The sequence below is a fragment of the Anoplolepis gracilipes genome, chromosome 4, assembly GCF_047496725.1.
Source record: "Anoplolepis gracilipes chromosome 4, ASM4749672v1, whole genome shotgun sequence".
In the NCBI taxonomy this organism is placed as follows: domain Eukaryota; kingdom Metazoa; phylum Arthropoda; class Insecta; order Hymenoptera; family Formicidae; genus Anoplolepis; species Anoplolepis gracilipes.
The window spans coordinates 6,772,761-7,056,605 of NC_132973.1; the positions used below are offsets into that span (position 1 = coordinate 6,772,761).

The window sequence follows — 283,845 nt, forward strand, 5'->3', positions numbered from 1 at the left end:
TTCATCAATATATAACATCAGTATAGAACTACACACGCACGCACGCACGCACGCACGCACACACGCACGCACGCACGCACGCACGCACGCACGCACGCACGCACACACACATATATGCACGCACGCATATCCATACACCAAAGAGACATGGAGATACTTAGCTATTAGCCCGTGTATAACTTGTAACAATGCCCCTTTATTTACTTTTTTCATCATTCATGTTCCTTTTTCTTTTTTTTCTAATTTGCATGTAACATATGATCAGAAGGATTTTTTTAGATCCGCTTTATAACTCTTCTTTTTGTTCTTCTTCGATCAACATCGCGCACGCAGTGCTCTTTATGAAACGAGTAAAACACAACATACTTCGTTTGAATTACTATAATCATATATGAATGTAATATATGAATAGACTACATACACAACATTCTGAACATAAACACTTTCGCTTCTAACATAGATAGCAAAAAGAACAAAATAAGAGATCACAAATCCATATTTACGTACAACTCGCTCGACGAATGAAATAATGCGTTGAGTATCATGACAATCCACGTGAGTGCAATAATTAAGAAAAAAATATTAAAATAGTAGGTACTCATCGACTTCGAATACACTATTGAATTATCTATCGCGAGTATCAGAAAAATACTGGCCGAAGAATATCAGAATGCGCTATGTAACCGTGGAAATGTTTGTACAATCTTATAGGCTAAAATATCGTAACTTTTTTAACGTTGTTGATATTACGTGTCATCACCATTTCCGGAGTTACAGCCTTTATATCAATTAGAATAATATTAAATTTTATATATATATATATATATATATATATATATATATATATATATTCAGATTGGACGATTTTTCTTTCGATTCTAATCATTGCCTAATTTCACAATAAATTTTTTTTTAAATATTAATTCTCTTGTAACGGATAAAAAGGATTCGTTAGTCTTTAAAATTTCAAATCACGGCATAAATTTATTATTTCTAAATCAATCTTCCTTTAACTTTTTTTCTTGAAAAACAATGAGACTGTGAGGTATCATACATATTTCATCAATATTACTTGGATTACTTGCAATGTTGTTCAACAGCGCTTTTTTACAGATTATCTAGTAACGCGAGAAGCAATTTTAGGCAGAAGCAAAATGAAACTAATACCTTGTGTACGTATGTGTATGACTTATCTACAGTTATTAACGTATCACAAAAGAAATAACGTGTTGCTCACAAATCTCCCTGGTCTTTCGTTATCGCCATGTCACCCCAAGATTTTGTAACTCGATAAGCGTGTATTAAACGCGCGTGCGAAAAATGACATTTTTTTCTCTTCTGCTTTGTATTATTAAAAGCATTTAAAAATCCACATGTCTTTCTAAGATAGCTCTAAATCTCATTAAATTTTCACCCTGTTATTTTGTCGCATTTTTAAGAATCATCTTTTCGTAATACGTATATTTATTTTTTTTCCGACTCGGCCCTCCATGTTCCATACACCGCATACTAAAAGACTCGCCGGTGACGTTACATCTTAATGGAAGTGTGTGATGTAACCACTATCCGTTTCTTTCTGGTAACTATATGTATCGTGATTACCTAAATACGTTCACCGTGAGAAATAATCGTCAAGACAGTAATAAATCGCAGATGTTGCCATTCAGATATTCATGAGCGGTGCCTTTTGTTTTTTCTTTCTTTTTTCCATCATTCTTTACTCTGTTACAATTACTATGGACGATAAGACAATATTACATGAACACGATCATAAATAATTAATGTGTGTGTATTATGTACATATGAAAAATATCCGACGAGATTCTTAAAGAAATTGTAAAATTTGAAAAGAACGTGCTAAAAACCAGAGCCTATTTTCTCCCGACCATCGGTGTTTCGCATCGAACAATAAATTGCCGCTCGACCCAATCGATTCTTTAATACCGCACATAAAAATATCACGAGCTACGAATTAAAGAAACTATCGTTAATTTTGAATTTTTAGAAGCTAGAAAGAATCAATCAAAATCCTCTTTACTCGAGCCTTGTGAAAACGACTTCTCTGATGAGCAAAACTAATTGTAGCACAATCAATGGTATTTTTTTTACCATAACAAGTAAAACGAGCAACGAAGAGAATACTATAGTTATAATATATAGTTATAATATAATAATATAGTTTACCAGCAGCATTGAGCATCGATGCATTGAAAAATATAACACAAAGGCAATTTTTATGTAATTGATGACAGTGCGTGCGTAACCGTAAGTTTTCACGCGCTCGTGCATGTGCACGCACACTGCTTTTTCTTTCGAATACCACAAGCAACAGGTCCATCAAGTTACTTTAATCATTTACTTCAATCCGAAGTACCCTTTTCTTTCGGGAGAGTTCTCAATAATTTACAACTCGCTACTTAAATTTGATACTTAAAATCCTCTGTGCAACTAAACGGAACTGCTCAAACTGGAGTATAATTGCCCTTGGGTTTGTAAAAGATTTTGCCGCGCACTAGACGTCTCGTGATTTCATTTAGTAACAAGCGTTTCTCCTTCTTAATCTTCGTCAATATACCCCGGTTCTCTTGGGCACGCCGCGACAAATATGGCAACACTTCCTTAACTGGTCCGTATGGGATGTACTTGTACGCAGAGTAACCGGATTGACCTGGAAATTTTATTCAAATCATGCATATCGTTTTATATTTTAACTTCTATCGCGCAAGAAAAAGACTTAAGCTTCAAATATTTCTATGTACCTAATGGAAATGTTATGTAATCGCACATTCCTAATAATTGACCGAAACATATAACCTTATCTTCAGGTGAAATTCCAATTTCTTTCATTCTAAAATCATAAAAAGATTATTTTATTTATGTATGCTGCTTATTATGTATTATACTTGTAGCAAAAGCAGGAATGGAGTAAAATTGGCACTCACTTCTCGATCGCGAAACGCACAGTATCCTCGTTATGCGAGGCGACCATAATTCCTATTTTCTTGGGATCGATTCCCTTATCCTTATACTGTTTCATTCGCCTCAAGCATTCCATGAGCGTCCTGTGATAGGATTCGGTCGTCGCCTCATACGTAGGATTCGTAGGATCTGGATAACCCATAGCTGCCGCTCTCGCCCTTTCCTAAAGAAGAATTCTTTGATACTTTGCCCTTCAATAAACTTTATTTGAGAAACTTAATTTGAGAAATGTCTGCCAACCTGTTCAATATACGCGCCGCGAACAAGTTTAGCACCAAAATAAAAGTTTTGACGTTCCGCCTGTTCGAGGTCCGTTTTCACCTCGTTATACGCTTCTTGCAGATACGTCTGGTAAGTATTGAATACCACAGCCTGAGAAGTAGACCGATATTTGGCAGTGAGAATATCATTCACTGAAAAGTAGCTAAGTGATAATGTCGCGATCCCCTGAGAACATTAAAACATTACCTTTTTCGTATTGTACTTGCGCATCATCTCCAGAGTCAGGCGAGAAATGGCTGGTTGAAAGTATGTTTGTTCCGCATCTATCATGATGCGAACGTCTAGACTATCAGCCACCTGAAAAATAATTATTTGTTTAGTCTTATGAAATTCTTTTTATTACTAAAAGGAGAAAAAAATTATACAAACCGAGACAATATTATTTAACCGTCTGATCATGTTCCTAAACATTTCTTCTTCTTTAGACGTAAGCTGCGACATTAATCTGACCATCTTGCCCGTCTTAATATCAGGTACTTGGAAAGTTTCGCTTAGTTCATAATTTTCGTCTAAAATACCGCTCCACGGGAAAAGGTGAATCACACTGTGTAGATAAAAATATCCGTTGCGATATTACATTCGTAAAAATGTTAAAACGTTACTTTAATTATTATTTTAATTTTGCGCGTTTACCCTTCTTTATCCGATTGAATTTTCTGAAGGAACTTTTGCACCGATTCCTCATCTTTAATGTGTGCTTCCTCGAATTTTTTCCTAAAATCATCAGGTTTCACGTGCTGAGCCAGAATGGCACCCTCACCACCAATAACATCCGACATGTATTGCCGTGCGCGCATAATTACCTCTGACAATTGAAGCTAAAATGCAATTATTCTATCAGCTATAGTTTACACTTAGGTGCAATTTTTTTTGAGTATCTAAAAATAAAATTGCCAACCAGAAGCTGCGGCCGGCCAAGCGCGGTTAATTTGACGGCTGTGATGCCCATGCCCATCGAAGCACCTGCAAAGATATTTTTTGTGTTATATTGTGTTATCTTATAATATTTAAAAACTTAATTAATTATTTTTCTTTAAAAAAAAAGAACATGCAAAGACGTACTAATATTTCTGGACCTGGATAATTAAGGATAACATAAGGTAAAAAAATTCTTTCAAGGAAAAAGAGGGAAAGGTGTCTTACCAGGATAGGGATCGGCTTGGGCGTGAGTGGTAAAATTCTGAGAAGGATATTTCAGCTGTAAAGTCTTCACTTCATCCTCTGTACAAAAATATATACAGCTCTTTATTCGTTCATACCTAATTTATATTGATTTCTTTATTTTCTATTAATCAATTTATAGCAAATTTTATACATTAAATATTTCCGTCATACGTTATGTCACATAATTTGGCTGGAAAGCATGAACCGTGATCTACACGCATACCGATATTTATAGCTTAGCTCTGTGAAGAGCTCTCTATAAAAGAGGACTACACGGTTCTGACTCGCGGAATTTCGAAAGATCCATTGCTGTCGAAACATCATTAGTCGTGCAAAAACGTAACATTTTCTCGCTTTCTTGTATTGGGAATCTTTGCAATGTTTTGTAGATACAGTGAAACGTAAAATTATCGCCAAAAAGACTGCATATCTCGTATGAACGGGAAAGGAAAATTTTCTAGTTGTAGAACGACGATCGATTTTATGCATGACGTCAGCCATCGCATTTCCATCGTAATTATATGTTATCATTCTAAAAGTATTTTTCTGTTATCCCTTTAGAAGGATTTCATCATATTAAATTTTAATAACAAACAAATATAAGAGGCTCTGTTAAATAAAATACAAATATAAAAAAAATGTAGACCGGACATATGAATTGATTATTTAATCAATCTTTTGAATATAATTATTTTTACACTTGACTTTTACTTGTTCGTTTTTTAGATTTTTAAATTTTATTATTATTTTACTAATTTCTTGTCGAATACCTTTATATATTATATTTTAATTTAATTTCATATAATTTAATTTATTTAATTTAATGTATTTAATAAATGTAATATAATTTTATATAAGTTTTTACTAGTATTTATTTAGCTACATAATTTATTAGTTATACGTATTTATTTACTAATTATTAATTTATTAGTCGCAGTAATTTATTTAGTCACAAATAATCTTGTCAGATTGTAAATCAGAATACCTTTTGTTATACAGATTACCTTTTAATAAACTGCAATTTAAAAAACCGTAAATTTATAAAACATAGCTTCTCGGAATACTAAAATTTAGTGTAAAAAATGATAATATTAAATTAATTTACATAGATAGTTTCTTGATCAAACTAAAGTATATTATATTTTTTAAATAAGCATTAAACTTTATGTACAATGTTAATCATCCAAATTAATTTGAAATATAAGAAACTACAGAAAAAAAATCAGCTTAAATTTATATTTTAAAATATTGAATACTTCGAAGAGACAATAAGTTAATTGTCGTACAATATTTGCCTATTGTTAAAGACACACGCAGTCATCTTGTTATTCGAGTGGCGCAACTCGAGCGAGAAAGTAGTAGTGGAAGACACATCGTATATACATTCAAATTCCTTACTTCGCTATTGCTTATGACACGACCTGTTTCGGCTTTCGGCATTCATTCGGCGATTCTCGAGCAGTAAGTACGGATACTTCAAGTCAAATATATTTCAGTATTTTAAATTTACGTCGATCTAAATATAATAATAATAATTCGTTATATGATTATTACAATTGATTCATTAACTTTCGATAAATGGCACGTAACTACATCGCAATGATGGCTTTTTATCACGCGTATCTCGCACAATTTATCTATTCCAAGTATGTAAAAATATATTATTTCAAATAGGAGTCAAAATGACAGGGATACAAATTATAAGTTCATAAACATTTTGTTACAATCCTTATATCAAAATAATTATACTGGGCAATAATTATTTCTTTAACCATGCTAGAGAAAGAAATTTATATTTTTTGTTTTAAAATTTTCGCCGATTTAAATGTAATGTGGACTGAGCTCACATAATAAGACGTAAACTATTAATCAAAGATCAATTAAAATAATTAAATTGAACGGATTAAAAAGTAAATAAAAAGCAGTAATATATCAATTGATTAATTAATAATTTGTTTAAAATAAAAAAAAAAAAATATATTTCGTGTAAATTTATTTTATATTGCGTTAAATATATCTCGACCATACTGAATTAATTTACTTTACACAAGGTTTAGTGTTCATTGTTTTACAGTATACATATAAGATATTGTTTATCTGTGATTAAAATCTATCATGTAAATAATCTAATTATATTATAATCCGCGAATTTTTATCTATCTTTAATTTTGACTTATATATCTATTTATTTATGTTAAAATAAAGACATAATATATATTTTTCAGTTATAATATAAAAACATTACACACACGTACACAAATTATATATTATATTAAAATATATAAATCCTCCCAACGGGATCACCTTGACATTGATGAAAGAGTTTAGTACTTGGAGAGTTTATTTTGAAAGAAGAAAGCTAAGTAACTCAAATTTGTCACGAGTTGCAAATAACTCATATGTACCTAATAAGCGCATATATTGAACGTTATATATTAATGCGTCAGTTTTTAGTGTTTCACATATAGTTAATCGCTTTTTCGTATAATATTTTAATTTCACTCTGATAAGTGGTTCAATCTAAATCGGTTAAAATTCGATTGATAAGGGCAGAATGGGATCGTCTTCGTTTAGTTTCATCTCTTGTTTCATATGTTTCATACATCATATGGTTATCATATGGTCATGGCATGACTACCAAACACCACAGCCTTCTTTTTTTCCTACATCTTCAAAACATATGTATACGGTTCGGTTTTACGAGTTTAACTAGGATAATTTAGCATAATGTTTACGATATCCTAATGTGTACAAACACTATGATATCATAATGAATCGAGTCTGAGTGAGTTTGAGTCTCTCTGAGATCCGAATGTGTTCTGATAATAAGACAAGAGTCGGTGTAAACACGATTCGCATTGATCCCATTTATCGATTTCGTCTTTTGCCGCTTTAAAAGAATTAAATAAATCATCTGCATTACTGAAAAGTTTTGCAGTTTATATATATAATATAAGATAGATTTCCGTTTAGGAATTGCACAAAGGAATATTTGTAAAATTTTAGAAATAAACTTGGAAATCCAATAAAAAATATTTTTACTTTTTTTCAGATACATTTAAAATAAAAATGTTTTTTACTAGGGTTCTAAGCTTATTTTTACAAGTTTACAAATATTCCTTCAAAATTTTTATATTAAGCAAATCTATTTTTTTAGCTTAGATTTTGGTTAGTAACATAAATGCCTTTAGGATCCCCTTACTTTTATAATTCTTACTTGAAGTTATACTTAAAGTCTACTCAAAGTTCGATCCTCGTGCGAAACGATATATTGCCCTACGATCGCGAAATTGGAGTACCATGTAAAATGTCGCGCATTTTATACCTATGTAACATGCATTTACATGTATAATGTTCATATACATATTTACTGTGCTCATACATATATATATAGTAAACACATTTGTGCGTTGAGCGCACATTAATGTGTTAGTTTTCAATGTCGCGTGTGTATGACACGTCGTGTTTTCGTGTGATATTATGATTTTATTACCGAGTATATTTTATTATTGCTTATCGTTACAGAATACACACACACATATATATATATACGTATATGTATACACACATATATGTACGTATGTTGTGTATATATTTAGTTTTTTTAAAAACTTAAAAACATATTTATTTAATATATTAAGTTATATTTATTTATTATATTAAATTGATAATTTATTTAATTAAAAGTTTAGAAGAGAACTAAATTACAAGCGTTTAAACAAAAAAACTAACTCTATAAGATTGTAAAAGAATACTCTATGTAGGTCATGCCAAAGCCAAAAGTAAAGGATGAAATGTCAGTCAGAAATTAAAAAGAAATAAAATGCTAGAGAGAGCTAAAAATAAAATCCGTGACTCACTCGCCACAGCCTCCAGACACCTGATAAATATATCCATGTTTCGTTCACAGGACGCTTCATTCAGGTAGAAATACGTCCTGGCCGACGACACTTTGTACCGTCGATCGGCGAATGACTTCTCCACGTGATATTTTTTCAAGGGACCTTCTCTCTTTTCGTCACCCGCTTCTGACACTGAGGCTCTAAAATAGAAGAATATTGAATATTCAACATTTTGTTCGGATTAAAATCCTAAACCGCACGTGCACCTTCGTTCGATTTGCATTGATTTGCTTTTCTTGACTTTCTGTTTATCAAATTATTTCTTCAGATTACGATTTTCGAATGCATGTACTGACGAAAATTAAAGCACAATTTCTTCTTTACATAGAAAACAAAGATAAGCAAACTCAAATAAAGAACTGTATCTGATACTAATACTAACATCGGATCTATACATCCGTTGAAAGGTGCTATAAAGTGATACGCGGGATTAAATTTCATACTTGACGGGGATTCGAGTCGAGTAGAATAGCGCGTTACTTTCGCAAGGACATCGTATAAGTATAAAAGATCAAAAAATCACGTATCGCAACATGACGATGGTATATAATGACAATGAAAATATTATGGACTTACTGAATCTCGCGCCGCTCGGCCTCCTCCTGCGAGATATCTTCTTCGACGGAATAATCAAGAATCGGTTTTACGCCAAATTGCCGCAACCTCTCCAAAACTGGTGTGATTTGCACCTCATCTTCCCCGGCGACGAAGTGACCATAAAACGTTGCCTTCATAAACTTTGTGAACAATTTTTCGCCCAACATCGCTTTCGCCAATTTCATGAACTGTAATTTAAAGTTCAAACGATTAGATATACGATATAGTGTATCGAACAATATAAATATTTGCAATTAAAGTAATATAATTTGTTTTAAACACTACAAAGTAGTGACGTTATAATGCGTATAAAGCAAATTTAAAAAAAAAAAAGCAAATTTTTATAGAAAATTTAATAATGAAATAAGTATAAACAATGTATATTTGATACAAATATATGTAAAAGTTGTTTTGTGTTTTTTCCATAAATTTATTTTGAAAAGCAAACGAAGGATAAATAAATCGGGCAACAGCCAAGAACAGTTGCGTTAATTCTTTTCTTTCCGTACTGTCTCATGATTCATGATGTATGTGATTTATGTATATTCTATCTAAATAATACATACTATTCAAAAGAAACCACAGTCGTGAAACGCGAGCGTAACACAATGCAAGAACGAAGAAAAGTGTAAAAATAGCTGTTAATTTTTCGCTTGTAGAGTTCAACTCGAAGCAAAGTTATGTAAGACGCTCAGAGAGATGAAAAATTTATCATATAAATAATACGCCCCCGAAATAAAAATGAAGTATATATTAAACTATCTGCTAAAGAGTTATCTAGCCCTTTGTAAGTCTTTAACAATTGGAGTAATAGAAATATTTTTGTAAGTAAAAAATATAGTAAAAAAAAATTGTGTACTATTAATTTTTGTTTTTATTTATGTATGCGTTATTTTTTTATAATAGTTAGATAGCTTAAGATTAAGCTATTTAGCTCTTCGTAATTTTTTAACGCCTGGAGGAAATAATTATTTTTTATAGCAAAAAATAGCAAATAATTTTCATACATATTTTTTTTATGTTTTGATAAGTTGGCTCAGAGAGCTTAATATATCTATAAAACTGTAAGTTATATCGTGGCTAACAATCACGTTAATGTTAACGTTGCCGAATATTGATCTCTGAAGAAAACACTCTCGCTGTGCGAATATCGATCTCTTAAGAAGACGCATGCTCCCAGTATACGCCATTATCCCGTCTGCTATTAAATGCCAGAGCCAAGAAATTTAAGAGAAATATAAAATGTAAAATATGAGAAATAATAGAAATCTTTTTCAGTAGCATTATAATCAACTTAAAAATAATAAGTAAAAAATATAAAATTTTCACGTAGAAACGGATATAAATATAATTAAGATTTTATCATAGAGGTACAAGAATTTATCATAATTACATTTTACACTTGTAACGTTGCGATTTCGCAACCACATCTTAGAACGATACGTCAAATTTTATTAAATATAATAGACATAGAGATCAAAGCGCTATTTTGTTGGGATCGAATTTCTCTTCAATGTCTCATAAAAGGTGCATTCAAAAACGTTATTTTTGCTAAAAAAATATCATTCTATCTTGTTACTGAAAATTGAACAAGGACAGAGCACAATAGCGGCATCTCCTTCAACGCAGCTAAAGACTGTTTATTATTAGAATATTATTTTACACATACACATATATCTATATATGTCACCTATTTTAGTTTTTTATAAAAAACAGCTAAGAGATATATAATCATTGATTCTTCCTGATGAAAATTTGTGACATGAAAAAAAGATGACTTTAAAGCAGGAAGCAATTAATTCGAATGATGGAGTTTTTAAATAACAATAACAGAATTTGCGATCTAAATCTTCGAGGCACATGCTAATGATTCGCCGAATCTAATGACAAATAAATATTAACGGAATACATATATTTAGTATTCGATTACTCGAACTTAAGCAAGAAGAAGTGTGATTAGTTAGGTTATTAAAATAGAATCGATCTATTTGCGATGATACGCGGGAAGGTTGTTAATTGCAATAGCTCCCCTTATCGATCGTATTTCGTCAGATGAAATCGTAGAAATAAAATTGGAATGCAGCCGAAAACATTTTACAAGCGACGGAGCGAGCGCGGAAGTCGATTTTAATTTTACCGTCATTCATAAGATTTCACTACTGTCCCGGAGAATTTTTCCAATATAATATATATAACTAGAAGACATTTTTGTAATAGCGTGATTAACATATTATAATGTCTATATTCTCATTTCCCTCTTCATCTATGTGTATTTTTAAATTAAATAATTAAATTTTTATTAACTGTCAATTATTTTTACTACAAATTATTTAATTTGTAGTAAAAATAATTGACAGTTAATAAAAATTTAATAACTTATTAGATGCAGTGCAAATACGAGCTACTGCATAATCAAGATTACGTAGTGTTCGTGATTAATAGTTTGTATGTGACACAATAATACAAAGCAAATTTGAAATGTGGATTCTTAAGTGTTAAACAAACAGATAGATAAGTTGATTTGTATTATATAGAGGTTGTGGTCGACAGAGTATACTTAAAAGCGTCACTTAAGTCATTGTTATGTTTGTCAAACTCGAGAGGTTGGAGCTCGGAGCTTACCGAAGTTTTATTGTTATATATACCTATTGATAAGCAGTATATATGCACAAATCGCTCGATACAAACTCTCCTTTTAATATCTATCGTACGTGAATTCTTAACTGACAAGAGTATATATAATATGATATTAAAGTAAATATGATACAAAAAATTTAATTTGATATTATGCTCATATTCTAAATACTTACAAACAACTAGAATTATAATAATATCGATCAGATAATATCATCAGCCTTTCATAAATTTAAAAGAAGCTACAAATAATGTTGACCATGTCATCGACAATGTTATGCAGTTGCTCGAAATGCGTGATTGCAATAAATCAAAATCATTGGCACGTGCCAAAATCGTTGGACTATGGACCAGCATCGCATAGATCAACTAAACATGGTTCAAAGGTAATGTTGTATAATTACGACTGTAACCATTCAAAAGAGTCATTCAAAAACCTACCTACAATGGAAATAAAATATTATTTTCTATCTTCTTGGGTGAATTAAATTAGTATTTTTTTCTATTTATCCTAAGTATTTTTTTATGTATTTTACTTTAAATAAACATATATTTTATTAGAATTTGACAGTGAGAAATGCATTCTTGGCAATATCGTATAGGTCACTGAACTATATTGTCTACGTCTTGTTTAAGTCTCAGATCGATGATGTAACTAGAGAAATGACGATAGTATATTATACACTATACACGATACGCTGGTTGCAATTTGAGCTGTGTGTGACGATTGATTTAAAAAAAATTCCGGCCTCTGAACATATATCTTTTATTCGGCATTTTTTAATAATATTCTCTTGTCATCATTGTCATAATAATTACAGATTTATTCTGAGATATCAATCACTGATTTAGACTAAGAACTCAATTTTTCCACACTTCAAATTTGTCGAGTCACTTGACATTGACAGAGAAATCAGTGTTACGGACCATTCTGTATAATGAGGTACACGTGCAACACACATTATGTGTTTTGTGTGCGTCTGTAAATAAACACGGGAAAAACCTGCAGCAGATAAGAGGCATGAAATAAGTACTTGAAATATCATGATGCTGATAACGGTGCGTCGGCTCGATTCAGAAAAAGCAATTGTTATCACGACGCATCTATTTTTAAATCCCCATCAGTCGTTTTGTATCCCGTTGTTCGGCTATGTAAAGTATCTCGTTCACACGTATTATCTCTAATTTTCAAGACAAGTAGAAAAAAAAACATTAATCATTGATTATTATCAAATGGATAAAATCAAATTTTATTAAAATTTATTATTTTATTTATCAAAATTAGATTTATTCAGAATCAATTTTAATTTAATTAAGCTGATTTTTCAATAAAAACACTCGGGCTCTTTTTTCTCGTGAGACACAAGAATTAGCATTATAGAATAATAGGTCAAAGACAAATCTTCGACGCTATTGCTATGTAAAAAAATACGGAATCATAACAAGAATAAATATTTTAAAAAATTATGTAATCTATTAAGTAATAACTCAAAAAAATGTAATTCTTATATTAATTAATACAATAATATTAGAAAAATGTCGCAGAAATTCGCAGCATAACAGAGTTAAAAACGATCGTCTTTGCTTAGCAATTCGAAATTGATAGTTCTGCAAACTTACAATTTGAAACTTTTATAATAAACATTCCAATATAACTTTAGAACATAAGTATCTCATTTCTTTCCGCTCTTCGCTGTTCACATTCTATTTTTTTTTTATTATTATTTATCGCTCGCTAATAATGTAAGTATTATTATTTGTGTGTGTAATGTATATTATATACATTTAGAAGTAAAAAAATTAAAGAAATAAGATTAAACATTGTTATTTAGACGATCGATTCGATAGTATTAAACCGGTAACCTATCAAAAACTATCCGTCTGTCCGTTCGTTTGTTCCTGGCACAGGTCGTGCAAGGAGGCGCCAAATGAACTGGATAGCCTTGAAACTACTTGTCACGTATCGTCGCCAACCGCGGTGGTCGAGGGGTCAGTTTCTCATACACGCATATGGGACACCCCATATAATTGACACACGACTACTACTCTTGAAGCGTATTACATCATACTAGTCGGAAGACTCACGTGTGCATACCGGGACTCACCGAAATTCGAGCGTGTCAAGTGTGTGTAGAAATTTCTAGAATGCGTACTCGATCATGAGAAAAATTAAAGGAATAAATGTGTGTCCAACTGCTGGGTGAGACAGCTGAGTTAAGATATAACGCGGAAGCGTGATACAATATCAACCTTGAAAAAATCTGACAGAACAACATTTCGTAAATATAAATTGTACACGAATTGCAGAATTAACGCTTTATCGTAAATTGAAGGAAATTTACTGAGAGATAATATTTGAAAGAGTTGGAGTTTTGCCCGATTTTATGATAAATGATTTGAAAAAGAATCCGATGTCTTTTGCAATTTAATATCGTTAAATAACGACTACAAGTTGAATATCTAAAAGACCAATCAAAACAGAATACAAAGTATGTATTTAATAATCAAGATATTAAAGAAGTGACTCTTGATGACAGAAAGATTAATTAATGCATGAAAAAAGTTTCGACAGTAGCGGCGACGCGATTGAACCTTGTATTACGTCATGGTTGCATAACGAGATCTGCGCAAATGCATAATATAATAATTCGCAGATGTAAACGCAACAATCATGCAACGACTCGATTTATTCGCGTAGCACTGTATAAAAATTCGATCTTATATAGCGTATTTTTTCTGTTATAAAATACAAATATAAAAAAGTATGTGAGAGGATAATAAAATAATTATAAGGAGAAAAGAAGGAGATGAAAATAATTCTCGATCTCTGATCAACGTTCCGATCAATTCGAGTAATTGAATACAATAACAATAAATTCTAAAAATAATATTATTCAATAGAACCATAATCACATATTACCAATCACAAATATTTTATTAAATTACAGCTAAGCTTCTTTGTCAACATTAATTAAAAATCACATGCAAGTTTTTAAATTCCTTTTTCCAAAAAAAAAAAAAAAATATTTTTTTTATGTTATTCCATCCAATTGCGAGTCGAACGTATGTGCTATTTTTAGAAGAAGGGCACAGAGGTGTATCGTGCACAAAATACCGCCTAGTCTGGCACACTGTCTGAACAAAAAGTCTGCCACGAAAGAAAGTGAGATAGGCAATATTTCAGGTCAGATCAGATTCTCAGGATCATGTCGGTGTTGATGCACGGATGTAATAACGTACCATGCCATTTGTCTTCATGCAGTTTTCGCTCGTGACTGTTCACAGTAGGCCACATGAATCCTTCTACGTTTTTACACGATTTCGAAATTAATAGAATGTCTGGAAAAACACCCTCTATTTTTAATCACTCGGATTTCCAGATCCGAGATGAGTTATAAAATCAACAAATTTTCAATTAAAAAAATATTTTAATACTTTTAACAATTAATTCATGGTTTGAAAAAATTCATTTTTGCATCATTCTTTTATTTTATTATAGATATCAACTTTTTAACGTAGACAAAATTATTGTAGAGTGCGCAGTTCCTTTACATAATGCTCATGACGCGATAAGACTATCGTAATAAAATATATGTTATACTAATTGTTGCAATGTAGCGTAAATATCGCAGAAAACCGAACTATTTTTTCATGTTAATTTCATTTTATTTGCGGTTTTTTCCATTAAAATATACTCAGATTGGCTTGAAAAACCTCGATCTAACATCGTTCATCTACAAGAGAATTATTATACCGTCTCGCGGTGACGAAGAACCGACATTGAACGGATACGATCGATATACGGAAGTATACGAGCGAGGGAAAACTAGTTCGTTCGTTACATATGTCAAATCGCGGTTTCCGAAAAAGAGAGAGAAATATTTCCCGCCCGATGTTACTGTAAACGTTTTGCAATTAACGTCCTGCCGTGAGTTATGTTACGTTGTCAAATGTCCAAATGTTAATCAAACGGTGCAATATTTATATCCGACAGGATGATTTATCGAATGATTTCATACGTAAGTCCGCAACGAATAATGTAGTCGATGGCATGTACACGTAACGAATTTTACGTTACGTAAAGTTTGTCAAGTAGAGTGATTTTGTTGTGTACAATAGTAAGCAACGTTAAGATGAATCTTAAACTGACGTTGCATTGTTCACATTCTTAAGCTTCGAAAAGCGTAGAAAATCTAGAATGTAAAGAAAATATAAGGAAAATTTTGTCTCTGTTTGCGATTTAGAAGAAAATCACGACCGCATTTATATTTGTCAAGTTTTCTTATAATTTTACTTATTTAAACTGAAAAAAAAAATATTATATAACTTTAAAAAAACAAGTGATTTATATGTTAAATTATACATATATATTTTTGCAGTTATGTACATTAATAACTCTAATTAAGATAAATGTTTGAATGGTACCATTTACAAAACTCTAAAGAGACACATTCATATAAATTAAAAAACTTTTTAAAATTCCTTATGTCTTTACGTTGTAATATGTCAAAATGATGGTAAAAATTTCAACAAATTATTCTTATTTGTCATGGACAATTATATAAATCGTTTTTCTGTATAATTTACAAATTTACATACTTAAAGTTAAAGTAAACGGTATTATGGTCTGTAAACTTTTGTGAAGCACTTATATGAATTAAAAACCTTTATTTGAAACACAGATTTTTACTTCACATAAATGTGACTGAAATACTTCAAAAAGTCACTTTTATATGTTGATAAACTTACAAATAAAAGATACATGATTGTCAACAAACGTTACAAAAAAGACATATGTGTGTTTCAGTCATAAAGTTACGTTTCAAAACGTCTTCTCTAAAGAAAATTTTATACGATGGCTGGCTCGCAATTGGAAAAGCGTGAAAAATTTTCCTCAGTGATGACGTTTTTGTTTCGGAATGTAAATCGAGAAAAAAATAATTAAATTTTTTTTTTGTTCAATTCTGCAGGAAATATTTATTCACGTTTTTTAATAGTAAATAATAACTAAACAACGTGCGAATTAATATTTCTAAATTAAATAATTAGTAAAGTCACGCGAAATGATTAGCAATGTACAATGTGACAAGTAAACTACAATATTACCATAACGGAGTCGAAATTCATGGGATCGGCGATTTCCTTAATGATCGATTAAGGAAACACAATTGAATTTCACATACTGAGGCGTCTATCTTAAACGGGTTATATAATTCGCCGACGGTTTGCGGCAAAATTCCTACGTCGATCCGGCAATAGTGAAATCAATAACGACGCGTCGCATCGCGTCATCGTCTGAGCCATCTTAATGCAAATCGCATGTGAAATGTTACGTAAGCTCCGAAATGATGGAAAATTATAAATGACAAATTAAAAAATTCCATTGATCTTTTTTTATTTTTAAGAAACTCGCCACGGCATTATCACAGATATGCAGATTGATCACGATAAACGATATGAATGATCTATATCGATAGCAGTCGAATTACATTCCTGAAAGCGTGATAAGATGTTAATGAATACGTAAGACCTTTCTTAGAAGCCTAATCAACCATAAACGAAACACGATCTAGAATTCGCCTTAGGGCATGGTCGACAATTCTTCTGAAACTTGCATGAAAGATACAACTCGTTTCAGCGTCGAAATTGAATTTCTGATTCAAACATCTTTCTTAAATTATAAATGACGTGATTTTTTCTGAATAAATACCACGTAATGTGTTAAAGGAAAACCACGCGTTCAAAATTAATGCTAACTTATATCCTTTCTATTTTTGATCTTATTAAAATGACTACATAGTCATTAATTGTCAAGCTGAATGACATGTCAAATCAATGATCGATCATAATGTGATGAGAGATTATATATATATATATATGTGTCTATTCATACTTTGCTGAATATATAGGATATGTGCGATAAATATACATATCACTCTCCAAAAGGAAACTGTTAATTACCGAAAAAGCGAATTATATCACATATCGTATTCTATCCCACGCGAATTGCAAATCAAGCATCTCGCTTATGTTTGATTCAATCGATACTCCGCTATACTTCCGACTATACTTAAATCGAGCTTCCATGTATGGATTACTTTAAATCAAATGTAATCATTTTTAAATGATGAAAAAGAAAACGAGCTTCATACAATCATGTAAGTTCGCACTTTTCAGCGCTTTTTATACACATTAAAAATGAAATTTATAAATAATTATGTAATAAAGTATAGCTATGTCAGAAAGAGATTTAAGCCAGAGTTTTCCAAAAAAAATATAGCACTAGTCTTCTCTTTCTAGATTGGGAAGGGATCTATGCTACCTGCAATGTACGAATAAAGATGGAAACTCTTGATTGTGTATAATAGTCTGAAATTTAATTTAAAAAATAGAAATTTTAATTTACAGAATTTAATGTAATGATCGAGTCCGAAAGCGTGTACAGAGTTATTACAGAGTTAGTGGGCAGAATATATATATATATATATATATATACACATGTGAAATATACTCACCTTCATGTTGTTCTCCACGATGTATTCGATAGAGCACATCTGATAGACGATATAGGCGCGCATCAGCTCCATGGTGGTCTTGCTCTTGAAGGCGGCGATCGGGTCGTTAAACTTCAAATCGAGTGGGTCGATCTGCCGATGCGACGCCGGTTGCTGCTGCTGCTGCTGCTTCTTGACGTCAGTAGCGGCGTCAGCGGCGGAGGTCGCGTAGTCGCGCACCTGTGTAACCAGCCGCAACGGTGGTGTCCTCGTCACCATCGCCGCCGACGCCGCCGCGTTCTCCAGGAGGCTGACCACGGGCAACGCGCCGCACTTACTCAGCTTCTTGCCGGCACAACATCGCCGGGAAACGCTCCTCAGAAACGCCATCGTGTTCCGACGAGGTGAAAAGGAGGAGGAGGAGGAGGAGGAGGTGGAGGAACAGGAGGAAGGAAAAGGGAAGAGCGCGAGGAGAAATGGGAGGAGAGTGAATTAATGAACGAGAGAGACCGTCGACGACGCGGATTCCGTGTTACCGGAACGGGATTTCGCGCTTGCGACCGTCCTCTCACCGAGGCTGTTTTGGCTCTCCTTCAGGTTGACGGACGTGAACGGAACGTGAACAGACGAGCACCGAGGAAGAGAGAATGATAGCGGGGGATGATGGGCTCACTGATGGGACGACGATCAATCGAATATCGGAGACCTCAAATATAACAGAGGGCAAAGGAGATCCTCTTGCGAAGTCTCTGCTGCTACTGCTTCTCCCCTTGTAGCTGCACAACGTGTCCAAGAACGAGATTCACACGTACACGAGTCGCGACGCGGCACGACTGACCGGCGATAATGACGGGACGACTGGCGACAGCGGTTGCGCGTCGTCGTCGTCGTAGTCGTAGTCGTAGTCGTAGTCTTCGTTCGTCGTGACGTTCGTCGGAGAATACGAGGCTCGACGTCAGAGAAAGAGAGAGAGAGAGACGCGCGCGCGAGTTTAATAGGGTATATACGGTAATGGCGACCGTTTCGCTTGTGCTCTCTCTACCTCGCAGCACGACGGAAATATTGATTTTCGGTCACCGGGAACACCAAGTCCGACCAATGTACCGTGGGCCGTGGGCGCCGGGTCCGCGAATAGCTTAAATATAACGTGCCGTATCCTGACCAGAGTTCGCCTACGCGCCTCGTTCCCCGATTAGCGCGCTCGCCGCCGACGCCGCCGCGATCCCGCTACGCCGATTGGCCCGTCGACGGAGGTGTGCGAGCGCGATTCACATTGGCTATTGGTTCACCGACAGTCTCCGGGAAACGCCGATAAATGTGCGGCGCGCGCATCAAGTCGCGTTATCTAACAAAATTGACATTTCGAGAATACTTAGTATAATTTGAAACACGACTTTTATTAATTTTCAATATCTGCACATTTTTCTCTTTAAAATGTAAATTAGAAATATTTACACATACTGAAAAAATTAATCTTACAATATTATTGCATTCATAATTATACTCTCTAGATAAGATATGTACCTTTCAAAAGACTGAAAAGACCTATCTACGTTACCGATCGAGTTTTTATATAAGTACGACATAGATGGCTTGCGGAGTAATTATCAAGTATGAGAACCGATCTGTTTACTCTTATTTTATTTATGGTTATACCAACCGGTTGGTTATTGTCCTGCGTGCGTTCATCTATCAATTTGGTTAAAACGTGGCATTTAATAATATTCTACATTTAATAGCAGGTAGCAGCAAGTACCTGTTGTATTAAGAGCGTCTGAGTATGCCATATAGCGAGGAATATATTAAAAACAAAGTGACAGAGGGATTGACAGCTTCACACGTGGTACGTAAACTAACTTCTTTTATCATTTCTTTTTTTACTTTTTTTCTACACGTGTGATGACGTGTCATTTTGTCAGGAACCATTCTCGAAATTCTTGCCGATTAGTTTTACGATTTGAAGATAAATTTCGGAGCGATAAACTAACTTTGGGGCCTCGCATAAGGAAGAATGCAGGGAAAACTGCAGCTTGCTCTAATCTCCTGTTTTGCCGTTCTCTTGAGATGCTGCATCACTCATCATTCGCACAGCGGAGAGGGCAAGCCTCCCTTGTACGGAGATTATGAAGCGCAGCGACACTGGCAAGAAATCACGTTCAATCTACCCCTTGATAAATGGTATATCAATACTACAGACAATGATCTACAATACTGGGGTTTAGATTATCCACCTTTAACGGCATACCACAGTCTTTTATTAGGTCACATTGCGAATAGGATAGATCCGTCTTTTGTAAAACTGCAGGAATCCAGAGGATTTGAAACTGTAGAGCATAAGCACTTCATGAGACTAACTGTTCTAATTGCAGATATTTTAATTTATATACCAGCAATTATATATTTTGTAATCAATTTGCGTTTGCCAGACATTTGTCAATTTAACGAGTCCAATGTATTCAAGTTTAAGAAAAGAGACGCTGTCCTCTTGACAGCGTTGATGTATCCAGGGTTAATATTAATAGATCATGGACATTTTCAATACAATTGCGTGTCGCTGGGTTTCTTCATCGCCGCTGTAGCTGCTATGATGCAAGATTCAGTCATCTTTAGCTCAATTCTGTTTGTTTTAGCGCTGAATTATAAACAAATGGAGCTGTATCACGCTTTACCATTTTTCTTTTACATACTTGGGCATCATATATTTAATAAGACAAAATCTTGGTTTCTTTGTATTCGCATGTTAACATGTATCTCCTTTCTGGTACTATTAACGTTTTACATTATTTGGATACCATTTTTCAAAAGTAGAGATTTATTTTTCAGTACAGTACTCAGATTATTCCCATTTTCCAGAGGTGTATTCGAAGATAAAGTTGCCAACATTTGGTGTGCAATCAATGTTTTTTGTAAATTACGACAAATTTTTACGAACGCGCAATTAGCCAAGATTTGTTTAACAGTAACAACATGTGCAATTTTACCAAGTTGCATCAATTTATATTTATTACCTAAGAAAGATGCATTTATACTTTCTCTAATAAATTCCGCCTTAGCATTCTTCCTTTTCTCATTTCAAGTTCACGAGAAATCCATTCTTTTAGTTGCCGTACCGGTTTTATTGCATTTTCATAACGATCCTCTTCCTTGTTTTTGGTTCTTGATTATTTCACATTTTAGCATGCTACCATTATTTATAAAAGATGAACTATACCTTGCTTATCTTGGCACAATAATTTTTTATTTTTGTTTTGTTTCTTGGATATGGTCTGACATATTTTACAACGACAAAATAAAGAGTACATTAAATAAGAATACATCAAAATTAAAAAATAAAGTACAACGATCTAAGAAAAATAAATTTTTTTCAAATTTGCCAAACTATAATAAAAAATTATGGCTCTTTGCGTTTTATGGATCTATTTTAGGTATGTTACTTCTCTCTATCGTTAGCAAATTTATAAAACCCCCTGAAAAATATCCCGATTTATTTTCTCTTTTAATATCTGCATATTCATGTACACATTTTCTAGTCTTTTTTGTATATTTCAATTATGTCCAACTATTTGTATTGAGAAAAGAAACTCTGACGAATAAAGTTAAGTCATATTGAATGATGTATTGAAAACAAAAAAAAGATATAAATAATAAATAAAATTTGCTCTCATAAAGTCGAATCATATTCTTTCTTTGCCCTTTTTTGATACTAGTTGCTTCTATCACTATGCTAATTTTATATATCGTAAACTTGTTATCTCGCGGAAATTAATTGTGTGAACAATTTTCATTAAGGATAAAAATTTGATATTGATTGATGATATAACATATATCAGACTATCCATTTTTTCCTTAGAAAAGTATATTTCGTTGTATTATTCTTCTATCTAGAATAATAATCTGAAACAAGTCTTAATCTTATTATGAGAGCAACAATTAAAAATATAAATACAAATGAAGAAGTTCAATTTTATTTTAATTTACAACTTTCATAATTTATGCATAATATCCACGCAACAAAAAATAAAATTAGCTGCGCAACAATTCATATCAACTGAGCTATGAAAATTAATAGAATAATATGCATACGCATATATAAATAATTACTGTTTTAAGCACGCGATTCTTTCTATTTTATTAATATATAATTTCGCTTGTAAGTCTAAAAGTATTATAATTTTCGATTTTTTAATTAGATATGCAATTAAAATAATTGACTTAATACATTACATAGCAATATCGAATATATATTTGTAAGATATTCTCTTCTGTTAACATAATATTATAAAAATATAGAAATTTTTCAAAATGTTATAAGTGCTATCTACGAAAATTTATTAAAAAATTAATGAAATAATGAGTATAAATCTATTATAAATTTTGCAAATTTTTTAATCTAATTAGGAAAGTCTTAGAAATATATAAAATGTGATATACTCGTATATGTATATTAAAATTTTTTTTTAAATATTGGAAAATAATTTATCCATGAACTCTAATAAATAAATTGTGTTGTATTCTAGCAAATATAAAATAATATTTGCTTATGTTTTATTGTGTCATTATTGATATTTTTTAAAATTATTTCATTCATATGATTGTTAATTATATTTTATTTATATTTATAATATTATATTTTATTTGTATTATTAATCGCATCTTGTTCTACCAGAAATATATTTGTTAGTTGACTACATATTTCTATATTTAGAATAAGATAAGATATCTACCTTACTCTAAAAAACCTTTTAATTTGCATTTAAAATCAGTATGATTATTTCCATAGTAAGTCTCAGTCACACATGTGGCAAAACTGTTTTAGATCAGTTGCCTTGCAATCTTTATAAAATAAATATATAAAAAATAAATTTTATTTTTTCTTTCGTTTTAATCATCATTTGTTGTATGTAAGTATATTATGGTTGAGACTTAAGTCACTTTATATGCCGATATAAGGAGATTTCTAATTATGCTTAGTGTTTTAACTATACGTGATATACAACATAGTTTCTTAATATCATCTATATTGATTTCGTCTATATTGAATTGATGCTATGAAAAAATGTTTTACAAAATATTATTCTGTGTATCATTTAATTATTAATTATATTAACAAAGAAAAGATAAACGATGATCAAAGAGTAAACAATGATGTAGCAAAAAGATTAGTTCGATAAAAGTTAATGTATTTTTTATAGCATCAATCTAATAAAAGGTAACAAGATACGTTCAACAAACGACTTTGTATAAGTTGGTGATATTAGTAAATATATTTCATACAGCAGATTTTATTACTTACGCGTTCTTAATGCCCTTACAAAAATATATTGTTTATAATACATTGTGTGTTACAGGAGGTGACAGATCAATCTGATGGTTGTGGAGCCAAGTTCTCGGTAGTTGTCGTCTCTAATCAATTCCAAGGAAAGCCCACCCTGCAACGTCACAGGTAATATGTCATTTTCACAGATTATAAAAATATGTATAAAGTTTCAATACACACAAACAATATCTTTTCATTAATATATTTTAATAAACTTCCATATAAAATTTCAATAATGGAATACATATAATTTACACATACAGGCTTGTATATGGAGTCTTGGAAGAAGAACTGAAGGCAATTCATGCTATTTCAGTAACAACATTAACGCCAGAGCAATGGGAAAAAACGAAAACGTGACTGTTAATCTTATTAAATTTCTTTCATATGGATAGAAAATTGACAACAGTTACTCTTGTCACAATTGTTTTGTATGTTAGCCGCTTCTAATAATTTAAAAATCTATAAATGAAAGAGTAACTCGAATATTATCCAAGTGATTTTCTTGAAGTTAGACAAATACATTCTCGTAGTTTTAATATTTATATGGTATAAGAGATACAGTATCAATTTCTAATTTTTTTTTTATTATTCAATATTACATCAATTTTTTAGAAAACGGAAATTTTTATTCGTATAAAAAATGATTCACTTCAACATATCCGCACCAGGCAAGATAATTTTACATGGAGAACACGCGGTGGTGTACGGAAAAACTGCTCTTGCAGCTAGCTTAGATTTACGTACCAAGCTCAGATTCGAGGAACAAAATTGGAACAATATTCATATAGATTGTCCTAATGTTTATATGTCCTTAGATATACCTTTAGATGTATTTCTAGAATACTTTCAACCTTCTTATTCGTTTAACGAAACTGATCGATTGCTTGATCAAGTCGAACAATTTGTCACTTTAAAAAAAGGTTTTACCGGCATGTACAGCGGTACAAAGCAACAGAAGTTAGGCTTACAAGGAATACTTTATTCGCTCGTTTATATCGCCTACGAGGAACAGATACAAATTAAATCTTTCTCCGTGCATTTATCTACGGAATTAACGATCGGCGCGGGTTTGGGCAGTTCGGCATCGTTCGCGGTTTGTCTTGCAGCGTGCTTTCTCCACTGGGCACATTTACAAAAGGGTAATGATCATAATACATTTGACGAAAACGATCTCGAAAAGATCTCCAAATATGCTCTGAGCTGTGAGCGGATCATGCATGGCTCTCCGTCTGGAATCGACAACAGCGTGTGCACATACGGCTCGATAATAGAATTCCGACGAGGAGAATCGGTGAAGGTGTTGCCTAATATGCCAAGCTTGAATATCTTGTTAGTCGACTCGAAGATCAGTCGGAATACGAAAGATCTGGTAGAGCGAGTGGCAAAGACGAGACAATCTTTTCCTGTAATCATCGATTCGATCTTCGATAGCATTGATGCTGTATCAAAGGCGGCTCTTCAGGTTCTCGGCGAAATACGTGATGTTCAAACAACTGACGATACGGATCTTCTAGACTCACGATACAAAAAATTATTTGTAAGTCTCAATAATTAGGCGCTAAAAATTATAGTGATTTCGCTTATTATATAATCGTACGTTTTACAGACTCTTATTCATATGAACCAAGGACTACTTAGTATATTAAATGTATCACATTCAAAGCTGGATATCATTTGCTCAATGGCACGGAGTCATTCATTCGCAGGGAAACTCACGGGCGCTGGAGGAGGTGGATATGCATATATCTTGCTACTGCCGAATACTGAAAATGAGTACATTACATATATCTCTGAACTATTAACAAAAGAGGGTTTTTCTGTCAAAAGAACCAGTTTGGGTTGCAACGGAGTGACAATCGAACCTAATATATAATGGAATAGGATTAGTATTAGATTCATGAGCATAATATGAACAGGTATTAAGCTTAAGACAGGCACTAATTACAGTGGTTTTATAAATGAAAGGACAAAAAGAGAATAGAGAATTTCATATAATTCTATATATTAAATAATAAAGTATATATCTATTAAATAAATATACAAATAATTACATCGCATAGAGGGAAGATAACTAGAAAATATTCTTTCATGTTATAATATATAATATATAACAATACAGATATGTCTAACTTATAAATTACTGTCATTAATTTGTACGATGCACAGAACTGTCTCAAGGGGAAAATATTCTTTTTGTTTATGTTTGACTTTTAGAAATAGAAATTTTATTAAAATCCATTTTAAAAAAGTAAAAGGAAGTATAAATATTTTTCTCATCCTTCCCAGATCCCGTATTATTCTCTCGAGCCAATTTCATGATATATTCTAATTAAATTACAATTGCAATAGTTAACACTGTGAATAAAACTTTTTATAAAAAACAATAACAAAATAATTGCTCCTAATATGTTAAAATAATATAAAAATTACTTTGATCTGATGTACGAGTATTATATCGTTTTATGATCATTCTCATATATATAATAATAATCAGTATCAAAGTATATTTGTATCTCTATCTCGTAAATAATTATACATTCATATTGTGAAACTGTGATGTCAACACAAGTTGAAGTGTATTATAATCATTTCTTAAGTAGAATAAAATCATTTTGTAATGTTCACTAGTTCATCAAAATATCAAAATATATAATAAAAAAAGTTATTTTTAGATTAAAACTATATAATACTTGATCATAATTAATCTCTTTAAATTCTATTGATATATTTTTTATAGTTCATTAATAGAAAAAGCTTTTTGATCCAAAACATAATACATTGTTTTTTCCTATCACCGAAAAGTATTTGCATTAAATTAATATTTAAGCAAGTCATATTTATACAGTAAATGTATTTACACTAATGTAAGCAAAAATTATAAATTAATTTGAGAATACTTCTACTAAGTCACGTCGCTACTTTTATCTTACTAGATAAATGTCATCTTTACTAAATAAATGCTATTTTATTGATGGCGCAAATTGCCATTCATTACAAGATGATCTGTATCGGATATATTGTCACCACTTGGATCCTCTGTGTTATGCGCTACATTAGGTACCAGTTGCTTCTCTTCTGACTTCACTTCGGCTATCCATTCGTTTATCTCTTTAGTATACATCTTTCTTTGTAGAACTTCTCGTGTTCGCGGTCGTAAACCGACGAACAGAGTGCTTCCTCCAACAACCAAACAGTTACGTAGATTTTCTAAAGTTTGAAAATCTTCAATTATGCATTGCAATTCGTTCCACTTTAATTCCACTTCCTCATGGAGCATTTTTTCCTCTAAAAAACAAGATATAAGAATATTTATTATAAAAAGTTATTATATATACGTATTGCATATAAAAATTATAACATTTTTAAGAGGAGCAAAAAAAGAAGTCTTTATCGCTCAAATATTTACCGTCATGTTTTGAAGTCGATTTTTTATATTGTATCCTAAATCGAAAAGCTTCCAAGAAACTGGATACTACTATAGTCAATACGATCATTGTTACCAGATAAAATATCATAAAGTATATCCTCGTGTACATGCCCGCAGTAAATGCGTATGCATTCATTTGTATAAACCAATTATTAACAACTGTTAATTCGAAAAGTGTTATGCCGCTCGCTAGAAGATTGTCGAAAGTATTAAGATAGTAATATCCTAGCGCTGTGCTACCATTGACAGAATACTCGTAGAAATCTTCGACGGTTGTATTCCTATCAAGAATATTTGTAAAAATCAGTAAAAATTAAAAAAAAAGAGAATTGAGAAAAAAATATGTTCACTTTTTTTAATTATTGTAATTAATTTGGTACTAACTTGCAGCAATTTCGCATATCGTATCCAGCGAACAATTCCATCCCAATAATCGCGAAAAAGTAGTACAAAACCAACATAACGATCGCCGTCGAACACATCTGAGGAGACAGAATCACGAGAGTGCCAAAAACGTCTCGGTAGCGCTTCTTTATCTTGAACAGTCGCAACGTTCTGAGTGGCCGGAATATAACCAGGAATGTAGCTGATGGAAATAAAATGAGAGCACACGCGGCGACAAGAGTCATTATCGATGTTCCCAAGTCAAAGAGATTCCATCCTGAGCTCAGGTAACATCTAACGCCGAGAGCTAATACCTTCGACAATACTTCGGCCACAAAAACTGTAAATTTATTTGTGCAATTTTTTTTCTTTTACATGTGATATACGTTTATTTTTATTTTTTAAAAGATTTTTTCACTTACAGCCTCCAAACAATAGAGTATCCCAACATGCACCGAATACATGTGCAGATGCTTCAAGACTGCTACTGGGTTCTATGAGTCTTATTATCATCGCAATACAATTGCCAGTAATAATAATACCTGCAAAATTACATACAGTGAGAAATGAGATTTTTTTCACGAGTGTCAATCATTCGCACAAATGTTATTTACTTACAAACCAACGTTTCAAAATATGGCCATTTGATAACAGTATGGGCGCCTGTACATAGCATCTGTAGAGGCCACCACGTCGTGGCTCGGTACCACGGTATATTAGAATATTGCAAATCCCACTGAAGTGCCGTGGCATCGTAAATCGACAAGAATTCCTCGGAGTTTAAGGCACCGCTTCCCGATGCATTCATGTGACAAAACATTAAAACAATGTCTCGTATGGCTATAAAATGCGTATAATATTGTAATCGCAGGTATAGTCATTACTTAATTAAATACAGTTATACATCGTCATGTAACGTAAATTTGCTTCCACTCAAGTTTATTATATGACATAAAATTTAAGTTGTCTTGAGAAAAATAATAATAATCTCAAATACGTACATTTGTTTGGGGCATAATAGCGCATTAAACCTTCGAACTGACGAAATCGTATTTTGTCAGGATCCTGTTTGGAAACTAAGAGCTTAAAAGCATGCTGACATGCTTTCCTTTTATGCAGAAATAGTTTCTTAAACTTGTCACGTTCGCGAGATGTAAAGATTTCGTTTACCACAGCCAACATTAGATTCATCATTACATATATCATGGTACATAAGTAAGATACAAAGTATATTGCGTACCACTTGTTTTGCGAATATGACGGCATCATTACGTCCGGAAAGCTACAAGTTGCATAAGTAGTAAATTGTATTGTTTTTAAATTAATTACACTGAATTATATTGTCTACTCACTTAGCAGTGGTAAGAAGGACAAATAGACTGACGAAGCTATCTTGCAATGTGGAAAAATTCCTGTTCATTTCACTGAACATGTAATAGCCTAATATAGTATACGTAGTAATCAAGAAAAAAAGAAGCCCCAACATGTCTAAAATTGGTGGTAATGTGAGAAGTATCTGCCTTATAAATCTCCTTACACCTCCGCAATATTTCGTGTCTATTAAAAAGATGGGTCTCAGAGCGCGTGTTACGCGAAAATGTGAGGATTGCCGTACCAAAACTGTCATAGCTTCGAGAAACATAATAACTAACGTGATACACTGAAATAGAAATCAATTAAGATATATTAAAAGAAAGTCAATAACCTGTGTGGCTTAATGATGAATCGAGTTTTTTTTTTCATTAGAATTGTATGTCATCTCCTTTCATTTGAATTTAATGAAGAGTATTGCAACGTGTCTGATAATGTACTACTAATGTACTACTAATGTACTAACTCAATACTCATTATGCAAGTAAATTAAAAAGTCATTATATTCGTCGTAATACTCATTACTCATCGGAATGACGCGACTGTGGATCGTTAATGAATGCATGATTACTGTCTGATACTCTTATATCATCATATTAATTCACAAGTGTATGACAGGTAACTATTTAGATAATCTGATTATGCAAATATTTTTTTTCTTATTATGTTTTGTAATATGTTTTATGTCAAATATTGCTGCATCTTCACAATCATATAGATTTCAAGTAAGATTTTAGTGTTGCTTACTTTTAGCATTGTACGTTTATGTTTTAACATAGGAGCCCAGCCAGTCCATCTTAGTTTTAAAGCTAATTCCACACCAATAGTAACTAAAGCAAGTAATTCTACTGAACCATGTACCCATACTGGTACCTGAAACAAAGCATATATATAAGAACTACATAAGAACTATTGATAAAAAAAAATAATGTGTCATTTATTTGTTTGTAACATACTTTGAATAGCGGCAAAGCAGGTTCTTCTACAAATGCAAGAGATAGCAGGATTAATGAAGTCAACAAATCCAATCCATTGTAGCAACTGTTATGGACTAAGAGATATGCTGGTAAATCCTCAGGATGTCTTGGATGAGAATCAAATTTCTCATTATTTCTACCTTCCTAAAAAAGTATTTATACATTACCAATAATGATCAAATAGTGCAATTTAATATAATTTTAGTTCTCTTGTATAGATACAACATTAAGAATAATAAATTTATCTTTGTATTATATAACATGTTATGTAATGATGTAATGTTACGTAAATACTATACCTAGAATTCAACAGATATCCTTGAAAAAAAATAATTGGTCACTCAATTGTTCGTTCATATATGTACAAGCATGTTGTTGCGTTATTAACAAACCACTATTGAAATATATATATGTATGTACAATCAATACAGTTACCTGTAAAAATATTGCAGCTTCATGATAATTCATTTCCCAGTGAATATCCACATCGAAAGCTGTATCACACGAAGTAAATTCACGCACTACATTCTCAGTCATATTTTCAGCCCCTGTTTCACCCGCTTCGTATTTACAATCCAGCTGATTAGCAGTATTAGCATTGTTAACCGAAGACCTTACATGACTTTCTGAAGAAGGTGAAGACAGCATAGAGCCATATTCTATAAAAAATAAAATAAAATTTTGCAGATCATTTCAATGTGACAGTAGCCACAATAGCATATAACATATAGTTAATAGCATACTTTTGTAAGAAAACTCCATAATTTTTGAATATAAATCAGTATATCTTTAATAAAAATTTATAATATTTATTGAAGAAATAATTGTTAAGATTTTTTATATATTTGCTTATCAGCGAAGAGTCATAAATTTCGACAACTAAAGTCACAATTTGTCACATGTCACAAGACGCTCGTCTTTGTCAAAGGGATATTGTCACTGAAAAATAAATCTCTTTCAAGTATATGTAAGTATACTATGTCGCAACCATTTCGTAATGACATTATAAGCGCGTATCTAAATGAATTTAGAGTAATGAAGATTAAAAGTTGACTCACGTCGATTGGAGCCATTAGTGATCTCTTGGTCGAATGACAGACCCGCCTCATTGTTAAATCGCTGGTAATCGGTGGCGTGTTCACCGGACCGCGACGAAGACATTGGAGATTGGAGCGCGCGTCTCGCGTCACACAGCTGACGCGCACTGCACTAACTGCACCATGCACTTCCGCGGGCACTTCCTGTCAGCACGTCACGCGTCACGGTTGACAGCTCTTGGTCGGTCCTTGACAGATTCAGGGAGCCGGCAAACTCCAACACGGGATGACGACAGACTCCGACTGGATGACACGACGCGCGCCGAGACGTATATAGGCGTGTATGCGAACATGTGATACATATTCCATGTTTCTGACGTTATTGCTGAAGCGCATCGATATCGACGGTCCGCTTGACATTATTGTAAGAAATGTATAACCGCGCTCTCTTACTCTGCATATGATTAAACGAGATAGATTTATGTGCGGATTGATACGGCGAATGAAAGAGAAAGGAACAAAGTGCAATGCGCATGCGTCAATCCCACTGACTTTCAAAGTTCACGCTGTGGTACACATGTGATTGCAAAATAAAGAAAAATATTAAAACTTATCACGGCACCAATTAAGACCAAAGAACATTTTCATTGTTTTAATTATGATTGATTGCACCGTGAAAGATCACGTGTCAAACACGATGCAAAAGTCACGAGTAGCATGTGATAAGAGTTCATTGTCCTTTTTGCTACGTATTATTATATATAAGAAAAATGCAAGTTTTTGTCTCTTTGATGAGTAAACATTATTACTACATTCTTCGCAATACTTATGTAAGATTATGTGTAATTTGTGCTCATTCAGCTGTATGCGATCATATATATATATATATACACATGATCGTACATACACACTCGACTAACTCATCTTATCAGTCATGCCACGTGTAAGCACTTTAACACAAGACAATAAAAATTATAAAAATGCTTTATTAAAAATTAATTACTAATAATTAATTAGAACAAATATTATAAGAGCATTACAAATAATTCAATAAATAATAACTGATACATCAATTACGTCGGGAACTTTGACTGCAAAAGTATGTCTAATTTATCGTACGTTGTCATATTATAAATATATAATGAACCTTTTTTAAATGCATTCATTATATTTTTGGTTGGTTTTCTCGGCCACAATTCACGCAACTTTCTAAACTCTACAGATTGCACATAACTTTCTAAATATCATGCAAGTAAATTGTATTTTGTAATGTTTGAATATGATATACATCGAGATAAGATACACGAGACAAATGGCCGCTACGGCATTGTTGAAGTCTTTTCTTTTTTGTGCTGTAAAAAAATTGATACAGTTACTTTTAAATAAATAAATAAATGTAAACTATCGAAATCGGGAATTGCTTTCCTCGTTGCACTTGTTACAAATTGTCGTGAAAATTAAAAATATTACAATAGTCTAGAATTTTGTCACATGCTCATACAAGGTTTCACCCATAAAGTACTCTAAACAATGATTGAATTATATTCTTCTTATCAGTTAATAAGTTATGTTTTTTTGCTGTGCACAATCTAGTCGAATATTTCTCGTTTATCACAACGTCATTTGCGTTTTCGATCTGTCTGCCCAAGATGATATACTCGAGGTGATGGAATTAACTCTTTTCCTACAAATTCGTATTTATCGTTACCTTTATTTATCACTTAATATTGCATTGTTAATCTAAAAAAAGCTAAAAAAATTGATCGATTACATAACATCTCTTTGAGACGATGAGTTTGTCTCTGAAAATGAGAAATTAACGTCAGTAAATAAAATAATAAATCATAAATCATTATCGCAACTGTTATCATATTTTTCTATAAGAGAAAAATTTTTAAGTGATATAAAAAACATTATATATAACGTAATTTTAATTTTCGTAGGTGCGTAAAATGTGTTCGGATTGAGACGATCCGGCTTGACCTACGGAGTTTGAATATTCAGGGCGATGTTCGTCGTGTAGATTGCATCGATGGCGATCACTTCATAAATGTAATGTTAAATGACGAAATAATCGACATTAATAATATTTATAACGATCGACTTGTAGATGAATGGCGGCAGGTCCAGACGAATCGTGATAAGGTGCTCTTCTACATATTGAGTCAGATTGTTTACCCAAATTTCGACGCGCCACAAGCAGAGAAGTTCGAATCGTTGTATGCTCCGGCAGATGAACATGACATTATATCACTGAGATGGCATAAGGGAAAAGCAGTTGGGTTTTATACCGTTAAGCCTACAGGTAATTATAATATAATGATTTATTAAAGAAGGAAATTTTGCCGAGAATAAAGCGTTTTCAATAATTTACCTAGATACGGAAATATTTTCAATAAAGGAGAGACATGTGATGCCTATAGTAGATACTGCATACATTCGTTCAGAATACAGAAACCGAGGTTTTGGTACGCAGATCTTATCCGATGTGACTGCACGCTTTCCTGATGAAGATATCGGTTTTTCCAAGCCGATCTCAAACGGCATGTTAAGAAGTAAGTATTTAAACCAGAGTATCGTATCAGATTTATAATAATATACACATATCTTTTATGTTATAGTTCTGAAAACATTTCTGACGAGTCATAAAGAATACCGATTGCGTTTCTGGGAAATTGCAGACTGCGATATCGGCGTATCTCAGCAACTGATATGGTGTCGTTTGAAAAAAATGACATAGTTTTTATGACAAAAAACAATTGGAATTTATTATAAAAACCGTCGCAATAATGTAACAGTATATATATATATATATATATTTTTTTTTTTAATTGTATTTATATGCATGCATACATATACACTCACTCATATATATATATTCAATTATAGTTGTAGAAATATTTGAGTATAGAATATATTTGAAAATTTATCTATTTAACATAATAAAAAGGGAAAAGAAATATTCAAACCTTTCCGTCTCGTAAATGTATCAAATGCATCTGTATTATTAATTCTACAAGTAGAGTACATACCCATTTTATTTCAAGTTACTTTTAAACTCGTTCAACAAGATCGATCCTATAACCATTTTCTCACAGTTTACACAAACTTCCAATTGCTCAGTATCAATAAATTTTACTATTACCAGTACTAACGATTTGGACGCTAAAGTATGAGCGGCAAACCTGCATATATTCATTGCACTTAGATTTTTTTTAAACTTAATTGTTTAGATAAAAAATACATTAAAAATACATTTGCTTACAAACAATATTAACTTTATAAATTATATAAATTGTATGCTTACCGCATAATATCATCCTCGTTAGATATTCTTGCAACATTTGCTGTTTCAAAAATTTTTTGAGGAAGAGCACTTTTGTTTCCAGTATAAGGAATCTTTGCAATATGCTCGTTCATACCTTTCAATTTGGCTTTCTCTGCATTAAACATGCTTTCGGGCAAGGTGACAGATCTTATTATCTCTCCGATTGGTGGTTTGACACTGACCAAACATGAGTGTTTTTCATCGTTAATCGAAAAATCGATGTTGAAGTTTGCTGGTTGAGTGGAATCATTAAAATTAACACCTAGCGTAGAAGATAATGTACTGTTTATATCAAGAATTGATATTTGTGTAAAATCGTGAATAAACATTCCCTTTTGTAAATTCTGAAAATAATATACAAAATGTTATTTCATTATAATCATGCTATTGTATGTTAAATAATCTTTAGAAAAATTGCTTACTTTATTTCCTATATGAATTTCCTTAATAACATCGTTGCTTTCGTTAGAAAACGTTAATTCAATATTAACCAAACTCGAACTAACTAAATGTTGCGATCTCGTAAATCTATATTCAATTTTTAAACCATGCCCTGTGATATTATTTAATAAAGTAGTCTTTTTTAATGGAACGTATGATGTCGACACTTCTTGAACATTTTCCGTAATTATTGAATTAATCGGAGTAAGAAAACCACCTAAACTAGGCGTCATCACAGGAGTCATTGGAATAACTGCATAAAAAAGATATAATATTAAAATTCTGTAAAATTTATCTTTTGTCAAAAATCTCGTTCAACTAACCATCATCTAGATCTAATAGTAAATCAAAATTGCTTTTTGGTTTTTCTTTCGATTCTTGTTTAACAACTTTCGGTTTCTCCTCTTCACTCTCTTGAGTCTCACTTTCTTCTTCTTCAGAATCCGAATCTTCACTGCTCGATGATTCACTCTCGGAATCATCGGATTTCGTTTCATTTTTCTTTTCAATGCCTATCTCAGATTTATCCGATTCACTCGTATATTCCGAAGAATCGCTATCTTCGTCTGAAGATTCGCTAGAAGATGAAGAATCGGACGATTGATTATCTGATTCTGAAATTGAGAGCAGAAAATTAAAATGCATGGTACATACACACACACACACACACACACAAATGTTAATTCATCGTATTTTTACCTTCAGCAGCAGTGCTCTCCTCGTCGCTGTAGAACGGTTTCTCCTTTTCCTTGCTCTTCTTTTTCTCCTTTTCTTTTCTGCTGTGTCGCTCTTCTCTATGTTCCTGCACAATTGGTGGTGCGACATCTCGCACAGATGGATCTTGCGTCACTTCCGGGAATGGTGGTAAAGGCCGATAACCCGCGCACGGCATATCCAGATAATGAGATAAAGTGCCCAATTGATATTCCGAATCTTTGAATCTGGACGTTAATGTCGGCGCTGGTTTTGGTGCAAGAAAAATCCTCTTTGCGAATTGCGGTAGCTTCTTCTTCTCATCGCCTTCATCTTCGAAGATAAAGTGTCGGAGGAAACGTGCGCGATCTCTGATGTCATAATTCTGATCGTACTTGGCGAGTTGGAAGACATATTGACAGAACAGTTTCGTTTGTACAGGATTGTTCAAGCATAATTTCACGGCCAGATTTAAGGTTTGCAATTTTACTATATCTTGTTCATTTACGAAACTCTTCGCCATTTTTCGAAGCACGTCCGGCGCTATCTTAGGAACTCTGTCGGAGTATTCGCCTAGAAGCCATAAAATAGACGCTCTGGCCTGTGGTACCGTTATGAAATCCATTAATTTCGCCATGTGACCGATTATATCTTTATGCTCATTTGGCTGCGTTTGTAGAAGTTTTTTTATTACAACTACACTTTCTGCCACGATAGCCTCTGTAGAAAAATAAAATTTAATGCGGCAAAATATAATACAAGATATGTAATACAGAGTACGCAAATTGATAAAAGTTTACCATCTCTATTGCTTAATAAAGATACTAATCCATTGAGGCATGTATCAGTCACTTCCTTAATGTTGCTTGCACATCTGCCGATCGCCTGAATGCTAGCTCCAACAAATTCCTTGTCACTGCTGGAGATATATGTCTGAAATTCTCTCAGTATTACACCAATGCTGGTTTCAGTCGCCAAATTTGTCAATATGTCAAGTTTCAAAAGTTTTATGTGAGTAGGATCCGAAGTCCGCACGAAAAATGATTTCAAGAAGGGCTCAAACATTCCCTGAAAAGAACAGAATAACGTAAATATACCACACATAATTATATGACATGCGATATAAATTGTATTAGATTAATTTGTATTGCATTTTAGAGCAATATACTTACATTACCTTTCTTGTAATTGATATGCTTGCGATACAGTGAAGAACAATACTTTGCACTTCTCTATGACATCTCAATAATCTTATTAATGCCTTTGCAGCAGTCATAACTTCGCTTCTAGGTGCTGCATGATGGTATAACTGAGCAACTGCCATTACCACAGAGGCATTTCGACTTTGTAACAAGGGTTTTGTGTTTCTTAACAATAAACGATGATCGGGATCTAATGTAAATTTTGGTTTTTTCGTATTGGAAGAATCAGAATCAGAGTCGTAAAATGGTCGATTTTCGTCTTCATCTAAATTCTGCGAGAATATTCAAACCATTATTTGAATTAATCACCATCTCACTGAAACATCTTTAAAGATACTTACGTCTGTATTTGGATTAACAAACTGTGTTCTAGCATATCTAGTGAGCATGTTAACAATAACCACTTGGCCCCATTCGTCGACATCTACCAATAAATTACATAATTTTCTATAATTTTTATGGATAAGATCTATTCTTTCTGGACACACTTCTTCAAAAGCCATCACTGCTGAACCCACCACAAGAGTGGTCTTATCAGAGAGCAATTTTTCCAGTACACTTATCAACTCTTCTTTTTGTTCAGGATCCAACGAGTATAATTTAGGAATAGCATGAGCGGCAGTTTTTCGTACATATGGTGACATATCGCTAGCCGAATCTTTAATAGCAAGCATAACAATGGGTACTATCATGGAAACTCGTATACTGGATAATACTCTTAAAGCACTTGCTCTTATTAGCTGATTGGGATCCTTCAGAGCTCTTTGAAATGTTGATATAGACAGAAGAGCAAGATCCTGTTGATCCTCTGCATAACGAACTAAATAAACATATACTAGTTTTTTTACTTCAATATTTTTAGATACTACATTTTTTACAACAGCTGGAAATAGTTCTGATGCATCCCTTCCTTTGGCTACCATCTGAAGAAAAGAATGAATTATTATTGCTAACATCACTGCTTACTATATAAAATTTATATAATTACCCCAATTATACGTTTCATGGCTTCCAACTTAAGTCCATCTTTATTACTATCCAGCATTTCTTTCAGATCTTCATGTCTAAAATATAAAAAATACTTTTATAAAATTCTGATAAAATACTTATATAAAATTTCTCGTCTTACATTATGTCTATATCTAATACACTGATATTTTTACTACATTTAAATTATACAGAAAGAAAGAAATTATCAATAATAATACTGTTCAATATATAAAGCGTGTAAAATTTCAATGTGTAGTTAGAACATTTTCCAATGATCACTTTATGATTAAAAGAATTGTCTTGCATGTAATCAAAGTGGATTAATTACTTCTTATAATCGGAATGAAAAAATCCGCCGGAGGCAGGATCTGTCGCGAGATCCACATCACCCGCGCTGGACGGCCTCTCATTACTATAAGAGCCACCGTTATTGGACAACGTATTTGCAGCTGCTGTCAACATCTTCTTATGTAGAAGATATCTTGTGACTCTTCTTTCTATAAGATAAATTCCAAGATTATCCACGCCCCAAAATACTTGTTTCCCGAACTTTTGACAGCTGTAGGCCTCAGCGAGCGGCCATGCTTGATATATGTATATATATACATCCACATCACAGATCACAGATCCAGCCACATGACATTGACATTAAAATATATATAGATGTGACATTAGCTGTCAAAATTAAAACTGAGAATAATGAGTCAGATAATTAATATGTATTATAATTAAATATCTGAGAAAAATTATGCTTTTCCTAGATTAGATTAGACAAGAAACTAATGGAAGAGACAGAAATTATACACTACAATAATAATTGGTAAAAAAATAATGGAAATTTTTCAGCTTGGAGATCTACTTTACCGATTTCCTAATCGTAACTCCACGAATGACGTTTGATGGTGCTACCGTCGCGCATGACGCGAAAGCAGAATTGGAATATAAAAGATCTGGGTTAGGTTCTCTCTCGAAAATATTTCTCTACCCTCTCTCCGATCATCCCTCTCTCTCAAACGAGCGTTTCCTGAGTTTCCTTGCTGTAGGTGGATACGAACGTTTCTCGCCAAAGTACGGTACAAGCTGGCTGATCATATATTTATCATGCCTGCACCTTCTTACACTTTCTGCAGTCGTAATATCAAAGGTGCAAAAGGTGCAATGGAATAAAGCGCGAAAATAAGATATTACGTTTCCAGAGTAGAGAAGAAAACTTTTTCTTATTCCAACTAATTTCGGAGGAAGAAAAGCAAGTGGGTCGAGTGCCTCGAGTAATTCGATTGGTTATATTTGGCTACTGCGAAGTGTTATTTCTTCAGAAAAAATGAAGGGCACTATTCAACGTGACGAAGAAGGCAAACCAATCATAGATAGCAATGGGTTTGTTACAATTTCGTGCGAAGGTAATGGAGCATAAATATTTTTATTTTTATGATATATATAATATACCTAAAATTGCGTAATCCTTGTTGATTTGGTGATATATTCTGTATGTGCGTTTAAGTTTAGTTAATAATAAATTATAATTTATCATTAATGAAAGTACATTTGCACATTTGTAGAGGACAGCTTGGTATTCCAACTACACTTGTCAGACATTGATGAAAAAGCAGAGCAAATGTGCTTCAATGTCAATGGCAGAGATATATATATCGATGTGTATCCGTGGGAAATGGTTGAGAATGATTCTGAAAATGACAAAGTAGAAATACCTGAAGATGACAAAAAGGATACTCCATCGACAAGTAAAAGTGGGAATGCACATTTTCCTTGGTGTGATGCCTCGACAAAAATTTTTTTGAAAGAATATAAACTCAAGAAGGAACTGGTAAGGAATCGGAAACTAAAAAATATGAAACTTGCATATCAGGAAATATCTAAGAATTTGCAAGATAATGGATTTACTGTATCTCCTTTGCAAGTAGAAAATAGATTCAAAACATTGAAACGTGCTTATAAAAATATGATAATACATAATAGAAGGAATGGAAGAGGAAAATATATCTGTAGTTATGAACAGTAAGTTTGTTTCCGATAATCTTTTGTATATATTTACCATTGATAAATTAACATTGATATTGTAAATTAATATATTAAATATATTTACAGGGATCTAGATGAAATTTTTTCTAAAAATCTTTTAAATGATGATGCAGAAATAAAAGAAGGATTAGAATCAGAGTAAGTTATAACTTGTCAAGATAGTTTCAAATTTTTTCAATATTTATTAAAATTGATCTAAAATCTAAACTGATTATAAATGAAGATTTGGGAAATTAGTTAGGCGTAACCAATCACAAATAACTCTTACAGAAATTCTACTTTCAATGCTGAAAGAATACATAATTCTGGCAAGAATAATGAACAGTATGCAAGATTGGAAGCTCAGCATCTGAAGTTAATTGATAATCTGCAAAACTATCAGCGTATGATGAAGAATTTAATCACCAAGACAGACAACAGGAGTAAAATTGGCAATGAAACGCAAAATAAAATCTTACAAATATGCATGGAAATGCATGATATGCAGAAAGAAGCATATGCTCGTGCAGAAGAACAGAGGGAGAAAGCCAATCTACAGAGAGAAATAAAAAATAATTTACTCCAAGAAATCTTGACAATCCTAAAATCTAGAAAAGAAACATAATGTGATTAATGTCAGATAAGCAAATGCGTAATGTCTTGTTAACATCTTTAATAGTAAAATAATGTATTATTTATTTTGTTAAATGCAGAGAAACTAATATCTTTTTTGTTGTATATTTTATAAGTTTGTTACAAGATTAACATTATCTTATCTGGCAACTTATAACAAATTGTATATTTATGCAATATTTTTTTACATATGTAAATGTACATTAATATAAGATCATTCAAACTTACTTTTTATGGAAATGAAAAAAAATCACAAATCATTTAGATGAAAAGACAAGATTTCTACATACATTGACTTGTTAACACTGTTAATTTAAGCTACTTCAGTAAAAAATTTAACATCTTTTTCATAAGACAATTCTCTAATATTATCATTAATGTATATATAGTTATATTTAATATTGTTAAAATGTTTGAATACCTTTAGCTTCTCAGAAACTTATTTTACTTTATGTAAAATGTACTAATTTATATCACAACAAACTTTATAAGAGATGTAAACATCTTTTTAAACTTGCATTTTCATTTGATATGATATACAAATATATATTGAAATGCATGCAGTTTTACATTACTCGACTTTCTATTTCTAAGTCTATTTAGGTATCGATCGTGTAATTTTTTCTCTTAAGTGAAAAATTTTTTTGTCCTAATTTAAAGCTGTTGAAATTAACCAATCAGGATGAAGAAATTTTTCACTTTTGTTCTATATTGCTATGACCATACTATCTGATGCAATCCAACGAATTTGTGGAAACTAGGCTTTAAGTTAAGTCTATGACGAACCGACATACTTCCTGTCGCTCACATGTCTTGCGGTTGTGCGCTAGCATATTTCCTTATTTATTGACTTATTTATTAATTTAGTGGTAACAATGATCATTTCGACGAATGAGAACAATCCGAACGCGTTAAAATTGATTATCGCGGCTAAATTGGCGCAGAAGACTTTTACTGTTAAAATCGTAAAGCCTGGCGGTAAGTCCATTAACCTCTTCCTGTTCGAGCTTATAATTAACTTGTAATTAAATAAAATTTTAGAGAGCGAATCAAGAGAGATATTAGATTTATTTTCTTCGTTTTAATATTTACAATTCATACACGTAACATGCATGTCGTTAATAACTCCATAATTTTTTTATGCAACAATTGCATGTATTGCATTATGTATAGATGCCACTCTGGGCCGTTTACCAACGCTAACCATACCCTCGGGATTATCCTTATTCAGTGTCTCTTCAGCACTGCGTTTTCTATTGCCTGTACCTAAAGAATTGGAAGTCCTCAATAATAGATGGTTGGAATGGGAAATTTCTCAATTACAGGTATAATTTTATAAATATATTAAAACAAGTTTTTTTCTTTTTAAACATTAAAAATGTATTAAAATTTGATATATTTTTATTTTTTATTTTTACAGCCAACTATATTAAGTCATACAAATACGAGGACTTTTAAAATTTCACAGAAATCAGACTTATGGTCTTTATTAAAAGATCTCAATAGTGAATTAAAAGATAAACAGTACTTAATCGAGGTATGAAATTACATGAGAGAAAAAGTATTTTATTGTTTTATTTAAAAATATTTTATATCTTTTATTTTTCTATTTATCTTATTTTTTTATCTCTTTTTACAGAAATGTAGTAATTTATCACCAGCAGATATTTCTATTTGGGTAAGTCTTTGGAGTACCATATTACTTGCAACTATGAAAGATGATATTTCCAAGGATTTGCCAAATGTCAATAACTGGTTAGTTAATATTGAAAAGCAGCCAGTCATTCAGGTATAAACAGTCATTGTACTATACAATTATTATTTTATAAACATAAATTTGATATGTAATTAATTTATTATGAATATGCAGGAATCTATTAAAGAATTTAACTTGGAAAGAGGTCCAAGGGCTATTGCAAGTATTGAAGCCACCTCTTGGTTTCCTGTTAATGCAACCTCAAGTAGTTCACAACTTTGCGAGTCAGTACCAAATGATGTAAGTATTTGACATTTTATATATGAAGTATTATTTAGTTTTAAAAACAAATTTATTTTCTTTTTTGTATTTGAGATTCTGATGTAAATAATTCTATTTATAAATAATAAACTTAAAACACAGAAAAAATTTGAAGTTAGTCATATATATTTAAATGATTTTATATATATATATATATATATATATCTAAATAACTTTAGACTAGCCCAACTAAGGAAAAAGAGATGGAAACTATTAGTCAAGAAGAACTTCGTAATATAGAAAATAGCTGGACTAATGGACAATATCCAGAAGTCAAAGAAAGTTCATATCCCATGTAAGTTGTATCCCATGTAAGATTTTATATATTTATGCACAATATACATGAATTTATGAAATTCAAAATTAAGAATTATTTAAAAATAATTATATTTTTTCTTTTAGATTGCCTAAAAAAGGTGAGAGAAATGTATTGATAACATCAGCTCTTCCATATGTCAATAATGTTCCACATTTGGGAAACATTATCGGTTGTGTTCTTTCAGCCGATATCTTTGCAAGGTTTGTATACAAGTATACATAAGTACCTATAAATATATCATAATTTGTAACACTAATGCAATTATTATTTTCTTGATTTGCACAGATATTGCAGGCAAAGAAATTACAATACCCTTTATATAAGGTAATTATCATTTCTAAGATAAAAACAAAAATAATAATATACATCTATATAATTAATTGAAATAATTTAATTTTAGTGGAACCGATGAATATGGTACTGCTACTGAAGCGAAAGCTGTGCAAGAGAAAACAACTCCTCAAGCTATTTGCGATAAATTTTTTGACATACATAACGATATTTATCGTTGGTTTGGTATCGGATTCGATTACTTTGGTCGTACTACTATACCCGAGCAGACAGAGTAAGAGTAATATCAGTATTATTTAAAAAATTTTTTTTTTTTGTTTATCTCTTTCATTATCTCTTGTATTTTTTCAGAATTGTTCAAGCATTTTTCCTGAGAATCACATCACAAGGTTATATATTGACTGACACTGTGGAACAGCTACATTGCGAATCTTGCGATCGGTTTCTTGCCGACAGATTTGTGGAGGGCACGTGTCCCGGATGCAAATATGAGGATGCGCGTGGTGATCAATGCGATGGTTGCGGTCATCTTGTGAATGCAGTCGAGTTAATAAATCCTCGATGTAAGATGTGTAACGCTAAACCTGTCATTAAAAACTCCGTACAATTTTTCTTGAATTTACCCAAAGTAAGTTTATAATATCGTAATCGCTTCACTGATGGCATTTCTGGCAAATACAGAATATATGTTACAAATATGTCTTTCTTGTATGTTGCAGGTAGAAGAGAAATTGAAAGAATATGTCACTACTGTGGAAAAAGGATGGTCCAACGTCGCGAGAATGGTTACGAAAGCATGGTTACGCGACGGTCTTAAGTCACGTTGTATAACCAGGGATTTGAAATGGGGTATACCAGTCCCAGTAGAAGGGTTCGAAAATAAAGTGTTTTACGTCTGGTTTGACGCCCCTTTCGGATATATCAGTATTACAAAGAGGTATACCAAAGAATATAAGAAATGGTGGCAACCTCCTCAGGATATGAAAGTCGATTTGTGCCAATTTATGGCAAAGGATAACGTTCCATTCCACTCGATAATGTTTCCTGCTTATTTGCTAGCGGCCAATCAAAATTATATGTTGATCAAGTATTTAATGGCAACTGGTACGATATCTCTAAAGAATACACATTTGTCGGATGTGCTTTATTAACTTTATGTCTCTATGTATCTTTTTCTATTTTTTTTCTTAATTATATTTTTCGAACTTATCCATTTTACCTTTTTCCTTTGTATCTTTTTTATTGTTTACTTCTATTAATTTTATGTTATTTTTATACCAGTTTAATATTTATTTCGTTTCAGAATACCTAAATTATGAGGATAAGAAATTCTCCAAATCTAGAGGTATTGGCGTATTTGGAACTGATGCCAGAGATACCGGCATTCCAGCGGACGTATGGCGATTTTATTTAGCGTACATTAGGCCAGAAACTCAAGATTCCAATTTTAATTGGGTAGATTTAGCCATGAAAAACAATAGCGAATTATTGAATAATCTTGGCAATTTTGTCAATAGGTTTGTAATTATCTTATTTCTTTGTACTGTAACAATAATTAATATTTTGAAAACCTTATTAACAATCTCAAAAACTTGTTATAGGGCTCTGGTATTTTCTGAAAAGTTCTTCAACTCTACGGTACCACCGATAGAACAGTCGGAAGAAGCTGATTGGACTGTATTGGCGTTGGCACAACGCGAATTGTCATGTTACATAAACTCAATGGAGCAAGCTAAGTTGAGAGACGGTTTGAAATACATATTGGCGATTTCAAAACACGGCAATCAATACATGCAATTCCAACAACCATGGACAAAAGTTAAGGGGACCGACAATGACAAGTAATATCATGAGTTTTAACTATTATTTTTTGTTTTTGAATATGAATATTTGTTCTTAAATTGAAAAATATTTTTATTGAAAACCAATAGGAAAAGGGCCGGAACTGTTGTTGCAATTTGCTGTAATTTAGCCTGCCTTCTATCCGCTCTTTTGGCTCCCTTTATGCCCTCTACAGCAAAACAATTGAGATCTCAATTAGGTTTGAGTAACAAAAGTTATGGCTATATTCCTGAAACTATAACAAACATGTTACCTACTTGGCATAAAATCGGTAAACCTAGTCCATTATTCATTAAGATTGAGGATCAAAAAGTAGAAATGTTACGCAAGAAATATGCTGGACAACAAGAAACTAATAATGAAATGTCTGCAAATAAAACTTCCAATGAAAGTGTTGCATTCTTAGAAGCTGCTATTGCGAAGCAAGTTAGTAAATCTTTTCTTTCTGTTTATTTCTTTTCTTTCTGAAAATTATTTTCTTATAACTTTTGTATTTTCTAGGGTAATTTAGTAAGAGAACTGAAAGTGAAACACGATAAGAACATTTGGCAACCTCAAGTAGAAATCTTGTTGGACTTAAAGAAAAAACTTAATGATCTCAACGTAAATAACGTAAACGCACCTGAAAAAAAGTTACCCGCGAAAAATAAAAAAGCTGAACCGACGCACGTGCCAGAACAAAATGGAGATGCTCTAACAGATGTGGAAGCATTAGAAATGGCTATTGCAAAACAGGTATTGGATGTCGTAAAAAAAATAGGACTTTTTTTCTTACGATAATCATGCACTCGATTTATATTACATTACGTATGCAACTTTAGGGCAATCTTGTGCGAGAATTAAAGGCCAAGGAAGACGGAAGCGTATGGAAACCACAAGTGGAGATATTATTGAAACTGAAACAACGTTTAATGGATCTCACTGGAACAGCACCAGTTGCTGTTGATAAGAAATCCAAAAAGAAAAAATAACTTTTAACTCATCTTTTTTATAATAAAACATAACGAAGTATTCCTTTTTTTATCACATTTTTTTTCGAAATTATCATGTGTAAATTAACGTATTTATATATTTTTTTTTTATACATGCACAAAAAGTGGTGCATTAATAGTATTTGGATAAAAAATCCACATGCACTTTGTATTTAATATGTTCATTAGATTCTACATATGTATTGTATATTGGGAATTGAAGGAAAATTGAGGAAAAGAAGAGATCGTGAGAAAATATTTGTATTTTATTTAAACATATTCATTGCTACGTATACTTATGTAGGTACGTAATGATAAACAATTTCCATGAAATTGAGAATTCTGTTAAATTTTCTGTCTAAATTTTTACATACTTTATCGCTTCTTAGAATCTTTAGAAATTAGATTCTTGTGAAGAAGATTTTCTTTTGGAACAATCAATGTACTATTCTTAGGAAGTGTTTTATCCTTGTCTTCTTGTTGTATCTTTGTCTTCTTTTTCTTATGGATATTAATATCAAGTGCTTGTTTTGAATGCATCATATGAAAAATAAGCTGCTCGATCCCAAATATAATCAGTGAAATTAACATTCCGAAAAGCAGAAGAAACAAGATTGGCGCCGCTTCATAGATAGTCACACTGGAGACGAAGATTTCATCGCTGGGACAATAAGGTCTTCTGGCCGATCGGCGGCGTATCTCTCGTCGCCGAAGTCCCGAGGTGGATATCTTCAATAATCTGACGATATCAATCCATGTAACATCAGATATTTCAATCTGGGATATTTATCCCTCATCTTGAAAAATATGAAAATTATTTAAATTCTAATATATTATAGGGATATACTTACGCTATTTTGCTGATTTCGTGAAAATGACTTTTAATATTGGACCACAGACCCAACTCGGAGGGTTGTAATAAATGAACTTCTGTGAGTTGACAAATCATCTGCTTGTCGAACGCTTGTTCAATGGACGGATAAATATCGTCTGGATCTGCATGATAAGCGAAGCCTCCTTTTTTTATTCCTTCCACCCCTTCCTCAATCGGGATAAATCTCTTTGATTCCGGTATATCATTCCAGAAATTCTTAAAGTATTGAACGTCCGATCTTTGGTTCTATATATAAAATAAAAGATTCAATATATAAAAAGTCACTGAAGTTTTGATTAAGTTTAAAAATTAAAAAAATTGCTATAACGAGGCGTCCTTTTTTACCCGTAATAGAAAGTCGAAAAAAATGTTTTTCTCAGCCGCAAGCTGCATCTTGCTATGCGCCAACGAATAAAGCGAGTCGTTCATTTTATGGAGAGGTTCGTTTAATCTAGCCGACACTATTGCCGCCGAATAATAATTGAACACCAATAAGCCGAAGACCGTAATCTGAATCAAAGCGATTCGACTGGCCGATTGGTCGCTGAGCGAAGGGAAACCTAGTGATACATATAATGAATAACGAAAGAGACCAATATGTATTTCTGCTATTGTATTGTGTGTAAAATCGTATGTACCTTGTTGGCATAATGCGGCGATAGTGATCAACGTGGAGATGCTGTAGCCATAATCACTAGCGTGTTCCAATTTCAGTATAAAAGATAGAATAAAAACGGTAATCACGACGAACACGACGATCATGCACCACGTGTCCGCTGCGAATGGCTTCAATATTACCCAGGGTTTCATCTTCATTGCTGGTATGGTACGAAACATGAAGCAAGTACTAAATGAAAAATTATAAACCTTATGGATGTCATATTAAATATTTTATGAACAAAAAGTATATAATATATGTTATATCTAGATATTGAGAGATATAGTAGTTTTCTCTCTAGAAAGCCATAATAATCAATTTTATTTTTAATTAAATTTTTTAATTTTAGTATCAAAGTACTAGTTACACATGTATGCGCTTTCGTATTAAAATTAAGAAATTAACAAAATAAAGTGGCTTTTGAGAGACTCATATATATCATCTTTACGCATTTATTATATTTTTTATTTCTTTCTGTTCAATTATATTTTCTCTCTATTAGATACAGTTTACCGCGTGGGCCATTGCGGAAAGATGACACGCGCATCTTTATATCTGTTAATCGTCAGAATGGACGGATAGTAACCCAAATCGGCGCCATCCCTCTTCAGCATGCCTATCAGGGGACCGTTGGTATCGTTCTTCTCCCAACGATTGATCTCGATGAGATCCATGCTACGCGTGAAAATGTTCGTTAAGCGATTGATGATACATACAATGTGGGAGAATATGTGATAATATTTTTAGGCGTTATCAGAATCTTGATTACGTGAAGTTAAACATATCGGAGACGTGCGAGAGGAGGGTGTATCCGAATTTTGGCCAGTTGTCCATGACCTCGAGACCTTCGCCTTCCAAGTAATCTACCAACCTCATGTGCTCTGGTTTATGCAATACCTATATGAATATATACGTATTGTTTTTATATAATAAACAAATTATACACTTTTCATAATTTAAATTTGACACTTACGATACCGGCCGATTTAGCGCGCAATCCGTGGAAATCTCGTCGTCTGCTAATCTTTGAGTCATTCAAAATGATGGCAAATCCGTCGTTCTCTCGCCAAGTACCGAGTTGCGTGACGTTGAGTATTCCGCCGCGCATTTTGCAGTGATTGTACACGTCGTAAAGAATATAACCGGACTTAGAATCCGGTAATAAGATCACGAAATCCGTGACGATGCTGAAGACGCTATCATTCAAGCTCTGCAAACTGTGGCTCAGGTTGCTCCCCAGAATCAGCCAGTTGTACGAATAATCGAACATGCGATAGGCTGAAGCCTAAATATTTAGATTTTATCCTTTATTTATTTTTGAATAATTTTTTTTCAATAAAATAAAAATTAAAATTAAAATTCTTACATCGTCGAAAATGCCGCTGATATTTTGATTTGAACATCGCATGTCCAGAAAAACGCCTAAGGTGCGTGTGGTATCGAGGTATCTCAAAACATTGACTTGGAAACCAGCTGGTTTAATCGCCGTGGACATCCCGGCGTCGGTTAGCAATTTCATTGTAAGAAAATCATCTGTAAAGAAAATTATTTAAAAGAATGCGAGAAAGAGAGAGAGAAGGCTTGTCTACTCACCAGCTACATCTCCGCAGGAGAATCCTACGATTCTGGTTACCTTTTTGTAGACGAAATAATCTCGAATAATAAGACTGGTTTGCGCGTACGCGACAATAATAAATGCTTGCCAGAGAAAAATACCCAACAGATGCATACTTGTAGACTACGAGATTGCTACGACAATGCTGTAACCGCTTTGTTTCATCTTCATTCTATATAGAACGCCGGAATAATTTCGAACTCAAGATAATACATTCGAGACACAGTAGAAACGATTTACGGAATTCGAAATCATCCATAACTCGCACACGACAATTGACATGACAGCATAATCACAGCGGCTACTTCGATACTAACCATGTACATAGGGTGTCTCACTGTCTTCATCATTCATTTTACCATCAGGTTCTTTGACTTAAAATCAATATTTGTTTAACAAAAACTTCTTTAATTAATAACTTTTGAGTTTTGCAAGAGAATATCGCACATAAACGATTTATATGTGACGATTAATATGTTAACAATTTTCTGTTATCACCGAGACACTCTGTATGCAGCACACATTCCGTAGTTTCTCTCCGGTTTCAGAATTTCTTTTATTTTTTGTCCCTGTTTCCTATCAATTACCCCGAACTCAAGTCGAATCTGTTACAATCGATTTGTCTGTCTTTTTACCTATTATCCGATTATTTTCTACAAAAATATTTATAGAAAATTTTCTCGGGAACTATTATCTGCGATGCAAAGCGAATCTACTTTATTAGAGCAAAATATTACAATGACTGGAAAAGTACATTTGTAGCATATGCTATCTATCTATCTCTTTCTCCTTTTCTTCCTGTGAAATAAGTCTACGATAACGAGACACTAATGAATGAATCAATTATAATATACGATCGACTTGTAAATATTTTGCTTCTCAAGGCGAGATAATTTTACTCGAGCAAATTGTGTTTGCTCGTACTGGCTATCTTCTCCGCCTCGTTGCTCATCATCGATCCACTCAACATTTTCTCCCTGTGCGAATATAATTACGCTGTAGTACCTAACTTTCCCGACACACAAAAAGAGGTAAGTGTTTAGTTTACCTTGTGAATCGATAATAAATGAGATTCTCGACGATGCATATGACGCTTCCGACGAATATACCAAAAGCTAACAGAATCAAAGCCGGAGCTGTCTCTTGTATAGTTATGCTTCTCGTAGACAACGTATCGACCTGGCATTGAGGTTTCCTGCTTGACCAATATTTTATCTGACGATCGCGTAAACCGGTGTTGAACATCTTATACAACCTGCAAGAAAATTTTTCAATTTTCTGCTACGAGCTTTCATTGAGAGAGAGAGAAAAAAAAATAAGAGCTTACCCGATTTTCGCTATCTCGGTGAATTGACCATTGCGACTAGCGTACATACCCATAACGGATTGCTTGAATAAATGAATCTCCGTCAATTCGCAGATCTTGGTCGGCTCGAACATCCTTTCGACATAAGGATACGCCGTGTTGGGATCCGTGTGATAGGCCAGGATACCTTGACTGACCTGCTTCATGCCCTCCTCTATCGGCAAGTATCGCTTCGATTCGGGCAATGGATCCCAGCGTTTTTTTCTGAAGTAATCAGATTCCCAGTTCAGTTTCTGAAAGTTTCAATATATCGGATGACGTGCGAGCATGCGTTTCTGGAGAACTCAATGTTTCCATATGATTTCAACTTATCTGAAAATATGCGTACGTATAAAAAATAGTTCAGATATGGCACGGCCTCCGCGGCGATTCTCAGATTACTATCTGCGAGAACCGTCACAGAATCCTCCATCATGTCGAGCGGTTCGCTCAAACGAGCCGATACTATACTGGCCGAGTAATAATTATACATAACCCAATTGAAGATAATGATCTGCAGCAGAGCGATACGACCTGGGATGTGGTTAGGAAAGAAATTTGCACCTGTGCAAGAGATGTTATTGTTAAATTGACAAAACGATATTTTTGTTATCATCTTTGCATTCATTATTTTATACCTTGTTGAGCGAGAATGCCGACAGTAAGAACCATAGCGCTCGAATATTTCTCTTGTTTGTTGTCTTCCTCACGTTTTATTATTATTTTCATTATAAATATAAAAATTATTATAAATGTAGCCCACAAATACCAAGTATTGTCGGCAAGCGGTTTCAGGAAGATCTCGAGCTTAATCTTATTTGATGTAGAGGACAATAGCATGAAACAGGGTCTGTAGGTAGGACAAAAGTCTATTATTTATTAATCATATTAAAGATATCAAATTAAAACCTAACTTAAAAGCCTTGATACCGAATCGGCCACGCTGCGCCGATGAGGGTGGCATACTCCAATCTCTCGGATACCATAATCCTAGGATTACTAGCGAAATCGATGTAATTCGAGTGTAATATTTCGAATATTAAGCCATGAACGCTGTGACGGTCCCAATAAATTATCTCCGAAGCATGTACGCTTGAAAAAAGAGCTTTTTAGAATAATTTGATCAGCGATAATACAAAATAAAAATCTATTTTAAAAGAAATACCTGAAATTAAAAAGATCAGCGGTATGAGATATCATCGCGTACGTGAATTTATGCATACTGTCCAAGGATCTCGTACTAATATCGTGCATATAATCCTCCAATCGCATATTCTTTGGCCTATATTGTATCTATGTGGTATATGATAATTATAGAAATTTATATTGCGTAATTAAATCTCTTTCTTTTGTTACCACATATATATTCGATGATACGAACCACGCCTGATATCTTCAACGTCATTCCATGCATGTTGGCCCTTCTATGGATCAATGGTTGAGTGAGAATAATGGTAAGACCAGTATCTCGTTGCCACAAGCCTAGTCTTGTCACATTCAACGTACCACCACGATATTTGCAATGATTATAAACATCATACAGATCATAATTATTACCGTTTGTTATGGCGAGAACGAAATCGGTGATTATGCTGTAAGCATTATCATTCAAGAGCGGCACGCTATCATTTAGCTTCGATCCTAAGACCAACCAATGATACGAATAGTCGTACATGCGATACCTAGAAGTCTAAAAAATGTAAAATATTTATTCTTCCTTTTTTCTTCTTTTTTATATTAGAAAATTATTTATCGATTTTTCTAAATTCTTTTACCTCGGCGAAGATGGCCACGGCACTTTCGTTGTTACAACGCAAATCCACGACGATCCCTAAGCCCCAAGTCTCGGTGTTCAAAAATCGTCGCATGTTGAGATTTTTATCGTGTTCTCTGACGATCGTAAATATACCGGTCCTACTCAACGATTTTATGAAATGAAAATCACCTACGATAAAAAGGAAACAGAAAAGAAAAGAGACAGACAGATATATTCTTTAAAAAATATCTATAATTTTTTTTCAGTTTCTCTCGAGAAAATTTGATTTGATATTTTTAACGAATACATCGGACATACTCGTGATATCTCCACAAGAGAATCTAACGACATTTCGCACTGCCTTGTGCAAAAAATAGTCGCGAACAAAATCACTGTCCCCTGCATTAGCGATAGAAATAAATCGAAGCAAAGTAAGAAAGAGTATTGCATACATTTCACTGTGATTTATTTTTTCAGAGATCACACAAATGTTATTGTGCGAAAAAGTTAAAAGCAATTTGTTGGGATTTTAAGCAACGTCACGTTTGCTAATACGAATACGAATGAAAGAAGTAACTAACGGAAACCGAAATATAACTCAATTAATTTCGCATGGATCAGCTGCAAAGCTTGCGCTCTGAATTTTTCAGCATTAATATAATATTGAATGTATGATGTCGAAGTCATATGTCTTATCGTTTATTTACATTTCGCCGCAATGATATCAAATTCTATCAAGAGAAATGGAGACTATTATTAGGAACTGTCAGACTACACATTGAACAATAAATCGCATGTGATTAATTATTTACGCGTATATCCAATGGACGTGCATAAACACACAAACTATTGTGATAAAATCTAATAATTTCAAAATAGATATGTATAATAAAAATTAGTAGATTATTAGCTTATTCACGCGAGAATATTCTATTCCGAACAATATGTATATACTTCATCAACGTCGGGAAATGTAGATTCCTCTGTACGGATTGTAATGTAGAAATAAATAATCTGTAAAAAATAGATCAATAAATAAATGCATTTATTGGTATTCTGGAGCACGTTCTCTAAGAATGTGCAAGGAATATATAAGTAAATGCTTGGAAAAAGAAACAGAATAAAAAAATAGAATAAAATAAAGAGATAGAACAGATATCATAGAATAAAATAAAACAAAAAGATAACAAATAGAAAATTTGAAATTTGTTATTCTCTCTTTTTAAATCTTCATTCTAAATCTGCTCATTACCGCTTGGATTGCATCCAGTGAATCAAGTTCTCCATTATGCAGATTACGAGAGATAGCACAGTGGAAATGCTGAGAAATACAAAAATAGGTGTAGCTTCAGGGATCGATAGTGGTTCGGCGACGAGGATATTCCTTGGACAGAACGGTTTTCTTGCCGACCAGTATTTTAACTGTCGCTTACGTATGCCCATATCATACATTTTAGCCAAGCTATAATAATAATATATGTATATTAATAAAATATAGTAATCTCTAATCATTATGTAAAGATATAATAATATATATTTAAACACACTGCAGTGTCATCATCTCAGTATCTAGTTAATGATGTCATCAGAAAGTGGAATAACATAAGTAAAATATATATATATATATATATATATATATATATATATTAGATTTTAGAAATCATTTTTAATTGTGATAATAAGAACGGATTATAATATTCTTCTACCCGATTCTCAATAGCGGAGTGAATGGGCTCCTATATCTGCCCCAAAGAGCGAGGACCGCGCGAAAGAGATGAACCTCCGTCAACTCGCATATCATCCGCGGATAGAAATACCGTTCTATGTACGGATATGCTGAATCGATCGACGTATGATAGGCCAAATTGCCTTCAGCCACGCGATTCAGACCTTCCGCCAGTGGTAAATATTTCTTGGATTCCGGTAATCTGTCCCATCTTTTTGCATTAAAGTATCGTATCTCTTTCTCCGGAGACTTCCGATGGTGCAAAAAGACAAAACAAAATATAAGATTTAGACGGCTATTATATAGAAAGATATATTTTGAATAAAAGAATAAGCTCGATTATTGTAAGCTTTTTCTATAAAATTTCATTACTTGAACTATGTATATACAACAATTTATCACACATAAAAGTGTTTACCTGTAAAAAAGAACGAATATACGGTGTAGATTCGGCCGCCACTTTCAAATTACTATCTGCCAGACTAATCAATGAATCATTCATTTTCTGGCCTATGTTCTTCAATCGGTCTGACACGACGCTCGCCGAATAGTAATTCATAATCAACACACTGAAGAGCATGATGTGTATGAAGGCTATGCGACCCGCATAACGTACCGGAACAAATACAGAGCCTACGAATAAGTTTAATCTAAGCTCTTTGTTTTCCATATATTATTTAACTTAAGAAGCAATAATTAATATATTTAATATAAGCGTTTGAAGAGATTGATAAGTACCTTGCTGGGAAACAGCGCCTATGGTAAGAAGAATAGAAATGCTGTAACCTTCTGTTAAACTCTGAATGCCTTCCTGTCTAATTAATATTACCAGAACCGACATGGCAATTATCATTGTACAGATTATTACATACCATACCTTAATGTTTAACGGTCGCAAAAACTGCTCTGTCTTCATGTTCGTCGAGGATATCGAGCGAAATAAAAAACACGATCTATGTATGGAAAAGTATTAAAATAAGCAGATGAAATGATTTGTACAATATATAATTAATCGTATATTATGAAATTATACGCACCGCATCGGCCAAATTGGACCGATAATATCTCCTTTTCGTAATTTTTCCGTTTTCATCACAATTGGACTGGCCGAGATATCCACTATTTTTCTCTGAAAAGCAACGAACATAGGCGCCGAATTGTCCTGCTGTTTTTTTGGATTTACTTCCACAATTTCCATACTAAAAAAAAATATGCATAAAAGAAGGTGCTCGAAAAGTGCTTGAAAAATCTTCGTCGAATCTTACGTGAAGTTGAAGAGATCAGCCATGTGTCGCAAGATTGTGTACAGAAATTGAGATCGACCGTATTTCGCTTTCATATCTGGATTCAACATAATATCCTCAGACGACATGTTGTAGAATGTTTGTGGCAGCTACAAAAAGTAAAGATTGACAATAAATTATACTTTGTGTCAAATGTGTGCGTATTCATGCCGTTGAGCAATCTCGATTACTTACTAAAATTCCCACTTTAAGTTTCATACCGTGCAAATTAGATCGTCTCTCATACTTTGACTGCTTCAATTTGATAGCCACGCCTGATTTTTCAGTCCAGTAACCCAAAGCAGTTACGTTTAAAGAGCCACCGCGTGATTTGCAAGGATTATATACGTCGTACAAATCGAAACCGGTGAGAGACGGTATGGCAATCGTAACGTCGGTCACTATACCGAAAGCATTGTCATTCAATAGACTGACGGTGTCGTTTAAATTTCTTCCCAAAATCAGCCATTTATGCGTTTCGTCGTACATAAGATATTTTGTAGCCTGACAAATTTAAAAAAAAGTTAATATCAAGAACTTCGCGCGTGATTGCTGCTTCAACATTCACAGTTTTGTTATCTTTCGTGACCCTTGCTTGCTCTTTCCTTCTCCTATCACGCATCTTGATACATATTATTTTCTTACTCTTATATTATATGACATTATTTTCTTACTTCTATACATTCTCGATAATTAATATATAATCTCTGTAATACTTAAAATTCTTTGTTAAAAAGGAATGTCTTTACCTCGGAATATAACATGGTGTAATTGTGAAAATCACATCGCGCGTCCACGTAGACGCCTAAATTGCGATAATTATTCTGTAAAAGTTCCCTGAAAACCGATGATCCAACGACGGATTCGAGATTCCACATCGAGGCGAGTATAAAGACATCATTGAATGTCTTCGCAAATTTTACGTTGTCTATTATGTAAGAAAGAAACTTCGCTTGTAATTATATACATATGTGTATGTTTTATTCAGATATTTTTACGCACTTTCGAGATTCTCACAGGAAAGTCCTACGACACTGAATATGCCTTTATACATAAAGTAATCTCGGACCATAATGTTGTCTTTTATACAAGAAACGAGAAGAAAACGTGACAAAAAGAATAGCTTCCAATTTCCATGAAGCATTTCGTAAGCTGTATAGATTGCACAGACATATAATATAAAGAGTTTGAAGCAGAAAACGTCCTCTGAACGCTAAACGTACTCGCTGCGTTATCAAATATTTAATGTCCAAGTCTTTTATAAATGTTTCATTTCAAGTATTTCACGGTTTGAAATGATAATCTCCTCGATCGATTTACTTACTTATCTATCTTAAACCTAATTGTTAATTTATTAGACTTACTTCTCCTTCTTTTTCTTTCGCATGTGCAATACTATTTCGAAATTATTACATCTTTGAAATTGAGAATAATGAAAAATTTCAGGAATTTTCTTGATATTATTAGAAAAAGGAATTTAAAGTGGAAAAAGTGACAATTGTATAAAAGGAATATTTAAAATCGTGGTCACGGTTAATGTAATTTGTACTCTTTTTAAATTATATGTTTGTAAAACACATTATTCGTAATATTAGAAGTACATTTTGATACAGTATGCGCGAATGTATGTTCTGTACGCGCTTAGAATAAGAAGTTTCATAAATAAGGTAACTTATAAATGACTAGTACAAATTATTATGTTGTATGATCATCGTTCTCGAATCGTGAGTTTGCAAATTTTCAGGTCAAAATCCGTCAAAATTGAAATTTAAAATGTTTACTGTAGTGCGTACGGAGAAGCGCTGTTGGTCGACAGATAAAATTTGCCACGTAACCTGGATGAGAGGGAAATAAATCATTGGAGCGGTCTTTTGTATACTATCTTTGGATTGGAAATTATAACAGAGTATAAAAACAGAGAGAGACAACTTACGACGTAGAAGCGTATTCGCCCATCAATACGACTGGGTTGTAATCGCAAAGTTGCTCTTTGTATTTTTCCCAGCTTTCACACATTCTCGCCTTGAAGCCCACCGTACTGCCAATGCTCTCGGTCATAAGCTGATGCGCCCGCGAATGACTACAATAAGCTATGACATAAAGTAATATTAAAATACATATCGTTCACGAGTCATCTTTATTCGATATTTTTTCGTAATAAAGATGCATTAACACCGAATACTTTATATATATAATATACTTACTTATTGTCGGTACAAAAGAGCATCCAGGTTGAGGAATTTTGCCTTCGTTGGGATAAAAATCGGCATGTCCTAATGGCGCCAGGAATCCAAACACCGGACCGCTGGTATGGATCACGTCTACGAATTGAGCATCGGTTGGATCCAATCGGTATTCCGGATCAACTACGCCGGAAATGGTCTCGAACAGAGGAGGATCCAATCCTTCCAGGAAAAAATTATAAATTATAATTACATTTTTGGGTGTCTCAGTTATTTTCAGTTATTTTCTACTGCTATTTTTTCAGTATCATCTTTAAAAAAAAATAGCAATTTTAATTTACATTTAACTTTGTATTTATTTAATGTCTTTTTATTGTAATTGATAAACATAAAAATTTTGAGAATAAAATTTATTGTAAATATGATATAATATATTCTCGAAAGTGTTAAAAAAAATTTTACAATCTATTTTTTGTACCGTGTAAGCATAATGATAAGCGATCACTCTATTCTACCTGTTATTCTTCCTATACGTCCATCATGATAAGCTCCGGCGAAACCCGCCACGTATGATCCCAGACTATGACCGCTAATGTGCACGTCCTTATATTCTAGATTCGAGTCCCGATTTAAGAACTCCAGGAATTGACCTAAATAATCACCGACGAGACGCGTATTCTTAGCTGCCACCGGATAGGTGTCAGACGCCAAAATTCCCCAACCGACAACTATCACGTTCACATCCTGATAATGCAGATACGCTAAAAATGCAATTAAATGTTACATCTCTATTTCTTTTTTATTTTTATTCGGAAGCAATGCTATGTATGAGAAAAGAAAGAAAAGAACGAGCGAATTATCAGATCAGAAAATCACTCGTGATATAAAAAGGAACTTAGAACTCTTCCGCAAAGTAAAGAGAGAGCGAGCAAAAACTCGCAAAAACGATTAATTAAACTGTTATCGCGCTGACTCTTGAACCGACAACGACGTCGATTCCGTATTTGTATTTAACAAAATAGGCTGACCCTGATTGTTTGCAAAAGTAGTAGTAGTAGTACTAATAGCGGTAGTAAAAAAAATGCATAAACTGCGACGCAATATCCATGTCGACCCACCGTCTATTAGATCTCGTATCCAGCCTTCATTCCCGGTATCGCTAAATCCATGAACGATGAACTTGGTCGGTCTGCTTTCGTTGAAATGCGAAGCGTACAACACCTCGGTGTTGTTCAGAAACAATTGTTCTTCACCAAATGGGTTCTCCCTATGCAATATAATAATAATGATTAATATGCAACATAATAATGATTTATATTGCAAATTGTCAATAATGGACATACAACCGTACTTTGAATACTGTAAAAAAATACAAAAACGCAGTCAATAAATATCGTAACATTTTCATTATCGCGGATATAGATTTTGAAATTTGTTTTCTTTACGTAAAAAAAAAATAAATAAAAACATTTAGAACGTCAAAAAGTGACGTCCCTTCCTCGGTTATTTTGTCTATCGGAAAAAGAAAAAGAAAAAAATGCAAGAGAGGGGGGGGAATTAATCCGAGGGCGCGATATTCAGGCGTCAATGAGACGCGACGTAATGTGACACGGCGCCTCGATGCTCGATAGTCGATCGAACGTCAGCGCTGAGAATAGAATATTCGCTGATTGCACGTATCATTAAAAAACTGATGCATCCTCCACGGAGCAGTCCGCGATAACGTATCACAGTGCATGGAAATTAGTCGACGCATGATTGATTCTCGATTTGGTGCTAAAAGATACTTCTCTACAATTGCAAATATATAAAATAATTATTTGAAAAATACCGAGAAAATTTTTTTATAAATAATGCAATACACACAATTCGCATTATACATTATGCAATATATTATGCCGTTTGATTTTAAATCAATTAAAATGATTGCATAATATAAATACGTAATATAATAAATATAATATAAATAATATTATAATATTAATAATATTTTTATGCATAATTTATTGCAGTATAATTTATAATTTATACTATATAGTGTTTTATATTAATAATATTATATATGTATATACAGATTCACATTTTTTATATCTCGTTGTAAATCGTAATTTCACAACAGTAAAGGGCATGCACGCACCTGGTGTACAATTTGAAAGTTGCCGGTTCGCGTTCCAATACTGTCTCGATAATCGATACCCGCACACCATCGTTTAGTTTATTTTCCGGATATGCATACGCTGGAATTAACAACTGAAGGATTAATCGAAATCAATTGAAATTTGCGGAGAAAAAAAAAGGTTTTTTTTATAATCAATTGAGATTTTAAATCGATAACTGACGATTACCTGACAAGGTGAAGAAAATGGTCGAAAAGACGAGGAATTTGATGAATGACATGTCTTTAAATTGAATGCTGCACGACACACCAGACGTCTTCACAAGATGCACCGGATTACTACTACTTTAACTTGGTCGGTTTAACATCGGTCCGTCATTCATCCCGCGCGCTTTTTTTTATTCGTTGACCAGCTCTCAAGAGTACGATAAGAATGCCGCATTATCATAATGCCGATTTTAAGAACAGTCCTACCGGCAATATCTCAAATAATTCGATGGCGCGCAGTATATATTTTTAATTAAATCTAGAAAAATTAATTTAAAAAAATTAAACGATATATCACTACATATAGCTCTACAATGTTAACGATATCCCGTTTTACTGTTTCTGAGAGATTATTACATCTTATTTTCGAAATATTTTAAAAATAAATTTAATTCTACAAAAAATGCAATATCTCCTATTTATATTTTCTTCGTGAATCGAAGAAAATATAAATAGGAGATATTGTATTTTATTGCATAAATAGAGCAGTATTAAAAGTTTCTGTTATAAATTTTTTTTATTTGATATAAAAAATGTCTATCCAGATCATTTTAATTATTAAATCATCTTGCTCCATCTGTATAAATCTTAATAAACTGCTAATATTTAATGAGATACTGCTATTGATTAACAAAACTTCAAATATTGATTGACAAAATGAAAAAGAATTGATAAATTATCAGCTATTACTTTAACGTCATCTATTTTATGTAAAAGCTATTTTATTAAATTTTGCCTAAAATAGTATTATAATTTTACTAAATATTTTTTGAAACAAGAATACATTTTTTTAAAAATATTTTATAAAGATCATTGAGATTTTTTTCTTTTTATTCCTACAAATTCAATATTTACTATAACAAAGTTTAATTATATATATATGCGTATTTATATATATTATATTATTATATTATAATATTATATTTATGATCTTATAATTTGGTTTTACTATTAAGTTTTTATTATTGGGAATTCTTTTTCTTTACCATAATTCTCAAACCTGCTGTGTTACGTGTTTAAAAATAAAGTAATTCAGATTTTCCAAAATTAAAAATAGTTTTCTAATTTCTGCAAAAAATAATAGTTTCAAATATGTAATATATTATTATACACAATATATATATATTGATATATATGTAAAATAAAAATTAAATCTGTTAAAAAAATATCGTACATATTTTGTTTTATCTTTTTTTACAATTGCAAGTATAAACAGAATAATTTAACAATAATATATTATTGGGAGCTTTCCAGCAAGACACAGTGTAATATAATGTCCACTAGTCTGAGAAAGAATAAATCAGTGTGTCTCACTCACACTAGTGGACATTGTGTCTTGCTGAGAAGCTCCCATTATGTTATACATACATTATGTTGACGATTATATTTCGAAACTCATATATTTCATGTATTTTTAGATTTAGAAGGTAAATTCATGGCACATGCATCTGGCTGAATAATAATTTATGTATAATTTTTTACCTACAGCAAGAAAATCTTTGCATGGTTGGTAATTTTGCTAAACTCCATATACTTAAGACCATCGTTTTTTTAATATCTCGTCGATAACGATGTGGAAAAATCGTTGTATGAGAAAATGGCACCGTGGCCACTCTCAGGCTTCTCTCTGATAATAGAGTGTATAATTGAATTCGAATCAAATGAGTGATGATTGGCAAATCGAATAGGGAATTCACACGAGAGTTTTTAAAACCTGCAGGTACTATACTTTATCTATTCAAGCCAATCAACGCAGGCGTGGTCCGGATGTGCGATATCGAATTATCGAATACACTCGAATAGGTCGAATCGTTTGCCCTTCGATTCTCTCCTCATTCAGAGGAGTTTCCTCTGACATATTCTTATCTCGTGTGTGTACGTCGTGTTATGTTACTGATTTTTGATATCGAAAAACCGACAAGGGAAAGCGGCGTTCGCGAGATCCATCATCAAGACAGACTGTATGCGACAGTGCATTGGAGAAACATACCTGTCATCCCCAAATGCTTCTTGACGATCTGAAACTTGGAGCTTCCTTTCCCACGATTCACCATCTCCTTCGTGATTTCGAACGTCAGATTCAATAATCATCTCAGAGATATGTCATGATGATTTTGCATCTATCACGTACGTAAAAATACATCCGGCTGTTGGATATACTTAAATCCCTTGCTGGGATTTGCTGTATCTTTTATCTGAGGTAACTTTACAACGAGCACATCATCGACGAGATGACCACCGACAAAGTCACTCTGGGCGACGCTCTGTCGAACGTTGATGTATTGGACGAATTTACATTACCGGACGAACAACCTTGTATAGAAGCTCAACCATGTTCCGTGGTGTATCAAGCGAACTTCGATACCAATTTCGAAGATAGAAATGGTTTTGTAACAGGCATTGCCAAGTATATTGAGGAAGCAACTGTGCATGCGAGTTTGGTAAGTTTGACTTTTAAAATTATATTTGCCGATAATTGAATATTAACAAGATATTTTTATTGAAAATATCTTTGTAGAATGAATTATTGGAAGAAGGTTTAGAGCATGCTGTCATGTTATATACATGGAGATGTTGCTCGCGTGCAATTCCACAACCGAAATCTAATGAACAGCCAAACAGAGTGGAAATTTATGAAAAGACTGTGGAAGTACTAGCACCTGAAGTGAATAAATTATTAAATTTCATGTACTTTCAAGTAAGTACAAATTGTAACTTGTATTACAATAGTTAGTTATTTAGTTTGAGTCTCTTTCTCTGTATCGCATACATATTTATGTGTACTTACATTTCAGAGGAAAGCGATTGAACGATTTTCAGGTGAAGTTAAGCGATTATGTCATCATGAGAAAAGAAAAGATTTTGTATCTGAAGCATATCTCTTAACCTTGGGAAAATTTATCAATATGTTTGCTGTATTGGATGAATTGAAAAACATGAAATCTAGTGTAAAGAATGATTATTCTACATATAGAAGGTAATTTATATAAATAAAATTATATTGAACTTTACTTTAAATGTATATTTGTTTTTCAAATATACTTTGTTTAATTTTTTAGAGCTGCACAGTTTTTGAAAGTAATGTCAGATTCTCAAACATTGCAAGAGTCACAAAATTTGTCAATGTTCTTGGCAACACAAAATAAAATTCGCGATACAGTTAAAGAAAATCTAGAGAAGATTGCAGGATACGAAGAATTACTTGCGGATGTTGTCAATATCTGTGTTCATATGTTTGAAACTAAAATGTATCTTACACCCAATGAGAAGCACATGTTGGTGAAAGTGATGGGTTTTGGTTTATTCTTAATGGACAGTGAATTGTGTAATATCAATAAACTTGATCAGAAAAAAAAATTAAAGTTAGATAGAATCGATAGAATCTTTAAGAATTTAGAAGTAGTTCCATTGTTCGGAGATATGCAAATTGCACCATTCAATTATATCAAACGTTCGAAACACTTTGATGCGTCGAAATGGCCGTTATCCTCTTCGTCGAATAGCATGAGTCCACAAGCTGATCTTATGGTACATCTTCCGCAAATTAGAGAAGATCATGTGAAATATATCAGTGAATTGGCAAGGTATTTTCCAATATAATCTTGTTTATATTTGATTTTGTCTAGTACCTGCTACTAATATACATTTGACAATTGTTATATACAGGTACAGTAACGAAGTCACTACAACATATAAGGAATGTCGAAGCGATATAGAGAATCGGGATACTGCAGAGCTGGCATTACGTGGATTACAATTACTTTCACAATGGACCAGTGTTGTAACAGAACTTTACAGTTGGAAACTGTTGCATCCAACTGACCATCATATGAATAAAGAATGTCCACAAGAGGCTGAAGAATATGAAAGAGTAAGAATATTATCAAGAGTTTATTAATTTATTTATACATTTATACCATGGAAATAATCATTTTTATACTAACACTCCTTTTCTTACATAGGCTACACGTTATAACTATACTGACGAAGAGAAATTTGCGCTTATAGAAGTTATAGCAATGATTAAAGGATTACAGGTATTAATGGCACGTATGGAGACTGTTTTTATTGATGCAATACGTAGAAATATATATGCTGAATTGCAAGATTTTGTACAACTCGCACTACGTGAACCTTTAAGGAAAGCAATCAAGAATAAAAAGGATTTGATTAGAAGGTTAGCATAAATTATATATTATATAAATGTCATTGCCTCTTTTCTCTCTCATTTCTTAGAAGATTGATATTTATGCAAATTATTTACAAATATAGCTTTAAGAATGCTGGAATGGTCTTTCTTATTTATTTTTGTCTTTACTTTGTTTTAGTATAATCGTTTCTGTTAGAGAAACTTGCGCCGATTGGCATTTTGGAGTGGAACCACTTGGAGATCCTGCATTAAAAGGCAAAAAAGATCCAGATAACGGATTTGGCATTAAAGTCCCGCGAAGAAACGTTGGTCAGTTTATTCTTAAAATACTGCATATTATTTTTAACTTTGAAATTATAATCGAGTTTGAGATTGATTATGATAAAATTATGGAATATAGGTCCATCCTCCACACAACTTTACATGGTGCGGACTATGTTGGAATCGTTAATTGCCGATAAAAGCGGTGGAAAACGCACTCTTAGGAAAGATATCGATGGCCAATATCTCGTTCAAATTGATCAGTTTCACAAAACCAGTTTTTATTGGAGTTATTTATTGAATTTCAGTGGTAAATAGATGCAGATTCTTTTTAAATTTCCAGTTATTTTCTGCTTTCTTTCAACATTTTTTCTTTTATTGCTCACAGAGTCTCTACAGAATTGTTGCGACTTATCACAACTATGGTATAGAGAATTTTATTTAGAAATGACAATGGGTAGGAAAATACAGGTAAATAATAACGTTGATTTATTTTAAGTCGACTAATGTCAGCATACTTTTGAAATTGCAGCATCATATAATTTGCCAATTAGAATAAATCAACATTATGTGTTATTTATTTTATTCGAGTTTATAAGATCTGTAACATAATCAATTACTGAAATTTTGCAATTTTTTGTATACATTTATTATGAAGCTAATGTTATATGAAAATAGCATATATTCTATAATTTATTTATGATTAGAAATGCCAAGTACGTCACCAGCATAATGAAGAATGCAGCGACCTGATCACCATGGAGAAACGTATTCAGGTACTTCTTCGTTTGCTGCTGTGTACGATAGATAACTGATGCCGCAAAACATGTTAGAATTTTAAAACTTATCCATGTTCCTCTCGGGCAAATATGTACCACATAGAGATACAATCCATACATATTTCATTCCAAAAGATTTAATCAATAAATATATATTTCAGTTTCCCATTGAAATGTCCATGCCGTGGATATTGACCGATCATATATTAAGAAGTAAGGAACCGTCGATGATGGAGTAAGTTTATTATATGAATATATAAAATAACCGTTCACACTTCCATGATAATGATTTTTATTAATTAAATTATCATTTTGTGTGATATATTATTATTATTTTACAGATACGTTTTATATCCTCTAGATTTATATAACGATAGCGCGTTATACGCGCTGACCATATTCCGTAAGCAATTTCTGTACGATGAGGTAGAAGCTGAAGTGAATTTGTGCTTCGATCAATTTGTTTACAAACTTAGCGAACAGATTTTCGCGCATTACAAGCAGTTGGCGGCCAGTATCCTGTTGGACAAACGATTCAGGGTAGAGTGTGTAGCTCTCGGGGCATATCTACTCCCATATCCACGTGCTAATAGATACGAAACATTGTTGAAACAGCGACATGTTCAGTTACTTGGAAGAAGCATTGATTTGAATAAACTTATAACGCAACGTATTAATGCGGATATGCAAAAATCGTTGGATCTGGCTATTAGCAAGTTCGAATCCGGGGATATAACTGGAGTTGTGGTAAGTCTTCCGCGTGTATTTATAATAATTTTTTCTCGCTGCAACAATAACAATATATCTTTTCGAAGCTAATTCGTTTGCTAATATTCGACAGGAACTAGATGGGTTGTTACAAGTTAATCGCCTTACTCATAAACTTTTAAGCAAGTGGCTCGCGCTAGACGAATATGATGCTATGTTTAGGGAAGCGAATCATAACGTTCTAGCTCCGTATGGACGAATCACCCTTCATGTATTCTGGGAATTGAATTACGATTTTTTGCCAAATTATTGTTACAATGCTGCAACAAATAGGTACGGTTTTTAAAACATCGTGTATAGATTCGAGATATATTTAATATTATTAATATGTATTATTTAATGCATTTGTACAGATTTGTCAAGTGTCGCGGTCTACAGTTTGTACAACCAGTTCATAGAGATAAACCTCCGCAAATGTCCCATCACTATCTCTGGGGTAGTAAACAATTGAACCTGGCTTATAGCACTCAATATGGACAATATACAGGATTCGTTGGTCCGCATCACTTTCGTACCATATGCAAGCTGCTCGGGTATCAAGGAATAGCCGTAGTTATGGAAGAACTTTTAAAAATTGTCAAAACTCTGATCCAAGGGAGTTTGCACCAATTTACCAAGACTTTAATGGAAGCTATGCCGAAAGTCTGCAAACTTCCACGATACGATTATGGATCCCCCGGTGTTTTAGGCTATTATCATGCTCAATTGAATGATATCGTACAATATCCGGATGCTAAGACTGAACTATTTCATAATTTTCGCGAATTTGGCAATACTATCCTATTTTGTCTACTGATGGAGCAATCTTTGTCGCAAGAAGAAGTGTGCGATCTGTTACACGCGGCACCGTTTCAAAACATTTTACCAAGACCTTACTGTAAAGGTGAGGACGGATTGCTTTGTAGATATAAGTTAATTTAAATAGAAATAAAAAAGCTGTATATATGCGAAAAATTAAATTTAATATATTATTTGTTGCAAATTTTTTCAGAGGGAGAAAAACCCGAGACCAAACAGAAACGATTGGAAGCGAAATATGCGGCTTTGCAAATTGTTCCGAATGTAGATAAATTAGGTACCGCTAAAGTAAGGAACATGTGCGCGATATATCTTTTAAATCCAAGTTACATTTTATTCTACAACGTCATGTATACACGATGATTCAATTTTGTAGCAAGCAATGATTGCCAGAGAAGGAGATTTATTGACGCGCGAGCGATTATGCTGTGGTTTATCGATATTCGAAGTTGTACTCAGCAGATTACGGAGTTTTCTAGATGATCCTATTTGGGTCGGACCACCGCCAGCGAATGGTGTAATGAATGTGGACGAATGTACGGAATTTCATAGACTTTGGAGCGCACTTCAATTTGTATACTGCATCCCTGTTGGTGAAACGGAATTTACCGTCGAGTTAGTAATAAATATAATTCACGATACCAATATAATGCATGACAATTGTAACCATGATTGCTTTCCAATTGTAGAGAATTGTTCGGCGAAGGCTTACACTGGGCTGGATGCGCCATGATCGTCCTTCTAGGTCAACAACGTAGATTTGAAGCGCTCGATTTCTGCTATCATATTCTTAGAGTGCAACGAGTAGATGGCAAAGACGAGAATGTTAAAGGAATAGTAAGTATATACATAAAAATTAAGTCTTTGTTACATTAACTTGTATTATATAACGTTTATCTTTAAAGCATCTGAAAAGAATGGTAGATCGGATAAGACGATTTCAAGTTTTAAATTCACAAATATTCGCCGTGTTGAATAAATATTTGAAGAGCGGAGACAGCGATGCAGCTAGCGTAGAACATGTCCGCTGTTTCCAGCCTCCGATACATCCCTCGTTGGCACATGCACAACAGCATTATCATGCACCGGAATATTTACGTCAAATAAATCATCAATAAGCGATAATTATGAAAAGACTGTATTTTGCGTCATAACTGCAAATTCAAACGAAAGACTCGAAGAAAAAACTATTCCTTTTTAATAAGGATATTTCTACAGTATCTATAAAAACTATTCATATTTTATATGGTCAATGTCGAAATATCATTTGTACTATTTAATTCAACTTGCTATGAATGTTACTAGACATTTTTTTTAAACAGACGAGATTTAGAAAAGATTGCAAACGACGAAGTTGCTCAACTTCGTCTACAAATATGACAAGATTTTTCTCGATCTATTTCTTACTGGTAACATACAATGTATGTTTAAATAGGTAGATTTATATAATTGCACTGCTTTACTTTAATCATTCACAGATAACAGAACTGGTAATGTAGGACTATATATTGATCCACTGACGTAGTGGAATACTTATGAACCTATTTTGTAAGATATTTAAAGTTTAAGTAAAAAAAAAGTATACATGAATATTATTCATATCACATGCATAAATTTGTGTAGTATTTCTTATGTATTGATAACTATGTATAAAATGCACATGTTTCATAATATTACTAGTTTTTGTTTATTCCTACATAATGCTAAACAATGTCAAACATATTTAAAATGCGAGTTATATTTTTAAGTTAAGTATATACGCGGATTATCATATATACAAATTATTATTTGTTATTTTATTAATATTTATTTACTCTTCAAGTACATAAGGGGGAAAGTACACAAGAAGGGGACTTGATTTACAAAAGACCTTCATCTTTCCATCTGTTCATCTATCCATCCATCTTTACATTCAGTTAGTCAAATGTCACATACCTTCTATCTCTATTATTATGTTAGTTCATTAAAAACTGTTAAAATTACAATTCAGCAAAAAAATCAGATCGATTATTAATTTGACTGCTTGGAAGATTGTGTTTGAGCCATTTTTGTTTTCCACCTTTTATAGAATCGGTAACGTTTAAAGTTTCGAAATATTGTACATTCCAGAATTTGATGTCATTATTATGAGACGAGGACGCTATTAAAGTTCCATCATTGCTAATATCGAGCGTCTCAACAGAAAAGTCATGTTGTCCTACTATACCGAGCTGGCGATGAGGAAACAAACTAGTTGCCCTGTTATTATACATACATAGAAATTAGATGTTATATAGTGTATGTATATATATATATATATATATATATATATATATATATATATATATATATATATATAAAGAATCGTAAAAATTCTCTTACCTAATTATCCCGTTTTCTGCTCCAGTTATCACAATATTCTCCGTAATGGGAATCATACAATTTATGGCTGCTTTTGTAACGTTTGGAAATTCATCTGAATGTAGTCCAAATTCACCCCAATTATATACATACATTTTTCCTTTACTAGTAGCCAGTAATAATTTACTTTCGGATTTAAACAAGCCAAGACACGTCAGTTCCTCGTCATACTCCTCGGACTGTAATATGATATTAGATCGATTTAATACGATTATAAGATCTTGTGTATTTTTACAATGTACCTGTATGTGCATTTTTCTCTCTCGTATATTTAAAGTTGTTAGACAGCCATCACCACTGGTACAAGCCAAATACTTGGCATCTCTGTTGGTTATCATCGCGCTAATGTAATCTTCGGCCACCTTTATGGAAAATATTGGTTTACTTCCCTTTTGTCTGAGATCCCACACTAAAAAATGTTTTATAATACTCATTTGATTCAGTTAAAAATTTAAGAAGTATTATAAATTATTATTACATCTGACTACACCATCGTCGTCGCCTGTTACAAACATATGCTTGTTGATTATTGTCATTGTATATATAGGCTGCCTAAGATATAATGATGAATAGATTAATATCATTAACATACTGGTAAAATTATGTATCAATATGTTATACGCACTCGTGAGCTTTCTCATACAATCTAGTTAATTTTTCAGTTTCCACATCAGTTATTCCTATGCACAAGTCTTTTCCAGCTGAGAATAATATTCGTCCATCTTCACTGAATTCAATGTCTCGACAAGCTTTGAGATGCAATTCTATAGTTGATACAAGATTAGTCTCTTCATTGTTATACTTATACCTAGTATAAGAAAAATGTAAAGTTTCATCAGAAGTAAAATATATATTTTTTTCATCAAACTTACATAAAGATATCTCCCGTAATACTAGCTACACCTATAGTATCTGCTGTAGGATGGAAACATATGTCTGTTATCATATCTTCTAATATAATTGATGGTGGATGATTTTTGTGCAATTGCTTTGCATTTAATATAGCCTTGACAACTTCATTTTCTTCATCCGAGTTATCCAAGTTATTATCGTTTTGATGAGATGATCCATCTTAAAGAAAGATTTAAACAGATGTAGGATTTTTGTTTTTCCAGCTTATCTTTAATCGAGAAAATTTGCAAATGAAGAAAATGGAAGTAGTTGAAAGAAGTACCCATAGACTTCCATAGAAATACCTGCTGAAGCGGATGTTCCAGCTTTCGATTCTTCGATAATAGAAATTCTATCGTCATCGCTATCTGACATTGATACAGATTCACTTACTGAAGAATCCTCATCGCTGCTCGTATCCTCGATATGCTCATCAGATATTGAACAATCTGTAAACCAAATAGTTTTATTGTTTGATTGTTACAAGGACATGTGGCGTAGATACTTTCGATATCATATTGCAAGATACAATGGACCTGCTAATTTTGCCATTTTCCAATGCATTTTCATAAAAAAGACGAGAATTATTTGCTTTTTTTAAAACTTTTTTTCCTCAGATACAAACAATAATACAATTGAGTGAATTATACAATTGAAATCGAGGTTATATCTGATGTCAATATTTGAAAAAAGGGTGGAAAACTTGACAATACAAAAAGCAATCAGTAAGAGGAATTAAAAGTCTCTTTGTTCTTCATTGAATTCGCCATTTTTGGTTAAAAAGAATTTCAGCCAATCAGCAACAAGGCAGATGATGTTTCTATTTACTAGAGTCTCTAGATATTATTATTATAGGAATTCTACTATTTATGTACATACCTCGTTATCACACATACATACATCATACATATATATATATATATATATATATATGTTATATATATTAAAATGGCTGCCATGGCGTTAGGTCGGTTACGTTGTTTGAGTGAAACTTTCTACCGTAAATTATAATGTAAATCATTCTTTGAAAGCAGTAGAATATTATTAAATTTCATGATTATGGAGAGCCGAAGTAACGAATTAATGGCGGGAATGTCAGCGTTGCCTGTGATCGTGAAAGAGGAGCCTTCAGAGCAAGGCGGCAACTCGAAGCAGGATTCACAACAATCGTCCCAAACCCAAGATGTAACAAATTGTATCGACGAGGAATGCGGAGATCAACGTATCGAGTGTACTACGGAAAGTCAAGAGAGCGAGATCCGTGCATTCTTGTCCAAGTGTGTCTTTTGCAGTAAAGTGTTCGTCCTAGGAGATGATCCAAAGCTTTTGGAATGCTTACATGCGGCTTGTACAGCATGTGTTACTAATAAGCTCAGTGATCACAATACATCAGTAGATGTAGATGTGCTGTGTATGTAATATATGCACATAATTTTATAACTGCAGTCCTCGACGAAATTAATATCTATTTGTTAATTAAATTTGTCAATCAAATTATTAATGGACTCTTATTTCAATCATTGTAACATTATTTTATTTTGAATTTATTCTACACTTATAATAGCTCATTGTGTTTTACAGTGGAAAGCAACTTGATTATGTGTCATATTTGCAACGTAACTACCAAAGTGGAAAATTTGATTGAAAACAGATTTCTCTTAAAGTTATTGGAAGAAGACAGCAACTTGGGACTGGATGATGAACCTAAAGAAACTGAAGAGGAAAAAAAATGCACCAGCTGTCATGATAATGCTACTGCTACTAGCTGGTGCGTCGAATGTGAAGAGTTTATTTGCCAGAATTGTGTTATGGTAATTATAAGTTAAAATTTTTAAACTTTTATGTCATACAAAAATGTATCTAATATTTAGATAAAAAATATGAATCCTTGAATGAGTACTTGAGCAAAAACTTATATTGGACAAAATTATTTTAAGGCACATCAGAGATTGAAGATAACTAAGGATCATACAATTAAACCCAAGGATGAAATGACTAGTGACAATAGAGATAATGTTAAAAGAGGCAATAAAAAGATACCTGGATACTTATTTTGCACAATCCATTGTCACGAACAATTATCTTTATTTTGTCAGACATGCGATAAATTAACCTGTAGAGACTGTCAACTCAGTGAACATCGTGATCATAAATACAAATTCATTCATGAAATTGCTGCTGAAACTCGTTCCTCCATGTCTACTTTGCTCAAAGAAGTAAGGTAAGACCAATAAACATATAATATAATAATTGGGAAAATATCAGAGAGAGCAGATGCAGATTTGCAAGATGGACGATAATTTTCAGTTACAAACGAGTATTATTAAGAAGCGCGATGAAAGTTATAGAAGATAGGCAAATTTTAATATTGGAGAAGAAAAAAAATCTTGTTCAAGATATAACACAAATGGTAGTACAGTAAGTACACTTTGTACATGTACAATCTTTTTATTTGCACTCCTTCTACGATACATACTATTTCTATTTCTTTTTTGTTTTAGATTAACGAACGCAATTAATACAAGAGGGAAACAGTTGGTAATGAGACTAAACGAGGTGTGCGATCAAAAGCAAAATACATTAAATGAAAAGAAAGTTGCGTTGGATCAGTTATCTAAACTTACGGATCATTGTATACTCTTCGGCACTCACGCTTTGAATAAAGGCTCAGATATGGAATTGTTATATAGTAAAAAGTACACTATAATTACAGATACATACATATGTACATATATAATGTATATAACATGTATATAATAATATCATTATAGATCTGTTACAAATCATTTACTAAGGATAAAAAGCAAACGAGCCGATATTCCAAACCCCGAGATACCGGTCAGAATACATCTGTCTCTGGATAAAGTACCAGATTTAATAAAGGGTTCGTAACGATATAATAATTACACAATTTTTTAAATAATTTTTAACTGGAAATTTTTGCACTTTAATATTATATACAAGCTACATAATTCAATATCTTTGTGTTGTATTTGGTTGCAGTGGTATCATCAATTGGAGCGATAGTTGTCGATGGTAGAGTATATCCGTCTGTATCTCCTGGGAATAATACAACAGCATACAATGAACCACAAGCTGATTCAAAGCAAACAACAAATTCGACGAACGTTCACGTGGATGGTACTATTCCAATTGTTCAACCAGGATTGTCGTTCTCAGGACCGACTATAACGCAACCTTCTACCAACGTGCAACAAAATTCTTATCAACAACAAATGCCTCTGCATCTACCCCAACAACAGCAGCAGCAGCAACAGCACGTGCAACAGCAATCGCAAAATTATATGCAACAGTATACCACTACACCGCACAATATGCCACCTCGATCATCGCCACAGGCGCATCAGCCGCGTATACCGTATTCTGCCAACTATAATAATAACAACAGACTACAACAACCTCTGGTGATGCATCAGCAACGTCCCCCAATGGGTAACTGCCACCAACAACAAGTGACGTCGTCTACACATCCGCATCAGCAGGTCCAGAATCTCGATCAGCTTGGACCAAACTCGAGTTTACGCGGGCTTCTCGCACATAATCCTTCTCTTCCGCCACCTCCTTATCCGTCGTTTCGAGGATCCGCCAATCATGTGTCGTATCGATTACCACCTGGCTATAGATATTCCTCAAGTGGTAGCCCTCAGAGAGGAGCAACGATGGTCCAAGTACCTCCGCATCATGCATATCAACAGGCAAATCCCCCTGTGGGAACGACACGTCTGCCTCAATGTAATTTAACTCCCCCGTCAACGCAACAGCTTGGGAATTATCCGGTGCAACCTCGTTGGCATATACCTCAGCAAGCAAATCCTTGCCTTCCCTCTTATACTTCGGCATCTCGACCTCAGCAAGTAGCTCCCAATATGACAGTCCTTCCTACTAACGAAGGGTATAAGATCACTTTAAGAAATCAACAAACCAGCAATAATCAAAAATATAACGCCAATGTTGTAAGCGTTAATTCATGTGATAATTCGTCCCAGTCGCAAAATTCGTCCACCGTTTCGTTGTTACAAGCTGTCAGCTCGTCGATACCCAAAACACCTAGTCCTGTTACCACGCCTGGCAAATCGGACGACACTGAAAAAAGTCTAGATAAGTTTTGTCAGAAATCATTAAACGATTTGATGCTCACTATCGCAAAATTAGATAGCAATGGAATCCTAGTGATACCAGAAGCTCAAAGAAATCAAATGGATTCAACGCAGGTCGATAGTTCCACCGACGAGGATATGAACTCGATGACTGAGAATACAACAGGTTGATTCTTACATCTAATTATCTTATATATATATTCTTATAATTAATTTTTACAGAAACATATTTGATTCAAACTTTTTCTTTTATTCTGTTATACCTCTTCCAGCAGACAATTCAAAAAATACAACGACGTCAATGGTGATGAAAGATGATCCAAATGAGGACTGGTGCGCCGTATGTATGGACGGAGGAGATGCAGTGTTATGTTGTGATAAATGTCCAAAAGTCTTCCATCTTTATTGTCATATACCTAGTTTAAAATCATTTCCAGAGTGAGTATTCATTTATATACTTCGCTTTAATTTGTACTTACTTTCTGCTAATTAACTAATTACTTCTTTTAGCGAAAGTGAAACTTGGCAATGTATGTTGTGTACGAATGTACTCGACTGTTCGGATGATATATCGAACAGTGAGAAAAGACCAAATTGTATGAACACTAAAGAATTGCGAATTGCGCAAAGAATCGTCCTGGAACTCTATTGCCAATATGAACAAAGTCTTCCATTTCGGGAGGTTGTATCGAGTGAGGTAAAAAAATAAATTTTTGTTCGATGAAAGTTTTATTCAATAATCGAACGACGGGATAAAATACTACAATGTTTTTTGTCATCAGATCACCGATTATCATCGAATTATTAAGAAGCCGATTGCGTTAGATATAATCAGGGATAAATTAAAACCTGATCATACAGAGCATTACACAGATCTGAGACAAGTCATGGCAGACATCAGACTTATGTTTAAAAATGCTTTCACTTACAATCCTGTAAGTCAATTAAGTCATTACTTTCTTTCATCTCTCATCTCGTCTTCTCTTTGCATCTTTATTCATTTTTTTCCTTTTCTTTTTTTCAGGTAGATTCTCAAGTTTATCAAGAAGCTAGAAATTTAGAAGAGTTTTTTGAGAAATTGTTATTAAAATGGGCACCAAATTACGCGTACGATGATCCTTTTCTCGCACCCGACAAAGACGAAGATGAAGAAGTTTTTCCACCTAATAGAAAATACAGACGCATAGTTACTGATTAATAGGTTTTATACATATATGCACAAATGATGTGTCATCAATTGTGTCTCGGGAACAATTGTTTTGTTTGAAAGTGGATTCCTGTTGCAATTATATATATAAGCTATATTCTGATATAGACTATGGTGTATGTATATATATATATATATATATATATACATATATATATATACATACACACATATATATATATATATATATACATACACACATATATATATATATACATATACATACACATATATATATATATATATATATATATATATATATATATATATATATATATATACAGTAGAAAATCTATGGTTTATGCATATTATAGATTTTTTTATACTGACAATGTGTATTGCAACATAGTCAAAATTGCATCAAACACTATACAGTTAATAATTTAGTAGATTGTGATAAATACTATTGAAACTACGCTAAAGTTAATAGGATTCTAAAGGATTAACTTTAGAAAACAGTATAAAACACTAAAAATGTATATTTTATCTTATCTAAAATATCCATAATTAATTTTTTCGGTTTCTTTCATTTGATAAACGACATGAATAATTCATAATGACAAAGCAATGTTACATACAATGTTATTAATACAACTCTTTTGACACGTTTCAATTGTCAAACATATAACATTTTAACGAGATATTTACATGTGATGACACAATAGATTTTTAGTTAAATTTGACTAAACAATATCTTTATATTAAGTTTATACATAATGCTTAAATATATAATATTATCACTTAAAGAATTTTATTGCCTTAATAAACTTGGAAAATGCTTCTTAACGTTATACAATTCAATTAATAGGATAATTAATTTAATATACAATTGTTTGATAATTGACATATTTTTAGATTTTTTCATTGCATGCAAAATATTTTATAAAATATACATATGTAGATAAAAAATAAAATTTCATTTATAATAATTTTACTAAGTAAGCTCTTTTTTACATAAATAATCTAATTCTCCTTAGTGTAAATTGTTTCTCAAAATGATAAAATAATTTAACTGACTATTTTTCATATTAATTTTTCTATCAATTATATGCAGTGAATTTGATCTTTATTAAATTTTCGATACAGTTAAATTATATTGTATCATTTATAGGATATGAAACAAGTGCGGTTAAATGTATATATGATGTAAATTAATTTATATTTCAAGTATTTTATGTAATAACATAAAAAAGCTCTTTTTCTTGCATGATAACTTGCCTGAAATATACAAATATGTATATGTCTATGGTTCCCTCCAATCCTCTCATGCTACGATCGCGAAAGGGGAATTATACCCCCACTCTCAAATTTTTGTCGTAGGATTAGAGGTTTAAGGGGAAGATTCCGGACCGAAAATGTCGTAGGATAAGAGGTTCGACTGTACATCCATTCTAGGTTATTTACTCCTATGAAAATTAGGTTGGCATCTCAAGTAATAACAATAAAGATGGCATTTTGAAATGATAACCGTTTGAAATATAATTCTGAAGTATATTATCAACATAATTATAAAATCGTATATTTATATTGTCATGATTTAAAATCGTATTTGTATTATACAGGTAGGTGTATATTTACAAAATACGAGATATTAAATTTACATTTAAAAAATAAAATGAAATTATAAATATCAATTATTAATAATTACCTTTATTATTTTAGGTTAGGACGCATTGGATTTATCTACAGTTTAAATGCATTTTATGTCGTTTAACTTTTAAGACATATTAAAACAAATAAAACTACCTCACATTGATATTATACTGTTCAATGCCTTCAAAAAAACATACTACTTGTATATTTTCTTTAAGTAAGTTATTCTTGTTTGTATCTTTTATATATATATTGAGAAATTATTGTTCTCACAGAAACTTGAATTTTTTTCTGATTTTATTTATTACATTTGACACTTTTCCTTTTGCAAATAATTTATACTTAGATATTACTATACAATATAAATATATATATATATATATATATATATATATATATATATAATTAATACACAGGAATACAATTATTTATAAATTGTTACATATTATTTTTTAAAAAACTTCTTAAAAAAGTAAATAATTGATAATTTCAATTATTTCAGGTATTGTAAGCCATGGATATAGAAGCTTCCATAGTTGAGCGATTACAAAATCTAAGACAATGGCAAATGGAACAACAAGAAAGGCTATTGAAACAACAACAGATGCAAAGAGAGGTTTTAAACCATGAGCAGAATCGTATTTACCAAGCTCTTGGTTCGACTATACATGACCTTAATAACTTTATTGAAAATACGGAGAATGTACATGCTATCCATGAAATAGATGCAACAGAACCAATATTTGATGAAGCTTCAGTTCTTCAGTGCAGTGCAGAAAATTCGAATAATGTATTTGAAATGATGGACAAAGGAGTATCAATAAATGCTAATGCATTGTGCGAAACTTATAAAGATGAACAACCTAAGGATTCAGATCATATTTCCGCATTTGTTGATAAAAGTAAAAATTCTGTAAAACGTTATAATTCTGGTATATTATCGCAAGAAGAAGAATTAAGTAGCGACTTATTAATGGAAGGGATAAAACCACTATCATTGAATAATGTAGTTTCAAATAGATGTGTCACAATTGATGATATTCCTCTTCCTTCACCTAAAAAAGATTTTCAAACACTGTTGGAAGAGAAATTGAGAAGAGAGTCAGAAGCTATATCAAATGCGTGCACTGATGCAAAGACTAAACCAAAGAAACCATTCCTTAAGAAAGGGCAAGGACTTTCGAGATTCAAGATCTCTAAAAATTCAAAGGAATCAACAACTATCAGGAAACAAAACACGTCTTTATCTTCTAAAGAGAGTATTGATAAAAGTGATAAAAGGAAATCTACTATAAATAAAGATATAATCTCGAAATCTCCGAATAATTCTGTTACAAGTGGAAAGCGACAATTAAGTTTAAAAACTGTTCCATTACCAAGAAATAAGATCCGTAATAAATCTGAATATATTACTTCAAATCAACAAACTGCATATAATACTTCTACTCCATCAAAATTTGTGCAAGAAATGAATATGTCGGATATTGATTCTAAGACAGAAAAAGAATTGGAGGAGGTAAGGATATTTGAACTTTTAGAAGAAAAAGCGGAAAATTCTAGTTTTTGTTCAACATCGAGCACAGTACTTGCTTTTTTGCAGCAGTCCACGCCATTTAAAATAAAGAGGAGATTAAATGCAGGAAGTGAAAACGATGTCGTGGCGAATACGAGACAGCAAAATGACGAACGAACGAGCGATACAATTGAAGCGGAATCGATGTCTCAGCGATCTACGCATATAGAAAATTTAAAACCCAGGATACAACATCAATTTAAACACTTTGGCATTCATACACGTTCTCATATTAGTACTGCCACCATCGATCCTTGCTCAGACACTGTAACTGTAAATGATATGCAAGAGGAAATACAGAAACATTTAAAAATCCCCAATCAATCACAAAATAATAAAGTACGTATAGATTATTTAAAAAATAAGGATATAGCTCTTATTGCTGCATTGTCATCAGAAAGCGAAGAGGGAGACAAGGAAAGTTTAGCGCGTGATAGTGAAGCGGATGTGAATCATCGCGTTAGATTTTCGGAATATAACGAATATAGAACTATAGATTTAACTGACGCGGCAAATAAATCTCCCTTGAGAAATCATCTCGAGCAACAAGATTGGAATGATCATTCCATTGATTCGTCAGATTTATCTGACGTCGAAGAGAAACCATCGTTAAATGATGAAAAACAAATGTCTCCCCTAAAAGTTATGAGCAATGATGAAGTAACTAATACCTCGAGACGATCGTTCTTACAGGAAGATATAACGAAAAATTCATATTATTATTTAACGAAAAGTGTAAATGTTCCCGAAGAACATTCTCCAAATTATGAAAGTAAATCACCAGCCGAATATATATACGATAGTAATGAATATACAATAATGGAAGAAATTATTCAAACATCTGACGAAGAGCAATCCGTTTCGTCGTCATCGTCATTATTGTCAGATGCTCATCAAGGACTGAATACGCACAAAAGGAAAGAATATATAGTGAAAAGTGAGTCAGAAAATATAACGATAGAAAAGATAGCAAAAATGCATTCGAATGCGGAAGAAATCGATTTTTATCATTCGTCCGAAGATCAGATAAATCGGACAAATTGTTTCGGACCAGAACTTTTGAAAAGTCGTTTATTAGAACTTGAGAAAGAAATTGATATATTTCGAAAGGAAAGTGCAGCTCTGTTGCTTCAGCGTCGAAATCTACAAGAAGAGCAGACGATACTGCGTAAAGAATATGCAGAGAAGGAAAGAAATTTCGAGGAGAACAGAAAAAGAGTAGAAAACCAATTAGAGGAAGAGAAAAAAAGACTGACACGTGAGAGGATAGCAATGGAGAATAGAATTCGCGATGCTCAAGAAAAGGCGAGGCAAAATAAAATAGAAAGACAGAAGGCGCAGAGCTTGCAAGAGCAGTTAGAAAAATTGAGAGACGAACTGAATATCAGAGAGAGTAGGTGGAATGCCGCCGAATCAAGATACAAAAGTGAGCTTCGCGTACTACGAGTAGAAATTTTAAAATTGAAAGAAGAGATCGCAACTCTACGGAACATTAAAAAAACAAACGTCAGAAATATCAAGAAGAGTACAAGTGGACAAATGATTACAAAAGCTATCAATAAAATTAATAAACGTATCATCGTGGTTCCGTCCAAAGAGCTTCCAGCGAAGTTGTCGCAAGATTTGTCGGATTTATCGGATGTTTCTACTCACGACAATGATGATAACGACGAAGATAAAGCTAGAAATAAATCGATGGAATCGATTGTAAAAACGATTAATATAAACGACGATGTTGAACAAATAGAGAATATATCTGTAAATAATAAAGTAGAATCTAAACAAGCCGGGACTGATTCACAGCCAAAATGCAATAAAACAACGGATAAGAGTATCGCGAAGAAAAAGCAGTATTTATACGAAAGTTTATTAAAAGATGCAACATCCGATTTCTTGGAGGATCAAAATCCGGTTCATATTAAGCAAGATATGAATGAGTCAACAGGTACGCAATTGCAAAATGCGAAAAACGACGGAACATCAGGGAGAAGCAGTGATAAATCTCATCATAAGTCCACAAACGAGAACCTCGGATGTACAACGGCTTGTGTTGCGAATACAACAGAAATATCGTACGGATCACGCGAAGTGAATCAAAATCCGTCAGATAAAAACGATATAAGGATGCAAAATGAATGTTGGATGACATTGCCCGAAAAGAGTTTAAACTCTCCATGTCCCACCTCTTTTCGTCATCGGACTAGCGGAACGAATTCTAAGGATATCGTAAAACAGATTCAATATTCGGATGGACGTATAGAGTACTGGTATCCGAACGGTAATGTCAAGAAAGTCTGTCCCGACCGAGGAATCACAAAAATGATTTATTACAATGGAGATGTTCGCGAGACTAACAAGGATGGAAAAGTAAAATATTTCTACGCTACGACTCGAACATGGCATACGACAACTCCTGAAGGTTTGGAGATTTTAGAGTTTCCTGAGTACGTTTTTATTTCCTTATATATATATATATGTCTTTTATTATCACGTTTGTTTATTTGATTTTCCTTGATTTTTATTTATACTTAAATAATCAATATATGTATAATAAATAAAAAATATATAGCGGTCAAGTGGAAAAGCGTACGTCCGATGGTACTGTTGAAGTGTCATTTCCGGACGGCGCTATACGAATAACACAAACAGATGGTACAGAGAAGTGGTCCTTGCCAGATGGGACAGTAGCACAAACTTTCATTAATGGCGATAAAATTCTGACTTTACCGAATGGTCAGAGAGAAATTCATACGAAAGAACATAAGGTAAGAACGAATCTAATTCAATTTTATTATTTTAAAATGTACTGTTTTTGATTTATTCATATAAATCTTATATATCTCGCCTTTTTTATCCAAGCATAAATATATTTATATAATACATTTTATTCATATAAATATGTTTCAATTAATGTCACATATAATCAAATGTTTTAGAGACGAGAGTATCCCGATGGTACTGTGAAGCTAGTATATACGGATGGTATTCAAGAAACACGGTATTCCAGTGGAAGAAAACGATTAAAAGACAAAGATGGTAATCTTTTGATGGATTCGTACGATAATTAAAATAAGTTTTTTCATTGATTGAAAAGATATTTTTTAATAGATTTTAATAGGAATTGTACAATAGAATCTCTCTATATTCTGAAATCGTCGTGAGTTTTCTTTTTGCTATTCTGTGATCTCTCTTAATGGATTACCTATGTATATTGTGAAATCAAAACATTATCTTTATTATAAAGATTCCTTTTAATTCTTACTGTTATTTTTAATGGTATATATACACGTTCAATATTGCTCTACTGATAAGTTATTGTTGATTACTGATTAGTTTAAGAAAATTCTTAGAATTCTAGATATCAGAAATTTGCTATCTGATATTCTACTTGATACTTCAAGAAATAATAATTTAATATCAGTCTAAATAGCAAGATAGATAGACGAATAAAAAAGATCTAGCGTTTGTGTATAATTATAGTTAATTCATAATAGCATAAACAATTGCATATAAAATAATTATTTTTATAGAAATTTTTATAAAAAACTTAATTTTATTATAAAATAAAAAGTAATACAGAGTAATAAAGAAAAATAAATTGTTCTAATTTATAAACAATTACTGAAGGCACTTAATAGTGCTGCCATAAATATTTATTTGCTTTTGTTCGGCTCTTATTAACACATTACCTCAAATTTTTATAATTTTTTATAATTTTATTCCTCTCGAAAAATTAAAACTTGCTATGAAATATTGGCCTTAACTTGATTTTTGTATAATATATATTAGTTTTGTAGCATAGCATCGTTAACACGCTATTATTTTATCAAAGACAATTGATATGAATAAGTGTATTTTCTAATAGTAAATCTTAAATATTATATAGACAAATTTACTTATTAAAATATAGTAAAATCATGTAACATCGGAGGATTAAATCAAATTTGAAGACACATCGCAAATGAATAATCGATAAAAAAAATCGAGCATCGATTAATCTCGATTAAACATTGCCTTCTAGATATTATGTATCTTTTAGATTCTCTTCTAGATACATCATATATTCTATGTATGTAATATATTCTACATATGCAATATGCATTACATGCGTAAATTCTGAACTGTAATCGATAAAATATTATTTTAAATAGCGTGCAAAGAGATACAGTAAAATATGAAGTGAGAAACGTCAAACTCTACATGCGACGCATAAATACATGGCACAAGCAAGAGGAGTGAAGAAGGGAGAAAACAATATAGAGAGAACAGTTATTAGCGACGAACGACGACCGTGGCAAAGGCAAAGGTGATGCATACATGGTTGTAATAGTGACGGTGGTGGCGACAGTGCAGTGGTAACAGCTGTAGCTAAAGCTTTCCGGAGTATTCTAAATCGTGAAGAAAATCGTGTCGTGTTATTTCTCGATGCGCAGCTCGAGTCGCATCGGGATCGAGCCACGTCGTTTCTAACACGAGTTGACGAGTCGTATTTTTACGATGCGTGACGATTACACGTTACATTAAAATTACATTAAACAGCACTGGATGAATTAGCTAAATGCGGTCAGCGGACAGTTGGTATACAACAACATTTCTGACATACGCCATGTCGCGCGTCTCCAGCTGATGTCCGTCAGTCCTTGTTTATTCGACGTTTATTCGACGTTTATTATTTCTCTAGGTGCATATATTTGCGATAGCCAAAATTGCGCAATCACAGAAGGGTGCTGTATGTAGCAGACGTCTTCTCTCATGCGTGATTCGGTCGTGATCCAATAAATAATCGCTGCGTTCGAGAGAATGGCTGAGCTGGATGACTTATTTCATACGGATCAATATGTAGGCCCGGAACGTCTCACCGATTTGTGTTTCAAGCTGATCTGCGAGAATCTCGACATAATCTCGACAAAAGGAAGACGCGGTCATCGGATATTACGAAAAGGAATAACCTTTCCGAGCGAGATATGCGACAAGATTATCGAATATGCGCAACACAGCGAGGCGACCGAAGACGACGATTGTTTCTTCTCGATTTTCAAAAATTTAACAGCGACCCGCCTGAAACATGTTAAAATCTCCAATTGCAGCTTGACCGATGTCTCGGTCAATACGCTGGTCAAACACAAACTCCACGACTTAGAACTTACAGATTGTAGTAATGTAACGGAACTTTGTATCGAGTATATTAATGACAATTCAGAGAATTTGCACAATTTAGCGTTTCATGGAACTTCAATGGTTGTACCGTCAAGTTTGAATGCAGGTAAATTTATTCTATTCCACAGTTGTAACATAACAATATCTAACAAACGAATTGTTGGTTAAACCATTTGACATGTTTTATTGCAGCTGATTCATCTATCGATTACTATAAACGAGGATATGTTTTTAAAACGCCAAATTTAAGACGATTAGCATTAGGATATGTAGGAATACCTGCGTCAGAATATGCTGTGCTTCTAAAAGGATTAATCCATCTGACGCATTTGGATCTATCTAATAATTTTGACATTGGTACTTTTCACTTTCATTCTTTGGTACCAAATTTAGTGTCTTTAACTTTATACAATGTCAAAATCAATACCAATCCAAAGTCTTTTGTTAAAAACATCTGTCAGTTGAAGAATTTAAGGTATCGTAGTTGTAATCATATAAATAATATAAGTATAAAACATTTAATTGTAAAATTTTCTAAGAACTATAAGTATTGCTAAATAATATAGAATTGTCTCTGTGTTGAAAAATATAAACTTAATAGAATATTTTTATAGGCATTTGGATATTTCACAATCAAATTATAAGCACGGACAGTTTGATGAGCCCAATAAGATTTTATGTGATTTAGTGAATGGTTTACCTCAGTTGGTATCTTTAGATATCGGCGGCACAAATCTTGCGGGTAGAGGCGTAGCCGAACGTCCTATTGATACGAAAATTGAGGATTCCAAAATTAGTCAGCTCTCTGACATACCAGGTCTTGCGTCCAGAATGAATAAACCATTACAATTTTTAGGACTTTATGGTACTGCTCATGGTGCTTGCAGGAGACATGACATACCGGCAAAAATAGTGAGTTGTAATATATGATTAAATTTGAATATATGTATTAATATTTTCTTTATTGATTTTTATGTGACTCGATTTCCAGGTGGCTGGTGATGCAAACGAAGATCAAATATTGATTGCAGCTCACGTTTGCATGGACAATAAACAGGAATTATTACAAAAGGTATTGAGCGATTTGTATCATGTATTTAGGTATGAAAATTGTCATAGAATGGATCAAGCGCTATGTACAGTCTTGGAAGCAATGGAAAAGCATCCAGCTGAGAAGCATATACAGATATCAGGAAGGTATACACAATATATACTTGTACATTTTATTCAAAAATTATTCACTATCAGAAAAAGTAATTGTAAGATTTAAGAAAGCATTATTAATGTTACACAAATATCTCTAATATTATATTGATATACAAGATGTTCCAGATTTGTTCTTCTAAATTGTGTCAGTATATATATTTTACGAGTAGAAATAAGAAAAAAATATATAAACATAGACTTACAAATGCTTTATTACAAAGTTATAAGAAAAATGAAATAAAATGATAACAGACTTATTATTAATAGGTATTATATTTATCATATGAGCAGTAAATACTTAATATTACATTTAATATTGCGTTTACGGGGATAACGGAAAATCAATACGAAATTTACATGATGATAAATTCAATTAGCACTGTCAATCTTGTATTGAAAACAATAATGGACGTTTTGAAATAGAACAGTAATAATTAACACAAATTGTGTAAATATATTAGATCGTCGATCTATTTTTACACAACAGCATATTAATAATAAAAGTACAAGTACATTATTATTTTTTTCATTTTTGTTTTAATTTTTTAATAAAGCAATTGTAAGCTTATGTTTATATAACATTTTTTTCTTACTTCTACTCGTAAAACATACTGGCACAGTTTGACAGAAAAATTTGAAACGCTCTATATATGTTGCAGTGCTACATTATTTTACATAGTAAAAATGAAGGAAAAAGGTGAACTAGTAGCGCGAATGAAGAGGAGGATTATCAGTACCTTACTAGCCGGTATGAGCGTACACAGAGACGAGGAGACTATGATGAGGAACGGTTGTTTGGCGTTGTGTCAATTCCGCATACCACAAGATGTGGTTTGTATTATTTTTAATCTTTTAACCCTTTGTAATCACTGAGGATTTGAAGTCTGAAAATTTCAATCTAAAATTTCTTCTATATGAAAGGAGAACGAAATCTGAACGTTTATCTCTTTGAACATTCGAATTAAAAATCTATTGGATAATGTAGTAGATACTTTGAAAAGTAATCTTGATTTTTATCTGATTTTTTTAAAAGCCTAGAACTATCAGAAAACCTAACTTTAAGTTCAAAGACTCAGTGTGCTTATAAAAGGTGAGAGAAACATATGTGCTTACAGAGAATTAGGTTTTCTTATTGCAACGTGGTAATAACATCATATTTTACCGAATAAATTCTTTGTGATTAAATCGCGCGATTATCAAAAGAAAATGTTTATTTATCGAGATAGGTAGTAAGAGTATAATTAACCATTTTTGTGGTGCTAATTTGACTATTGCAATCGCACATTGTTATCATCTCATTTTCATTTTTGTAGATGTCGAATTACGAAGCGTTGGTGAAGGTTCTTTTACATTCAGCCAAACATGCGGAACCAGAGAGTTTTGTTCAAAGAATCGGCATATATCTATTAAATTCTTTGGCTTGTCAAGTGGAAGGTAAAGAGAAGAGACTACTCGGCAAACTAGGTTGCGTTAAGACTATGTTAGAATTGGTCGAATATAGGATAGAACATGACACATTTGACGACGTATTAGAAGTCGCGTGGTCAACTATGTGGAATATGACGGACGAAACGTCTGTAAATTGCCAACGATTCTTAGATGAAAAAGGCATGGCGCTTTTTCTTCAATGTGTAAAGGTATAGTTTCATTATGTATGTTTATATATTATACATAATGATACATTGCGCTTAATTTGTTATATACATTTTTATTTATAATATTCTTTCGCATATTGTGTAGCAATTTCCAAGTAAGGAAGAATTATTGAGAAATATGATGGGTTTACTCGGCAATGTGGCGGAAGTTGAATACCTTCGAATTCATCTTATGCAGGAACAATATGTAACTGTCTTTGCCAGGCTGTTACTCTCTAATAACGATGGAATTGAGGTATCATATTTCTTTCTTTTCCTTCGATTAATTATTAACTATTCCAATTTTATTTGAGGTCTCAGTTTCATTTTTTACTGTGTAAAATAGCAACAAATATATTTTTTTTACTTGTATAGGTTCCGTATAACGCTGCTGGTATATTGGCACATATGGCATCCGATGGCCTTGAAGCTTGGACGATAGAAAAACCAACTCGCAACGAGGTCCTTAAATACATGGTACAAGCCATCGAAAGTTGGGATTTAAATGCAGAACGTAATATCAATTATCGCTCGTTTGGACCATTATTGCGTCTATTGGATGTCTATCATACTTCTCCGTGTCAACATTGGGCTGCCTGGGCTCTCGCCAATCTCACCAAAGTATATCGTACGTATACGATATTAATATTCATATTTGTGTCGTGAATATATATGCGCGTCTATTTACGTATTCGCGTCTGTGACTATTTCACAGTAAAATCCGATCTGTTTTAGCATTCAAATATTGTGCATTGGTAGTAAAAGAAGGAGGAATGGAGAAACTGCATGCAGTGATAGCTGATCCCAGACCGTACGAACGTATAAAAGAACTCGCAAATTTAGTCATTGAAAATTGCTATCAATACGAGACTCATTCGGACGATGTAAACGGTTCTAATTCAGCCGCAGATCCGGAATATAGTCTCGATGGTTAAAAAAAATCGTTAGTAACGTTGTTACACACGTTGCATAACTTATGTCGTTTCTTTAAACAAAACAAATTATAATTAGTACCATTAAGATGAACAATAGCAGAGGAATTTAAATACATAGAGGAACCAGATTAAAAAGTGTGTTAAATTAACTCTATGAGACAATTTCTTCGATGAAAAACGATGAAAACGAACGGATGCTCAATATTATAATTACAAAGGTTGTGTATGCATGTGTGTATACCGCGCGCGCGCGCGCACGTGTGTGTGTGGTACGTGTATGTATGTGTGTGTTTAACATGTATAAACGTAGAGTATTTTGAAATGACTGTTCAATTACCGGCAAATATTCACCGCATACATTATTGCTGATAATTAATAGTCGATTTTGAACCGAGAATACGTTATCCGATCGATGGTGTGTGTACATAGTCCGCTTATCGCACAGTCGAGTTTTCATATTCTGAACACCTCTATTCTTAATGAACTTCCATAAACTAAGCTTTTCTTCTCGCGTTGTTCTTTCACTAATTCACATTACCCACTTTTCGTGCATAGAATGAAATGACTAATGAAATTATGGACATGAATATGTGATTGTCCATGCAAATTTTCATTTTACGACATTGGAATAAGAGTTGAGGGAAATTGGGGCAATAATTCAAAATAAGAAAAATTGTATTGAAAATAAAATTCAAAAGTCTGATTGGGAAAATCGAAAATGAATAATTGAGGCAATAAGTACAATAATTCAAAATTGAAAAAATTGTATTGAATAAAATTCAAAAGTCTGATTGTGAAAAGCGAAAATGGATAATTGCAGCTGATTGCAGTTACACATTATTATTATTATCTTTAGCTAAGTATATTAACTTTCATACAATATATAGATATATATATTTTTCGTCTTTTCCCCTCTTTCCTCTTTCTTTATCTCTTTTTGCAGATAATATATGTATAATATTGTAGAAATAATTTTTTGTTCTCATTAGAGGATTTTTTCAACAAGCATGATAAAAAAAGATAAAGGAAGAAGAATCTCTTGGAAGAATCTCGTATATGTAAATAAAATGACGGAAAAGCAATATATTAAATTTAAATAATGTTTTGTATATTATCATTATCATTAAAAAAATTTCTAAAAAAATTAACTTCATCAATTTGTACCAATTATGTAGTTGAACGTATTATTTTTAATAAATTTCCGGCTTTGTGTTTTATGTAAGTTGAGCAAGAAAATGTACGAAGAAATAATTACAGCAAGTATTAACGTTGTCAATATAACATATGTGATGATGTAAGCACATAATATGCATTGAAGCGTACCCGGTTTGTTCAATATATAATACAGCATAATATCTTCAAGATTAATGCAAATATGTACAAATATGCATTTTATTTTCCCTCTTTTTACCTTTTCTTTCTTTAAGAAGTAATAATTATGATATTGATTGTAAATATATGAAGATTTGCTTCCTCTTTGATTCATAATAATGATATTTTGATGTCAATAAAGTACAATAATAACAGTAATTAAAAATAATATGTAATTAATATAATAATAATAAATATCTCATTCAAGTCCTACATACATTTTGTATAAAGTTGATACATCGACTAAAGTGTGAAAAAATTCTAAAAATAAACTAAAAATTTTTCAGTATGTACACACATACATATATATATATATATATATATATATATAATTAAAATATATTTTGAATTATTATATTTTGGTTATATACAATTAAACAGTAATATGTTTTATATTCAGCGCAAAAAATAATGATTTTAATTTATTATATAAAAATATATTCTGCAAAATAGAATTATGTAGTACGTTTTATTATATATTATTAGTTGCGCGCAGTCTTTTTCACTTCACTATTATTATTATTAAAAAGTTATATTTTATAAATATATATAGGCCAATAAATAATAAAATGTAATTTCTAATTTAATATATATATATATATATATATATATATATATATATATATATATTAAATTAGAAATTACATTTTATTATTTATTGGCCTTGTTTACACCAACATACTTTGATACGCGTACTAAATACTACTGGCCAATCATAGCCATTCCATTCTTTAGAAGACTGGCCATGATTGGCTAGTATAGTACTTAGTACGCGTATCAAGTGCTCGGTGTAAACTAAGCTATTATTTCTCTCTCTCTCTCTCTCTCTGTCTCTCTCTCAAAAAAAAAAAATTTTCCGTTATACTGCTTATTTCCAGCAGTTCTGATTGGCTTTCTGCTTTTCTGCCATGGTGTGAATTCAGCCTTAGGGTACTATTACATTTGTGGTACGACAAATTTTTCAAGCATATTGATTAGCTGTAGGAGATAGAGAAGTTTAGTCTCTAAAAATTTTCTATCTGGCAGCCAATCAACACGCTCGAAAAATTTGACGTATGACAAATGTAATATCGGCCTTAAGGTGTAAATCAGCCTCAAGTTTCGTTCTACGTACCGATTGGATCAAATAGAAAATTACTAGAGTTACTTGCCATAGCAGCCAATCAGTGCAAAGTTTGTCGTACGACCAATGTTACCCATCTAAATGTTTCGTTATGTCAATGATCATGAGATGCTACTCGTTATTCTGAAAATTTGGGTGCCGATTGCCGACATTTTATCTGCTCCGTTGGGCCAATGTCGTGACGCAACTTGACAATTTTCCGTGAAAGAACTGGTAAATTTATAAAGAAGAAAAGGAGACCAACAGCTTGCAACCAAGATAGTCGTGATTGCAGTTTTATCAAGATTAAGTTGAATATACGCACGTGTTGAACGGATCGAAGAATTCATTTTACTCGTGATAAGGAAATAAAGCTCTTCAAAATTGCAGCTCTTCTATCTTAGCGAGGTAAGTTTTCTATCCATGTTATGTGCGACATATCAAAAGATATCAGAATTACAGCCATTATTTTTAATATTGCACGTATATAATATTATCGATCTAGTCGTCGATTCATCGTTTTTATTTTATGATAAATCAGTGTCTCTGGAAAATTTCACATAAAATAAGTATTTCATTTCGTTATTGTTTATAATGATTTTGTCCAATATAATAAACGCTGTTTTTTATACTATTTTTTGCTATTTTTTTTATAGAAAAGAATTATCTCATTTTACGAGTGCTGCGCACATGGTCGATATTCGTTTTCAGTTCTAATCACATCATAATTAACCTGAAGCAACTTATGGCGTGAAAAAGAGACGATCAATGTATAATTTTCGGAAATATAATCTGTATCACACGTTGATACAGATATATGTTGTATAAAAATATTTGTTTTGTCCATAGACGCTGCATCCACTACAGTCTTCTTTCTCTTCCTCTCTCTATTTCGTTCATCCATAATATTGTAACCATGAGTTATGGTTATAATAAATACAGGTTGGTGAAGTATATTCGTAATGTTGCAAAGGTTGCATTTGACTTGCAAGATTAATACAAAATAATTTACTTCAATGATATAACAAATAAATCTTCTTCTATATTTCAAACAATTTTTATATAATTTCTTACTACAGACTTTAATACAAAATGCTACATTTGTGTATTAATAATTTATGTATTAATAAAACAACTTGTTCAATTGGTTTCAAAAAAGGCACAAATTTTTTGAATAAAGGTGTTGAAATATATATAGAGACATTAAATATATATATAGCAAAAAAAAAAAATAATACGCAAGTATAATGAGAAAATTCCTTGAATTTCTTTTATAGCTCCACTATGAGTTCTCGTGGTCGTGGATTTATTCCTCGTGGAGGAGGTTCTTATAGAGGAAGAGGTGGTGGTGGAGGAAACGAATGGAGCAGTAGTTCAGCGGGTGGAAATATATCAGGCAGAGGAGGTTATTCGTCTTCTAGAGGCGGTAGATTTAAATATTCTACAACAAGTTATGATTCTCGATCCAAATATAATTCAGGTAATGTTTGTGTTGGATGTTCATGAAATACATGTGATCAGTGTATACTTGAAAACACAATTTAGGGATTACTGTTTGAAATCATGAAACTTATGATACCAGAAGCAATAGTAAAAATAATAATAATAGAATAAATAGACAGTTCTGCTAATGCTAATGGCTTCTTGTAATAGGAGGATCAGAGAGATATTCTAGCAGAGGCGGTCGTGGTGAACATTCAAACAGTTATAAGAGACCTCGTGTAAGTATATAGAATGCATAAAAATATTGCAAATGTCTTTTTATATAGATATTTAAAATAAAGTATCTCTTATAGGATTCCTATTCTGGAAGGGATGACCATCGATCATCTAGCGACTCTGCACGTAAAAGGATAAGAAGTGATTCTTATCAGGTATGTGTTCTTCCCCTTTCATTTTCCGATCTGCTCCTTTCTATGTCACATAAGATAATTACTAATTTAAAGAGTGTGGAAAATAGTATAGTATTGATTTGAACTATCTGGTAGCTAATGACATTTCTATAATTGAGATATCGTTTTTAATTGGGAGATTTAAATATTATCTCTATCTTAATATAACATTTAATTGAGAACGATGGTCCTGAAAGCTTGTCACTTGTTAGTTAACTGTATTATATCAAAGATAAAGAGTTATACGAAGGAGTAGTAAATAATTTCAGGACACTCGTATATAAGAAAGATCGGCGTGCTTTAGGCGAAGCATTCATAAGTTGTCACTTTCCTTTCAAGCGACGCGTGCCAACGGCTTCTCGAACACTCGTTCTTTTTGCGTTGGGGCACTACTGCGGTGGAACGCTACGAAAACGTCAAATTATTAAAAGATAAATTATTCAAAGATGAAACATACCTAGATGGTATTTATAATATATTGCCTACTATACTCGCACATATGGGTCGTATTCAAATTTGAGAGCAGTTTAGAAAAGTCTGGACAAACGAATAGATGTATACGCATATATGTGCGAGTTATTCGCATCATGTTGTTCCCCGTTATAGTAAGAGTAATAAGCGCAATTAAGCTAATTTATTATGCAGTATATATGAGAGTATAGAGAAATTGTAGAAAAGATAAAATGCACGATGTCTCTTCTGATATATTGCCTTATGACATGGAATTTGGTGCAAAATACCATCTATAAGCACTCAGTACGATCAGTTATCTAAATTATATCAAAAGCTATAAATTATATGAGAGAGAGCGCAAGTTTTGAGTAATAATATATCTATACATTCGTAGACCTTTCCAATTAGAATGGACGTACGTTCCCGTTACTGACTTTGCGTTAACAATGATAAGGAGATTTAGAGAAAGAGAATTAATAGTTAAAATATTCCTATACAATGATGGAAATTACTTGGAAAGCATATGTGGAGACAATGTGAACAAGAATATAAAAATGGATATACGTATATAGATATACGTAATATAATATCGTCCGAAGTATATATCTTATTATTCCCAGGTGCGACCAAACACGACTATATTTAGAAATGATTATATACCTATATATACATAGCGACAGCTTTGTTTCTTTCGTGTTCGATTATCATCTTCGTATACACGAGAGATTTGATGCATCACGGAGGAATTTATTATAACAATACGATTATTCGCATGTAATAAGACATATAATTTGATTAATATTGGAAAGGTCTATCGAGAACATTATTATTACTATTATCGAATATATCGTCGAGTGGCGAAATAGAATTTGTTAGCTCGAGAGAAATGAATATTGCTAACCCACTACATATTTCCAAGAGATCGCAAACATTATATGAGCAAGATTACATTTTTACAAATTGTTGCGAAGTCAAATATAATAAAGTATAATAAAAATTTAGGGATTCTCGATATTTAGGGAAAGTCATTTGTTATAGGCGATTCAATGGGAACGAATATATAGAGGCCGTGATTCTGCCATGACGCTGGATCATTTTAAATGATAAAAGATTAGCACTGCATGTATCCGATCATCAAATGATGAAATATAAAAATGAATTTATAGAAAATAGAAACGTATCACAATATAATTACATCGATAATTATACTGTTAATCGATCAATCAATTTTTCATCAATTAGTCATCAGTTAGCCATTTAGTCAATCACTCGATGAATTTCGAAGTCGAAGTAGTCGATTAGCCCAGTTGGATACAGGGTAGCACAGTTAAGAATTAAATAGATATATATATAAATATATATGTAGAAAGAGCTACAAAAAGAATAAAAGGTAGGAAAGGGAACAAAAAAAAAGAGGGGAAAAGGATATGTATACATAAGCACACATACGTGTATACTTAGATGTGATATACATATGTGCGTAGAATAAAATGTAAGAAAAAGGAGCAGGAAACGAAATACAAAAAAAAAAAAAAGAGAGAAATACATGGAAGGAGCACAATTGAATTTGATTTGGCAGGGTGGAGGTAGCGGTAGCGGCTCACAGAGGTATTCGTCATACGGCGGTTCATCTGCATCGGCGCCCTACGACGATAATAAGGGATCATCGTCGTCCGCCGTTTACGAGGACAAGAGACAGAGCGAGCGCGCATCATCATACCACCGTTCCGAGGACCGTCATTCCGCATCGCGGAGCTACGCGCCACCGCCACCCCCTCGGATTAGCGAAATGGCGCCGCCCCCGACTCAGAGATACATCTCTAGTCGTGGAAGAATATCGCATCAGAGTTCGAATTACCGGGGTCGCATCTCGACTCGCGGCAGCAGCGGCAGAGGGGGTGCGTTTCATCGCGTGAGCTCACGCACGGACATCATGGCTCGCAAGCGTACTCTGCACTCGCTCGACTATCGTCGAAAGCTGCTGGGCTCACGCTCGCGCGACTACATCCAGCGTATGCGCATGACCACTACCAAATTGCGCAGGAGGTAAATTTATTAATACAGTCACATTTACCGCAAAATACCGTACGCAAAATACTATCCTCGTATAGCCGTATCCGTCCTTTGATCAGCCGGTTCGAAACGCAAACCGGCTCTCGGTCGATGACCAGAGTATATATCGCAAGACGATGATTAGAAAAAAAAAAGTATATATAAACGAAAGCAATACAAACAAAATACCTGTGTGAATAAATGCATAAGTAAATCAATCGATATATGTCCAAGGTCCAAGATACAAACAATTCGCACGAAATATATATATATATATATAAATCCGCTGCCGAAAGAGAGCTTTTTGCAGGGTTCTATAATAAAGAAGGAATCACAATGATGATACGTATAAACGCAATATCATGTGTGTATGTGTGTATCATCAAAACGCAATGTATAATCGCTTTTGATACGAGAACTAAAATAATTGTACTTTATTCATCATGAGAATTCTCTCTCTTTAAAGTTTGGTACACATAGCGGCACGACTATACTGTATTTATATAATAAATTTTTGGCACGGCCGAATGTACGTATGAAGAAATCAGAACGCGATATAAAAAAAAAAAAAGACGAATAGTAGATACTTTTAGCGTACGCTATGAAACGCATTTCATATTTTGGGACATAAGACCGATACTAAATCGATAATATCGCGATATTTGCTCTACGTATCATCTATCAGCTCAAGTTTTGCTCGATGATACAACACGAAAGATAAAGGAGCACGGAAACGGAAAAATAACGAAGAAAAATAATATAAGTCAAAACAAAATTGCTGTGTCATTAGTAGCGGTACTACTAGGCTACCCGGAAGTAAAAAGGACTCGGGATCGGGAACCAGCGTGAAGGACAAGGATAGAGAGATGGCCAAAGCCATAAATGCCGAGTTTTCCGATGACGATGATGAAGAGGATGATAATAAGAGTAATTGGGACGATGACGAGAAGGTAATTCAACTTTATTTTGTCAGACAAGTCTCTCGTTCGAGTATAACATTTGTAGATTTCATTAAATTATTCTAATTCGATTACATACATTACATACAGAGAGATGTAAACACGTAACGTATAAATTAAAATTTAAAAATTTATACTTGTGCAGATGTTACATTGTATTAAAACTTAATTTAGAAAATTGTCATTTAATCATTGAATATTAAACTGTGATCTGATATTTACCGTTAGATTCTCGCCAACGACCGACTCGTCTCAAGAATCTTCTCGCCTGTATTTAATTGCACATTATTACGATATTTCTGATACATATGTGTATATAAATGCAACTAATATTCTTCTATTTTTGCTCGAATCATTTTATAATATTTGTCCAATTAACGTTATACAGCCACATGAAGGCGACGAAGAGGAAGATATGGAACAGGAGGAGGAGAAAAAGAAGAAAGAGGACAAACGCAAAAAGGAGAAACAGGATAGAGAAAGAGAACATACTGAAGATGAAGAAGAAAAGGATGATGATATTAAGAGAGACGATGATGACCAGAAGAGAGAAGTGCGTTGTTTTTAGCATTGATTAATTAGTACTGATAATTATATATTATAATAATATTGATAATTATATTCATAAAATTATTCATTACTATCATTATTACCGTTTTTCCAACTCGTTAAAAATTCGATTAATTGAATACTTAGGTAGACGAAGACGATGATGATGATGATGACGACGATGAGGGTGATGATGAGGAACGAGGCGAGACTGAGAAAGCGGAACGCGATAGAGCTACAGGTTCTGAAGAATTACCAAGTAGGCGGGACGGTAGAAAATTCATAAAACTGAAATGTCCACATTGCGCCCATCACAGCGTAACTTTCAAAGAATATTCGCTTCACCTGTTCTCCGGTCGTCATAGCGCGGCAATGAAGCGTATCGCAGCTCGACACAAGGCGACTCTTACGCGTATGAGAGTCGTTCAACGACAAGAACAAAGACGTATCGAGGCTCGCGACGCAGCACGCGGCACATTGCCCTCACGTACTATGTTTTGTGCCATTTGCAAGTTGAATTATCGTTCCTTAAAAGCCGCCCATCAATTGTCCGAATCTCATCGTCAAATGAAACGATTTCTTACGCCATTCTGCCGCGTTTGCCGTATTCAATTCCGTTCACCGATGTTTTTCGAAACACACATGTGCTCCCTGGAGCATATCAAGGTAATTCTTATGTTTATAATATATGGTATCAACGTTATTTAGTCTTACCTTAGAACAATATTAATAACAAATATAATATGTAAAAAAAAAGGATTAGAAAGTAGCAAGGAACCCAACGCCAGATCATAAACACAAATTTAAAAATGAAAAAAAGATGATTTTGAATATTAGAATTTATTGATTATATATTTTTCATTTCAGGCTATTCTTAAAAATTGGGAGTAAATGAAAATCGAAATTATGTATCATACATAGCATTCATAGATTGTAAGAAGCAACAAATGATATATGACATAATTTCGAGTTTCATTTACTCACAATTTTACTGAAGATGATCTGATATAGAACCAAAAAGTCTAATCGATAACATATTCCAAATCATCTTTATTTTTATTTATAAATTTGCATTTCTAACTTTAGGCTCTTATCAGTTCTCTTCTTTACATATTGTATTTGTAATATACAGAACTCTATCAATTTTGTTTGTAATATTACTAACATAATCATATTCCTTTCGTCAGAGAAAAAGTATACTGCGAGAAAGAATGAACGCGAATGGGAGCGGCGAAGCTGAAGCAGATTCAAGCGCGCCTGAAGAAGATGACAAGGAAGTTAATCTTGACAACTTTATGACATTAGATTCCGTAGGTGATGTGGATGGTACGTAGCAAACAAGTATATCAAATATTTCTAATTTACAAATGTCTATATCGCGTGTCTATCTTAGAGCTAGCGTTGTGTCAAATTTAACACATCGCATTTTATGTCTATCTTAATATAGTATATCATCATATTTGCAGAAGACGAAGAATCTAACGATAAAAAGAAAGAAAAGGCCGAAGGTGAAAGTTCGAGCGAAGCGGAGAAAAAATCGAAGGGCAAACAAATGATAAAAGTCGGTGCGGAATACATAAAACGTGTCGAGGTACAATACTGCGAGTTATGCAAGGTATACCTGCCACGCAGTGAAAATACGGAAAGGGCGCTCGCGCTACATTGTTCCATGCGTAGTCATCTTAAACGGTATATCATATATATTTATATATGTCGATATATGTTTGTATTTAGCAACATAAGTAAATTAACATGTAAAACAAATTCAGTATACTTATCAGTATTTTATAATCGTATTACGTTTTGCAGATATGTGCGAGACAACGATGACAAAGCACTTAGACGTCAAGCGGAAAGAATACATCTGCAATCATCATCGTCTTCATCGGCCAATCTGAATTCTACTAACTCAAATGCTATCAATGCGTCAGAAACTTCAAAGACTTCTCCCACCCATTCCGAATCACAAGCATCGACAAATACTACGCAAGCAGTGATTACGATGGATAATAACGGCGTTGGCGACACGGAATACATCAAAATCGAGGAAGAAAAATTAAACAGCATGGAATCTGAAAAGAATACGAAAGATGGTAAGAATAATCAGGGTGATGAAGATGACGACGATGACTATCGCGCACATGGTGACGATAAACTAACTTGGGATGATGTCGATAAAGATCTAGGTGATATTTTAAGAGAAAGTGAAGCAGGAGCATCAAAATCGAGCGATGATGAGGATTCGCGTTACGATCGTTTTCGCAATTCAGATAAGAAGCAGCAGTCTGGAAAAGAGAAAGAAAATGAAAAGAATGAAGTTCTCGAGGATAAGAGCGGTAATAACAAGATTAAAGATTTAAAAGTTAAAGCTGATAAGACAGATATGTAATTGTAAAATCGATCGTTCTTACGCATTTTGGGTTTCGATTTATTTGATTGCTTCCTGTTCTTTTTCTCTAAAATTATCTTGATAACTTTTTTTTTTTTAGAGAATTACATGCATCATATTTACGTATATTTTCTTGAGCCATCTTGTTTAATCAAAACTATATATTCCTTCATCATTTATATTTCTTTATATTTCAATTAGAATATGTGTCAATTATTACAATGTACCTAGTGTATTTATAAGTCTTGTAAGTTTCAATTTCGATGTGTAAGTGCTATGTTATTCATATGATGAGACTAGTTCTGGAAGAACTATCAGTAAGAATGTGAACAAATATAATTATATATATATATATACTCAATAGAAATATTAAATATACAATTTTCAACTTTCAGTTATTTGCGTGGACGATCGCGTATGCGTCTAATCAATGTGTGTCTCATATGTAGGCACATAATTTAACTGATTATTGATAGATTATTGACAGATAAGTGACAGACTACATAATAAATTTCTCTTATTCCCTCTTTTTTTTTTCTTAAATCGACATTTTTTTTGCCTGTTTTCCTAAAACGAATCATAGTCTCAGTTCATCGAATAGTTATAAGTATCCTACTGATAAAATATTGTATCTAAAAAATGAATTCCTATAAGGGAGAATAAATATAAACGGTTTCACTTTGTCTCGCACGGTGTTGATGCGAAGGTTTCTTGCGTATGCGCAGCGAATGCAATATCCAATAACGTATCTAGTACACACAAGGTTGATGTGTTAAAAAAAATTTTTTTTCAAAATTTTTAAATTCTCCAATTGTACATTACAATAGCGTCTTTTGTGAATCTCTGTATATCGTTTAAATATAGATCTTAATTATAACAATATTTATTATTTTACATAATTTGTATCTATCTCATCAGTCTTCCAAGATTTTTGCGCCCATAAAATTATCCACATCCAGTATATCCGTCACACGGACTAAGGAAGAAGAGGATGGAGCACAAGCTCTAGCGGGGGGACACATCCGCGTTCATCGAACTCTAAGCAAATCCCATACTACCTCACATATCAAAGAATCAGTGTTAGCCATATATTGAATTATGCTTTGGGACAACTCCTTGATTGGTCGATTGCTCCCCTCCACTTTTTAGACGATTGCGTATCCACCGGAATGATGCACTTTGTACTCCTTTCCACCATCCTCTGATATCTAATATCTCTATGGTCATCAGTCGTCAAACGGCGAACTGTCGCAGTCGCGTGGTCGACGAACGTGAATGAACATTGAAAGTTGAGAGAAAGTTACGTGTCGGGTAATACGTAATATGTCTCGCAGTTTCGGGAGAAATCCACGTCTATCGTCTACCTGATTATCGCGGTTCATTATCAAAGTAGACGAGGCTAAAAAAAAATAGCTCAAATGTACTATGTGTCCAGCACGCGAGTGTAACCTCTTAATTTAGTTGGATTTAAAACATTGACACGACACTCGATTGAATATACTCGTGCTAGTTAAATATATTTCGGTAACGTTCGACTTTCTCGAAATAATGGCATTGGTGCAGAAGCTGCACAGACTGTCCAGGTCTTTCCTCCTTGGACAGAAGTGCATGTCTAGTCAACGGTCCTCTACGAGAACCGCGTTTACTACGCAACTACTGTACAAAGAGAAAGAGTAAGTAAAAAGGTTGATAAAGTGAAATTTATCAAGTTTTAATTGCTTTTCACACATCACTTGTCGTAAAGCGATTAGCATCAAAATAATTAGTGCTAATTAAGATTGTTAGTTTTGTTAGGTTTTAACACCTTTCTCTTTCATTTTAAAGATACTGCAATGACTAAGCAAGAAAGATTCAAAAAGAACACATACATACATATATATATGTATATGTATATATATTTATTTATTTATAGATATATAAATTTTTCTAAATAGACCACATCTTTAGCAAAATGTAAATAATTCATTAAAAGTTTACATTATATATAATTAATTATATGCTGTATAATTTAATTTGTAAATGCCTAAGAAAAATTAAATTTTCTAAATGCAATCTAGATGAATTGATATTTAAATATCAAATATAAAATAAATACTATTTGATTCAGGGTTAGTATAACATTTGTTAAAGCCAATGGAGAAAGAATTAATGCAAAGGGAAAAATAGGAGATAGCATCTTAGACATTGTAGTGAACAATGACATCGATTTGGATGGTTATGGTATGAATATATTTTATTTTTTATAAATTGCACTCTTATTCTTATTGATTATGTGATACTTTGATAAAGTATGAAAGAAAATTGTTCATCTTAAAAATATAGGTGCTTGCGAGGGAACATTGACATGCAGTACATGTCATTTAATTTTTTCTAAGGATGTTTATGATAATCTTCCAAAGCAGCCTACAGATGAGGAGTCCGATATGTTGGATTTGGCATATGAGTTAACAGATACGTACGTTCTAAGTATTGGAATCAATTCTCTTTATCTCTCCCTTTGGTTGAAAAATATCTTTTATGCTGGTAAAAGACTGTAAATAAGAGAAAACACTCCAAATTTTACATTATAATGCCTACTATATTTATTCATGAATTAGCTTCTTGATCTAATAATTTCCTATATTATACATTCCTAAGAGAATAAAATTTGCCTTTAGAAATAAATCAAAGTCAAACATCCTCTTGTTTGATATTCAAATCAATCATTTGAGTTTTTTTTCTGACTTCATTATATAATTTTTTATTCTTAAGAATTATTGTATTCTATTTCACTCAATTTATTCTTTAGCATGATAACATTTTGAAAACATTGTTTTTTATAATTTTGAAATGTATTCAATTACAGATCAAGATTGGGATGCCAAATCATAATGACTGAGGAATTAAATGGTGTTGAGGTGAGAGTACCATCTACTATTAATGATATAAGGAGTTCCTAATAAACATGACAGTTTCTATAAGATATTGACAATTTCAAATCGGCTCTATATTTAATAAAATTCAGTCTAATGAGACTGCCTAGAAAAGTAATATTTAAAAATAATAACAAAGTTTAATATTATGTACATAGAGATGAATAGTTATCCAAACTATCATAGATTTTTTATATTTGTAATATTTTTCTCAAATTATGTATTATAGTCGCGTTATATATATTTATATACAGAATTGTTAATATATAAACATTTTATAGAAATATGTATGATATTGTATTCTTACTCGATCTATTCAAACAGAAGAAAAGAAAAGATATATATACACACACATATATATATATATGTATAAATAAAATATATATAATTGTTATACATAAAAAATACTATATTTTATAAAATTTTTTAAATAAAAATGTTTAACTTTTCATTTTTTATACCTAGTATAAGTGATTTAGAAATTGACTATAATATTTTTATCAATTAGATCCTTCAAAATCATGTCTTCCAATCTTGCAAAATATTATTATTAATCTTGCATTATCATAATTATTTCCGTTTATAATAACATCTGTTTTACAATAACAGTTCAGCTATTGATACAAATAAATAAATATATCTTAATTTAATGAGATTACAAAAGGAAAGATAGAATTTGTATTTAGCCTCAATATAGTTTTATTCAGTTTTATGGCTAATCATGGCTATTGGAAGTAAATATTATTAATCTCTTATATATAGTCTTTGATGAATTAATGAAGTTAACATTTCAACACACACATATTAAAGAGCTTTAAAGAATATTAGTCTACTAGTTAGTTGATATTTCATCACATGTGTAATCATTACAAATAAAAAAATTAATTTAATAAAAATAAAATAAATTTAATTAATAAAATTATTTAAAAAATTAAATCGTATAATACGAGTAAACAGAAAAAACTTATATACATATACATATATATATGTATATTGTGATTAAAAATAATCTATAGTTTATGCAGTAAATATATATATATATATATATTCAGAATAATTTATTTTTCTCCATTTTAATTAATTACATAGCAATTATACCTACTGTTATTACATAACTATCAGTACATAAAGCTAAAACACTTTTTGTACTATATGTATTATATGTGGACCCAACACGAATAACTTACTCACATGATTAAGTTACACACTATTACTTGCAAATGCATTATTACTACAGTACTTACAAATGTGAAACAATTTACATACAATACACAAATATTTTCAGTTTCTTACCCTGCCCATTTCAAAAACACATCTCTAGAATATATCTCGTATATATTCTTTTCTTTATATACATATATATTTATCTAAGTCGTTCTCAGTTTTCTTGAATGTGATGCAAAAAGTTTATCTCTCCTCTCGAAAATGCATTTTTAATTCGATTCATAAATTAGATATAAACTGCGAATATTTAAACGAATTATTTAAATCAATCGATTTGATAATTATCAAATATTTAAAAAAACGTACGAACAAAACAAATTTAGAAGTGTAATTATATATAACAATTACATAAAATAATTATAAATCACACGAATCTTAAATGTTGATGATATTGTGATTAAATTATCAGACTTGCACAATACATAAAAGAAGTTCCATTTCTCTTTAATCTGATATTTCATTTTTTATTCGCGAGTCCAAAATTTGTTTATTTTTTAGCACATACATTTTAAAAATTTAATCTTCCTATATTTTTCTTCTTGTTCTTACATATTGCATGTATTCTTGCTATTGTAAATTCTCACAGTAATTTCGCAAAACATGATTCCTAGAATAGAACTGTACTTATAACATCGTATGTTATGTCACATCTACGGATTATTAAACATGTTTATGTAAATCAGTACCATACGATTCGTATTATGATTCAGTGCAACATACCGTAAATGATGAATCTCTTTCTCTACTTTCTCTTTTTTTCAATTATACGGGAAGTTACATTGCGATCTTTGTCTGTGTTATAAATCTCGCAAAGTATGTACAATGTACATATATATAGCAAAATATGAAGATTTAAACAAACTAAAAATAAACAATATGTTTTCTAAATTTATATAAAGACACTTTTATATATATATATATATATATATATATATATATATATTCAAATATAATCTCAAATATTACTTTTATTATACCTGAAAAAAAAGGTTTTTAACATAAATTGTGAAATATATTTTTTTATGCTTAATACTAAAATTTGATGTAAAATACCACATTTCGTTTCAGCAATCAAAGTGAAAATGAACTTTTGCGATAAAAACGGAAGCTCTCGCATTATTTCTCTTTTTCAGATGTGCAAACACACACACATAACATATACTCCGATATTTTATTAAAGTAGCAGATATGATTTTTTTAAACTTTTTCACATATGATCGCGCACATTAACAATATAAAATCCTAAACTTAATTTTCTAAATGCACTTAAAATATAAAATTATAGCAACTTTAAAGTTTGAATTTTAAGTATTAAACTCGTGCTGAGATAATATTTAAAGAGAACATGATGTTTGATTCATAAATTATTCAATACATTCAAAAATTAAAAAAACTCAGTTATTTTGTTATATATACTGTTGGTAGATTAATAAACAGGATTTGTGATATTTAAGGCTTATTGATTCATATTTTTTTTTATTTTTTTTTATTAGAGGTTTTTCATTTCTTTCGTTTCTGATATGCTACTTATCACGTATCATTTTAATTATCTTTTCTTTTATTTTTTACACACTACACACGTACATTCACACATATACAATTTCTTTTTCTTAAAAAGTATAATTTCGCGTTTAAAACATAAAAATTCTATTCCACTATTATGTCAAGTTCGCAAATTTCAAGCATTTATTAACCGCGATTATAATATTAATCAGAATTCTAGAGTCTTATGCTTCCGTGTGAACGAAAGTAATCTAGGACTAGAGGTTCTGTAAGATAAGTACAAATAATAATAAGTATAAAAAAAAACATGGCAAGATTCACATACCAATTTCTCGTCTCCGGAATTTCTAACGTATCGAAAATATGCATACATCATTGTATACGTAATGAAATATTTTTTAATCATTATACTTGGTTATATTATTATTTTCAGAATAATCGGGGTTTCTCTGCGATTCTCAAATACGGTTTTAGTAAATAATTTTTAGTATAAATTATATTATATTTATATAAAGCCGATAAACTTTTGTATGCATACAACGCATGCTTATGTATTATCATATGTCGTATTTATCATAAATTTAAATTAAATATGTTGTATTTAACATAAATTTAAATCATGCAAAAAAAAACCTTGTTTTTAAAGGTATTATGCATATACTTTAATGAATGAAATGTTTGCCAAAATTTTATTAGAACTTTATATATTTTATATAAAAAAACCGCACAAATTTATTTTAGTTATCTGACATATAATACGAGAATGATATCAGGTAACCAGAATTTTCTGTAAGTTATTTGCTTATGACGCACAAATGCAACACGTGCATTCGGTAAGGAATTTTTTTCGTCAACGTTGCGCAACAGGTTACAGGAACCTGTTGCTGCTCTTGCTACTGATAGCGGGATGTACGAGCCGTAAAGAAAGCATAAATCGGCAAGTTTCGTTCGGCGAAAGGATCCTCGCGTTACATCGAAACGGCGTAGAATTTCTTCGAGAATATTATGTGAATATATAAATATATATATATATATATATATATATATGTGTGTGTGTGTGTGTGTGTGTGTGTGTGTGTGTGTGTGTGTGTGTGCGTGTGTGCGCGCGCGCGCGCGCGCGTGTGTGTGTGTGCGTGCGTGTGTGTATGTGTGTGTGTATATGTATGTATGTATGTATACAGTTTGTTCGAACGCGTTGATAAATAGTTAAACAGGCGAAACCTGCTTAAAAATATTGTAGCGGAATGCAAAAAATGTATAGCTCGTCAAGGTCAACAGGAACTAACACTATCGGCAAGTCATTAAATCATGTTAGTTACAATACTAGCAGGATTAAGACAGTTTGGACATTCTGACTACGTGAGAGAACTATGTACCGGCGGAAAGAACAAAAAAATTTATGAGTAATACTGGTATAACGACCCCGGGCTATAACTGGCTTTAAGAGTATAAATTCCAAGGTCGTTGGTAATTGCCGAAACAATATAGATGTTAGATGAAGACACGATTTCTTTGAGAAATCTTACTTGATAAATTCGAAAGAAATTCTTCCAGATATTTTCATTAAGAAAAATGTTTCAATTCTCAATTTTGTAGAAGCTACGAAATAAGACAATATGATTTTAAAACATCTCGTATAGTTGCTATGACGGTTTTTTTATAGTTGCTACAAATATGGTTATTCGATTAAATTTTGGCAATTTCGTTAAAATTCAATTAAAAATAAAAATTACATCAGTAATAATATGTAAAATCAATTAAAGAAAAAAAAAGTATTGCGATCTTTTGGATTGAAGAAATTGGTTAAACTGACATCAGCCTTATATTTCGATTTTACTCAGGTGGTCAACAAAGTATACGGGGGAATTCAGTCAACTGATATTTTTGCTTTCGGCATTTCGTGTTGCACGCGTTACAAAGGACGCAAAACTCTTCCCTTTCTCAGTCCCTTAATCTCCGCAATCACGCCACTTACAGTGTTATGTGTAGTTACGTTTAAGCTCGGGACTAAGTCTGCCAAACGCACGAACCCCAAAAATAAATTGCCGGTAACAAGACTCTGGGCAATATTTTTCCTGCGATCACTGGTCGAGGGTTCGTGGATATTATATACACGGTGGGCAAAAAGTTTGCGAGAATTTATCGTCATCAAGCTCGAGATAATTTGACAGGCCGAGTCAATATTTAGGAATATGTACGTCTCTATAACCAAGTGAAAACATTAATTGACATTGACAATGACGGCACAATAATATCATAATATGCCGGTAATGTTGATGATGCGATAATAAAATAAATAATGATAATTTTATAGCGAATTCGGTTGGTAAATATTAAAGATTATTGTACAAATTTACAATATAAACATACAATATAAATAAATAAGTAATTAAAATATTAAGATAATTATAATATAAATTATTATGGGATGAATCATGATAATAATATAGATTATTATTATAATCATTCGTATTGAACAATAATAGTTCTTAATATTAATTATTTTATTTTTTAATTACTTATGTCAATGTAAATTTGTGTATATATACGATACCCTTTGTGTGCACTAGTGCAATCCAACCGAATTCGCTATTAATTAGCAATTTTGAACCCTTGTTAGACAACAAGTTCCATCTATAGGTACATAATTAGGCATTTAGCTTCACGATGTTTGTTCAATTTTTAAAGATACAGATTCATATTAAATTGTTTAGACAAAAAATCCTTAAATCCCTTAATTTTTTTTCCTTTGTGACTGATATATTAAGATTAATAAAGTCGTACAGATTTTTCCCTATTTTTCTTCGACATTTATTAAACCTAGATCGATCTAAAACGATTAAAGAGTCTATTTCCAAATAAATTTAAAAATTCTTTACAAACAACGATTAGGAGATAATTCCTTCGATTGATCAAAGAATATTCTCTTTGAATAAATTCGCGGATCCTTCGATTTTTAGAGTTATTTTCACATTCTATAAAGATCTTTAGACGAGAGTCGACAGTTCGTGCGGGCTGTTCGTAGTGGCCGCGCTGCTGAGATCGAGCGTGGCCGCTGGCAAGCCGGGGCTAACGCTGCCGCTTGCCTCGCGCGGCAGATGTTGCGACCTGTTGAGTTTGCCGCTGCCACCACCGCCGCTGGGACTCGGCGGTGACCGATCGCCGGGTGTCGTCGGTGGCGTGGCAGCGGCAGTGGCAGTAGTAACGGCAGCGACGGCACCGCGATGCGTCAGATGATTATGCTGCGACGCGAGATGCGGAGACGATAATAACAACGGCGGCGACATGGAGGACACGTGCCGCTGTTGGTGAGAATGGTGTTGATGAGGATGGTGCTGGTAAGAATGCTGGAGACCGCGAGATTGAGCCAGCAGACTGGTCGAATGAACCGTCATCGAGCCACTGCCGATCTTCGAACTCGGGTGCAGCGTCGGTCGTAACTGCGATTGTGGATGGTGATGGTGATGCTGCTGCTGATGATGATGTTGATGCTGTTGATGCTGGTGCTGCGAATGCGCCTGTTGATACGGTTGTTGTTGCTGCTGCTGACGTTGCAGCTGTGCCGCGGCCTCGCACTGCTCGCGGGCGAACGCCTTCACCGCATTCGTCTTCTCCTGGGGGATCACATGAAAAGAAAAATTATTTCGTCAAGTTTTATATGCTTCTTCTTCCTTGATGAGGTTTATCGAAGGGGAAAGTTAGGGAGGCGTGATTTCAGGAAAGTACGGTTTCCCCGAACATGTACTACATGTGGAGTTAAAAACGTTAAAGAAAGGAAAAATATTTTCATCTGCTTTTAACTTTTACTAAAAAAAAGATAAATTTTAAAACAAAATTTTTATTTCCTATTCTCTGTCGAAATTAAATCATTATTGTATTTTGTAAGACTTGTTTTATGTCATTTTGCAGAGTTATTACTGACTTTTTTATTTATCTAGATATAATAATACTTTAACAAATACATGTCATAGTCGAATTAACAATCGCAGTTGATGAAAAAATTGAAGGAAAGAGAAGATTGAAAAAAAATATTTTAATGCAAGAGAGTTTTTAGAAATTAAATTAAGAGAAAGTAGAGTTCTTTTTATAGTATGACTAATGTATATTTCAGTGGATAAATAGATGATAATAATGTTTACAAAGCACGATTCAGCAGAGGAGAATCTGAATCACACATGTTGTGGACATCGAGGTGCGTGAACGAGTGCGTGCGCGTGACGGGAATTAGGAGGTCAGTATCATTGGCGCTCGAAACGTAATATCAGACATAGGTACGCATATCGACATAATAAAATAAAAGTATTTTCATTTTTCAAACTATTTCTTGAGTCGAGACGATTTTTGTCAGAATATCGAGACAATGGTTGAAATTTTCTTTGAAATATATCAGGAACCTTAAAATTTTTCGAGAAAAATTATATCAAAATTTTGAAAACGCAATGATAATTTTATTAATATGATTTATCTGATTCTAATAAATATATGAATTATATTTTTAAATTTTGAGTCAAAATGAGATTAAAAAAATAACAGCAATGATAATAAATATATTATGATCTTTGTTGCACTGTCATTACGGAAGAAGGACGGTAAAAAAAAATCATTTTCTTTCCATCATGCAATTTATGTAACGGCAAAGTATCGGCGAAGTTTATCACATAAGAAGACACGACACACGGGAAGCCGTGACGAGTGCAGTTACTTATAAAATCTTCCGCTTAATTATGTAACGCGAAGAGCGAGGTGTCGTCCCACAGGATCACACGAGCGTAAAATAGTTATCCTGCTATCAGTTTTTTTTTTCTTTTTTTCTTTTTTTTTTTTATCGAAAACTCGACGTCGAACACCGTTGCTTTACACTCGTGCACGTGTCCATTTGGCGCACGTATACACGCACGCCACGACATTCCGCGTACGGATCCAGTTTGGAATCGAATTACACGGTAGAATGATCACCGACGTAAATAATAGCGTGATAATGACATCGCGACCGTTGCGGGATATGCTAATAAGGCACGGCGGGGAGAGATTAAGGGTAGAGAACCGATGGACGAAAAGAGAGACGAGCGAGGGGGAGATGCAGGCCGATGCATCGCCGGTCGTGAAATACGAGAAAATAAAGAGGCGATCGCTACGACGGTGATCGGTATATCGCGATGATCGAAAGAATTCGCACGCCGTTAAGTCGCCGAGCATGAGAGGAGAAGGAAGAAGAGGATGAGGAGGACGAAATAAAAGGGAAAAAAAAAAAAAAAAAAAAAAAATGCATTTCTAAGCTCACTCACTTTCTGCCACACGAAGACGTTATGGACCATGGCGCATCCGCAGAACACGATGCCAAGTCCGATGAAGACCGACGTGACGATCGCCGGTGTCGAGTGGAATTGGATGAATGTGTACAGAATCATACCTGCGGATTAATAAATCGATGATGCCGACAGCAATATACGAGGCAAATACACGTTTTTAGTAATGAATTTAATATGGAAGTTTTTTTTTTTTTTTTTTTTAACCCGTTGTGTTTTATTCGACGATCTTTTTAAATTATATAACTTTCACGCATAAAATTCGATAACTAAGAGACAAGTTTCTTACCGGTTAAGAAGACCGGAATGCTAATGAAAAAACCTCCGACGGCGCACACGCGGCTGATGGACGATTTTTGCAGGTACTTGTTACTCCTGAAACAAAGAAAAATCAGAAAAAATGAGTTTTGCGGTTCCGTGATAATTGGACGAGTTATAAAAGAGCACGTTCTCTCTGCGGGAATTTCATTCCTCGACGATTCGTAGAAAAACGTTTCTTTTCAAGCGAATCTCAATATTCACACATACAGGCGAAAGCTGCTGAGCTTGCGACAGCCGCAAACGACAAACGCTATAGCTTCTCTCATAAAATGTCTTTTTTTCAATGCACGTCTGTTCTTAAATAAAAAGACTAGACTCAACACAAAAGAAGCAAGTATGTGCAAGTACTTGCATACTATTCCCTTTCTAAAAAAGGTTTCTGTGTGAAACCTCGAACTCGAATATAGCGAAGTGTTGAAGCCTCTTGTCCGCGATGCTAATTGGATATCTCGTTCGCGCGCGCTGCGACTTGCTTTATTCGTGTCGCTTTCAGCTGTCAAATTGTTATGCGAATTTTGACAGTTTGTCTGATTACAATAGTTTATGTAATATAAAGATAAATTAAAGGAGATGAAGAATAGAGAAGAAAGAAAAAGAGAAAGGAGTAAATTAAAAAAAATAAAGAAGAAAAAAAGAGAGATCAATAAAGAATCTATGTACATGTATCATAAATGTATTTATTATATATGACGTACCTATAGAACACGAATGAAGCACATCACAATGCATAACAAAAACAGTTAATTAACATTGCGGAAAAGAAGCTTTAACACTTCAATATATTCGAGTTAAAAGCTTTATGTCATTTTTTCTAAAGAGAAAAATTTAATTAGAAATTATATTGAACATATTTTGAAACTATTGATATATATTATATATTTATACAGAATTTTTTGTGTTAAATATCCTAACTTAGAATATAAATTTAGGATTTCAAAACAAGAAAGAAAATTGTCCTCTGGAGACATGTCCACAAATGTTTTGTTTGTGCAAGAGATATTGACATCTAAAATTATGGATAACAATAATAAAATGTTATTTATAATTACTAGTACGAACTGTTATTCCGTAACTGTATACAAACATTTCGGCATATTCACTGTTAGCATAAATAAAAGACACAATGATGCTTATAAGAAAAAGCTTCTAGATGTCCATTTTCAATTTTAATGAAACTTATAATTAATAGGTTTGTAGAAGGAATCAAACTACTCAATACATATTCTCGAAAATCCAAATTTTCGTTTTTCGGCTCTTCTGGACGAAGCATGATAATATAATTTCATAAATATAGAAAATAAATAGAATTTCAAAAGCTATCTACTGATATAAAAATTAAGTTTTTGCAAAAAAATGAATTATGAAACTTAATTTTTTATTTTCACATCCTTTAAACAAGTTTAATTGTCAATAAGAAAATACATATCGAATATTTTGACTTCCTGTATAAATCCAAGTTTCATTAAAATAGGAGAGGGATATCTTAAATACTTTCCTTGTTAGTTTGCCAAAGCGTCGAATAAACTGAGAAAGTCACCGAGTGACATATTGACATATCGCTGAGAAAGTCTGTCAGTGATTTTTCATAATTGATATAAAGAAGAGAGACTTTCTCAGTGATATGTCAATATGTTTGGGTATCATTTTTATAATGCACGAATAGTTTATTGACAGTTACGGAAACAAGTTTGTATTAGCAGTTGTATATATAATAACTTTATTCTTCTTATTCGTAATTTTAGATATCAATATAAACAAAGCGTTTATGGGCATACAATTAAGAGGAAAATTTTTTCTTATTTTGAGGTTCTAAATTTATATTTTAAATTATATTTAATCCTGTATATTGTATATCAGATTTTTATAAATTTCTCACATATTTAGAACCGTAATTAAATTATTTTTATAATTGAATTATTAAATATACCGTATAGCATCGCATCATTGCAATTGTAAATATACGTATCAATCATTGCAATAATTTTAACTTTCGCAACTGACGACTAGTACACAATCTTCAACGGATCTGTCCATTGATACGCGATTACGATTACGACCATTGGTGAAAGGTGTCGGAAAAATGAGAGACAAGAAACATATGTACCTCTTATAAAGAGAGGCCGTAAGTCAGAAAATAATTTACTCTTCGGCAAATATTGCATAATCGCGAAAGTGCAGCGATATGATCGGCGCGCATAACGGTACATCCTCTACAGATAACCCACGTTCTTTTTTTTTTCTTCGGCCGCGTCGAGGGCATCGCGTTTAAACGTATTCCCGTCGAAAGAGAGCCAAATGGATTTATGGTCCCGACGGAAATGCGAGTTAGGTAGGCGTTTTTGTGGCGCAACTAATCTCTCATACGCTGGTGCCACACTACATTTAGGAGTGCCCTCGTCCCGTAATCATCTTAGGTTCTCCATAAATAAAACGTCGGACACAATGCTCCTCTATAGAGGCATGCGCGTAGTGATAAAGATTATTATACTTAAGGGGATCGCCTTGGCCCTCTCTCTCTCGGATTAGATTCACCGAATTAGGATCCATACTGTTTTCATTCAAATGAATTATCTGTGAGCCGATTATTGAATGTGATTGAAATTTATGACGACAGAAGTCTTGATGAAATTCTGTATAACGTTATTTGAAATGTAAAATAGACGCGGAAGAAAAAAAAAGATGATTAAATATTATCTCTACGAAATTTCTTATGTAAACTTATTATTATGTTATAGTATGTTATTGTAAATGTTACATATATCTATCTATTCTTTCCGCTTACTTTTTTGAGAGATTTTATATGTATATAGAAAAAAAGAAGACGTCAAATATATAATTGAAGTCATCTTCATCACACACCAATTAGGAAATTACTCCGGAAATTTATCGAATAAAGCGCGCAATAACTTAACTCCCAGAAATAAGCTACCGCTATTAGAAGTCTCGAACAATAGTAGTTCTAATCGCTTCGCATGACCCGCTCGTATATCTAAAGAGATCGTTGACCCCGAAGGGTGGTAGCAACGTCTGCGTGGGAATTCCTTATTGCACCTTATAAATGACGCTCATTTAAAAGCGGCACGTAGACGAAGATTCGTGAGTTTTTGCAAAGAAGACGCGTCTCGATATACGGAAAGATTTGCTCGGGGATTTGCCATACATCTTGTCTTACACGCGTGAGAGAAACTACAACTAAACCGTGATATAAGAAATACTTAATGATATTACTGTGTGTAAGTTATCATTTAATAATTTACAATCGGTATTTTTTTCTTATTTTGCTATTTTATTATTTCCAATGTTTTCTTTATTGACTCGCTATCTCGTAAAATTAATACTCGGTTCTGTCTTCGGAATTAATGATCAAATTTTCAGCTTCTATCTATCCTCTTCGGCATTCCGTTTCCAAATTCCGTCTGCGTGACTCATCTTCGACGCGAATTGCGAGTATCGTCCGCATTTCTGCGTTTGTTATGTATATATGTCTTTCTTCTATTCTTTCGTTTATAAAAAAAAACTATTTGGACCTCGGTTGAATAGGCACGAATACTTTTGTCGTCGTTGTCACGTTTGTGCATCTCTCGTCCATTCAATGAATGAACGTGCCGAATCAAAGACGACGCGTCTTCCTGCTTAACGCACGAGATCAACGGGGTTTTGTTGAATGCCGATATAGAAGCGAGTCATTCCGGAGCGTCGAGAGTGACAAATCACGCGCTCAACGGCTGCAACTTTAGCCCGTTACACACCAGTCAAACAGGGACACGAACGGAGACTTTTCTCTTTCGTCAAACGAGAAGGAAGGACGATGGATAATAATCTATAGTAGCGTGTAATACATTTTGTGATGGCATAATTTTTATATAAAAAAAATGCTACAAAAATTATTATATACATTTACGTAACTTTTCATCATCGCCGATATTATTAATTATATATGTAAAAAAATTTTGGAAAAATCTTTGTCAAAATTAATCTGTCAACAGTCTCAATTGCTCATATGATTCCAGACAAAGTAACGTTTTCAAATTTGTACTAGAAATTTGTACTTTTAATCAAAGATTTCAACATAACACCATAAGTTACATGATTCCATAAGTGCTTCAGTTCTTTTGAAGAGAAACACACAAGTAAAAACTATACATATGCATGTCGTTGCGCGTGCTAACTGTTAAATGGCATTGTAAATCGCCCTGCGATGAGCACAAGATTGTAAATCCCCAGCATATATTTTCACATAATGGGAATCTTTCGCACGAAAGCTATTTTAACCAAACATCGCTACCGCTTGTTTGTCCCATCTCCGTATTTCCTCTATATCGACCGCTATGATAATTATCCTTATTTATTAATTAGAATTTACAGTTTAAACTGGATCTGAAAAGGAAATTCTCCGTGGATAACGGTCGAGATGAAAATTTCTCATCTAGCCTCCCCACGCGCGTGGAATACGCTTAGTTAATTAACTTGTCGTATAGCTTCATCATTCGTCTTCGAGCCTCCCTCCCGCGATTAATCGCGTAGCTTATTTCTCGGAAAGAGAATTGTCGGAAACATTGACCCGACATTCGCTGACATTCAGACCGAAATATCCGCGAGACCGGTTGATATTTATAAGCGCGACAAGGCTTATTAATTAAGCGCGAAAGTCAGCGACCGGTACAGCTGTTAATGACCACGCGGAAAATCGCGCATGAAGCACTCGCCGCATTCACTGCCAGTGTTAAACGAGCTGGAGAATGTCGTTCTAGAACGGGAATCTCGCTCTCGGAAAGTGTTCTCGAGTCGCGACCAGTTGTGATAAGCATGTTGTTCTAATAACAGCGATACAGTTTCTGAATCCAATTTTCCTATATTTTGTACTACAGAGAATTCACCAACAAATTTTCAACGACTATTCATTTATATAATCAAATATTTTCACTTGTATTGATCAGTTTGACAGTTCATTAAAAGCTATTATTATTATTACAGATAGAATTAGTAATTATATTAGTATTATAATTAATAATAGTTGAATTAATAATTAATAATTATAAATGATAGAGTGTGACAAATTTTGCTTAGAATACTTAAAACAATGTGTATACATGTAGATGAATAATAAGATGGTCGGAAAATAAACATGATAATTTTGTAATTATATATTTTATAAAGATACATTCTATGGGCAGAACTTTTCAGAGATCTAAGTTTTCTAAGTTAGCCCCAAGGAATAGACACGTCTAGTTTGTCGCGGAATCGGCAACGAGCCGTTTCTCCCCGTGGGAGACGATTATCTCCTCAAGTGAACCATGCGCATATGCATACTTGCACGTGTATATAATCGCGTCCGCGAGGCTGGTCGTTGCAGGAAGAGACGCGTATAATCTGTTGCGAAACGGTTAAATCCGTGCAGCGATTCTACGAGCACCATAACATCACGATGCGCGCTCGCGCGAGCGTAGAATGACACGACGCAACATCTGTATACGCGCACGCACGCGCACGCAAGCGTGTCGTTGACGGGCCGGGCCCTTCCTTGCCTTCCGTTGCCTTTATACGGTCCGTCGCGGACCGCATGATCAAGTGATGATGCGGAGCGAAGCCGTTCTGCGATGTCCCTTCCGGTCTCTGCAAGACCGTGTGCGAAACTGTCAGAGCCTACATATCATGCTGTTCTCCAATTTCCGTAAACGGGACGACATATCATGCACGGATTCACGGAAATGTCATATTATACACGCTGTATGAAACTCGTATTTTCAGTCATTGTTGTACAAGACTGTATCTTAGAGAGGAAAGATATTTAAAAAAAAAACATCCTATCTATTTTTTACCAGGCCTCTCTTTTTGAATTTCATTTGAAATGTGCCTAATTTAATGAATTTTTTTTTTACGTCTTCTCTATTTTTCAAGAGAAACCTCGAGCGATCATGGCGAATCGTCGACCGATTACATCCGCATAGCTCTGTGGCATCGGCATCTCCGCGATCGCGAGAACGGTTACCGGATGATGGATCACGCGCTGATCATACGTAGTCTACAGAGTCTTCCGATCCGCGCTTTTTCCCCTCCTCTCGCGCTGACAGGTGTCTGTATACATAATCCGTGTCGCGGTCGGCAAAAGAAAGAAAAAAAAAAAAAAAAATAAGAAGAAGAGGGAAAAAAAAGGTTGACCGAAGGCGTCCCGACAACGTGACTGCGAGAAATTCCCGTGCCTCCTCGAGCACAGACCCGATACCGGGAAGAAGGGACTTAATGACGGAGGGCCCGGGGCTCATTTCCGAACAAAATTGAGGGTGCACTCGCCGCGTCCCGTCTTTGTACCGGAGCGACAACCGTTACGAGAGGCCTCGCGTCCTCCACCTCACCTGTTGCACCTGTTCACTCGCATCGCTCTCGTCACGCGGGCATTGTCGATTTTACGACACGTCGTTCGAGCGACAGCGTGACCGATCGCTCTCGTCACTTGCCGTGATACGCACCGATCTTTCGTGTTCTGTTCACGGCCGAGAATATTGCTGACATATGTACAGCTGATAACGACGACGCCAACGGGTGGCGATCAACTGCGCTTGATCGATCGGTTCTTTTAAACAAGAAATATCTGTCATGCTGACAAAGTACCATCAAAGTGGCGACAATTCTTTCCTCTTTTACGGATGTCAGATAAATATAAACGCGCAATGAAATAATATCAATTTATAAGAAACGTTGAAAGAATCTCACGAATCGTCATAAATATTTGTATATACATATGACAGATTAAATAAAACGGCCGAGAGTCTCTCCAACTTCTCTCGCGATCTCTCTTCATTCGAGAGATAGCGGAGCGCATTAATTAATTCAAGTGTATCGAAGATATACACCACTTTGACGATGCTGACGGTGCGAATAATCGCTCCTCGACGTTTCGTGTTTTGCCAAGATATTGTGGATATAAACGGCGCATATCTCGTGAAGTGTTTGAACGCGAGAGAACCTGAGATGTACGCGCCTACCGGTATTTCGGAGAAGGAAGTCCTGAGAAAAGAATGTAAGTCCAAAAGCTGATCTTTTTTTTTTTTTTTTTTTTTTTTTTGTCCAAAGTCTACAGAGACGACGTCCAGAATACATGTCAGTATACGAAGTTTAACATATGCGAGAATTATTAAAATTGGAAAAAACATATTTCTTATTCTTAATGCTTTATCTTAAATTTCCTGTACTTTTGTGATCGAAATGATATTATGTAAATAGTCTCTCTACACATTTTGAGAAACGTACGGAACGTAGAGGAAGTTTCTTCTCTCCGTTGCAAATATATTTTGATTCTTCGGAGAGATTACCTGAGAATCGCGCCGATATAAAACGACATTTCATACGTAACGACTTAATAAATATGTCAAAATCAATCGTTTCCGACGTGCACACCCCTCTGCTTCTCACAAGTACAGAGATACTTTTTTTCCATTGCCAAATTTATTTTCTTCACTTTTCGTACCTCTAGACTTGAGAATATCTCCGAAAAGAGAAAGAGAAGAAGAAAACGGGCGGGCACACGATAAGATGGGATCCAGAGGTCCCTGGAATGTCAAGTAGTACTCGAGAGGAGCCGAATAACGCTGCGCTCTTGGCTAACGTATACTCTGACGAAGACGGCTTATATCGGAGACATGAGCTGACGGGACATAAGCCAGACACCGGAGAACCAGAGAGAACCAGAGCGAGTCGCGCGTGTCGAACGATATCAAAGACATATATATATTTATATATATATATATATCTTAAGGGGTGTTTTTACCGGCGCAGATAAGGTTTCCCCGAACGAGGGGAGGGGGAAGGAGGGCAATCCAATATCCGATCGACGCGAATACCGTTGAGGAGATTGCACAAAGAAATAAATTCTGTGAATGGTCCCCGTTCGGTCATTCGTATTCCAGTCTATCTGAACGTAGATTTTTGGGACCCGAATCTCTTTCGCATCTGATGTACTTATCCCATGACGGATAGAGAGAGAGAGAAAGAGAGAGAGGGGCGGGGGGGAGAAGAGGACCGAGCCGACAGGCTAACTTCAACAACGGTTAACGAATTTTATTGGTCTTTGACGACGGCTTTGAGTGGATAAGAACCTTGTATTCGGACAGATAGTGATCTGCCTTACGTCATTTTATCTCTAGGTCACCGTTCTTCTTCTGCACGCGAGAAATTTTCTCGACATGCGATGATATTTTACAAGCGTAGTTAATGAGCTTCGAGTTATCTGAAAAAATGATCTAAATTATCAGAACGTTCGGAATAATTGTGTAGAAATAAGTAGCAACAAATCGAATCTGTTTTTTAATTTCCGACGAATTTTATTAATAACTACGAACATAACTCACAAAGCTACAACGTTCGCTTTGATCGAATTAACATATCGAACCCGACTATAATTCTACGGTTCAACACTCTCTGGAACAGTCATGTCGATTGCGTCTGTTTAGTATTTATTCGGCAGCTGCGCGCAGATTTCTCAGTAGGGTCTCATAACTAAGATATTTAGACGTTGCGAATGACGAAAACCAAATTTGAATACCAGAGCTAATTTTGCCACGCTACGCTAAGAGTTTCCCAAATTGAACTATATCAAAGTCATATACGTTAAATTTTTGAAACATTAAAAATATATTAACGACGCATTGCGTTTAGAATATAAGTATAATAAATTATTTGACAATTTTCTAAGACATTATTTATTGTTAATAAAAAAAAAAAAAAATCAAAACGTATTTTGTGCTCATTAAATTATTCTAATCTCAGCGATATGATCTTCGTTTGTAATAATATATTACCATAAAATATTACAATGCTGTTCCTAAACGCAATTGTTTATGAATTCCTAGTCACCTATATACGAGAGCTGCAGTCGATTATTTTTTCACGAGTGTAGAGGTAAAGCTATACGACTATAAGGTTTCGTGATAGCGCAAGATAAAAATAACATGCACACTGATCGATCGTTGCACTTATCAGTTGGCACAGAATATTGTTTAGAAAGAAGCCATTAACCCGTTACCTACATTCAAGCTGTATGTGCAAGCATCGTTAAACCTTATCAATCGTTTGTCCACGATCTGTCTGCCTATCGCTTTTATTAATCTAACAATGTTCAGAATTTCAAGGACTTTAATATTGTATCATAAATTAATAATAAAAACATTTTTTAGGTATATCTTGAGATAAACATATAATTAATTAGTGAAAAATTTAATTTAAAAATATCTCTCTTTTAGAAATGTATATATATTTGCATGTTTATAGTTTTATTTTTTTTTTTTTTTGTTACGTTTTACGTATTTATAATATTACATAACACATCGTATATATGTATATTCCCATTTTAAATCGGATGAGAAATTGATCAAAAATACTTTTTGAGAGATTGTGACACCGATAAAGAGAAATTTTATAATCTTGAAAACTAACGAAAATTAATTGCCGTCTATGAAAGAATTTAATTAAAACAGGTTCTGTCTTTTCGGAACGAACTATTTATATATCTCTATTAGTGCGTAAATATTTTCGAAGGAGATACCAATCGTCCGGTTAGTTATCCGAAGAATTTCCGACTCCGAAAATCTCCTTTGAAACTTTTAGGTTTTACAGCCGTCTTCATGACACACGCAATCTCTTTAGATATAATCCAGAAATGAAAACCTTGTAAGAGAAGCTCGAAAGTGGAAATGGTAAGGGCCGAGTAATGTCGACGATAGCAAAAGAAAGTAAAAAGAGAGCATCCATTATCTTTGTTCGATAAGATATACGAAATAAGGATTCGTTTGGATTCCTGTTAGTGTTATTGCGCAAAAATACAAGCTTGTTGTAATACACAATCAACAAATTATATTAACATTGATTTTTGTAAAAAAAAAAAAAATAAAATTGTATAATAAAAATAATTAATGATAAAATAATATTGTAGAAATTTATCACGTGTCTTTTTCAATTTGCAAATATTAATGTAAAGTATTCTGTTACATATATTTTTTTCAGTGTGTGAATAAAGTACGCTCGACAAAAAAGGAGTCATTAATCGCGTTTTATTGACCTGTAAGTACCTAACGGCAGAAAGACGCGATACCACGGATATACGGGAGAGAAACAAGAGGAAGTTATCGTTACGTGCGTTCCAGGGCTCTTTTTGTTTTCCTTATTTAATTTCAAGGCGGTCATTAACGGCCATCTCCGCTTCTACCTGTTCTACGACTCTAGTCGGAATTTTCTTGTCCTTTTCTACTGCGGCAAAATGAGCTCTACGTACTCCATTATACGTACGTTGGTTACATTCATCTGATAGTTTATACATCACGCTAACCTTTTCGCGAATGAATTAATGAAAGAAATAGCAAAGAAAAATTAAAAGAAAGGAGTGCGAGAATCAAGGCTTTTGGAATTGAATCAATCCAAGATTATTTGAGTGTGAAATTAAATTGTGACAAATCTTTCTAAAGACATCTTCAAAACATTTCTTCTTTTGATACTACGATAAAAATATGGATACCAATAATGTATACAAAAATGACAAATAAATAACATGAAAATCTCGCAGAAAAATTAATCAAATAATATATTATAAAATTCAAATGTTTAATGTAAATTTTTAATAATAACTTCTTGATAATTATCACACATTCACGTTCATGTTACGTTATTCATCAATCTTCATATTTTTCTAAAACTGACAGAAAACTCGAATTGTTGTCGTCTGAAATTTCCTGTCCCACGTCACATTATTTTCTTACTCCTCTCCTCTACGAAAAATCATCCACTGTTCTTAGCGGTCTACTCAGATCCGACATTGTGCTCCGGAAAAAGAGGTCACGCTTCGGGAGATAGATCCCCGAGAGCGATCGCATCAACGCGTTTCTTTAACGAGGGTAATTTCGGGGTAGCGCGACATCGCGATCTATCTGCGTCTCGCTCTGATTCTCTACTCGTGTTCTCGATCCGTACGTGTACGTTGATGCGCGTATGCACGTATACACGCTTACACGCGTGTAATGAGAATTTTTGCGTCTCTCTCCGTGAGAAGAAACTCTCGCACGGTAAGATATATCGTGTCGGAAAGGCAGGGGGAGACAGGGAGGAGGGCGAGGGGGACAGCACCACGGATCCTGGATACGAAATCCACCCGTATATATGTACATATATTCGCGCACAGGTATATATGGTACGCATGGATGACTGGGAACCCCATTCCATCCCGGCGCGGACGATCTTGATCGCGAATGTCGACGACGCGATCGTGAGATCGAAGCACACGAGGAGAAACGGAGAACACCCGTGAACGCGGGACCGATCCGCGTATAAATCGCTTCTTTCGATTTCGCGGGAAGAATCCCTCCTTCCCGAACGAGAGGAGACTCGGTGTCCCTTATTAGATCCTATTACGCGACTCTCATCGCTTCCTGTGTAATTACCGGATCGTCTTTACATGTATCGTGCAAGATTCGCAGGCTGTTAAGTCAGAATTTCTTGCATACGTAATCGTTTCTTTTTCTGAATGTTTAACTAGCACTTGAGACGTGTGCTATTTAGATGCTTGAACAAGAAATTCTTTTTTTTTTTCTTAAACTCTTGTATGAATTTTTAAATCGTTGACTGTTATCAGATATTCAAATCTGTAGATTTTTTTCCTGGAGTTCTTTTTATTAAAAATTTTTAAATCTTTTGTTTCTTTGTTTAGAATAACATTTCGATTTATATAGAACCTTCAAAACTTAAGTCCATTTTTCTCTTTTAAAATAATAAAACTTTTAAAAAAATTTAGAATTCATAAAATATATAATTTCATAAGTTTAAAACGTTACATTAAAGTGTTTCAAATAAAGTGCAGTACTTTAGAATTGAAAGATGTAATATACTCATAATTGCTTATACATTAAAAATGTCAACAACAGTATCAATAAAATTTTTAATATAATCTGGCGCGATGTAGCCGACACCAAAAAAAAGAACAAAAAATGAGATCGCGTCGCATTCTCCGATTCGTACAAAATTCCCGGTATGCAATTGCATTCGCCCGAATGTCGAAAATAATGGTAAACCAGTAGAGGCGGCGCAGCAGCAACAGCAATAATGCTTGTCGAATTCTTCGTCATCTTTTCTTTTTTGCGCACTGCTTATTAGCTAAGATGTTAGTTAAGATATCGGGACTACTCGCATTGCATCGAATCAAGACTACGAATCGTTTATTATTCATCTTAAGGAGGATTACGAGGGATCCGATGCCCGCCTTTTTACTTGCATGTATAAACGAATCCGCAGCCGAAATTTTCCACCATACTTTTCAATATTGCATATACATATATCGATAATAATAGCATCGATAAAAAAACTTCAAAGAACATGACACGTTTAAGACTAATACACACTGGTCACAAAATTTGTAATTCTTATGCATTATACAATAAACACATGTTAATATAATAATAATTTATTACATAATCAATTATTTATATAATCATCTATTACGATTATTATATTAAATATTACGATTATTATATTAAATATTCGGCGCTATTAATGTCACGCTCATAATTTTTTTAAAAGAATATCTTATTATTTTTTTTCTGAACGGAATTTTTTGAGGTTTATTTGATTCTGTAAGGCTTATGTATTATAAATTGTGAAATTTAGCAATTTTATTATTGTTAATTGTATATTATTATTATTATTTTTGTACTGTTATATATAAATAAATAACAATTAATATATATATAATTAATCAACAATTAAAATTCACCTAAAAAAGAGTAAAATATTCAATATTTAATAAATGAATAAACTTTAATCTTATTCCGATTTGTGTGATGTTAAGTGTGAATCGGCCTTTAGACTTTTGTAACGTCGGGTCTAGAGGTCACAACACGAGGAGAATACAACGACGAGGATGTTATTGCTTACCGATCGTTCTGAATCAGCAAGTCGCGGGGAGAATACCGCCTTTTTACCGCGTTAATTAATTGCGAATTTCGGTTTGCCCGTATCGAGTCGCACGGTATGGCCAGCCCTCCCATTAGAGCTTAAAAATAATTGAACTGGATTCCAGCGTGTCAAACGCGCGCAGGGGCATCATATCGAACCTTTTCATTTCGTTCATTAGTCATCGACCATTAGTTTTGCCGATAAGTAATTATGTGAGCGGTCTCAGGATCTTTTTAGGCTCTATTAAAATCCGAAGTCTTTTTATTGAGCGCGAGATATCAGACTTTAATAATAATAATAAAGACCTAGCTTAGATTCTAGTCTTTTCAAATATCCAAGAAAATGATAATCATGAGTCATAGCAACTTACCGGTGTCCCTGGTACGAAGTCTTGACGAGTTTCACCGCGAAAAGGAACTGTATGGCGCAGACTAACAGACAACACAAGTTGAGCGACAGGGCGAGAGCGCACAACGCGAGGGTGACCTCGTAGACGATGACAAACTCCTCCGGGCTGATGAGACTGTTAGACGTGACCGTGAGCGGTGAGATCTTGAGGAGAAAAATAACCGACAGCAGGGCCAGAAGTAGAGACACTAGACACAATAGTCCGAGGCTCGTCAGCATCTCCTTCACACCTGCTTCGTCGCTCCGATGGAGATTCCTGGACAGGGACGAGGACCAGGAGGCATTGAGGGGTATTACCGTCGGCCCGCCAGTTACCTGGCCGGCTACGACAGGAAGCGCAGGTGCGGCAGGTGCGGGCGATGGCGTGGTCTGACTCGGCAACCGCGACAGCCTGGAGATATCGAGACCGCCATTCGCCTTCGGTCGATCTTGATGCAAAACGTTCGTTTGCGAGATCACGGTATGACCAAGTTGACTCGCGACCGAGACGTTGTTATTATTATGGTTGTTGTTGTTGTTGTTATTATTATTGTTGCCGTTGTTGTTACCATTAACACCGGCTACCGGACTGACGCTGTTGACCGAGTGCTTGGAGGTCGACAACGTCGACACGTTGAGCGCGTGCGAATGGTTCAAGCGTTGCGACAGATTGTTGACGCTCAGCTGAGAGTGATTCAACGGATGCCGATGCGTCGACGAGGGCGTCGTCGCCGATTGATGCGCGTTCGACGTCGTCGACCTCTGCACCACGGAGTCGTACACATCGATTCCACCGTTGTTACCTCGATGTCCGGCGACGCGCGTCGTCCCGGTGCTTCCGGTGTAATGATGATGGTGGTGGTGCTGTTGCGGCTGCGGCTGCTGCTGTTGCTGCTGCTGATCCTGGTGCAGCGAATTATTGTGCAAATGGTGATGATGGTGTCCGCCGTGCAACGAGCCCGAGCTCGTTTGATAATCATTGTGATGATGCCTGGAGCCCGTTGACGACGGCTGCCCCGTCAAGATGTGCTTCAGCATTACTCGACACTCGCTGGTGTCACGCGGGGTTAGGCTTCTTCTCTTTTCTTCCCGATTCCGATAATCTTCACATGACGACTACGTGACGAAAAAGACTACCAAATTACACCGAGTCATAGCATATAGATTATTACCTTCGACCTTCCTCAGATTAGATTCTTCGTCATATCATTTCACTCTAACACATAACACACAAACTTTATCCTTTTCAAGCTAGATTTTTCATACGTCAAAAATATCACTTCTCTCGTCATCACGAATGTTTCGCAATCAAATATATTACTCGTTAAGCTTGCAAGTCACACCAAGTTCGTCGTTTCATAACACGCGATTCGTTGATTTCAATCTTTAGGCTCGATTTTCAACCTTCTTTATCTTGAGGCCGTATAAAGGCACGTCGTTTATCGCGAAGCGACTCACGAGCCGGAAATACCTTCTCGTCTTCCGCAATTAATTCTTTATAGCTTAGAAGAAGTACGTTTATATGTGCGAACCAGGGCTTATGTGGGCGCCTACGTTCCCGGGCTCAGCGAGTTGCTGCACACCAGTTGCTCCACCATAGCGACCACATTCACCAGACGGTGATTCTCTCACATGTCGGATTCGCTGCGTGGAACTATGCGACGACAACGTGCGGCGCGAATGGGTTCGCTAAGGGCATGATCCGCGGATCGGTCCGCGCGAAGGGAGTCTCTCTCTCTCTCTCTCTCTCTCTCTCTCTCTCTCTTTCGCTCTTTTTCTCTTTATCGAGAGGCAACCACGCGGTCGGTCGGTCGTGCGTGCGTTAAGGCGGCTGCAAGCTCGGTTTTCTACCACCTCGGTCTTCTCGTCGGATACGCGCGAGCTCGTCAGCCGGCATGGCTCCCGAGATGGTGCCGGCGGTACCTCTGGAACAGGTCGGAGGAAATAATTAATGGACTGACTGTTCACTCTCTCTCTCTCTCTCTCTTTCTCTCTTTCTCTCTCTCTCTCTCTCTCTGCACTGTCGGTCGGAATAGTCGGACCGTAAAAAGAAGGATAGATACGGGGTATAATCTACTCGGAGTGTGGCGGCGATGCACAAAAAACATTCTTCTCTCTCCCTCTCTCTCGGCTTTTTTCAAGTTTTGTGCGAGACGAAACGCGATTGATCATATCCGCGATTTCCACTTTTCAAACGGAATTTTAAATTTCATGTGGCTTCAAAGAGAAAAATCATAATAATTTAGCTAAAATTAGCTTAAAAGCCTATCGATTAAATGGAAATTGTAAAAGAACCTTTTATTCATGTAAGAGCAAGCGAGAGTACCTCTCTCGAGTACTGACGAATGAAGAATCCTTTCGTTTTAACGGACTGTAAAGCGATCGCATCGTGACGGAGCGTTTTACAGCGCAATTATCTCCTAACGACTAACACATAATATAACGCTGTAAAGAGTTCTGGAATCAAAGCTATTGTCGCAACTTTTTTCCAGCACACATATCTCAACCAGAGCGTAAACAGCTTTTCAGAGTTTAATGCTTGTTTTATAATTTCCCACAACAAATCCGCTTCTTCTTAATTCTAGCTAATCGTAAATGTGAAAGACATGTCTCTCGTTATTTCTGCGACATCCTTTTTGCAACAGTCAAACGTGTATGTAATAAATTTCTTGAAAGTTTTTCTCGTGAAAGAAAAATATTATTCTTCGTGTATAAAAGCCGAAAGCGTGTTAAATGCACAGCGAACGCTATCAAGATTAGAAGCCCCGAGAATCCAGCGGTATAATTAGAAAGATCTCACGGTACGCGTAACACTTAAACCAGACGATGACCTTTAGCGGTGCACGCGCTTGCGGAAAGGCCGCGATGCGAAGCCAAGTGCGGCCGAGAGAAGCCCGCGTGCCGGCGTGTAGGTATATATCTGATCGCGACGCGTGGAATACGAAGACAAATTGCAGGTCATTGCGCGAGATAAGCGAATCGCGAGGGAAAACTGGGCGATCTAGCGGCGGTCGGAACACAATCGTGTCGATATATAGACTTTGTTATACCGTGTATTATTATCACTTTCAACGACCACGTACAAGACTCTCTCCCGGGTGCTCGTTCATACATTTCCTCTCCCTCGGCACGAGCGGATCACGCGAGCTCGTCTCTTTATTATCTAATGAAATATATACAAACACACACACACACGTACATATATGTGTATATATATATATATATATATATATATATATATATATATATATAGAGAGAGAGAGAGAGAGAGAGAAAGAGAGAGTTATCTACAATCTCTGTATTTTAAAATTGCAATTAGAAATTTCCCCATGAAGTTAAATGTGGCAGTACATAAGGTTATTCATTAAAACATAATGAAATTATTTAATTGTACAATATTTATATAAATTATTACAATTTTAAAGAATTTTTAACGAATAAATGTCTCCTAAATTAATTGGATTTTGCACAATTCAATATATGTTGCTAAAATTTCAATCAAACATTTAATTAACTAAATATTTAATTTATTAAAAAATTAAGATATGCGAAAATAATGATTAATTTTTAATTTTTTAAGAAAAAATCAATTCTATGTCAAAGAAATACTTAATAAAATTAAAAATAGTTTTACGATGTAATTATGATAATATATACACAGCAAGCCACCGGTTTATATCTTGTTAGAATAATAAAGATAGCTTCTAATCATGTATCAGTAGGCATTAAGGAAGCTAAGAAAAATAAGATAAGAACGCGAAAACAAAAAAAAGAAAGAGTCGTGTCAATTTATGACATGTAACACAACGATTAAATGGATGATATGTACTGACAATGAACATGTCGTTATACTGCGAACCGTGAAGAGACACATTCCGAATCGATAAACTGGATTGTGATGTCACACTCGTGTCGTTTACATGTCGCATGAAGAATGTACTTGCAGAGCGAGTTTTTCTTCATATAAAAAAATATTTTTGTCAAATATATTCCTTACATTACTTTTCGTATTTCAAAACAAACAAGAAAAATTGACTTATTATTATTTTCATTGGAATCGAGATTATTTTGCTATGGAAATAAAACACTCAGCAAATTTCCGCAATTTTATTTTACACGAATGTGGCATGTTTCCTTTCATTACTTTTTGCTTTATTAGAACGATATCATTTCTAATTTTCTTATTGCTTACATCTCGAAAATATAATTGATTCAACTGTTTATGTATCTCTTCACGATACCGTTACTTCCGTTTAGAGTCTTGTTCGTGATGCTCGATTTACGTCGCGTTTCAATCATTCACGCCGAAAGATCGATGGTACATATATTCCAAACGAAAAGTTTACGCACGCTATATTGTGGGAACCGTTAGAAATTGTGTATTTATTCCGTATTATTTTATTTTATGAGGTGCATAAAAATAGATAACATTTCAACAATCTAAGAGAGAGAGAGAGAGAGAGAGAGAGAGAGAGAGAGAGAGAGAAAATTCTGAAACTAATATACAATATATTGTTGCTAATCTGGAAAATTAAATAAATAAAATAAAGAAAGAAAAAATGCATTATTATTATAACTTAAAACTTTGTATAAGATAACATAAGAAAACAGCACATGTAAACGTTGATGTCCATTTAAACATATTTTATTTTTAATGTAAATCATCTATATAAATTTACACAAAATCATTATATAATTATTATTTTATTTTTAATTCATTATATAATTATTTTTTATATAATCGTTGTTTACATTCTTTGCATTATTCTCAGATAATCGGTTTGAAAGCTTGCATTAAATTTCTTTCCCTTTACAATTCATAGTCATCTTAACTGTAGCATAAGTATGTGTGATAACAGATCGTTTCAGAAATATTCTACCTTTCACTAATTAGATACAAAACATAAGACGTTAAGAGTGCGCGCGCAATTTTATCTAATTGTAAAAGAACCATTTGTCCGTGTGTATATAAAAAAAAATTATTCATCGTCCGTGAACCAATTACACGTTAAATGCGGTTCTACGTGCATCTCGTCGTCACGGTACCCTGCATCCCGATCGACGGTGATCTTCGCGGCGTAACGTGATTCGATCCCGCAAATTCCTCCTCTCTCGTGCTGCCGCGCGATACATCGGATCGCGTGCTACGATCCAGAACCGCAAGATTGGCTATCGTGGGCCGCGGGCAGCTCTCTCTTTCTCTCTCTCTCTCTCTCTCTCTCTCTTTCCTTCTCCGTTGTCAATAGTCAGGCTTGACTCATAGAAACGGGTTCCGCTCGCATTCCGGACGTCCAGCCTGCCGCTCACGGCAGAAAGCGCATCTCCGCATCGATATCTGCGCGCGTGTAAACTCACGTGACGAGTAAAGCACTCTGATAGAATTCCATATCCGACAACGATGTTCGTAAAATATCCCTCTTTGATAAAGAAGTTTGATAAGTAAAATTTTGCAAGATAGTCCATCTGTTTCTGCAGTCCGCAAGACGGACGACAGAATTATAAGGTGTGTGTCATCTCCCATGAAAAGTTGGCGAAACTAATCAACTGTCATTTTTAAATGCATATAGGGTGCAGAAAAAACAAAATATATTTAAATAAAAGATGGCAGTTTTATTTACAAACTATTAGAGATATTTTTATCATTTAATAAACGTTATGAAAATGCCAAAACGACAATCTTAATGATATATATTGGACGTGCGAACCATCAAAATTAAATAAAAAATCGTCTCTTTCCGAAATTATAAAAAAATTTTATTAACTTGTATCGTCTCTTTTCAAAATGTCATTCACAGTTTTTTTTACAACTATGATCAATTCCTTTATTTTTTTAATGTTCAAAAATATCTCCGATTGTCTTTCTATTTATTTCTATACATATATATATATATATATATATATATATATATATATAAATCCTCTATTAAAAGATATTTTACTTTTTTTACTCTCTATGTGTATTCAAAAATAGCTAGTTAGTTTCAACAATTTCTCATGGACACTATACAATAATATAATTTTATGAGATAATTTTATTTTTGTTTTTATCGATGTTTTTGTTACGTCGATATCTTTTGTAGACTTAGAATAATATAAAAATTGCATCTATACGATTAATTTCGTTCCAGAAATTAAACGCAATCTTTACATGTTAATCGATATGCCTGTGTATCTAGCGAATTGATTTACCTGCCTTTCGCTGAAGTATTAATCGATAGATACATTGGTAAAGACAGTCTTTGTTCATGTGTTGTGTAAAGTGAAAACATATGACATATAGATTTCAGTAAACGTGAATCGTTACCCTATTAAAAGGAATACGTTTAAATTCCCCATCACCGCGTTTACGGTCGCGTGATTCGCATAAAAACAGAGAGAAGCGCAGAGGAAGTCACTTATTAGCGACAACCGCGATATTATCGGCACGGTGCCATTGACATCATTATCATCATTCCCATCGCAATGAGCTAACTAAAATAGCGATGTTCGCTTATACATATATCGCGCTTGCATTGATTACTTGCAAGTTCATTATCCTGTGTTAATGCTTTTCAATTTTATACAAGTCAATTTAAAATCAATGTTGGATATATTAAATTTTTATTAAAAAGTGAATTCTAGATATTTTAATAATTTTAATAAATATTTAAATAGAATTTTTTTTTTTAAACGAAATAATTATTATATTTTTTAAAGATGTCATAATTTTTATGAAACAATGAATTAACAATCAATTTCACATACTGTGAAAAATACTACATATCTTTTTATAATACCGCAGGGAGATGAAATAAACACTTTAATTTAAGAGATTAATTATTTTATCCGTGTTTCTTTTTCCATTTGCAGGCTCTGCGAGATGTTATTTCAGCGCTTACAGTGCAGTCAGCGAAATTATTATGGGATTACGTGTATGTGTGAGGTTTCTCTGGCTACGCCAGCGAAGTCCTATGTGCTCACCGCTCTTATCCAATTTCACAACTTCGTCGTCTTTCGTTGCGGTCGCAGCATCGTTTTCCTTCTTATTTCCCGTCGACGTTCGTGGCCGACGATCGGCTGCTCTCTCGCGTCCGCATCGCGATTGATATTTACGGGATGAATAGATCCTTCAAAGGTGAATAATGCATATATACACATAAATATATATATATATATATATATATATATATATATATATATATATATATATATTCTTATTCCATTTATATCGATCGACTATTACATCGTCTTAATACAATATGTGTCACGATTTGCAAATGTATTTTCAGATTCTTTCATTATCGGATAATTAATGTAATCTAACACCTATTCTCTAAATTATTTCAAGATCCGTTCAATTAAGCCGATAATTATAAGATAAATTAATTCTTTTTATACGTAATTTTAACATTGTTCGATTTGTTTATATGTGATCTGATGATATGTATATCGTTTGCAAATATTCAAATTATTTTCTCATTATCTACTGCTGTTGGTTAACGACTTTTTCCTTAGACAACATATTTATATGAGCTTTGTGTTTTTATTACAACCTCCTTTTTGTCGACTTAAGAATATCAAATCTATTCTCATGCCATTCCGTGAGTGCAAGTCTTGTGAAATCGCATTAATGATTTCCTAATGATTGCATAATAAGTGTAATTCCCGGAAGATGCATCGTTATAACATTATAATGCGAAAGCAAAATCCATAGAAAAATGATATTATTTTTAATATCCGACGGTTTTGTTACACACTGCGTGTTGCCAAGACAATTAGAGCTCCGATCCGTTCGACCGTGGACGATTGTTCGATATCGGATCATGAAGCATTACGGAATGAATCGATGTTCCCGCGTAGAGCAGAAGCTTGCGGCTGTTTCTGTTTCTCCACGTAACGGATACAATCGGCGTAAATGGGCACCGGAGAGGTATCATCTACTGCGGCTAGATCTGCAGCAAGGTCAATGATTTTCCGACCGCGGACCGATGAACTTGCGCCTCGCGCCAGTGTACGTACGCACGTATACCAGGACCCGGTCGTGGAGTCGGGTCTCGACACGGCGGTAAGAGGGCAAGGAAGAGAAACAGAGAGGGAGCGAGGAAAAAGACAGAGGGAGAGAAACGAAAGAGACAGAGAGAGAGAGAGAGAGAGAGAGTTCGAAACAGAGATAGAGAAGGCAAGGTCGTTGCCTAGATAACAGTTGCAAGGTACAGTTGACTCGCATGCTTGCAACCTCGAAGGAAGAGAGGGATACAGAGAAAGGATAGAGGGATGCAAGAATAGAAAGGGTGATGTAGAAGGCGACAAGCAGAGCAGAGAGAAAGAGAGACAGGAGGCAGGAGGAGAATGCAAGGGAGAAAAGAGGCTCCACACACACACACACACACACACATGGATCACGAGAGGAGAGTATTCGAGTAACAAGCGCGAGAGGCCCCTATAAAGGTGCAAGACAACGAGGGTGAGAAAGGGAAGTTGGAGGGACGAGAAAGAGAGAGAGAGAGAGAGAGAGAGAGTTATGCTATCGGCGTGATATCTCTCCTTTTTTCTTCCATTGAACCGCTGCTACGGTTAGGGGAACGATGCGAGAGTGCAGTGATGTAAGAAAGATGTACCTACACACGAAGGGGCCTCCTTCCTCTCTTCCTTCTTCTTCTTTCTTCGTCGCGGCTGCGGTTCGATCCCCTTCTTCTCACCATAATGCTCCTTTCCCCCTTTCTCTTCTTCATTTCTTTATTTACAGCGTACTCTCGTGTAACCCTCTCGCCCTGTGTATTCGGCACTCTTTGCTTTACCCCTCAAATCCAGATCGATACGAGAACAGGGCCCCTACACATATGTGTCCGGGCCCACTGAATTTAACGAGGCAGGTGCCTGCTGAATGGACGCAGCTAGGGCCCCATCGGTCCCCCCCCCTCCTCCCTCTCTCCAGTCCCCTGCCTCTCTTCCTGTTTCGTCTCGATGCCGGGCCGTCTCTCTGCCTGCTTGACTTTCTCTGTCTTCCCTATCTATGGCCGGCTTCTCTCTGCCTTTTTCGCCTCTCTGCCCCGCGATGATGGCCGCGATCGCTCTTGCTTGCTTTATGGCACAAGAAATGCTCGACGGGCGCTCTCTCAATCATTTACAGAGAGTCACTCTGCGATGACGAGATCCTCGGCTCTTCTCCTTCTGTTTTTCTTCCTCGTTTTTTACTTCTTCGTGCGAACCGACCGTTTTGCTCTAGCCGCCGCTGTTTCGTGGAATCGCATGGAGCGAAGAGCGAACCCGGGTTCGTTGTGTTTTACCTGTCGGAGGATCGCGTTGCTCCGGAGAAAACAGGTGGAGAGATAGGTATGCTAGGGTCTGATAGACTACGCGGCGAATGAATGGCACGTCATTCCTTAGCACGAAACGAGAAGCTTTCAAATCGAGGTATTTGAGGATACAAGGTAGTTAGAAACGGACAAGTATTGACAACCTTAGAAGATTGATGGAAATTATAGAGAAGTGTTCAAAAAAATCATCAGATATTCTTCTAATCATCATTAACCACTAATGATTAAATTAGAATTGACATTTCCTCAATGAACATTAATTAAATTAATTGAAAATAAAGGAATTTCCGCGAAATTGCGAATCATTTTGACACAAAATATAAATACGAAGAACTTTTCTTCTCCTTATCATTCTGTATACAAAAAGTAAGATTCACGAAGGGTGAATACTTCTTATATAATATATTATTATGATATATTATTAATCCAATTTTTTAAATCAAAATTTAATCGATTTTTTTTTTGTAAATTATAATGTAAATAGCGACAATTTAATTATATGTGCTAGTAGCACGTACAATAAATATGACTATCTATATCTTGTAGAGAAGATTCGTGATTCTGTTCTCGAACAATGCGATTGCTTCGAAAGATGAGAAAGTAGGGAGGAGAGCGCGCCAGTCAGGATCAGGTAAAGTTAAGAGAGAATGCAAGGAAGAATTGTGGGAAAGGAGAGAAAATTGCAAAACGACATACCGTGCGACCGCACACGCCGAGAGGATAATTCCATGGTGCAGCTTAAAACCGCGCGCAATTTGGCCTCACGCCATCGTTTAAAGTATGTTACGACGAACACAAATATCCCTGTCGTTAAAAAGATAGCAGGGAACACGAAATTTATGTGGTAAATTCTGATAAACACTAAAGCTGACAAAGTAGAGATATAGAGATACTATACTGAAAGTTTTTAAAATAGAACCAATATAGTATATTTGAATCTTAGAAAAAAAAAATATCGAATGAGATGATATTTATTACAACTTTTTTTATTATTTAAGTACTGATATTATAGACTAATGCTATGTTTACATTAGAAAATTTGCATTTGTTTGTCCGCAAAGACATTTCTTCAGACAGAAGAACTGCACAAAATCTCGATTGTAATCGTTGACAATTACACGTAACAACTCTTGTTCCTTTCACACGTAAACGCGATTTTACTTGCCGAGTGTGTTAATATGTGATTTACACGAGAAGAAGAATTATCGTCGCCGAGAGACCGTCGATACTGCCAGCTAAGAAAGAGAAGAGTCTTTGCGGTTAACGCATGAATACGCATGCCACACGCTGCCACTTTGCGGGCGCAAATCTCTGACGTTTCACAGGATGAGGGAGAGACACGAGAGAGAGCACACCTCGGGTATTAAAACCGAAATGCGCGCGTCTCGGATTTCCAAGAGAATGGAGAAAAAATTAAAAAAAATATCTGAGTGCCCATACAAATCGGATCGCGATAGAGAACAAGATACGAATGGGTCTCCTTCTCGCTTAATATTTTCGCGACATGATTGACACGAAGCTTGGGAATGAGATATCGTGTTACAGCATGTACTTACAACGAGAGGGATCATCATCTTGATGCACGCGAGAAACAGAAATTGCGATAATACTATCCAAGTATTGTTAAAGCTTCGAGAGAAAAAAAATGAAGGCTTTCAAAAGGATTATCTTTGATGCGACAGTTCCAAGAAGTGAATAGCGTTCAAAGATATTTTTGTTGATTAAATATTTTTTTAATAACAAAATTATTCTATTAATTTTTTCCACGCAGTAAAAAACTAAAGCAATACGGAAAAAAAAAAAAAGAAATAGGGAAAAGCGTGAAGAAAAGTATGAGTCATGTCACAAATGTCCTAAAGAAAAATGGACATGTATCTATATCAAAGGAGAAGAAGAAATAAAAAGTCTGAAATGCCTTCGGGAACGCATTCCTCCCGTGTTGGTACAATGCACCTGCTGCTGCGAATCTACGGATCTTTTATCGTGATTAAACGAGCAGAGCGGCACGTCATTGTCGACGACGGCAAATGAACAAGCGTCGACAAGCGAAAGAACGTCAAGGCACGTACGACTCGCTTTTCGCTATTTTCCAGCTTTATCTGTTCTCCGTAAACGACAACCGTAACAAAACTCGTCGGTGTGCTTTGGGCATTCTTAAATAATCCGACCTTGAGCCAGAACTAAGGAGTGCCTTTGCCGCAACCTTCGTATTAAACCTTCGTCATCAGGGGCTCGATCTACGACCGACAACGGCGTTCGTTTCACTACGATTTAAGATCGATGTAATCAAAATTCGCGGAATGTTCGACGAATATACGACAAAATAATTTTCGCCTCGAGATTGATTTTACGATGCGTCGTATTCGTGGTATTCTTAGAACGTAGTTTCTTTTAGAATAAACGAAACGTCTATCTGTTTATCTGATAATAATAATGGTGTAGGGACACACATACATATAACGGACGTACGCGTGTTTGCTCAATCGAAAGAGAGAGAGAGAGAGAGAGAGAAATAGGTCGCGTAAGCAATGTTCGGTATGGTGGATATAAAACGTCAGATATAGCACGCGCAAACTTTTACGACAATGACGCAATGCACTAATCTCGTTCGTGACCCAATTATTACGTTTTTTGCAAGTTATATGCAGCCAAGAACGCAGTTATCTCTGGTGATTCTACTCTAAGTTCATAGATCGCGATATGGCAATTCATATTGCGGTACAAATTGAGAAAACAGAGTTTATTAACTATAATTAAAAGAATTGAGTTAACTTTTTAATTTGGATTGTAATGACATATAATTGATAAAAGTAGCGTGTGTGTGTGTGTGTGTGAGAGAGAGAGAGAGAGAGAGAGAGAGAGAGAGAGAGAGAGAGACAGAAAGAATGAGAAGAGAAAGACAGATTTAATCCTAGGACATTCACTATAATTTGTAATATGAAAGGAACTTTCTCTCATCTTTCTGCAACTATTGTTTCATCTGTATAATCGCAAATACTATCAACTAAAAAATATTATAAGAAATTTAAGTTACTACAATTTTTATTTATATGTCAAATTGCAAGAAAAATTGGTGATTAGATTTTACGGAGCAGCTCGATAATTTAACAAATTTTCCAAAATAAGAAATCTATTTTACTGTCTTTTAAACTGAATCATTTATTTTATGCAACTTAATCATTGCTGATATAAAATAGAATTTAGATACCTTATTTTATCTTCATATTTAATCAAAGTCAAGCTTAATAATTAGTTGGCAGTAAAAGAGAAAAAGGTATTTTTTTCTATACAGTTCTTTTTTAGTTCTTTAATATGAAAAAAAGATGTAATAGAATATAGGTTCGTTAATAGAAAATTTTAATTCTCTAATACTGTTCTAAAGTGATCGTGTACGTAAGCAAATTAAGTAAATGAATATAAATTACTTGCGATATATTTTATAAATAATCAAAGCTTGCAAAAACGTATAATATATATTAATCGGGATAATTAATTCATCTTTCTCAAATTTAGATAAATCAAACAGATTGCTACTGAATGTTTCGTGTGAATGCCATGGCTATGTCAATGTCATTTGAGTGAATTCATTAAAGGAATTCGTCCGTTAATAAATTTCCTATTAAAATCAATCGACGCAGAGAGAGAAACCGGCTTTACTGTCCACATAAAAGTACGCGCGCACGCACTAACGGAACATTTTTATCATATCTCGTACGGGGACGCAAGTGACATTTTCAATATAATCTAATAAATATAGAAAACTTATAACTAAATGCGACTAATAAATAAGACCTAAAAAATTTATTTTTGCATGTATATATATATATATGTGTGTGTGTGTGTGTGTGTGTGTGGTGTGTGTGTGTGTGTGTGCTTGTGTGTGTATGTATATGTGTGCATCTGTAATACAGAAATATGGCTTCACCGAAATTATATATACCGGTTTGGTATGTCGAGTGAAGAGTGAAGCTCGCCGTCGAACGAAGAGCGAGTGAGCGAGCGAGCTAGCAAATGAGAGAGAAAGAGAGAGATAGAAAGAGAGAGGTTTCCGCGCGTCCCCTCAAAGCTTCGAGTCTATCCGCGGCAATTTAACGAAAGGAATTGAAAACGTACGCTCTCTGAAGAAAGAGTGATTTTAAAGAGACATAGAGAGATAAAGAAAAGGAGAAACATCGAAGGAGTAGCTCGCTCCTCGAACTCCGTCCCCGTCCCTGATCGGACGGAGCGAAACCGGGCGGGCAGCTAACTCACCTCGTGCCACATTCCGCTGCGGGTTATATCGCCGACAACGACGAATAGTAATAGGACGATCGACAGGCGATCACGTCCCTCCGCCACGTGAATCCCTTTTCCGGAGAAAGGAAAGATTATCGGTGATGAGACGAGGACGGGAGAGAGAGAGAGGGACGAGCAATTCTCTCCTCTTTTTTCCTCCCGCGGCACCTGCACTCGCGCACGACGCTTTTCAAATTTTCAAACCCACACACACGACCGTATCCACGCACACGCCGAGTTGCGCGCGCACACGTACGCACGTGAGAGAGGATGCCCCGAACCAACCACCAACGAGCAACCAGTGGCTACCCGCATACCGACCGCACACACGCGCGCAGATTCGCCAACGGGTTTCTCACGGGGCGAAATGTCAACCGAAACTCACTCGTGAGAGCGGCAGATGCTGTTTCGGAGCCGGCGCTCGCGTCCCGCTACACGATTTCACGCGGACTCAACCGACCGGCCGTGCGCCAAATACCGACTAACTGCGACTGACTTTTCGCTGAACCGACTACCCGACTGCGGCGCGCGATCCGCGCAGCCGCACTGCTTGCCTATGCGCCGCGAGCGACGGTAGAAGGGAGAGGGGGAAATTGCTCAACCGCGTACCAAAAGAAAGCAGAGCCATTGCGCAGAAATATTTCTTGATCGTATAGAAAATGATATATGTAATAAAATTGATATTTTTCACGCACACACATACACATATACATACGTGAAATTAGAAAATCGTATATGGAATTAAATATAATAATAATAATACAAAATTGATTTAAATACACTTATAAAAAATCGAATTTTGTTGCAAGATATAATATATAATTATATTATGCTACGGGATTGTCCGATAGCGTTGTATCAGTGAATAAGAATCAACCATAACTTTATTTCGTAATATATAATCGCTTTTACAGCAGAAATGTTTTGTCTTTCAGTGAAGTTATAATGAATACACATAAAAGATAATATAATGCGCAATGGATATTTATCATAATCAATACATCAATCAAAAATATTAAAATTATATAACTGTTCTTCTCTCCTCCAATAAAGATAATTTACAACATACATCTTTTTTTTCTTTTTATCCTTATATTTTAGAACTAACCGACGATTAAGAGTGTTGTTTTCCGAGTTCACACACACTTTACATATGTAATCTTGTGTGTTCGATCTTTATCGCGCGTATTCCTCTATAAACAATCTATATACCGTATGTTTCTCAATTATCACGCTACAAATTTCTAAATTTGTATTACAAGACATATAACGCTTAATTATAGTAGTTTTTATGCTATGATCGGATTAAACCAACAAAGAGACAGTGCACACCAGTACATGAGTTAAAGAAAGCTGTTGTTTATACCTCTTGATATATGTACGATATCTATAAAACTTACATGGAAAACGTATTATAGAACGAATCGTCAAACCGTGCTCTTCGAGTATAACGCGCGAATCTCGTCAATACTCCAAGGTATGTCTTGTTTATATATGTACAATATATAAAATAATTAAGAAATCCGTGCAAAAAGCATTACGTTCATTCCAGTTGATTCCAATATTCGTTCATATTGTTTTTATTTGGAACGTACAAATAACATAGTTTCGCTACATGATTACAAGTATCAGGATATTTGAAAGCAAAAGGAATACACTCTTGATCGATTGATAAAGCCGAGAAAGCGAGTTTGTTAAATAGCGGCAATCTACATTTTCCACGCAGGGGTTTTCTGTTCATGTTTCTAAGAAATAGTCACAAAGTTATATGCAGGAATGAATGCAGCTGTGAACATGATCATATTATAATTCTACTTATAATTTTGCTCGTAGATACCTTTGTAAAGAAATTTACGGAAAAAATGACATCAACGAAGCTGCAGCCAATTTTTTCTATTCTAAGATCCTCTATTCTAGACTTTCTTTTTATCAGCTGTTTTCGTCTAAATTAACTTCTTTTGCATTGCTATTTTATCACTTATATTTGCCATGTGACTACATGTATGAAAAAGGAAATGAAAAATTATATGCACAATATTTTTTTTATTTTAAATGTATTATTATTCATATATCCGGAATAAGTATATTGATTCCAGAATAGAGGGATATCTCTTTCAATAATCTTAGAATATAAGAAATCGACTATACCTAGAGTACATCGAAGAGGATACATAGACCAAGAACAATGATTCAGAAAAGTGAACAACTAATTGTGTGAAATGACAATAGTAATGGCCGTACCATCGACATTTTTCTATCCGTCTAAAACACAGACAAATCTAAATAAGAAAAACTGCAAATTGAACAAGTGAGTAGCGTGTATTCCGTCAGAATTGAGAAAAGGGGAGAGAAGGAAGAGGAGGGGATATAAGTTTATAATTTTCGACAGCCAGTTACCTTATATATCTCCTACATTTATCGTAGGAGATAAATAAGGACAAAATTAAAGGTAATATTGGAATAACAGTATTGCAGATTGGTGGTTAGCTCATGGATAATTGTCCATTAGAGAGTAGTCTCTCAACGGCGGCATTTATGTCTCCGAATGTGGCAATTAACGCTGAAAAAATAGAGATATAATGTATTTTCAATATTAAATGTGTTATAATGTGCTATATATTAAATTGTAAAATTAAAACATTATTTAATTTACGTAATAAAAGTGTGAAGATAACTATTTTATGTAAACAAACTTAATATCCGAAATCTAAAATATTATATTGACGAAATAACAATTATTTGTTTTTTTTCATTATTAAAATGAAAACAAGCAAATATAACTTTAATATTATTGTTATATCAATTATCATAATATGCAAATATTTATATATATAAAGATTTAAGAAAATCTATGTTAACTCTAACCTTGTAAATTAGCATCTCTATTAAGAAAACCCATAGCTGTAAGTTGCTCTAGTTGTGCTCTGTAACGTTCCTCTGGTGGAGGTACAGGTTGACCATCAACTTCTACACCTTGGTTTAATGCCATTGCAGATACCTAGCACAATATAATATGATATTTACTACACAAATATATGTAATGTTATAAGGAATGTAAAGCTGATTATTATCTAATCAAACAAATATGGAAAATGATTTTAATTATAAAATGCTTTAATAACATATTATAATATATATATATATATATAATATATCATTTTAGATTCTTACTATGAGTTTATTAATATGATATTGACTTTATTAAAAGAATTACGTTGCACACACATCTTTACAAATTCTTTAATTGTATTATGTTTTAAAAAGGATATTATTCTAAGATATTCTCCTTATTTTTCGAGAAACATTAAATTATAGATAAGTCTAAAAGTTGAGTATGTGTATACCAAGTTAATATAATATTAAATTATATAAATTTTAAATGAAATAAATAATTCTTACCATACGTGCCATAAACTGAGAAAACGCATCCTGTTGATTGGTGTCCGACGATTGACTGGTCGGTACACTGGGGTTCGTGCCACTTGTGTTCGGTGTTGTGGTCGCAGGTGGAACCGTGAGACCCATACTAAAATGCATGCACACACGTATACTTATAATCACGCGTCAACACATTGATTCGTGAAATTAGCGGTATTAGTGAGAACGAAGAAATTTACTTTTCCACAAGTTCGGGCGCGACAGTGCGCAGCTGTTCCATTCCCTGTTGAATCTGCATGATGGCGGCCAGGGCGTCTGGATTAGTTACGACGCTTTGTATCTGCGGACTTTGCATCTGATGTATGAAGGCAGGCATCATGGCGCGCATTTGTTCCTGCATCTGCGGATTGCCACGGAAAAAAGGAGTAGCTGCAATCACCCGACTGGCCATCGCTGGGTCAGCCGCCATCGCCTCCAACATAGATCTTGTGTACGGAGCGTTCAACATGTTTCGCATTAGCTGCGGATTCTCCATCATTTGCGCCGTCAGACTCTGCATCCCCGGTGAGTCTAACAGACCTCTGCTCTGACCTTGCTGTCCTGTACTGTCAGTCTGACTCTGACCCCACGGATTTGGTAGAGGATCTCGATTCTCTTGGCCCTGTTGTGGATTCTGCGCGTCTTGATTGGAGGAATTACTGTTTTCCACCAAAGCGGCAAAGGGATTACGACCATTCGTCGCTGCCGCCAGCATCGGCTCTTGTATATCGCGGTACATGCGACGTAACGCGCTGTAACCACCCGGTATGCTTTCTAGATTAGATAGAGCTCGATCATGTGAACGCATCAATTCCTGCAGCATCGACGGGTTACGCGCCAATTCCATCGTTTGCCTGGTAAACAATTTTCATATGCAACATTATGCAATATTGCATAGCACCGAGTACATATTCTAAATTTAAAATTTAAAATACTAATTCAGTAATTAACTTAAAAATATAAATAAAATACAAATAAAATAAATTATATCTAATATAAAATATAAACAATAATTATAATATAAAATTATAAATAATAATTATAATAACATTATAATATAAATAAAAAGCATTGAAAATTAAACATTGAATGTGCAAAACTGAGAAAAATTTAACAATATTAACATACAAAATAGATGTCAAAATATTTGATTTTTTTTATAAATAAATATTTGATTTAAAGTAAAAAAACTTAATACATGCACGATGCATACATTTGTAAATCAAATGATTAAAAAGGTAAAATAGAAATATATGTGACTTGGGTATTGTATTCAAATTAACTTTCTGGATTTTAATTCTTTGTTATCATGTGTTGCTCACCGTAAAAGTTCAGGATTGTTTAGCATATGGCTGATTTCCGGATTACGTTGCATCAGTTCTTGCATTTGAGGATTAGCGGTAACCAAATTGCGCATGTTTTCTGGATCATTCATCAGACTCTGAACTAAGGGATTATCAAGTACTTGACGCATGGTTTCCGGATTTGACAATAATTCCCGTTGCATACGTTGCTGTAGGTCTATAAAATTAGCCGATCCCATGCCGAGGGACTCTAATCCCATCAGTCCACCTAAACCTCCCAAACCAAATGGACTAGCGCCAACATCAGCTACAATGAAACATTTACAAATATCTTTAATATTATCATAAGCATTTCTTTACGACATAAACGTATATCATTCCATATAAAACTTAAATATGATTAAATATTCTCAACGATTATTATTACCCTGTACTCGCGAAGTAGAGTTCGATTCTTGATTCTGCGTGGAGGCAGTTCGCGGTGCCTTGATCACCAAATGTACCGCCAGGCCGTCCTTGATGTTGTGCGTACTGAGGGTCTCGTGATCCTTCATGATCTTGCCGGCGAAGATTAGGCATAATTGATCGGCTTGAGCGTTGAACTTCTTCGAGACCGCCTCCTTAAACTACCGGTCGAGGAGAAAAAGAAAAAACCAATAGATTAGAGATGAAGTATCAAACTAACCCAATCCATTTGACAGCTGATGATGTTTAGCGATGCGCCACGAGGGCAGCGGTACGCTGTCGAATAGCATGGGCAAAAACGACGCTTGTCATCGACATCGTCGTCGCACTTACATCTTTTATCGTTGCATTTTCCTCGATCTCCACGCTTTGCTTCTCCTTTGGTGTTTTCACGTTGATGGTGATCTTCTTTGGACCACCCTCCTGCTGGCCTTCTGCCATCTTGGATCGGTAGATGACTCGTTACTTTCGACGCTCGCGCGATCCTCAGTACGTACGTTCGCTCACTCGCTCGCTCGCTCGCTCGCTCGCTCGCTCGTTCGTTCTCTCTCTCTCTCTCTCTCTCTCTCTCTCTCTCTCTCTCTCCCTTTGTCTCTTTCTATCCTTCCTTCAGCCTTTCTCACTCGGACTCACAAGCACGGAATTGCGCACCGTGTAAATATATCTTGGCTACGGACACCTAAGGCCCGACGGCGATGACACTCCCTCGCGCTCGCGATCCGAACGTCCGGTGCGCCTGACGCAGCGACGAGGAACTACGTCGAATTTTTTCACCTGCGGGACTCTGGGCCCACGGAACTAGAGGGACTGTGCGGCCGGACCGACATGCACCAATATGTATCGCGTCGTTTCGCGTTCGGCCATAACGATGGACAAACACGCGGTTGGCGTTTGACGGTTGAGTCGCGCGAGTCACGCAAGGAAACCGCGATTCCGTCTTCGTGCGAGACCAAATTCCGATCGCACGATCGCACCTCTCCGTGGAACCACGCAAACCGACGACCGACGACGAGTAACGCAACCGCTAGGTTATGTCACGCTGCCACTACCGCAACGTAAAAGCACTGACCGCGCCTGCGCGCTCGATGCCGTCGAGATGATAATATGCGTTAACGTCGTATGTCGCGTACAGAGTACGTGGTGTATTCTGACTAGTTATACGTATACACATATACGCACACAATAGCGCACGTGACTCATCCATGATCCATGTTTGATATATTTATGTACTTCGAAAAGTATCTTGGAGTTTTTTTAACGTTCGTCTGGTCGTGTTTCTGATATTATTATCTAACATAAAAACTATGTTAAAAAAAAAAAAAAAGAAATAAATTTTTGTTATCAATCTAATAATTTGATGGAATTTTCGATTAAATAATTTTGCTTTTTGACAAATATCATAGACATAAATGTAAGTTTCTTATTTTTATATCTAATACAATAAATTATTTCAAAATGTATTGCGTGTATAAACATATATCTATATCATATATAAACATTTTCCTTTTTGCATATTTTTTTTTATAATTAAACGAGCTATGAAAGCGTGTTGAATGAAAATTCCTGTTGATAGTTTAACGACTGATCAAATCTCTATATAAGATCACGTCTTTTTTTCATATCTACAAATTAACACATTTCGAGTAAATATCCAAAGTTTTGACAATTCTTTTCGATTGTTTAGACATGAATATATATTGCTTCCTGTTCTTCAATAGCATTCGCGTCTGTGAACAGCTACGATTCTCCAGTCGGGTAATAGGGCTGATGAGAACATATTGTTGTTTAATTATTTAAAAACGTTTACTTAAAAATACAATTCCTTTAAACATAAATGGCAATATGAATGGTTAGAAAGAGAAAAACGTCGTTTTATTACTTAGTTTCCTGCATGTGACGGAAAAGGACATTCTATTGGCACCGATTTTATAGCGGTACAATTCTGTCAATTTTCCGTTTTGTATGCGCGGGTTTCCAACCCTCTGTTGCCGTACTCGCCTTCCGATCGGCTGAGAATCGACTGAGAATAACAGCAGATGATCACGTACTTTTTTGCTCAACCGTGACTCTTACTCGTCGATTTCCACTTTGTTTGAAACGATTCTATATGCTCTAGATTAACGCCTATATAGAATAAATAAAGTAAATATAGATCAAATCAATTGTCGTATTTTGTCATAAGAATAGATTTCAAATCTCTTTTTAATTTAAGATGATAGTTTTATGTAGTAAGTGTAATATAATAATGACAATTATAATTGAAAATTGAAGTCAGCAAGAACATATTTATATTGAAAAGATACAAAAGTTTCATTTTATAGATATTAGATAATCGATTTAATTATATATCATACACATAAATTAAATCAATTAATGTGAGTCAATATATTCTGGAGATAAAAAAAGGAAAAGAGAAAACCGGAAAGAATAGTTACCTGCACTTTTTGCTAATCCATCGGGACTAAAAGTCAGAGCTTTTCTGTCATCCAGATTACAACCAGTCAGGAGAGTTACAACTGGTGCCTCTCCATCACCTGTGAAACCAACCTTTGCTTGCTGAGTAAGATAATGACAACATTCTATTATCTGAAAGAACAACCATGCTTCCTTGTCCTTTGGTCTTGGGCCTTTTATCAATGGGAGTGCTAAACGCTCGTGAGGCCTCTGCGCCCGCAAGAATCTTGAACCACGTCTCAATTGTGTTTCCAACCATCGAGTCGCTTCTCTCGCCTGAGCGCTTACGCGTTTTACTTCATCCAAAGCAGAAACAACTGTAAATACAAATAACATCAAACAATAAGTAATGATGTATCTAATGTATCGCTAAGTTTAATTTTTTTTCATTGCTTACATTTTTTTCAACAATAAACTTACCAACTGCAGGAATCACTACTATAAACTTCTTCGCGTATACCAAGCGCTTAAGGACCGGTGTATGTTTGGCTAATGCTTCGTGATCGGGTACGAGATACGGCGACATCAATCGAGATCGTAACTGGCTTTCCAGAGCTCGAACCTCGGCCTTTAGCCACAATTTACCCATGTGTCTCATGAGCTTCCCTTTCGAATGTTCAGGCCCGAAATTCTTTTCGTCCAAACCGATAACCTTTGGAGGATTCGAAGGACACGGATCCATTGCTACGAATAATCGCTCAGTCTGATCATATTGCACACCCGAATTCTCGACGGAACTGAGATGATGTCCAAATTCGATCAATTTCAATGCTCTCAGAAGCGTCTCTTCCCGTTTAGTCATTTTATATTTGCGCAGTATCTGCCAATCGAGAGATTTGTGAGCATCTTCCAGCAGATTCAGTCCCCTGAGATCAATGTCTTCTGGTAGAGGTACCATTTTCACATACTCTTTAAATTTCTCCATGTTCGACAGAATTGTAAAATCGTCGCTCCTTCGTACGAGAGTCTCGGTGTCTATATTGATCAAATTCAATAAGGTTGTAAAACGCTTCAACAACGTCCTCTTGGCACATATCCTCACAATGTCTGGATTACTTCGTAACCAATCACAACATATTTTGATAGACATGAGCATCTCCTTGTCGAGTAATATATTTAAAATGTCGTCCGGCTTTAAGCTTTGCTTCTTCAACTGTGCCGCGTAACAGATAGTATTGTTCATACCACATAAACGATTGTCCTCCTCGAAAGTGCTACTCGAGCTCGCATTTGTCGTAATCGTAACGACGCTGCTGGAATTCGTTATGGAATCTTTATCACTTATCGTCTTTGAGTCTGTTTGCTGATCGGTTGTATGCTGTTTGCCGTTAACTAAATGATCACTTCCATTGCAATTATCCGTTTTGTCGGCGACATCATTAACATGACCGTTCATTTCTTTTTTCGTTATATTTTCGGTAGTCTGAATATTATTTGCTGGCGATGATTCTTCGTCGTCAGTATTATCGTCCGATAATACGGCATTTTCTTCGCTCAATGCATCATCTTCTGTCTCGGACACGTCCGAATTGATCTCGTCGCTGGACGATGCCAACGTTGATTGCTCTATATCGCTCGTGTCCGAATCGGAACTAGCTCTCCTTTTTCGTCTACGCAATTTGCTGAGAAGACTTTTCGATTTGTCACGAATCTTTTTAGGAGTTTTGTTCACGATTGTATTATTATCTGATAACTTTGCTTTGTTAGTTTCATCTAAATTAATTGCATTATTGTCATTGTTCAAAGTAAAATCTTCTCCTTTCATATAATCTCTATTGTTTTCTTGCTCGAATGATCCTTGACTTCCTTGTGCATTCTTTAATTTCGTAGAATAAATATCCACTTTCATAGTTGCTTCTGTATCAGACACTGCCACGTCTATGACAATGTTTTGCAGTCTCGTTATTATATATTCCAGTAATTGCGATAATATTGCTAAAGTTATAGCAACAACACCCTGCACTTCGCTAGATTCTTTATTTTTTAATCTAGAAATTGACATTAAGCATATTGTCACGATCTTAAATATCATGTCGTCTGTTAAATAAAGTGTTGGTCTGTTCTTGCAATTTTGAAGATATGTCTCTATACTATCCATATTTTCAAGGCAATTTACATTATTCGACTCAATTTGTTCCATTGTTAAACAGTTTTCCATGTCAGTTAAAAGATCCTATAGAAAAAAATTAAATACTATTACTTAATATCGAAAAATGTTTGTACAAAATTATCAGCAGACAATATCCCATTTTGTACACATTACACACCTGACATTCCTGATTTATTCTATCAGAATTTGGATTTTCATAATCCCATAAACGTAATAAAGAAAATAATCGTGTCACACAATGATGGACAGAATTGTTTTCATCTGTACAGAGAGAATAAGTTATTATGGTTCTCTTTAAATTTCCTTCTGCTCCTTCAAATGGCTCAGAACATAAAACACTACAAAATAATCATAATTATTATTGTTATAAAAAATTTTATTACTAGTTTATTACTAGTATTAATATTTATTATTAATATCAACCTTTTCATATAATAATAGACTGCATCCAATCCATAATTTTTGCCGCCCGATATAGTACCAAGCTGATTGTAAGGCATACCAATATTTGGATCAATGGCTATAGCCATTTTATAATATCTGTTTGCTATCATTGGATCCCAATTTGAATCTAATTCTAATTTGTACCTGGTCAGGTCTCCAAGGCATACCAAGCTTCGATGAATCAAACGCATAACACACTGTTTAACTTCCTTGGTATGAGTTTTAAATTGTCCCATCTTAGTTCTTGTCTATTATAATTATTTTAATTTTAATATTGTTTAATTTATAATTCTCTAATATTGCCTATAATATTGCCATGTTAAAAAAAATACATACCAATATTTTTTATATATTTACTTACGTATGATGAAACACTTTCATTTTGAATGAATACAAAATCAACAACACCAACAAGATCTAGATCATATTCTACTTGTAGCCTCAGTATCAGATGATGATAATAACCCACACCCACCGCCAAATGAACTGACAATAATGCTTTTTCCGAATCATTCCAGATGTTACCCTGAAACATAATATTGTGAATTAGAAAAAATTCTTCTACAAAATCAATAAGTACAATATTTATATATTCTCTGTACAATACTAAACAATACTGTATTATATCATTATTACCTTTCTTAATTTTTTAGCTACATAAACAACATCGTAAAACGCTTTCCTCCACAGCAATTCCTCTATTTTATGCACATTTCCAACAGGATCTTTTAATATCAATCTCTCACAGTAATCTTTAAGTTTCACACGTAATACTTCTCCCGATGGAACAAATATATCGCTTACTGTTAGAGCACGATTTTTCTGTTCATCCAATTTCTTGACAATCTCTGTCACACTCCTTGCAAATAAAATGTATACTGTTTTATTATAGAATTAATAATATTTATAATATACAAGTCACTAAGGAAGCATGCTTAGCTGTGATTTTTTTTCTTTCTACATATTTATCTATTACATAATGCTGGAGAAGATTGTACATAAATGTACAATTGGATATTTTAACGATTCAGAATAGATTAATCGTATTTAGTAGAGGGCGCAAAATGTACAAGATTCGAGAAACGTGCGAATGATAAGAAACAAGCATGGCGAGTATAGGACGGTGGGTTAGGTTCATGTACTTCCAAGGTTACTTCGTCATCTTTGTCGTTTTTCCAGGATGATGGTACGAAAATATCTTACACTCGAAGCGCGATGAAATATTATTCTCTATTATTATTCTCAGAAGAGACTATTATATGTATATATACTTTCGCGAGAGAGACCTAGAGAGAGGGAGGAAGAGAATATGGACGGGCTCACACATTGTTATCGCTTACTTGTGCAGACGTCTCGTGACTTCGAGGCAGTCCGTTGTTCGGGCCTCCACCGTAACGTTACACAATTTCCTCATTTTGCGCGACTCATGACCCACGTATCGGCCGACTCGTCCTTACTCATTTCCCCGCGGTCTCCTGACACGCGCATCTCCTTCGCACGCTGAGAAATTCGCCCGACATTCGCCCGTCGTCGCTGCCGCTTAGCTTAGCTTAGCTGCGCCGCTGCCCCCAGCTGTTCCTGCTATCCGTAAAATGTCCACTTCCTCCTTCCTCTTTCCGTTGCAACAGTGATGCCAGATGCCAGATGGATGCTAGAGATACCGGTACCGAAGTGATTTTTCCCACTACTCGGTTGTCTTTTCGGGCGTGCTCCATTTGACACTTCGAAGCGTTCGACTTTCGACTGACCAATCAGAGCGAAGAAATAAGAAACGTGTATACATCATAATACTTTCGCTTACGTGGGATGGGATAAAGGAGTATCTATTAAAGGATACATATCGTATCTAGATATTCGTATATCATGATACAAAATATAAAATTCTGTTTGAGAACTGTGGACGTTTTGAATTATAAAGGATAAATATAAGTTTAATCTATTAAATTATATGTAGAAGTCAAACGTCAAGTTATTTTCTATTGAAAAATTTTAAAGATGAAAAACATTGAGATAAAAGCAAAAATAATTGACAATATTGATCAAGTTATTTCAAAAGCTAAAGAGCTAAGTAGGAATGATGGAAGAATAATAAAACAGCATGACATCTTCTTTAATGCAACAAAGTCAAGACTAAAATTACGAAAATTTGAGGTAAAAATGATTATTATTTAATATATTTATTAACAGTATATAAAAATGCATATTTCAATGATTGGAATATATTTTTTACAAAATGTTATAACAAAATAATAGGCTTGGGCATATTTATATTTTAAGAATGTTTCTTTTTTTTAAGATGCCTAAAAATTATCGCATTATATTATTTTTGTATAAATTTTTCTTTTGTGATTGTAGAATGGTACTGCAGAATTAATTTCTTACAAGCGACCTGATACAAAAGGACTAAAAATATCTGTTTATGACAAAGCATTTATAAATACAGATGATGTAAACTTAATTGAAAATATTTTGTCAAGTTCCATTGGTGTATTTGGGGTTGTTAAAAAGACAAGACATATATTTATTGTCGAGCGAACACGAATACATATTGATAATGTTGATCATTTGGGCAATTTTATAGAATTAGAGGTTTGTAAGTCTTTTCATTGTAAAGTTTTGCTAGCAAGGATAAACAATTTTAATAATATAATGTATTAATGTAGGTAATGATGCAATCAGATGATGAGATGCCAGATTGTGACCAGCAAACTGCAGAGAAAATTGCTGGTAATCTTATGAAGGCACTGTTCATAAATGAAGAAAATTTAATCGCAGAAGCATACATAGATTTACTCAATCACCAAAACAATTTGTCATGATTTAATGCTGTACATTATAATTGATTATATTTCTAAAAATATAAAAGTATGTTCTCCATTTTATAATATTTAATCAATTTTAATAAATAATTTTCATAAAATCTAATTTTTTTGTAAAAAAAAAATATCAAATGTTATTCGCACATGCACTGACGGTTGACATTTTGTTTTTTTTATCCACTTCTGAACTAGTGCAGTAAGTTAGAGTAAGAAACAAATATACTTTTTCTCGTTCTAACTTACTGCACTAGTTCAGAAGTGCAGGAATAAAAAACAAACCTATTATTTAAGATTAATGTGTCATTTGTCGTTTACTAAGCTACCGATTGGCTGCTATTGTAAGAAAACTTTGGTACTCTAGAAATTCTCTATTCGATAACCAATCGGATATAGTCCACGAAAGTTTGTCGTATCGATGCAATATAACCCTTATATTCGTTACATTAATATTGGAACCAAGCCTAATCATACGGGCAATGTCAATATTATTGTCCACATGATGATATTGTCCAGTTGAATACTTTCTCTGCAATCGTGGATTGTTGATTGTGATATATATATATATATATATATATATATCATGTTTTGAAGATCAGGGTGATAATCCAGTTAAGAAGAAGAAAAGAATTTTTTTTCTTTATTTATACGATATGTATTATTGTGATTTTTCAAAGCGTAGAATATAAAACTAAATTAAATAATTTTGCAATAGTGAATTTCATATTTTATACGCATATTTGAATTTTACACATATATCTCAAAATGTCTTACATGCTATCGCATTTGGAAAACGGCTATCAAGTCGATCAAGCTATTCTATCGGAAGAAGATAGAGTTGTGGTAAGTTTTCCAATGTGATACTTAATCTTTCAATTTCGAATTAACTGCGACAGCATTATTATTTCAAGTTAAAATTTCCAAAATTGTAAATAACATTTTTTACAGGTTATTCGTTTTGGACATGATTGGGATCCAATGTGTATGAAAATGGATGAAGTGCTCTATAATATTGCAGAAAAGGTTAAGAATTTCGCAGTTATTTACTTGGTCGACATTACGAAAGTACCAGATTTTAATAAAATGTATGTATGAATTTATCTATATGATAAAATTCATTCTAGATTAATAGACTTAATTAAAATTAGATTAATGAATTTCTGAATTAGAGAATTAAAGAGAAATTAAGTTAGCTGCTCAATGCTAAACAAAACAATAGTAATTGATAAAAATAATGATTACATATAGCATGATATATGACATAATACAATATTTTTTACAGGTATGAACTTTATGATCCATGTACAGTAATGTTTTTCTTTAGAAACAAACACATTATGATAGATTTAGGTACTGGAAACAACAATAAAATTAATTGGACATTAGAAGATAAACAAGAAATGATTGATATTATTGAGACTGTGTATCGAGGTGCTAGGAAAGGTCGAGGTTTGGTAGTTTCACCCAAAGATTATTCTACTAAATATCGATATTAATTTATTTAGGAAATATAATTAATATTATTATTGAAAAAAAGATTGATATTATATTTGTTTGACATAAAAATAAAAAGACTTATAAATTTCAAAAATCTAATATGATTGAATAAACAATGCAATTATATATACTTTATTGTAATTTTGTGTTATGCATATCTTAAATAAATATAAGTATAAACATATGTATAAAATGTATGAACTCTACAAGCTATAGAAACATATATACAATTCTTATGGATTATGTGTTAATTTCTTTGCTATTATTTCTATTATTTAGTGTTTTTCAATCCTAGCTGGACTAGAGATTATTTAAGATACTATATCTGGTAATAATGCATGTAAGTATTAAATATAGTATCACTTAATATATTTTGATGTCGTATACATTCATGTATGGGAATGTTTACGGAATTGTGATTATTTAGAAAAGAATGTATAAAGTAACATATTAATTCTATCCTAAGAATCTTTATGAATTTTTTGTCAACATATTTATTTACAAATAATTCTAATTTATACTCTCAAATATATATCTATGTATTCTCTGATTATAATTTAACATATGTAAATTATAACTCAATTCTCTTTCACATGTCTGCAAAAAATATATACTTCATAAATCACTGTTGTTTGAAAAAAATATAACACAATTCACATGCAATATAAGATAGATTTCAACAAAATGATATGGGGCTTACTGTTCATTGCATATTGCGTGCTATCGTCAAGTACATCTTGAGCTGATCTCGAACAAGTTAATAATGGAAAACTCTCCTGTTTTAAACTTTCTCTACTTAATTCATATGATGAATTGTTCAGTGATTTATAAATGACACAATCCAAAGTTCGGGATTTTCCTAAAGATAGCATTTGTCAATACATTTTTACATTTTTTAGGAAAAATAATTTTGATATATAATCTGTCCTACTGACCTACATAAATGTGACAGGGTTTTACATTTATGGAACCCATTGATTTGTATTGTCTCAAACCTTAAAGCAAAATTACACGGAATGAAATCTCTTACATGATAATATAAATCAGCATATTTACAATGAGTTGCATGTTGAATAGAGTTTGCGTTCCTTTTTCCTACCATTTAATTTTAAATATAACATAGAACAGTTTAGATTCGTGAGACTTTGTGCCAATCTTACCGCTATCTGTTATATTTCTTCTTTGATAATTTGTTGACCAAGGAAAGAGAGTGTAGATTGATACCAGAGACTCCATAGATATGGAGCTATTATGTTTTTTTGCTAGAACAAATAAATGTGCACAATTTTAATTGCGCATTATATTAAATAATAATAATAATATAAACAATATAAATAGTTTTACAATATAGAATATCCAATTCACAAAAACGTATTTTATATTAAAATAAATTTTATGTTAGAAGATATAGATATATTAGATATTAGAAGATTAGATAGATTTTATATTAGAATAGATTTGTTTAGGAAAACAAAATTTTGCTTTAATGTATATATTATATTATATTCCCAAAAATAATGAATTACAATACAGTTCATTTGTTCCATATTACATTTAAATGAAGTGGCCAAAGGTGCTACAGAATTATTTATTTTCAAGTTGCAAACAGAAAAGCAATGAGTATATAAATTTAAGATAATATTACTAGCTAAGAGATGATAGAAAACTAAAAGATAATGAATGAATAATGAACAAAACAATCCAGATAAAAGCAAAGTTGAAAAAGATAGCACAATCCAAGCATTTATTCCTACCTCATCACGTGTTAGATATAGTTGAAGAAGAGACTCTCATTCTGTATATACAAAATAGAGAGATTAATTATTAAATAGAGTATAAATAAATTATTACTAGCATGCTTTTTTTTGATACTACTAATATAATACTACAAGAGTAATATCTAATTTGTTCTGCGAACAAGAGTATACAAGTAAGTATGTATTACGTACATATTTCAAGATTGTTGACTAGATTTGCATCTGAATTCGTTGTTTCTTTGATCTTAGAGATATTTTCATATACTGGATCAACAGGTGGTGGTTTATCTATAAGAATGCAGAATCATGTAAGTTTTTAGAATATTTAATTGAAAAATATATATTATAAGGATATAAAAGAGACTTACAAGTTTTTAAGAAATAGGGATTCTTGAGTACTTGTTTTATACAATTATATATATAAGCATATTGACTCTGAAAATGTAAAAATGTATTTTCTGTATTAAAGTCTATATAGAAATATTAATATACACAGTAGTTAATATATTTCAGAGAGTTGACAAAGAAATAGATAATGTGCATATATCTCTATAAAATGTGAATAAAGTTTAATGTTTTCTTAGCAAGGATGTCAGCTTTATAACTTTTTAAATTTTAACATTTATTAGCTTAGAAATTAAACTGATTTATTTATACTAATGCAGTTTACTTACTTCTCTTTGCACCATATTTATTCTATGATGTCGCAGTCTGTACACAATTCCGAATACATCTAACTTTCTGTTATCTCTAAGATGTTGCAAGAGAATATCTATCGCTATTAACGTTCCTGTTCTACCAATGCCGGCACTGTAAAATATATATAACGATATTTTTTTATTATTAAACAGTACAATTCCAATTAATTATAAAAGTTATGATTAAAATAGTCCATTAATTAATATTGTAAAACAATATTTTATTTATATTCTATATGAATGGCTCTAAAACATTTTGTGTGCATAGATTATTCCAGATTTAAATTAATAGGTATATATTTTGTTTAAACAATTCTTCTTTTATGTAAAGATAATGTGTATTATTTTTTTTATATATAAATAATAATTTACATATACAACGAACATATTGATAACAAGATTTTATAAAGTCGACAAATGGATTTAACCATAAATAAAATATTTCAATTATATTTATTTATACCTGCAGTGAACGACAATGAAATCTTTATTGGCACTAATATTTCGACGCATAATTTGACAGAAATTGATCATTGCATCGAAATCTTCCGGAACATCGTGATCAGGCCAGTCTTTAAAGTGCAAGTGAGTGATATTTCTTTTTTTATTCTCCTGCAATTTTATTATTCTTATTATATATATATATATATATTCTCTGCGCATAAAAACTTTTTCTATTGTTGCAAATATGCGCTAGTCACGTAAAAATTGAACCTTTTGTAGTACAAGTGTTCTTTGGGTATATGTTCTGAAATCTAATTCGCTTGTACATCGTATCGTCATGTTCTCATAACGGAAGGTTTCCCTAATAGCCGGATAGTATTGATGACATTTTTCCTGAAAAAAAAAAAATATTAATATACAATAAAAGTTACGTTGTGTGAATTATATCGGCAATCAGAATTTACTTTGCCCTTCTCGATCAACTGGGTTAGCATAACTATAATATTAATATTGTATTGATCGACCATCCTCCAAAAATCATAGGTAGTTTCCTCCTTTGGACCTTGACAAGCTATGTATTCGTCCTCTCCCGTATATCCCTGAAATATACAGTGCAATAATATTTGTTTGAGTATTTACAAATATACAGTTTTGAGATTTAGAAAAAAATTCCTTCTTTTTTAATCAAGTTACAATTTTATAAAATTAATATTTTATATTTTTGCTAAAAAATTTAGTTCATGTTTTTTTCTCTTGACAAGAAAGATTGTTATACGCACACCACGTGTGCATACATCATATAAAATGCTTACCCTAATGAATGATGCGTTAATATAATCTGTGTTGGGATCGTTATCTATCACTTCCAGCTTTACTCTTGAGAAATCATCTGAAAGTATGAATCACGTTTAATTCACGTGCAAGTATATATCTGTGTATATATATATATATATACAGATATATATGTATGTGTGTATATCTGTATACGTGTGTGCGTGTGCGCGAGAAATAATATAGATAAGAATATTCGTACAGGGTAAAATGTCAGAGTATCGATTTTTCTTTCGATTAGCCTGTAAGCAGGCGGTGTTTGTGGGCATCTGCAAATCGACGCTGAGAGTCTGAAGTAGCCGAAATTCATTGCTCAATTTCCCAGGATTGTCGACCAATTGTTGACAATGGCTAATGAATTTTTTTCTGGTGAACGGGGCGGGTACAGGTGAACCGGGCATATCAGAGTGCAAAAATCTTCGAAACACTCTGAAATTACAGAGAGATTGTAAATTTTCATATAACAATATATTATGCAAACATATAAATTAATAAAATATTATGTAAAAAATATATATTTATATTTAAATGAATAAATGCGTAGTAAAAATAATCAAGATGAAAATATACAAGGTGTATGGATATAATTATATATATATATATATATATATATACATATACGTAATATAAAATAATAAAATATATAATAAATAGATATACACACATGTGCCCGCGCGCACACATAATAATAAAGATTAAAAGAATAATCACTGAATGGGATCAACGTCTTTGTTAACGCGAAGGCCGTCGATGAACATTACAGATGCGCAATAGGATTCGTGTTTTATATACACATAACTTTTTTTACTGTAGGTAGACACCGTCGGTAGCGGTTCATTCATCATAGTAGGGGAACAATAAGAAACTTACGCAATAAACATACGCACTTGGCTAGGAACGAATAAACCGACTCGATTCTCCAGAAGGTCGAAAGTGTCATAATCGAATTTCCGGCGGGGAATTTTTTTTATAATAACAAAGTTATTACGACGACACTATATCTATTGTATTCACTCGCACTCTTCCACGCGTTTAAAAATATCCATGATAAAAATACTCGATTCGAAATTCGAACTCGCGATAGTTCGCCACAGACACCTCGTCGTACACTAAGTCCGCAATACGCGGTATATCTTAGCGTGCCTATGATAGACGTGCATCGAGCGACCTTGCTCACGCTTTAGTGCTATATAGTTCTCTTCTGAGTCATGGAATAAATATTGATCATTGTTCATAAACGCGTGTACCTGTCCGGTACGTTTCAGGCTTATCACACGGCACATCATCGCGATGAGAGTTCGATCGGTCCCAAAATAATATATCGGTAATGTAATATCGATTCGTTCTTGTAATTTAAAATTTCCAATGATTACAGAAATTTTATCTTATCTTATTTTATTACCATTTGTAGAAAGACATTTCGCTGATAACGCAGTTTAAAATGTAAGAATTGAAAACATCGCGTTTAAAAAAAATCGAAATAATTAAATTAATTATCTTTATTATTATGTAATCGATTATTTGCACCTCTTCTAGTATATCAAAGTTAAGTAAAGTTAACTTACATGTACGGCGAACATTTTCGCACGAGCAACATCATTGTCACCAGTACCCCGATGAAAAGAATGCCGAAGATCGCTCCGACCACAAGACCAACATTTAGCTCCGCGTCTAATATTATAAAAAAAAAAATGAATAAAATAAGATGTATTTTTTTTTGTTATTTATGAGATTAATTATCGAAACTATGCGTAAAGATGACAAGATAACACTCACTCGTTTTTATCTGAAATACATCAGAGTCAGTGTAACCACCAGAAGTAAAGGCTCTCATTCTAACGTGATACCACGTGTCCGGCTTGAGAGGTCCGTTGCAATACAATCGCTTGTCCGTGTTGGACGAGACTTCCTTGCAGTCGGTGTCCTCACCGATAGTATATTTAACGGCTTTTATGTGACCGTAATCAACGACGTGGTTTTCTAAACGGGAAAATTACAGATATTTAATGATCCGTGCACGCGAATACGTTTAGATTTTTTTCACTCTTTCGTAACTGTCATCTCATATCAACCATCTGTATAAACGTATCACCTACGATAAGGATCCCATAGCGGCTTGGTCGCTTGATATGTTATGGAAAAGTCCGTCATCATCGCTTCCTCCCAGGAGGACACGTTAGGCCAGCTCTTATCCTTCAGATCGAACCTCGTGTTCGATTGAACATTATTGTATCCCTTCTCCGATACCATAACAGCGTAATACTTGATGTCACCGTTGGTATCGAGGAATAGGGGTAGCAAGATAGCAGCCGTAGTTGTAGATCTACGTGCCTTGTACGGATTTATGGTGATCAATTTTATATATTCCTCATCGGGTTGTGGTGGTACTGAAACGTAAAAAAGATCTTTTATAGAATCGATTATAAATAAAAAAGATGATTACTACATGGTATATAGAATGTTTCTTACGCAATAGCGGCACAATAAAATATGTTGATATAATAAAAAAAAAATTATCAGAATTATATATCCGCAAATATATTGTATTAATACATACTGCCAGCAGGATACGTCTTGCTTTCACTCGTTGACATGACAGTATTGACGTCTACAACTTTGGTGGATATCGTGAAAGTATAATTATACTCTCCTTTCAGTTCGTTGAGATTTATCAAGCACATATAATCGTTGTAAATGTATTCTTTGCATTGGTGTATTTTGTAAAAGGAATGGTCCGGATACTTGTCTCTAATACCGTAAACCGATATATTGAAGAATTCGAGCCGACCGTTTAAAGAACACGGCAAGCCCCATGTCACAATCGTATCCAACACGTTGCTGTTATCCGAATTTTCTTTAATAATGATAAACGAGGAATTGAATTTCGAGATTGCCCCTGGAACTGAATACAATCACAGATAATATTTAAAACGCAAAAGAAAGAGAAAGAGGTAAAAATATTTATATTTTTTTAATTATTAAATGTTTTTATACACGATTGTATAAATATTTCACTGCTACAGTTAGTTGTCAATGATATAATATTTATCTCAAATCGTTTCTATGTTATTTTTATAACAAAAAGATTTTTATTTTGTATAAAATGGCGGACATAAAATATTAAATATATATAAAAAATATATTAATATTTTAAAAAATAATAATAATTTTATTATAACAAAAAAAAATGAAAATAATATATATATATATACCTGTGCTACTAGTTTCAATAGTTTGTGGAGTACTACATTCGCTCCATCCTGCTCCTGTTCTTGCTTTCATGCACACAGTATAGTTTGTATATGCTTTTGCCTCGAGATAACTATCGATAAATACGTTTCCGCTTACGTTACGTTTGATGTGATTCTTCGATTCTTCGCGAGTACACCAATTCGGAATCGGGTAAAGTGGTTCCCAATTAATTGTCATCTCAAACTCTTCTAAATTACCAGGCAAACATTCTGGTGGCTCCCAACTCAAAGTGAATTGCGAATTCGTAATATTGTCGAAGGTAAATTTAGGAGGAGATGGTACTGAAATTATAATTTAGAGTTACATTAAAATTAGTTAGCTAAAGAATTACATATATAACTATAATTATTATAATTAAACTGAAAATTAACGTGATGAGAATAATAATGCTCACCACTTTCTAATGTCATAGTATCGATCCCGTCGCTTAATTCACTGTATCCCGCGGTATTAACGGTATGTGCCCTGCAAGTGTAATTTGTAAAAGGACTCAGACTCTCCACCGTTGTATTTATAACGACAACGGAAGCTGCAGCCGTTTCTGGATCGATTGACGTTATAGCCTGACCATCGACAAGTTCATAACCGCTGCCATTGCTTCCGGTTACATTACATATAGTTATTATGGTTTCCAATGTGCATTGATTATCCTTTTTCTCGATCATCCAGATCATCGATATGTTATTCACGTGTCTAATCGGTAAGCCTGAAGTGTGTGGCTGGGGTGGATTTGTTTCTGAAATATTAATATTTTGATATTTAAAAAAGCTGATTTTTATATTGAATAAAATACAATGCTGGAATTTAGATAATATTCAGCATAAAATATGCAAATAAACACACAAATGACATAAAAAAATTCCTTACTGGATTCGCGTGTGGTAGCGTTTTTAGTCGCTGTCTTCCCATCAATATCATCTTTGTTTACAGCATTGACATGCACTTGATACGTCGCACAAGCGTATAAAGGACTAATTAGTATATTCGTTTTCGTAGTATTTTCGTGAAAGCTGAATTTGTTGGGATCTATAGTTACGTGATAATGCTTCAGGCAGAATATATCAGATTTTGGTGGTTCCCATTCGACGAATAGTGAAAAATTTCCAGGTTTTATCTTCAAATTTTGCGGCTCTAAGAACTCTGTAAATTAACAAAGTATGTATCAGATTTGTGGAAATTATTCTGGAATTGGTAGAAAATAAATATGTAATAAAATATTACATTAATATAATTTTCACACAAGATTTATTTATAATTAATAATTAATTCAAGATTTATTTATATTAAAATATTGAAGGTTGAAAAGTATATCTTCTCGTAAGTATAATAATTATATGAACATATTGATTGCAAATTATTGTTTGTGCAAACTTTTTAAAAGATGAAGAACAACATAATATCAGTCCTTTCTAATGTCCGAGGCACTTACTTACCCGGTGAAGTTGTTGTCGCGGTCTCGTTTACACCAGAAGATTGTACGGTTTGTGCTACCGTTTTAACAGTAAAGTGATATTGCGTGCACGGCTCAAGATTGTTGGCGGTGTAATTCGTGGCGAGGACTGCGGTCTCGTTGCAGACTGCTTTCTCGTCGCACTGTGTGATCGAATAATTGGATATGCACTTTTCGTGTATTACGGGCGGTTGCCAAGTTAATTGAACAATGTTAACGTTGACGTTGTGCACAGTTAGATTGAGCACATCTCCGATTTCGGAAACTGAAAAGAAGAGGAAATTAATGTAGTAAAAATATCGATCGATTTTTTAATTTAATTTTTAATTTTAATAAGATTATGTATATTAAATATGCAAAAAACAAGACTTACTATCTGTTACTTCTGACAGAGAGACTCCATCAGATTCCCAATAGTCTATAAGAATTTTTACGGTAAACGTGTACCGTGTACAAGGATCGAGATCAGTGGCGTTGTGCCATGTAACAGTCTCATTTGTCTGGTTGCAGTTTTCGCTTTCGCATCTCTCGATGTTATATATTATTGTAACGTTTGGCATCGGATCACATGGAGGTTCCCACGAGAGAGCGATCCATTCTGCACTTTTGTCATTTATTTTCAAATCAACTACTCTTGTATCCGCTAAAGACAAAATTAAAAGATACGAATAAGCACGATAAAATATTATACATTAAAATATTTTACGTAAAATAATTACTAGCTTTAGCTAAAAATTAAGAAAACATTTTTTCTATATTGCGTATATGTATTATTAGATTTTAATAACAAAAATTATGATAAAAGAGTGTTATTATTATGTTTTCTCATTCTGGAAACTTTTATTGTATAGCAACTATTTTACGAGGTTTTGTCGCGAGATACCTTGTATAAAAAGTGTATTACATTATACAATGAGTGTGTATTAATATATATATAATATAAAATGTACAGAATATCTCAAAAATTAAAATAATTTATTAAATTTATTAAATTATATAATGTTTGAAATCAGATATTTTTCTATTATCAATATTTAATTATTGAAATTTCTTTTTATATCTATTAACATCTTTTCTGTTAAAATTTTTTAAGGTTTTTGATTTTTAATGTTTTTGATAATTGATATCGCACACCATATTTTATGAAGAATTTTCTAATTTTCTGAAATATTTACTTTTTATAAGTAAGTATCAATAATTTTTGAAAATTGTTTTACCGCTTGCGTTTACTGGCCACATCAAATCGCAGATCGTGCTATTATCCGTCACATCGGATACAGTAGTAGATGTTGATCGCGTGGTCTGATCGATAGTCGAAGGCGATGAGGAACCATCGGTATCTGGCTGGGAATTAGTTGTCAGAAATTCGGTGGTGAATTCAGAGACAATTGCAATGCTAGATTCATAATTCGTGAATTTTATAAGATTTCTCTCCGTAGACTCAAAGTCATTACTCGTGAAATTCTTCTCTGATTCAGTATCATAATTTATGAGATTATCATTTTTCGTCGATCCAGAATCATAATTCGATTCAAAATTCGGCATCGTTGTCTCTTGCGACGTAGATGCACCATCCTCGCAAAACACGCAGAGAACGACAATGAATGATACCAAAAGTTTCTTAATAATCATATTCTGAATGCTGCAAGTAGAAAAAATCTATTACTAAAATTATTACTAAAATATTACGGAAAATTGACTTTCTATTGACTTTCTTTTATTCTGATTTGAACATTGATAAAAATACGTAGATATGTATACGCATGTAAATCTTTTTATTAAAACATTTATTAAAACATGTAATATAGTTTACAGTTTACAGAAATTAACCTACCACATATTATATTAAATAAACATAATTTATATGCCTTTTCAAAAAATAAAAAAAATTTTATATTATATACATTGTATTTATAGTGTATAATATTATATATCAATATTATTTTTAATTTATTTTTATCAGTTATCAAAATGAGAGAATCATAATTCTGTTAAATCATTAATAAAAGAAATTTGTCTCTTTTTATTATATTTTTATTATTGCTTATAAAAGTTATAAAGAGTTTCTTTTTTTTCTCTTTAAAGATTCATATTATGTATTAGTTATTTTAGATTAAAAATATTTTTTAAATTAATAAAAAATAATTTCTAAAAATGAATATTTTCAATGTTCTTTTTATATAATTCTAGATATAATTTTTTTTCTAATTATAATTGCGACACAAAATTTAAGCGAGTGTCATTGCTGACGCAAAAGCTAAGGATTTCTATTAAAATAAAGCGTGTTTCGGTCAACACAGAACGGAAATGATTTGGAAAGATATGATTTTCAGCGGTCATATCTATTTCCTTTCGCGTCTGTCGAGAAAGGATTGTATATGCGTGATTATTCAAGGATGCGACGATGAGTTTTTTTCTCTTTAAAATTAAACTTTTTGCTCTTTGCGCATATGTCTGTATTTTAGCGAGTGATAATAAATGATTTTTAGTTCAATAAAATTTGAATTAAAACTTCTCTTTATAAGAACAATGAGAATATTGAAAATTGGAAAATAAATGACTTACTTTGATATTTTCAAGAAGAATCAACAAATTGATTGATAAATCTGTCATTACGCGTTGATGCAAAGCGGAATATCTCATATATTAATGCGTCATGCATTTATAGATTAATGTTTCATTGTTATCATTAATTCGGACACTGGAATTATCACTAAAACTTCGTAAAACATTACATTCTTCCGGTTTCGATTAATACGAGCGTTTTCACAATGTTTCAAGGAAAAGTTTCACAACAGATTAAGAAGGAACAACACTCGCGCACTATCAATCACGAAAAGATAATTCACGCACGCAATATCATCGGATCTTTCTTTTGTGGATCTTTCTTGGTGATACTGTATGGAAAACGTCAGAGTAACTCTCTCATTGTCTCGTTGTTGACGCTTTCGATATAATCATTGCCCAACTATGCTCGTTGACAGCCTTCCGCCCGGTTGGTTGCTAGCTTGTCTCCGCTCTGGTAGTTGATATCACTGATAACGGGCTAGAGTCCACTCTCGTCCGAGAGTGCACTCTTTTGCGGCCACTTTATTAATCAAATACAAGCGCCGCTCATCCATCTGATCCCTCGCGACATATTCAATTTTTTTAAGTTCTCCACCATTCGAAGAACAGGTCGATAGATAACAGACACAAGGTAGAATAATAGACACTATATTGTGATTTTTCCACTTTCATCGATAATCCCGCGTATCGATATATAAAATTTAATATCCGATTCCGCGAATTTCTACTCTCGCAATCGTGCACCTTTTTTATTCGAAAAGCAAGAAAGTGATAATATTTTTTGCGTCATCGATTATCTCTTGGTTAAGAAAGTTTGAATTTTTTTAAATCCATCATTTTAAAGTTATTCGTATTATATTTCATGTAAATAATTTTATGATTAGATAAAATTCCAAGTAGCAAATTAGTCATATTGACGTTAAAAAGCTTTCGAAAGTAATTTTTGTTCTTTACGAACATAGATAAAAAGATAGTATATATAGAGAATTCCGTGACAGGTTGAAGAAATTTTAAATGCCTATTGCATGAATTCCTATTTGCATGAATTTCAATTAATAATTTTTTAAATATTTATTTAATCGTGAAAACTTATTTGTTTAATCGAATCTTTAATTACAAATCTTAAAATAATCAATTCGAAATCAAACGATAGATCTGATGACTGAAACTCGTTTCACATAATGATCACGCTATCTATATTTTAATGATTCAACGATCTCAAATAATCGATGATCACTTGTTGATCAAAAATTTTCTTATTTTGATAATGCAAACAAATACATATTGATAATTAATTTCAATTCATATAAAAAATATAATAGTAGCATATAGCTCAAAATTACTTGTATTTATCACATTATACAGAAAGCGTCAAGTTTTATCGAAAATAAAAACTAAACCTACATATAAATTATTTCTACGCAAGAGAGTATGTCATATCATATCATATCATATCGTATCGCTTACATTTATCAATTATTAAATTTGTTTTTTTTCGCTACTACGATTTTCTTGTTATCTCTTTATCAATTACGTTTCAAAATAGTCTTAAATTATGAAATAATTTGACAACTGCTGTATGAAATTTTAAGGGTAGAAAGTTTTCACGCAACAACAATATTGAGGGAGATTGTCATTTTAACAAATATTAAATTATATTAATATTGGTAAAAAAAATTGAATAAATATCTGAAATAAAAATTTTATTAAGGTAAAAAGTTCTATTAAAATTGGATGAAAAGTGAACTTTTGTCAACTACTTGTAAAATAAAATAATCTTTTATTTCCAAATATTTTTAATTCAAATATTTTGATAGTCATCTATAAAAATTTGTCTTTAAATCTTCAAAATTTTCTAAAAAAATATATTAATTGACAATTATCCTATATTAATTTATATTATTCAAACATATATAAATATAAAATTATAAAAGCTTCCTCGTGTGAGAAATATGAGTTTGAAATAATTTCACGGCAAGTTTTCAGGGGCGACCGTCCTATTATTTTTATATTCTTAAGAACGGACTCAAAATATATATATTCACATATCTCAAGAGCTTACCTGAATTCTTTACTCCATGTGTTCAAATTTCTATGGTTGATCGTAACGTGGAGCGGCGCACCGATCGGAAATCAAGAAATAAACTAATAATAAACGCACAATCGGGAAGAAAAATTCGCAAGAACCGCACATGTAAAAAAGTGCGAAGAGAGGGAGAATCGCTAAATATGTAGGTCCACGTCTCTGATGGCATCTGCTTACGAAGCGGAACTCGAAACCATGTGTTTCTTCAAAGCACAGCGACCGCCACTGGACTGCCCCCCCAAAGATCGTTGGAAATAGCATGGCCTATGGTGTGCCTACTCATGCTTATGGGGATCTTTCTCAGTAGGACCCACGCACACACATACATACGATCTACATGAGAGCGTGGGTCCCTAAAGAAGCATCCGGATCCAAGATCCGACTACTTCCTTTTTCGCCCTTTTTGGTACATGTATATAATCCCTTGCTTATAGTATATTATATAATGCAAAAATTTAATAAATCTAGTAAATAATAGAATATAACTATTTGGCGAACAAATACAAAAAAATTTTTAAATATTTCGAATTATTCATTGAAAATATATTGAAGTAAATATTGTTTTTTTTAAGTGTAACAAGTTTCATATAATTTCTCACTTCTGTGATAATTCGATATATCAACAAAGAATCGAGAGCTTATAGGCTCATATATATTAATATTAGTATTACATTACTCTCTCTCTCTCTCTCTCTCTCTCTTTCTCTCTCTCTCTCTATATATATATATCAAAAAATTATTTTATATTTAATTTTTCACAGCTTTGAAATGTAAAAGTACTTATTGAGGAACATAGATTTTCTCAATTACCATTTTATATACAATCGTATATATAATTTCTCTGTAATTATAACGATAAATTTTCATCTCTTTGACAAGTTTCTTACACCAATTTCATTGCGCAACGAATTTTTGTAGATGTTTATCATATCATAATGCTAAGAATTTTTATTATTAATTTAAACGTCGAAAGGCATTTTGTTTCTCGTAGACGTAACGAGATACGACAGAGGATAAGGATAAATTTATCGAAATAATTTTTTTCTCTTTTATTGCAACGAATTTATATTCGACATTAATTTGCACAGTGCATGTACTTAGTACAATCTTTGTGGTGGTCCCATAGTAGATTTGATGTGAAGTGAACGCACGTTCTGCCAGTGTTTTTTCAACAATGACACGAGGAAATTTATCGAGAGATGAACATTTTGCACCAACTCATCGGGTGTCATATCAACGTGTCCGACGGCTACTGACAGACATAATACCTGTATAGTAAAGTAAAGTGTTATCGAACGTTACAAACGAAATTGTAAATTAAGTAAAAATTATAGACAGAAATGTACCTTTTTCATTTGAAATTTGATGGTGGCCTTGACTTCGTCGATTTTGCCGACCATCGATTCCTGGTGAGATAACAGTCCAGGAAATTTACCGGCTTTATTTAAACCAGGACCAAGAAGACGGGGAATTTGTTTAATCAATGATTCACTTGCTAAGAATGCATCATATTTCTTTGCTGCAAAAAGAATGCAAGAATATAAATAAAATACTGAATAATAATTCAGTTCGATCCTAAATAGGTGCCATAAACGTTAAATTTTTGATATCATTTTTGAGCCAAGTATGATTATTATATGATCTCGTAAAAAACTCACAAAAAAATTCAAAACTAAATAATTTTTAAAGATATTATTTTGTTTTGCATATATATGACTTTTAAAATTTATTAACTATAACAATTTTTTTCATATTAAAAGATTTAAAAACTGTATAGAATAGAATTTATTAAAGATTAAATTTTTTAATAGTTTTCTTGTAATAATAGCATTTTAAAAAATTTTTACATGCAAAAAGAATATTTTTATACATAAAAAAAATGTAATAAATTTCTTTCCAATGAAACATGTATCAACACGGATTGAGGTGCAATACTACGATTCATATTGCCCTCACCAAGTGAAGATCTTTAATCTCCTTCCACTTGACAACCACCATTTTTCTATGTAAGCAATGATGGTGCTTTTGGGAAGGTAATAATTATTTAACATTAAAATATGTGAAAATCGCATTATTAACATACCAAGTTTTTTAACGAGTTTCTTGTTCTTATTAAGTTTTTTCAGTGCCTCCGCATCCATATATGGAATATTATTGGCTTTAGCTTCATCACAATGTTGTTGATCACCAAGAACACATACTTGCATTTTTGGTCTGGGGATATTCTTCAACCTGATATGATAAGTCAATAGCAATCAAAGTTTAAGTTATAGTTAAATATAGTCTAAACTCCATAAATTTATTTATCTATTAATGATATTTAACATTATTACAAAATATTAACTAATTTATAAGGATAATCACTATTTATTTTGATACAAAAGAAAGAAAAATATTCCTTTATACAATAACTAGAATCTCAATGTTCTCAGATTCAAATGTTTTGCCACATAAATTGTTCAGATAATACATGCAATAAATAATACATCACAGAACATTGATAGCTCAATAGATTAATTTCTAAGATTTTTCACATAAGAATTTGATATTACATAAATTGTATTAATCTGTATCAATTGGCTATCAGAATTTATGCAGAAAATTTATTCTCTAAAAATTTCTTAAGATTAAAAAAATTCTCTATCAAACAATCCATTTCTTCATTTAATATTGAATGTGATGCTCATATATTAATTTTACCAAAAAAAACATTAATCCATATATAACTTACCAACAGGATCTCGCTCATTAGCCGTGATCCTGTCTAATATAAATAACGGTATAACTACCTCCCCAATTTATTTAAGACCCTGGGTACAGGTCCGCTAGGTAAAACCTAGCTCCCTGACAAGTCATATGAAGCATATTTTACAGTTATATATTCATATACAGTTAAATTTACAATGAACATAATAAGATTATAAAACTGAAAAAATGCTTCAAAGTCAGGTAAAAACATACTTCACAGTGCCTGAGAAACGCTTGTCCTTTTGCGGATCATAATTCTTCAAACCGATCTGAAGCTCTATAGTCTCCAAAAAATTTCTCTTCTTTTCTTGCGAGTGTTGAAGCACGCCGTTTACGCATTCGTAAAGAGTATCACGCGAAACCTTGGATCTGCAATTACAATGAAATAGAAAATAGAACGTACATGCAAAGTTTTTCTGACGACTCGAAAAATCGCTTCAGCAACAATGCGTTTTTTTTATTAATTGAGTGACATTTTATATTACGTTTATCTAACACGACAATAATTAATAAGCATACTAAATTTTCATCGTAAATTGAAACAAATCCGGCACGTTGCCTTTAGGATTTTAAGGCAACATGTGGATAGTCATATTGTACTCGCAAATACATTTTTCGGTTAAAAATAATATGCGCCTGTTAACAATTGCAATTCGACATATTTATTTGCCAAAAAGCGACAAAGTTTGCATAAACGATTGCGAATATTGGATAAGATTCTGTATACTCACGTCATTCTGTCGGATGGAGGATGGCGAAGAACAAGTAACCTTCTCAACGACCGATACCGGAAGGAAATGAAACGTGCACTATGCAAAGAAGCTCGCGTCGCTCGACTCACGCTTAGATGGCAGCTCTGTACATGTCACGTGGGATGATATCGCACTTCGAGTTCATCGGACGTATTGATTCTATTGGACAGAGGATTTCTAGGATTTTTCGCAGCCAATCACTGCATTTGACGAACTTATCCACGAATTGTATTATCTTTAGAAATATTTTCTGATCGAACACATCGTATCTAGATATATTCATGAATCATGACTATCGGATAAAGATGAAAAACGCGCATTTTTAAAATATTATTTTCAATTTAAACAAATTTTTATAAATTGAATGAATTAATGTAATTAATTTTTATGATTTTTTGTTTAAATCATGAAAATATTTAAGATATTTCTGCGATTAATCTGCTCCTTCGATTGTCTCGATTATTTCGAGAATTGCAATTTGATATTCTTCGATAAATTTCGAATTGCAGTCAGTTGCGACGCAACGCGATAAATCGCAGTATCGCATTCAAGTTGCTCCGTGTTTTTCGTGATTGTTACCGTTTATAAGTGAATCAATCTCGCGCGTGAACAATTATCGCGAGTGTCTGGCTTCAGATATTCACAAAATGGATTAAGCATCGTTTATAATCGCTACAAACGTTAAATAGTATCGAATTTTCCGTTATTTCATCACGAAAGCAGAGCAAGAGCGCAAACGCCCTTCATCATCGCCAAGTATGTATAAATGCATTTCTGTCTTGTTTATTATAATTAGCTGTACCGATTATTTTTGACATTTGGATAGCAAATTCATCATTCTTTCTGATTTTGCGCTAACATTTACGGAAGTTTCTCCGATGGAAACGAGCGAAAGGGCTGCGTGGCCGGTGACGCCACCTATGGACGGTCGGCGAAGCGCGGCCAGAGGCTGGACGCATGCGCGTTGCTAACGTCAGGCAATCAGCTGTGCGTCTCCGTAATCTCGCGCGTAACGGAGCGCGCGTCTCGGCGAGCTCTTTTCTCTCTCTCCGTACGCTATTGTTATCGCGTCGTGGCGGAAGTTTGTCTTCGCGTGTACTTTGTGCCCCGTGATACGAGTCGACTCGAGCCTCGCACCCGGGAGTTCGGATATCGGTGACCGATTTACGACGCGCGGCAGCTATGTGTTGTCTCGGCGGCCAGCGGGGCATGACGGGAACAGGTGACAATAGAGCCGCGCCATGTTAGATTTCACGAGATCGCGAAACGCGCGCCGCTGCTGCTGCTGCTGCCGCTGCCGCCGCCGCCGCCGCTGCTGCTGCTGCTGCTGCTGCCGCCGCCGCCGCCGCTGCCGCTGCCGCTAGTTGCTACTATCGTTGACTACTACTACCGTGGTGTTAGTATCGTGGGGAAAAAGTGAGAGAAAGGGAAGGAGGAGATTTACACTTTGTTTTCTCGGCTATCGCGCACGCTGTTTTCCTCGCGACGGTGATCCACACGAAAATCATCCAAGCTGGATAGGTTACCCGAGTATCTCCGCGATACCGTGGACTGGTTTATGGGGTAAGTGTCCTGTCTCTCTCTTTCTCGCGTACATTCGAAAAGAGAAGTCTCTGTTTTCCTTTTTTTTTTTTTTTTTTTTTTTTTTTATATTTTCTCGTTTTCGCGCGCGCTGTCCGAACTGTCCGCGATCGTCCGCCGTCCCGCTCCGGCGTGGAAGTTAACCTCCAACCTGCGTTAACCTGCGCCCGCAAACGAGCGAGTCAGCGCACCGTCACGCCATGCGTCCACGTCCCGCTCGCGCGATTATCCGCGCGCCGGGCTCGCCTTTTCCTCGTGAGGTGAAAGTCATCGCGGCGAGAGAGTCGCGCGCGACCATCTCCGTCGGGTTTTCGAAGCGTCACCTCGGAACGTCTTCGTCATCGTCGGTCGAGTGATGCGTGCACCTACAAGGGCGCTGAAAAACTATACGTCTCCCCTCTCGGTCTGAAGTCCATATTTTTTGAACGAAGTAGTTCGCCCGAGAAATATTCTTCTTTCTTTTTTTACGTATCTCATTTGTAACTTATCAATTTACTTTCGAACTTATCGCGACCCTTATGCTTTGACGTTAAATATCTGACGGTTAAATAAAACATTACATTATATTGAACGAATTTCTCCGAATCTTCGCGACAAACTTTTCGGCATTTTTGTCTGCAATTATAAACTTAATTTTTTTTTAATTTTATTACAAAGCGAAAACCACGTTTGAAATTAAGCGAAAAATACTTATCAATACTTGAAAAATATTTATCTGCATCTTCTAAATAATCGTTATTTTTAATGGATTGGTTCTTTTAAGCTCTTATTTGGGAGAATTTTTTCCGCATTTTTGAATCTTTAAATTATTTCACGATTCATATGTACAGTTTTTTTACCATTCTGTACAATACCATTTGCTATTTTTTTTTTTTATTTGTCTAGCCGATCGTTACCCCGCTCTGTTCCAGTGAATGACTTTATAAAATCAGTCGCGAGCAGACAATAGGCTTACAATTAGTTAAATAAGAGTTTGGTTATAGCGATTCATTCTTTTCCCCGTCACACCGACTGTCTCACAGGAGAAACCATTTTAATGACGGATTCTCTTCAGCGACTTCTCTTCTTCAGCGAAAGTTTTGATGACGTTATTACGGTTAATCTCGCTGAGCAACGAATTCATCAGTTGAGTTTCAGGACTATAAACAGATAACGAAATGTTAATTTTAAGTATGCTTTACGATTTTAATTTGAGATTTGATATCGCTAGAATCTTTTTTTATGTAAATTAAAAAGACCATATGTAAGATAAGAGGAAGGTCGACTTTCTATAAGAGAAAGAGAGTGATTTCATGTTTGTCAACAATCTATTCTGTTAGCTGTAATAACGTCGGATGCGATAAACCACAATCGATTGTTTATTTTGAATAAGTTACACCTATCTATATATATATATATATATATGGAATAACGATTTTTCATTACGTTTTATAAAGTGACAAATATTAATCTCTTTCGAGAGAAGTTATATTTTACTGCATAGTGAGGCATAAATAGTACAATAACATAAACGAATTCAGTCATTTTCCGTTACATTGATAGGAAATTTTCCAATATAGCGACGAGACATTTCGTGGACTCAAATGTAATAGTAGACAGAGAAAGAAAGTGTGTTTAATCACGCTTAGCATTAATCGAGGTTAACGTGGGCTTTAGGATCAATCGTATGGACAACTTCGATTTACTTAGACTACTTAGTGGTTTCCCTTTTATTGTATTCGTATAAATCTGTAATACAAAGTTTCCTTTAATAGTCACAAGGATTGAGACTGGCTAACCATCAAAGGAAAATTAAAACGAAATTGTTTCAGTTGTGTGTTTTCGGGCTGCAATAAATTTGCTTACGTAAGCCATAATATATGTACGCCTATTATATATATATATAACATCGTTTGATCGGAAAACGTTAAGTTATATGTGCTAAATTTTTTTTAAATTGTTTTTTTTTAATTATTTTGAAAATAACGATATTTTCATAGTATCTATACATATTTATTATGTAATTATTACGATTAAATTGGACGCATCAATATTTTTCGAGATGCGCGCCATAGCTAACTGTATACACAGCAAAATGTTATAAATGAAGAAATTACAAAAATAATTTTATAACACTAATAATAGCAAAATAATAATATCTCTGATATTTTCGATAATATTACGATATAAATATATTGCTATTACATTTTTACAATTATTTTTTATTTATTACTTAACTTTATTATTAATACACTATTAATATACTTATTGCGTACAGACAACTAATTATTATTGATATTATTGCTTTTACACATTTCTTGATTATATATTGGAGAAGTTTTATTAATTCATAATTTATTAATATAAATTTATAAAATTATAATATTTTCACGAGCAAAAGAAATCTCTTTTGAAACTCATTGTCAGGCAAGAAAGTTATTAAATGTATTCGGGATCGTGTAATTATATTAATGAAAATATTACTTTCGCGTGTCTCTTAATTTCATTTTTCGCTGTGTATAGTAGTATTAAGTGTACAATAATACCCGATGATAAACAAAGGCCATATCAAGTAGATGGAGTCACATTTATCAGACAATTCGCGAGACACGCGAATCGCTCGTATAACATGGAAGAATTGGTGTTACAATTACCATCGAATTGACGATGGAACAATGATCCCTCGGTTTTCCATCCCATTCAGGATACCGCAAGCTATTTTCCGCAGTTTCACGAGCAGGCTCTTTACGACGGAGATTTATGCATAAAGTTTCTCCGCGACACACTATTTTATACATAAAATTTGCACGCTGAATTCTTCTATTCACCGCGACGAGATATATGCAACCACGAATGATTATTAATTTTATACTACTTTCACCGGATTGAAATTGGCTCGTAAGATCAAATTTCTTGAAAAAAGCAACGAGACATTGCTGTTAACTTTTCCGAAAAATCTATACGCAAGATCTTCTATATATCAACTTAGATGTTTTGAGGTGTTTTTCTCTTTTTTTACATCAGATTACATAACTTTCACAATGACACAGATCGAAGATTTCGTTTCAACAGCGGCTTGGAACATAAACAAAATCTGCAATATTTTGTTTAAGAAAAATGTGACCTTGATATAGTTTTTTTTTTTTTTTTTTTTTACAAATAATTCGCCTTTGTAAACTTTAGAAAGATTATGAATTTGATTGTAAAAATTAATAATTTTCTTTAAAAAAATAAGGATTTTTTTCATATCCTTAATTAATGAGATTCTTATAGATTTTTATTCTTACAATGGATTATTATATTTCAATTCAAATTTCCTGTAACTTGTGCCAGATGGTAGATTTCAAACTTCGATTATCAGGCGATTGCAACTGATTATCATCAGTTTTGTCGAATAAGAATTCTTTTATATCTTTGATTAATTTTTTTTTTTTGTAGAGAAATATTATCATTTTCTCAGTTATATTATTATTAATGGAAACAAATGAATTTATTAACTTTTAAATAATAACGACAATTTGCACTAGACGCGCATTTCTTTCGACGATATCGCTTTAAAGAATGACGGTCTCTCTGACCGGACGTTTTCCTTTGGACTTGTGATTTAATTAGCAGTATCTGCCATCGGCGTTAAACGGACGTCATTAATATATATACAAACATATCTTTGCGTCGTGTAAATCGCTATCGTCAGTTTCTGATAAGCATGAGTATATTGAATGTGCATTATGCAAATTTTATTTTTAATAATCACAAAATGTTTTTAAGGTTAACACTTGTATTAACTAATTATATTAATTTTGAGGCGAAATTTTTTTATTTTGTAAAATTACTTTGATCGTTTCAAAAGAACAGCATCGTGTAAATTAATCGGCGTTTTATCAGGGTAAAACACGAAGTTTTTTTGTACGGAGTAGCTTCCAAGATTGATGCGCGTCAATCGATAGTGGAGATATTGCTTCCCCTCTGAGACATAGATTTTTTCGCAACGAAATGTCGTGGAGGTCATCACTTTTTTCTGTTGCTTTTTAAAATATAGCATTTTGCGTTAATGTACCTGGCCTGAATATGGCGACTTGAGTGTCTCTAGCGAGCGAGCAAAGTCTGTTCGCTGGCGCGAAACCGAACCGAGCGATGACTCACCTCGATCTCTCGCGGTACGATTGGCTTCCTTGGTGATTCACGCACGGTTGCGCGTTCGCCAAAATGCCGTGACGTGACGTTTCCAGCGCGATGTGTCGCGCGATTCTTCCCGATCTCGGAGGACCTTGGAGAAAGTATCGAGGCCGGTATAAATCCATGGCGAACAGTGTATTTGATACCTTCGAGTAGAATGTTAGTATCGTCGTTCAACTGCAACTCGATCTCAGGACTAATTCGTTTACAAAATTAGACAACAGACAGACGGTTTAAAGTAAATTTAAATAAATGTTATTCTGTGACATTGGAAATATCTGATTTTCAAAATCAAGAGAAACCTTATAAAATTCATGAACAAATTTTGAAATTTTTAAGATTAGCTTCTCTCTGTTTTGCAAGGTTTTCTGTGCTCGAGATCGCGCAATTTTCAAATAAATCAAAAGATGTTTATAATTTTGGCGTTCTAGTACTGTGAGGTTGATCTTCTCGATTTGTGTAATGCTCGTCGAACGGCGTGATTCGGTAAATTTAAATCTGTTTGACGGTTGTTTACATTTTTACAGTTAAGACTGTGTATGTGTGACATGAGTCATAAAGACATTATGGTCCACGTAGGGTAATCAATGTAATCATCGCCTGAAAATTATGATAACGTGTAAGGCAGGTTGTCTTTCCTAATGATATAATATAAATAGTACAATAATTTGCCAAACTATCGTATTTTCTTACTCTTGTTTGAACATCTGTTATTGGATATGTAAGTCGTTTAATAGAAAGAATTAATTTTTGATACTGAGAATGTACATGACATAAAAGTGTATTGAATTCGAAAGATGTGTCAATAATTTTAATTATTTTTTTAATATACTATTAAACATTTTATACAAAATTTGATGAATTTTTATGAATTACAAAACGTTAAGCACAAATTAAAGTAAATTGATGAACATCTGTTTCGCCAAATTCTATATATATTTAATAAATTCTATATATAGATTTAAATTTGATTCGTATCGATACGTACAATCCAGATACAAGTAGTGTGAGCAACCAATACATAACAGATAAATTAAATGTAACTACAATGGCGTACTGTCGAGTGAATTTGACGTACATTCATGATTTATTATTCATTTCTACCTTCGAGAATATCAAGCTTTGTCATGTCGATCCATTTTATTCTGTTCTCATACACATTTTAATCATTCAATAATATCGAGTGTATTACTGCAGAACAATTAATATCAATTGAATTTCTAGACTTCCAAGAATATTTTATAGTACACTTTATTATTGGAAATAATAATCCTTTAATTATTGACCGTTAGATCTTACTAAAATACGTGAATAATTACACAGAACTACATCGAAATTATTTTATAACAAATTGAGAATTCAGGAATCTTTTTGTAAATTTTTCATCTCAGTATACCTGTAATAACGTTTGCTTGTTATTACTTTATTATAATCAATATTTTGTACTTTTACAAGACAGAACTTTTTTTTTATAATTTATATAGAATTATAAATTTCTCAGTATCTAACGAAAAATGATATAGAAAATCTCAAAGGACACAGTGAAACACTACGACGTCTCTGCGACAAACTTGATTTCAGTTTGTTTTACGATAATTTCTTTAGTTTAATAACCAGCGGTATTTCCTTAACTCGTTAAAAACTATAACTAGAACTCTTAATAATTTATGCGTTTCCTTAAAATGATAACAACTTAATCTACACACCTATTTTTTAAATAATATTTCATACATTGTCGCATATATAAAAGTTTATCAAAGTAAAACGGTGTGCGTTTTATCGCGCAAATATTTAGATTCTGTTAATTATAGTTACAACACATATGTTATCGCAAAACAATTAATGTTTGCAGTTTCTAAGTAATATGTCATATGTATATGTAACATGTTCTAGATAAATGTCTTTATTTTTTTAGAATTAATCGCAAAGTTGAACTGTATTTTCAAAAATCAATTATCGATGTGTGCAGTTATATTCTTTTATACGAACACAATGAATAACATTCTTATAAAAGAAAATAATCTAAAGTTTTTTATTATACTTATAATTTATTGTACTTGGGCTAATAGAAAGGTTTTTTTATAATTTCTAAAAATGGAATAAAACTGAGACATTCTCAAAATATTATTTATATATATATATATATATGAAACGAATAGACTGAGACATTCTCAAAATATTATTTATATATATATATATGAAAGATTACCAAGAATGGCCCACACTCCTTTTGGAGAAAAAAAATATGATTCTAGAAAATTTTATTTTAAAGAAACTTGGGCATTTATTGATAATATTTTTCGTATTTTATTCTATTTCTTAAAGTATCATCAAGCTTGTTAACAAGAATTTTAAAATAACTCTCATTTAAATTATTAATAAATGAACAAGAACGCTTTTTATTTAAACGCACAGCCAACTACTTTTATTTTATGATAACAGCCACTTTATCGTCGGCTTTTATGATGGCGGTAGTGCTCTGCCAATCGGTGCTCACGAGTATCCTGCCAGTTTTTCCGGGCAAACATATAGTTATCGCGTTTATCATAAGATACCATCGCAACACTCCGTTGCCGTGATATCGAAACTTTTATTGTGCGAAAGAATCACGGTAAAGTTTGACGTGAACCAGTTTATATCGTTAATCGACGCGACACGATATAAGAATTACATTATTACGTTTGAAGTGCGATTCTTCTTTAAAAATTCATTTAATTTTAAGATGACTTTTTCTTGGTAATTTTTTTTTATTTGAGACATTAAGATGTTTAATCAGAATGAGAGTTGACAAGTTACAAAGAAGAAGACATTTAATTAAAGTCTTACTGGACTTACTTACTTCCAATTGATTTTCAATTGGTCAGAGAACACATCTCTGTAAAGTTTAACGACTCATTTTAAAATCACGTTAAAATATTAGAATGTATGACGTTTTATTATTCAAAGATAAACTTAAAATTTAAATCGCTTAATTTGAACAGAAAAATTTGCTTCTTATACTTTTCTAATAAATTAGAGAATCTACCAAGAAAAAGTCATCTTAAAAGTCTAGTTTTGCGTTTATTAATTTTGTTGCATTTGCCCTTGATTTATTTGTTTGAAAAATATAATTTATTGATGGAGAAAAGAAGAATGTTAGAAAAAGATGATAAATTACTGAATAACATAATATCATAATTAAACTTCTTTCATAATTATCACATATGTGGCACACATATAGAAGATATACGTTATCGATTAAGGGTTAGATTGTTAGTTTTTGTAAGACACACTTGTTCACGCCTTGACTATCCCTAAAGACCTACGAAGGATATGTCGCGGTCTGTAAACGTCCAGGTCGACATCGCATTTACTTGACATTCATCCGCACCCTTGTTATCTCCGTGCTCATTTTTCACGATAATGTCATCTGACATCTTCCGTTGGTAGAGGCATATTTGTGAATGGAGAAATGAGGGATTCACGGACGAGCGAGCAAAAATAATCAGCCTCGCGATATACTCTCGCTCTGTTGGATAACAACTCTGGTTGCTCATTATCAGTAATCGATACTATCAAAACGTAACAAAAATCGATACTAGTATTCTATCGTCTGTATAACACTTGCGTGAAATTTAGCGCGATTAAATTATTCGTTTTTTATTTTTATATAGTCACAACTTTTTGGTATAGACTTTAGATACAAATACGAAAAAGATGAAATATTATTAGAAACTGTTAGTAAATATGCTAAATATATCGTTTAATATTATCTTTTTTTTTTAATGTAATTTAAAAATATTTCCCGATATTGCGAATCGATCTCAGTATCGAAATAATAATTTATATATTTATAATTTATTGAATTTGTTGAAAGTGGTACGCGTGGCGTAAGGTTTTTCAATTCATCTCTTGCTCTAATAATAGTCTCCTCGTAACGTTTGCTCGCAATTGGTGACGATATATCGGCTAGTTCGAGCTGTATAATACTTCGATATCTATTCACTATCGACGTAATTAGCGTCGATATTTCTCTCTCAGCTGGCGGACGTTGGTGACAACTGTCTTTATTCTTGGCAATATTCCGCCACCGATCGCCGTTTTTCCGACGTTTCACCATTCAGACCGCGAGCGCCCACGTCGACGTTCTGTAATTTGTCTGGCAATATTTTTTATCGATAACCTATACATCCGATCGAATACATACACATGTAACATTGCATGTTATTTATTTCCTGTCACAAACGCGAATAATTTTTACTAATATATATATGTATATAAGGAAGTAAAAATATTGTTTTAGAATTTGTATTATTTTTCCTTTTTTCCATTTCTAAATTCAAAGTTCCTATCATTGATAATTAAAAACGAGATATCCGATAGTTACCATAAGCCTATCATGTGTCGAGAGATCGATTAAGGACAATTTTGAAAGACTTAAACGTAATAAAATGTTGCACGCACGAAATGGCCTTAACCTTTTGCATATACGACGCGGACTTTCCGTGAACTTGTATCGCACAGTTGTATTTATACTCACAGATGGAATACATTAAGTCCCTTGTCGTACATACGTAAGTATATCTATCGGTTCCAAGTTCGTCCGGATGCATCAAGATTAGCATACGTAATGTCGCGAAATTAATAGAAACGTTATATCCTACCTTTAGTTATCCATTTGCAAAATAAATGTTGCTTTCTCTTTCTCATACCATCTGTAAGTGAAAAGAAGCTTGACAGGTTGTTTATCTAAAATTATATAATACACAGGAGATTATTCCTGCAATTTTTCTGAAACATCCGAAACGCTTTTTTACCTGTTCAATATTTATTTCTATAGCAGACGTATTGACACGAAGCCAATAAACGAAGAAGCAGTCCAGTAACAACTCGTCGACGATTAAAATTGTATGTAGTTTATTGATTAGTCCTTCGAGACAACAGAAATTGGGTCAAAAGTAACACGTTGTTAAAATTTTCAGACATGTCATATAACACTAGCTGTGTTTCGGCAACCTTTGGATAGTAAAGCAAATAATAATGTAAATAGAATCTTAGATTTTTTAAATTACATTTTTGTAGAAAATGATCTTATCTTATCTTTTACTATATATTGTATTAACCTTATTATTCTTTACTATATAATTTTAAAGAAATGATTTTTTAAGCGCAAATTTACTTTTACCACATAGCTGAAAAAAGGTTAAATATATAAGTTATATTTTTTTAAACCATTTCGAAGAAACAATTTAATTTTTTGAAACAATATACACTATTATATAAATATAAACTTTTTATACTATTTTTTTTTTAAACATTTTTTATAAAAAAAATATATATATATATATGTCTGATAAAAAAGATATAAATATTGTTCGTATGTAAAATTTATTTTTCACGAAAATCTTACAAACGATAAAATTGCGTCCAGAAAATTAGGATATTCTATACACGAATTTTTTATTCGTAAGATAATAGCTTTTCTATCATCTAATTTATTGCGTGTACTTCCGCTGCTGTTGCTTCTCGAATTCTCTCCCGACAGATAGTAAAGAATTCAGCCGAGAATCGCCATTGGTCGAGTGATTTCGCGTTGCATTACATGTTAACAGACATACAACTTGTTTGGTTTCGATTCCGTCAATTGTTAATTGCATTATGACGAGTTTGCTCAAGGAAAACGGAGAACTGCCAAGTAACAAGAACGGTGAAGAGAGAGAAGTGAAAAAGGATGATAGTATATATACAAAATATTTAGCGACGTCACTCTAAAGAAGCCCCTGAGTACTTTCTCTCTCTCTCTCTCTCTCTCTCTCTCTCTCTCTCTTTTTCTCGATCTCTTTTTTCTCAGGCCGTCTTTCTCTCTCTCTTTCTCTCCCGCCAATCTCCGCGTCACCGGCTTCCTCTTAAACATCACAGTGGAATTTTCCTGGTACCCCTCATCCCGGCGATATATCAGCGTCTTCCCCTCTCTCTTCCGCTTTCTCTCTATCTGCCACGGCGGCGGTGGAGAGGTCGACCGCGACGTGGACGATCGCGCGGTGGTGGTACCTGGCGAACGGCGGCTTGCTTGCCTGCCTGCCCGCTGCCTGGAGAACGGCAATGTCAGTCTGTGCTCCGTTACTGGCCTAACGGCCGGCCAAGTGGTTCCGACCAACCGGAGCAAAGTATACATATCTTTCCCTCTCTCTCGCTCTTTTTCTCTTTTCATCTTCCGTTTCCCTCTCCTTTCCGTTCTCTTCCTTGTTTTATGCCCCCGGCACACCTACCCATCACGTTCCCCTGGTATCACCGTGCTCTCGTCCCGATGTTCGGCCTGGGTAACAGGAAGGTCCTTAAGTACTCCGCCATCGAGACGTCGCTCTCCATCGACGTTGAGGATACGGTCACGTGTTTCTGCAGGTCAGTTTCCGGTTTGTCTCGCTTCGACGTGAAAACACTACCTGCAGCTTCCTTGTATCTTGTATATACCGACCCCGGTATGCTGGTGATTGGTGATGTTAAATGGCTGTACCGTTCTCTTTCTTGTGGATCTAGCGAGAGATGCCAAATGCAAGGACAATTTCGTTTACCGAAAGTGCTCACACGATGATATACATATATATACAGAGAAATTGGCCGCTAGGTGATATGGGAATTTATGATTTCCGTAGTTAATGCAAATTAATTTTATTACATATTTCACTTTAACTAAATCATTCAGTCATTGCGTATAAAATGTCAGTTTTATGTCAACAATTTTTGAATATTTCTAGAGAAATAAGAAACGACAAAATTTTGAATAGCATATTTTTCACGTGAAGATTACTGTTTTTAGAAACTTCAGAAGATTATTGAAATGTTTTTAAACTAGATATTTGAAAATATCCTTTTTTTTAAATATATATTTCATCTTATACATGTTGTAATTTGTAATTTGTAAATTATTATATGATTCGCATTTTTGTGAAACACTGTATTTTATGAAAGAATTTTGAAACACATTTTCTCGTGCTATTGTCTTTCAATAAGAATCTTAATCAGTCGACGTTATCTTAGCTCGAAGGAAAGATATACGCCGCTATCGCTGATATACAGACTTTTGTTAACAATTTGACGACGTCAAATGTGACAAACAGAGGAACTAATTGCAATTCATCTTTTAGTAATTCGTCTATTGACTTACGTCATCGTGAAACAATAATAGCACAAGCAACTGCTTAAGTAATACCAATGCCTTTTTTCTTCTTTAATTGTTACGAAACGTGTTCATGTCGAAGGACACCATTTGAACCGATATTTATAATATATCACCTGTATATACGCGATAACTGGAAATGCATTCTGATCATATTATTGTTATAAGGCATATAAAATTGGGATATAAAACGAAAAATAAATTGTATATCTCATTTTCCACCGTCTTGTTCTCACATCTGTTTGTGAAAGATGTTATGTAAAAAAATGCAAATTTGATACGAAAAGGCTACTCGAAAAGCTGATCTGAAAACACGAAGAAAATCGTTTTGTCATGCGACGAAGTTATTTTTCCGAAAGCTTATAAAGTAACTTACATCTCTCGACAAGATCTAAGATATCTGCCAGGAAGAGGTACGCGAGTATCGATATGCTAGGATTCGAATAAAGTGCAATGGTTGTTCTCACAATTTTACGAAATAAACCTCGCGAGAAAATATACGCGATAAAATATATAAACAGTTTCTATATACGAGACTGTGCAAAAGTATATACGGTTACAATAAATTGTCTTATCAGATAACTGCTCACAAGAGTTTCAATTTACACAGCTTGCTTCTCTCGTAATAAACAGCGAGATATAGTATTTAATTCGCAATATTATTTTTGCTGAATAATTGTTAGTTAGCTAATATTTTGTGACTTATTGCGATTTTAGAAATCGTCTGTATCAAATTCACGTTATTATCACATAATGAGTCAATCAAAAAATAAAGAGCTTATTTTATAATCAATCTTGTTATTACTTGAACAAATTTATATGCGATATATACATAAATATTATACATTATCTATTTTCCTTTAAGAAAAAAAATCTGTATTTTATTTAATTTCGAAATAAAACTATATTAAAACGTAACAAAATCTTGAAACGCGCAGAATAAAATACAGAATATTTCTACAAAAATAGATGAAATATTCTTACATTTCTAAGTGAAGAGAATTTCACACTTGTGCACCTAGAGTAGAATCTCGCAGCTGCCGTATCGCGGCTTACTTGCGTATCCGTGTGACGTAATTACGTTGCGAACATGTGTTACGCGCGACGTGTGTAGCACGTGCCTACGGTTGTCGTGCGCTCGACGTGGTTAAGAGGCCGGTCGTCTCTGCGGCTTTCGAAACTCATCAAGGATACTCGTATAACATACTGGTTTTTCATTGCACCGTACATGTCTTCAAAATACTCGATTTTTTGAACGTGATACGTATATGATTTTATCAGTGACGCGTTTTTATTCGTTTGTCCGACGTTCTTTCCTGTGCGTAAAACATAGGATCAAAATTAAGTTTAAAATGTCCTATTTTCTCCTTATTTTAGTTTCAAAGAAAGAGTCATAAACTGTACTTAAAAATTTAACCGAACGTTAACTTTCCGTGACTTTTCTGCATTTAATTATCAATTTTTTTTTTTTTTTTTATGTCAATTGTGTTCTTATGTCTACATAGAATATTTTATTTTACGAATAATTTTTACTCAATATTTCTTTCATCAAGTTATCGAGCGTTTAATTAGCGCAGGGTATATAATATTTAAGTTTCAAGATGGTTTAAAATTGAAAAGCTTTGGCAAATTAAGATTCAAACGCATGAATAGCTAAATAGAACCTCATTTTCGCCCCTCTTCATAGACGTAAATGCATATATAGTATATGTATCTACGTATTCTCCTGAACTTTGACGGCGCGATGCAGTATACGATTAAGGTTAAGTCAATATTTGCATTTGGCGAGGCGCTATTGAATGGGCAAGCTTCACACCTCGGTGCTTAGAGATCGAAGTTGGAATTGAGATGACGATGACATGACCTCGATTTTTAATGATTCGTCCGATTGAAGAAGATATCGAATCGAGCGCTTCTATATTCCGCAAATGTTAGATTGTAAGCTGCAAATATAACAGTTGCGAAAAGAAAATAATGTACAAATGAAAAGAAATGTGTCGCGAGGAAAAAAATCAAATATTATGTATTTCTGTATTCAATTAAAATCCATTTACATCTTTTATTTTAACAGATACTGTATATGAATATGTAAATATAAAAAGCGCGAGGAATAATTTATTACGATCTACATATGACATAATATGTAATTAAAGTATGTAATAGCGCGACGTTTGCTCTTCCGCAACGCGCGAGATCGTTGACGGTTCATTTGATTTTAAATATAAGTGAAATGAAGCATTTACGAATTTTGATGAGAGCTCGTTTCGCTTGCGAATGCCTTGTCGGTATTTGTCGCGTGGCAAGTACGCCGAGTTGAATCATGCGTTTTCATTAGGCTAATTAACATAGCGACAATGACATTGCCACAATGTCACGATACAAAAAAAAAAAAAATCCATCGACTGTTCTCTTTATCGTGACTTTCCTTTATTACCTTTTTTTTCAACGTCACGTTGTTTGGCCGACACTTACTTTGATATTACGTTGTCAATCAGTAGATTGCTAAAGGCGATCGCTATTTGCGGATACACGTTGCCAATTTCATCGTTCGCTCATTGAAAGATTCATTCTCCGCCGTCCGGAGAAGGACGGAACTTTTCTCGATTTATCCTGCATGTGATACGAATATTTAATACGAAGAAGGACGGCAGTTCCGTGAAGGACATGAAACGCGAGCCGATTAATGGACTTCCGGCGAGTGGAGATGTCAGGCGCGACGAGACGCGACGAAAGGGCCGCAGAAACCGCACAGACGAAACCGCAAACTGTCGCGCTGCCCACAATCGTCTGGACGTACCGCGAAACGGGAAAACCTTCCTTTAAGCGGAAGTGTTTACACGCAAATCGCTCGTGTGAGAAGAAAGCAATGCGCAGTCTGCGGAATTCACTCTTTCTGACGAGATAAAAATAATCTTATATGAGAGATTATTACCTTCTCGTTCCCTCTCTCCATTTTAATTTAGAATATTCATTTTAATTAGAAAACTTAATTAAGTAAAATGATATATTTTTTTTGCATTATATTCTTACATGTTTTATAGTGAATATGATTTTTGCTCGTTGCTGCCATTCGCAACGTTTACAAAGACAGAAATACGTAAATCGCAGGAGAGAAAGAGAGGGAGGGAAAGAGATATCGTGGCGAATCACCCTTGGTGGATAGTGGCGTATGATGGGGAAGTAAACAAACGCTGGAGAAAATGTTTATCAGGGGTAGCGCCGCGACGTCACGCGGAGGCGCCTTCGAGGCGCCGTTCGGTCCGTTCATCGATTCGCATCCTGTGAGGATGTAATCCCAACGAAAGAGAGAATCAGCCGCTCCGATGGCGCCTGGCGCCAACCGTCCCCTCCCTCCCCTCGATGCCAGCTATTCAACCTTCGAGCTACCCTCTATCTCTCTCGTCGATCCTTCTGATAATTATTTCGCCAGGATCGCGATCTCGTCTTGTTGCCTAGGTTTAAGTTAAACTACTCGTACAGGATCGGATTTCAAGGCTCCCCTTAGCTTTAATTGTTATTTCTCTGGCTCTCGGTCATTAAGGACGTAATGTTGAGACCACAGCATGTAATTTCAAAGCCTTGCCGTGCTTTCCGTCGTAATTCCTGACGTAAACAATATCTTTCTGATAATCTTTCGGTAATTATCGTTAGAGCAGCCTGTCTCGAGTACAATAATGTTTTAATGACTGGAATCGAGACAACGAGATAAATTGTGTTGTTCATTTTATGGATGATTCTCTTATCTCTGGATTGATTAGTTTTACGATCGTAAACGGGAAAATTTTTCTGTGTATAACAGAAAAGTCGTTAAATTTTTCATTATGTTGGTTCTTGATTGAACGTATGTTCAGTATAAAATAAGCTACTTGTAGTAGCGTTTTTCTTTTTATCTTATCGTTGAGAAATATTACCGCGATACTTGAAAGTTTATCGAGTGTGGCTCTAGAATTTTCTGATTCATTGAATCGCTCTCACAATCAATTGTATATCTACTGAAGATCCATTGTTTAAAGCGAACAGCAATCGTAAAAATTACAGCGAGAGTGAATCGTATCATAATTTTCGTTCTTGCTGCACACGGCGATGACATAACGAATTATTTTTTTTGCTATTTCGAGATACGCTACATCATCGACTATTAATCTGCAAACATATAATCATTTAGAACTGAAATAGACATGTCGCAACAGTATATCATATTCTGAAACACTTATTTAAATGTGTGGTAAAAAAAACTATTATTTCTTAAAGTACAATACATGATTATTGCGATATTTCCATGTTTTCTTTGAGCTCTTAAAGATTATATATTCTAAATTTAACGGAATATTCAAACAAAAAAAAATACTCTTCATAGAAATGGAATTCGTTGTTGCAAAAGTGTAAAAGCAAGAGCGTATTCTGCATTCCATTTGAATAATCTTTGATAAAGCGAAACTTTTGCTAAAGTTTGCTTTATATAATATATATGAAATTTATACATTTTATTATATATTAGTTCTATATAATAATAAAATATTAATTTATAATTTTAATTTTTGTACTAACTTATCGAATAATTCATATATGCAAAATGTCTTAAAACTGAACATTTTCACTACCAGATTCTCTCTTTCACAGATTTGATTTATGTATAATATATAATATTGTATGATTATTTTTAAAGCGAGGCTTTATACATATATAGAATAATAGTTTTGATTATAATATATTTATATAAATTACACAACATTGATAAAAAATCTATGAAAAAGTTTAGTCAAGACAAAGTTTTTTATACGATATACTTATATAAAGAATGAGAGTCTCGATTATAAATACTTACATAAGTTACACAACATTGGTCACGACAAGAATCTATAAAAAAAAAGTTTAGTCAAGACTATTCTCTCTCTCTCTCTCTCTCTCTACTTGCTTCTAAAAGATTTAACGGATAATACTTGGAAATCATAATTCGAGAAAAGTCGAGCGACAAAACTTGGGTATACAGATCAAAGTGATCCGAGGGGAAAAATCGCATAGAAAGAGAGAAAGAGAACGCGTGACGCGCACGCGGAGCGGGAGCGGGAGCGGAATATTGATTGTCGCAGAGTCGGAGCGTCGCTTCTCCCCGCCTCGCCGCCGCTCCACGCTCCACACGCGGCGGTGCCGTTCGTCCGACAGTCAGCTGACTCGAATTACCCGACTCACAGCTGATTTGACGCACGCCACCTCGCCGTGGTGGCGCAACCGCCGTCGCATTGCCGCCTTGCCATCCTTCTTCTCTTTCTTCCGTTTTCTCCATTATTCTTCGCCTTGGACTCGTCTTATCTTCGTTCCTCTCCGTTTCTCCTACGCGTCCTTAGTTGCCCTCTTAAAATGCGATAGATGCATAAAGAGACCTCGCGAGACTTGGTTTGGTATAGAAAAGATATAAAGTACAGTAATAAATGCGTCAACGAAACGAATCAGTATTTTATCGTTTTTCTCGATAAATTGACAGGTGCGATTCTATTCTCTCGAATATTTCGACCGACGGGGCTAAAGAAAACAATCCTATTTGATGTCTCCTCTCGAATGTCTCGTTTTCTTCGAAGAGAAAAAAGTAAATGGGGAGGGGAGCAAAGGTGTTGCCTTTGTGCCACTCCGATCGTTACTCCGGAAACAAGGCGTGTCCAAAATAATTCGTTTTTTGCGATTGAAAATTGGAATTGATATCCATTCGACAAAGCTTTTTTTGGTATATATACAAGTTGCTTAGATATTTCTGGTTTCTATAATAATCGATTGATTATTGTTCACTATAAATAACTCGTTCATTGACGAAGATGGATTTCCACTCGGGCTTATGTAATATTGCAGGGATTATAATTTACTTTAAATACGCGGGTTTAAAATAAATACCAGATTATATATTTAAAGTAAATTTTATAATACGCTTAAAAGAGATTGACAGATTCAATTATAAATGTCTTAAGCATATTAGATAGATAGAGATAGATTACGTGAAAATCTCAGGATATATCAGCTTTTAAGTGTTTATGCAGTATTCATTGTTTAATAGTATTTTCTACACTTCCCTCCCCCTCCCCCTCTCCCACACACACACACACACACACACATTAAGTTTTCATTCAATAAAAATTTTTTAACTGCGAGTTTATAAATGTATTAAATGCAATGCGTATAACTGCTTTAAATTATTGATATTTCTAAATATATAATTATTCTAAATTTGACAAAGGCATTATTTTATTTTTACGCTTCGTGTTGAACATTCCATGATGTAAATATAATTTATAGTTCTTTCTCATAAAACGTTAAAATTTACGTCGCGACGAGACCAATTCTGAGATCATGCTAATTCCTGTCACGTCCGAATTAAAGAAGATTAGATTCGACGGAGATCAACGCGCCCATATCTCGTGGTCACATTAATACTACACAACATCACGTCGCAAAAAGTGTCGAATAAATGTCTCACCAAGTATAAACGTGCATGCGCATTTCAGTCCTGCGCATATAGTCGAATAATTAAACGAGATGTTCTGGAAAAGGCATATATGCAACCACTAAATGAAACAAAAGAGCATCGATAGATATATTAATTAATTTTATTTCTAATATACATAAATTAATTAATTAGCAGGTTTAATAATTAATATTTAGTTTTAAATGTATTTGTTATATCAGTATTAAATAAAGATTGATTAAGAACAGTTATTTCAAAAAGACACTTTATTATTTTTAAATAATCATATTAAAAGACTCTAAAAGTTTTTTGTATTAATTTTATTCTATAATTAATATATATATATATGATTTTTTTCAAATGAATAAATATTTTTTATCATTCTTTATTTTTCATATGTTGTTTTTTTCTCTTGAAATAGTAAAAATACTGGAGAATATCACTTTTCCAATTAGTACACGCAAAGTATATGATATCCGTATAACATCGCCTTTAATTCGCATTATATTTCGGTGCATTTCATCCCCGGTGGCGACTCGGTGATTCGTCAGGCCGCGATCTCGGCAGTCGCATTCATGCGCTCGACGGCGGCGCGTCGAATAGCACGAGGGTGTCTGATGATCCGGTCTTTTATGGAAGAAGGGCAGGGAGTCGTCGGACGAACTCGCGTTCACGAAATGCGCGAGAAACGTAGACAACGCCTCATCCGGATCGGACGTCACAATCGGTCACTTCGGTATATTCGAGCGGCGTGTTCATTAGAAATTTTACGACGACTCTAGTCTCTTTAGATGATTTTATCATCACCTATCCTCCCATCTGTTTTCGTTCGTTTTTTCGCGCTCGTGAGTGACGCGAACCCATTAAATGTGAAAGAACGAGTTCCTCTCTGCTCGTTGTCCTATTATCCGTTGTACACGATAATGTGATAGGCAGTGATAACGATTTACGGGGCGCGATGCGACGTGATTCGATTAGGAGAAATACCGCAGCGTGATGCGGCAAGGAAAGAGCAGAATAAAGAGGATCGTTTTGTGTGATCCCGTGGAGGATACTGCGGGCGCAATGATCTCGCGAAAGAAAATGCGTACTTTTTTTAAAAAGTATTAACTACACATTAATTTATGAGCAAAATATCAACGAGGTTTCTGATGATAAAATTTACCTGCTTTCGATTAATTAATTAATTAATTAAAATCGACAAACTTATATTTTCCAAAATCGTTTTACATCTATATATTATGTATAATATATTTAAAAAACACATACACACTTTACGAAATTTTGTGAAAGCTATACATAATGTTTATATTAAAGAAAAAGATATACTGCAAGTTTTGTAATACATATATTTTTAAGCTTATTAAAATTAGTAGAAGAAAATTATCTGTTTCCATATCAGAAAAGCATTTTGTATAACAAGCTTCTTGAAAAAATGAAAATTATTATTTCTATGTAATTCCATTTATCTGACGATATTTTATGAATGCTTCTTATCAAAAAATGAGAAATAAAATTTGATTAGGATATTACTACCTACGGAGAATGAATAAGTCGTAATAGAAAGAAAAAGAAGAGAATTACTGAAGTATTGAATGTTGTAGATTAGATTAATATTATATAAATAGCAAATGAATAAGGGTAGGAAATAAAAGACAATAATTATTAAACAATGCAAACCGAAGGTTGAATAGGTTTAATGCGCAAATATTTTTTGCTTGAAATCTCTAGTGAATTTTTGAACAAGATTTTCGGGTACGGGTTTGCGTGTCTAAGGAACGAGAAAAGAGGGTACTCCCTTATTTACTTATCTGGTCCTTCGGGAGATTCCTGCCGAACGGTCGCTTATGACGAATTCTTTCTGTCAGAATCAAGGACGCAGTAGCAGAATTTAGTTCTCTGCAGGTACTGTGAGATTTTTTAGAGACCACAAAATAAAGAAGAATTTCTGAAACAGATTGCCAAATTTGGCAGCATATTTCTCTTTGAAGTTACGTATATATAAGGTATATAAATCAAATACATGTAAATATGTATAAATAAAATTTAAATATACATAAATATTACCGGATATAAAATTGGAGATGAATTGTAAATTTTGAGTCGGAAAAAAATCGCGATTTATTAAAGTCTCTTTGGGTGATGAACCTGAAATACTGCTTTCTCTTGCGACGTTAGTATTATGCTTCTGAATTGCACGATTAAGTACAATTTAAATTTTAGACGTGACCTTGTCCGGGTCACGATCAAGGACGCATATGTCATGGTTTCGTGCAGTCGAAATTGTTGGAACTACTTGGCTCGAATTTTTCGTTCACTTCACGATGTACCGACATTTGAATTTACGCTCGACCGACTAACCGGGTTGATAGCTTACATAACACATGCTATGTTATCATCACAATTCTCGTTGATATCCATTCTGCAATTACAATATTTCTTATTATAAATTTTACATATTTCTTATCGTAATAAGTTGTTTAATTTAATTAATTTAATTTAGTGAATTATTATAAGATCACATGGTAATGTATATTTGAGGGTTTTATGATTTTTATATTATATTCTTTATTTTTATTTTTTTTAAGTATTTCTTAAAAAGATTTCTTTTTTAAGAATTAAATTGAGAAAAAAAGACGAAATGGACACGTGGTTTTAATTTCAGAGAAACATGTAAATTTCTTTCTCGACTTCTGTCGTGTACGTGTAAGGGTTTCGTCCGGCGACATAGTTTGTGTTTTACCTTTGCACCGGTAATCGGTACCAGGAAACTACGTTCGCGGAAACAACTTTGTAAACTTTCGTGCCAATAAAACGAGCGCTCTCGAGGAAAACGAAAAGTCAAGGTATATAACCAAGCGCCTGTTAAATGCGCCAGTTTACATTTTTAATTTTACACTGTTACTTTATTTATATATATAAAATTATTTTCCATCTTAATCAATTATTTTTCATTATATATTAATCATTTTGTACACTCTAAATTTCGTCGATAATTCTCTCCGCTGATAATCACCGATATTTATCAATTGTCAACACAAACAAAAAAAAAAAGCGCGTTTTTATCACACGATATAATCGCGAATTTTGCAGAATACGAATATAATTCCACGTATGCGAGTTGAATTAAGGTACTCGTTTCTATATATGCATTCTATATATTTGTCACGAAACGGTCATTAATTGCATTTTGATCGAGATTGCTAATCTTTTGGTTGTCGACTATTTTTTTTTCTTTATGGCGTCATGGATGCACGTGTGCCCGATAACCCAGTTTCTGAAAGACAGCGAAGCGACAAACTCACGGTATTAGTTGGAGAAATGAGAAACCTGGCACCGCGCCAGCGACGCATGTTGCCTAAATTTTTCTAGCCAATGTGAGAATGAAAGAGAGAGAGAGAGAGAGAGAGAGAGAAAGAGAGAGAGAAAATGTGCAATTTATCGATATTTCAAAATTTAGATTCCCCGAGAGTATACGCGATGAATAGTAACTTTATATATGTACGGATTATATATTTACTGCATCAACTCAAATAAAAGTTTGAAATGATGAGTAACAGCTCTGTGACCTTTTAAAATATCATAACAAAGGTCCATTGTTAAATTTATTATAATTTATGTAATATAGAACGCGAACGTATGCTTGAATTTTGCTCCAGATCGACGAAGACCGATCTTTCGCGCTCGTTCTTGTAAACGAGATCGATTGTCTTCCAAGGAGTGTCTTCCACACCTTCTGTCGTCTTCCCGCGAGCTATTTCTTCTAGAATCGATTAGACTGAACGTCATCATCATTGTACTATACGTGAGTTCTTAGACTTGGACGACGTAAACCTGACACAAACGTAAGCTCAATAAGTTCAGTTAAGCTGCTTTTAAGTCGAAGGAATCAGAGGAAGTCATCCCTGGGAATCATATGAACACTCGAAAGTATCTTGAAATTATTAGAAAAGTCAGGATCTTAGAAAGAAATAAAAAGAAAATAGGAAAATTTGTACGGAATAAACCCATTTTGAAAGGCACGAATATTAAGTGAATCTTTTCAGAAGAGAAGAAAAAAGCGCGAAATATATATAAAAGAAATATTGTACTGTTAGAAAAATACAAATCTGTCAAAGGATGTAAAATCGTTCAGTTGAAGTGAATAAATATTGCAAGCGGCAATCGTTTCTAAATCATTAAACGAACACATCCACGCGAATCAAAAGATCAGAAGAGAAGCTTTTTCAATCGCCTTCCATTTCGGAACATCGTTGGAACATTCCGTCCTCGATACCTAGAAATACGAAGAAATAATTTGGAGGTGCTCGAAGATTCTCGTGAGTTCCGCGCGTGAATCCCCTTGGATATCGGCCGCTCTCCAGAGGATCCGGGACAAGGGAAGGTCCCGGCACGTGGTGGCTAAAGTTCGATGACAATCGAACAAGATTTGGTGCCTACCCAGCGTGCGTGAGCGGATCCTCGGGCACGAGGGCGGCGCGCCGAGGAGGTCGTCCTCGACCACGACGATCACGACGACGACGACGATGTTGCGCTCGCCGGCGCGCGGCGCCGTCACCGTCCTGCGGGAGCCCTCCTCCGCCTCCGCCGCGGTAGCGGCCGCGGCGGCCGCGGTCGCATCCTCGGCCACCACCGTCTCGGCGCCGTCGACACCGGTGCACCACGGCGGCGCCGGCACCGGTGCTGGTAGCTCAAGCAGCGCCTCCTCCTCGCGTCTCTCCCTGCTCGACACCTGCCACAGGAAGATCAGGCTCTTCGGCGAGCTAGTCGCGTGAGTTCTTCCGCAAACGATCGCGTAGATATGTACATATGTGTATGTGTGTGTGTGTGTGTGTGTGTGCGTGTGCGTGTGTGTGCGAATATCACAATGTGTGCGAAATTGATATCGGTGTAATTAAATTTCACATTCTGTCACATTCAAAATACAGTCAAAATAAGAAAAAATTGAGTATCCATTATGTAAATTATATCCACGATATATTATATAAGCGCTATAAGTAATATTATTATACGGAAACGTGATACAGGAGATATATGTACCGGCTGACTTACGCCAATTTTTTTTCTTATGCGAAGCTGCAGCTTCTTTCCAGGAGCATGTGCTTTCTAGAGAGCGATTATATATATATAAAGCGCTTTGGACCGTGTAGACGTGGCTGAACATGATGCTGCTATCGTTATTGCATGTAATTGCATTTTTCACTGGCAGGAAGCTGAATGTGCGACGTGGCTGCTGCGTATTGAACCAAGCTCGAAAAACACAGTATACTCGGAACTAATATTATATTTAGTTTTTACTTACAAACGAAGAAATACTGTGTTAGTTACGTATTATTGCGCGATTCACATTAATTGAGATTATCCAGGTTTCTTGATATTAAGTTTCTGAACAAAATGTGTTTATTATCTTCCTATGTTCTTTTTCAATGTAATGTTTTATTTACCTATTTATAAAAAAAAAAAAAATTATGATTGAAATTAAACCTAATTCAATAGAACGGTAACCTCTATATTGTAAATATGTAATTATATATATTATGGTATTACTAATATTACGATAATAGAGTACAACAATCGATTTTCATTGTTATTTCCGGTTTTCCGCCGAGCAACATTATTATTATTATTTCGTATTATTATTAAAGGATTTCTATAATTAAACGATATGAAAAAACGTTCTCTGGCGTTCTGTTTACACAAAAAAGAAATTCCGTTTGTTTTTCGTTAAATTCGTTGAGGTGAGAAGTATAACGCCCATGGCTTCACTGATAGATTAAAGACAAATTGAATAGAGAGTCGGGAAGCGTCGAGGATAATTGTACAAATCCGATAATTCGCTAATCTGATTAATGAATTCGCGTTACTCGATTAAAGACGAAATGCTCTCATTCGATCTATTCCGGTCAATCTGGAAACCGCAAATTAGCGAACCTGTGAATCGACTGTCAATCGCAGTGCATTGTAAAAAAATTGCTCGTTCATTTTTTTTATTGATGATTTTCCGACGATTTGTTTTTGACGATGAAAAACAATCGACAATAACGTTATAAGTTATCATTTTTATAGTATTATTATTTATATTAGTCATTAGCACACATTTTCGTAAATTTTTAATTAATAATTCAATTATTTTCTCTGTAAGTTATTGGTATTCTATAATAAAGCTGATCTTTTCAATTTTGACAAATATCAATTTCTTATTAAATGTCATATATAAGTTATTTCGAAACGTGTTTCCTTTTAATTGCGAATTCTTGGACCATTCTTATAATAAAATTCTATGAAGAATTAATTTTCTTTCTCTCTCTCTCTCTCTCTCTTTCTCTTTCTCTACTATCGATATAATAATTGATCAATTTCGGACAGCGTGCTCATTTATCTCACATGCGAGGCTGTGCTATATTATATCTATATATTTGCGCAATACCTATACGATTTTGCTTGATTGGCTTGAACGTTTTAAAGATCACAATGTGCGAAAAAGCTATGTCGCATGATTCGCTGACCGTGAGAATGTTTTCTCGTTTTGCAGAAAAGCCAGACGAAAGGAGAAAGATGCGGGAGCCACGGAGGATCCTAAACTGTACCTGGAGGAGGCCGCTCTCGAGAGACAGTTACCAGAGTTGGACCTGAGGATGCTCGTGGATTTACCGCCCGGTCTGGATTACAATGAGTGGCTGGCGTCGCACACCCTCGCACTATTCGATCATATTAATCTCGTCTATGGCACGATATCGGAGTTCTGCACCATGACGGGTTGTCCCGATATGACCGGTCCCGGCTTAAGGTAAGCCCTGATTTTTTTCACTTACTTACAGCGTTGAAAAAATTGCATCTCCCATTTATTCGAGTATATTTCAGAGAATTATATTTTTTTACTATGGAATATAAAAACGTACTAAACATTATAAAGTAAACAAAAAGCATTATATTTTTTTACATTCTTTTAATCTAAATTTTATTGTTAATGATGTAGAAATCGAAATAGGATGACAGGAAATTTTAAAAATTTAAAATCTTAAAAATTTAATAATTTATTGAGATTAATTAAAATTTATTTTCAAATTTATATTCCTTTGAAATCAAGCGTTTACGTCACAGTATAAATGCAATCTCTGTTAAATGCACCATGTTATCATCATATTTTTAAACAAAAAATGAATAGCTTTTATCGATAATGAACTTTGATCCAAATTATTTGCCGATCACTCTTTATTATTTGCTTGTGCTGCTAATGTTTTGCATTCCAAATGATCGATCGATTGACACAACTGCTTTATCATTCTAGAACGTATCTATGGTTCGATGAAAAGGGGAAAAAAACGAGAGTGGCAGCACCACAATATATAGACTATGTTATGACATTTACGCAACGCACCGTTAGTGACGAAACTATATTCCCTACAAAGTACGGTGAGTTTATTCAATCTTTACATAAGAATTTAATTTTTCAAGTCTGCTAGAGTATATTTATATAATTAATATAATTACGTAATTAATAAATGTCATAGCTTCATTTTTAATAACATTACTATATCATATAAAGACTTAGCGATTATTAATCAATCGAGAGATATGTAATTTATATTTATTTTATTATATATCGCATTTAGATTATTAAGTAAAAGCTGAGAAGTAACAATCGGTTAATTATTGTTGTTTTTTTTTTTTTTTTTTTTTAGCAAACGAATTTCCAAGTTCGTTTGAGTCGATAGTGCGTAAGATCCTGCGGCTACTGTACCACGTGGTGGCACACATCTACCACTGCCACTTCAGGGAGGTGGCGCTTTTGGGGTTGCACGCTCACCTCAATTGTGTGTTCGCCCACCTCACGCTCCTTAATCAACGCTTCAACCTTATAGATCCCAAGGAGACGGAGATCCTGGGGGACTTAGAGGCCGCCCTCTTGGGTAAGCTTTATATGCTACCGTCACTGCCACACCAATGCGGTATTGATCGATGCTGATTACGCAATGCCCGCGAGAGATCCGAGACCGAATTGCGCGACAAAATATTTCCTTTGATGATTGATAGGATGATGTATGTGTGTCTTGAAAAACACACTTTTCATTATCGTAATTCTTTATTCGAGGACGATCGGTCAAATCGGAGCTTAGAATTAAAAGTTTATTGAAAAAAAAAAAAGATTAAACCTATATCAAAGTGCTTCTGATATTCTCCCAATATTTTTTATCGGCGATTATCGGAAAAACTTATTTGTATCTTTGTAAAGACTAACGGAACAACGAGAAGACTCCCTTGTGGGAATCAGTTTGCGTGATTATTAAGGGACGAATCCAATTACGGTGCATTAAATGTATATTTAGCTTGCTACATTATACGTCTCACCAGAGAGATACATGTTTGATTTTATGCTATTATATCGATTCCTTCCCCGATTGCTTGCTTACAGGTGACTCGACATCCGCGCCTTCGCAGACTTTAGCCATCCAGGAGACTCCGACCTCCACAACCACTACCAGTACCACCTAGATCGCCGCGATGCCTAATGGCATGCGAGCGGAGGTTGCAGTTCCTGAGATTAGGTGACGATAGGCGATTCGTTCGTTCGTTCGGTTTCTTTTTGCCTCCTTTTTGTTCTTTTTATAGACACATGCGAAAAAATAGAGTTTATTGCGATACGATCGGCCGGTGAATGGTAAAAGAGTAAGAGAGAGAGATAGAATGAGAGAGAGAATGAAAGAAAGCGGCGATTCTGTAAAAACAAAGAAAAAAGATACCAGTAGTACCTGTACATAGCAAAGTGTCAACAACTACATGATGTAATTAGGTTCCTCCGTTTGTTGTTTGTGAGATTGTACATAATTTATTAAATGGTAAGATATATATACACGAGAGAGAGAGAGAGAGAAAGAAAAAAAATAAACAAGTGAGAATGAAAGAGCGCGAAAGCGAGAGAGAAAGAGAGAACGCAAGAGAGCGCGATAGAAAAAAACGAGTATTGATTATTATTGACAAAGTTAGTTGCTATAAGAGATGATTTGTTCTGTAAAAAATGATACAATAATAATATTGTAAAAAAAAAGTTAAAATAATACCAAATATATACCTGGTGTTAAGGCACATGTTTTATCGGTGACGAATTAAAAGTGATATGAAGGAATCCATTTCCCTCCTAGAAGCGAACCTACCGTCTCAATTACTGTTGAAGTCACAGAAATTCTCCAATCTTTAATCTTAAATTACTTAAAATTATTCTCCTTCTTTTGAGATTTTCAAGAATTTCTAATTTCCACTTACAAGGTCAGGTGCAAGCAGTGGTGGTCGGCGCGTGGACATGCTTCACTTCGACGAGTCTGATCGCAGCGCAAAGATTCGCGATTTCCCTCAAAAATAGGCCCATTGCCTCGGCTATGGGCTCGCAGAGATCCCTCAACGACGTGGCAATATTATAGAGAAGAATTAGTACCGGTTGCACGAGAGCGTTGAATAAAATGGACAGCAACGGTTTTATAAAGTAATCCGCTATCAATTGAAGTATTCCCACTGTCAGCGGCCGGATTACGCTATACAGAACGAAACGAAGGAGCTGCAGAATGAAAGCCGTGACGAAAGCGATGCCAATGTGAATCGTGCCAAAAATCTCTGCCCAAAAGCGAGTTGCCGCTTGATCTGTCTTTTCGGCGCATTTGTCTGTAGCCAGGACAGGATGGCAATCGGTCGTTCGATAGTATCTGCAAAAAAAAAAAAAACATCACGTTCCCGATCAGTTTCGTTCAATTAATGTAGTTCAAGCCTCTCCGTGTTCAGTAAGACTGATTGAACATTTTTTATATTATATTTAATTATTTCATTAATCGAGAATCAGTAGTCAATGTTATATGCGAGAGTATCTTGCATATATTTCTTACACCGAATAAATGATACTTACGCGGAGCTTCCGTGATCGAAATAGTAAATCTCGATCTTCTCCACCAGTTCCTCCCTCTTGAATTTCGTCTTCGCTGGATACTTGAGGGGCTTTTTACCGGCGTCGTATTTAGTAGTCTTACTCGGTATCCCATCCAACGTTTCGTAAGCGGCGAGGGGTTGAAATTCGTGCGATGGCTGTGACATGTCCAGATGCTGTTTAGGCACGCCTTTGACCTGGGCATAGTGAGGACACTGAACCTGTTTCAACTTTATCTCGTACATCTTGTTCTCCTTGCCGTATCCATTTCTCGGCCGCTTCCAGCTGAAACGGCTCCAGAATTGCCGCGATTGCGGTTTATCTAAACGAATGTACGTTTATAAATCTCACGATCTATCAGCGTATTTACTCACGCAGGAGGTATTTTAGTTTCTTCAGATATGGAATATATATTATACTAATATAATTTCTATGAATGTGTATTGTAATTTCCGCAAAAGATTTTTAAAATTTTCTTGTATCTTAAATCTCTAGAAAACTGATAGCATCCGAATTTAATGTTTTACAATCCCGCATGAGTACATATGGCAAATTAAATATATCTTTATTCTGAATCAGATGATGTTTCTCTAATATATATGTACCTTTTTTAAGTTTCACAGGCAGAACGTAACCGTTGCTGAAATGATAAATCTGCTTTTGAGAAACAAATCTGCTAACGGATAATGGAGGGCGTGATGGCGTTACATTTTATGACTACGGCATAAACATGGAAGGAAGCTCAATTGCGTCGTTGCAGGCCGATTTCTCGAGTTCTCCCGCTTGCAATCCGGTTTTGCTGAAACTGTGGATGGAGCTTCCGCTGTCGCAGCTACGCAATAAGTTGCGATCGGCGTAGAACATTTACAATCTGTAGACACAAGACACGAGCGTTGAATGATTGTTCATAAATATATAAATGACAGACAATTTAGCTGGAGCTTTCGTAGAACGTGAAAAATGCGCGTGCCTTTAGATCCTTCAATAGGATTGTTTTCCTTCTCGATTGTCTTCGTGCAGGCCACATTCACATCGGAATTTACGGCCGAGGTAACATCGTCCGAATGCAAAGACGTTAGATTGGACGGTTCTGTTGTGTCGGTGCAAGAACAATCCTCTCCGGTAACCATGTTATCAAACATTTCCTTACAATAAAACACATGGAAAATTATATAAAGTAACATCAACATTGAGTAACGCAAACAGAACTGTCAGAACAATAACAAAAGCGATTTGCAGTTATATGATGTGTATATGTGTTGCATATTCAAGTCATATCGATTCTAATTTAATGCATAGATAGGTGAAATTTCAATGAATTTAAATTGATATTATAGAGACGTTGGAGAATAAAATCTGTAATATTTCATGCTGAAAATTAAAAATTCATAAAAAAGAAAGACTTCAAATAAATGATGTTTAATTTTTAAACATTTTATAAAAAATATACGAGGAGATAAATCATTGTATTAATTCTAGCGAGCAATTTCATTATCATGAACATAAAAATCAATTGCGAAGAAATTATCCGGTTTTTGAGAATCTTTTTTAATGCATAAAAAGGAACAAATCTTTTACAGATGTATATTATTCGAAATCTATGTCTACATATATATCTATCTATTTACGTCATAATTTCTTTAAAAAAAAAAAAAAAAAAAAAAAAAATCAGATGTACTTTGCGTGCTGTATACTGTTTTTATTCCTCTTTTGCAGCTATAAGACATAGTTTTTCTCCAAATGATATACCAAAAATTATTACATCTTTTAATATATGTATATATCGTTTTCTCTCTTTAAAAGTTTTTCTCTCGAGCGAAATAGATATACATTAGACTCTTATTTACATCGGATAGAGCTTGGAAGTAGAATATATAGGACGATTATACCATTCAAAGAGACAGTAAATGATGTATCATCATCGTATGTGAATACATTGTGTTATAATTCGTCAAAAATTTAACAGCAATTCGAACATTCAATGTATGTGTGTTATACATGTTATTTTCGTATTACCTCGCAAATCACAGTGATGGTAAAGGTGTCATATTGTGAATTATAATTTTATATACTTGGGATTTTTTTCCTTGTACAAGATATATCTCTTAGAATCTTAAAAACTATATGAATTATTCTTATAGAGTTTAAGAAATAGCATAGCGATAGAAACGTGCGTATGTGTCTAATAACATTCATTACGACTGTATATCCTTTGGCTGTAAAAACATTATCATTTTTCTTGTCGTTCTGTTTCGCTTGCTCTTAACAATGTATATATATATATATATATATATATATATCGATATATATGATTTGCGAGACAGGAGAAACAGAGATCGATATAATTTACGAGAAAAATTAATTTACGTTACGCGAATTCTGGAGTTTCATTTATGCACAAAGAAACGGCAAGATTATTATCAGCTTACTATCCACAATTTTTTGAATTTAGCGAAATTATATCGATCCCGATTTTCAAGTATTATATAGTACGTACAGGAAGTTAGGATACATCTTACTCTGACAATTAAACTTTCCGAATGAAAGAAGTAATCACAACGCAGTCGTTAACAATATTTTTTTCTATAAATCTCAGTTGGACTAGATTGCGAAATAAAAAGTATGTAAAAATTGACGTCAGTCCTACGCAAAATAATGCCTTCGACGAACATAATTATTGTTAATGACAATATATTGATATTATAGTACAATCAATATATTATATTTTTATACTGCTATTTTTTATATAATATTTATACACGTATCTCTTTGCTAACAACATTGACATGGAGTACTCGCTTTGCAATAATTGTGTAATTGCTATTTCAGGTGTATACATATTAAAACTATCTGTATGTTTCAACATTTTGTACACAAGTGTTTCTTATCGTTCTGTACAAGAAGTCGTTAGGTGTGAAAACTTGTATATTATAATATTGTAGTACATAATTGGTAAAATCTCGAATCTAGAGTTGAACGTGTACAATGATTTTTAAGACGCAAATTCTTCTAAATCACATTAAAATAAAGCTGATATAGTTATTTACAGTCGCGTCAAAACTAAAATATACAATACTTACATACAAATGAGCATGTATAACATATGAATTTATCATAATGAAAAAAATAAAAACTTTGTTATACAATTAATATTAAAACGCATACACTATGATCTTATCATAGCACGTCGTTACACGTCGTTATGTATGCTCAGAAAAATTCTGTAACAAACTAAATATCTATCATTAAAAAAAATCACACAAAGCTATATCATGCAAATACTTAATTTTTGATCCATTCGCTTTCATACGCACTCACAGAAATCAGAGTCGTGATACCAGAAAATAAACTCACCTAGAGTTTAGATTTTTTTTTTACATTTTATATGTATATATTAATATCACATCTTTTTTTTTCTTTGATAATTGATTAGATTCTGAAAACTCTTTATAATTTATTTCACGTCTTATAATATGATGCATGGTAATGACTCCAATGATAGCGTCATAAAAAGCCTTGACGATAGTAATATAGAGTCATTATGTAGTTACTTCATAAAACAAAAGAATTTCTGAAATATTTTATATTAAATAAAAACAAAATTAATATACTTTTCTATATCTAAAAAAATTGTTTTGTATTAAAAGGAATTAAAACTAAATTGAATAACTATTTTACATCACTCTTTCGATAAGGTTTTCATTTCCGTGAGCGCATCTCAAGAAATAATACTTGTAATAATAATATTTCATCATTCAAGACTTATTCGAGAAAAATAAAAAAATTTTATAATATATTGTATAAATTGGACGTTCACTCTGTCGTCATCTTCATTATAAAATGCTACCATCGATTTTGGAATGTACAAGCAGTATAATTTCATTATCTTGCAATAAACTGTATACACAATTTGGAAGAATCATCAGTTTCAAGTTTAAATATATAATACTAAATACAATATTTCCACGCGTAAACAGAGCGCTCTTTGTTGTCGTATTAAATAATTTTTTTTGTTGTGTAACAGTATTTTAAACTCACTCTTTGCTTAATATATAAAAAGCGATTTTTGTGATTTAAATTGTTTGACAAGATATGCTTGATATATATTATACGCTACAACAGTCCTTAAATAAGTATTACAAATAATTTTTGTAATATTGATTTATGATAGCAAGTATCGGATTATCATGATATTACATTTATATCATAATAATAACCGATACATATAGTTGATCTCAACAAAAGTTGTATAATATTGAATACACATAAATGCATTTCAAGAAGCATAACATGGCACTTAAGTCAGGTAGAGTCTCTTACAAATATGAACAATAGAGTAAACAATGTAAATAGCTATTTTGCAGTTTTACTTTTGGCTATAATTTCTACTGCACAGCATTTGATTTTCTTATGCATTCTAATTTGCATGGTTTATACATTTATAGCGCGATATCATATAGGCCACATTTTTTTAATATTTATTTTTTATATCTTATACAAATTTTAATCTTTGCATTATATTTGCGTATTTTTAATTAATTCTTATATGTCCAAAAAAATTTATTAATGTTTTACAATTATTATGTGCATATTTTTTTAAATTACGAATTATTTAAATTTTAGGATTAAATTTATTGAGGATGTAAATGCATGGATGTAGATATTCCTCATATGTTCATATAACGGAGAAACACAGACTTTCAATTATTCGTTCATTCAATAATGGATGAAATAATTTTATAGATTAAATTTTTTGTACAAGCATCAAAGCTTTTATACATTTGTTCATTGAATATTATATACTTTTAAGCTCTAAGTGCGTTTACTTCTTGAAAAAGATGATCTAATAAATCATCAGTTATGGATTATAATATTGAAATATTTAAATGTGGAATGGGCAGTAAATATCAGTAAATAAACACGAAGATAAATGATTAATATTTACAATATGCGTCTATTGTAAAAAATTGTTATTTTTAATAATTTAATTGTTATTTTAATAAATAAAAAAAAATTGGAAATACAAAAAGTATGATACAATCTGTGAAACAATTAATTGAGATAATATTAGTTAATTCTTCATTGCCAAGTGTCCAAATTACAAATTAATTTTTCAATTTCCAAATTCCTCTTTGCACATTTCTTTTCATTTATCAGCTATTATAATTTCAAAATTATATTATCCATTTTTTCTTTAAAAATACATTTTATTATTTAACTTCGGCAACAAAGAGGATTAGGGTAATGAATTGAAGAAATATTTGTGCAATTAAGTTGTTTCCTCACTCCTTCGTATCTTTAAGTAGAGCATAGATGGGATATGCACATTTGCGAAATGTAAGTCTTTTATGACGTACAAATCGAGAAATTGTTATTCAACGACTATTGTACTATCGTACAATAGACCTATTTATAAAGCGAAATTGTCCGTATATATGCGTAATTACTGCCGTATTGGAAAGTCACTTACGTGTTTGCGGCAACTCTTTGGTGGCCCGAGAAGTACGTCAGGTATAAGTGATATGGTGTATATGTGGGTATGTGTACAATTAGCTTCTCACGGCTGTGATAGCGCAACACAGTCTCGTTTTCGCATTCTTTTACGAGACTCTAAACGTACTGAAAGTTATCTTTCTGCGCGAGCAAAGGTAACTTCTCGATGCTTTGCTTGAGATCGAAGCTGTGCAACCAGTCTGAGCTGGGTTTCGCTTTTACCCCACAGAAGCTAAAATTGCAAAAATCTGCGGCGTTCTGCAAGGCACCGCGATGGAACGGGTTTCCTTGTTTGAAATGTTTGTAACGACCAGCGTTCATTCGTTCATTCGTTGTCATTCCCAGAACCATAATCTGCGAAAATACGTAAAAATAATTACAATCATTTTTTAAATTATTAAAATATGATTCTTTCATTGATCTTAAGTTATAAAATGTACATGATAAAATTATAATTGCATTTTACCTGATAACATTGACACGCCAACAGCGTTCCGACCCAGAAAGAATGAAGGGATGTGTTGGCTGCTACCCACATTACCCAAGCGTCACATGTAGCCGCGGCTACCAAATAGTTGTCCGCGCTATGACCATTCGTCAAGTTTGACCAACATTCAAATTGCCAATACTGTACACTGGCGGATAAAATAACAATGCACAGTCCAAGCAAAGATGCCAGAAATCCAAGGAAATATTTGTGATTATGTGCACCTGCAAATAATGTACAATTCCTCAATTGTTTAACATTATATTTCATTTTTTTATTTATGTGTATTATTTATCTTCACAAATCCTCAATAGTGAAGAGAACAGAATAAAATGGGTGAGAAGAAAAGTAAAACAAGATGTACTTGTCAAAATAAAAAAAAAAAATTATGTATAACAAACTGAAAGAATAATCATGATATTAGTATTCTTACTTACCAATGCAGTTATTAACCCATGGACAATGATGATCGAATCGTGCTACACAACGATCGCATGTTGAACAATGTTTAGATCTCATAGGTCTTCTGACTAAACAGCTACTGCAGAACCATTGTGGTTCAAAACCACCGGATTCAGCCAATTCGATTATCGTCTGCAGATGAAGACACATTTAGTTTTTCATGCATATTGAATAGTTTTAGAAATAACAGAATAGCATAGAAATAACAGAAGATACATTTAATTTATCCTCATGAGTGGCCGTGATAATTCCGGGATCACCTCGCCAAGACTGTAGGAAGCATATCCATAGAGGAACAGAACCGCCAACCAATAATAACCATAAATACCATGCTGCATGGACACCAAGCCAAAATATCCACGTAACATATATCCACATCTAAAAAAAAATATACATATATATGCATATCTATATACACAATTTATAATTAAAATCGGCATATAATAAATTGTAATAAAAGTTTGTATTAAAACATGCATGAATATGTTCAACAAAGTATATCAATACAGACATGTCTATAAACAATGAGACATTGATAACTTATAAGCAGTTATTGCGTTTCTCAATGTGTTATCTTAAAATTTTGTTCAAATATTAATAACAATTATATATCGTACGAGGATTGAAGTTCTTACAATTTGTAAGAACTTCAATCCTCAAATATATGACTTACATTTAAGTATTAGTTGAAATTCCTCCTTACATTATTAATATAATTTTACTTAAAATTTATATAATATTATTTTATGCATTATATCATACTATCTTTTGAGCTTATCATCTTATCGGTTACTTATCATGGTTAGCAGTTTATCAGAAACTAATCCTATATAACCTTCTCAATTTATCTAGAATATTGCATAATCAACTCACCTTGGTTGCCAAATAAATCGACATTGGTAATATGTGGAACAGCCGTTCGTCGAACACGAAATGGTTCATTAGATACACCGCTACATAAAGGGTGATAAAGGCACCTAGTTTTAATAAATAATCCCATCCGATCTGTAGAACCATGCCGATCATATAAAATGCTATGAATGGTGTACTGACCATGCAATACCAACGGATTCTCTACAAGAAAAAAATGAATGAGATAATGCAATTATATACAGAAACATTGAAAAATAAATCTAATTTAATTTGCTGTTGATTGTACAGTCAGCAAAAAAATATCTCAACTAAGACTATTACTTTTATTCCAAGCTAATATATATCATAACATACTTATCGTATATTATTGTTACCTTATCTCTACACCATGTTCTCGTACGACCTTGCTTCTCTTTAATCTCCTGACTAATTTTGTGACCTAGCCACGCAGCGCCGATGTGCGGGCCCAGCAGTGTCATCGCGGTCTCGTTTTGGAAATTGGGCAAATCTAACGAAGCCCCATGTTGCACCAAAGTAGATATCGCCGTGTTATTTTTCGCTATAATGGCCCAATGCAATGCCGTGTTACCATGCAAGTTGTCAGTGAGCGAATACGACGCACCTAGAGTTAATAGTAGTCGTGTTGGATCTAAGCTGTAAAAGGAAAAACTTTAAAGTAACCAATATAGCGTTATTCTATTATGGAAACCGCATTGCTTGTATTGTAATAACACAGTACTCTGTGTACCTGTTGACTTTGTAAGCACTCCACATGAGAGGTGTCATGGCGCTTCTATCTGGCATGTTCGGATTCACGCCTTTCGCTACCAGATAAGCCACAATAGCCGTGTGACCAAATTGCGCTGCCAAATGTATGCATGAAAAACCTTCAGAGTCCCTCAAAGTTGGGTCAGCACCTGCTCTTATCAGTATGACGACTGTAGAGAGATGGCCTTGCCTATGTACAATTAGAATTATTTTGTTTTATTCAAGTTTTTTATAAATTTAAATTTAAACAAAAAAATAAAAATTATGATTTATTTCTAAAATCTTCATTATTCTCATTTAAATCAGTTTACTAAATAACATCAACAATGTTGATGAAACACACTCACCTTGTAGCCCAATGCAATGGCGTAGAAGCCAATTCACCACCAATTGCATCGACTACAGCTCCTTTTGCAATAAGATATTTAACAATATCTTTTCGATTGTTTATGGCAGCCCAGTGGAGCAATGTTACAGTTTCTGAATCCGGCTGGTTCACATCAGCACCAGCTTCCACCAATTCTGTCACTCGATCCAATGCTCCATACTGCAAACACATTATTTTACATAATTTCAAATAAAAAAACTAAACGTACACTTTTTGATCAGACATTAGTTTTTAATTGAGGAGCTTATTTCTGTTAAATCCACAGTTTAAAAAAATACATTAAAATATTACATGCTTGTAAGATTATTATAAGTTTTTTACTTGTATAGCATAATTCAATCTTTTTTTTAAATGTGTTTAGGATAGTTTGAAGATAAACTCTTCAATAATGCTAAGATTACCTGTGTGGCTCTAATAATGTCAAAAGAGCTACAATCTTGTGCAGCAGGTCGTGCTGGCTCCTGATGAAGGCTGCTGGGATCATCGGGCTCACCAGTGCCCTCACCCTGGCAGGCAGTCTGCATCTGCAGCGCGTACATCCTACAGCCAACAGAAGAAAATCAAGATATTTAAACCTTCTTAAACAGTTTAAAAATTTTTGCTTTATTTAGAACAGGTTATAATAACAAGATGATAAATAATTAATTTAATAATGTATATATATTTATTAAATTTTATGATTTTTTTCTCTAGATTAAAATTTTAGTAATAATATATTTTCTAGTACAAAAAGGAATAATCTATCATAATTAATGCAATTCAATGTCTTACTCTCATTCTTAATCTCTTATTATATCTTTTTTCTTTCTATTTTTTAATTAATATGTACATATTTTTTTTTTTTTTTTTTTTTTTTTTTTTTTTTATTAAATACAATAATGCCGTCATTCTTTTATTATTCACAATTGATTTATATAATTATGTAAATAAGAAAAGTTTTAGACTCTGCCTCAGAGTTTAAAAGCTCTTACATATATCTATCTTGAATTAAAAACATGTCTTGTCTCGTTTATTCATTCTAATTCTGAATTTCCTTGAGACAAGCAGCATATCAACATGCAATTTCGTATTCAAGTCAGTAACGAGAGAGAACTTTGTACACCACGATGTATATAAATTGTGCTAAATCATGTGTTGTTGTCTAGAATATAACAGATGATGCTTTTTAGCTAAATTTTCTAATAGTTTCCATATATATTTTTTAAAGAAAAAGGAAAGAAACAGTGCAATAAAACATGTAATAAAATTCCTTTTACTCAAATTAAAATAAATATGTATTCAGGTATTGGAAAAAAAAATAGAATATTTTTACCTGTAGCAGAGAAACTATAGTGACATTATTACTATACATTGGATCAACTTTGATATTAAAATTCATATCTATGTTTTAACATTAATCAAAATTAGATAAAACTTGAATAATTCTTGAGTAAATAGAAAATTAATTAAATTTGAAATAATTTTATTATGTTGAATGTGTAAATTTTTATGTATTGCTACATCCACAGGTATATTATACATTGTGCAAATAATAGCATTTTTGAAAAAAATAAATAACATATCTAATGATCTTTATTATAATTAGTAAACTTTTTGTTAAATATAACAGAAGTCACTAAAAATATCTGTTAATTAAATTAATAAAAATCTAATTATAATTCTTTATTTTTTATTTAAAAAAGAAATTAATTTCTTCAAAGTGTGATATTCTTTTTTTTTTTAAAGTGCAACACTTGTGTAAATTCCGATTTTACTTTATTGCACTATTTTATGCACTATATCTCTCAATAACAGGATCAATAACAAGAAAATGTGTTGATGTCTTTTCTTATTAATTACAAATTCTATTTCAAACTAAATTAACCCAAGATACTAATTAATTATACATCATATACGGAATTAACAAGAAATGTAATGACTGATTCTTTTTCTGCGCATTTTCACTAAAATGCTTTAGGAATGTAGAAGATACAAGGTTTCTCCCAACCCCCTTTTTTTTTTTTTTGCTATTTCGTCGTTAAAAGAGTTGACGTAACGCGATTCACCCTCGGGACCTCCGGATATATCTTTCTGCCGAGACAGAGAAAGAGAGAGCGAGAGTGAGCGAGAGAGAGAGAGAGAGAGAGAGAGAGAGAGAGAGAGAGAGAGAGAGAGAGAGAGAGAGAGAGAGAGAGAGAGAGAGAAACCGAAAAGCACTTCGCCATCCACGCTGATCGATCTTCAGAGTACGCACAAAAATAAATCACTTTACATATACGTACAATAATAGATAGATATAAAGGATAGACCGACTCACCTTGTGTTTATACGCTGCTAATGCACATAGTAACGTAAATGACGACGGCGTGCACGACCCTTAGTCGGGGATGCGAAGGGTTAGTTTCCAAGGACCAGCAATATCGTGCACCAGGGAGTGGGGCGCCGGCATATCACACACGCGCGCACACACGCACGACGATACGCGACGACCGAGTCGCCGGGGTCGACCTTTCGCACGGCACCGTCGTGATTCCTCCTTCACGACAATCGGATGTTTTTTTTTAATCCGCGTCTCGAGGTCTCGAGCCTGTCCTCTCGATAACCAGCGCGTCGCGAGCAGCAGCGCCGAGTGTCTCAGCGGTCTCAGCTTCGGTTCAGCCGTCCCGTCATCGTGTTCCTTTCAGTGTTGTCGGTGTTTATTACGCGACCCCGATCCCCGATATCGACCAAATGCAACGCCGTTCGGTCGGCAATGTCCGGCGAATCAGGAACATCGCGGAGACACCTGGCGTAAGCATCAGGTTGTAGTAATCTTACTACGCGGGATAACAAGAGAGGTCGATTAGAAAAGCGGTAAAAGACGCAGAATATATAATGGCTCAGCATACAGGACGCAGGACGTGCGATAAGGTTAGGAAATAATGCGGAATGACTTACAATGAAGTTAATTATAAGAGAAAATAATCGCGACCTTTTTTACCGTCCAAGATATATCGCCATCTTGCGGGACGAAAAATTATTAGTTTGTCATATATTATATCTCGGTCGATACATCGTATTTAATAAAAAAGGAAAGAAAGATATGTGTCCCAAGTATAGCGAAAATAGTTATTTTAAGTGGTTATTTTTTTATGTCAAAATGAGTCTAATCTTTATATATATATATATATATATATATATATATATATATATATACTCAATATGTTTGTCGATTTAAAATATCTGAGGTATGTTTATATGTTTTTAATTGGTTTTTAAATACATGATTTTAACTGTTACATATGAATAAACTATACATGAATGACTGCCAATATTGACAATCTATATCAAAGCACAGAGCTTAAAATATATCTTTATCGTTCCATTTAATACTATGTAAAATTATTCAAAATTATATATATTAGTTTAATTATTATATAACTATATAATATTCTTATTATATGTTATTATAACATATATTATATATTGTGATAATATATTATATAACATTTAAATTTTTTAGCTTTCATGCATGTCACATATATTTAATATGTAAAGTGAAACATCATTGGTACGCCTGAAACCATTATTCATAGAGTATGAATGTAGCACTACATGTGCGTCGCGCAAGGGGCGTGATCAACGAACCACACCACCGACACTGACCAGTCACGAGACGAGAACGTCACGTGCGAGTCACGTCATGCGCGGAGTATTATCGCTGTCAATGTTGTTGTGTTCTCGCATATGTATATCGTCGTCTACGTGTAGTATCTCTTCCCTCTGATTCTCGTGCGCGGCTACGTACGGGGATTTAATCGGAAACGAACAGCTGTTGCCCGACGTCGACAGAACACGATTGACCGTCGGAGCACGTGCATCGCGTATCGCAAGTGACAAGTATAACGAGCGCACTGATATATACTCAGGATTTGAGATCAAAGAAACAATCTTCTCGCGTTCTCTCTCTCTCTCTTTCTCGTTAAACAGAAGTGAGTCATTTCCGCTGACCTTGATCTTTCGCGTTTCGCTTTGTTTATATATAGCGCCGCGATATAAACACTCGTAACTCGTATTAATTAGTCCTAATAATTAATAAGGACTCTAGCATTAATAACTTATCGTAGACAGCATCGTTTTACGAGCGATCCTTGGAAGGATCGCGAGGCTCGAGAAGGCAGGAAGAATAGAGACAACGTCGTCGCGCGACGTGTTATTAGAACGAAACGACAAGAATAAGAAAAGATTAGCGACATGAATCTGTCATTCGCCGGCTGCGGTTTCCTCGGCATTTATCACGTCGGTGTGGCGGTCTGCTTCAAAAAGTACGCGCCACATTTACTGCTGAATAAGATAAGCGGTGCCTCCGCGGGAGCTATCGCCGCATGCTGCTTGCTCTGTGACCTGCCCCTCGGTGAGTGAACTCTATCTTCTTTTTCCTGTTTGGTGACGTAAAATATTTTTTTCGATAGTTTTAATAGATATAGTGATTAATAGATAGACAAACAAGTCACGTGTAGAATTAGCAGGTAAAATTTACGACGCACACTTATGACGTTATATGATTGCAATTACTTATCCGATGATATATCTTTTCTTTATCTGTGAGTTCGACTAAATATTTGCCTAACAGCAAAATTAACTTGCCTATGTAAAATGGCCATTTAAAATTTTTTCAAACCAACCACTCGAATTACGTCGATAACATTATTTTCCTTTCATATATTGTATATTTTTACTTGAACTATTAAAAAATTATTATTTTTTTAGCGCTTTGTCTCTATCAGCACACGCGTTAAAAAGATGTTTATAAAAAATCCATAAAATGTTAAAATATATTTTAATATCCTGTGAATCTCTTCTAGACATCTTTTGAATATGTGTGCTGATAGAGACAAAGCGCTGTGTTTTTTTTTCTTTCTCAGCAAAAAAATATCTACTTAAACATTCAGTTTTCCATTATTTTGATTTAAATATTGTATTCTGTAGAAACTTTTAAAAATTACTATTCTGTTATTTCACATCAGAAAATGAAACATTTTAAGAAGCTACAAATTTCTCTCAGAAGAGGAATCAAAGATTTGTTTTTCAATATTCCCAGGTAGCACTGTTCGTTTTATAAACGTTTTCTAAACGTATCTATTACGAAAAGATGCGTTAAGAAAACGTTATAAAACGTTTATAAAACGAACATGTGCTACTTGGGTTTACTGTCTATCCCTAAAACACATCAAAAGATGTTTATAAGAGATCCATAGAATGTTAAAACACGTTTAAATATACTAAAACATATTTTCTTATAATTGGGTTTTTACATTTGAAAAATTAATAATACTTGTAAATATTGCAAGACTTACTAAAAGAGAAAAATATAAGTTATATTTAAAAAAGTAGAAAATTATTTAATAAATCAATTATATATCCAAACATTAATATTGAATAATTTCGTAATTATCTGAATAATGCGTATCTATGCTGGGATTAAATAAAATTTCATATTATTTCACAATGAGAGTCAGTGTGAAATGGACGAATGAATTTATTATTCCGCCAATAATTCACCGCGCGTCGTTACCGCGATAACGAGAACGGACTAATTAGCGCGCGACGCGCAAATTTGTAACGCCCTGCCCTTTCTTCTTTATCTATCATTTGATTGTGCACGACATTGCACATTATTAGATCTATTAAATACACGAACGGCATTTTAAATACCAACGTTAAGATTGTCGGCTCGTTTATTGCAAGTATGATACAATCATGGAATTGATTTGTAGAAAAATAAAAAGTCATTGTATTTTTACAGAAAGAAATAGATAATTAAAGTATACGATTAAAACTGAAAAGCAATCACTGCTGCAGTAACACTCATTTGAAATTATTATAGACGGTATAAAGGTTTTTCTTTATTCGCCTTACAAACTTGAATTCGTAAAACATGTGAATTTTATATTTTTCCTTCGAGATTTTTCAAATAAAAGAAATTTATTTTTCATACATTTCATTTAACTTTATATTATATATTAATAATAGGAGGAAAGGGCACTCGTTTATCGTCGCTAATAACTTGTAAACAGAATTGTGATGATTACATTGTGATAATTTCCACTGCGCAAATGTGATCGAACTTTTAGAAGCTCGATCGATACGCAATTATCGCACTGACACGCTTTCAAATCTTTGCAAATCATTTATAAATATATGTTTAAACGTCATTACCTATTGCCAATCTCATAAATAGGCCACGCTCAGGCTTAGACGATGCAGTTAATATGAATATTATAACGCAAAGTTTATCACGCGAGGAATGTTTTTTTTTTTTTTTTTTTTTTTTTGTTACCACGAAGTTACAAATGTTGTGAGTTGTCTTTATTATCGTGAAAGACGGAATAAACACTTGCACGCTTGTGCTCTCATATCTCATATATGTTGTTCCGCGTTATGCATACTACGAATTCATGAATGCAAATAAACGCATTGATATTAACAATTAATTGTTTACGTTTTTTATGATTTTTTTTTTAATTTAAAGTAAAGAGATCTAACTTTTATTTTCTTTTTCCTTTTACAATAAAGATAGAGATAGTTAGAATTATAGATACATTAGAATTACAGAATATAATTATGCAAATCTAAAACAAAATAAGTTTTCTCTCTTAATCGGTTTTAATATTATTTATTTACAATTACACTTTTCAGCTCTGTTCATTTCATAGGTTTATTATTTTTTTGTATCAAGAGTTCTGTTGACATTATTATACATTTAAAAAATGGAGTAGCCATAAAAGTCAAAATAATCAATCGCTTTTTGTTTAAGTGATTCTTAAGCGAAGTATTACATAAGTATTTTTTTTTTTTTTTTTTTTTTGCATACGTATATAAATAATGTAGCAAAAGTTTATGAATCATTTTTGATGTAATCATAATGGCAAGCATTGTGATATTTCGTCCTCTTGCGTAAGACCTAATTATAGAATTGAGACAAGTTATATGTATAGATCTCGCAGACATAGTTCAAACTCAATCAAAGAGGAAGAGGCTGGGATGACGTGTACCCATTCGAGAATTAACTCGGTAGACTTTAGCACGCACGTGTAAAAACAGAGCTGCTTTGTCTGTTTGCTCATAATAACTCTTTACTCGTTCACACGCAGATTCCACTTGACTTTTAATACATAAGAAACTGTTGAAAGATTTAAGAGAGATAAATTTTTAAAATGATTAAAATATTTATATTATATTACAAACACCTATATGGATGTTTAGCATGAAAAAAGATAAGTTAATATGGAAGAAAATAATTTCAAAAATTAAAATAATTTTTAAAATAATGATTTCGCGAAGTATATTAGTTATATAGTTGCAAGTCTGTAAATAAAATAGAAGTTTAGAATTTAAACTAGTAGATTAATTTTAGAACACGGTTTAGATTAAAATGCTAAAAATAATTCAATCTCTAGTTTCATCTTTGCCCTTTTGAGGCTTGTTTTCGTAGGCATTTTCACAGATTTTCAATCGTGACGCACAAGCAAGGTCAGGCTAGATTGTATAACGTTATAATATATCATAATGTAACGAACACTCGATGAGTTTATGACAAATATGTTTTCGTAATCCTCAAGCTCAGATCAAAATCATGGCCAAGTGACGTGAATCAGAGAATAAACATTGGTGAAAGGATTGGATGCTATCTTCTGTCAGCTCTCTCCTCTAGATATGTACATCCGTGTCATTGAAACTAGGTTACAACTGCGCGTTTATTGCGAGAAATTGTACGATGTACATAATAACTGTTTAATTTTTCACCACGTTACATAATCTCGATTATCTTAACCAAAAATAATGCTTTAGTTCGTCGACTTATTACTAGAAAGAAATATACTCCAATTATCTAAACTAATTAAAAGAATATCTTCATTATCAGTTAGAGTCACAAGAAAATCATTTATTTGTTGTTTGTATTAATAAGATGTGCAAGATATACGCGGAAATTCCAAGCAGAGTTAACATCAGAATTACTAAATATTGTTTCAGTGATAATTCCAAAATTTATATTATTTTTATCTACGTATCATGATAAAAATAATTATCTATAACCTGACAATTCGTCACTTGATAAAGACGGGCAAGATATATATATATATTGTTACCCTATGGTATATATTTGTTGATCATAGTCGATTATAGATATGAAAAAAATTAAAATTTTGCTTAAGATAAATTAAATCGATACAAGAAATAGAAATATTGATCGGTTTTATCGTTTCGCATATGAGAAGAGTGCTTGATACACGTATTGCGTGACAATGTACAAGATGTTTCACATATCTTTTCACAATACATACTGTAAAACGACGGGAAATCAAAGTCGGTCAATGCCGACAGTGCAAAAACAATTTGTGTGTTGTAAGCACGGTTTAATGTGAAGTATAAAGTGAAAAAGGACTGAGACGATGAAACGTTTAACTGCTTGACACGCTTCAGCAATGGTGACATCATTCTTTATATTTTTTTTGTAAGGAAAAACTTTTTATAAAGAAACCTTCATATTCTTCTTATACTCTTTTCTTTTTTGTGGAAAAAATATAAAAAGAATATTAATTTATGAGCAGAATGTAAAAATCTCTTTTTATTTTTCTATGGAGAAAAATATAAAGAGAATATTAATCTATGAGCAGAATATGAAGAATATAAAGAATCATTTTTTTGAAATCTATAATAGTGATGAAGAAAGAAAGATGTATTTAATTATTAGAGTATTAAAGATGCGATCTTTATATTCTTCTCATAAACTAATATTCTTTATATTTTTTTCAAAAAAAGGTGAAATATTAATATACGAACAGCAGAATATAAGGATTTTTTATGTGTTTTTTTATATAAAAAGCTATAAAGGATCCATTAATCATTTCAAAGAATGATTAATGGATATAATTGCGATTACGTAATAATGCCTTGACGTAAATATGTTTTTTCTCTTTTTCGATATCGATAATATATATATATATATATATATATATATATATATATATATATATATGAGCCAAAGACATCATCTATTCAAATGATGTTTATTGAAGGACTGATGTCTAAAGTCTAAAAATCAATATCTTTATACGCAGGTTGATCGACCTGATACGCAATTGCAGATGCCGGATGCTATTGTTCACAAGCGATGACGAACTTTGCGTATGCATTTGATATATCTTCCGTATCTTTGAGAATGTATTAACAAATAATCTTTCCCCGGAACAAATCGTGAAAGCATTTACTTAATTTTAAAATTGTTTTTTTCATACACTGTTGATTAAAGAGACAGATTAGATTTGCAACGTTTATCGATACACTTTGATCGCACATGCATGTAAATGTGTACATTTAGTTCTTTTGATAAAAAATAATTTTTATCTTTTATTAATAAATATTAATGAAGATGCATATTGTTTCTTTATCTCTCTTTCTCTCATGTGAAATTTTCATAAATGCATATATTACATTTTGTCTGTATAAAATAAGTTATTTCATTACTCAATTTTTTAATTATTTTTTGATGGCTAGATTTGAGTTGGAATATTAATGTGGAAAATTTCAAGAATTTAGGGCAAAATGTCAGGTAGGTTTGTCAATAAAGCAGACTTAAAAAATATATAATAAGACTATCAAGATACATCGTTTACCGATATGAAATAACGGTCTTGCTCATCAACTGTGCATGTGTCCATTAGATCGAGTGCATTGGCCCTTCATGCATGTGCGATTCAATCCTCTCTTAAGATTTCCATTCACCATTCAATTCTATTGTGTATTCGTTCCATCACTACACCATACATGTGGCATTTGTAATAGAATGTTTCTTGTAATACAGGAAGTTTTACGTATCACATAATTATTTTTTATGTCCTTGTTATTTATAATTATTTATATATTCATGAATAAATCATATTTACACAATTAGCTAGTATTAAAAATGAAAGAAATATCTGCCTTATTTTTCATCTGACATATTTCTTATGTATATTTCCTGCAGAGAATAATTCGAATCCGATTCGCAGGTCTCACATTACTTCCTAGTTAGATACGACTTGTCAGATATTGAAAGTCAAATAAAACCAACAGATAATGATTTCCGGTAATATTCAACCAAGTTGAACTGGATACTTATTCAGCTTCTAAAAATAAAATCTCGTTAAAAGGCATTCGCATTGCAAATCTGGACGTCTTTTATTCCATATTTTTCGACTTACTTACTTCAACAGTTTATTTCATCTATTTATGAAGCAACGCGAAGATTTCCGTTTTGATCTTGAAAGGAGATAGTTAGGTATCTGGCTTATCGAAACGCATTTCGCTGTTTTTCCCTGATCCTGCCAAGCTGCGTAATTAATCGCGCGGCGTAGAACGTCAACGCAAATCTCGTTCCGGCTATCATCCCCCGTGATGTCAGCCTCATTCCTGTTGGTATCTATAGGCATGAGATACGGCGAACAAAGCGATGCTGTTTCTATCGGCTCTCTAAGCTGGCGATATACGCTGACGTGTTCGCACGCTCTCCCAGCGACCGGTTAACGTTTGCACATCATCTGATAACCTCGGGTGATTATTTGTTCCTTCGTTTTATAATCAGCTTCTTGCAGCCTATGACGCGTGTGTTCGGATATTAAGAAATTCAAAATCGATATCGTTTCAGGAACAAGGCTGCTTTTCTTTTTTTGACTCAAGATCACAAACTCATGATCATTATATTATAACGTAAACATTACACGAACCTTATGCAAACACACGCGTGCTTATCGATACGAGTGACGTCATACGCAACAGCTGTGTGCAAAAGCAGACGAATTCTGAAATTCACATATACACAAGTTTATCTGAAAAACACTTCAATACAAAGCATCGCGTTTTGAAAGCAATAACGTTTGAACGTCTCCATTGTACGCGAGCATACGGGAAAAACAAAATAATAAAATAATAAAAGTTGATCTTGAAGAAAAGTTATCGTATCTAATCGTACGTTTTATTCTTAATTGGAACAATTGTTATTGTTACTTTTTTCTGCAGATTTCTGCGCAACCAAGATATTCTGCTTTAAATACAATTCTCCTAAATTAAATATATACTGCGCATCTTATATGTATTTTACTTATTTAATTAATTTTTCAAAATAATTACCCAGGTAACAAAAATAGTTATTTTGATGTCAAAAAGATGTCAAAAGTAGTCTTGACGTCAAGATGACTACTTTTGCTGGCTGGGTATAGTTTTTACAAGAGATCTTTGTTGTGAGCCTCATTGTGGATTGCGTACGCTATTTTGCGACTTTTCGCAGCGGAAATTTCATTGAGAGAATCGTGAAGGAAACAAATTACAAAGCATTATTTTAAAAAAACATTTGTCGCGTGGTTGATCGGAAGACAGCAATAACAATATTTTTTTCTCTCTTCCTATCGCTCTTTCTTTCCTGACATAATTGACATAGACTCGTTTCTAAGTTTATTCGGAGCAAATGTCAAAAAGATAGAAAGGAAGATACACGTTATCGTAATATATTGCATAAATTTAATAGACACACGCATCTGCCTTTATTTATCGATTTATCACGGACATCACGATATACTATAACGTCATTAACATTACATGCTTGTTAGGAAAAACAGTATTCTTTGCACATATCTTCGAATATTTTGCAACATTATCTTTCCACTAAACTTGTAATCTTCTTGTAATATTGCATATTTTTGGCTATTTTAATTTTATTTTCCTTATTTTCTTATATTAATTCTATAAAATCAGTTTTTAATTATTATATTAATTAAATATACGTTTGAAGTATATACTATCAATGATATTTTATTAAAAAGTCTTCCATTGAAAAGTTATTCAGAAAAATTAACAATTGGAATTAGAATACTAACAAATATTTTATTAAAAATATTGATGCTATTAATCGTCAAGACTGAATTACATATAATTATCATATTACCGTCTTTAATTTTTTTGCTTATTTAATAAATAAATTCTGAAGATATGCACATAATAAAGACTTATTTTTTAATCTCGAGAGATTAATAAATCGATTCTTCATAAATGTTTATAAAAATTCATAATATACATATAATAAAAAATATGTATAAAAACATTGTTGGCACAATTTCTAAAATTTTTGAATATGATTCTTTCAAAATCATGTTTACTGATTTGACTTTATTGATAAGCACTGTTAATATTATCTTATCAATCTTGATTCTACATTGAGTGTTCTCTTTTTCAGATTTATAAAAAATACGAATATATTTCAATTATTGAATTAAATAATATGCGTGTACATTTTAATATTTAATTAACATTTCATATATACATATATATAAATTATGCGTAAATATAATAATGTATACACACATATTATATATAGGTATATATCTTAATACTAATAACATACTAATTATTTTTTAATAAAAAGTTTTTAAACTTATAAAAATTATGTTTATAAATTGATATACAGATTTGGTATTTTATAAAATGATTTTAAAGAGTTATAAATTGTTAACACGACATAAAATTGTATGTTTAGCTATTTTTTGTAATATGGATTTATTACATTATTATCGCATGAAATTTTTAAATATTTGTGTCCAAGAACTGTAAAAAAAAACCATCTTTATTTCATTCGAAGTTTAATAAAACTTGTCTTTTTCAACTTACAAGTTTTATTAGCGTTATAAATCAGCGAATAAATGTGTAGCCAACGGTCGGATGTTAGTTATATCATTAATTTATAAATATCATAATCTCAATCAATCTCGATTAGCCTTGCTTTGTTTTTGTTCACATAATTATTTTATTATTTCTTTTTTCAGGAGAGATAACTAGCAATGTATTACGTCTGGCACGTCAAGCACGACAACACACGCTCGGACCGTTTAGCCCATCCTTCAATGTACAACACTTCTTGCTGGAGAGCTTGCGGAAAGTAAGTAGCACAAGAAGATTATTAAAATCTCTTGTTATTATAATATAAGGCAAAACAATTGTTATTTTTATTTTAGTTTTTACCGGACGATGCTCATATTCGTGTAAATGGCAAATTGCACATCTCTATGACGAGAGTATATGACGGAAAGAATGTGATCGTCTCACAATTTAATTCCAAGGAAGACTTAATGCAAGTAAGACAATTCAGCTATTTGTATTATAACAATTCGTGCTGTATGTTGTAATAAAAATTTAATTTATAAAAATTTTGTGTTTAATATTTCCCTTTTTTTTTTTTGTACAGGCTCTACTAGCTACTTCGTTTGTACCGTTCTTTTCCGGTTTGCTGCCACCACGATTTCATGGCATCAGATATATGGACGGTGGTTTCAGTGATAATCTTCCTACGCTTGACGAAAATACGATTACTGTTAGTCCGTTCTGTGGAGAAAGCGATATCTGCCCAAGGGATATCTCGTCTCAACTTTTTCACGTACGTACTCATCGCGTGTTAAACTAATTCTTTATTTAAAAAAAAAGATCATATTAATGAGCGTATCTGCTTGATTATCTCGACATTTTTAATTATAATTCGCTTGTACTTTATAGGTCAATCTTGCCAATACAAGCATAGAGCTCTCTCGACAAAACATATACAGATTTACGAAAATACTTTTTCCTCCTAAAACAGAGGTAAAACAAAATCTTAGCTGTACTCTTTGATATTGTATACAATTATATTGAATACAACAGATATTTTATGTTCTTTTGAATTTTGTAGATTCTTTCAAATATGTGTAAGCAAGGATTCGACGATGCATTGAGGTTTTTACATCGTAACAATATGCTAAACTGCACGAGATGTTTAGCGGTACAATCGACGTATGTAGTTCAGGAAACAATCGATGATAGCATGGAATATGACCCGGAATGTCTAGAATGTAAGATGCATAGACAGGTAAGTTCACGATTTAATAATATTTTTAATCAATAATATCATTCACTCTATATGTCGTTTGTGTCGAAATTTAAATTCAATTTTACTTGTATTAATTAATGCCAATCAGTCTTAAGTTTTTCTCAGTTTATTCTTTCGATATATTTTATTTTTCTATTTTACGTATATTTATACATAAGAAAGCTTATATTGTTTTTAGGAAGCATTGGTAGCTAATTTGCCTGAGACTGTTATGACAATATTTCAAGATGCGATAGACTCTGCCAATAAGGGGCTTGTTAATTGGCTATTCAAACATCGTAGTATGAAACTTTTATCGTTGTTGACTTTGCCTTACACACTCCCAGCAGATGTAATATATGCCACCATTACAAAGTAAGTAGCTACTTAAATATATATATGTATATATAAATGCACTATTTAACGAAGTATATACATGAAATAAACTAATTTTAAAAATGCATGTGTGTGTATGTGTGTGTAATCTTATATTAATTTTAAACTTAATACTTTCATTATTATTTAGAGAAAAATGTTGCATGTCATTTCTTTTGCAATCAAAAATAATTTTAGTGAATTAATATTTTTATTAATAAATATAACATTTAAATTTCATTTAAGTTTACTGTTCTTTAAGATAGTTTATTAATTTTACATTTTACTATCTGTCATTTCACTGCATAAGTTACAGTTATATATTGCATGTCATATGTTCAATAAATCAGGGTGCAATTTTACAAACCATAATTATTGCATGTGATATTGTGTGTTTAACATCATGCATGTCATTGGTAGTCTGATTGGTAACAAGATAGAAACTCGCACTTTGGAATACAAAGTAGTTGGAAATGTTTTATATATTCCGCAACGGACGCTTACTCACCCTAAGCATTTAACACATTCCCGGTAAGCACATCAAATTCTCAGGCTTAATGCTTTCTTTATCTATCTATGATGCACCAAACTGTATCTACGAAATTTTTTTTCATTAAGAAGCATGTTGCTGAAAGCCTGAAATTTTATTTTTAATCATTGATATATTTTGTCGCATTGCCGATTATAAATTGTTCATTATCTTTCATAAAAAAATATTACAATACGAATTCTTATGATTTGCGATTTTACTCTGCAAAGAGGCGCGAAAAATTGTAGAATATTTCTAAAATATGTAGATAAAAATTAAACAGAGTATGTAGATGGAATATTTTCAGACAGGGAGAAATTTGCTTTTATAATAATTAGCTAATATTTTAAAACAACTTGCTTAGTACGTATGATTAACAGAAAATGTATCTTTTTTATTTCAGATTCCTTATGAGTGTTCCTAAACTGAGAAGTAACATAGTAGAATTAACTAAATGTTTCTTAGAACAAGTGAGTATAATGTTTCCAAAAATCAACGTCTATGTTCAGCCATTGCCTCAAATCATCAAATGTCATTTCAACATTATGGAATATGATTCGAGTAAGTGTAACATCTTGAATTTTTAATAATCTGAGAAAAAGAGAAAACTTGAGAACTGAAATATATGTGATACAATATGTTAGACATGCATAATATGTGAAACATAAAATATGTAAAAGTTGACATGGCTTAAAGTGCAAGTGAATTAATTTATCATGCATTAGTAGTAATTCTTAATTAATATTCTCAATTTTTTTCAGATCTATATGATATACAGGATATAGAAGAAGCAAATACTTTATATAAAAAACAAACAAATTTGAATTTAACTGTCCAATATAATGAGCGGTACGTAACAAAGATAATTACGATATAATAGAGTTATATTTGAATTGTATATCACTATAAACATATTATGCTTTAGGCAACCATCATGGGCGGACATCTCGAACAAATCGAGTTGTGTAATAAATATGGGAGATCTTCCGCAAACAGTGGATAATGCTTTCGAGAATATTTTCCAAGTATGTATTCTCCAATAAGAATATTAAAATATATTTCAAATATATTATTTTTAAAAGATGAAGATATTAAAGTTCATAATTCTCATCATAGACAAATACAGACCAAGACGCTGTAATAGCATATTATTATATGGATGATAACAACAAAGTGCAAGTGACGGAGATATTCGATGTAACTGATTCAGAATCACACACTATGCTTTCCATAGACGAAGTTGATACCAATAGAAGACTTCAATTTGACGATTGGGATGAACCTGCATGGTTATCTCAACATACGTTCAATGATGGTAAATTATTTAATATATTTTTCACCTTTCTTAAAACCTCCTTTTCTTTGCAAGATCGATTTATGATCAATATTTTAACATAAATCATCAAATGATTTTGATCATTAATGTAATTTTTCAATCAAAATTCTATAAATGTACAAACTTATTTCATCTTCTAAAATTTCTAAGATTATTAGGATATCGTGTAAGATTCCAAAAATATATAAAGATATATAAAGATCTCTTAGTTTTCACTCTCTTATTGTGACATTAGAATGTGCAAACTAAAGTTGTAAATTCTCTTTTTTATTTTTTCATGTACTTTCTTGCTCTACAATAATCTCATGGAAAATGTAAATAGTCGTAGAGAATAGCACAGGAGAAGCTTACAATTAGTTTAGAAGAAAATAATTAATTTAATACAGAGAAAATCCTTCAAAAAATATTAGAAATATTATTAGAATAAAGAAAATTGATTGTATAAATGTATAAACACATATTGCAGCAGAGTCTCTTTATACCGATGGAAATCAACAAAATATGGAAAACTTATCAGATGTATCATTAGAAGATGAGATACTAGATAGTGCAAATATATTCTCTGATCCGGAAAGTGAATGGGAAATAGAAAAGGAACAAGCAGAACCGCCCAAGTCTCCGGACAGTCGACCGGAAGTAGATCAACCATCCACGAGTTTATAAAAATTATTCTCTAGTAAACCTACTAATGTTACCATAAAAATAAGAAATAATAATTGAAAGTAAAGATTTTTGAATGATATATTGCGAGAATATATGTGCACTACTTATTTATTTCATGAATTAAGAATAAGAAATTTGAATATTATGCGTGAACGTACGAAAAAAAGTAACGAAAGTCGGTCAGTTTAAACGCATTCTCTCTATTTTATAGAAATTTATATATTCTTGCAAGATATATAATTGAGATAAAGTGTTGTGCAGATAAGCGTACAATTACAATATATATACAATATATCAGAGTAATTTTACTACATTTAAATGTTAGTATAACATACAACAGTATTTCTATTATAAGTTTGTCAACTTGGACTTGAAAATTTTGCGTTAATAATGAAGGATTATATAAGTTTATAAATTTTACATAGAGAGACTGATACATTGGTGATTAAAGATGTGTACCAAAATCGATATTTCTTAACTATCGTTTTTTTTTTCGAAGAAATTTAGTTTAAAATTGATTTTCTTCGACAAAAAATCGAAACAACTGTAGAGTTTTTGAATAACTAATGATTAAAAGAGATAGTTGATTTTTAAGAAATTAAAATTTATAAGAGAAAATACATAAAAAATTATATTTTGTAGTGAATTTAAAATAATGTCGATAATGAAGATTATATAATGATCGCTTTTTCTAAAAACTGATTATCTTTGAGTCTAAGAAAAGATCGTTTCCTTTTATCATTGACTGTAGTGTTAAAAGAATATCTAGTGATATTTTACTTATATAGTGTATATAAAAAGATTAATTCCAAATTTTTGAATCATGTTAAAAAAATGACAAATGTTTAAAAAACTTGAATTTGAAAATCATGTTTTCGAGCTATAAGACTAGATATTTTTCTCTAGGAAACATTATAGTTTTATCTACAATATATATTCAATTACAATTATTAATTTTAATACTCATTTGAACACGTTTCTTTAGGAAATATGTTTAAATGTCATAATTTTTATTTTTATTAAACATTTTATAATTTATTTTGATAAATTATTATAGATGCTTTTAAAAATTAGCAGTAATTTTTTGTATATATCCTGTATAATTTGCAACACGTTTTCTTTTTGTTACTATATAAGTTGAATTATTGTCCACAAAACTTTCAAAATATGCGGCATCTTTGTGAAACTATCAGATATAAGCTTTTTAGGATACCTTTAGAATACATTCTATATTTTTGTCATACTCTATCATGATTTTTTTAATAGCATTAATTATTATTGAATTTTTTATTATATTTTTTATAGCATTAATAATTATTATTATAAAGCAATTTTATACTCTTCAGGATAGTATATATTCCAAGTTATAAATTATTTAGTCGATCATAGAAAAAATAATCTTTTGTGATGCATATGGCTGGGTCTGAATATTAAAGAGTTGGACGTTTTGTATTATGTACTCGTTACAGAGTATAATTTAGCAACTGTTGATCACATGACCAGTTTAGCTTTTAATTGTGATATCTAATACTGATAATATTGATACGTTTAAATATTAAGAATGTTTTGTGATTTATTATTTTAAGATGTTTAATTTTATAGAAGAATAGTGGGAATAATGGATAAAAAAACTTGTCTCTCTTTCTTTTAAATAATTTCATTGAAGTAAAAAAATAGAAAGAGTCTTCATAAAATATTTCTTATTATATTACTTTTATTCGAATACAGTATTCTTTCAAAATACTTTTATCCGAATAAAGTATTTGCATGGTTATATCTTCATATTCTTTTTGTGACATGCAATTATTTTAAATGATATGCAAAAATGTTTTTTTTTACATTAATTAATAATTTTAATAATTTTAAATAATATGGAGTACCTATAATTTTTTATTTTTTAATTTTTCTTGCTTAAAATTTCGATTTGTAGATTAAATTTTATTTGATCATGAGTCTTTCTATTTATTAATTTACAAAAGATCTAATTGAAGAAATTTTAGAAAATTAAAAATATTGTAAAAACATCATAAAGAGATATTCTTCTTTTCTTTTTATGAAACTAACATAAAATCTTATCATTTTTCCTATATTAATAATGATACAGTATCTTATATCACTATTGATATAAGATATGTTTATTATGGTTATATGTAGTGTCTTAGCTATACACCCGGTAAAAAATTTCTCATATATAATTATATATAACAATATAAAAGTATATAGAAATATATAAAATTCTGTATAAGTTATGTATAGTTATGTATAGTATGCATAATTTTGTATTTGACATTTAGCCAACATTAATATAAAATTATATATAATTATACAACAAGTCATATATTATTATATATAATTATACATAACTTATATAAAATTTTATATATTTCTATATAATTTTATATGGTCATATATCATATATGATTATACATAACAAATTTTTTACCAGGTATAGAATAAGTAAAATAAACTACTGTTAATTACTAACGATATAAAATAATTACTAACGAATAAAATTTAAAATTAAATTAATTCTCCTATTTTGTAACTGTAAATGTAAAAATATTAGTTAGAATGAAAATAAGTTGGGGATATTTAGAGGAAATACTTTGTTAGTTAATATGAATGATATATGTAAAAGAAATGCTTATTGAAACAGTTGTGATGATATTTTATAAGTATTAAAATAAAATATTTATTTATGGTATTTTTTAAATGTTAGAAATTTTTACATCGAAAAAGATTTGGATAATTATACAGTCGGACCTCTTATCCTACGACATTTTCGGTCCGGAATCTTCCCCTTAAACCTCTGATCCTACGACAAAAATTTGAGAGTGGGGGTATAATTCCCCTTTCGCGGTCGTAGCATGAGAGGATTTTTTGTCTTAGGATAAGAAGTTTCGTAGCATAAAAGGGTCGTAGGATAAGAGGTCCGACTGTATATGTATATAATATATATATATATATAATACACATTTGCACATTTATGGTCTGCTGTGGTACAATGTAAAAAATACAAAAAAAAATAACATATTTATAATATTTATAAATAATCTATGATAATCCACATGCACGCGATAAGTTAAAATGTATAAATACATAGAAATGCACAACTGAATAATAAGATAACAATCTTACGATAAAGTTTGTAAAAATAAAAATAAATTTTAATATATTAAACGAAATCTACGTATAGGTTTACGCTGAATTTAGTTAGACAAAATAAGACGTCGATATGTTATTCTATATAATCAATATTCTTATCATTCATATAATCAATTTCATATCAAGAAATGAATTAAGGATAGATAATTAATTATGAAATAACTATAATTGTGACGTGATGAGAAGTGTAGATCAAAGCTCGAATATTTTTTATATTTTTGATTCATTTTACATAAAACAAATCTATTCGTAAAAGTTATATATAAAATATTAAAAAATCTTTAAAAAGTAATAATTAAAAATATATTATTAAAATAAAAATTTAACAGAAACGATCATATATGCGAGCAGAGAATAGTATTATGAAAGTTCATTTATCTTTTTTTTTTCAATTATTTCGCAATTCGATTCCCTCTCCGTTCTTAGAGATCATCCGGAATTTTACGGCGAATGACTGTCGTTCAGACATGTTGGTAGCACATTATTAATCGTCTCCATACAGTACATATTCCTAAAAGACATGTAAAAGACGTCTTATCATCTTTTAGATGTCTTTAAAATATCTTTTAGCCTCTATGTTATATGTATGTATCATAGCTTATGTATCGCGCGATGCATTAGCATCAAACAGTGAACTCTCTATCCTATATTAGCTCAAATAGCTAATTAAAAAATTACGCAGAGTAGGAGGGGACTATCTTTTTATCTGCTATTAGGTAAGAAAAAGGTCAAAGGTAAGGATGATTAGAAAAGATAGATAATCTTTCGCCAATCAACATCAATTAGATGAAGAAAAAGTGGATTTTACTTTTTTAACACGATATAATAATTTCAGTATAGGATACAGTTCTTTGTTTATACCGTATCATTTTTTAATACGAATTAAGCTAGTGCACGTTAAACATTTGATTGAAATTACACCGAGCAGCTTGATATGCGAATTAAATGATCAGTGTAATTGTTATCAAGTGATGTATGAACACCTCGAGCGAATTGGTACCGAAGAACAGAAGAAAAATCAAGAAGAGTCTTTGAAATTTATCTCGCATGCGCTTTAAAAAGCAGACATGTGGAAGTCACTTGACAGATGATCTTTCTCTCATTTTTCGTAAAGATACCAAAGAGTCAAAATAAAAGGAAGAATAATAATTTCTTATTTTTTAAAATTTATTTTATATATTTTTACATTTCAATCGGTTCACGGATATATTACAATATAGATTTTTATTATTTTAACTTGATTTGCCACCGTTACGATTTTAAAATAATTTTCATGTTATGAATTTTATATTGTTTATATAATTTGCGCGCGATGACCTCCAACTATTGTTTGTTTCTTATTTACACGTAAATACATTGAGCAGGATCCCGGAGAAGGGATGGAATTGTTTAAAAAATAATTTATGTAATTAATTTTATTTAATATATGCGCACCTTTAATCAGTGATCAGCTTGTTCTTGGCTATTAATTTATTCGTTATTCACTATTTTAAATATTTAAAAAAAAAAACTCATTAAAGCAATTAAGTCATTAAGCCATTAAGTCATTAAATTGCAGAGCTTATTTAGATTAATGATTTCTTATCCCTTTTTCAATTTTGACAAAAATTACGAACATATTTTAGGGAGTTAAATTGGTACTAATTTAATCAGAACGCTTTATAAATTGACATAACTATTAATGTATATAATACATAAATTATACATATGAATAATATATTGTAATAAAACACAATAGTACTAATTTCTATAATTTTCTAAAATGATATAAATCTGTTTTTTAAATTGGTATTTCAAATTGTGAACAGTTTTTACTTAAAGAAATATAAATTATTCATTCAATTAAGTACAAATTAGCAAGTGTTATGAATGGCTTAACACTCTCAATTAATTCTTCTTTGAATGAACCGTACACATAATTATTTTGTCCTCCTCTTTCTTTTATAAGAAACTGTAAACGGTGTATTACATATAGTAAAGGCAGCGGGAAAACATACAGTACTCGGACTGTTCAGTCCATATTTCAATGTGCAACGTGTACTGTTTGAGGTCCTAGAGAAGGTCAGAACAAAAAATAATAATATAATATTATCGTATAATAATATAATATTATTTTAAAAGTTTGACTCTTATCCCAATAGATCGACAAAATGTCTATTATAGATTATCTATTAAATATCTAAGAGACATCTTTTCTATTTGTTATTTCTCACTGGCTATTATTTCTCTTTATATATTATATATTTATAAAACGCTTTTTATTTTAAGCTAAGAATAATATTTTTGTATTGTTATGCGAAGCAGAATTTTCTAATCAGAATTTTGTAAAATAAATTTTTTTAGATTCGACTATTAGTATATGCACTTTTTGAGAATTTTGCTATTTGCTGTTTAAAGAAAGCAAATAATATTCGAAAGAAAGAGAAAATTTTCAACAAATTAAGTGCTAAAAATTAAAAATGAAAAGGGAAAACTTGAAATATATATTATTTCCAAGTTCTTCTTAAAATATTGATAATATATTGTATATTGATAATAATATATAATAGTATATATGAGATACTATTTAAATCAATTTATTGAATATATACATATATATAAGATACTATTTATAAATTAAATTATTGAAACTTCTCATAAATTCTCATTACAATACAAAATGAACGCGATTTTCATTCTAGACTTATCGGAAGATGTTCATATCCGTGTAAATGGCAAACTGTACATTTCTTTGACTAGAGTATATGATAGAAAGAACGTAATCGTCTCGCAATTTGATTCGAGAGAAGACTTATTACAAGAAAATTTTGTTTTGTTTTACTTACATTATAATGTGTGTTGTTTTCTGTAACAATCAAATGTATATATTAGATTGAATGTAATTTTATGATATCAAAATTAAGACGAAATGTTATTAATAATAACAAGAATAATTCTTATTAAGTAATTCTTATTATTATTTAGGGAATTTTATCATGATTGCAAGTCGATTTTTCATATAAATTATAAAAATCTTTTCTTTCAAGGAGTTTATATAAAAAATATTGGCACTATTTTAGATACTAATATTTCTTTTTTTATATCAGGCTCTACTAGCCACTTCGTTTGTGCCATTGTTTTCCGGTTTGCTGCCACCACGATTTCATGGCATGAGGTACATGGACGGTGGTTTCAGTGACAATCTTCCTATGTTCGATGAAAATACTATTACTGTATGTCCATTTAGAGGAGAGAGTGATATTTGTCCTAGAGACCCCTCGCATCATCTTTATAATGTATGTACTCGTCTTTCGTGCGTATAAAAACAGCGTATTTTTGTTTCCTTAAAAAAGTTTAAAATATTAACAATGATACACGCAATTAATAAATTAACGAACATATGTATCTGTTGAATTAACTCAATTGAGTTAGCTAAATGATTTTAATTATTGCTCCGTATTATTAGTGCATCTGTATTTTGCAGGTCAATGTCTGTAATATGAGCGTAGAACTTCCTAAACAAAATTTATTTAGGATTGCGCAGGCATTTTTTCCACCTAAAACAGAGGTAAAACAAGAAAATCTTTGTTAGTTATACTTTTTATTGATACGATGTAAAAATGTCAGAAATATATGCAACAAACTTATACATTTTTTTTAAATTGCAGATTTTCTTAAGTGTATGTAAGCAAGGATGTGACGATGCATTACAATTTTTGCGTCGTAGAAATTTGTTAGAATAAACTGATATACTTGTAGGTATATAACTTTGATACAAAAATATCTGAGCACATTAATGTGACCGATAATGACATTTATGGTACGAAATAATAATTCTAATTTTTTAATTATAATTTTACTTGAAATATATAAGTTGGGTTTTCGTGAAGTAATATTTTGATAATATTTATTCTGGATAATATTTATTTTGAAAAAAATTTTTTATATTTTACTTTAAAAAAGTTTGAAATATTTAGACAAATATAATTGATAATTATTATATTAAAAGAATATATAAAGTAATTTACCTGCTGTTATAATTTCACATTTACGTATTTATTATCTACTATGATATAATATAAAAAATACTAAAAAAAAATTATATTATTTAATATTATGTATTATATATTTAACATTTTTATAATTTATAATTATTAATAAAATTTTATAAGTCTATATAATAACACACGCGAATAAGTCAAAATGTACAAATAATACCCAGAAATAATAAGGCCATCTTCTGAAAGTTTGAAAAAATGGAAATGCATATAGGTTCTCACTGCATATAATTGTGCAAAATAAGATGTCGATATTGAGCTAATCAATTTTCACGAAGTGAATTAAGGATAGAATGATCAATTATGAGATATAATTGTGGCGTGATGAGAAAAGGTGAGGATCAAAGCGTGAACATTTCTTACATTTTTTATTCATTTTACATAAAACAAATTGATTCATACGTAAAAGTTATATACAGAATATTAAAAAATCTTCTTTGAAAAGTAATAATTAAAAATATATTATTAAAATAAAAATTTAACGGAAACGATCATATATGCGAGCAGAGAATAGTATTATGAAAGTTCATTTATCATTTTTCTTTTTCAATTATTTCGCAATACGATTCCCTCTCCGTTCTTAGAGATCATCCGGAATTTTACGGCGAATGATTGTCGTTCGGGCACGTTGATAGCACATGATCAATCGTGTCCATACAGCACATATTTCTAAAAGACATGTAAAAGACGTCTTATCATCTGTTAGATGTCTTTAAAATATCTTTTAGCCTCTATGTTATATGTATGTATCATAGCTTATGTATCGCGCGATGCATTAGCATCAAACAGTGAACTCTCCATCCTATATTAGCTCAAATGGCTAATTAAAAAATTACGCAGAGTAGGAGGGGACTATCTTTTTATCTGCTATTAGGTAAGAAAAAGGTCAAAGGTAAGGAAGATTAGAAAAGATAAATAACCTTTGCCAATTAGCAACAATTAGATGAAGAAAAAGTGGATTTTACTTTTTTCACACGATACTAATAATCAGTATAGGATAGAGTTTTTTGTTTATACCGTATTATTTTTTAATACGAATCAAGCTAGTGCACGTTAAACATTTGATTGAAATTACACCGAGCAGTTTGATATGCAAATCAAATGATCAGTGTAATTGTTATCAAGTGATGTATGAACACCTCGAGCGAATTGGTACCGAAGAACAGAAGAAAAATCAAGAAGAGTCTTTGAAATTTATCCCGCATGCGCTTTAAAAAGCAGACACGTGGAAGCCACTTGACAGATGATCTTTCTCTCATTTTTCGCAAAGATACCAAAGAGCCAAAATCAAAGGAAGACTAAACAACACAGCATTGCCAAGCATTATTAAAATAAAACGACAGAGCAACATGAATCTATCATTCACCGGTGGCGGTTTCCTTGGTATCTATCACGTTGGTGTAGCAATCGGTTTGAAAAAATATGCATCGCATTTAGTGGATAAAGCAAGCGGCGCATCTGCAGGTGCTATAGCTGCGTGTTGCTTACTTTGCGGTATGTCTCTTGGTGAGTGTCTACTTTTGACAATTTTAGAGAAGTCGCACATATAGTACATGATCATTTCATACGCTTAAAAAAAAAAGAAAATTATTTTATGATTATTTTTGGAAACACTGTGCAGGAACTTGCGTTTAAATTTGCGTGTTTTTATTTTCTAATAAAAAACCGTTTATCTTAAAAAGAAAATCTGATTGTGCAAAAATGTATGAAAATATCAGTATTACGATTTATATAAAAAAATTATTTAAATTTTTAATTTTTTTATATGTTTTTTTTTTATTAACTGAATGAAAGAAATAAAGGCCAATAACGAGCTCATTACTGATTAAAGGGCGCGTCCATATATTAAATAAAATTAATTACATACATAAATTATTTCTCAAACGTTTCGATTCCTTCTCCGGGATTCTCTTTAGTGTTTATACAAATAACGACGACGATATTAATCTATATTGTGAGCTCAGATTTATTGCTAAACGTGTTTCTAAATGTATTTCTATACATGTGTTTCTATATATAAAGAGGCACATTTAGCGATAAATACGAAACAAACAAGTATACAGGTCAGTATATAATACGAAACAAATAAATAGTTATAAGTCATCCCGTGCAAATTACATAAACAATATAAAATTCATAACAAGAAAATTATTTAACGTAACGGCAGGTTATCGTGCTAATTAATCTCTCTCCGTTTACATGATTGTGTTTTTTATGGTTTCTTATCTTTTTAAATTTATTTTATATATTTTTACATTTCAATCGGTTCACGGATATATTACATTATAGATTTTTATCATTTTACCTTAATTTGCCACCGTTACGATTTTAAAATAATTTTCTTGTTATAAATTTTATATTGTTTATATAATTTGCGCGCGATGACCTTCAACTATTGTTTGTTTCTTATTTACACGTAAATACATTGAGCAGGATCCCGGAGAAGGGATGGAATTGCTTAAAAAATAATTTATGTAATTAATTTTATTTATTTTATATATATTTATTTAATATATGCGCATCTTTAATCAGCGATCAGCTCATTATTAGCTATTAATTTATTCATTATTCACTATTTTAAATATTTCAAAAAGAAAAACTTATTAAAGCAATTAAGTCATTAAGCCATTAAGTCATTAAATTGCAGAGCTTATTTAGATTAATGATTTCTCATCCCTTTTTCAATTTTGACAAAAATTACGAACATATTTTAGGGAGTTAAATTGGTACTAATTTAATCAGAACGCTTTATAAATTGACATAACTATTAATGTATATAATACATTATACATGTGAATAATATATCGTAATACAACAATAGTACTAATTTCTATAATTTTCTAAAATGACATAAATCTGTTTTTTAAATTGGTATTTCAAATTGTGAACAGTTTTTACTTAAAGAAATATAAATTATTCACTCAATTAAGTACAAATTAGCAAGTGTTATGAATGGCTTAACACTCTCAATTAATTCTTCTTTGAATGAACCGTACACATAATTAGTTTGTCCTCCTCTTTCTTTTAGAAGAAACTGTAAACGGTGTATTACATATAGCAGAGGCAGCGCGAAAATATACCGTACTCGGACCGTTCAGTCCATATTTCAATGTGCAACGTGTACTGTTGGAGGTCCTGGAAAAGGTCAGAACAAAAAATAATAATATAATATTATCGTATAATAATATAATATTATTATAAAAGTTTGACTCTTATCCCAATAGATCGACAAAATGTCTATTATAGATTATATCTATTAAATATCTAAGAGACATCTTTTCTATTTGTTTTTTCTCACTGGCTATTATTTCTCTTTATATATTATATATTTATAAAACGCTTTTTATTTTAAGCTAAGAATAATATTTTTGTATTGTTATGCGAAGCAGAATTTTCTAATCAAAATTTTGTAAAATAAATTTTTTTAGATTCGACTATTAGTATATGCACTTTTTGAGAATTTTGCTATTTGCTGTTTAAAGAAAGCAAACAATATTCGAAAGAAGGAGAAAATTTTCAACAAATTAAGAGATAAAAATTAAAAGTGAAAAGGGAAAACTTGAAATATATATTATTTCCAAGCTCCTCATAAAATATCGATAATATATTGTATATCGATAATAATATATAATAGTATATATGAGATACTATTTAAATCAATTTATTGAATATATACATATATATAAGATACTATTTATAAATTAAATTATTGAAACTTCTCATAAATTCTCATTACAATACAAAATGAACGCGATTTTTATTCTAGATTTTACCGGGAGATGTTCATATCCGTGTAAATGGCAAACTGCATATCTCTTTAACTAGAATGTATGATATGAAGAACGTGATTATCTCGCAATTCGATTCAAGAGAAGACTTATTACAAGTAAGAAAATTTAGTTTTGTATTACTTATAATTTTCATTGCTCTGTAATCAAAATTGATATATATTAAATTAAATGTCATTTTTAATGTTAAAATTAAAACGAAATGTTACTAATAATAATAGCATGAATAATTCTTATTATTCTTGAGAGAAATCTTATCATGTTTGCAAGTCAATTCTTTTTGTACAAGTTATAAAAATCTTTTCTTTCAAGGAGTTTATATAAAAAATATTGGCACTATTTTATATACTAATATTTCATTTTTTTATATCAGGCTCTACTAGCCACTTCGTTTGTGCCATTGTTTTCCGGTTTGCTGCCACCACGATTTCATGGCATGAGGTACATGGACGGTGGTTTCAGTGACAATCTTCCTATGTTCGATGAAAATACTATTACTGTATGTCCATTTAGCGGAGAGAGTGATATTTGTCCTAGAGACCCCTTGCATCATCTTTATAACGTATGTACTCGTCTTTCGTGCGTATAAAAACAGCGTATTTTTGTTTCCTTAAAAAAGTTTAAAATAATAACAATGATACACGCAATTAATAAATTACGAACATATGTGTCTGTTGAATTAGCTCAATTGAGTTAGTTAGATGATTTTAATTATATTATTAGTGCATCTGTATTTTGCAGGTCAATGTCTGTAATATGAACGTAGAACTTTCTAAACAAAATTTATATAGGATTGCGCAGGCATTTTTTCCATCTAAAACAGAGGTAAAACAAGAAAATCTTTGTTAGTTATATCTTTTATTGATACGATGTAAAAATGTCAGAACTATATGCAACAAATTTTACATTTTTTTTAAATTGCAGATTCTCTTAAGTGTATGTAAGCAAGGATATGATGATGCATTACAATTTTTGCGTCGTAGAAATTTGTTAGAATAAACTGATATACTTGTAGGTATATAACTTTGATACAAAGATATCTGAGCACATTATTGCAACCGATAATGACATTTATGGTACGAAATAATAATTCTAATTTTTTAATTATAATTTTACTTGAAATATATAAGTTGGGTTTTCGTGAAGTAATATTTTGATATTTATTCTGGATAATATTTATTTTGAAAAAAATTTTTTATATTTTACTTTAAAAAAGTTTGAAATATTTAGATATAATTGATAATTATTATATTAAAAGAATATATAAAGTAATTTACCTGCTGTTATAATTTTACATTTACGTATTTATTATCTACTATGATATAATATAAAAAATACTAAAAAAAATTATATTATTTAATATTATGTATTATATATTTAACATTTTTATAATTTATAATTATTAATAAAATTTTATAAGTCTATATAATAACACACGCGAATAAGTCAAAATGTACAAATAATACCCAGAAATAATAAGGCCTTCTGAAAGTTTGAAAAAATGGAAATGCATATAGGTCTTCACTGTATATAATTATGTAAAATAAGATATCGATATTGATCTAATCAGTTTTTACGAAGTGAATTAAGGATAGACTGATCAATTATGAGATAATTGTGGCGTGATGAGAAAAGATGAGGATCAAAGCGTGAACATTTTTTATTCATTTTACATAAAACAAATTGATTCGTACGTAAAAGTTATATACAAAATATTAAAAAAGCTTCGTGAAAAGTAAGATATTATTGAAGTGGAAATTCAGTTAACAGAATAAACTATCTTATACGTGAAAGAATAGAATGTTATAATATTGATGTGAAAGTTCGTTTATCTTTTTTAAATACGACGAACAATACGACTTCCCCTTCTTTAAAGGTCATCCGGAATTTTATTGCGAATGACTGATGAACATTGCTCTCGCGTGTTGGCAGCACATGATCGATCGTCGTGCATCACATATGTGTATCACATGTTGCATTCGCATCAAGTAATGTATGTAACTTATTCGAGCAGATCGGTACCAAAGAACGGAAGAGAAATTGAAGACACTTTTCGAAAACGCACTCTTTTCGTGCGTGCTTCACAAAACAGACACGTGGAAGTGACAGCTCTGAGTGACAGTTTGATAATATTTCCCGCGGTTCGTTCCCATTTATGGATTTCGTTTATACAAATGATTTTTAATGTGTAACGTAAAATCTGCTGCCTGATTCTTCGCAAAGATATAAAAAGAATCGAAATAAAAGAAAGACTAGACACACGAGAGACAGTATTGCCAAGCATTATTAAGACAAAACGATAGAGCGGTATGAATCTATCATTCGCTGGTTGCGGTTTCCTCGGCATCTATCACATCGGTGTGGCAATCGGTTTGAAAAAGTATGCGTCGCATTTATCGCTGGATAAAATAAGTGGCGCGTCCGCAGGTGCTATGGCTGCATGTTGTTTACTTTGCGATATGCCCCTCGGTGAGTCCCTGCTTTTGCCAATTTTAGAGAAGTCGTATACATATAGGTATACATGATCATTTCATACGCTTAAAAAAAAAGAAAACTATTTTATGATTATTTTTGGAAACACTGCAGAAATTTGCATTTGAATTTGCGTGTTTTTATTTTCCAATAAAATGTCTATCTTAAAAAATGTGATTATATAAAAATATGTAAAAATGTCAATATTACGATTTGCGTTTATACTATAAATTATTAAAATTTTTATTTTCTTCATGTATTTTTTTAATAACTAAATGAAAGAAGCTTATCGCTGATTAAGGTGCACTCGTTGTTGGCCTTTATTTTATTTGATTATTATCGTGTTGCCTTCATTAATTATTTGTTGCCTTTTTTTATTTAATTTTTTAATAACTAATTATATAGAAGTGTGGATATAAAACTTTGCTTTTTTTATTTTCAATACTTCAGTGAGAAAAATTTGGAGTCAAAATTTCAGAACTTTAGATTCATGATTTTTCCCTTTTTAATTTACCGATAGAATTAGTTAAATCGAATGTGTGTCCATTACTTATACTTTGATATCATATCTCTTTTCCTTTTTTTATAATACTTTCTTAACGACAAATTTACATTAGATCTTTGACCGAGGTTTATCTTTAATCGTAAAATTATCATTTAAAAAATTACTGAGCCATTAATATGCTTCATTTATTATATACAGTAATTATTTTCATATACCATATCATTATATACATACATATAGTATATGATCATTTTTACACACTATACTTTTAAAAAAAAGAAAACTATTTTATGATCATTTTTGAATATACTGTGCAGGAATTTGCATTTGAATTTGCGCATTTTTATTTTCTAATATAAATGTCTTTTATCTTAAGTAGAAAAATGTGATGCAAAAATATATAAAAACATCAGTATATTCATGTAATTTTTGCATCTATATAAAATAAATTGTTTAAATTAATACCTGTTAGATATTGATAAATTAAATTGAATACATGCGTTTAAAATATTTAATTAATAGGTCATTTTATAAATAGATATTATATTAATGTACCCAGTAAACGCTAGATATTCCTGAAATATTCCATTCGTATTCCAAAAGTTCTGTATATCCTGGAATAGTAAAAGAAAAGTTCATAGAACGTCCAAATAATTGTGAAATATTCAGAATATTCTTCGAACGTTATATGTAATAAGGAACATTTAGTGTAAATTTTGATATATGTATAGAACATAAAAAATAAAATAAAAAATATAATAAAACAGTATACAAAATGGTAAAAAATCAGAACATTTTGTGCTTATTTGAATATTCTCTGTACATTCTTTAAATATCCCGGAATGTTTTGGAATATTCTTGGGATGTTAATTTTGCATTTTAGGAACATTTTATAAATATTTTAGGAATATCTAGCATTTATTGAGCATATACATAAATTATACACATGAATTATATTTCAATAACACAATATTAATTTATATAATTTTGTAAAATGATATAAATTCTTTATTTAAATTGATATGTCAAATTGTAAACAGCTTTTACTTAAAGAAATATATATTATTCACATAATTAAGTACTATTTGGCAAAAGTATCATAATGACTCGTGTGAATATCCTAACAATTTCAATTCTCCTTTAAATAAATTGCACACATGATTATTCTATTTTCTTCTTTCTTGTTTTAGAAGAAACTATAAACGGTATATTATATGTAGCACATGTAGCGCGAAAACATACACTTGGACCGTTTAGTCCATATTTCAATATACAACACATGCTGTTCGAGAACCTGCAGAAGGTTAGTAGAATAAAAAATAGTAATATACACAGTAAAAACTAAAATGTTAATTTTAACATTTTTTACATGTCCCAGAAAATTCATTCTAAATTTTAAGTTAAAATAACTCATTTATTGTATGTTACTTATTGACAAATTAAAAATCCCAGTAAACGCTAGATATGCCTGAAATATTTATAAAATGTTCCTAAAATCCAAAATGAACATCTCAAGATTATTCCAAAACATTCTGGAATTTAAAGAATGTACAGAGAATATTCAAATAAGCACAAAATGTTCTAATTTTTTATTATTTTGTATACTCTGACAATGAGAATAATTTAGAACTGAGTTTGCTTTTAATTTTTATTTCTTTCGAGTATAATATCTGCTTTTTTAAAATAAAAATAGCAAAATTATCAAAAGATGGATGTTCAAAATAATAGCCACATCTAGAAAAATTTATTTTCATAATTCTGACTCGAAAATTCTGCTTCGTATAACAGTATTTTTTTTTATTAGTTGTTTATTATTTTATTCTACTGTATTTAATTTTTTATATTCCATACATATATACAAATTTACATTGAATGTTCCTTATTAAACATACAAGTAATAATGTTCATAGAATATTCTGAATATTTCACAATTATTTGAACGTTCTATGAACATTTTTCTACTATTCCAGGATATACAGAACTTTTGGAATATGAATAGAATATTTCAGGAATATCTAGCGTTTACTGGAATATCAGCTGTTTGTTAATTTTACAGTGTGCATGTTAATTTTACTACATCTAGTAGCTCTCTTTCCTATTTGTTATTTTTCACTGGCTGTTTCTTTCTCTATATATACGCCACTTTTTTTTATTTCAATCTGGAGGTAATAATAATTGTATACTGTTATGTGAAGCAGAATTTTCGAGTCAGAATTATGAAAATAAATTTTTCTAGATGTGGCTATTATTTTGAACATCCATCTTTTGATAATTTTGCTATTTTTATTTTAAAAAAGCAGATATTATACTCCAAAGAAATAAAAATTAAAAGCAAACTCAGTTCTAAATTATTCTCATTGTCAGAGTATTGATAAAACTATTTAAATCAAATTATGGAAATCTTTCATGAGTTCTCATTACCATAATGCAAAATGAATGCAATGGTTGTCATTGTAGATTTTACCCGAAGATGCTCACATCCGTGTAAATGGCAAACTGCATATCTCTTTAACTAGAATGTATGATATGAAGAACGTGATTATCTCGCAATTCGATTCAAGAGAAGACTTATTACAAGTAAGAAAATTTAGTTTTGTATTACTTATAATTTTCATTGCTCTGTAATCAAAATTGATATATATTAAATTAAATGTCATTTTTAATGTTAAAATTAAAACGAAATGTTACTAGTAATAATAACATGAATAATTCTTATTATTCTTGAGAGAAATCTTATCATGTTTGCAAGTCAATTCTTTTTGTACAAGTTATAAAAATCTTTTCTTTCAAAAAGTTTATATAAAAAATGTTCGCATTATTTTATATACTAATATTTCTTTTTTTATATCAGGCTCTACTAGCCACTTCGTTTGTGCCATTGTTTTCCGGTTTGCTGCCACCACGATTTCATGGCATAAGGTACATGGACGGTGGTTTCAGTGACAATCTTCCTACGTTCGATGAAAATACTATTACTATATGTCCATTTTGCGGAGAGAGTGATATTTGTCCTAGAGACCCCTTGCATCATCTTTATAACGTATGTACTCGTCTTTTGTGCGTATAAAAACAGCGTATTTTTGTTTTCTTAAAAAAGTTTAAAATAATAACAATGATACACGCAATTAATAAATTAACGAACATATGTGTCTGTTGAATTAACTCAATTGAGTTAGCTAGATGATTTTAATTATCGCTCTGTATAATTAGTGTCTTATCTGTATTTTGCAGCTCAATGTCTGTAATATGAGCGTAGAACTTTCTAAGCAAAATTTATATAGATTCGTGCAGGTATTCTTTCCGCCTAAAACAGAGGTAAAACAAAAAATCTCACAATTAGTAATACCTTTAATTGATACGATGTAAAAGTGTCTGAAATATGCAACAAATTTAATTTTACATTTTTTTTAAATTGCAGATTCTCTCAAATATATGTAGACAAGGATGCGACGATGTACTAAAATTTTTGCATCGTAGAAATTTATTAAAATGATATGTGATGAATGAACCGATATATTTGAATATAACTTTGGTACCTAAAAATATTTGAACACATTATTATGATGGAATGGAATTTATAATACAAAATAATAATTATAACTTATTAAATACATAATTATTAATTATAATTGTACTTGAAATATATAAACAGGTGAAATTCGTGAAATAATACTATTTTTGAAAAAAATTTTTAAATAAATTTGTTAAAATATAGTTAACGAAATTTATTACGTACATAATTAAATCAAATATTAGAGTGTCGAAGTCACTCTTATCAAATGATATATTTTCTTCCTTTATTCGCATAAGATTAAGGATATGACAATCAATTGAAAGATTTTAATGCACGAAAAGGGATATAAATCAATAAAAAACTGAGATATTTATTACATTTTTAATATAAAACGAATCGTATTGTATGTATAAGTCATATGTACAATAATTGAAACCTTCCTAAAGTAACGTTTAAGGCGGGATTGACAGAAACAATTTTATTGCACACATTGGCGTAATAGCATTACGATACTGATCTGGTAAAATATTTTATATATTCTCTCTGTTGGCAAACGCAAATCATTCGCGAGTAAAATCACTTGCTAGTAAAAATGGACATAATTCAAGAGAAACACAATTCATTATACAATTTCACACGCGAATATTTATAATCTCAAATTCGATCTTAATGTAATATATAATAAATGCCTAATTACATTTCTTCTAGGCGGGCTCCAATTATTTCGACGTAACATGATTATAACATTAGCATTTATTTGAACATGTTCAGGCGGGATCTTCCCCGGGGGCAGACGTGGAATTTCTCTGAGCTTCAATTTGAGTCCTACTTTGAGAACTTCCCGTCGCGACGGCAACTTTATGCTGCGCAGCTAGACATTGTTGTAATTGCTGAAGCTATAAAATCAGAATAAATGTTCCTTACCTTTTATGCAGTGATATAGCTGAACCCTTTAAGTAAATATATATATGTGCTTATGGAAGTGTTTATTATATAAATTAATTCTAAATATTGTTTTATATAAATTTTTATGGATTATTATTTTTATATTTACTATTATTTTTATATTCTATAATATATTAAGAAATAATTTAACAATAATATAAAAATATTATTTTACTGTAAAAGAACTATTTAGAGCCAATCTCTTAATATATAATTCGTACGTACTTGTTGTTGCGATAGAGCAGTCACCCCGAGACTTTGCGTTTGCTGGCTGCACTGGCCAGTAGAAGCTCTGGCATGCAAGGATTTTGTCAACAGAGTTTGTTTATTAACAGGTACTACTTGGGAAGAAGGTGTCGTTTGTGACGCCATAAGCACAGGTTTCGTTGCAGCTGTATATATATATATATATATACAAAATTTATATATAAATATCATTCTAATTAATAAACGCAAAATACGTTTTTTTTTATACACAGAAAAAAAGTTTGATCGCAACCTGCTTTCGTAAAATTCTAGATTGCAGACTTACCCATTATAGGAGTTAATACTTGTTTGTTACCAGACAATATTAACTGACTCGCTGTTACTGTTTTGGCAACTGTCATCAGCTGATTCGATAGTACAGCTGATTTAACTTGATTCGATTGTACTTGACGAGTCATATGATTAAATCGCGGCCTTTGAGATCCAATGAGCTGGATTGCTTGTCCTCCCTAATAATATATAACATTCATTATTATAAAAACTTCAAAACAAATTTCTTGTATAGTTGTGCACAATACACACGCGCGCGCGCGCGCGCGCACACACACACATATATATATATAGTTATAATTTTATGTTTTATTATACTGTACAATGTAGTGTGCGCATTTTGTTATTGTAATAATGTAATATGTATAAAAAACTGTAGCTGTTTTAACATTTGTTAGATTAATACCTGTGCAAGAGTTACTGCATTATTACTCCTTATATTTTGCTGTGACAATCCTTTTACAGATGGTATTATTTGGGCTGAAATGCATATGATGATAAATATTAGATAATCATATATATGTAAGATATTGTATATATATATAAAATATAATCCTTGAAGGCATCTATGTTTTTAAAACTTTATCTGTATCTTAAACTTTATATGTATCTTAAAGATATTTAAATCTCACTTTATGTATAAAGACATCTAAAGATATCTTAAATTTTTAAGTTAAAGTTTTTTTACAAATTTTTCTATATTGTATTAAAAAATAAGAGAGAGATAGACAAAGAGATAGAGAGAAGAGGCAAAGTTTTAATATATAGATATTTAACAAAAAAATATATACAAAAGAATGAATGCCGATATGGAACAAGTTCAATTAGCAATATGTATAAAGGATATATATTACCAATCGGTAAAGACAAATGTGCAGGATTGGCAGGATTGGCGATCACTACTGTTGGTGTACTCCCAGCGATAGCTGTCGTAACAACAGTTGCAGCCACCATCTGAAATAGTATATAATGTTCCAACGTTACTTATAGGTTATTTAGATATGTTACTATCTGTTTTGTATATTATAATAATAATCCTTCTGGTATACAATAAACATATGCATTCAATAAATATCTAGTTAGTATTAAAATACTTCATACAGAATGAAAACTTACTCTCTACGTGTGTATGTGTACAAAATATTCCATTCATTATCGTTAGTCCACAAAATCGTCTTATAATGAAAAAATTATCTATATAAATCGATACTAACACTTGAGACTGTCGTGCAAGTATTTGTGGCGGACGATATAGGCAGGGAGACAATGACGGGTGTAACAGTGCCCGCAGAACTTGGAGACATCGTAAATGACATCGTAATGGGTTGTGATAAACCCGAAAACGATACCTATCAAAATACCAATAATGCAGATAGTATATTTTCACTATACATCGACTTGTATAAAATAATTGACTAGTCATTCCTAACCTGAACGTTTTGCAGGCCGTTGATAGAATTCGGCAGACTAGTGAGGTTCACGCCTTGTAGATTCACATTAGTTGGCGATGGACTGGTCATCGGACTCGCTGGTTGGCTGCTCTGACTGGAAGAAGCAGTGAGTCTCTCGAGCAGTGACGAAGCCGAATTCATCCCGGGTATAGGATTGTCCGCCGATGGCGTGCCTATTCGAACAAATCGTGTATATTAATGAAACTAAAAAATATTAATTTATAATAGAGTACTATCGAATTTTTATTTAATAAATGTTCGAAATATTGTGAAGTCTTAGTATTATGTATAATTAATGCGACCAATGTTTACAAGTTTGTTAATCGGTAACAAATTAATTAAATTAAAAAAAAAAAAAAAAATAAAAAACCTATTATGCTTTTTATTGTTATAAAGATAGAGCATTTATAGATATTGTTTACTGACCAGCAAGCATAGCCGAAAGTCCAGGCATTGATAAGCCAAGAGTAGATGTGGGATCCTGCACTCGGGCGAGTCTCACAGTGGTCGTTTTCATTGGTTGTTGTTTGCATCCTAGTTGTCCAGTCAAAGCAGAATTTAAACTCACGCGTACCTGAAATGTTGATTAAATGTAAGTGACACAAATATATATTTAAATACACATTTTATATCAAATTATCAAATAATTAACTAATTAGTAACACCAATTAATATAAAAAATTAATAAAATGATTATTAATTATGCTTGATTATAATATCATACATATCCGTTGGAACTGTGTGTATGTGTGTGTGTGTGGCTACATACAAAATATAAATTGAATACATATAGCAAGATAATAAATGATTAATAAATACATTACTAATTACATACTTGACCCGTAGTGCTTGGTACGTTGATAACGTTGCCATGACTAAAAACTCTGGATGGGATGGAAGCATTGAGAGAAATCTTTCGCGGTTGAACTTTCTGTTGAGCCAAATTCGCAGGAGTGCTATTTAATAAACTAAGAATTGCGGCGTTGCTCGACTTGTTTGAAGCTTGTGCATTGTTGTTCATAGCTGCAGCTGCAGCATTGGCTGCAAGATACATAAAATGCAATGTCGAATTACGATTCCGTACAAGCATTGTGTATAAATTACACGAAGAAAAAATGTGAAAAAAATTTTTGACTGTAATGTAAGAGCAAACCTGCGGCTTGTTGTTGGAACTGATGCGCGGAATTCATGAGGGAAGTGACAAGAGCACTTATTGCCGGATTAGTCGAATTCTTCTTGAACGATGGCTCATTTTGATTTTGATTGGCAGTTTCACCTATACAGTTCTGCGTTCCTGCTTGCAATTGCGCTTGCTGCAAATTTTAAATAAACAATTTATGAAAAAGATATATAAAGGATAAAAAGATTACAAAAAGAATGAAAATTCTCATTAATCCTTTTAAGTTTAATTAGTTATTGTGCATTATCACTTATTTGTATCTTTCGCATTACTATGTGGATTCAAATTCAATGTCTGTGTATCATAAAATACAAAATTAGTAAAAACTCACCAAGACTGGAACATTAGTTGCATTATTAATAGTACCACTCGACTTCTGTTGAAAGACCAGAATACCAGAACCGTTGCAAGTGTTGTCCGCTACTGCCATCGCAGGATTATCAATTTGCACGGAGGTTGACGCATTAGGGCCACCATTAGCCAAAGACTGCCCTGAGCTCAACATAGTAGCATCGTTCTGCGGAATAACTTGTGGTATGTTCGCAGAGTCCACGCACGATAGACTATTTTGTGCGGAAGTGGTGGCTTCCGTCATTGCTTTCATCGAGGCTACTTGACCAGTTAAAGTATTTAATTGCCCTTGAGCTCGTGACAACATCTGAAACGGCGTACGGATTTGCTGGAAATTTTTACACGATTGTAAGACAAGACATTATTTAATAAGAGTTTGCGATATATATATTTTCTATTTTTTATATTATCAAGAAAAATATTTAAATAAATTTTATTTTTTAATAATTAAACTTTTATTTTGTTCCTTATTATTCATTCTGCATGATATTAAACTTATAGTTTACAAACCTGCTGTGCTATCTGTTGTGATTGAATTTGTTGCAATTGTCGAGCCGTTAATTTCGCTTGCTGCACCTGAAGAAAAAAAAAAAAAAAAATAAAGAAATATATAAAATAAAATAATTACTTAAAAAATATTAAGTGGAAAAGAATATGGCCTATACCTGCTGATGTGCTCGCTGCATGCCAGGTGTACATGCAATCTGTCCTGGTATAATATGTTTTATTCTCACATTCTTCCTACCCTCTTCCGTGAATATTTCTTTAAACTGCTGATAGTAATGATTAGCCACGGCTCTGGTACCTAATGTAAACCTAGAAAATAAATTCAATTTGTTAACATTGTTTGTTAACAAGTAATTGTATTTTGCACAAAAAAATATCTATAAAGAGAAATTTATACACATTAACATAAAATGCACGTACCGACAAGAAGAACCATTCTTCTTTCCATTTTTATCCATATAAAGTTCTCCAAGGTACTCGGAAGTAGCGGGTCTTTGAAGGATCGAGAGCTTTATATAATCTTTACTTTCTGCAGGTTCTAATATATACTCTTCTATAACTTGTGGCGTACAGTCTATTGTTTCTTTTGGCCGTTCGTATGCTTTTGCATATCTAATCAAATTTCATTGCTAATTAATTTTGTGATTATTTTACAGTAAAATTGTAAAGAAAGAGTAAAGGAAAAATTATAAGCTACAAATAATACAAAAAGAAAAGACATGCTTTGTCATAAAAACCTTAAAACTTCAATATCTGAAGTTGGTGGAAGCAGAGGAGGGCTTGTGAGAAAAGGCGGTGGACAGGCAGTGTTTGTCGCTAATCCTCTTCTTTTTGAACGGAATTTCTGCATTATGTCGTGTATTGTTTGTCCTTCTTGCTGAGCCAACTGTTCCAATTTTCTTTTTCGATTGACTGTGACCTGATATCAAGCAATATAATGTTTACCACTGCTTCATGCAAATTAAATGTATAGCATAATGATGCATAGCAAGCAGTACATATAAACGATAATTTCATTATATATTATTTAAATATTTTTGTATAATATATTTCTAGATCTTCATAATTACATTAATTTCTTAAATATTAATTTATATTAAAATATAAATAAATTTCAGACTAAAGTATTACCTGAGAAAATTTTTTGGCTTGTCGCATGAGTTGATGATCAGTAAGTAATGGTTTAGACTGTTTAATTCTTGTACTAGCTAAGGTAGGAATAGGATTTGGATCTAAGCATAGAGGTCCTTGGGTAGCTGCCACCAGATGTGATTCCAACATTAATCGCTCCTCATGGCTCCAATCTCCGTCATTCGTAAGCGTTGACACATCCGAAAGTACACTCTGCATATATAAATAGGAATGTTCGAAATTTAACTTAAATCATGTTTAATATAAATAATTTCAATCCATATAAATTGTAGAAAGAATCACACTGCACACACAGAAATTATAGGGTGATTCGTTTTAATCGCCTCAGATAAATATCTATGGAACATAATGAGGAATCGATTAATGTGAAGAAAACATGTAGTTGTCTTAAAGAAAAAAATATGTACTACTCGTTACAAATTTATACTTTTTCTTAAAAACAACTATGTTTTCTTTACATCAATTGATTCCTCTCATTATTCTATGCATAAAAGTATCAAAGTAAGATGATTAAAAAATAAATATTTTATGAGATAATTCAGTTTATATAAAATTATGTAAAATTAAAATATAAAACATCTCGTCAACTATTAATTTTTTAGCTATCATACCCTTATAATTTTTTACGTACAATATTGTGAGAAATCAAGTTATATAAAAAACTTAGGGTAATTCTATTAAAAAAAAGTTGACCTTCCTTGGCCTATATCCAAGGTCGAACTTATATCTTTTTTCTTCCTTCAAGCTAAACAATTTTTATCTGAAAAATGTTTCTGTATCTTTTTAAATATTTATCTAGGGCGATTAAAATAAATCATCTTGTATATTATTTTTTATATATGATCAAGAATCTTCTTATATTGTTATTTTTAAAGTTTGAAATATTCAGACCAGAATGTTTACTTCAGTTCAAGTACAAGCAAACTTTACATTTATTGAAAATGGTAAATAATGTATTGCAAAAATACTAGTGCTTGATAAGTACCTCTTAGCCTAATTATCCTCTTTTTCTAAGAAAATGTGCTCACAATCTACGACTTTTTTTTATTTAATATAAAATTTTATTATCTTTATTAGCTATATTTAATGACCAAATCTTACCTGTGTTGTAGGTTTAAGAAGTACATGATGCACTTCGGCTTTGTTGTTGTGAGAATATGACTTTCGATAATCTCGGACTTCAGCAATTATGCAGCCGTCGTAAAATAAATGTGAATAATTGGATTCTAGTTGTTCGGCTAACATAGCCGGCAGTTGGCCATTATCAATGCACGAAAGTAGTTCACCCTGTTCGTAACCCATGAGTTGTGTCTCAGCTAGTAATGAATTTTTATCATACTGATTTCCCTTATCACTATATTACAAGGAAGAAAATCTCTGTATTAATGTCAATTATAAAAATCTAAGGAAATAATTTTTATTTAATAGATTAATTATAAGTATGTGAGTGTAAAGTATTTTCTGATATCAATATGTTAATTAAATGTCTTAAATTTAGTCAAATTAAAATTTTTAATATATTAACACTAACAATACATAAAATAGTGCGACATATAAACAGCAACATAAAAGAAGCCAGAGATTCAAAAGTTATAAATATTTATAGTTTATAATATAGATCGTAAAAAGATTGTAAAGTTTTTTTTTCATAATTTACACATTTGTGGTAATATTATCAGTACTAATTAAAAAAGAATATTAACTGTTCGGCATTTCAGATTTTCAGAAAGATAATTAATAATATGCTCACCTATTTCTTACAGCTAATGAGTATCCTTTATTACCAGCATAGAGATTAACAATTAATGTATGTAAACCTTCTCGTTGCACTAACCGCCCCAAAAGATCACACTCATTCTCAAGATTGTACTGCATAACATTTACACAATATAACATTAATACAACACATGTACTGCTATGTTGTGTTTGCGTACAAAAATACGAGCGTAATATCATGTTTATATTTCTTTTTTATTAAAAAAATTAAGAATTAATAAAGGAAAGATTTGTTTAAAAAGTGGACATACCAAAACTGAATCTGGGGTTGCATGAGCCCTGGAGAGTTCTTCAAAATAGAGTCTAGTGAGTTTAGATTGGATACTATGTCTGGAGTGACTCTGTTCTTTTTTTTGAGAGAGCAACGATTTATTCGATATTAAGGCCAAAGAATCCGGACCTAGTGCATTCTTCCAACATCTGGATACTTGATTAATCATATCCTATATAAATGTTGTAACATATAATCATTTATTAAATATAAACAATGTTAAATGATAAATTCATCGCTATATCAATGGACTGCAATTCAAAAACTTTGTTACACACCTGAGCCCGCTGACACGCATCTTCCAAATTACAGGCTGCACCAATCATTGTAATTTCTGATTACTGGCGCCACTTAATGTCATATCTGAGGCGGTAATAATCGTTCATATTCTGAAATATATCCCACACTTAATGTATTTATTCATATAAATTATAATTGATATATATGATTATAAATAACATATAATATAATTGATATGATTATAAATAACAAACTACAGATAACATTTGCAATCATAAAGAGATATAGGAAAACAATTAATATTTGCCTTAATAGTTCATAAATACATTTATACATTAAATAATAAAAAAACTTTTAATATGTCAATGACTAATGTTTTGAGACAAAAAAAATTGATTACAAATAATCTTAGTAACAAAGTTTTTCATTAAATTTCTACTATCTAGTTTTTAAATAATAAACTGTAATCTAGTTGATTATATATATTCTATTCTGTTGTTAATCTTTAGTTAATTCTAGTATTAATCTTCTAGAAAAAAATAAAAATTATACAATTGTACTTTAATAGAAATTTATTATATCAAATATAACATTTAAATATAATTATGATTATAATTATATCAAGTAATAAAAATTGAAAAAAGGTATGCATTACTTTAATATATAAATGTTCTATATAGGCTTCAAGTAATATAAAATCAATTTTGTGTTTTATAGCTTCTCTCTCTCTCTCTATTTTTTATATTTAAAATGATTAGACACATATTAAAAAAAAAGAGAAAAAATAAAATGTATCTAAAACTGTATAACAGCTTTATAGTTTTATATAAATGTGTGTGTGTGTAAAATGTGCATATTTTTCCTTAATCACTCATCACTAAACAAACTTTTTAACTGTAATTTGCAAATCTGCTTTGTGTTTGTAAATATATCTCGTATATATTTATCTACTTAATAATATCTATCTTTCATTTATAAATAACATTTTGGAACTATTACAAATTTACAAAGTATAAAGTGGTCTACTTGCACATATATGTATTTGAAATTTATGTGCACGCATAGCATGTCATATAATAAACATATCTCTTGCAATATTATTAAACAATTCGAATTAAATCAATAAACTTTTTAAATACATTGCAACTTAAAATATAAATGATAAGAATAATGGCAAGAGCTAAAAAAAACTGAATGTAGGTCTCTATATCATCAGAGAATCACAAAACAAATCCACATGTTTTTACAAGTCAACTTACCATCACAGTGCATTCTATGTAATGACTCTTAAACAATACACATAATATATGCTGGGTGTTTTATTAACAAATTTCTCTATAAACACCATAAAAACATCAAGAAACTAAAAGAGATCAAAAAGTTTGAATTCTGCTTTATTGCTTCTCCGAGAGCATTAATGACAACTACCGAGAGGCAACTCACACAATTCTACTATCAATACACATTTATGTCATCGTGACAGTCATAGAATCCATTTTTCATGCGGATTTTCGGAAAATTCGAGGAATCCTGCCGTGTTCGCCGAGATCAATTGATACCTGTCATCTTAATGACTGACGCGGGGGATACGCATAACATTCGAAAAATGAATAAACATGCGAGATTGTCGTCGCGATCGGAAAACTCTCACGCAGGGTAAGGAACACGGCGGAGAGAAAATTATCGAGGGAGGGGAGAGGGAGAAGGTTCCCCGGTAGCGTGCCGTGGCAGGCGAAAACAAACTGCGAGAGCGGAGAGCGCAATCGAGCGAACGGGGAAAAGAGAGGTTAGGGTCTTGTCAGCTCGCGAGAGCGTGCCGTGGTGGTGGTGGCGGCGACGGCGTCGCGGCGCGATGCGTCGGGAACGTACGCATGCACGCACGCACGCGGCGCCACGCCACGCCGGATCCGCGGCCCGCGGCCCGCGCGCGGTTTACCTTTGCTACGCCGAGAAGAGGGTGCGACAATAAACATCGGCTGCGCACGACGAGCACAACACGCACGATCGACCTCAGCTTGATTCGCACGTCATAACCTCACTGTCGCGCTCGCTCGTTCACGGGGTCGGTCGGTTGATCGGTTGGTTGGTTGGTTGGTTGGTTAGTTGGTTGGTTGGTTGGTCGGTCGGTTGATCGGTCCGTCGGTCGGTCGGCGCGTCGAGTGGCCTCGACGGAGACTCGTTGTAGAGTTCGCTCGTCCCCTGATCTCGACGCGGCGAGAGACGGCTACGACAGCGGGCGACTCAACCGTTCACTGTACATTCCGGCATGAGCGATATTTACAAGCGACAAATGTCATTTTGCGTAGCGTAACCTATTATACAAACACCGCACACGATCGCAGACTGGGAGAACCCAACCTCTCCGCACTGCTTGATTCTTGATTGCTATACTCTAGACCGACGTAGGGGCGCGTTAGAAAATCCTACATACACTGGGCTAGAGTAGAATATTGAATTGGCCAATCGGAGCAAAAGGAGCAAAGATTTCTTTTGGAGTAGAATTTTCGAACGCACTCCTGCTGCGTTTGTAAAAGCACCGACGAGATATTATAGTTTTAGGCCGATATTTCTAGAGATCCGAGAACTTTTCTATCCTGCAGCCAATCAACACGCTCGAAAAATTTGTCGTACGACAAATGTAATATGCAAAGATTTTCTTGCTGTAGATAAGAAAATCTTTGTACTGTTGGTAAAAAAAATAATGATTAAACACAATAAAACGGTTATTTTGTTATTTTAGAGACAGCTATACAGAAGATCTATAGATTTTTGATATTAAAACAACAATTAGATGAGTTAAAATATTCGCATGATTTAAAAACTCATATATAATTCAGTCAAAACGGTCGGTAATGTCATTGATCTTCTATTACCTCCGCGCCCACTTAGCCGTCACGAAAATTTACTCAGGGCTGACGGTCTTTAATAATCTCGTCGGTGGTAAAAGCCACCCTCGGATTGATATTGGTACCTACTGTCACCTACCGTCATCGCATGTGCACATGGGGTTATGAACGAATGAATTTATCTTCAGTATCACGTATAAATATTCATGTATTGTATATGACAATTTTGAAAAATATTAAAATAACATGAAAATTGAAATTTTTTATTATCTAGTCTGTGTCTTGTAGGTTAGAGGAAAATTTTTGAGACCAGACATTTTCTAATCGATAGCCAATTGTATGGTATGTGATATGTGACTGCTTTTGACAGGTTCGTGTTTGTAAGGTATTTCTAAAGACTCATAAATTTTTTATATTTTTTATTATAATTTTTGCTAATCATATATAATATATTAAATACTGTATCAAGAAAAGCACACATACAGTTATAACTAATATTAAACATAGGAAAAGAATTTCACTTTACGAAGAGACTAGAATAAATAAATTTATTGCCACAAGTATTATTGATAATAGTTGTATATAATAATTTAGCTACAAGGACGTAACATAAATTAATAAATTTAACAATTATTTATTTTAATGACAAACTATATATTTCCTATTTCCCATTTGATGATACCTCTTTTGCGATAAAGTATATACGTAACTGAGAAAAATAACAGCGTCTGCTATGAAACTACAATTATGTATACGCGAGATATATCTTTCAATTTCGTGTTTTGATCTGTTCCTTTGTCCGACAGTTTTAACGACACGTATTTTACATGTCAAAACTCAAGAGAAAAGGCAGAACGGATAAATATTGCACAAAAGGATGGATTAAAAAATCAGAAGAAAATACGAGTTCTGATTTCACACGACATATTTCCGATTAAATGTATGCTAAACGCACGAATAAAATTTGTCGCATAATTTTATTTGACAATGATGTTGACACATTGTCATTGTGTGATTTTAATTAGGTGCTACTGTATTATATGAGATAACTTTCTTTGCTGTTTCCAATGCTGTTTGGATTTGAAGACAAATCGCACATCCGAATGCTATCGATACGTAAGTTCATTCTTTATTGAATTCAATTAAATGTAATTATTATATTTCATTTTATTTTGTATACTGCAGAAATACGATTAAAAACACATTAAGAACGACGTGTGAAGAAATCTCCATTCATCATGAGTGAATCAGACGATTCTGATATTCAGGCTGATATTAAGGCTCTGACTGAAGTTTTGTCTTTGCCTACAACCAGCAACGTTGCCTACGAACCGCAAGAACAATTTGTTTCTAGTATTAATTCACAATCTAACAGTGCTCTCTCTGATTTAGAAAAAAATGATGAATATTTTAACTATATCTATGACAGTGAGGACAAGGAGTTTCTAAATGTTTACGAGATAAATGAAAAATTGATCACAGGCCTGTTGATAGCTAAGAAACAATTGATCGTTTTGCTAGAAAAATGTGAAAAGAAGATAAAAGAATTGGATGAAAAAATGAGTCCCAAAAAAGGGTTTTATATACGTCCTGTTAGTAGACATGCAATCAATGATGCTGGCATGCCATATTTTAAGGATAAGAATCACTTTAGAGCACCCAAAAATTACGACACCAAACTGAAAGAATCTCGTGGTGAGTTAATCCTGCCGTTTCTTAGTAAACCGAGCCGTTGGTCAGGAAAAGACAGGGAAATACTTTTAAAGGCCATACACAATGAAGCTATTGAATCGGTACTGTCTAAAGGATTTAATGATGAAATTGAAAAACCTGATAAAAAGACATCGAATGAAGAAGCTAAAAAGATTGCAATATCGCTGCCTAGAAATTTTAGAGAGCTGGTGGGAGCGGTCGGCGAAAAAGAGTTCGATTGGTACAAAATTTCTAGAATGGATTTCGAAAATAAACATTTACCACACGAATGCCAAGTCATGTGGAATGTTTATTTGCATCCTGATTTCAACAAGGACGAGTGGACAAACGTAGAGGATAAAAAACTGTTGAAGTATGCCAAACAATGTAATTATCAAGATTGGGACACCATTGCACAGTTGTTAGAAACAAATCGTAGCTCTTATCAATGTTTCATCAGGTATAATACCATTAAGAAAGTGGTATCCTCGGGACGTCCGTGGACCAAGCAGGAAGATAAATGTCTCGCGAATATCATAAAAAGTCTCAAGATTGAAGATTATATTCCTTGGTCCGATGTTGCTAATCATATGCGACATAGAACTAAACAACAAATTTACTCACGTTGGACGTACAGGAAAGCGCCGCATTTGAGGAAAGGCAGGTTCACTTATTTGGAAACACAAACTCTCCTGAACGCGGTAGAAAAATACGGCATGGACTTTGGTAAGATCTCAAACATCATGATGCCACATCGAACTTCTGTACAACTCTACGATCGTTACAATACGGTAATGGAAAGTCTGACTACTGACAAAATGTGGACAATCGACGATGACGAGAGATTGCTTGACCTACATGAAAATTATAATAACGATTGGTCCAAAATAGCCAAGTATTTTTCCAGCAAATCAAGAACACAAGTGAGACAACGATTTTGCACGATACAAAGATACCTAAGCAAAAATATCCCTTTTGAAGATATACCTAGACCTAGCAATGACGAAAAACAGATTTCATATAAATTTTTTCGAAGAGATAGAGACAAAAAATCTCGCGTTATACACATTGATGATATTCGATTAAGATTGTATGAAATTCTTAGTATACCTCTTTTAAAAACTATCAATTTTCAAAAATCTTATGATTCAGAACAACTCGCAAATGATACTAAAAGATTGTATGATACATTGATTCTATTAAACACCGATCTGGATGTTTCAAGTGGTTTTCTGAATTCTACGCATCTAAATAGAAGGGAGAAACGACTTTTGACTTCTTTAGAAGAATACACAAATGTAAAAAATAATAGAATACATCAAATAGAAAAGTTCAGAATGCAAATGTTTGGTCATGTTGAAGAAGATAGCGAAAATTTTTTTATACCTCCACTACCATTTGATGGATATATAAGGACAAAGAAAATAAAAAGTAATAATAAGTCTATAGATTGTGAATTGATAAATGTCAATGAAAAATTTCTTATCAATGTGCCTACAGAATTTTCCATAACTTCCTACATACATTCTTTTATTAATATTGAGGAAGAAATTCAATTTGACAAATTTGGTCAACTTCTAATAAGTGATTATCACGAATGTGATGAGCGACATATAAACTTGTACAAATTAATAAAATGCAATCTCTTTTTTGATAAAACGAATACTTTAGCAGAATACCATAATTGTGGAATAGATATGAATTTTATAAATTACAAGCAAAGAAAATACCCAAGTAAATTACCTATTGCATATACTGATGATGAAGATAATCAAGAAAAACTATTTAGTGATTTAATTAAGCCGAACCGAGCAACTTTATTAGGTCTCAAAAATCTGCTTCTTTGGAAATTGTTATATGAAAATGAAAATAATAAAGCTGAACGTTTTGAATTTTTTTTCAAAAGTGAGAACAAACAAGAACAAACAATGACAAATTCTATACTAACGCAAAGCACTGAATATCGATTGCTGCAAACTCGTCTGCGGCAATTATTTAAGATTCCCATAGGTTTATCAAACTGTATATTGGAAATACAGGGATCAGAATCTATGTTTTCAACAAAAAAGGAAGAGACTCAAGAACCCATTTCGAAAAAGAGGAAATTTGAACATATCAACTGTGTAGAATTGAATGGGGAAACAGATGACCATAATGTTCTTGCCAATAGCAGTTCTCAGTTTAATTCCAATGTTGAAACTGTAGTTCTTCCCGTAGTACGCAGTTGCAGGGTAGTTTATAAAAAATATAAAATTATCGCAAAATAATATTTCTTGATATTGTTAAATCAATACAAAGATACAGTTAAAGGAAGTACGTTTTACACAAATGTTATATTCTCTTTTTTTTCGTTTTTATATTAAAGTAAACTGATGTAAGATTAATTTTTTTATTTATTACAAATATAATCTTCCGAAAATTATTCATACTGTATTACATAACTGTGATGATTAGTGATAGTGGAAGTTTATATTTTATATATGTGTGTGCACTTCTACTATACGATTATAGAATATAAAATTATAACTATAAATTTTATGAAATTTACAGTTATGTATAAGTTTTAATGGCCATAAAAGAGTGGCAACTAACAAAATATAGTTTTATGTAACTTATTTACAATCTGTGTAATTTATGTCAAGTAAAAAATATAATTTGTAAAACATTAGAAAAATTATGATAGCAATAATCTAAATAAGAAAATATATTGTACATATATCAAAGTATAAATTTTTTTTTAGTTTTAATAAACATAATTCCTTTTTCGTTTTATTATAAACGCTATTATACTACCATTTTTAAAACCAGTAAAATTAACAATAATAAGCAATATTATAATAACACTTACATAATTTAGAGTCGAGTATTACATATTGTTTATAATCACAAACTAATCTTATGAAATAATAAAAGAAGATTATTTTAAATAAGCATAAACAAGAAATATAATAAAATACACTTTGAACATATCGTCCATTAGTCAAAAATGTTAATTTATAAGAAATAAATGAGCCTTTTTTCTTCTTTTAAGATATTTGTATGTTAAGATATTTTAGAGCAAAAATTTATTGAATACCCGCATTACTCATCGTACGTACATGATACATTATTATACACGATATGATTAATATTGTCTGACAGAGATCTATTAGATGGAAAGAAGAAATGCAAATGTATATTTTACATGCAAAGTACTTGTGTGTTTAAGTTACACTATATGCAAGTACATAATCCTCATTTATAGTTAGTACATATATATATATATATTTTTTACAACTTGCATGCTCTATTTTGTTAAGACTCGGTATTTTTTAGTTTCATAACGTCAAGTTTTTTGTAAGGATTATCGTTTAATAATTATTTCTTTTTTGATACCGAACTGCTGTAACTTGTTACAATGACTGTACATCCGGCTGTAAAGACGCCCCATAAAAATAAACTCGCTTCTATCTTACCGACCAAAACTCTCAAGCTATCCAGGATTAATTTAAGCGGTTCGTTTGCAATTTTAAAATCCGGCTTGTCTTGAATAACTTTAATTTTTTTAATATAGTCGAGAAACGGCGGATGATCTCGGCTGAATATCGGGAAATATTCCCCCATGTTCTCTCTAGTCCACCAAGCATTAGTATTTGTTCTATATGTAAAAACATTACTGATAAAATATATGTTACTCTAATCTATAAGTTAAATTTTATATATATATATATATATATATATATATATATATATTTGTTTATTTAGCTTGCAAAATATTGTACTATACTTACGTTTGACTCCACGGTGTATAATGATAATAGTAAAGATTAGCTCTGATATATTTTGGCGGTTCTCGAAATGGAGTTTCGACAGTATTTATTAGAGCCAATACCTCCGACTGCCCAGTCAATAAACGATAAGTGAGTGATAATAGCCATGGATTCTGTTTATATGAACTTAATGCAGCGAACCACATTTGCCAATCAAGACGAGGTTGATGAGGTGCTACAAAAAAGTTAGCTTATTTGTATAGCAAATTCAGATAATACATTTATATCAAATATTAAATAAATAAACATATCGAATAAAAATATATATATATATATATATATCTTACCAACAAATGGTAATGAGTTGTTAACGTTTCCAGGCTTGTATAAAAATTCATATTCCTTCCAAGGTCCATCAATGCTGTCACTTCCTTCTATTATAACTTCTGGTCTACCTTCAACTCCTGTCATACGGCGAAATAATCCATAGCTGTTTACTAAATGAAGATGATCCACCTTTGCATGCATTTGTTTCAATTGAACGGATATCGTCGAATTTTTGGACAGAATTGTAGAACTATGTAAAGTAGAATATGGTACCTGCAAACATTTTTACTTTATATTTTATATGTATGCACATTATTCATTATATATATACATATACATATATATATATATGTTTTGTTTGATTTAAAATTTAATAATTAGAAATATGAAATAAATCAGATCTATCTGTTGTACTTACAAGGCTTATAGCAAAAATCAAACATACTACTACAGTGTAGAAAATTGTAACTATCGTTGTTGTGACTTTACTATGCATTCCTTTTGTAGTCATAGCCGAATTAGTTATCGAGTCCACTGCTGTTAATCCAAGAGATGCTATACCGACGCATATAGAAAACGATACTACACGAGACAGAACATGATCAAATTGTTCTTTTGTAAATGCTGCAAAAGAGAACAATTATGATCAATATAAATGTGCATGCTAGATTAAATAGTTATCAATCATTGTTGTTAATAAAATAAAATACCAATATCAGACTGAATAGTCCAATTGTCTGTTATCCTCAGATTATAATAAATATATGTTCCATATATAACTCCCCCATAAACCAATATGCTTATTAATGTCGAGAGATAATTTATAATACGAGATTTATCGTTCTTAGATTTTCGTTTGTAGAAAAATTGATCGTCCAGTAAAGATATACATAAACAAATTGTTAGGAAATTGAAGAAATTGTAGTTTCCAGTGGCAATTATACAGACTTGCAAAAATACCTGAAATATTAAAGGAAACATTATAATGATAAGAATAATCGATCTTTAAATCTGTAGACAGTCTAGCTTATTATAGGTCATCAAGATTTTACATACCTGTAAATAAAATGCTATTATTCTTACTTTTCTATTCAGAAAGAAAAATAAGAGCGGTATGGCAAGCTCAATAACATTTGTAGCAACAGTACTTAATCGAAGGAACCATGTTGGCAAGTGATGTACGTACCATGCCAGAGGAGTAGGTATACATTGAGATTCAAAGTGGACATTTAAAGCTACAAAACACAGCAAAATATTCTATAAATATATAATGCTACAATATTATTTTTGTATATTCGATTTTATGAAAATTATTTTACCATCTAATTTCCACCATAGTGGACATTCTGAGGTAAGTTTTGCTACTCCACTAGCAAACATCAAACGGAAAAGTAACCAGCGCACAGTCCAGAATGTCACAGTATCGCTCGGAGTGCTTGATTTTCCACGCTGAGGATACCAAAATGGTGCTACAAGTATACATAGAAATCCGGTCTCCAATAATAAAATATCCCTAAAATTAAAAAACACATATATTAAATTAAATATTAAGCAAATTATCAAATTGTTCATAATTAGATAAATAAATTATATATAATTATATATAAAAATATATCATAAAATATATATTTTACTTTATATTATAAGAAATATAAGTATATATTTATATATACTTATATTTCTTAATATTTCTTAATATTTCACATATTTTTATATAGATATAAGGTTTATAATTTAATTATCTGGAAGTTTATAACAGTATTCATTATTGAATTGATAATAATATAATCCTTTTCATTAAAAAATAAATATTGAGAGATAACATGCTATTCTATAAAATATAAATTAAGCCTAAACTTACATAGATGTAAAGTATTACGTACATGAACTAATAAAATAATACAATAGAATATATTTTGAAAGAAACATTAAAGTTTGCAGTATAAGAACCTGATAATTCTATGTGATAGTTAAAACTATATTATATAGTTAAAACATTATAAAACTTACCATTGAAACCACATAAATGTTTGACCAATCTGATATAAAGAAAAATATAAGGCCCATAGTCCTGCAAATATTGGAGCAATGCAAAATCTTTGCGAGACAAATCTGCAATAAAATATAATTTTAACTTAATAAAAGAGCTATAACTTTAATTAAATTTGAAGATTATATTGTATTATATATTTTGCACTATGTTCTATATAATGAAAATTATCTTTTCAGTTAATCTTGTAATTTTTTAATGTAATAAATACATACCCTGCAAAGGAGAGAATAATTCCAAGGAGAGATAATACATCCAACATGTATTCTACATTTAAACCTAGATACGGTGCAAACCATAAGAATGTTGGTTTTTGCTTCAGTTTATTAAATAATGTTGCACGTGTTTTTAGTTCTATCTGCGTTCTGGCTGGTAAGATTCCATTATCGCCATATAATCCTATTTTATATATTATTAATTAATAATTAATAAAATTATAATATTCTCAATTTTTCTAAAAGTAGATTTATGTATACACTTTGTAATGAAATTTATACATGATCTAAAATTATAGTTTGATTCATAATCTAAATATAAAATACATTATCTGGCGAAGATAAAATATAATCATTAACTATTAATAAATAAAAAATTCTATTTATAATATTCCAAAATATTATACATAAGCATCATTGAAATCAGTACTGTTTCTTTGTTTTTCTTTTACGTGGAAAGTATAGAATATACATTCCTTGAATTAATATTTCGCGAATAATGAGAAAAAAGAAAAAATCTCATGCGATCGAGGAAATATGAGAAAAAATAACTGTACAATCAAGATATCGTCGGATACTTTAAAGATGTATATAAATACCTACCCGGAATTTGTATGTAAAAGCTGAGGAATGCGAACAGATATATAATGCAGATTCCACGCAGGAATAAATTACGGGTGTAGCGTACTTGCACCATAATCGCTGTTGGATTTTATGTCGGATTCCGTTTTATGTTAGAAAGTTTTGATATTTAATTGTGATAACGACTAACTACCGGCGATAAATGCGACACGTACACCAACGCCACACACACATTTACACATCGAACTCTTTGACTTTCGACGTGTGTATTTACATTACAATACACATATGTGTGAGTGTAACGAGTAAGATAGACAAGAATATATATACGTAAACACAGCGAGAGAGTGGGACCGGAATCTAAACCAGAGAGAAGCCTGAGACGAGACCTGAGAGATGCCACGGCCCGGTTTACGTGATCTCTGAAAGCGACACGCCCTCTGTGGACATAAAAACGTGGACATTCAACTACATAGCCAAAGTCCACGAATGTTCTCAATGGATAACGCATAATGTGCATAGTTTTGGTTGCGATCCGTGCTACGTCCACAAAATTTATTAATACATTTTATAATTACTTATTCACTTTCACAATAATTTACTTTTAATATCAAATAACTAAGTAAATATTGTCAATATTCTAATTTTGCCAATAATATCTTGATTTTTTGTAATTCTTTTTCTTTTATTAAACGCTATTTTTACATTATACATTTTACAAATTAAAACTTATTTTATATGAAAAAAAAATTTTCTTTCAACAATTTAATAATTTAGAGTATTATATTGTTCTACAAATACAATAATAAACTATTAGATATCGATAGATTCAATTAAATGAAATAAATATCATATATATATATATATGTATATGTATATATACAAAATTTTTTTAATTAAAGAAAAATGTTAATTTTTACTTATTTAAGTAAAAATTGTCCGAATTATATCGTGTTCGCTGTCATAATCGTAAAAATTTCATTACATATTATTTTAAAAAAGATAAAATAAAAAATAGAAGTTTTAATTTTTACTTGACAAGCATTTTAATTTATATAGCTAAAGCATTAGAGCTAAAAGAAGGTCCCCGCTAAATATTTAATCGCATAAATTCTTGTATTATTAATAAAAAAGTTGATGCGAGACACTTTCTGTAACAACTAATCGTGATTTGAGAAAAAAGGAAAATTACTTATCAAAATTAATTAACCCAGACCATTGTTGTAAAAGACTCTTATGTAACTATATATATATGATATATAAATCCATATTTATAATATAATTTTATTTTATTTAATTATTGTAATTCTATTCATCACTTGACTCATTTAATTCATCTATTTGTCGCTTTGAATTACAATTCTAAGAACAGGTTGTTTAATATATTAATTTCGGGAAAATAAACATTATTAATTAATGTTAATTAATGCCGATTATGCAATTGGCATACTTCGCTGTACGCGATTAGTAATATTTAATTCTAAACTTTGTAATATTTTACTTTAAAATATACTCATATTTTTGTGCGATCGATATCAATATTAATCGACAAATGTCGCGGGGTTGTGCGCGCTTCGGTGGGCAGAACGCTCCGACCAATCGATCTATGCCGGCGCGTATCGATTCGGGTATGAATCCGCGGGTGGATCGTGGTTGGCGGCTTCTCGCGGAACGCGGTTTCGTCGGCTCGTTCGGGTGGCCGACAACATGGCCGGGAACGGAAAGGACCGCTTTGCTCGAGACTCGTAGAGCGCTTGGATGTGATTAAAAAATAGGCACTCTGCGCCTCTGCCCATTGTCCGGCGGGTGTAGGCCGGGTAACGAGGGCGCGGGGTGGTTTCGTTACGCGCCTTACGGCCAGTATTTGACCGTACTTTTCTAGCCAATTGGACCTACCTTTGTTGCTCCTGGCCATAATCATTCTGATTCGATTTTTAGCCAGAGATCAAAGAAGAAAATAATTTCTTCTTATTAATGCCGGTTAATTATTATTGTCGCCGGCAAATAAGACGATCTATATTGGTTTAGGATCGTACGATATTATAATCGTTTTCTAGACGCGTTGTACGTCATTCAGTCGTTTAAAGTCGCTTGTAAAATTGCTTTTTTTTGTTATTGGGATTCATAATCTCAAATATTAAATAATATAATGATAAGAAAATATTCTATTCAGTATATATATTCTTACTTGCTAAGAATATCTGAAAGTACTCTTTAGAAGATTTCTCTCTTAAACTAATTGTAAGAAGATCTTCTTAATGTTTATTTTAAAGAAATATATTATTAAGTTAAATGAAATATTCTTAAGCTGAGAATATAATTTTTTCGGTGTCTGTAAAATATATTAGCATGCATATTAATCCCTCTGTCGGCGGGTCATTAAACATTTGTATCTTTAAAATTGTTTTATAAAAATCTAATATATATAATTAAAATAAATATTTTATGTATGTCTTGCATAAAACCGGAATAAATCATATATTTTTATTTTTTTTAATATTTTTCTTTTTCTCTCAATTTTAATATACAAATGGTATATCTATTTTAACAAAAGTTAAAAAAAAAGTAAATGAAAAATGTAATATAAAATTTTCTCTTGGAATACGTACAAAAAGAAATTTTTTTATAATTTAAAATTGACCCAGAGTACGGCATGCATGCATTCCGCCGTTCGAGGGTTAAAGCAACGAATTTATCTACAATCTACATCTTTATCTACAAGTCTATTAATCTACATCTACAAATCTCTACACAAATCCGTTGCTTTAAAATATAATAAAAGCTTTTTATCACTCACCGACACTGATGTACAACAGCGGAGTTGTTGATATTGAATCGTTGTCTGTAACATACAAATATAAAATATAAATTATAACAGCGCTTAAAATAATTAATATTCAAGAATTTATTATTATATATACTCATCAAATTATTATTATGTACTCATTAAATTTTATATTCAATGCGTACAATAATAAGCAGATATATAAATATCGAATAATTATATAATTAAAAAAAAGAACTATTTTTTAAATAAATAGACTTTTATAAGATTTATTTAAAAGTCTTTATCTCTGACTTTCTCTTGTTGAAATCAATCAACTAAATAAACTGAATTAAATCATATACGTGATTTATAATAATTAATCTACAAATAATAATATACAAATTATATTTACCCTGGGGTTGCTCCGCCGATGCAAGATGCCTCTCCTAGGCCTCCTCCTCCTCTCAGATTGTAAGGGACGTCAGGAATTATTGTTTTATACGCGCGATATACTTTTTTTAATTTATTGAAACCGCACAAAAATAAAATCGCGCAATATTTTAAACCGTACAAAAGTAAAAACGCGCGATAGTTTGGACGGCACTCCCGCACTTTTACGCGCGATACTTTGACGGCACTCCCGAATTTCGCAAATCCCATCGAACGATCGAAAATCCCATTTTATCAGGCGCGAGAATCATACTTGGAGTCGACAGGTCGGGCACGATCAAACTCCAACGAAAGAAAGATTAAAATCAGGATAAATGAACGAAAACACGATCACGATCGCGACGAAGTCGAGACAAATGTCAAAAACAATAGCGTTCTATATGTCACTAAGATCGAATGTTATTATTTTATTTTCGGAGTCATTTTAGACGTACTTTAACACGTTAAGATTAATCGTAATATTATTACATATTATTCGTATTATTATTACGTATTATCGTCGCGAGAAACTTGTACACGGCGCGCTCGACCTCGAAGTGACCGAACGCGAGACGCACATGCCGGCGCAGACGTCGGAGTAAAAACACGTGCGCACACTACGTCCGCCCAAGTCGAAATGAATGACTCACCGCTGTCACGAGTCCCGTACGCCGTGGTCTCCCCTCTCTTACCACCTCTTACTATGGAATGCGTGACGTCAACACAAGGTCGAGTATGCTCATTTATCCCGCAGGAAGAGCGATACCTTCTTTGCGAAATATGTTTTCCTAATAAATATGGAAAATTTAAAGAATTATTTATAAAACAACAATTTCATTCTAATTATTTAAACACGTTTCCCATTCCTTACATAGGTCGCGTTCGGGGAGACACTATTAGCACTAACAGCATCGTTCACATAAATTTGGAAAAATAAAAAATGTCTTTAAATAATTAGAATGAAATTGTTGTTTTATAAATAATTCTTTAAATTTTCCAAATTTATGTGGACGACGCTGACGCTGACGATTCCTGACGTCCCTTACAATCTGAGAGGAGGAGGAGGCCTAGGAGAGGCATCCTGCATCGGCGGAGCAACCCCAGGGTAAATATTATTTGTATATTAATTAATAAATGCCTTATACAAAATAATTCGTTTCTTTTAGTTGAATGATTTAATCAAAAGAAATTCAGAGATAAAGATTTTTGTATAAATCTTATAAAAGTTTTTATTTAAAAAGAAAAGTTTTTTTAATTTACAAAGTTATTCCATATTTATATATATCTGCTTATTATTGTACGCGTCGAATATAAATTTATTAAGTATAATAATAAATTCTTTAATATTAATTATTTAAAATCGCTGCTATAATTTGGATTTTATTTTGTATGTTACAGATAACATAGCTTCAATATCGCTATAACAACTTCGCTGTTGCGCATCAGTGTCGGTGAGTGACAAAAAGCTTTTATTATATTTTAAAGCAACGAATTTATGTAGAGATTCTGGTAGATAGAGATGTAGATTGTAGATAAATCCGTTGCTTTAACCCTCGGACGGTAGGATAACGTATTCTATTGAGTTCTGTGTCAATTTTAAATCATAGAAAAATGATTTTTTTGTATCTTTATTATATGTAAGATAAAAATTTTATATTTTGTATTCATTTTTTTAATAGAAAATTTTGTTAACATAGAAAAGTTATACATATAAATTGAAAGAAAAGGAAAAATATTTTAAGAATAAGAATATGTAATATTTATTTCAATTATATATTTGTAATATAAGTTTTGTATTATAAGTTTTATAAAACAATTTTAAAGATACAGATGTTAATGACCTGCCGACAGAAGGGTATCTAACATACATGCTAATATATTTTATATGCATCGAAAAAATTATATTCTCATTTTAAGAGTACTTTACTTATAATATCTTCTTTTAAAATAGATATCAAAAGAATCTTTTTAATATTAGTTTAAGAGAGAAATCTTCTACAGAGTAGAGTAATTTTAGATATTCTTAACATGTAAGAATGTATACTAAAATGGATATTTCTTTACCATTATATTATTTAATATTTGAGATCATTAATTTTAATAATTACAAAAAACAATTTTATAAATTGTTGACATTGGCTATTTATTAAAACGTTGACAAGTTAAATATATATATATATATATATACACATAGTTTTACTTAATTTATGTATATAAGATATGTCAAAAAAGTATTAATATGTAAAGAAGAAAATATTCTCGTTTATTAAGAATATATCTATAAGGAGAGTTTATAAAAGTATATATTTCGAGAATATAATTTTTTCGATATATACATGATTATATTATCTTTTGCGATTTTAAACGACTGAATGACGTACAACGCGTCTAGAAAACGATTATAATATCGTACGATCCTAAATAAATATAGGTCGTCTTATTTGCAGGCGATAATAATTAACCGGCAGTAGGAAGAAATTATTTTTCTTTTTTGATCTCTGGCTAAAAATCGAGTCAGAATGAATATGGCCAGGAGCAACAAAGGTAGGTCCAACTGGCTAGAAAAGTACGTGGTCATATTTAAAGAATTTAAAGAATTATTTATAAAACAACAATTTCATTCTAATTATTTAAAGACATTTTTTATTTTTCCAAATTTATGTGAACGATGCTGTTAGTGCTAATAGTGTCTCCCCGAACGCGACCTATGTAAGGAATGGGAAACGTGTTTAAATAATTAGAATGAAATTGTTGTTTTATAAATAATTCTTTAAATTTTCCATATTTATTAGGAAAACATATTTCGCAAAGAAGGTATCGCTCTTCCTGCGGGATAAATGAGCATACTCGACCTTGTGTTGACGTCACGCATTCCATAGTAAGAGGTGGTAAGAGAGGGGAGACCACGGCGTACGGGACTCGTGACAGCGGTGAGTCATTCATTTCGACTTGGGCGGACGTAGTGTGCGCACGTGTTTTTACTCCGACGTCTGCGCCGGCATGTGCGTCTCGCGTTCGGTCACTTCGAGGTCGAGCGCGCCGTGTACAAGTTTCTCGCGACGATAATACGTAATAATAATACGAATAATATGTAATAATATTACGATTAATCTTAACGTGTTAAAGTACGTCTAAAATGACTCCGAAATAAAATAATAACATTCGATCTTAGTGACATATAGAACGCTATTGTTTTTGACATTTGTCTCGACTTCGTCGCGATCGTGATCGTGTTTTCGTTCATTTATCCTGATTTTAATCTTTCTTTCGTTGGAGTTTGATCGTGCCCGACCTGTCGACTCCAAGTATGATTCTCGCGCCTGATAAAATGGGATTTTCGATCGTTCGATGGGATTTGCGAAATTCGGGAGTGCCGTCAAAGTATCGCGCGTAAAAGTGCGGGAGTGCCGTCCAAACTATCGCGCGTTTTTACTTTTGTACGGTTTAAAATATTGCGCGATTTTATTTTTGTGCGGTTTCAATAAATTAAAAAAAGTATATCGCGCGTATAAAACAATAATTCCTGACGTCCCTTACAATCTGAGAGGAGGAGGAGGCCTAGGAGAGGCATCTTGCATCGGCGGAGCAACCCCAGGGTAAATATAATTTGTATATTATTATTTGTAGATTAATTATTATAAATCACGTATATGATTTAATTCAGTTTATTTAGTTGATTGATTTCAACAAGAGAAAGTCAGAGATAAAGACTTTTAAATAAATCTTATAAAAGTCTATTTATTTAAAAAATAGTTCTTTTTTTTAATTATATAATTATTCGATATTTATATATCTGCTTATTATTGTACGCATTGAATATAAAATTTAATGAGTACATAATAATAATTTGATGAGTATATATAATAATAAATTCTTGAATATTAATTATTTTAAGCGCTGTTATAATTTATATTTTATATTTGTATGTTACAGACAACGATTCAATATCAACAACTCCGCTGTTGTACATCAGTGTCGGTGAGTGATAAAAAGCTTTTATTATATTTTAAAGCAACGGATTTGTGTAGAGATTTGTAGATGTAGATTAATAGACTTGTAGATAAAGATGTAGATTGTAGATAAATTCGTTGCTTTAACCCTCGAACGGCGGAATGCATGCATGCCGTACTCTGGGTCAATTTTAAATTATAAAAAAATTTCTTTTTGTACGTATTCCAAGAGAAAATTTTATATTACATTTTTCATTTACTTTTCTTTTAACTTTTGTTAAAATAGATATACCATTTGTATATTAAAATTGAGAGAAAAAGAAAAATATTAAAAAAAATAAAAATATATGATTTATTCCGGTTTTATGCAAGACATACATAAAATATTTATTTTAATTATATATATTAGATTTTTATAAAACAATTTTAAAGATACAAATGTTTAATGACCCGCCGACAGAGGGATTAATATGCATGCTAATATATTTTACAGACACCGAAAAAATTATATTCTCAGCTTAAGAATATTTCATTTAACTTAATAATATATTTCTTTAAAATAAACATTAAGAAGATCTTCTTACAATTAGTTTAAGAGAGAAATCTTCTAAAGAGTACTTTCAGATATTCTTAGCAAGTAAGAATATATATACTGAATAGAATATTTTCTTATCATTATATTTAATATTTGAGATTATAAATCCCAATAACAAAAAAAAGCAATTTTACAAATGGACATTTGCTATTTATTAAACTTTGGACAAGTTAAATATATATAATATATTAATATAGACAATAGTTTTAATTTCATTATAAATAAGGTGTTTTAAAATATATCACGGTAAAAAATTATTCTTATTTATTAAGAATATCTATTAAGAAGACTTATAAGGTCTACATTTAGAGTACAATTTTTTCGGTATATACAATGATTATATTTGTTATATATCTTTTGCAACTTTCGACTAATGGTACGCATTTACAAAACGATTGTATTATAATATCATACGATTCTAAATGAATATAAGTCGTCTTATTTGCCGGTGATAATTATTACCGGCAGTAGAAGAAGTTATTTTTCTTCCTCAATTCTTGGCTCGTAGAAATCGAGTTAAAATAACTATAGCCAGGAGCAACAAAGGTAGGTCCAACTGGCTGGAAGAATATAATACGTGGTCAAAATGGTAAACTGGCGAAAAGGCGTAAAAAATATATATAATCGTGATTTCCTAAATCTTACTGCGAATTCCCAATTAGGATCCCCAAATCGCTTTATCATGTATTTTTGCTAGTGTAACCAGCAAGTAGAGTGAGGTCTACTTAGTCTGCTATGGCTATTAGAATATTGGAAAAGAAAATAAAATTTAATAAAATTAAATCTAAAGCTATAAAATTAAAGCTCTAAAATTAAATCTAAAGCTATAAAATTAAAGCTCTAAAATTAAATTTAAATTTAAGGGAAAAAATATATAAAAATAATGTAATATTTTTTCAGAGAAATAAAAAGAAATCATTAAATATAAATTATATATAAATCATAAAATATAATATATAAAAAAAGAAAAAGAAAACAATTATAAAAAAGATTACTGGATAAAAATTAAATTTATATTTATAACAAAATTTAATTTAATTATGTACACATTATATATTTATTAAGATTGTATAAGATATTATTGTATAAAATTACGTTTACATTATATTTATGTATATCTATTGTGAAAAAATTCAATTGTAAATTATACGAAATTGAAAGACCACGTACGATAACACAAAATTTCATTAAAATTCCAGATTTTCTTAATTGAGAGAGACGTAATCGAAATTTATTAATAACTCTTTTGGTCGTGATAGACTATCAGCTACGTTTGATCTAAAAGCTTAATTATTATGCACATCGAACAATAATAATATGCCGTCAAATATTTTAGAAAATTCCTCTCTGAATTATTAGAAAATATTTCGCGAGGAGAGATCGTGAAATAATTCAGTTCAAGCGGTACGCTCGGAAATTTTTATTCAGAGTTGCTAGGAGAATGTATTTCGCAAAGAAGGTATCGCTAAAATCCGCGGGAAGAACGATACCTTCTTTGCGAAATATGTTTTCCTGTTCATTCAGAAGCGAATTTTCGAGCGTTTTAAAATACATTACCGCTCGTGAAGTACATTGCCGATATTTATGTAAAATATTTTATTAATAAAAATTCATATTTTAATCGAATAAATTAAATAGTATAAGCTATAATAAAAACAGGCACATCTAATAAAAAACTTTTTTATAATAAACAAATATTAAAATATTATTAAATTGTATTTAATACATTAATTTTTAGTGATAGAATATCTGTTCTGTTCTCTCTTTCTTTTTCTTTTTCTGATAGAAAAAAAACAAACATACGTAATATATGTGAATAATTAAATAGTTACGATAAAAGAGAGAATATTTATTTAATATAATGTGACAATTTTCTATAATAATGTAGAATTATACATATTTAATAAATGTAATAAGTATAGGCAGTGAATTTGTACATATTTTTCATTATTAATTCATATTTAATTATTATACGTCTATAAATATATGTGTGTATCTATAATATAAATTTCTATCGCTTTTACAAATAATTGTTCACACACACACACACACACACACACACACACATCATTGATATAATATTTTACGAATATAATAAATAAATCGTGCAATTATAATAGTCATACAGTAAGTCATAAGATTGCTTTCGTTGAAGTATTTTACACATTTCGTAATCGCGTTTCATGTATTTTAAATATATCGCATTAAATCGAATAATAATATCATTTTAGTTAAGGAATTTTATATGTATTTTAGAATCATTTGATTGTACATATTTCAACGCGTTAAATTATATCACGTAGTATAGTGCGTATTTGTTATTGTCTGGCGCGAGGAGAAAGAGAGAGAGAGAGAATGAGCATACTCGACCTTGTCTTTGACGTCACGCATTCCATAGTAAGAGAGGGGAGCCCGGCGCGTACGTGACTAGTGACAGCCATGAGTCATTCATTCTTACTCCGGCGGGCGTAGTGTGCGCACGTGTTTTTACTCCGATGTCGGCGCCGGGGCCGGCACGTGCGCCTCGCGTTCGGTCACCTCGAGATCGAGCGCGCCGTACACGTTTCTCGCGACGATAATATATGTAATAATATTACGATAAATCTTAACGTGTTAAAGTACGTCTAAAATGACTGCGAAATAAAATAATAATATTCGACTTTGGTGACATATAGTGCTCTATTATTTTTGACATTTGTCTCGGCTTTCGGCTCTCGGTTCTCGGCTTCATCGCGATCGCGGTCGTGTTTTCGTTCATATTTCCTGATTTTGATCACGAAATTATGTTGTCGGGGATCGTATTTGATGCCGACTAGCTGCCAAATGGATGTCGATTATCGGCGTTTAATTTGCATTTTTTCAATCGTCATTTCTTACCGGGCAACAACGTTTACACGCCTCAGTATCGCGGCTGAGGCGAATGCCGGCCGCGTAGAACGTACGTTCAGTATAGAGAGATACTTGAACGCGCGGTTAATATTGAGCTAACGCTCGATAATCGGTTGTTGAGAGCACGGTCTCTGCTTCGGCAACGGGTTTCGGTCCTAGTCGATTAGAGGTCGGTCGATTGTTAGAATAAATCGTTGATGGGCCCCTTTTCTTGTACGGGTAATACGACGTATCGCATTGAGGACGTCGACTGGAGGATTTAGGTCATGATTTACGCTCAGTAAAGAGGTCCGATCCAGTTGATAAATGTTCAGATTATTGAACATTCACGAAATGGGTGTTCCTCTTGATCCGTCTATCAGCCCTATGACGTATCATGTGGACTGTCTGTATGATAGACACATATGCTCATTCGAAATCGTGCCTAATGAGTTTGAGTCGGTCTGAGATGCGGTGCTGCACGAACGAGAATCGAGCGTACCCCATTCGCGATCGATTCCCTCGATCTTCCGTCCTCTTCCGATTCGGACTTAACTCTTGCTCGGAGTTTGATCGCGCCCGACTTGTCGACTTCAAGTATGACTCTCGTGCGTGATGAAATGGGATTTTCGATCGTTTCGAAATTCGGGAGTGCCGTCAAAGTATCGCGCGTAAAAGTGCGGAAGTGCCGTCCAAACTATCGCGCGTTTTTACTTTCGTACGGTTTAAAATATTGCGCGATTTTATTTTTGTGCCGTTTCAGCAAATTAAAAAAACTATATCGCGCGTATAAAACAATAGTTCCTAACGTCCCTTACAATCTGAGAGGAGGAGGAGGCCTAGGAGAGGCATCCTGCATCGGCGGAGCAACCCCAGGGTAAATATTATTTGTATATTAATTAATAAATGCCTTATACGAAATAACTCGATTCTTTTAGTTGAATGATTTAATCAAAAAAAATTCAGAGATAAAGATTTTTGTATAAATCTTATAAAAGTTTTTATCTAAAAAGAAAAGTTTTTTTAATTTACAAAGTTATTCCATATTTATATATATCTGCTTATTATTGTACGCGTCGAATATAAATTTATTAAGTATAATAATAAATTCTGTAATATTAATTATTTAAAATCGCTGCTATAATTTGGATTTTATTTTGTATGTTACAGATAACATAGCGTCAATATCGCTATAACAACTTCGCTGTTGCGCATCAGTGTCGGTGAGTGACAAAAAGCTTTTATTATATTTTAAAGCAACGAATTTATGTAGAGATTCTGGTAGATAGAGATGTAGATTGTAAATAAATCCGTTGCTTTAACTCTCGGACGGTAGGATAACGTATTCTAATGAGTTCTGAGTCAATTTTAAATCATAGAAAAATGATTTTTTTGTATCTTTATTATATGTAAGATAAAAATTTTATATTTTTTATTCATTTTTTTAATAGAAAATTTTGTTAACATAGAAAAGTTATACATATAAATTGAAAGAAAAGGAAAAATATTTTAGGAATAAGAATATGTAATATTTATTTCAATTATATATTTGTAATATAAGTTTTATAAAACAATTTTAAAGATACAGATGTTAATAACCTGCCGACAGAGGGGTACCTAACATACGTGCTAATATATTTTATATGCATCGAAAAAATTATATTCTCATTTTAAGAGTACTTTACTTATAATATCTTCTTTTAAAATAGATAGATAAAAGAATCTTTTTAATATTAGTTTAAGGGAGAAATCTTCTACAGAGTAGAGTAATTTTAGATATTCTTAATATGTAAGAATGTATACTAAAATGGATATTTCTTTACCATTATATTATTTAATATTTGAGATCATTAATTTCAATAATTACAAAATAACAATTTTATAAATTGTTGACATTAGCTATTTATTAAAACTTTGACAAGTTAAATATATATATATATATATACATAGTGTTACTTAATTTATACACATATATAAGATATGTCAAAAAAATATTATGTAAAGAAGAAAAATTCTCGTTTATTAAGAATATCTATAAGGAGAGTTTATAAAAGTATATATTTTGAGAATATAATTTTGTCGGTACATACACGATTATATTATCTTTTGCGACTTTGAACGACTAAATGACGTACAACGCGTCTAGAAAACGATAATAATATCGTATGAGCCTAAACAAATATAGATCGTCTTATTTGCCGGCGACAATAATAATTAACCGGCATTAATAGGAAGAAATTATTTTCTTCTTTGATCTCTGGCTAAAAATCGAGTCAGAATGAATATGGCCAGGAGCAACAAAGGTAGGTCCAACTGGCTAGAAAAGTACAGTCAAATACTGGCCGTAAGGCGCGTAACGAAACCACCCCGCGCCCTCGTTACCCGGCCAACACCCGCCGGACAATGGACAGAGGCGCAGAGTGCCCATTTTTTAATCATATCCAAGCGCTCTACGAGTCTCGAGCAAAGCGGTCCTTTCCGTTCCCGGCCATGTTGTCGGCCACCCGAACGAGTCGACGAAACCGCGCCCCGCGAGAAGCCGCCAACCACGATCCACCCGCGGATTCATACCCGAATCGATACGCGCCGGCATAGATCGATTGGTCGGAGCGTTCCGCCCACCGAAGCGCGCACAACCCCGCGACATTTGTCAATTAATATTGATATCGATCGCACAAAAATATGAGTATATTTTAAAGTAAAATATTACAAAGTTTAGAATTAAATATTACTAATCGCGTACAAGTATGCCAATTGCATAATCGGCATTAATTAACATTAATTAATAAAGTTTATTTTCCCGAAATTAATATATCAAACGTCCTGCTCTTAAAATTGTAATTCAAAGCGACAAATAGATGAATTAAATGAGTCAAGTGATGAATAGAATTACAGTAATTAAATAAAATAAAATTATATTATAAATATGGATTTATATATGAATATTAATGAAATTTTTACGATTATGACAGCAAACACGATATAATTCGGACAATTTTTACTTAAATAAGTAAAAATTAACATTTTTCTTTAATTAAAAAAATTTTGTATATATACATATACATATATATATGATCTTTATTTCATTTAATTGAATCCATCGATATCTAATAGTTTATTATTGTATTTATAGAACAATATAATACTCTAAATTATTAAATTGTTGAAAGAAAATTTTTTTTCATATAAAATAAGTTTTAATTTGTAAAATGTAAAATGTTAAAATAGCGTTTAATAAAAGAAAAAGAATTATAAAAAATCAAGATATTATTGGCAAAATTAGAATATTGACAATATTTACATGGTTATTTGATATTAAAAATAAATTATTGTCAGTGTGGAGAAATACTAAATTATTTTTAGGTGAAAGTATAAGCAAAATGTGTTAATAAATTTTGTGGACATAGCACGGATCGCAACCAAAACTGTGCACATTATGCGTTATCCATTGAGAACATTCGTGGATATTGGCTATGTAGCTGAATGTCCACAGAGGGCGTATTGCTTTCAGGGATTACGTAAAACCGGACCGTGGCATCTGTCAGACTTCTCTCTGTCTAAACCGCCTTTTTTACCTAATGGATAGTTTTCATGGGCTCGATTACTTTGGGCTTGATTACAATTATGCGGTGACAGATGATTAGATCTTATATTAGGTCTCACACACTGGACGCGATGAGTGACCAGCGACGAGCGACATCCAATGAGAGCTCTATTCTTTGAAAAAAGTATTAGCTGTCAAACGAGAAATGCAACGATAAATGTAATAATAAATTATTTATTATTAATTAATTAATTTGATCCAATTATAGTCTCTTCAATATTTTCTAATAGAACGAGAAGTAATAGAAAAATTGACGCTAATTTTAAAATATGTATTTTTATCGCGGTTTGTATTATTTTTTTTTTTAATAACAAGACAACCTCTCTTTCTCTCTCTCTCTCTCCATAATTCCAGAATAAAGATTCTACTGTATCATTTTAAATTTGGTACAAATTTGCTACCTATCACGTGACTCGCATTTCTGTCGGGGTCATTTCCTGGAAAAAGCAAAATGGTGTTGAAATTGACATCTGTGAATTGAGATGCCATCACATATTTATTTCGCGTTTGATCCTTATAATTACATTCAAAGAAAACCAAGTAACGTTCAACGAAGAACGAAGAAAGAAGGAATACTGCGTTCTAATACCTATAACAGAGTTCATTTATTAAAGTAAAAGAAAAATTATAAAATGCAAGGTATTAGTATGGTTGAAAGATTAGGATTAGGCCCCGAAGTCCGTGAACTCAAACTCGGGCCGAGTTTCACAAGCAACAGTTCCAAGTTTCATACCTTAAAATGTAAATATTATAATTTCGAGATGAGTAATTGTTATATTTTGCTTGAGCAATGTCACAAGTCAAGAATATATGTAAACTAAGATAAGAATTTTTCCTGTATAGTACGAAGGAAAAATACGATATTTTCAGAATATCGATTGTATAATGTATAATTTTTTTCAGATGATTTTAAACCTGCGAGCGTTGAAAATTCAAAGGTAGCTAAAGTTGATGTAGGTTCAGATAATACGATAACAGTTACAGTTCCACATTTAGATGGTGCTGGGGCCCCTCAGACTGTGTTCAAAGGTTCTCAAAGGCCTTATAACAAAGAATATGTTCTAATATTTGACAAGACTACTGGAGACATTACATTAGAAAAGCTAACTGCAAATATTCAAGTTAAAAAAACACGGTATGTTATTGCATTCCTATTATATCTATCCTATCATGTCTATTGTGCTTTATCAAATCTCAATGAAAATATCTTGTATCATTTGCAGTGCGGAACCTAAACGAAATGGTAATAGTAACTCTGTACCTGTTGAGGTTAAAAGAAGTCCTCCATATGGCAGGGCACATGGCAGAACCAAAGTTATTAGTGGGAAAAAGAAAGAACCTTTGCTTCAACTGCATCCCAAACAGAGTCCACAACAGGCATCGCCACATGATAAAAGAAGTCCACCCAGTACCTCTACCAATAAGTATGTTTATTATATAAGTTATATTAAAACATTTTTTATTATTTTTAGATTGATATATTCCAGATTAAAAGCATAAATATTTTTCTAGTTTCTGTTTAGCTCTTATTTGTCTGGTATTATCTGTTTAAATATTTTAGTATTTAACTGTTAAAATTTTTTGTAGCTGTTGTGTTAAATATTGGACAAAACAATATTAAGCAGTAAGCAAATTAATCAATTAGTCAAGCATTTTTTACAAGATTAAATCAAGACATATTTTTAATTATATTTGATTGATTTGCCTACTACTTACCATTAAAGTTTTTTATATTTTTTTTTTTTTTTTTTTTTTTTTTCATATACAAGATGTAAGAAAACAAAATTATCGATTATACTTTAATTGAGTATAATTTTGTTCAGTGGTTCACCTGTGCGACCGTCAAGTGGACAATCAACCTTAGCTAGTTTGCCGATGATTGGGTCTGACAATGATGATTTTGTGCTATCAACACCAGCGATGCTTGTATCTTCCTCTGCACCAGTGATGCCTGTATCTTCCTCTGCACCAGTTATAACTATTTCTCCACCTCCAATTCAAACCAACTCGATACCAAATACAAAATCGACTACCTTAGAAAGTGATTCTAGTTCGAGCAGTTCAGGCTCAGGTTCAGGTTCGGATAGTTCAGGTAGCGATTATGAAACTGAGACTATCCCAGTGCCAGCAGCAAGTAATGGTAAATATATTGTGTAACAAAAAAATTTCTCTAATGTTATTTTTTTTATAATTAAAAGTTTATTGAAAGTTTATATGATAAAATTATATATATAAGTATATATTCCAATTGATAAGTGTTATATTTTTTTAGGTTATTTAAATGGTACAACAGCTTCGCCTACATTGTTCATGTCAGATAATCTTTTAAATGATGATTTACAGTTATCAGAATCAGAATCTGATAGTGATTAATGATGATTTGTTAATAAAATACAGAATAAAATTGTTTAAACAGTCAACTTTATTATTTTTGTTTAGCAGTATCTCTGCTAATAATATAACAATTTTATTAATTATGATAAAAAAATCTTCAGATTACTTCTTTTTTTTTGTCTGATTTCTTACTACAGTTATATTAAATTATACAATTTATCATAGAAGTAAGAAAGTGTGTGAACATTATGTCAAAATAAATTTGTTTTTTTATTATGATACATTATTTACTAATCGAGACTGATAAAATATATAGAAAAAGTTTATAGAATTTCATATCAATTACAATGAAGACAATTTGTAAAATTTTATACATATAACTTGCAAAAAGTGCAATTATTTTTTTATAGTTCTGAAGCATAAAACTCTAGATCTAATGTTTACAAGATACATAAACTAACGTTGTATTAATTACACATATTTATTTCAAATATAATATATATATAAATTAATAAAATATTTATATGTAAATTATTTCATTTTCATGTATAAATTTGTGTGAAAAATATACCTCACTATATGCTGTATTTTTGTCCTAGATTGTAGGTATTCATGTAAATATATCTACTTTCTCTTAATTTTATGTGAAAGTATAAAGTTTAATAGTAATATATATATATATATATATTAATAAATAGTGATTCTTTTTGTAAAAAATACATATTGCAATTTCTACGCTTTCTTATATGCTTGATAATTCTGATAATCTAATATTAGTCTAGCCAGTTGACTACGTTTACCTAAATGATTATTTCTCAGTTTAAGGCAACTGTTATGAATACTATCGTTGGAAGCGTCGTCACAATTAATATCTTTGTATTTTATTTTTAACGTTGGTTCTACCGCGCGAAATATATGCATATTGCTGAAGGATACATACATTTCAAACAGAGAAGTTACGGGACTGTGCTTGGAAAGTTTCAGTAGAGTAGCAATATCTTTATCGGATCGTGCTAACGGAATGCTTGTTTCGACTGTTTGCCGCACTGAAACACATTTTGATAAAAATATTAAATTTTAATCATAATAGAATCGATTTCTCTCAAAGCGAATTGATAGAGCTGTATGCTTCATACTTGCGTTGTAATCTTTGATGTAAAATGCGATATTGTTATAATTCTGTTCATCGTATTTTCCGTAATTGCTATTAACATCCACCTCATTGGGAGCTGCTTCATCCGCGTAAATTATATCAGGATGAAATTCGATAAACGGAATCGGATTGAATATCTGATAGCGACTGATGGTATTCATACGAACCTGGAAGATACAAATAAATTAATTATATACAAAATAATTATCAATATATCGGTTCATCGTACTTACTCTGTTTAAATAATCTATTTTCAATTTTGTCCCTACTTCCATGAGAAGAACCAAACTCTCTGGAGAAAACTTTTTCGCGCATAAATCGGTCACAGCAATCTTTAACATTGGATTTAAATCTATAGAAGTTACATTGCTAGGCAATCGTATAGAAAGCCAAGTAATTCTCGATTGATCCTTTTTATACTTTTCATTCAGCATTAATATATATTTTTTTACTTCGTAAAAGACATCGCCTTTGCCTTTTGATGGTGAATCGAAATTATACAAGAGAACCTACAAAAAGAATATTGTAAATAATATTGTGTAAATAACGTAAAATATTAATATTTCGTAACATATTTATAATGCATTATTCATAACGCGTATTATGAAAAAAACATTTAATTTAAACTGACCATCATGAGGAAGGTTTTATATTTTTTTTCCATACAATCTTGTGCATAATGTTCCATAAAATTTAACGCATCTTGTTTTTTGTTCAAATTGATAGTGATAATTATATTAATTCTTGTGTTTTCGGTTACGTATGGCACGGGTATGATTTCTACTTTTCCTAACGGTTTGCAGACCTCGATTCTCTTCCTTATTTCTTTGCCCGTGGTCACTTCGTTAAATGCTATGTCGAGTACATAATCCATTCCTCTGGATGCATCAAATTTTTGATAACCATTTAGCAGCTTTTTAAAACTTAGTTTGCCGTCGTATTTGTTTATAATATTATTCGTAACTGCGTTTATCACATAGTCTATATCGGATTTTGCGTCACCTCTTAGTTCTTGAATATTAACGAAGTCAGTCTCGAAAAAAACGTGAGATTCGTTAAAATACGACCAACGCAAGATATCGAAACGTCCCAGGGGTCTATTTCCAGGTTGATTTCCAATAGGCCATGATACATTACGTTGATTCGGTGGGCCTAAATGTGCAGTCGTAGATATCACTTTGCGTATACTGGTAATTGATTTGTGAACTCTAATGGAATTTATCTGAAAACAACGTGTCATGTTATATAATAAAATTAGGCATATATATTTTATAAAATATTTTTTAATACATAGATTATATAGAATAGAACTTTTTTGTAAAAATACAGCCTTGTTGTTTTATATTGTTTTAAAAAACTTACCGCAGCAAAGTACATATTAAGTTTATAAATAAGTATGTGATCATAGATAGGATATATGGATAGTGAATTTTGGAATTCATTTTGATCAGTCAAGCGAGCAAAGTCCTTCTCAAAATTAAATACTGGTTTCAATTCTGTAAATGTAAAATTTTGTCCTTGTACTCGGTTACTGCAAGGCATAGAAGTGGAATGAAGAATACAGCGACCAACATTAATATCATCTGAATCTGAATATGCGTTCTTGACGCACCAGTCTAGATTATTTTTAATTTCTTGTATAACAGAATTGCTCAAAAGAATACCGGATTCTGAAAATAATTTTTATTCAAATTATCAATTAATTCACATACATGCTATTTAAATTATAAATGTGTACGTTACCTAGAGAACAATAAGTATTAATTTCACTTTGAGCACCTATGTGAACATTTTGACTGACGCTTATTTTATTTACGAATTCCACCAGACCTCTCGCATTTACATAACTCACATCCTTAATTAGAAAATAATAATCATAGCTCTCTAAATAGTTATCAATGATGTATTTCAAAGCATGAAAGGGTTTCAAAATGCTTCTTGTATCAGTAAATCCCACTATTCCAGGAAAGGAAACGTTTGGTTTAGTTCCTTCTGGTATGGAGATGAAATAACGAATTTTGTCTACTATATGAGCGATTGTTTTGTTCAGTGCTACGTCTCTACTGTGAAGATGCTCTCGACTCGTTATAATTCCTACAAATATTTTCTCTCTAATTCCAAGCTCTGTTGAATAGTATCTCGGACGTACAAATGCTTTCTTTGCTTTCTGCACTGGTTGTGGTTTACTATCGGTGTTTATTCTTGGCTCATAAGGATCTATGTCTTCCAAAGTATTCGAGAAATGATCGAAAGACTCTGCTGCATCATGTTGTCTGTCAATATCGATTGGTATCAATAATAGACTGAAACTTAGGCCCATACATATACCCATTATCAAGTAAGCGTTACTCCAACAGAGTGAATATAAAACTTTAAATAGTGGCCTCATTTTGTTATGTTTCAGAAATTTTTGCTCTTTCAATTTTTATTCCCTTATTGGATTTAAATTAGTTTAATAATATTTTAATAATATTTATTTCACAAAAGAGATAATTTTTTGTAGTAAAAGTGTAACATTTTGTAGTAAAAATGTGACATTTTGAGTAGTTTGACAGTACCTGTAAATAAATAATATATTAAAAAATTATAATATATATTGTGATACATAATATATTGTGTTATATATAATATATTACTAACTGTATATGCTGTTTATCAAAATGTCATGATAACCTTAACTTTTCAGTGAGATTCGATATTTAAATTCCTTGTGCATTCTTCTAAGTTAATCCTTTCACAATTATCAAATCATAATCACTTGCATTCCATTCACCGATTTGTTTCTATAATAGATACGACAAATTCTATTAACTATATACAATAGAGAGAGCAAGACAGAGAGAGAGAGAGAACGTACACGCGTTCGTTCGCGCAAATAGTCTATCATTCGTTTGACATATCACACATACACGCACACGTGCGTATCGAGTTACACGTGTCCTTCAACGCCACTCGTGCATATATAGAGAACGAAATGTAAACAAATTAGTTTCTGAATTTATTTCTGAAACAATCAAGCAAAGAATTTTTAATAAAACTATATGAAATATAAACAAATCGTTTTTTTCTATATATACATTTTTTATAATTATCATTATTAATGAAATATTAATTATTATATAATCAATGTCAATCATATAGCAATGATATCGATCATTGATTAATGTTTTATATCTGTATTTATGTATATAGCGTTTTCCAATATATTTATACGATTATTTAATTATCGATCGAATGGCAATCACACACACAAGATGAAAATTGCGAAACGCCTGCAAGTATGCAACTTCTTACGCACGTGACACATACAGAATTGTATAATTTCAAATGTATTCTGTAAAATACTTTGAGTGTATATATATATTAAATAATCTTAAAAATTAAAATTAAATAATCGTATAAATATATTTAAAAATGCTATATATATATATATATGTATATAAATACAGATATAAAACGTTTGTCAATTATCGACATATTACTCATGTTAATTCTCGCAAAATTTACGGATTGTTACAGACTTCGTGTTAGTGCGATCGCTATAAGTATTGCTTTTCCATGACAGTATCTATTGTATAATGCTCGATGGAAAATTCACGATGCAAAATAACGGCTAGGGTACGCAGAAATCGCGAGCATACGATTGCCTCTAAGAATGCCCGTGATATGACGCTATGCGAATCGTTTTTCTTGTCGTATTTTACATTGCGACTTATGTGGCAAGAATCGCGGACGGTGGTGAGACCACCAGGACGATGCCAGGTAATTATTTGGACATATACATAAATTCTTCTCAAATGTTTTCTTTATCAAATGTAAAGATCATCTTAGCGTTTATATAACATATAATAGATAGTAATTTTCCTAACATTTCCTAGCACGTGCTCTCCCAGTTTCTCTCTCTTTAAACATTTTTAGGAAACGGCATAAAGCATATCCTTAGACCAAAAAGTGGAGCGATACGACGTGAGATAATCGAGAATCTTATCGACGATGACGTGATTCGGGAGACAAATAAGCGTAGGGGACAATCGTTATTAATTAATCAAATTGACGGCTTACCGCAAAATCGAAAAATTTTAAATAGCAAGCTAGCACGAGTCAAGCGAAGTCTCCGAAAAAAGAAGGAACGTACGAAGGATGCGAATATCACGCATCTTTTCGAGAATGATGATGATGACGATGATATCGATGAAGAAGAGATTTCTTTATTAGCGAAAACACGAGGACTTCCAATCTGGCAAATTTCGGAACCAACGGTTGCTGCAATTGATCTGAATTCTACGACAAATCCGATGATCGTACAAACAGAAATGTTTAATCGATCCTCATTCGTATTAAAGAGGCCACAATCTGAAAATTTAAACTCTTATCGTTCTTCGATTAAAGCGAATTCTCTTGTCGCTAACAACCGACATCAAAATTTATACAAATTATTCGATACAAAAGTTCTTAATAAAAATTTAATATTTTCCAAATTCCCAAATTCAAAGTCTAATGTAAGAACATCCGTTTTTAAAAAATTAACCAACAAGATATCACCTTCTGCATATTCTCCTGAAATATCTGTCAACGCAGATTCACCGAACTCCAAGCCATTTCGATATGAAAAAGATTTTTCAAATCCGCATAATATTAAAAAAGATTTATCCGATGAGCACCTAACAGTTTCTAATGAAAGATTCCTGCTAGTACCGGTTTCCAAGGATCTGTACATTTTGAAGAATATCCAATATGATTCTGAAACAGGTACAGATGGATTGAGTCCAAAGCGTTATAAATTATCAGAAAGAAATAAGAATAAAGGAAACGCAACATCGGCCATTCTCTCCTTCAAAACACATATGCACCACGACGTGAAAGATATAAATAGAGCGTATCTTCATCATAAAGATTCCAATAATCACCATTTATCTGATTACGATAATTATTTATATACTGATCTCGATCCTCGTGACGTCGAAAAAAACACAGAAAATCTAACGCCACTTTCCTATCCAAATTTTTTGTATTCAGATATTGCCTTTCAGACTCGTCCCGATTTAATCAACGCTGTTCCTGAAATAATCGACCAACAAATTACTCATCGCATTCCCAAGTATAAATATATTTCTTCCGCGGATATTGACTCAAATATTGAAATCGTTCCTTCCGATTCACCCATGTTTTCATCGACAATTTCCTTTTTCGATATGCCAAATTACGTACCTTTGCATTCTAAAGAAAATAACCGCCAATCGAATATTTTATCTGCGATAAAATTAGATAAATTAAACTCACAGCCAGATAGCAGAAATTATGAAAACTCCTTAGAGTATAACGAGTTTACTATCGAATCGACAACTATGAATTGCCAAAATACATTTGACACTCTCGATGATAATATAGATGCACTAATCACTTTGAAAAATGTCAAAATGGATGATAATGAAGAGTTACTTGACTTATCAAAAAATGTAGAGGGCGATTTTAAATTATCAATAGGAAGCAATGAAAATAAACATAGAATAAATTTTAAAGGTAATATTTCAACGCAAGACAAATCTACTTTCGACCTTCTTGCATCCGTAAATAAAAATAATAATTCCTTCCCCAGTCATTTTTTCGTTAATAATATTGAGAATATTTTAAATAATCAAGATATAAATAAAGATAATATAGAACCAGGAATCTCAATTTCAAACGAATATAGTAATAAGAAATCAACTTATTCTAACGCTTTCAATTATGATAATAAATTTATAGATGAAACATTATTTAGTAATTGTACTACTATTAAATTGGATTCATCTCTTAATATCGAAGATTATACAACAGCCACTTCGTTACTTTCTGATGAGTGGTCATTGAAGAAGCAGTCTAATGTGGGGAACCCACGCGCTTTATTAAAGGCAATTGAACCGTTAGCCTCAGAACTGAAAAAATTGCTAACTGCTGTTAAATTGGTCAACCAAAGCATTAGCAACGTACAGAACAGACTGTGCGATAAGAGAAACGTTGTCAGATGGGCGAGGATCGAGCGAGAGAGTAAAGAAAGAAAAACCACGAATGCAGTTAACAGCAAGGACAATTTTGATCAATTTAATCAATCTTTAGATAAGAGGCGGATCAAAAGCAAAAGCATTATAAATCAGCCAAATAATGATGCAGAATTTAAGAGAAAAATTACTGATGACTCCTTTGTAAATAAATTGACACCGTTACAGAGACATGAAAGCTCGGTTAGCAGTAATCGAAAAATGCGAAATAATCATAGAAACTTTCTTAAAAAGAGAAAATTGAATGACAACAAGTTTTTCAAATCGAATAACGTTGAGAAGCCTATATTGCCTCATTTGAGATTTAATAGAAACTTAAAGTCTTTGACAAAAAATTATAAAGTGCAAGAGAAGCCGATCCAACAGTTCGAATCTGAATTAAAAAGAGTGATACGTACAACGACACCCGTTGTAATATCGCCATATCGTTTGATCAAAAACAATGTGTCAAATAAAAACAATTTTATAAGTAATGGACATACGCAAGATTCTCGAGGAAATAAGTCAATTTCTTTGGCAGGACATGATATGTTATCAATATTTTCGGATGTGTCTGCAGATAAGGATAATCGGGTGAATTTCTTATCAAATAACAAACGAGAATTGGCGCGATACAATGTAACGAGCAAATTATTCCGTGATAAAGATAAGAAATTTTTTCCCATCGATCCGCAATTTCACAGGGAACCAACGGCTTACCTTGACATACTTCAATTGTTGAACATGACGAAGAGACCTTATATAGAACGTTTGACTGAAATCGTGACGAACGTAACAGAGTCGCTAATCTCAGCTACAGAATTTTTTGTAACTACAGCAACAACGTTGTCGTATCCTATTGAAAGATCAACGACTATCACTTCGAGAACAACAATGGCGTGGAGAAAAGAATCTCCAGAAGTGACCGAGTCGGTTTTATACGAGTATTTAACAAGTGCCAAGTACGAATATTACGAAGAACAAAAGTATACAAAAATGTATGAAGATCGAGGAGTTACGTCTACGATAGGTATTGAAATTACGACAAAACAGAAAATAGATTATGAAATTGTGGAATCTATATCATTGACAGGATTATCAGTTACGTTGAATGCTTTTACGATAACAATGCCTACAACACTACCACAACTTTATACAACAGAAATTTCAATTTTTCTGATCGATGAAGAGATATTTACTACTGAAATGACAGCGTTGACTGTCGCATCGCATTTTGAAACTTTCATCATTCCGACAACGATAGAATCGACAACCGAATCTGTCATGTTATTAACACTATTTATAGAAGGTATGACGGACATTACTTTAAGAATCACAATTCCCGCAACTACTTCGAGAATTTCAACCGAGGAGGCACTCGTGACTACTGAGAAAGAAATTTTAGAAAGTACATCGATAACTTTGACGACGGAAGTAACACAAAGTTTCCTTGCTGAAACAAGTATATCCTTGTTTATAATTTCGACCGTAGCACCATTTACAAGAGAAACTGCAGAGTTGACAATTCAAATTACAACTGCCACCGTGCCAGTTTTAACATTATTGATAATTACAAAAAAGCCTCAAACTACAACACCGATAGAAGAAACTATTTTTGTAACTGAAAGAATAATTACAAGTAT

The 283,845-nt window shown here is 32.5% G+C and overlaps 37 protein-coding genes and 1 long non-coding RNA gene across 66 annotated transcripts in view; 21 read left to right on the top strand and 17 right to left on the bottom strand.

Annotated features, from left to right (window-relative positions):
- Positions 1-964: 964 nt before the first annotated feature.
- Slga (proline dehydrogenase slgA) lies at positions 965-19,176 on the bottom strand. Of its 2 annotated transcripts, XM_072889813.1 has the most exons (12): positions 18,074-19,176; positions 8,904-9,112; positions 8,286-8,467; positions 4,405-4,482; positions 4,160-4,224; positions 3,895-4,079; positions 3,631-3,805; positions 3,448-3,558; positions 3,220-3,351; positions 2,943-3,142; positions 2,760-2,848; positions 965-2,668 (listed from the first exon to the last, which is right to left on the bottom strand). In XM_072889813.1, exons 1-12 carry the CDS (start codon positions 18,440-18,442, stop codon positions 2,463-2,465), a joined length of 2,001 nt encoding a protein of 666 aa, XP_072745914.1. In that variant the 5' UTR covers positions 18,443-19,176; the 3' UTR covers positions 965-2,462. The 2 variants fall into 2 exon arrangements, with proteins under 2 accessions (XP_072745914.1, XP_072745913.1); XM_072889812.1 differs by lacking the exon at positions 4,405-4,482 and having other exon boundaries at positions 18,074-19,173.
- A 50-nt stretch (positions 19,177-19,226) lies between these two features.
- LOC140664595 (bolA-like protein 2) lies at positions 19,227-23,800 on the top strand. 3 transcript variants are annotated; one of them, XM_072889835.1, is made up of 3 exons: positions 19,606-19,895; positions 23,401-23,495; positions 23,633-23,800. In XM_072889835.1, exons 1-3 carry the CDS (start codon positions 19,833-19,835, stop codon positions 23,727-23,729), a joined length of 255 nt encoding a protein of 84 aa, XP_072745936.1. In that variant the 5' UTR covers positions 19,606-19,832; the 3' UTR covers positions 23,730-23,800. The 3 variants fall into 3 exon arrangements, with proteins under 3 accessions (XP_072745934.1, XP_072745935.1, XP_072745936.1); XM_072889833.1 differs by lacking the exons at positions 23,401-23,495; positions 23,633-23,800 and adding an exon at positions 19,972-21,826 and having other exon boundaries at positions 19,227-19,895; XM_072889834.1 differs by lacking the exons at positions 23,401-23,495; positions 23,633-23,800 and adding an exon at positions 20,016-21,826 and having other exon boundaries at positions 19,227-19,895.
- Positions 23,801-23,940: 140 nt separating this feature from the next.
- LOC140664602 (mevalonate kinase-like) lies at positions 23,941-25,245 on the top strand. The gene is made up of 2 exons (XM_072889842.1): positions 23,941-24,909; positions 24,979-25,245. The coding sequence occupies exons 1-2, from the start codon at positions 24,013-24,015 to the stop codon at positions 25,243-25,245; spliced, it is 1,164 nt and encodes a 387-aa protein (XP_072745943.1). The 5' UTR covers positions 23,941-24,012.
- Positions 24,979-30,723, bottom strand: Tpcn1 (two pore segment channel 1). Its single transcript, XM_072889798.1, has 11 exons — positions 30,590-30,723; positions 29,967-30,190; positions 29,511-29,675; positions 29,302-29,427; positions 28,536-28,843; positions 28,185-28,465; positions 27,802-28,023; positions 27,606-27,725; positions 27,184-27,523; positions 26,779-27,080; positions 24,979-26,657 (listed from the first exon to the last, which is right to left on the bottom strand). The coding sequence occupies exons 1-11, from the start codon at positions 30,690-30,692 to the stop codon at positions 26,338-26,340; spliced, it is 2,511 nt and encodes an 836-aa protein (XP_072745899.1). The 5' UTR covers positions 30,693-30,723; the 3' UTR covers positions 24,979-26,337.
- A 28-nt stretch (positions 30,724-30,751) lies between these two features.
- LOC140664606 (soluble lamin-associated protein of 75 kDa-like) lies at positions 30,752-33,325 on the top strand. 3 transcript variants are annotated; one of them, XM_072889847.1, is made up of 4 exons: positions 30,752-30,909; positions 32,512-32,873; positions 32,947-33,123; positions 33,190-33,325. In XM_072889847.1, exons 1-4 carry the CDS (start codon positions 30,752-30,754, stop codon positions 33,306-33,308), a joined length of 816 nt encoding a protein of 271 aa, XP_072745948.1. In that variant the 3' UTR covers positions 33,309-33,325. The 3 variants fall into 3 exon arrangements, with proteins under 3 accessions (XP_072745948.1, XP_072745950.1, XP_072745949.1); XM_072889849.1 differs by lacking the exon at positions 30,752-30,909 and adding an exon at positions 31,256-31,398; XM_072889848.1 differs by lacking the exon at positions 30,752-30,909 and adding an exon at positions 32,168-32,231.
- A 115-nt stretch (positions 33,326-33,440) lies between these two features.
- On the bottom strand, positions 33,441-37,961 carry Rb (adaptor related protein complex 3 subunit ruby). The gene is made up of 10 exons (XM_072889796.1): positions 37,551-37,961; positions 37,221-37,296; positions 36,574-37,155; positions 36,208-36,504; positions 35,831-36,098; positions 35,037-35,750; positions 34,661-34,951; positions 34,319-34,590; positions 33,876-34,240; positions 33,441-33,753 (listed from the first exon to the last, which is right to left on the bottom strand). The coding sequence occupies exons 1-10, from the start codon at positions 37,682-37,684 to the stop codon at positions 33,606-33,608; spliced, it is 3,147 nt and encodes a 1,048-aa protein (XP_072745897.1). The 5' UTR covers positions 37,685-37,961; the 3' UTR covers positions 33,441-33,605.
- A 211-nt stretch (positions 37,962-38,172) lies between these two features.
- LOC140664605 (uncharacterized) lies at positions 38,173-40,228 on the top strand. Of its 2 annotated transcripts, XM_072889846.1 has the most exons (5): positions 38,173-38,290; positions 38,419-38,622; positions 38,782-39,238; positions 39,329-39,400; positions 39,533-40,228. In XM_072889846.1, exons 2-5 carry the CDS (start codon positions 38,544-38,546, stop codon positions 39,864-39,866), a joined length of 942 nt encoding a protein of 313 aa, XP_072745947.1. In that variant the 5' UTR covers positions 38,173-38,290; positions 38,419-38,543; the 3' UTR covers positions 39,867-40,228. The 2 variants fall into 2 exon arrangements, with proteins under 2 accessions (XP_072745947.1, XP_072745946.1); XM_072889845.1 differs by having other exon boundaries at positions 38,174-38,622.
- A 404-nt stretch (positions 40,229-40,632) lies between these two features.
- On the top strand, positions 40,633-45,558 carry Metrs (methionyl-tRNA synthetase 1). The gene is made up of 16 exons (XM_072889797.1): positions 40,633-40,852; positions 41,048-41,199; positions 41,295-41,411; positions 41,514-41,663; positions 41,745-41,870; positions 42,071-42,186; positions 42,294-42,410; positions 42,496-42,534; positions 42,611-42,775; positions 42,853-43,129; positions 43,221-43,605; positions 43,805-44,018; positions 44,103-44,342; positions 44,433-44,769; positions 44,845-45,078; positions 45,165-45,558. The coding sequence occupies exons 1-16, from the start codon at positions 40,750-40,752 to the stop codon at positions 45,312-45,314; spliced, it is 2,922 nt and encodes a 973-aa protein (XP_072745898.1). The 5' UTR covers positions 40,633-40,749; the 3' UTR covers positions 45,315-45,558.
- Positions 45,559-45,565: 7 nt separating this feature from the next.
- On the bottom strand, positions 45,566-49,353 carry LOC140664590 (ionotropic receptor 75a). The gene is made up of 9 exons (XM_072889811.1): positions 48,440-49,353; positions 48,213-48,379; positions 47,820-48,131; positions 47,616-47,743; positions 47,360-47,521; positions 46,827-47,035; positions 46,534-46,748; positions 46,166-46,434; positions 45,566-46,053 (listed from the first exon to the last, which is right to left on the bottom strand). Exons 1-9 carry the CDS (start codon positions 48,573-48,575, stop codon positions 45,690-45,692), a joined length of 1,962 nt encoding a protein of 653 aa, XP_072745912.1. The 5' UTR covers positions 48,576-49,353; the 3' UTR covers positions 45,566-45,689.
- On the bottom strand, positions 49,311-55,290 carry LOC140664490 (uncharacterized). The gene is made up of 18 exons (XM_072889632.1): positions 54,767-55,290; positions 54,554-54,681; positions 54,326-54,487; positions 54,027-54,241; positions 53,707-53,921; positions 53,269-53,537; positions 52,815-53,024; positions 52,477-52,576; positions 51,881-52,091; positions 51,582-51,751; positions 51,188-51,496; positions 50,972-51,099; positions 50,737-50,898; positions 50,445-50,656; positions 50,156-50,370; positions 49,789-50,060; positions 49,510-49,716; positions 49,311-49,438 (listed from the first exon to the last, which is right to left on the bottom strand). Exons 1-18 carry the CDS (start codon positions 55,058-55,060, stop codon positions 49,357-49,359), a joined length of 3,561 nt encoding a protein of 1,186 aa, XP_072745733.1. The 5' UTR covers positions 55,061-55,290; the 3' UTR covers positions 49,311-49,356.
- Positions 55,291-56,150: 860 nt separating this feature from the next.
- LOC140664604 (inactive pancreatic lipase-related protein 1) lies at positions 56,151-60,731 on the bottom strand. The gene is made up of 8 exons (XM_072889844.1): positions 60,624-60,731; positions 59,100-59,396; positions 58,892-58,991; positions 57,873-58,021; positions 57,270-57,515; positions 56,776-56,976; positions 56,505-56,661; positions 56,151-56,406 (listed from the first exon to the last, which is right to left on the bottom strand). The coding sequence occupies exons 2-8, from the start codon at positions 59,149-59,151 to the stop codon at positions 56,349-56,351; spliced, it is 963 nt and encodes a 320-aa protein (XP_072745945.1). The 5' UTR covers positions 59,152-59,396; positions 60,624-60,731; the 3' UTR covers positions 56,151-56,348.
- A 234-nt stretch (positions 60,732-60,965) lies between these two features.
- Positions 60,966-67,564, top strand: Sra-1 (Cytoplasmic FMR1-interacting protein Sra-1). The gene is made up of 18 exons (XM_072889790.1): positions 60,966-61,578; positions 61,656-61,835; positions 61,933-62,114; positions 62,197-62,721; positions 62,804-63,008; positions 63,100-63,314; positions 63,466-63,596; positions 63,688-63,858; positions 63,937-64,019; positions 64,256-64,324; positions 64,489-64,562; positions 64,669-65,074; positions 65,169-65,368; positions 65,449-65,978; positions 66,087-66,181; positions 66,270-66,508; positions 66,583-66,730; positions 66,799-67,564. The coding sequence occupies exons 1-18, from the start codon at positions 61,369-61,371 to the stop codon at positions 67,009-67,011; spliced, it is 3,876 nt and encodes a 1,291-aa protein (XP_072745891.1). The 5' UTR covers positions 60,966-61,368; the 3' UTR covers positions 67,012-67,564.
- A 120-nt stretch (positions 67,565-67,684) lies between these two features.
- LOC140664600 (WD repeat-containing protein 55 homolog) lies at positions 67,685-69,887 on the bottom strand. Its single transcript, XM_072889840.1, has 8 exons — positions 69,721-69,887; positions 69,490-69,633; positions 69,166-69,364; positions 68,919-69,101; positions 68,772-68,845; positions 68,536-68,702; positions 68,255-68,472; positions 67,685-68,131 (listed from the first exon to the last, which is right to left on the bottom strand). Exons 1-8 carry the CDS (start codon positions 69,752-69,754, stop codon positions 67,873-67,875), a joined length of 1,278 nt encoding a protein of 425 aa, XP_072745941.1. The 5' UTR covers positions 69,755-69,887; the 3' UTR covers positions 67,685-67,872.
- A 244-nt stretch (positions 69,888-70,131) lies between these two features.
- LOC140664936 (E3 ubiquitin-protein ligase TRIM33) lies at positions 70,132-74,609 on the top strand. Of its 2 annotated transcripts, none has more exons than XM_072890568.1 (11): positions 70,132-70,595; positions 70,766-70,995; positions 71,122-71,405; positions 71,492-71,602; positions 71,686-71,880; positions 71,956-72,068; positions 72,188-73,468; positions 73,578-73,740; positions 73,813-73,999; positions 74,085-74,237; positions 74,327-74,609. In XM_072890568.1, exons 1-11 carry the CDS (start codon positions 70,238-70,240, stop codon positions 74,498-74,500), a joined length of 3,249 nt encoding a protein of 1,082 aa, XP_072746669.1. In that variant the 5' UTR covers positions 70,132-70,237; the 3' UTR covers positions 74,501-74,609. The 2 variants fall into 2 exon arrangements, with proteins under 2 accessions (XP_072746669.1, XP_072746668.1); XM_072890567.1 differs by having other exon boundaries at positions 73,575-73,740; positions 74,327-74,608.
- A 1,306-nt stretch (positions 74,610-75,915) lies between these two features.
- Sas-4 (spindle assembly abnormal 4) lies at positions 75,916-81,250 on the top strand. 2 transcript variants are annotated; one of them, XM_072890538.1, is made up of 6 exons: positions 75,916-76,071; positions 76,172-76,319; positions 76,605-77,618; positions 77,703-80,119; positions 80,245-80,440; positions 80,612-81,250. In XM_072890538.1, the coding sequence occupies exons 3-6, from the start codon at positions 76,617-76,619 to the stop codon at positions 80,741-80,743; spliced, it is 3,747 nt and encodes a 1,248-aa protein (XP_072746639.1). In that variant the 5' UTR covers positions 75,916-76,071; positions 76,172-76,319; positions 76,605-76,616; the 3' UTR covers positions 80,744-81,250. The 2 variants fall into 2 exon arrangements, with proteins under 2 accessions (XP_072746639.1, XP_072746638.1); XM_072890537.1 differs by having other exon boundaries at positions 76,605-80,119.
- Positions 81,251-81,740: 490 nt separating this feature from the next.
- Positions 81,741-87,971, top strand: LOC140664888 (protein zer-1 homolog). Its single transcript, XM_072890490.1, has 10 exons — positions 81,741-81,981; positions 82,357-82,938; positions 83,025-83,307; positions 83,447-83,744; positions 83,824-84,029; positions 84,698-84,869; positions 85,352-85,675; positions 85,779-85,928; positions 86,048-86,300; positions 86,408-87,971. The coding sequence occupies exons 2-10, from the start codon at positions 82,476-82,478 to the stop codon at positions 86,605-86,607; spliced, it is 2,349 nt and encodes a 782-aa protein (XP_072746591.1). The 5' UTR covers positions 81,741-81,981; positions 82,357-82,475; the 3' UTR covers positions 86,608-87,971.
- Positions 87,972-89,217: 1,246 nt separating this feature from the next.
- LOC140664692 (uncharacterized) lies at positions 89,218-98,254 on the top strand. Of its 2 annotated transcripts, none has more exons than XM_072890052.1 (12): positions 89,218-89,488; positions 89,930-90,022; positions 90,358-90,560; positions 90,734-90,801; positions 90,877-90,954; positions 93,005-93,471; positions 94,271-94,427; positions 94,825-94,989; positions 95,133-95,651; positions 96,173-96,311; positions 96,452-96,674; positions 96,795-98,254. In XM_072890052.1, exons 2-12 carry the CDS (start codon positions 89,997-89,999, stop codon positions 97,372-97,374), a joined length of 2,625 nt encoding a protein of 874 aa, XP_072746153.1. In that variant the 5' UTR covers positions 89,218-89,488; positions 89,930-89,996; the 3' UTR covers positions 97,375-98,254. The 2 variants fall into 2 exon arrangements, with proteins under 2 accessions (XP_072746153.1, XP_072746152.1); XM_072890051.1 differs by having other exon boundaries at positions 89,219-89,488; positions 94,268-94,427.
- Positions 98,255-98,582: 328 nt separating this feature from the next.
- On the top strand, positions 98,583-100,623 carry Fdx2 (Adrenodoxin-like protein 2, mitochondrial Ferredoxin 2). Its single transcript, XM_072890053.1, has 4 exons — positions 98,583-99,047; positions 99,482-99,594; positions 99,697-99,829; positions 100,220-100,623. Exons 1-4 carry the CDS (start codon positions 98,923-98,925, stop codon positions 100,311-100,313), a joined length of 465 nt encoding a protein of 154 aa, XP_072746154.1. The 5' UTR covers positions 98,583-98,922; the 3' UTR covers positions 100,314-100,623.
- Positions 100,624-103,699: 3,076 nt separating this feature from the next.
- LOC140665353 (uncharacterized) lies at positions 103,700-136,263 on the bottom strand. 4 transcript variants are annotated; one of them, XM_072891359.1, is made up of 6 exons: positions 135,505-136,263; positions 128,918-129,063; positions 121,941-123,882; positions 108,609-108,694; positions 108,299-108,423; positions 103,700-106,627 (listed from the first exon to the last, which is right to left on the bottom strand). In XM_072891359.1, exons 3-6 carry the CDS (start codon positions 122,993-122,995, stop codon positions 106,001-106,003), a joined length of 1,893 nt encoding a protein of 630 aa, XP_072747460.1. In that variant the 5' UTR covers positions 122,996-123,882; positions 128,918-129,063; positions 135,505-136,263; the 3' UTR covers positions 103,700-106,000. The 4 variants fall into 4 exon arrangements, with proteins under 4 accessions (XP_072747460.1, XP_072747459.1, XP_072747462.1 ...); XM_072891358.1 differs by lacking the exon at positions 128,918-129,063; XM_072891361.1 differs by lacking the exons at positions 128,918-129,063; positions 135,505-136,263 and adding an exon at positions 130,559-131,633.
- An 811-nt stretch (positions 136,264-137,074) lies between these two features.
- Ubqn (ubiquilin) lies at positions 137,075-141,690 on the bottom strand. Its single transcript, XM_072891362.1, has 7 exons — positions 141,048-141,690; positions 140,677-140,875; positions 140,268-140,556; positions 139,146-139,799; positions 138,928-139,054; positions 138,394-138,526; positions 137,075-138,088 (listed from the first exon to the last, which is right to left on the bottom strand). Exons 1-7 carry the CDS (start codon positions 141,153-141,155, stop codon positions 138,012-138,014), a joined length of 1,587 nt encoding a protein of 528 aa, XP_072747463.1. The 5' UTR covers positions 141,156-141,690; the 3' UTR covers positions 137,075-138,011.
- Positions 141,691-142,492: 802 nt separating this feature from the next.
- On the bottom strand, positions 142,493-147,355 carry Smg5 (Smg5 nonsense mediated mRNA decay factor). Its single transcript, XM_072891357.1, has 8 exons — positions 147,063-147,355; positions 146,359-146,581; positions 146,084-146,248; positions 145,702-145,970; positions 145,436-145,616; positions 143,589-145,341; positions 143,150-143,485; positions 142,493-142,838 (listed from the first exon to the last, which is right to left on the bottom strand). Exons 1-8 carry the CDS (start codon positions 147,134-147,136, stop codon positions 142,771-142,773), a joined length of 3,069 nt encoding a protein of 1,022 aa, XP_072747458.1. The 5' UTR covers positions 147,137-147,355; the 3' UTR covers positions 142,493-142,770.
- A 232-nt stretch (positions 147,356-147,587) lies between these two features.
- LOC140665356 (uncharacterized) lies at positions 147,588-148,647 on the top strand. The gene is made up of 3 exons (XM_072891363.1): positions 147,588-147,873; positions 148,078-148,311; positions 148,386-148,647. The coding sequence occupies exons 1-3, from the start codon at positions 147,718-147,720 to the stop codon at positions 148,539-148,541; spliced, it is 546 nt and encodes a 181-aa protein (XP_072747464.1). The 5' UTR covers positions 147,588-147,717; the 3' UTR covers positions 148,542-148,647.
- Positions 148,648-149,015: 368 nt separating this feature from the next.
- Dim1 (thioredoxin-like protein Dim1) lies at positions 149,016-150,219 on the top strand. Its single transcript, XM_072890308.1, has 3 exons — positions 149,016-149,381; positions 149,487-149,623; positions 149,821-150,219. The coding sequence occupies exons 1-3, from the start codon at positions 149,304-149,306 to the stop codon at positions 150,032-150,034; spliced, it is 429 nt and encodes a 142-aa protein (XP_072746409.1). The 5' UTR covers positions 149,016-149,303; the 3' UTR covers positions 150,035-150,219.
- A 69-nt stretch (positions 150,220-150,288) lies between these two features.
- LOC140664814 (receptor-type tyrosine-protein phosphatase H-like) lies at positions 150,289-161,567 on the bottom strand. Of its 3 annotated transcripts, XM_072890306.1 has the most exons (23): positions 161,033-161,567; positions 159,685-160,109; positions 158,841-159,110; positions 158,451-158,732; positions 157,885-158,157; positions 157,412-157,753; positions 156,978-157,298; positions 156,323-156,667; positions 155,862-156,152; positions 155,542-155,745; positions 155,331-155,436; positions 153,968-154,194; positions 153,747-153,823; positions 153,399-153,533; positions 153,205-153,327; positions 152,954-153,102; positions 152,467-152,602; positions 152,161-152,227; positions 151,985-152,080; positions 151,196-151,297; positions 150,971-151,030; positions 150,736-150,894; positions 150,289-150,632 (listed from the first exon to the last, which is right to left on the bottom strand). In XM_072890306.1, exons 2-23 carry the CDS (start codon positions 160,097-160,099, stop codon positions 150,625-150,627), a joined length of 4,188 nt encoding a protein of 1,395 aa, XP_072746407.1. In that variant the 5' UTR covers positions 160,100-160,109; positions 161,033-161,567; the 3' UTR covers positions 150,289-150,624. The 3 variants fall into 3 exon arrangements, with proteins under 3 accessions (XP_072746407.1, XP_072746406.1, XP_072746408.1); XM_072890305.1 differs by lacking the exon at positions 150,289-150,632 and having other exon boundaries at positions 150,640-150,894; positions 161,033-161,566; XM_072890307.1 differs by lacking the exons at positions 150,289-150,632; positions 150,736-150,894; positions 150,971-151,030; positions 151,196-151,297 and adding an exon at positions 151,790-151,830.
- Positions 161,568-164,145: 2,578 nt separating this feature from the next.
- On the bottom strand, positions 164,146-166,724 carry Rpl10ab (ribosomal protein L10Ab). The gene is made up of 5 exons (XM_072890868.1): positions 166,601-166,724; positions 166,083-166,238; positions 165,205-165,353; positions 164,468-164,640; positions 164,146-164,389 (listed from the first exon to the last, which is right to left on the bottom strand). The coding sequence occupies exons 1-5, from the start codon at positions 166,603-166,605 to the stop codon at positions 164,219-164,221; spliced, it is 654 nt and encodes a 217-aa protein (XP_072746969.1). The 5' UTR covers positions 166,606-166,724; the 3' UTR covers positions 164,146-164,218.
- Positions 166,725-178,391: 11,667 nt separating this feature from the next.
- On the top strand, positions 178,392-194,517 carry Mob2 (MOB kinase activator 2). 2 transcript variants are annotated; one of them, XM_072891325.1, is made up of 5 exons: positions 178,392-178,738; positions 192,497-192,751; positions 193,253-193,377; positions 193,647-193,874; positions 194,378-194,517. In XM_072891325.1, exons 1-5 carry the CDS (start codon positions 178,587-178,589, stop codon positions 194,455-194,457), a joined length of 840 nt encoding a protein of 279 aa, XP_072747426.1. In that variant the 5' UTR covers positions 178,392-178,586; the 3' UTR covers positions 194,458-194,517. The 2 variants fall into 2 exon arrangements, with proteins under 2 accessions (XP_072747426.1, XP_072747425.1); XM_072891324.1 differs by lacking the exon at positions 178,392-178,738 and adding an exon at positions 189,624-190,735.
- A 627-nt stretch (positions 194,518-195,144) lies between these two features.
- On the bottom strand, positions 195,145-197,162 carry LOC140665337 (uncharacterized). Its single transcript, XM_072891326.1, has 5 exons — positions 196,839-197,162; positions 196,583-196,745; positions 196,480-196,514; positions 195,857-196,196; positions 195,145-195,659 (listed from the first exon to the last, which is right to left on the bottom strand). Exons 1-5 carry the CDS (start codon positions 197,062-197,064, stop codon positions 195,230-195,232), a joined length of 1,194 nt encoding a protein of 397 aa, XP_072747427.1. The 5' UTR covers positions 197,065-197,162; the 3' UTR covers positions 195,145-195,229.
- Positions 197,163-197,798: 636 nt separating this feature from the next.
- Hip14 (palmitoyltransferase Hip14) lies at positions 197,799-207,038 on the bottom strand. 2 transcript variants are annotated; one of them, XM_072891322.1, is made up of 10 exons: positions 206,642-207,038; positions 204,747-204,885; positions 204,305-204,504; positions 203,938-204,147; positions 203,564-203,858; positions 203,190-203,390; positions 202,533-202,694; positions 202,292-202,448; positions 201,834-202,078; positions 197,799-201,721 (listed from the first exon to the last, which is right to left on the bottom strand). In XM_072891322.1, exons 2-10 carry the CDS (start codon positions 204,882-204,884, stop codon positions 201,485-201,487), a joined length of 1,845 nt encoding a protein of 614 aa, XP_072747423.1. In that variant the 5' UTR covers position 204,885; positions 206,642-207,038; the 3' UTR covers positions 197,799-201,484. The 2 variants fall into 2 exon arrangements, with proteins under 2 accessions (XP_072747423.1, XP_072747424.1); XM_072891323.1 differs by having other exon boundaries at positions 203,564-203,843; positions 206,642-207,033.
- A 59-nt stretch (positions 207,039-207,097) lies between these two features.
- Positions 207,098-221,929, top strand: LOC140665334 (1-acylglycerol-3-phosphate O-acyltransferase Pnpla3-like). 5 transcript variants are annotated; one of them, XM_072891317.1, is made up of 14 exons: positions 207,098-207,234; positions 208,431-208,717; positions 217,158-217,270; positions 217,347-217,466; positions 217,577-217,765; positions 217,882-217,965; positions 218,054-218,230; positions 218,430-218,605; positions 219,026-219,136; positions 219,538-219,695; positions 219,896-219,983; positions 220,060-220,159; positions 220,251-220,449; positions 220,937-221,923. In XM_072891317.1, exons 2-14 carry the CDS (start codon positions 208,558-208,560, stop codon positions 221,131-221,133), a joined length of 1,872 nt encoding a protein of 623 aa, XP_072747418.1. In that variant the 5' UTR covers positions 207,098-207,234; positions 208,431-208,557; the 3' UTR covers positions 221,134-221,923. The 5 variants fall into 5 exon arrangements, with proteins under 5 accessions (XP_072747418.1, XP_072747420.1, XP_072747422.1 ...); XM_072891316.1 differs by lacking the exon at positions 207,098-207,234 and adding an exon at positions 208,031-208,295; XM_072891319.1 differs by lacking the exon at positions 207,098-207,234 and having other exon boundaries at positions 208,030-208,717; positions 220,940-221,929.
- A 4,942-nt stretch (positions 221,930-226,871) lies between these two features.
- On the top strand, positions 226,872-228,150 carry LOC140665228 (uncharacterized). Its single transcript, XR_012046573.1, has 3 exons — positions 226,872-227,573; positions 227,762-227,845; positions 227,946-228,150. It is a non-coding gene; the product is annotated as an uncharacterized lncRNA (long non-coding RNA).
- Positions 228,151-228,509: 359 nt separating this feature from the next.
- LOC140664762 (patatin-like phospholipase domain-containing protein 2) lies at positions 228,510-234,264 on the top strand. 3 transcript variants are annotated; one of them, XR_012046493.1, is made up of 7 exons: positions 228,510-229,841; positions 231,364-231,479; positions 232,102-232,221; positions 232,497-232,685; positions 232,865-232,948; positions 233,048-233,199; positions 234,138-234,264. XR_012046493.1 is itself a non-coding variant. In XM_072890211.1 (6 exons), the coding sequence occupies exons 1-6, from the start codon at positions 229,685-229,687 to the stop codon at positions 233,120-233,122; spliced, it is 741 nt and encodes a 246-aa protein (XP_072746312.1). In that variant the 5' UTR covers positions 228,510-229,684; the 3' UTR covers positions 233,123-233,314. The 3 variants fall into 3 exon arrangements, 2 of the variants coding, with proteins under 2 accessions (XP_072746312.1, XP_072746313.1); XM_072890211.1 differs by lacking the exon at positions 234,138-234,264 and having other exon boundaries at positions 233,048-233,314; XM_072890212.1 differs by lacking the exon at positions 234,138-234,264 and having other exon boundaries at positions 228,510-229,829; positions 233,048-233,314.
- A 160-nt stretch (positions 234,265-234,424) lies between these two features.
- Positions 234,425-238,645, top strand: LOC140664763 (patatin-like phospholipase domain-containing protein 2). Its single transcript, XM_072890213.1, has 6 exons — positions 234,425-234,592; positions 236,291-236,403; positions 237,558-237,677; positions 237,952-238,140; positions 238,332-238,415; positions 238,519-238,645. The coding sequence occupies exons 1-6, from the start codon at positions 234,433-234,435 to the stop codon at positions 238,591-238,593; spliced, it is 741 nt and encodes a 246-aa protein (XP_072746314.1). The 5' UTR covers positions 234,425-234,432; the 3' UTR covers positions 238,594-238,645.
- A 336-nt stretch (positions 238,646-238,981) lies between these two features.
- On the bottom strand, positions 238,982-249,412 carry LOC140664761 (uncharacterized). Of its 5 annotated transcripts, none has more exons than XM_072890209.1 (21): positions 248,961-249,411; positions 247,063-247,173; positions 246,765-246,956; positions 246,488-246,606; positions 245,839-246,091; positions 244,717-244,929; positions 244,323-244,504; positions 244,006-244,197; positions 243,744-243,894; positions 243,589-243,654; positions 243,059-243,385; positions 242,701-242,860; positions 242,383-242,588; positions 241,974-242,121; positions 241,527-241,720; positions 241,311-241,445; positions 240,951-241,050; positions 240,503-240,576; positions 240,092-240,275; positions 239,785-239,951; positions 238,982-239,510 (listed from the first exon to the last, which is right to left on the bottom strand). In XM_072890209.1, the coding sequence occupies exons 2-21, from the start codon at positions 247,108-247,110 to the stop codon at positions 239,382-239,384; spliced, it is 3,240 nt and encodes a 1,079-aa protein (XP_072746310.1). In that variant the 5' UTR covers positions 247,111-247,173; positions 248,961-249,411; the 3' UTR covers positions 238,982-239,381. The 5 variants fall into 5 exon arrangements, 4 of the variants coding, with proteins under 4 accessions (XP_072746310.1, XP_072746307.1, XP_072746308.1 ...); XM_072890206.1 differs by having other exon boundaries at positions 243,059-243,406; positions 248,961-249,410; XM_072890207.1 differs by lacking the exon at positions 248,961-249,411 and adding an exon at positions 248,284-248,892 and having other exon boundaries at positions 243,059-243,406.
- A 552-nt stretch (positions 249,413-249,964) lies between these two features.
- On the top strand, positions 249,965-254,170 carry Pbp95 (proximal sequence element A Pbp95). 3 transcript variants are annotated; one of them, XM_072890253.1, is made up of 4 exons: positions 249,965-250,078; positions 250,159-250,255; positions 250,677-250,986; positions 251,056-254,170. In XM_072890253.1, exon 4 carries the CDS (start codon positions 251,109-251,111, stop codon positions 253,827-253,829), a length of 2,721 nt encoding a protein of 906 aa, XP_072746354.1. In that variant the 5' UTR covers positions 249,965-250,078; positions 250,159-250,255; positions 250,677-250,986; positions 251,056-251,108; the 3' UTR covers positions 253,830-254,170. The 3 variants fall into 3 exon arrangements, with proteins under 3 accessions (XP_072746354.1, XP_072746353.1, XP_072746355.1); XM_072890252.1 differs by having other exon boundaries at positions 250,159-250,240; XM_072890254.1 differs by having other exon boundaries at positions 250,002-250,064; positions 250,159-250,240.
- Positions 254,171-254,409: 239 nt separating this feature from the next.
- LOC140664780 (lipase maturation factor 2) lies at positions 254,410-258,848 on the bottom strand. The gene is made up of 10 exons (XM_072890255.1): positions 258,507-258,848; positions 257,904-258,087; positions 257,649-257,750; positions 256,958-257,151; positions 256,695-256,873; positions 256,349-256,598; positions 256,057-256,262; positions 255,659-255,911; positions 255,333-255,546; positions 254,410-255,199 (listed from the first exon to the last, which is right to left on the bottom strand). Exons 1-10 carry the CDS (start codon positions 258,598-258,600, stop codon positions 254,920-254,922), a joined length of 1,956 nt encoding a protein of 651 aa, XP_072746356.1. The 5' UTR covers positions 258,601-258,848; the 3' UTR covers positions 254,410-254,919.
- A 14,276-nt stretch (positions 258,849-273,124) lies between these two features.
- On the top strand, positions 273,125-275,110 carry Eaf (ELL-associated factor). The gene is made up of 5 exons (XM_072890535.1): positions 273,125-273,439; positions 273,602-273,833; positions 273,922-274,122; positions 274,522-274,838; positions 274,971-275,110. Exons 1-5 carry the CDS (start codon positions 273,331-273,333, stop codon positions 275,069-275,071), a joined length of 960 nt encoding a protein of 319 aa, XP_072746636.1. The 5' UTR covers positions 273,125-273,330; the 3' UTR covers positions 275,072-275,110.
- A 484-nt stretch (positions 275,111-275,594) lies between these two features.
- On the bottom strand, positions 275,595-279,092 carry Chpf (Chondroitin polymerizing factor). Its single transcript, XM_072890534.1, has 7 exons — positions 278,826-279,092; positions 277,929-278,743; positions 277,548-277,855; positions 276,817-277,407; positions 276,419-276,694; positions 276,169-276,352; positions 275,595-276,078 (listed from the first exon to the last, which is right to left on the bottom strand). The coding sequence occupies exons 2-7, from the start codon at positions 278,572-278,574 to the stop codon at positions 275,765-275,767; spliced, it is 2,319 nt and encodes a 772-aa protein (XP_072746635.1). The 5' UTR covers positions 278,575-278,743; positions 278,826-279,092; the 3' UTR covers positions 275,595-275,764.
- Positions 279,093-283,431: 4,339 nt separating this feature from the next.
- LOC140664491 (uncharacterized) overlaps positions 283,432-283,845 on the top strand; it is a 10,252-nt gene continuing 9,838 nt past the window's right edge. The window contains exon 1 of the mRNA XM_072889634.1: positions 283,432-283,845. This exon is cut by the window's right edge and continues 5,651 nt beyond it. Within this exon, the coding sequence (XP_072745735.1) occupies positions 283,487-283,845 (359 nt within the window). The 5' untranslated portion in view covers positions 283,432-283,486.

Excerpts from the sequence above, each read along its gene's own strand:
- Slga (XM_072889813.1), bottom strand. The coding sequence starts at position 18,442 with ATGGCGTTTCTGAGGAGCGTTTCCCGGCGATGTTGTGCCGGCAAGAAG. Across the intron at positions 3,143-3,219 it reads GCGGCGCGTATATTGAACAG|GAAAGGGCGAGAGCGGCAGC; the intron begins GTTGGCAGACAT and ends ATTCTTCTTTAG. Across the intron at positions 2,849-2,942 it reads GTGCGTTTCGCGATCGAGAA|AATGAAAGAAATTGGAATTT; the intron begins GTGAGTGCCAAT and ends TTATGATTTTAG.
- LOC140664595 (XM_072889833.1), top strand. The coding sequence starts at position 20,064 with ATGCAGGGAAAACTGCAGCTTGCTCTAATCTCCTGTTTTGCCGTTCTC.
- LOC140664602 (XM_072889842.1), top strand. The coding sequence starts at position 24,013 with ATGATTCACTTCAACATATCCGCACCAGGCAAGATAATTTTACATGGA. Across the intron at positions 24,910-24,978 it reads CACGATACAAAAAATTATTT|ACTCTTATTCATATGAACCA; the intron begins GTAAGTCTCAAT and ends TACGTTTTACAG.
- Tpcn1 (XM_072889798.1), bottom strand. The coding sequence starts at position 30,692 with ATGTCTTCGTCGCGGTCCGGTGAACACGCCACCGATTACCAGCGATTT. Across the intron at positions 29,676-29,966 it reads AAGCTGCAATATTTTTACAG|GAAGGTAGAAATAATGAGAA; the intron begins GTAACTGTATTG and ends ATACTTTTTTAG. Across the intron at positions 29,428-29,510 it reads CTGCTTTGCCGCTATTCAAA|GTACCAGTATGGGTACATGG; the intron begins GTATGTTACAAA and ends GCTTTGTTTCAG.
- LOC140664606 (XM_072889847.1), top strand. The coding sequence starts at position 30,752 with ATGCACTTCCGCGGGCACTTCCTGTCAGCACGTCACGCGTCACGGTTG. Across the intron at positions 30,910-32,511 it reads GCCGAGACGTATATAGGCGT|GTGCGTAAAATGTGTTCGGA; the intron begins GTATGCGAACAT and ends TAATTTTCGTAG. Across the intron at positions 33,124-33,189 it reads CTCAAACGGCATGTTAAGAA|TTCTGAAAACATTTCTGACG; the intron begins GTAAGTATTTAA and ends TTTATGTTATAG.
- Rb (XM_072889796.1), bottom strand. The coding sequence starts at position 37,684 with ATGTTGACAGCAGCTGCAAATACGTTGTCCAATAACGGTGGCTCTTAT. Across the intron at positions 36,505-36,573 it reads TTGTTAATCCAAATACAGAC|AATTTAGATGAAGACGAAAA; the intron begins GTAAGTATCTTT and ends ATATTCTCGCAG. Across the intron at positions 36,099-36,207 it reads GCATATCAATTACAAGAAAG|GGAATGTTTGAGCCCTTCTT; the intron begins GTAATGTAAGTA and ends TGTTCTTTTCAG.
- LOC140664605 (XM_072889846.1), top strand. The coding sequence starts at position 38,544 with ATGAAGGGCACTATTCAACGTGACGAAGAAGGCAAACCAATCATAGAT. Across the intron at positions 39,239-39,328 it reads TATATCTGTAGTTATGAACA|GGATCTAGATGAAATTTTTT; the intron begins GTAAGTTTGTTT and ends ATATATTTACAG. Across the intron at positions 39,401-39,532 it reads AAAGAAGGATTAGAATCAGA|AAATTCTACTTTCAATGCTG; the intron begins GTAAGTTATAAC and ends TAACTCTTACAG.
- Metrs (XM_072889797.1), top strand. The coding sequence starts at position 40,750 with ATGATCATTTCGACGAATGAGAACAATCCGAACGCGTTAAAATTGATT. Across the intron at positions 41,412-41,513 it reads ATAAACAGTACTTAATCGAG|AAATGTAGTAATTTATCACC; the intron begins GTATGAAATTAC and ends CTCTTTTTACAG. Across the intron at positions 42,187-42,293 it reads AAAGAAAGTTCATATCCCAT|ATTGCCTAAAAAAGGTGAGA; the intron begins GTAAGTTGTATC and ends TTTTTCTTTTAG.
- LOC140664590 (XM_072889811.1), bottom strand. The coding sequence starts at position 48,575 with ATGCATCTGTTGGGTATTTTTCTCTGGCAAGCATTTATTATTGTCGCG. Across the intron at positions 48,380-48,439 it reads CTCCTGCGGAGATGTAGCTG|ATGATTTTCTTACAATGAAA; the intron begins GTGAGTAGACAA and ends TTTTCTTTACAG. Across the intron at positions 47,522-47,615 it reads TCCGATATGTTTAACTTCAC|CATGGATCTCATCGAGATCA; the intron begins GTAATCAAGATT and ends TTTCACGCGTAG.
- LOC140664490 (XM_072889632.1), bottom strand. The coding sequence starts at position 55,060 with ATGTACGACGAAACGCATAAATGGCTGATTTTGGGAAGAAATTTAAAC. Across the intron at positions 50,899-50,971 it reads GCTGATCTTTTTAATTTCAG|CGTACATGCTTCGGAGATAA; the intron begins GTATTTCTTTTA and ends TCTTTTTTCAAG. Across the intron at positions 50,061-50,155 it reads ATCTGAACTATTTTTTATAC|AAACTGAACTGGGAATCTGA; the intron begins GTACGCATATTT and ends TGAAACTTTCAG.
- LOC140664604 (XM_072889844.1), bottom strand. The coding sequence starts at position 59,151 with ATGTCATTCATCAAATTCCTCGTCTTTTCGACCATTTTCTTCACCTTG. Across the intron at positions 58,992-59,099 it reads CATTTTCTTCACCTTGTCAG|CGTATGCATATCCGGAAAAT; the intron begins GTAATCGTCAGT and ends TGTTAATTCCAG. Across the intron at positions 57,516-57,872 it reads GATACGAGATCTAATAGACG|CGTATCTGCATTATCAGGAT; the intron begins GTGGGTCGACAT and ends TTGCATTTTTAG.
- Sra-1 (XM_072889790.1), top strand. The coding sequence starts at position 61,369 with ATGACCACCGACAAAGTCACTCTGGGCGACGCTCTGTCGAACGTTGAT. Across the intron at positions 63,597-63,687 it reads AGTCCCGCGAAGAAACGTTG|GTCCATCCTCCACACAACTT; the intron begins GTCAGTTTATTC and ends TATGGAATATAG. Across the intron at positions 63,859-63,936 it reads TTATTTATTGAATTTCAGTG|AGTCTCTACAGAATTGTTGC; the intron begins GTAAATAGATGC and ends TATTGCTCACAG.
- LOC140664600 (XM_072889840.1), bottom strand. The coding sequence starts at position 69,754 with ATGAAAATGCATTGGAAAATGGCAAAATTAGCAG. Across the intron at positions 69,102-69,165 it reads ATTACGGGAGATATCTTTAT|GTATAAGTATAACAATGAAG; the intron begins GTAAGTTTGATG and ends TTCTTATACTAG. Across the intron at positions 68,703-68,771 it reads CGACGATGGTGTAGTCAGAT|TGTGGGATCTCAGACAAAAG; the intron begins GTAATAATAATT and ends AACATTTTTTAG.
- LOC140664936 (XM_072890567.1), top strand. The coding sequence starts at position 70,238 with ATGATTATGGAGAGCCGAAGTAACGAATTAATGGCGGGAATGTCAGCG. Across the intron at positions 70,996-71,121 it reads TTTGCCAGAATTGTGTTATG|GCACATCAGAGATTGAAGAT; the intron begins GTAATTATAAGT and ends AATTATTTTAAG. Across the intron at positions 74,000-74,084 it reads GGGAGGTTGTATCGAGTGAG|ATCACCGATTATCATCGAAT; the intron begins GTAAAAAAATAA and ends TTTTGTCATCAG.
- Sas-4 (XM_072890537.1), top strand. The coding sequence starts at position 76,617 with ATGGATATAGAAGCTTCCATAGTTGAGCGATTACAAAATCTAAGACAA. Across the intron at positions 80,120-80,244 it reads GAGATTTTAGAGTTTCCTGA|CGGTCAAGTGGAAAAGCGTA; the intron begins GTACGTTTTTAT and ends AAAAATATATAG. Across the intron at positions 80,441-80,611 it reads TTCATACGAAAGAACATAAG|AGACGAGAGTATCCCGATGG; the intron begins GTAAGAACGAAT and ends CAAATGTTTTAG.
- LOC140664888 (XM_072890490.1), top strand. The coding sequence starts at position 82,476 with ATGGCTGAGCTGGATGACTTATTTCATACGGATCAATATGTAGGCCCG. Across the intron at positions 83,745-83,823 it reads ATGACATACCGGCAAAAATA|GTGGCTGGTGATGCAAACGA; the intron begins GTGAGTTGTAAT and ends CTCGATTTCCAG. Across the intron at positions 85,676-85,778 it reads TTTTTCTTCAATGTGTAAAG|CAATTTCCAAGTAAGGAAGA; the intron begins GTATAGTTTCAT and ends CATATTGTGTAG.
- LOC140664692 (XM_072890051.1), top strand. The coding sequence starts at position 89,997 with ATGAGTTATGGTTATAATAAATACAG. Across the intron at positions 90,802-90,876 it reads ACAGTTATAAGAGACCTCGT|GATTCCTATTCTGGAAGGGA; the intron begins GTAAGTATATAG and ends TATCTCTTATAG. Across the intron at positions 94,990-95,132 it reads ATGATGACCAGAAGAGAGAA|GTAGACGAAGACGATGATGA; the intron begins GTGCGTTGTTTT and ends TTGAATACTTAG.
- Fdx2 (XM_072890053.1), top strand. The coding sequence starts at position 98,923 with ATGGCATTGGTGCAGAAGCTGCACAGACTGTCCAGGTCTTTCCTCCTT. Across the intron at positions 99,595-99,696 it reads CATCGATTTGGATGGTTATG|GTGCTTGCGAGGGAACATTG; the intron begins GTATGAATATAT and ends TTAAAAATATAG. Across the intron at positions 99,830-100,219 it reads GCATATGAGTTAACAGATAC|ATCAAGATTGGGATGCCAAA; the intron begins GTACGTTCTAAG and ends ATTCAATTACAG.
- LOC140665353 (XM_072891358.1), bottom strand. The coding sequence starts at position 122,995 with ATGCTGAAGCACATCTTGACGGGGCAGCCGTCGTCAACGGGCTCCAGG. Across the intron at positions 108,424-108,608 it reads CATTCCGGTCTTCTTAACCG|GTATGATTCTGTACACATTC; the intron begins GTAAGAAACTTG and ends ATTAATCCGCAG. Across the intron at positions 106,628-108,298 it reads ACGTCTTCGTGTGGCAGAAA|GAGAAGACGAATGCGGTGAA; the intron begins GTGAGTGAGCTT and ends GTGATCCCCCAG.
- Ubqn (XM_072891362.1), bottom strand. The coding sequence starts at position 141,155 with ATGGCAGAAGGCCAGCAGGAGGGTGGTCCAAAGAAGATCACCATCAAC. Across the intron at positions 140,557-140,676 it reads CTCTACTTCGCGAGTACAGG|CTGATGTTGGCGCTAGTCCA; the intron begins GTAATAATAATC and ends GTTTCATTGTAG. Across the intron at positions 139,055-139,145 it reads GCGCCCGAACTTGTGGAAAA|TATGGGTCTCACGGTTCCAC; the intron begins GTAAATTTCTTC and ends CATGCATTTTAG.
- Smg5 (XM_072891357.1), bottom strand. The coding sequence starts at position 147,136 with ATGAGGAAATTGTGTAACGTTACGGTGGAGGCCCGAACAACGGACTGC. Across the intron at positions 145,971-146,083 it reads ATGAAAGTGTTTCATCATAC|ACAAGAACTAAGATGGGACA; the intron begins GTAAGTAAATAT and ends TAATTATAATAG. Across the intron at positions 145,342-145,435 it reads GAATAAATCAGGAATGTCAG|GATCTTTTAACTGACATGGA; the intron begins GTGTGTAATGTG and ends TTTTTTCTATAG.
- LOC140665356 (XM_072891363.1), top strand. The coding sequence starts at position 147,718 with ATGAAAAACATTGAGATAAAAGCAAAAATAATTGACAATATTGATCAA. Across the intron at positions 147,874-148,077 it reads TAAAATTACGAAAATTTGAG|AATGGTACTGCAGAATTAAT; the intron begins GTAAAAATGATT and ends TTGTGATTGTAG. Across the intron at positions 148,312-148,385 it reads GCAATTTTATAGAATTAGAG|GTAATGATGCAATCAGATGA; the intron begins GTTTGTAAGTCT and ends GTATTAATGTAG.
- Dim1 (XM_072890308.1), top strand. The coding sequence starts at position 149,304 with ATGTCTTACATGCTATCGCATTTGGAAAACGGCTATCAAGTCGATCAA. Across the intron at positions 149,382-149,486 it reads CGGAAGAAGATAGAGTTGTG|GTTATTCGTTTTGGACATGA; the intron begins GTAAGTTTTCCA and ends CATTTTTTACAG. Across the intron at positions 149,624-149,820 it reads GTACCAGATTTTAATAAAAT|GTATGAACTTTATGATCCAT; the intron begins GTATGTATGAAT and ends TATTTTTTACAG.
- LOC140664814 (XM_072890305.1), bottom strand. The coding sequence starts at position 160,099 with ATGATTATTAAGAAACTTTTGGTATCATTCATTGTCGTTCTCTGCGTG. Across the intron at positions 158,733-158,840 it reads TCTGTCAGAAGTAACAGATA|TTTCCGAAATCGGAGATGTG; the intron begins GTAAGTCTTGTT and ends TCTTCTTTTCAG. Across the intron at positions 153,103-153,204 it reads GAACACTTGTACTACAAAAG|GAGAATAAAAAAAGAAATAT; the intron begins GTTCAATTTTTA and ends ATAAAATTGCAG.
- Rpl10ab (XM_072890868.1), bottom strand. Across the intron at positions 165,354-166,082 it reads CGTTTCTCAGGCACTGTGAA|GTTGAAGAATATCCCCAGAC; the intron begins GTATGTTTTTAC and ends TTATCATATCAG. Across the intron at positions 164,390-164,467 it reads TCAAATTTCAAATGAAAAAG|GTATTATGTCTGTCAGTAGC; the intron begins GTACATTTCTGT and ends TTTACTATACAG.
- Mob2 (XM_072891324.1), top strand. The coding sequence starts at position 190,491 with ATGTTGCGCTCGCCGGCGCGCGGCGCCGTCACCGTCCTGCGGGAGCCC. Across the intron at positions 193,378-193,646 it reads TATATTCCCTACAAAGTACG|CAAACGAATTTCCAAGTTCG; the intron begins GTGAGTTTATTC and ends TTTTTTTTTTAG. Across the intron at positions 193,875-194,377 it reads CTTAGAGGCCGCCCTCTTGG|GTGACTCGACATCCGCGCCT; the intron begins GTAAGCTTTATA and ends GCTTGCTTACAG.
- LOC140665337 (XM_072891326.1), bottom strand. The coding sequence starts at position 197,064 with ATGTTGATGTTACTTTATATAATTTTCCATGTGTTTTATTGTAAGGAA. Across the intron at positions 196,515-196,582 it reads TTATGCCGTAGTCATAAAAT|CAACGGTTACGTTCTGCCTG; the intron begins GTAACGCCATCA and ends TTATCATTTCAG. Across the intron at positions 196,197-196,479 it reads GCCTGTGAAACTTAAAAAAG|ATAAACCGCAATCGCGGCAA; the intron begins GTACATATATAT and ends ACATTCGTTTAG.
- Hip14 (XM_072891322.1), bottom strand. The coding sequence starts at position 204,884 with ATGTACGCGCTGCAGATGCAGACTGCCTGCCAGGGTGAGGGCACTGGT. Across the intron at positions 203,859-203,937 it reads AGTGCTTACAAAGTCAACAG|TTTTTCCTTTTACAGCTTAG; the intron begins GTACACAGAGTA and ends GTTACTTTAAAG. Across the intron at positions 201,722-201,833 it reads TGGCGTGTCAATGTTATCAG|ATTATGGTTCTGGGAATGAC; the intron begins GTAAAATGCAAT and ends GTATTTTCGCAG.
- LOC140665334 (XM_072891317.1), top strand. The coding sequence starts at position 208,558 with ATGAATCTGTCATTCGCCGGCTGCGGTTTCCTCGGCATTTATCACGTC. Across the intron at positions 218,231-218,429 it reads AATGTAAGATGCATAGACAG|GAAGCATTGGTAGCTAATTT; the intron begins GTAAGTTCACGA and ends TATTGTTTTTAG. Across the intron at positions 219,137-219,537 it reads AAGCATTTAACACATTCCCG|ATTCCTTATGAGTGTTCCTA; the intron begins GTAAGCACATCA and ends TTTTTATTTCAG.
- LOC140664762 (XM_072890211.1), top strand. The coding sequence starts at position 229,685 with ATGAATCTATCATTCACCGGTGGCGGTTTCCTTGGTATCTATCACGTT. Across the intron at positions 229,842-231,363 it reads ACTTTGCGGTATGTCTCTTG|AAGAAACTGTAAACGGTGTA; the intron begins GTGAGTGTCTAC and ends TCTTTCTTTTAG. Across the intron at positions 232,949-233,047 it reads TTTTTCCATCTAAAACAGAG|ATTCTCTTAAGTGTATGTAA; the intron begins GTAAAACAAGAA and ends TTTAAATTGCAG.
- LOC140664763 (XM_072890213.1), top strand. The coding sequence starts at position 234,433 with ATGAATCTATCATTCGCTGGTTGCGGTTTCCTCGGCATCTATCACATC. Across the intron at positions 236,404-237,557 it reads TGTTCGAGAACCTGCAGAAG|ATTTTACCCGAAGATGCTCA; the intron begins GTTAGTAGAATA and ends TTGTCATTGTAG. Across the intron at positions 238,141-238,331 it reads CCTTGCATCATCTTTATAAC|CTCAATGTCTGTAATATGAG; the intron begins GTATGTACTCGT and ends TGTATTTTGCAG.
- LOC140664761 (XM_072890206.1), bottom strand. The coding sequence starts at position 247,110 with ATGATTGGTGCAGCCTGTAATTTGGAAGATGCGTGTCAGCGGGCTCAG. Across the intron at positions 243,655-243,743 it reads TGCAGCGAGCACATCAGCAG|GTGCAGCAAGCGAAATTAAC; the intron begins GTATAGGCCATA and ends TTTTTTCTTCAG. Across the intron at positions 241,721-241,973 it reads ACTTTCGGCTATGCTTGCTG|GCACGCCATCGGCGGACAAT; the intron begins GTCAGTAAACAA and ends TTGTTCGAATAG.
- Pbp95 (XM_072890253.1), top strand. The coding sequence starts at position 251,109 with ATGAGTGAATCAGACGATTCTGATATTCAGGCTGATATTAAGGCTCTG.
- LOC140664780 (XM_072890255.1), bottom strand. The coding sequence starts at position 258,600 with ATGGTGCAAGTACGCTACACCCGTAATTTATTCCTGCGTGGAATCTGC. Across the intron at positions 255,547-255,658 it reads CAACTCATTACCATTTGTTG|CACCTCATCAACCTCGTCTT; the intron begins GTAAGATATATA and ends ACTTTTTTGTAG. Across the intron at positions 255,200-255,332 it reads TATACACCGTGGAGTCAAAC|AACAAATACTAATGCTTGGT; the intron begins GTAAGTATAGTA and ends TTTTACATATAG.
- Eaf (XM_072890535.1), top strand. The coding sequence starts at position 273,331 with ATGCAAGGTATTAGTATGGTTGAAAGATTAGGATTAGGCCCCGAAGTC. Across the intron at positions 273,834-273,921 it reads ATTCAAGTTAAAAAAACACG|TGCGGAACCTAAACGAAATG; the intron begins GTATGTTATTGC and ends TATCATTTGCAG. Across the intron at positions 274,123-274,521 it reads CCCAGTACCTCTACCAATAA|TGGTTCACCTGTGCGACCGT; the intron begins GTATGTTTATTA and ends AATTTTGTTCAG.
- Chpf (XM_072890534.1), bottom strand. The coding sequence starts at position 278,574 with ATGAGGCCACTATTTAAAGTTTTATATTCACTCTGTTGGAGTAACGCT. Across the intron at positions 276,353-276,418 it reads AAATAGATTATTTAAACAGA|GTTCGTATGAATACCATCAG; the intron begins GTAAGTACGATG and ends TGTATCTTCCAG. Across the intron at positions 276,079-276,168 it reads CATCAAAGATTACAACGCAA|TGCGGCAAACAGTCGAAACA; the intron begins GTATGAAGCATA and ends AATGTGTTTCAG.